At 37.6% G+C, this 223,667-nt stretch overlaps 14 protein-coding genes and 1 long non-coding RNA gene across 36 annotated transcripts; 6 read left to right on the top strand and 9 right to left on the bottom strand.

The window, feature by feature from the left end:
• Positions 1-16,075: 16,075 nt before the first annotated feature.
• Positions 16,076-25,571, top strand: pias2 (protein inhibitor of activated STAT, 2). Of its 4 annotated transcripts, none has more exons than XM_079871104.1 (15): positions 16,076-16,138; positions 17,140-17,224; positions 17,481-17,949; positions 18,719-18,806; positions 18,911-18,961; positions 19,652-19,742; positions 20,759-20,893; positions 20,986-21,091; positions 21,795-21,868; positions 22,011-22,171; positions 22,288-22,421; positions 22,540-22,732; positions 23,272-23,411; positions 23,517-23,554; positions 23,663-25,571. In XM_079871104.1, exons 3-15 carry the CDS (start codon positions 17,484-17,486, stop codon positions 23,849-23,851), a joined length of 1,866 nt encoding a protein of 621 aa, XP_079727230.1. In that variant the 5' UTR covers positions 16,076-16,138; positions 17,140-17,224; positions 17,481-17,483; the 3' UTR covers positions 23,852-25,571. The 4 variants fall into 4 exon arrangements, with proteins under 4 accessions (XP_079727230.1, XP_079727228.1, XP_079727229.1 ...); XM_079871102.1 differs by having other exon boundaries at positions 16,086-16,474; XM_079871103.1 differs by lacking the exon at positions 17,140-17,224 and having other exon boundaries at positions 16,086-16,474.
• eef2l2 (eukaryotic translation elongation factor 2, like 2) lies at positions 24,961-34,580 on the bottom strand. The gene is made up of 15 exons (XM_079871100.1): positions 34,244-34,580; positions 31,670-31,884; positions 30,824-31,005; positions 29,754-29,965; positions 28,256-28,443; positions 28,024-28,129; positions 27,823-27,936; positions 27,597-27,735; positions 27,312-27,507; positions 26,970-27,228; positions 26,774-26,881; positions 26,327-26,680; positions 26,053-26,235; positions 25,841-25,973; positions 24,961-25,623 (listed from the first exon to the last, which is right to left on the bottom strand). Exons 1-15 carry the CDS (start codon positions 34,244-34,246, stop codon positions 25,430-25,432), a joined length of 2,586 nt encoding a protein of 861 aa, XP_079727226.1. The 5' UTR covers positions 34,247-34,580; the 3' UTR covers positions 24,961-25,429.
• Positions 34,581-35,088: 508 nt separating this feature from the next.
• fancg (FA complementation group G) lies at positions 35,089-42,531 on the top strand. Of its 2 annotated transcripts, XM_079871106.1 has the most exons (15): positions 35,089-35,228; positions 37,804-37,850; positions 37,936-38,020; positions 38,105-38,230; positions 38,317-38,507; positions 38,698-38,839; positions 39,052-39,182; positions 39,379-39,525; positions 40,141-40,295; positions 40,426-40,492; positions 40,700-41,004; positions 41,092-41,132; positions 41,420-41,587; positions 41,685-41,799; positions 41,927-42,531. In XM_079871106.1, the coding sequence occupies exons 4-15, from the start codon at positions 38,140-38,142 to the stop codon at positions 42,033-42,035; spliced, it is 1,662 nt and encodes a 553-aa protein (XP_079727232.1). In that variant the 5' UTR covers positions 35,089-35,228; positions 37,804-37,850; positions 37,936-38,020; positions 38,105-38,139; the 3' UTR covers positions 42,036-42,531. The 2 variants fall into 2 exon arrangements, with proteins under 2 accessions (XP_079727232.1, XP_079727231.1); XM_079871105.1 differs by lacking the exon at positions 35,089-35,228 and having other exon boundaries at positions 37,643-37,850.
• A 3,996-nt stretch (positions 42,532-46,527) lies between these two features.
• Positions 46,528-60,762, top strand: vcp (valosin containing protein). Its single transcript, XM_079871986.1, has 17 exons — positions 46,528-46,719; positions 48,546-48,657; positions 48,736-48,908; positions 49,069-49,211; positions 51,937-52,067; positions 52,157-52,288; positions 52,378-52,480; positions 52,607-52,740; positions 56,587-56,722; positions 56,864-56,976; positions 58,017-58,181; positions 58,282-58,404; positions 58,504-58,716; positions 58,915-59,223; positions 59,298-59,453; positions 59,649-59,803; positions 60,164-60,762. Exons 1-17 carry the CDS (start codon positions 46,703-46,705, stop codon positions 60,267-60,269), a joined length of 2,421 nt encoding a protein of 806 aa, XP_079728112.1. The 5' UTR covers positions 46,528-46,702; the 3' UTR covers positions 60,270-60,762.
• Positions 60,763-60,884: 122 nt separating this feature from the next.
• On the bottom strand, positions 60,885-66,897 carry akr1a1a (aldo-keto reductase family 1, member A1a (aldehyde reductase)). The gene is made up of 9 exons (XM_079871987.1): positions 66,683-66,897; positions 66,290-66,392; positions 66,006-66,125; positions 65,746-65,897; positions 63,547-63,742; positions 63,095-63,294; positions 62,870-62,942; positions 61,185-61,271; positions 60,885-61,091 (listed from the first exon to the last, which is right to left on the bottom strand). Exons 2-9 carry the CDS (start codon positions 66,368-66,370, stop codon positions 61,026-61,028), a joined length of 975 nt encoding a protein of 324 aa, XP_079728113.1. The 5' UTR covers positions 66,371-66,392; positions 66,683-66,897; the 3' UTR covers positions 60,885-61,025.
• Positions 66,898-73,265: 6,368 nt separating this feature from the next.
• Positions 73,266-89,409, bottom strand: dnajb5 (DnaJ heat shock protein family (Hsp40) member B5). 2 transcript variants are annotated; one of them, XM_079870972.1, is made up of 4 exons: positions 89,349-89,409; positions 86,849-87,105; positions 82,734-83,371; positions 73,266-73,673 (listed from the first exon to the last, which is right to left on the bottom strand). In XM_079870972.1, the coding sequence occupies exons 2-4, from the start codon at positions 87,057-87,059 to the stop codon at positions 73,440-73,442; spliced, it is 1,083 nt and encodes a 360-aa protein (XP_079727098.1). In that variant the 5' UTR covers positions 87,060-87,105; positions 89,349-89,409; the 3' UTR covers positions 73,266-73,439. The 2 variants fall into 2 exon arrangements, with proteins under 2 accessions (XP_079727098.1, XP_079727099.1); XM_079870973.1 differs by lacking the exon at positions 89,349-89,409 and adding an exon at positions 88,629-88,710.
• Positions 89,410-96,604: 7,195 nt separating this feature from the next.
• epg5 (ectopic P-granules autophagy protein 5 homolog (C. elegans)) lies at positions 96,605-125,290 on the bottom strand. Of its 3 annotated transcripts, none has more exons than XM_079871483.1 (45): positions 125,154-125,290; positions 124,400-124,509; positions 123,426-124,295; positions 122,537-122,780; positions 122,013-122,143; positions 121,598-121,705; positions 121,386-121,459; positions 121,057-121,168; positions 120,596-120,710; positions 120,058-120,208; positions 118,986-119,147; positions 118,747-118,904; positions 118,406-118,560; positions 118,153-118,293; positions 117,736-117,897; positions 117,489-117,611; positions 116,908-117,173; positions 116,625-116,765; positions 116,341-116,482; positions 115,045-115,242; positions 114,832-114,942; positions 114,235-114,357; positions 112,351-112,517; positions 111,491-111,721; positions 111,167-111,290; positions 110,718-110,865; positions 110,228-110,399; positions 109,881-110,043; positions 108,647-108,789; positions 108,412-108,568; positions 107,738-107,932; positions 107,166-107,379; positions 106,367-106,488; positions 106,031-106,238; positions 105,357-105,432; positions 105,167-105,270; positions 104,840-105,015; positions 104,060-104,239; positions 103,772-103,981; positions 103,512-103,656; positions 102,052-102,294; positions 101,602-101,821; positions 99,867-100,082; positions 99,580-99,694; positions 96,605-99,206 (listed from the first exon to the last, which is right to left on the bottom strand). In XM_079871483.1, exons 2-45 carry the CDS (start codon positions 124,451-124,453, stop codon positions 99,024-99,026), a joined length of 7,653 nt encoding a protein of 2,550 aa, XP_079727609.1. In that variant the 5' UTR covers positions 124,454-124,509; positions 125,154-125,290; the 3' UTR covers positions 96,605-99,023. The 3 variants fall into 3 exon arrangements, with proteins under 3 accessions (XP_079727609.1, XP_079727607.1, XP_079727608.1); XM_079871481.1 differs by having other exon boundaries at positions 122,013-122,139; positions 122,533-122,780; positions 125,154-125,264; XM_079871482.1 differs by having other exon boundaries at positions 122,013-122,139; positions 122,533-122,780; positions 125,158-125,247.
• A 153-nt stretch (positions 125,291-125,443) lies between these two features.
• Positions 125,444-131,964, bottom strand: riok2 (RIO kinase 2 (yeast)). The gene is made up of 10 exons (XM_079871484.1): positions 131,781-131,964; positions 130,109-130,247; positions 129,736-129,852; positions 129,409-129,584; positions 128,683-128,771; positions 128,281-128,472; positions 128,108-128,200; positions 127,604-128,029; positions 126,898-126,988; positions 125,444-125,959 (listed from the first exon to the last, which is right to left on the bottom strand). The coding sequence occupies exons 1-10, from the start codon at positions 131,844-131,846 to the stop codon at positions 125,798-125,800; spliced, it is 1,551 nt and encodes a 516-aa protein (XP_079727610.1). The 5' UTR covers positions 131,847-131,964; the 3' UTR covers positions 125,444-125,797.
• Positions 131,965-132,630: 666 nt separating this feature from the next.
• Positions 132,631-164,991, bottom strand: atxn2 (ataxin 2). 10 transcript variants are annotated; one of them, XM_079872282.1, is made up of 25 exons: positions 164,478-164,991; positions 161,768-161,801; positions 161,481-161,540; positions 161,257-161,328; positions 160,973-161,123; positions 155,826-155,840; positions 150,057-150,181; positions 148,870-148,961; positions 148,575-148,763; positions 146,538-146,704; positions 145,503-145,718; positions 144,374-144,556; positions 143,101-143,280; positions 142,893-143,000; positions 141,543-141,613; positions 141,116-141,465; positions 140,815-140,881; positions 140,498-140,638; positions 139,685-139,702; positions 138,137-138,209; positions 137,651-137,844; positions 136,795-136,921; positions 135,120-135,490; positions 134,867-135,038; positions 132,631-132,902 (listed from the first exon to the last, which is right to left on the bottom strand). In XM_079872282.1, the coding sequence occupies exons 1-25, from the start codon at positions 164,594-164,596 to the stop codon at positions 132,874-132,876; spliced, it is 3,324 nt and encodes a 1,107-aa protein (XP_079728408.1). In that variant the 5' UTR covers positions 164,597-164,991; the 3' UTR covers positions 132,631-132,873. The 10 variants fall into 10 exon arrangements, with proteins under 10 accessions (XP_079728408.1, XP_079728414.1, XP_079728410.1 ...); XM_079872288.1 differs by having other exon boundaries at positions 136,819-136,921; XM_079872284.1 differs by having other exon boundaries at positions 138,143-138,209.
• Positions 164,992-167,223: 2,232 nt separating this feature from the next.
• On the top strand, positions 167,224-180,416 carry cfap251 (cilia and flagella associated protein 251). 2 transcript variants are annotated; one of them, XM_079872579.1, is made up of 20 exons: positions 167,224-167,758; positions 168,037-168,177; positions 168,282-168,391; positions 168,808-168,916; positions 169,188-169,268; positions 169,985-170,062; positions 170,137-170,181; positions 170,284-170,486; positions 170,928-171,116; positions 171,875-172,125; positions 172,370-172,521; positions 172,836-173,009; positions 173,102-173,286; positions 174,685-174,799; positions 174,992-175,155; positions 177,038-177,128; positions 177,656-177,799; positions 177,904-178,132; positions 179,587-179,667; positions 180,115-180,416. In XM_079872579.1, exons 1-20 carry the CDS (start codon positions 167,525-167,527, stop codon positions 180,231-180,233), a joined length of 2,895 nt encoding a protein of 964 aa, XP_079728705.1. In that variant the 5' UTR covers positions 167,224-167,524; the 3' UTR covers positions 180,234-180,416. The 2 variants fall into 2 exon arrangements, with proteins under 2 accessions (XP_079728705.1, XP_079728706.1); XM_079872580.1 differs by having other exon boundaries at positions 179,587-179,677; positions 180,115-180,160.
• A 206-nt stretch (positions 180,417-180,622) lies between these two features.
• On the top strand, positions 180,623-184,609 carry bcl7a (BAF chromatin remodeling complex subunit BCL7A). The gene is made up of 6 exons (XM_079872581.1): positions 180,623-180,798; positions 181,788-181,869; positions 182,243-182,339; positions 182,764-182,937; positions 183,030-183,127; positions 183,235-184,609. The coding sequence occupies exons 1-6, from the start codon at positions 180,707-180,709 to the stop codon at positions 183,298-183,300; spliced, it is 609 nt and encodes a 202-aa protein (XP_079728707.1). The 5' UTR covers positions 180,623-180,706; the 3' UTR covers positions 183,301-184,609.
• alkbh2 (alkB homolog 2, alpha-ketoglutarate dependent dioxygenase) lies at positions 183,976-213,863 on the bottom strand. The gene is made up of 4 exons (XM_079872583.1): positions 213,696-213,863; positions 213,124-213,356; positions 185,379-185,626; positions 183,976-185,271 (listed from the first exon to the last, which is right to left on the bottom strand). The coding sequence occupies exons 1-4, from the start codon at positions 213,730-213,732 to the stop codon at positions 184,944-184,946; spliced, it is 846 nt and encodes a 281-aa protein (XP_079728709.1). The 5' UTR covers positions 213,733-213,863; the 3' UTR covers positions 183,976-184,943.
• On the bottom strand, positions 189,033-196,185 carry LOC307159303 (uncharacterized protein). The gene is made up of 6 exons (XM_079872582.1): positions 195,747-196,185; positions 195,212-195,595; positions 194,934-194,984; positions 193,687-194,841; positions 193,469-193,492; positions 189,033-190,086 (listed from the first exon to the last, which is right to left on the bottom strand). Exons 1-4 carry the CDS (start codon positions 195,790-195,792, stop codon positions 194,753-194,755), a joined length of 570 nt encoding a protein of 189 aa, XP_079728708.1. The 5' UTR covers positions 195,793-196,185; the 3' UTR covers positions 189,033-190,086; positions 193,469-193,492; positions 193,687-194,752.
• LOC307159305 lies at positions 203,618-210,279 on the top strand. Of its 4 annotated transcripts, none has more exons than XR_013821355.1 (8): positions 203,618-203,806; positions 204,150-204,254; positions 204,482-204,533; positions 204,670-204,843; positions 205,833-205,859; positions 206,627-206,790; positions 209,049-209,369; positions 210,022-210,279. It is a non-coding gene; the product is annotated as an uncharacterized lncRNA (long non-coding RNA). The 4 variants fall into 4 exon arrangements; XR_013821356.1 differs by having other exon boundaries at positions 207,188-209,369; XR_013821358.1 differs by having other exon boundaries at positions 206,627-209,114; positions 209,275-209,369; positions 210,022-210,248.
• A 191-nt stretch (positions 213,864-214,054) lies between the features above and the next one.
• Positions 214,055-216,314, bottom strand: LOC307159300 (uncharacterized protein). Of its 2 annotated transcripts, XM_079872577.1 has the most exons (7): positions 216,191-216,314; positions 215,652-215,902; positions 215,278-215,416; positions 215,154-215,192; positions 214,924-214,956; positions 214,735-214,776; positions 214,055-214,652 (listed from the first exon to the last, which is right to left on the bottom strand). In XM_079872577.1, exons 2-7 carry the CDS (start codon positions 215,706-215,708, stop codon positions 214,528-214,530), a joined length of 435 nt encoding a protein of 144 aa, XP_079728703.1. In that variant the 5' UTR covers positions 215,709-215,902; positions 216,191-216,314; the 3' UTR covers positions 214,055-214,527. The 2 variants fall into 2 exon arrangements, with proteins under 2 accessions (XP_079728703.1, XP_079728704.1); XM_079872578.1 differs by lacking the exon at positions 216,191-216,314 and having other exon boundaries at positions 215,652-215,952.
• Between the last annotated feature and the right edge of the window lie 7,353 nt (positions 216,315-223,667).

The raw sequence follows: 223,667 nt of genomic DNA, 5'->3' as shown, positions 1-223,667 counted from the left end.
TCCTTGGGCTTCCAGCAGATGATGTCATAGAATGCATAATATAGAATAATTTAATAAACCGTTTACATGGATAGTTCTTGCCCAGCGTTCCACTTATACGGAACAGCAGTTCATCAAATAACTTTGCAGCTCCGATTGTGTATCATTTTTTTTGCCGCGTAACTTTTTTCAGAGACTGCATCTGAAATCAATGACTGTCTGAGTAGGTACCGTACAACATGTGAATTTGAACTTAGCAACTGTTTAAAAAAAAGTATGTTCTATATAGCATGAATATGGGTAGTATGCATGAATTTCGGACGTACTACTTCCGCCATGTTGTTACTGTCAAGTGACTTACCAGTATGGGAGGCTGGATGGGATGAAACACATTAAAACACTTGTGGTTTCACATTACACTTGTGCAGACATGTGAAACACGGACAAAACACATTGAAACACTTGCGAAACACATTGAAACACTTGCGTAACACATTGAAACACTGGCACGTTCACATTAGACTTGCACAGACATGTACCCTGGAAATCCAGACCCAAATCCGAAAGATTAAGGGTCTGGCATTGAGTAATGAAAATCGCCCAACTCGAGGGGCGGCAACAAGCATGCATTTGAAAATCTCACTGCACGCAATTGGATAATACTACGACCAATCGCTGTCGTCATCTGTTTAGCTCACCTCTGGCCCGCCTATATCAGATACACCGATGTGATTGGTGCAGCTCGGCTATAAGGGCATAGTTAATGAGCATCATCACTCAATGCCAGAGTGACTCACTGAGCAAATTCAAATTGTGCTCTCGTGAGAACTCTGGATTTCCAGGGTAACAGATGTGAAACACGGACGAAACACATTGAAACACTTGCGAAACACATTGAAACACTTGTGCGTACAAACATATATTTGCGCATATATATGAAACTACGGTGCTGCATTGCTACCACATACATATTATTTTTTTTACTCAATTATGTCGTAATAACGAGATGTTATGTCGTTTTAATGACATCTTTTCTCGTAATAACGAGATGTTATGTTAAAAGAATATATTTTCTAGGCCTAATAAGGACATGTGTAGTCATGTACAGAATATGCCTTTATCCACATAAAATGTATATAGCCTATCATGCCTTTATCATACTTCTACGTTCGAAAAGCTGAAAGCAATTAGTAGCAGGACATTCTAACGCTTAACGTGAAAAACGATTAACGTGGCTTAATGAGACAGTCAGATTAAAAGATCAAATTCTGTACACACCTTATTAATAAACCATACTATGTGCATAAAAGCAGATGAGCCCAGAATATGAACGCAACGCATGAATTACACGTTAAACATTTTCCTCATATCAAGCCCTTGATTCAGGGAACAGGGAAATATTTTACCACTCCAAACGCCATCTTCATTAAAAAAATATTTTGTTTATTAAATGCAAAGTTTTTCATTTCAAAAGCATTTCTAAATTCACTTCATATTTCCAACAAATGAAACTTTGGGGTGGGGTGGGGTGGGGGGCTACTATGACATTAGACTAAATAGCCTATAATAAAAGATAATGAATTTCAAACCTGAACCAAACACATTTTTATTCAAAGATCAACAGTCTGTCATTAGTCTTTAGTCTGCCACAAAAAAAACAACATTAAAATCATGAACTCAAATGTCATTGTGAAAAAAAAAAAAAAAATAGCCGCTTTCCGACCGGAGGAACCTTTTCACAGTTCCTAGAACTATTGGCTAAAGTACCCAGATGTCGGCGTGTTCGCACCGCAGGAACTAGGAACGATTTTAGTTCTAGGAACTCCATTTGGAGGAACTAATTTAGGTCCTACTTCAGAGTAGGGTCTAAACCAGCACTATTGAGCTGGTAAGTCCCGCCCATCCGGTAAAACCCCGCTGGACCTCTAGGTTGAAAAATCGTCAATGCAAGTGAATGGGAGAAAATAATTATTTTCTGATCCCGTTTGAATTGTGCCATGAATGTGAACATATGTTGTATGTGAATTTTTTATATAATGTTTCATGTTACGAGTTTGACAGTATATTGTATGATTCTTTGGCTAGCAGTTGTGGAAAAGACATAACGAGAAAGACTACATGTCGCCTAATGGACGTCACCCCATAACACATTTCCCTCCACTTGTCAAATCACGGTGCTAATGCTGCGATAATCTATGGAGACAGATCAAGATGTCTGTGTGTTTTGTACCCAAATGTCACCATTCAAACCAAATGGGCTGTTCTTTCTTCAGATTCACGTCGAAAGCAGCGAAGAGTTGTAGTCCACAAAGTGCTCTCACACAAAGTCTAACCGTATCAAACTTCTACCCGCTAAATTGTAGCATTCTTCACACGAAACATTATATTAAAAATTCACAGACAACATATGTTCACATTCATGGCAAAATTCAAACGGGACCAGAAAAGAATTATTTTCTCCCATTCACTTGCATTGACGATTTTTCAACCTAGAGGTCCAGTGGGGTTAGCGGAAGGGGCGGGACTTACCAGCACTATAGGAACTACCCGTGACGTTAGTGTACGCTGATTGACCGAACGCACGCGGAATACCAGCACCCGCCATTTTTAAAACAGCTATATGTAAACACACAGATTATAGCCTATATGTTTACTCCAGAAACTAGATACAAACATGGAAAACAGTGATAGATGGGCCTCTAAACCTTTATGCTGAAGAGAAAATCCAACGCAACTTTGAGGGGACCAAGCCAAACATGATTATGTTTATCTGCCCAGCTAGCAACACTGGACATCAACCACACGGCATAGGCTAATAACCTTTTTTCATATACTGTCTACTTTCTATAACAGTTCTATCTAATAATATATTAAACAGTACTGTTAGACAGATTGCTAACTAATAAACACAGAGAATGCGAGCATTGTTTGCTCTGGCGTTCTCATCACTGCCAAAATAAAGGTCCGTCGCGCCGTCAAAATAAAGGTCGCTGTGCTTGCGTCACTCCCTTACCCCTCCTACCAGTTCCTATGGCCACTTGGCCAGTGCGAACGCAAACAGCAAAACCGAGTTTGGGGGAGAGTAGTTCTTAGAACTGTTTAGAAGTGGACAGTTCCTAGAACTAAGTTCCTGTAACTACTTGGTCGAAAAGCGGCTTATGACTGTTGTAAGAGTGTGTACATCAGACCTTTCAGGCTATAGCCTAACGCTAATAAGCCTTATGCCAAAATTATTATTACAACTAAATTGTCGGTCATTAAATAAGAAAACTAAATAATTGTGTGATGATTTGCTTTGTGTAACCCATCATCAGACATTAGGCCAAAGTATTTTTTTTGCACACAGTGCCGCGACCAATCAATCACTCCTTTACGACTGGCTGCTGCACATTCACTGTAGCCTACTCGCGGCTGCGGCAACTTGCGCTCGATCAATGCATATAAATTCGCGCCTACGGTATCTTTGTAGAACTTAAAAAAAAGAAAAAAAGATGCTGCAGCCAATGAGCAGCCGGCGGGGGCTGGCTGCAGGACGACTCAACCTCCACGGACAGACAATAACTACTCAAGATTTTGCTTTAGTATAATTTTTGGGACAATTAGGGCTGGATTTAGGATTCGGGACAACAGCTTAGATTTCGGGACTGTCCCGAATTTTTCGGGATGTCTGGTCATAATGCCTTATACAGGCCAGACATAACACCCTTATAAGGGCTAGAAAGTATGTAGTTTAAGGACATATCTCTTTATTACGAGAAAAAATAGCCTAAGTCATTTTAACGACATAACATCTTTAACTGGTCGATAAGTGTCAATTAGCCTTTCGCCGAGCCCCGCCCCCCTTAGTTACTGTTGCTACGTCCGACAAACAAATGGTCAAACACGACCAGCGCGACAGATTGCCATGACGGGAAGAGGTATATCCGTGCGTGTCAGTGACCTTTTTTGGAGCAATAGCTCCGCGATATCCTCCAGATCGAGGCAAAAGGGGTTACAGAGTGCAGTGGAGGGATATATTCAAAATATAAAAATACGCAATGAAGGAGACACGACTACTATCTACGTCTCTATCGAGGCTAATGCTTACCGGTGTTCATACACATCATGTGTGATATGACAAAGAACAAGGAAACAAGTGTTTAAAAGCATTGAAAGACACTCACTGTTGTGTTTTTGTGTGAAAGAAAAAACTGTCTCTGAAAATAAAAGTGCTGTCAGCAATAATTTCTTATGTGTGTTTTTTCGCATAACACTATGACTAAAATTTCAAAACACATGCGAGTTAACGTTATATTCTCGATGCTGTAGTTTATTTTATCAGTCACAGTATATCATTAATCAAGCTTAATTTGACTTTTCAACTACAATTAGGCAGGGTGAACTGAAAGCTTTTACAATATTTTAGCTAACGTTATAACGTTATATCATTGACAAAATTATGTGGTGCATTTTCTTCCAAAAATTATTTTCTTTCTCAAATTCATGCTTCAAGTTGACAAAGCACAATAAACGAAATCACACAATAACTGTTTAACCAGACATAGCCTTAAATTGCATCTAAATAACTTTCATTGATTGTCTTTCATAATGCACTTATCATAATATTTACTAGGGGGGCAACGGATCACAAAAATCGCCGTTCAGACCATAATATTTATTAGTGGGGCAACGGATCATAAAACTCGCGGTTCAGACAATATTATGTTTTTTGAGTTACAGATAGGATAGTTTTTCAGATCAGAAAAACAAACAAAAAAACCTTTAAGTAGCCATCGATACCACAGCCAGCAGACGCATTTATGCTTCGTAATGTTCGACACATTTAACTGGGAGTGGGGCCGTCCACACTGTTTTATCCATTGTAGACACCGCTCACGTTGTGTTTTCGGCTTTGGGAATGGAAAGAACACAACTCCTCCAGACAATCTCTCAGGGTATCTAGTGTCCGATTTACAAACGCCGTGGGCGCACCGCTTCACCATCTTGCTTGGAGTCAATGTTTGTCTAGTCTCAGCCTCGGACGTAACGCCCACGGACCGTTGGCTGAACGTCTGATGCATATGGCACACTTTTCTGGAAACACTTCAGGAGTTTCAAAGTCGCGACCTGATTGGTTGAATTCTACAGGATGTCCGCGAGACGTGTGTGTCGCGTTCTTTAACGGTCCGTCTGGAAACAAATGCCGTGACGCCAAAACCCCTCGTGGAAGAAGAAAGCCGTTGTGTTTACAACTGAGACAAATGAGCGCTTACCAGGACCAACTAAACGCTGGATTTTCAAAAGTATGTGAAGTTTGCGGCTCCATTGTTGCAGTAAACTTGCACAACGTTCTTGAATGAATAATTTATTAGATGCACGCCGGTCTGTTATTGTAGGGACATCGACATTATATTGGCACGCCCCTAAACATGACGAACTGTGATTGGTTGCGTTATATGTCAGTCAAACGTCCTCTTGGCCAAGAAAAGCTGCGATAGAGTCCTGGGGCCTCATTTATAAACGTTGCGTACGCACAAAAGAAGGTGTACGCCGCTCTCTACGCAATAATTGGTATTTATAAAAAGCAAACTTGACGGGAAAATGTGCGGTCTTTCACGCACACTCTGACCCAGGCGTACGCACAAAAACGGGTGAAATGAGAAATGGCGACACCGTCGGCAGAATGAAGAAACACGTGAAAGTGTGTGAAACTGTAGACCGTTGTGTAAAATAAATGGCAATACTGCCTCTCATAAATAACATGAAGACTTCACAAAGCAAGTCTTACAATTAACAGCCTACACGAACACCCGTTTGATCAATCTGCAGTGTAAAACAAACAAAATCAAACGAAGATTAGAACAGAAATGCAAATTAACACATATTTGCTAAAAGAAAAGTGAAATATGTTCTGCAATAATATTTGCATGTTATGCAATTCATTCTCATAACACATCTGTAGCTTGTCAGATGCAATCAAATGGATGGTAATAAAATGCCATGATGCCATCACAATGCGTAATGACGTGAGTGAAGTTACGTTTCTTGGTTTTCCTCTCTGTGTTTGCCATGATTTCGCAATCGATGAATATTAATTCTGGGCGTTTCACGGACTATTTATGGGCAACTATGTGCGTGACATGAAGCCACAAAAGCTGCGCTCCATTTAGAATTGATTGTGATTTATTAAAGGAAAACTGCGTAGGACGTGCGTGCGCACGGTTTTATAAATCCGAATATTTCTGTGCGTACGCACGTCCTATGTTTCATCCGTACGCCACTTCTGACGCAAATCATACGCAAAGTTTTATAAATGAGGCCCCAGACCTTCTGCCGTCAGTCTGAAGGTCTGGCTACGCGAGACTAATGTTTGTCGGACCTGCTCACATAGTAATGGTTGCTATGATGTGTGATTAGACAATGGCCGTTTTGGGGGAGGGGCCGGCGATAGGTCAATTGACCTATGGCTAAGCCACGCCCCCTCCACTCACTCAGACAAACATTCAACATTCGGTAACAGGCGCTATGGCAGCTGTCACAGTGGGAGACATTTCACAGGAGGCATTTGATGATTTTTGCAGCATAATGAACAGGCTGCGATGTCAAGATTGCAATGCTGAAATTTGTGTGTGTGTGTGTCAGAGAGAGAGGCGCGGGCGCGATTGAACAGTGGAAACATAAAAACATACCCCATCGTATTGTTCAGCTAGAAGCTAGGCCTAGTTAGCCTAACGTTACGTTAAAGATACCGTTCAAATACGTTGTTGACTTACATTAGAACAGATAGACATCCTTGTTTAATTTATCCATGTTTAGTTGGTGTTGTGGTTACCGCATAACTTAATCCAGAGCAGACACTTATCTCGGTTGAGATGTGGCTTGGGAAAGGGTAAAAAATACACACCGTCGCCCAGCCTCTCAGAATACCTAGTGTTGGAGTTAAATGTACCCCATGCACACCGTTTGACCATTTTAAACTTAAAATGACAAGAAAAAACTTATAAAAACGAATGAAAACTGACTAACTGCAATGCATTTCAATGGACGTGGAAGGAGAGAATGTCCGAGTGTATTGGGTTAGCTATGCGCACTGTGACTGGCTCATCGCGTTTGGGGGGCGTGGCTTAGCCATAGGTCAATTGCGTCGTCGTTACACTGCCAGTTACAAATCCTCTCCCGTGGCCTCATGGAATAGTAAAGTGTGCATTGAATGCACGGTGAAAGTCGGTCATCCGTGTACTTGTTGCCTATTGCTTTTCGAATAGGCTACTATGAATTTTCAATTTTGACATAGTAATGTCTTTGATCTCTTTTGGCGTACTGTTTTTTGCATATAGTAGTAAAGTATTACGTTTCGTACACAGCGCAAATATTTTCTATCTAGCGCAATAGCATAAGTATCTGTCACGGATCTGCCAGGCTCTCACACCTGCCATACTTACCTGATCTCCAGCAATATTCTCCTTTGGTAATCTCCATTCATTCTCAATCATTCTCCAGCATCTTCCTCTCCCTCAAGTCTTCTGTGTACACCTGTAAGTAACCATACCAGCAAACTGACCCATCCAGTCGAAGTGTGTGTTCCATCAGCCACCAGTCTTCCCATCCACGATCTGCTGAACCTGTAAGACAAGAAATATTCACATTACCAAGTTATTTTCTGCTTCTAGTATCTCTGAACTGCCCACTTACCTGTTATCACCAATCTGCTCAGTTGCTGTCAATAAAGCTCTTCTTTGACTGTTTATATCTGTGACTGAATCTACTCCGTTTGTCACACTGTTTTTCAACTACTATATAGGGAAGTATACAACTTCAGATGCAGCCTTTGTTTTGGTTGTGCTTTTGGCTTTGCTCCTCTGGATGAATGTCTTTTAAAGGCACCAGTGTACACATGGATGAAGGACACCTTATCAAAGCAGATGAACAAATAAGTTTTTGTTTAACAGTCAGTGATTTGCCATAACTTTTTCTTGTTAGTTGTGACAAAATTTCAGCTTCAAGCTACCCACAGCAGGAGCTACATTTCTTTGTGTACGAAAATTATATGAAACAGGTGAGTCGTATTTATTGAATTTTCTGAAAAATCATTCCCGACAACTCTAAAATATAAATTATTTAGATTTATCAAAGTGGTTTATTTATTTTTAAAATACTGGTTTGGAAGATTTTTGTTGTTGTTGTTGTTGTTTTGCAGTCTCTCATTAATAACGTTTTGTTATTTCTCAAGTTATATATTTTTGCCCTAATGAATCATAACATTATGTTTTATTGAAAACATTGTCTTTAACATTTTAAACAACATTAATAAAGGCCCTGTGTCACGATCTGTGTTTTAGTGTTTTCATGGACTTTTTGTTTGCATTCATCAGTTAGTCTACATGTTTCACGTGTTTCCTTTGTTCCTATAGTTTCCCGCCAGTCATTAGTTGTCATGGTCACTCATCACGTATATCGATATGCATCGATGCCACACGTAAAATAGCGACATGAAGTACCTTATTTTGACACTCTCCATATCCTCACATAACGTCCGTCTATGCACTTCAAAGCGTGCATTTTCGTTTACTCACCATAATGCCTGCCGGTGTGTTTTTGTAACATTAATCTCCTCATTTGAAATAGACGCCTGACAAGATTGACTGAACCGTTTTTGTCACAAAAACCGGTATTGTCCACTATTTTACAGCAGAAATCGACAAGAACCCTTGTTTGTGAACACAACCCTATAAGTGCGTTTTAGCGAATCAACGCGCATTATTCAGGTCAGGTCACAAGGCTGCTAGTCACTTCGAAAAGCCGTGCTAGCTGAGAGGAGTTTCGTCAAAGCTGACAAGTGATCGAGGATGGCTCATTTAAACGAACTTGATGAACCTGAGGTATCTTTTTCGGGGTTATAACCTTGATAAAGCAGCATGTCACAGTGGTGAGGGAAAAGCTCCTTGTATTGCGTGTAATAATCACAACAATAGAGTTTGTCTGGCGTTTATGTCAGATGAGGAGATTAACGTTACAAAGATTAACCGAGTGTTTTATAGCCTATTATCATAGCAATTAGCCTACTTGGTTTTGTTTAACTCTGAAACACTAAATGTGGAGTTATTTGCTTTTGCCCAAAACCAACTGTTGGAGTTATCTGCTTTTGCTCTTAAACTTATATACAGTATTAAAAAAATACTTTCAATGATTTTTAGTTTTGTATGTTAGGCTACCTGTTTTTTTTTTTGTTTTTTTTTTGTTTTTTGTTATTAATCACACAAAAAACAGCTGCTGTTTGATATTAGCCTACTTGGAATGCACAATAAATAAAAACATGATTTATGAAAATTAACAAGAACAAATTATTTTTTCAAATGAACTCTTCTGTTCTAAATGTCCCAATTGGGAGAGGGTGTGCAATTTTCAAAGAGTTTAATTAAACATTCATGTTATATATTTTGGTTGCATTTGTGAGTAAAAATGTAACTGGTTGTGTAAACTTGGCACATAATATCTAAATATCGATAAATCAATAGATATAGCCCTGAATTGAATCATATCGCAGAATTTTCAGAGATATCTGCAAATGTCGTATATCGCTGGCTGAGAGAATCGATATTGTATCGTATTGTGATGAGCAGTCCGATTTATACCCCTATTTGTTATGTTGTCATTATCACTGTGTATTTAAGTTCCTCTTTGTGCTCCTTTCAGTTGTCCGGTAGTGTTCGTGTGTTGTGTGCTACACACTGCCTCATTGCTGTTTCAACCCATTGGATTCCCTGAGTTTACTTTATTTAAATAAAAGGACTTATATTTGATCTTCTCTTGCCTCTCCCTTTCATCATCAGACTTTCAATGTTAGAGAATTTCGGACCTTAAACGAAATGAAGATGGATCTTGCCTCCATTAATGTCACCCCAATGGGGAGCTCTAACAGATCGAATGGGGCCACGATTTTTATGTTTCAGGGAGGTTGAGACCTGGAAGAATATCTGGAGGAATTCATCAGCATCAGCCACCTCACCCATTGCAATGACATTGCACTTATGGAGGGGTTTTGGATCGGACTGAATGATGAGATCCGGCTGGTGTTGCCACGGGGAAACTCCTGCTGGACACTGGCCGAACACAAACTTTGCCCTCTGGGTCAACTAATCTTCTTTTACTGCGGGCGCGCTAGAAGAGGATCCTCCCGCCAGGGTCCAGCCCCATTCACCATCCGTCACCACCCCAGAGCCAGACCCAGCGACCACGCCCACCTCAGATAGGGAGCCAGAACCGTGAGACCAAGACATTACCCACAATGGACATCATGCCTGAGCCAAAGCCCACAATGAAGTCAGTGCCAGCTGCAAAGTCCATCAGGAAGAGAAGCCTGAGTACTTGTCTGATAAGTTGTGTGAGCTGGCAGTTACATCCATGCCTGTGGAAGTTTTAGTGGAGCTGGAAGAGGAAGAGTAGCTTATAGACTGCAATACAGGGGTAGTGTTTCCCACCCGCAAACCTTCTGTCACTGGTCCCCTCCTGCACTAATGTCTCATCAGTGCTGGACGTCCACCATCCCTGTCTATCACCAAGTCTGTCTCCGCACTCAACCTTCCTCTCCTGTTTGCTCCACCGAAGCCAGCCATTCCCTAGACCCTGCCTTCTCTGGATTCCTTCAGCCCTTTGGCGGAGCATGCAACCCAGCTCTGTCTTGGGGCTCTCAGTCACCAGCTTCGCCGTGGCATGGAGATTCCCTGGCTCCGCCTCGTCCCTTCGAGCCCTCAGCTCCACCTTGGGCCGTCAACCAGTCGGCTTCGCCCTGGCTCCTCACCCCCTCGGCTCCACTTGGGAATCATCGTCCCTTCAGCTCCCTCTTCCCACTGGCTTCGCCCCAGTCAATCATTGCTCCACCATTGTCACAGATTTCAGGGCTGTCGCCTGCACTCCACCCCTCTACCCCTATGGCTCTGTCAGGCTCCTCCATCCCTCAGGCTCCATGGGGGTCCTCACTCACACCGGCATCACCTCAGTCCTCCAGCCAACTGGCTCCACCTCGGCCGCTCTTTGCCGGCACTGTCGTTTTCATGGACTTTTAGTTTGCATTCATCAGTTCCTAGTTTCCTGCCAGTCATCAGTTATCATGGACACTCATTCTATCATCACACCTATTTATGTCATTATCACTGTGAATTTAAGTTCCACTTTGTGCTCCTTTCAGTTGTCAGGTATTGTTCTTGTGTTATGTGCTATACCAATATTTTGGTAGGATATAATCCTTTCAGTCTAAGATTTAGACCATGTTAGTTTTGATTAAAGTTTGTTTTGGTTTTGTTTAACCCTCTGGTTATCGTCGGGGTCTTTTTAACCCACAAATGACTTTTGCTCAGATTTAAAAAAAAATTCTCTTTGTCCAAATGGTATGAAACTTTCTATGGCTCTCAACACTTTCTAGATCTACAAAAAAAAAAAAAAAAAAATTGGAATGATATCTGTTATTATGTTAGCGTGAAAAAAATAGTGACATTAGTTGTCTTCGGGGTCCCTGGAGACCCCGCAATGTAAATATACAAAATTCATCATCAAAATCAGAAACAACGCAGAACACATAGACAGAAATAAAGTGGCACACTTCCAACAATGCAAAAAACATCCACAATGCAAAATGATCATGCTCATATGCACACACACACACAGTGGAATACATTTGTGAGACTATAAAAACTGCTCTCTAATAATTTGTCACATAAAATAGTCCAAAATGCGGAACCACCACAAAAATAAATTGTGACACTGACACATCGACAATGTGAACACACACACACATACACGGAGAGAGAGAGGGAGAGAGAAAGAGACAAAAGTTACTGCTTTATTTGTTAATTTGTTATGCTGTCAGTTCATTGCATTTTGATGTTCATGTCATGTATTTGTACTCAATATATAATATAACTGTACATATCTGTTCTGTTACAGTTAGTAACTGAAGTGTAGATCACATTTGTACAATTATATGAAAAAAAGATTGAAATAAATGATAAACTCTAAAAATTCAACTTTTATCTTTTTCAGGTTTGATTCTAATCATAATGTAACATTATTGAAAAAAAAAAATCCAGTACAAAAAAATGCTAAACTTTGACAAAAAAGTAATTTCTATTGTTAGAATTGTGATTTTATAATATTTAGATATGAATCCAACTGGAAAAAACTTGTGAAAAGATATCTTTCAGTTAGTCAAATAGCATATAATGGAGCTCTATAGCCATCTAAAGGCTAAAGTGATCATTTTTTACTTTTAAAACTACATTTTACAAAATATGGGCAAAAATTTTACACTAAACCATGTAAAATTATCCATGTTATCCCCATGAATGAAACTTAGAAATATGGGTCTTTTATAAAGTGAATTTTACATAAAATGCTGTTTTTTGTAAAAAGCCTATTTATTTATTTAAATAAATATTTATTTATAGAAATTTAAAATATATCATAAATCCTCCAAAAACTGCACAAATGTTGAGTAAAAATAATAAACAGTGTAAAATTACATTTGTAAAAAAAAACAAAAAAAACTATTATTCTGTTACAAAATTAAATGTTGTTGTCTGGGGTCCCTGGGGACCCCAAAGATAAGTAGTGTCAGCACAAATGAAGATAATCAGAGGGTTAAGCTTAACTGGGAGGATAAATGCATGCCTAATAGGTATAAAGAAAATCCTTAATGCATCTGTTGTTAAACATGTGACACTTATGCATCTTATTCGGGGGCATTAATTCCTAAAGCAAGATTACAAGCCACTCTGAATCTGTCTAAAATATGTCGTATCTTGCCATGATGTAGATATGCTCTTCCAAGAACAGACCCCATGTCTATTACTTCCCTGCCTACCTTTCTTCAAATGGTAATGAATGGTTTGTGCTTTTTATATTTGGAATGCATCAGATAAATGCATTATATTAGCTTTTAAGACGAGGTTTGGGATTAGTGATTACCAGATTTAAGAGCAAAGCTTAATATGTAGTAAGCCAGTCATTATCCTTTTTTTCAACTCATGTCAACAGACCGGTCAACTGATCTCTCTGTCTGATCAGTGTACAATTAGATCAACTTAAGTTTTTCTAATTAATTAACGTGATGATGCCACACTGTCAAAGAATACGAATGGGCAAACATACAAATGGTGTTGTGTCTGAACTTGAGTCTAAATTACAATTTACTGTTAACCATTGCCCACAGCATGGTGTGTACTTGCCAGAATGACCAGAGCAACATTGGGCTGTTCGATTTTCCGTTTGAATAACAATGCTCTGAGAGACAGGTATTTGAAACGGAGAGTCCCAATGGACGAGCACTAAGCGGACTAACAAGCCACTCCAGCGCTATAACCTCCACACGCTTCCACCGCAGCCCTAACGGTAGCAACTTTGATTTCAACAGTAATTGGGGTCTTGTCTCTGTCTAGTACTGCCAATAACACGAGCTAAGGTTAATAAAGGCTAAGGTGTTTGTGCGCCTCTGTGTGTGTTTTTTTCTATGGCAGGTATTTATGTGTCTGTATGTGTGAGTGTTTTCTTATGGCAGGTTGTTCAAGTGGGAAAGGCTGGGTAATTAGATGCCATGGGCGCTTTACCTAGGTCATGGACTTCAACACACTTCAACCTCTTCAATCACAAATATATAGGCTAACCTTGTATTGTGAAACAGCACAAAGCAGAGTCATACACACTTTTCATAAATCACAAGTTAGATATTAAAGATTTACTTCCAATTGTATTTATTCGAATTGCATTGCAGTGTCTCATAAAACAAAATATGTTATGTGAAGGATTTTTTTACTTCACAAACAGTTCACTGAGACTGACAGTTTCTTATTAAGCAATCATTGCCATCTGATAAAGTATTTATTCTTATATTTGTTCCATCGGCCAAATATTTATTTTTTGGTACTTGTGATATCAAGTTTTGTATAAATCCAAAATTGTGATTGAGCTGTTAGCTACTGATCAATTTAAAGTAAAGGGTAAACTGTGGTGCAAAACAGCCCCAATTGAAAGATATTCAAAAATATCATTTAATTTTAAAAACAACATGACAAATGTATGATTTTAGAAGGATTAATCGATAGTGTTTTGTTGTTGTTGTTGTTTTGTCTTTACTTCATGCACATACATGCACTTCTCTGGGAAACTGTCCAGATTTTCAATGATGTGGTAGTTGAATGAGTCATGTAAATGTGTAGCTTTAATCTCTTTAGCAGTGATACTGAGGTTAGCCCACTGGAACAGTTGAAAGTTAAAACTGTGAGGCCACCATATCTAAGCATTCTGAAAATGATTTGGAAATTGTTAAAGTCATTCCAAGTTAACAACCCATTTCAGTCATGCAGTTTTAGCTATATACTAATATCTCAGAAATACAAAGAGATTATTTTTGTCTTTCTGTCAGAAAATTGTCTCAGATTTTAGAGAAAGTACAGCAGGTATTCAAATGGGTTCTTATAAATCTAATCATATAAACAGAATATGGAACATGGATCAAAATAAATTTAGGTTACACTTAATTTTAAGGTGTCCTTGTTATAGTAATTATACAATTAAGTACTGAGTAATATTAATTAATATCATCTACTTACTACTAATATGTACTTAGGGTATGTTGCATGTAATTATGCATTAGTTATTACTACAATAAGTACATGTAATATGTGTAACAAGGACATTGTAAAATAAAGTGTTACCAAAATTGACAGTGGTTCAGACATAAACAAGTGGATTACAACAGTTCTGTTTTAAAAGTTTTAAAGGGCAACATACAAGTAAACTAATTCATCGCATAAATATCACCAGTATCATGTCATAAATTTCACAATTTACAACATTTCTCACTTTAAAGGCAAGCTTTCTGCACTACTCATCAGTTAATAGCTTACTCAAGGAATAAGGTACTTTCTTATGCTGGTCCAGGACCAGCTCTAACATAAGAATCCTAGTTTAAGCATTAGAAATAAAACTGATCCTCTGTGATAAACAGAACCTGGTTATGGTAGATTTGCTCTGAGCCCCACCTGCTGGACAACAGCCTGCAACTGTCATCCAGAAAATCAGTAGTTCAGTAACAAAGACAGATGCTTTGAAATTCAGATCCTTTAACATTCATTTCCTTTATAATGGTATATGGCATAACTGATGTGTTCTCACATTTCTGAACAAGATGGCTGAAAAAAACTTCACCAGCCAATTGTGAAATTGAAAATTGTATCAGAATCTTCAAATAATTGTGGTAAACATTTGCTTTCTTTTGTGTTTCATTGATCTTTAAGCCTAATCTTATATCCTATGTAAAAATGTCCAATGATGGAAAATTGTAACACTGACATCTACAAGATGAAATAAAACAAACTTTATGTTCAAGAAGGTTTGTGTTCCCTTTGTAATTAGGCCTACTATTCTTTGCGTCTTAAGATTTTGATGGAGAATATAGCAATGAAGCTTGTTAGAAAACACTTCTAATGTAGCCTGTGTACGACCTTTTTTTTTTTTTTTTTGTAAATGATAAAATACATAAATAGCATAACAGTCCACAACAATAATTGAAAGTCCCATCACTTTTCCCGTTGTTTGAGATTTAGTGAATTGGGCTTAAAGATTTAAAAAAATATTAAAATAAGATATACCTTGTATTGTTTTTGTTGTTTTTATTTTAATGCCTGCTTTGTCTTATTTAAAATCATTTTTAAGTCATCATGAGGCCCCCTTAGAAGTCTGCTGAGGCCCTAAGTGAGTTCATGGACCCCTGGTTGAGAACCACTGGCATAAACTGCAGCTTATGCGCAGCCTTTGCACTTCATTTTGTTTGCCTTGGTTTAAAAATGCTTCTTGGCAAGTAAACAGCACACCGAAATAACGAAATCAATGAAAGTCACATATGTATGAACTTCCTCCCAGGAGAACTTCTTAAAGACACAGCAGCCCAAATAAACGGCCAAAGAGAGCGTGGGAAATGGTCAAAACTAAAACTAAACATCGCTGTTTTGACGGAAAAAAAAAGTTAACATTATACCTAACATTATAAGTGGACATTATAATAACATTGTAAAAAAGAAAAAAAATATTATATGACCCCTTTAACCCAGACTGAGTCACGTGACCCGATATTCTCCGGACTGGCCAGGATGATCGAAGCCAGAAAATGGCGGATTTTGAGGAGTTACGGGTAGGCGAAAGTGCAATGATAGCTGGTTACTTCTTTGCGTTTTTCATATTCTGAATATATTTTGCAGTTACCGTTTTGATATGCTATTTAACCGGTCGGTTTGCTGCCCATGGGTTAGTTTATTTATAGTTAATAGAGAGACGTCACATCAGTCTGTTAGACGGATTGTGTTTAGCTTGTTAGCCACCAACCAGCTAACGTACTCTTTTAGCTCTCGAGCTGCTACACAAACATTGAAGAACAGCCTCAAAATGTCACTGCTTTCATTGCCATCTTTTACTGCATGAAAACGCTTTATTATAATGCCTAACTGAACTTGACGACTGTTCGCTGCAGGTAAAAAGTTTTTTACGTTACAATTTCTCGAATTGTTTTGGTTGGTCTTTTGTTAGCTAGCTTCCGAGCAATTGACAATGTCTACATGTACTCGCAGGTGTAGTTTGATGTATAACCTATATTTGCATGGGTAAATGATGTGTAGACCAGTGTGTCCTAATGTGTGTGTGTATAGATGTAAGCGGACGCACGTTTTACATTAAATTGCGAAGTAGGCTAAACATTTAAAGAGGGACATATTGACAATGTTTGTTTACAAGCCTGAAGAAAAACTTGATTTTTGTCACTGTGACCGTTTCATCACCACATTTTACTCAAGATAATTTGTTTTACTGGCGTTGTACATAAACCATCTTTCTAAAGTTGAATTTAATGCGTTGTACTTCAGCATGAGCACCAACACAATCCTGCAATAACAAATGTAGACCGTGTTGGATACAGGAAAGTTAGACACCTGCTTTTGTGTACTAATTATATTGCCATTATTTGACTGATTCATGTTGTTTTGTAAATTGCTCAGAAACATCCCACATAACTATAAACCCAGCTTTTTTTCAGCAATTCAGTTAATTTCTCTCTGGATCAAAGTGAACATCTGTGTTTTGTCCTTTGTTATGCTCTTGATGTTCATCTAATTGGTCTTGGAATTATTCTCAACATTTTAGATGCATTTCGGTCATTTGTTAAGGATTTTTAAAGAAAAAAGGATTAACACATAAGAACAATCAAGCATGGACCATGTAATGAAGGGTCAGTTGAGATTTTCTTATTTCTCTGGGGTTTCTGGAATGGGTGTATTTGGGTGGGTTGTCACCTCACTTCACACATAATTCTGAAATTAATTAATTAATCTGCTTTCAAAATACACCTTTTGGTTCTTATTAATATATTATTATTATAAATGCAAAACGTGCAAAACTTGTCAGCATGGCACAGATGGTGTTTTTTCTTACTAACCCGTATGCTTTTCCATGTTTGCTATCTCTTGTCTGGATTTGTTTTGCAGAATATGGTATCAAGTTTCCGTGTCTCAGAGCTCCAGGTACTGTTAGGTTTTGCTGGAAGGAATAAGAGCGGTCGCAAGCATGAACTATTGCTGAGGGCTTTGCATCTACTAAGGAGTGGTTGTGGTCCTGCCGTGCAGATCAAAATAAAGGAACTGTATTGTCGGAGATACCCAAGGACTTTTGATGGTCTTCAAGATTTGGCGGCTCTAAAGTCAAGCATTAAATCCTACTTTCACATAGACAGTGGTGCCACCGTTGTGAGCTCAGACCTTCCTCTGCAAACCGGCCATTCAGACCTCCTGCAGCAGCAGCAGGTGAGCTGCGATTCACCTGTTTTACATGAATTAAAGCCCATGATGAATATGCAGCAGCCCACGTCGCTTATGGCTCCCGTCCACCCGGACGTGCAGATGAAGGCCCTACCATTTTACGATGTGCTGGATGTCTTGATCAAACCATCAAGTTTAGGTAATTTTATTCAAAATGACTAGATTGTTCCATGCTTGGTGAAATTAAAAAATAAATGAATAAACTTTTGATTAGAGTGTGGAATACAGCTTTATAGAGATAAATGCACATATTTCATATATTTATAGCCTTAAACTTAAACGAAAAATAGTGTTAGAGTTTGTGTAACAGTGTGATTTAGGTACACTAACATTGAGAAGTTTGAGGTCAAAATGTTTTTTGTTTTTTTAAAGAAATTGTCTTATTCAGCAAGGATGCGTTCAATTGATAAACAATGACAGTAAAGACATTTATGCTGCTACAAAGAATTTCTTATTTTAAATAAAACTTTCTGTTCATCAAAGGATCCTGAAAAATGTATCATGTTTTCCATAGAAATATTAAGCAGCGCAACTGTTTTCAACATTGATAATATTAAGCAATGTGTCTTGGGCAGCAAATCATCATATTAGAATGATTTATGATGGATCATGTGACACTGAAGACTGGAGTAAAGATGCTGAAAATTCAACTTTGTCATCACAGGAATAAATTGCATTTTAAATATATTTAAAAATGTAGAATTTTTTTACAAAATTGCTATTTTACTGTATTTTTGATCAGCATAAAAGACCTCTTCAAAAAACATTGAATAATCTTACCGACCCCTACCTTTTGAACGGTAGTGTATGTGAACTAATTGCTATCGCATCAGCTGGGTTGTGCATGATTTCCTCATTGCCTGTGTCTTAGGTTTAAAACTATACACCGTATGACTTGTGTCTTAAAGGGACCCATGCCGTTCAGAGGTTTCATCATGAGAAGTACTTCATATTTGCATTGACTCCACAACAAGTGAGAGAAGTTTGCATTTCTCGGTAAGAACTAAATGACTTAAATGCGACTTAAATAATGTGACTTGTGTCTTTTACTCCTTTTCTGAAATTTATTGGCTCTTTGTTGTTCTTAACCTTTTGCATAGGGACTTTCTTCCAGGTGGAAGAAGGGACTACATGGTTCAAATTCAGCTGCGGTAAGAACCAACTCAATGTGCTTTTTCTATACTGTCATTTGTATATCAGATTCTGCAGCATATACAAAGATGTTTGTCACCATAATCTCAATTAGGGATGCACAATATTATCGTATGAAAAGTAGAATACTCAAATAACTTGAAGTTTTTTCTGTTAAATAAATAAATACTTCTGGATAAATAAAGCAGTAGGCCTAATTGATGTCATAAATCACAAGCATGAGACTTGTAAAATAAATAATTTTATACACAGTTTAATCTGTAATAAAATTTGATCAAATGGGTGGTGAAAATGACTTGAATCCAAAGAGCTCTAAAATAATTGTAGAATTTTTATTTGAAGCTGAAGAGAGCATTAGCTGAAGTCATGCCACCCGCACTCTAGATAATCTACAAATGTTAAATCTAAAAATGAAATATTTAGGTTACAAATGCGTCTGGGGTGGAAAAACGTAACAGACTTTATTATTGTTTTTTTCAGAGCTTTTAATGTACTCTTATTACAAAAATAACTTTCTCAACATTTATTTATCTTTAACAAGTAACCTTTTGGTAAGGAGCCCTCAGAACTCAAAAACCAGAATTAAAAAGGGAAAAATAATTGTATATCGTATCGGCTATTCACCAAAATCCAATATCGTGCATCCTTAATCTCAATTTTAAACTTTTGATGTTCTGTTTTGATTCTAGGTTTTGTCTAGCAGAGACCAGTTGTCCACAAGAGGACAATTATCCAAACAGCCTGTGCATCAAAGTCAATGGAAAGCTCTTTCCCCTCCCTGTATGTAGACCTGTTTAGTGTGTTTTCCAAAACTAGTTCTTATAATTGTATATAAATTATAGAGATCTTGAGGTATTTTACATGTTTAACTGTTTCTAACTTAGTTTCTAACACAACCATTCAATCAATTCACGATAGACAAAATCAAGTCCTGTCCTACATTTTTTCTTGTTCGAGGAGCTGTTCCACTTTGATATGCATCATATCAGGGAAGAAAAGACTCTCTGAACTTCCATTTCACTAAGAGATATTCAACAAATAAAATATTGAAGTCCACCACCAAAAACAAAAAAATAGAGATTAGCTGATTACTGATGAAATGCCTCATTTGTTATTTGAACAGGAACATTGCTCATAGAAAATTTAAAAGATGACCGTAATACTGTACATCTTATTCAAACAATGTTTTAACGGCTGTTTAAGTGACATGACGTGAAGGCCAAGCATGGTAACCCATACACGGAATTTGTCCTCTGCATATGACCCATCCAAGTTACCGCTCACATATTAGGAGCAGTGAGTAGTGAGCACGCAACACACACTGCAAACATTGAACAGACACACCCAGAGCAGCCATTTTGCTGCGGTGCCCGGGGAGCGATTGGGGAGCGATTGGAGATCAAACCCGCAACCTTCGGGTTACCCATTCGGCCACAACTGCCCCAAAGCAGAGAACATGCGTGCATGTTAAAAACCTCTGTGAAATGCATCTATCTAGATACACTTTAGCCTAATATGAGTTTGTGCTCAAGAAATAGTTATTGCTATCAATGGTGAAAACAGATACACTGCTTAATATTTTTTGAAAACCATGATTTTTTTTTTTTTTTTTCAGGATTCTTTGATTAATAGAAAGTTGTTGTTTTTTAGCATTTATTTGAAGTATAAATCTTTTGTAAGAATAATGTTTTTAGTCATCCTTGCTGAAGAAGTGTTTATTTCTTTTTAAAAAATCTTGCTGAACTCAAACTGTACATTTGTATAATTATATAATATCTGATGTTATCATCACATAGGGATATGCACCACCTCCTAAGAATGGTGTTGAGCAGAAAAGACCCGGCAGACCACTGAACATCACATCGCTGGTCAGGTTGTCATCTGCTGTACCCAATCAGATAGTAGTCACATGGGCACCTGAAATAGGGAAGGTATGTAAAGTGCCAGTACACGTTTCCACAGCACTGCTTCAGCCTATTCTTTATGCTAAGCATTGTATGTACTTCCATCTTGTTTTCTGCAGACATACTCCATGTCTGTTTATTTGGTGCGGCAGCTGACCTCCCCACTATTGCTACAGAGATTAAGAATGAAGGGGATCAGAAACCCTGACCACTCCAGAGCATTAAGTAAGGCAACATTTCCCTCTTTGCGAAAAAAGATACCCATGTAATCTTAATTATTAATAGGGGTGGGAATCTTTAGTCACCTCACGATCCGATCCGATTCTGGGAGTCACGATCCGATTCCAGAACGATTCTTTATCTACTTATTTTAAATATTTAAGTCCACTGCATTCCAAACCACATAAATGATGACTTCGTAGAGCATTTGTAAGGAAAATACCGACAGGGGAGACAGCACGCTTCAAGTGTAACGTAACATCAAATATAGCGCGCGTCTCTCACATCGCATCCTGTGCAATGATGAAGCCTGTGAATGTCCTTGTAATTCGCTTCAACCTTTCCGAACTTTATCAAAGATTATTTTACGGAAAGTTTGATTGGTGTATGTGTGTGAGGAATTGGAAGAAAGCAGATTACGGGTGTTTCTAAAGCAAACTCAGCGTCATCACATATCTGGTTAAAAACTAAGCTCAGAATCGATCCAGAAATTCTCAGAATCGATCCAGAATCGTTGGAGAGAGAATCTATTTTTTTCTCCCACCCCTAATTATTAATATAAATATGATTACACTTGACAAATTTGTGTTCATTGTCTTTCTTTGTCATGAATTCTGTAACAATTAGCTTCTTCATCCTTATATATAATTCATTGACTGAATTATTGAAATAATGTACTAAATCCACCCCTTCTTTACTCTTGTAACAGTTAAAGAAAAACTCACGGCAGACCCTGACAGTGAAATCGCCACAACTAGTTTACGAGTCTCACTCATGTGCCCAGTAAGTTACTGCATCTACAAGATCTTAACTGACTCATGTATGTCATTTTAAACAACAGGTTTAAGTTTTTGTTTGGTGGTCTGATATAGTATGGCAAAAAACAAGAATTTTGTGTGACCAAATAAGTCATCTTTTTATATAGCTTGGCAAGATGCGCCTTACGGTACCCTGTCGAGCTGTCACCTGTTCCCACCTGCAGTGCTTTGATGCTGCTCTATACCTGCAAATGAATGAGAAGAAGCCCACCTGGATCTGTCCCGTCTGTGACAAAAAAGCCACATATGAGAGTCTGATTATAGATGGGTGAGATTACTTTCACTGTAGCTGAGGTGCCATTTTAAACCACAATCCCTGAATATTTTTTGCCTTTATTGAGATAGTTAATATGCATGTAATAAACTGGGCACTCTACTTGTCAGGCTCTTCATGGAAATACTCAATGACTGCACAGATGTTGATGAAATCAAGTTTCAGGAGGATGGGACTTGGTGTCCAATGAGACCAAAGAAGGAGACGTTGAAAGTGTCATCTCCATGTATCCCAAAAATTGATTGTAAGGTTCATTACCGTTTATAAGTGTGTGAGCTTTATCTCTGTGTGCCAGGTTTTAATTGATTGTTAATAGGATTTCCATTTTTGATGCATTTTGAAAGCATTTCATGGCCCCTTAGGTGCTGTCACAGTGAGACAAAGTGCAGTGGTGCCACCTCCAGAAACCAGCAGTACAAAAAAGGCAGACGTAATTGACCTTACGCTAGAGAGCTCGTCTGATGATGATGATGATGATGATGATGAGGATAGCGATCCTCCTCTGAAAAAGCGATGTGTCTACATGTCAAAGGCTGAGGAGATGCACAGCAAAGGGTTTGTGTTCATTCATTTAATACAAATCAGACCAGGCATTTCTGTCTTCCTCTTTTATAAGCCTTGCCCTTTTGTGACCATATTTTGAATGAGCCCTGAACTGTACAAAAAACGCTGAATTGCCCATGGTGATGGTAATACCTAAAAATTAGGGAGTTTTAAAAATGTTGTTTTCTAGACCTGGGCATGTAATGTAAGTTGATAAAATGTGAAAAATGAATGGAATGGAAAGTTATTTTATTATTTATTTTGCACTCTAAAATGTTTATTAGCCAGAAATATTATTATGGTAACACTTTACAATAAGGTCTCATTTGTTAACATTAATGTGTTAACTATTATGAACTAACAATGAGCAATACATTTGTTACAGTATTTATTAATCTTTGTTAATGTTAGTTAATAGAAATCCAGCTGTTCATTGTTTTTTCATGTTAGTTCACAGTGCATTAACTAACATTAACAAATACTAATGTTTCTCTATGAAAATGTTGCTTTGTGTTTATTGGTTTTCATATGATCCTATTTTCATGTGTTAGAGTCTTGACTTATCAGCCTTCAACTGTGCGGGTGCCAAATGTCCAGGCGCTGGACACCTCATACCTGACCTCCTCAATAGCAGACTACTCGGTTCCATTCCACCATTCAACCTTATCCACTATTCCCACAGATATGCAAAGTATGCACTTATCCAGTCTGCCATTCAATCAAACAATTCAATTCATTTATGCTCAAGCTTTTACAGGAATACTAACATGTCATACTACACACATCTTTCCCAAAGGTCTTGATTTATTTTCTCTGATTCAAGGGGACCCCCAGGTATGAGTGAAACATTCTTACAATGAAATATTAAGATTGCATGCATGCATACATATTTATATAGTCTGCACTGCTGTTTACCTCTAGTTTCCTTTATTGTTCTTTCAGCAACATTACAGAGGCCCCATATTTTTAGACAATCTCTCCAGCAGCCTTCAGAGTGCCACCACCAGCGCCAGCCTGGTCTCCTCATCCTCACAGTACGAGACGGCAACCCATAGCAGCAGCTCGAGTCATGAGACGGGTGTGATCACGGGAGGATCTTCAGGCCTGTCAGACATTATCTCTCTAGACTGACTCCTGGTGCATCTTTATTGACCAGTCACCAAAACAACTACACTCAAGTCAGCTGAGTAAAAACAATTTTGACATTTGACTAAGGACCTCAAGAATCTTGTTTCGACAAGGACCCAGAAGGAAATATCTTGAGTGGTTCAGCAACAATACTGTTTTATAATGCAAACCTGAATTAAGCTGTTTTCCCTCGAATTGGGGAAACTATCGGTTGCACAATGACTCTTTCATTAGCTATTTCATTGGAGGAGCAGAGCAAAACAAACTGCATAAATGAGTGGAGTGGACTGGAAAGCTCAGACACTTCCAATAACTGCACTCGTCTCCATTGTGTGTTGCTTCAGCAGTTCTGCAGTTGAAACGAAAGCAGGTTTTCAGCGGCAGCTCACTTTATATGTCTCTACGATTTCAGCAGTACAATTATGTTTTGTCACAAAACTTCAGTTGCAGCAATAAAAACTGTTTGTTGTATATTTCAAAAACCTTTAGTGGTCTGATATCAAGGTAGAATGAGTCAACATCTTTTTTTTTTATTATTTTAATTTGTGGTTATTTGCTCAAGGGCCATCAGATTCCCTGTGGCTGATGCAGTAAACCTATTTTTGATCTGTCATTTTATATGGAAGTTGTTTTTGCTATCTTAACACATCTAACATATTCGCCTCAGAAACTATAACATGATTGTTGATAAAACTAAGGGAGTAATCTGTCTAATTGCATGGTTCTTGGTCATTATAAAACCAGCAACTGCATGAAATGAAAATGAGGCCATTCATTGTTCTTTTAAGATTATGGATACCCAAAGTTTTGATATAATAGGATAAGGATCATGAAATACAAAAATTGTCCTTTTAGAAATTGGTGTTTATTATTAATGGCTTACTTGATAGATACGCAGTTTGAAGTCATCTATATGGGCTGACTTATGATTATGAGCCATACAACAAGCATTCATTTTGACAAAGTCTGAAGGTGTGTGTTTTTTTGTTTTGTTTTTATTATTTTATTTTTATAGAAGTTCCTCCTTGTTACTTGTGTACTATTTTGATTCAAAGATGCCCATATATTTTGATGTAAAAAACAAAACAAAAAAAACAATGATGTGCTGTAAATGTTGATACAGTGCTTTTATTGTCCCTCTTGGTCAGGGCTGAGGTTTTTAATCAACATGGATCTCCATTGATGATGGCAAAGGTGTTGAGAATCTTGAATTCTTTGCACAAATGAGGGTACAGTTTAAGATGATACATGTACATCCTAAGACATGTAAATCAATACACAGTGATTAAAGCATTATTTCATGTTCATCTGGAAAAATATATTTTTCAAGTTTAAATATTATGTCCAGATTGCTGTTGTATTTGCTGTCCTTTATGTATGGACACATCCACACAAGTTTAACTTGCTCAGATTTTATTTTCTGCAAGATTGTGCAGCTTTGAATATTTAAATTAAGCGCTATTGATTTTATTTCAATTAAAGTCTATTTATTTGTGTAAACATTATGCCATACACTTCAGAGTCATTACGTTAACATGGTAAGGTTAATAGCTTCAATCACTATGTAGAATCCACAGATGTTTATAGTTTGTCCAGGAAGTTGTCCAGCGGTGGGATGCCCTCCTTCAGACCTTTGCGTTTACGGGTCTCAGCCACAACTTGGCAAGGTTTGCTGTTTACGTCATAGGGGTCACCTGGCAAAATCTGCCAGTGGTCAAACACACACTGAGGGAAGGCCTGTCCACCAGTGTTAGACCTCAGGTCTGCTGTAAAACCTGTTCAGAAAAAAATGCAAGCGAATTATAGGCACTAAGGTACTGAGGACTTGTTTTAATGTCCACAATGTCATAATTCAGAAATGTATAACATTTGGCACCATTCAAAAATGTTTAACTGCTATAACTAATGTATTTATTGTTGAATATAAAAATTACATCAATGTCCTATTGCTGTCATTTTGAACAAGCTGTCAAGTCTGAAGTGTTAACTCACCAAATGATTCATTTACAGGTAGGTATGCCTTCACCACAAATATAGGTGTCCCAGCCACTTGAGACTCCTCAAACACATGGCCTCTTTTTCTGTTCAGGACACCGTAGATGCCACCAACAACCTGCTCTGGGCACTGGAGGGGAAAAGAAAATACATTAACGGCATCAAGTTTGCACTCTCGTTTTTCTGTTCCAGGAATCCACCATGTATACCTGAATCTCGACCAGGTAAATGGGCTCCATGAGTCTTGGCTGTGCAGTGAGCACAGAGGCATACAGAACTCTTCGGGCTGTGGGAATGATCTGACCGCCACCTCTGTGGATGGCATCAGCGTGAAGAGTGACGTCATGAATGTCAAATCGGACTGCCCGCATGTTCTCTTCACAGAGTGCACCCTGGTAAGGTGACAAAATTGATTCTGTTGAAGTATCTCATTATTATAATGTAAACTGTATGAATGTCCAAGCATGAGTTAACGTGACTCACTTCTTTTGTTGCCCACTGGAAACCAGCCACTACACTGTCCTTTATCTCATTCAGATACTGAACTCCCTTTGTGACATCCACAAGGACGTTGGGCCCTGTGCCATCTGGTCCAAAGCACCAAATCTTACGGGCCTCGCCCACTTCCCACTCATATTTCTCAGCCAGGTAGCGAGCTCTCTGTTTGAGCTCCTGCCGAGAGGTCACGTCACCCTTATCGATGTCCTCGGCCAAGCCATCTGGGAAGGGCCTGGATTTCATGTACAGACGATTGTGCTTGTTGGGAGACTTGGACAAGCAAACTTGGTCTGATTCTTCACTGACTGTTTCACGATATGACACAACTGGGTCTGATTTCTGCAACAGAAAAAAATTGCCTTGAACTATTAGTGGAGAAGAATAGAATAAAACATATCTGTATACTCTTTAGTATTCTCATCCAAGCGCTACCTTCAGAGGGATGCCGGCATGATCTTCCTCAAGATCTTTTAGGCAAATCTCCAGATGAAGCTCTCCAGCACCTGCCACAATGTGCTCACCGGACTCTTCAATGATGCACTAGCAAAAGGTGGAAAACAACTTGTATTTATTATTAGAAAGATTGAATTCTGTTTATACCGTCTTACTACCCCAACAAGATATTCACCTGAACCATGGGATCAGACTTGGCGAGACGTTTGAGACCCTCCACCAACTTTGGCAGATCTGCTGGGTTCTTGGCCTCCACAGCAACTCTCACCACAGGACTAACGCTGAACTTCATAACACGCATGTTGTGAGCATGTTCAAAAGTGCTAATGGTGCCAGTTTTGACCAGGAACTGATCAACCCCAACCAAACCAGCAATGTTCCCGCATGGCACATCTTCAATGGGCTCTACATAGCGACCCATCATTAGGATAGTTCTGGGGAGACCATTGAGTAATGATCATCAAATCAAATCAAGTGAAGATGACTTATACTGTAAATGCAATTGACAGTAGCAAACCTTTGGATTGGCTTTATGTACAAGTCCTCCTTCTTTCCTGGTGTGAAGTTCGGGCCCATGATGCGCACCTTCTGTCCTGTAGAAACAACACCAGAGAAGACACGACCAAAGGCATAGAATCTACCCTTGTCAGTGGTAGGCACCATCTTGGAGATGTACATCATGAGAGGAGCTTTAGGATCGCAGTTCTTCACACCTTGAAAGTCAATGGAGGAATATGTAAAAGTTGTAGAAAAAAAGCACATCTCTCTGAAGTATAGAACACCTCGCAATGTAGTGACTCACCCATAGCTGCCTCGTCATCTCCAGGACCCTCGTAAAGCAGTTCACAGCGGTACTTTTGGGCAGTGACAGGAGAAGGAAGATGGATGGTAATCATCTGGAGCAAAGCATCACCTGCAGGCAACCAGCGGCGCATCACAGCCTGGAAGCATTCGAAAAAACACGCGTCAACAACAATACGAGTTTAATTAGGGTGCAGGTTATTAAAAGTCATTATTTTGAGTTGTACCTTAAGTAGAGGTTTCCCTTCTTTTTCTTTGTCATCTGCATCAAGCTTTACTTCAAGTTTCTCAATCAGTTTCTGGGTCTCTTCTTTGTTGAAATTCATAATGGCATCAAATACCTGTGGAAAGAGTTCAAATGAGAGAGTAATTGCAAATGAGTGGTAGAAGCAGGAGACGAGTGGCAAGAAGAACTGATTCAAACAAACCTTAAAGATGGGATCCAAGACAAGTTGGCAGAAAGTACGTGGAAGCTTCTTGCCATCTGCATTGGTTGATGATTTGCTAAATTTTCCACAAGCGGGATCAAAGTACCTGAAAAGGATGGCTTTGAATTAAAGAGATTTCATATATACACATAATTTACACTGGAAATTCCATGGGTAATTTGTACTTGTGTCCTTGTGATCAAATGTCTTCTTTATAACACAAGACACTTACTTATCTCCCCATAGCTTTTTCATCATCTCCTCCACTTTCTTAGCTCGTTCTGCTGGAGAGAGGTCTGTTTTTTTCTTATCTCCTTTGGCAGCAAACTTGGCCACGTACATTTCAGCAAACTGCTTCAGAGTAAAAGCCCAGCCATGGAGACCTGACCCAAATCCCACAGTCCCAACCACAGGATCCACCTAAGGTACCGCAGAAACCACGTCAAGTCACCTTCATTTATGTAGCACTTTTAGCAATATAGATTGTTTCAAAGCAGCTTTACAGTGATAATAGGAAATTAAAGTAGCAGAGATTGTTTTGGCTTTACAGCAGCTTTTGTTATTAAGTTATTGTCCAGCTAAAGTTAGTTTTGATTGATTCACTTCTGTTGCAAATATCATTAGTTATTAACTTAGGGGCCGCTAACACAACACCGCTAGAAAACCCTTAAAGGACAAGTTCGGTATTTTACACTTAAAGCCCTGTTTTCAGATCGTTTCTGATGAAATAGAATGGTTAAGATTGAAATTTGGACACATGCTGCTGTCCCGAGAATTTTAAGTTTCTTTCGCTTTCCCCCCCACCTACAGAATGGCTGCATAGGTGCACTGGAACAATATTTCTTAAAACGCATTAAATTTTCGTTTACAAAGACGTGAAACTCACCGAGTGGTCAGGGGTGTTCACTGATATGCTCACACAAAAATCGCTGCAAAAGATGCTTTCCAACAGGTTTTATCGTAGTTTTTGTCCAACTCCATTGGCTTGTATTGGATGTCCATTGACTTGTATTGGATGTGCTGTGAGGTACGGTATTAGTCCGCCACCAACTGGGCTGGAGTGTCTATTATTCAAGCTCTCAACGGAAGAATGTACGGGTGTGAGGCGTTTGGAAAAATAGGTCCACAGTTTTACAACGAATGGTAAAACACCTGTTGGAAAGCATCTTTTGCAGCGATTTTTGTGTGAGCATATCAGTGAACACCCCTGACCACTCGGTGAATTTCACGTCTTTGTAAAGGAAAGTTTCATGCGTTTTATGAAGGATTGTTCCAGTGCACCTATGCAGCCATTGTGGAGGTGGGGGGGGTGCTACCACAGAAACCGAAAATTCTCGGGCCAGCAGCATGTGTCCAAATTTCAATCTTAACCGTTCTATTTCATCAGAAACGATCTGAAAACAGGGCTTTAAGTGTAAAATACCGAACTTGTCCTTTAACGCGCTCCGGCCCGCTCACTGGCACAACAACAGTGCCAGGTGGCTCGAGAATGCAAACCTTGAAATAGGTTGCAAGGTGCAAGCCTTGAAAAAAATTTTGGGAAAAAAAGTTACCTCTGCGCAAACTTCAAAAAACGCGAACCTGTGAGAACTCTGACGGTGTGCACATGCGTATTACGTGTTTAGTCTATAGGTATACGCGTTTGAGTATACAGTATATGTGCACAGTAGGAAACACTAAATAAAAGCAAATATTCTCCTCAAAGTTGACTTTTCAGTCTAAACTGTTACCATAATGTTTCCCATTGGTCCACTCTCTCCTTCACCATAGGTTGAGATGATGACATTAACGTTCTCCACAATCCGCTGGAAGGTTAGGAAAAGATCATTGGGTTCCAGCTGCAACTCAAGGAGGGCACGGTCCATCTTGTTCATCATCAACACAGGCTTGATGCGCTCTGCTATGGCTTGTCTCAAGACCGTCTCAGTCTGCACACACACACCTGTGGAACAAGTCAGCTTTCACCTTTTTTTTAAATCACTTTCTGGTCCGGCACAGAAATCGTGTCCCTTAAGGTTTCATGATGAAACTATTTGTATGGTTTAACAAATATTGTTAAATGTTCTTGTTACATTAAAGGTGCTCTAAGCGATGTTGGGTGACGTCACTTCTTGTTGACAACAAAACAAATCAAAACGGAGGCTAGCTCAACCCTCCCTCCTCCTCATCCCGTCCCCTCCCCCTCCCTTCCGTGCTTTTCCAATGCAAATTCGGGACTTTGTACGTTCCTTCTCCTTTTCCCTCTTCTTTGCTATTTGTTCATCGGAAACGTCGTCTCATTGGTCGTGTGTCGGCCATATCAAAGTTCAATAGAATATAATTGTAATGTTAGTCGTTGTCTAGGACATCTCTCCTCTAGCTATCTTCCCTCTTCATGCTTCTCTCTCCTCCACTCCCAACACCCCCCTTCATGTGCATGCGCACTAACCCCCCAACCCCCACCCCCACCCCCACCCCCACCCCCAAATCATTCTTGTCGGTTATTGGCTGGAACACTGTTTGTTATGTTTCCTGGTCCAGGCTGGGCCAGTTTGTTTTTGTTGCCGTTTGTGGAGCCTGGGCTGTCTGCAGAGACCACGTTTTTTTACAGTGTGTTCAGGGGAAAGGCAGCTAGCGGATAGTGAGGAGATGTTTGCTGTATGTGACAAAAAATGTTTCAGCCTAAAAAACGTGTGACATCGCTTAGAGCACCTTTAAGGGAATTGCCTCTAAAATCACCTGATGCATGTCTGTGAAAGTATACTGCCTTAATTATAGAACAGAAGTGTGAATTTGATATCCTAGAATGATTTTGCCTTACCTGATACACAGTCTACCACTACAAGGGCACCATCTGTAACTCTGAGAGCTGCTGTCACCTCAGACGAAAAGTCAACATGTCCTGGTGAGTCTATCAGGTTGATGAGGAAGCCAGAACCATCCTTACACTGCTTGATGAAAGCTGAGTCATACTCGCTCAGCTCATAATACAGAGAGATAGCCCTGTAAACAGTGAAACATACATGTAAAGGGTTTCAGTGATTGTGAAAAGTCATTTTGGTGTTTCGTTTGACGATTTTGTTTGAATAGAATAAGAGACACAGCTTTATAAAGACTTTTACATTGTTACAAAAAACTTCCTATTCATCAAAAATCCTGAAAAAAAGGCTATATATCACTGTTTCCACAAAAAACTAAGCAGCACAACTGTTTTCAACACTGATAATAATACATGTCTTTTTAACAGCAAATCATCATATTAGAATGATTTCTAAAGGATCATGTGACACTGAAGACTGGAGTAATGATGCTGAAAATGCAGCTTTGCCATCACAGGAATACAATACATTTTAAAATATATTTAAATAGAAAACAGTTATTTTTAAGTGTAATAATATTTCATAATATTTTTGAACAAATAAATGCAGACCTGTTTTAAAACATTTAAAAATCGTACCAAGTCTAAATTTTGAATGGTGGTGCATTTTCAATAAAAGTACCTTTTTTACTGGTCGAAAATGGTGGGAAAGTTCAATAGATGGTGAAAAAAATCTCATCCATATAATATTCAAATTCATCCAACTGACAAATACTTTCTGTAGAATAGCTCTTGTGACATCAATATGATTAATAATAAAATAGTGACTTTTTAAATAGGAATACCTACGTTGACTTTATGGTGATACATCTCTCTTGTTCATCTTTTCTGGTGTCAGTAAATCTGGTCTCCCCTGCACGCGCATTAGCAATAATACCAGCTTTGCACACCAAGGAATCAGTGAGAGTAGATTTGCCATGGTCCACATGGGCGATCACAGACATGTTCCTGATGTTGGACTTTTTGTCCATAATCCCCCGAATCTGGTCTACTGTAAAGTTCACCTGAGGAACAGAGACAAGTTTGTCAAGTGTTGATTGTTGAGTAAATATAAGTGTTTGTGGGTGAGGGACAATATGTGATGTCAAAACAAATGAATGCCTCTGGCTCACTAGAGGATGAGAATCTACAAAAAGGAACTGTGACAGTGTAGCTCATGCATTTAATTTATCAATAAAGGCTAAATAAATGTTTGTTTGTTTAGATTAAATTTACAGTAAAAAAAAGTTCCAAAGTTGCATATTTGGAACTGCATATGCCATTGAATTATGGGTCAGTGACATGACATGCATATTTTTGTGTCTAAGTGCATTATTTCCTTTCAAAATAAGTTAGTAAATCCATGACATATACCACTTTATTGTATAAAACATATTTAGTTTGAATTCATTTGTAGTACATTTAAATAAGATATATTATTTTGTTTTATCTTTAACCCCCAAAAATGTCAGGTGGGGCAACCGTCCGAACAAATGAACAGACTACGAAAACTTTAAAATGATGTCTTAATAAGAAAAAAGAAAAATACTATGGCATCATTTTAGGTTTACCATTAGGTTTACCTTTCATATAAATATATTTTTTTAAATATCAGTAGTTTTAAAGCTGTTGAGATAAAGAGACTAACATTCATAACAATGCGATGTAAAATACAATGAATTAAAACAATATTACAATTAAACAAATTTCTAATGTGATGATGTGATATTTGATTTTGAGAATATCACTGTCGCCATAAATTGAGCCAATTCATACTTATAAAGCCTAAGCTAATATAGCCCGTTCTAATATAGACCTATTTTAAATGCCTATTTTTACCTGTATATGGTAAAGTGAATTGAAATGTCTAATATTTACTAGCTTTTACTATGTATCATGCTTTCAACCTTAATTAAGGCCTATAATAACAGTAATTATTGATTTCAATAACGCTTTTTAAATGTATCATAGTTCACAAGAGTGCAGTGAAGCACCGCATGCACCATGAGTGCGCAGTTTCTGGGTGTCCTCTGACTGTTGTGCTGCTGCTGTCTCCGAAGCACAAGAGCTGCCCAGCGATACACTCAGCCTATGTTTTCCAGCCAAAGTTGCGAATTTAACTTATGCGCAAAATTGAAATATCGTATACATATTTGCGAATACAGCACCGTTTCCAACCAGTGAGTCGAAGAGAACAAAATCGTCACTTCCTGATAAACTGTCTGGCTCTAAATACAAGTGGGAGAAGTTAGCCACTGTATAAGTTACTTGCGTCTCAGAGCGCGCAGACCAAAACCAATAAACGTGGTTCAATAAATCTTGCTTTCGGGGGTGGATGTTGCTGTTTGGGAACGCAGTCATGTAAGAGATTTCTTCTCGAAGGTAATTAGGCCTATACCGAACCATTTTAACGGCAGACAGACTTGCTCAGGCATTTCACAACAACCAAAACACCATTTCAGATGCTGAGCAAAAAGACCGTTCCGCTGGTTAGTCCAGTTATGTCGTAGCATCGCGCAAAGTCACATGTCTTTTCTGATGCGCATCGAGGAATTTATTCGGTAAATGTGTTTCCATTGTAGTTTATGCGCATGATTTCTTAACGGATAAAAAATGCATCCGACTCATGCGAGCGCATAAGTTTTTTTTATGCACATTTTAAGAATTTATGCGCATCTTGGCGTCTCCATTCAGCAGTTTTTGATGCTATAGGATATCCCAAAATGCTCATTAAAAATGGGTGGATGGAAACATAGCAAGCTGTTTAGCTTGATAAGAATGTTGGGTTGTTTCCCCCCTCAAAAACAACAACATAGCGACCTCGTCACTATAATAACACTATTTCCACCTAGCAGCCCTCCACAGGCACGGCTCGCTCGGTCTCTGCGCGTGAAACTTTAATACGCGCATTGAAAAGAACAGTGGGGGCGTGAACGCGCTATTTATATCACGGTAACGTTATTCCAGTGCGCGCGCGTGCACTGTGCTGGGCCATATCCCCAAAATACGAGGCTTACTTTTACTTAAAAACAAAGATCCGCATGCGGTTGTGCTTTACAATTATGCCTAGTATAACTGTTACATGACGAACTTTATGATCTCCCGTCGAATACAAAGATGTATATTTCAATGCGTCATTCTCTTCCCTGACTATTTTAAAATAAAGACAAATTAAATGTTGCGCGTGTAACTCATGGTCAAGGTTGCTATAAACGCGAGAATCTTCTTAGCAGGTTGTCATTACGTCATTGACATCAGAATTAAAAAAAACTGCATAGCCTAAATGACTGAATAAATGCGTCCTAAATGTACACAAATGTTTTAATATAGAGCTGTAGTCATATTTTATGATGCCCTGGTGAATGACGGGGTGAAATATCATACCATTTTTGCGAATGGCTCCCAAATCTAGGACGGCCTCTCGCTGCGATCGCTGCTCCTCTCCGCTTGACGACCTGGGGGAAAGAGAGCTGATGTGACGTAGAATCTCAGTTTATGCTGCGACACATAAGGTGTGCTCGACTTCGGCTGCGGAGGGATGTAACCGATCGGCGAGAGCTGCCGCTTGCAGTCGGACTCGGGGAGGAGCTGAAAACGGAGTGGGACACTTTTTGCTTCCCGTAGTGACGCTCGTGCGGTGTCAGCTGAATTAAATGCAACATTTGTCAAATACACAGACATTTCAGAGACGTTTTCGTCAAATACTTTATGTACTGCTTAATACAGCGTCTGTTTGTACAAGATTAAAGTTCAACATAAGCCTATATTATAGTATATGTTTTTTTTTTTTGATAAGCATGACACAATATAACATTGCGACTATATGAAAAGAGCATTAACTGTTATTAAAATACAGATTTGTGAGAATTAGTGTGGAACTGAAGGTGTCAGAATGAACACAAAACACACGTGATCGCTGTCATCGGTGAATCCGGCCAATCGTGGAACAGCTGTGTCGTCATCTCAGCTCGCTCAGCCGCTCTGGAGAAACTGCGACACATGTTATCCTCAACGTTCATCATCATATACAATACGAATGCTAACATTTTATTAATATTTTATGATGATATGTAATTCTTTAGAGCATTATATGTGAAATATTTGTATCTTTTGGAATGTTACATGTACATTTTTGGAAATAAACGTTAAAAAGAGGGGGAAAAGAAACTGCGCCACACCGGTGTTGTGAAATATTCGGGAGTCTGAGGGTGCGTCTCAATCAGCTCCCTAGTTCAGTAGTCAGTGCACTGATCAGGGAGCCGTTCGATGACTGAGCGGCGCTTACATGATATTCATGTCACGTTAAGTTTCCTGTATTGTGTTAAAGCGACTGAAAATAATTAACGTACGCTCCTCGCCTAACATAAAGGTAATTAGCCTATGTTTCAGCGTTAAACTAAGTTAAGCTTATATTCTTAACTGTTATTTATGCTCAATACTAGTCTATATTGTTTTTATGTCGCGTGTTAGAGGTTTGATATGATCACAGCCAATGATTTGTTACAGGTGTAGTTAGGATACGATAAACGAGCCAATAGCGTCTAAGTAACGTTAGCTTATTTGTGTTAGGCTATGTTTCTGTTTTACCTTGAGAGTCAGTAAAGCGTATCGTTTTAAAAGTTTGCCGAAATGTATGGTAGTATAATAATATTAATTATAAACTCCTGTGGTGAAGGAAGTAAACATTCCTGGTTTGTAGAAGCACTTCTATTCTGGGTAGACTTGAATTTCATGTGTTATATATATGTAAATGTTTCCAAAATTGCACACATGCATGAAAACATGTTAATGTATTTTAAATATATTTAAATTTTTATCTTAATAGGCCATGATGAATAATCCATGTAATAACTATGTAATGTCTACTAATAGCCTTTATTCTTTTCCAGAGATGACTTGTGCCAATACATATCCCTGTACACCAGACAAAGCAGACACTTTTATTTTATTATTTACTTTGATTTGACATGACAGTGTTTTTAGCATTTACCAAAATGAAATGTTAAAAGCTTTTCAAAATACTTTGGTATGCCCATTGGAATGAAAAAGGATTGCATTTAAAGAATTTTTATCATAAAATAATGTTTTATTTCTATCATACACTAAGCATTTGTCGTGTCCTTGAGGTACTTCACTGTATCACTTACTATATTTAACAAAATGTGCAGTGTCTATCATTTTTGGCAATATTGTTAGTGTTTATTTGTATTACTTTCTCAACGACAGTACCCCATCACAAAAAAATAAGATGGAAAATTATTATTTTTTATTTTTTTTATTTAATCAATTATTGTATACACACTAGTGTGCCGTGACAGGTTGTCAAGTGTGGCGTAGAAAATGATCGAATTCCAAACAATTAATGCTAATAAGAATAGCCTATCATCGCACTGTCGGACGAAATCTCTTTATTTGGTCATTTTTGTTTGATAAAATTAATGCTATTGGTCATCCTTTACGTCTGTATGTGGGTTTTACAAATATTTAACAAATAAAAAGCATTAAAAAGAGGTGATTAAACCTCATAAATCCATTGGCTCCTCGAACTGTCAGTCAAACCTCATAACTCCAACCCCCTCCATTTTGAATGTGCCGTGCCTGTAAATTTTTTATAGAATGTTAATATTATAATGACACGTGCAAGTGTCTGACCATATCTATAAAAATGCACAATACTAACTATGAAGACGGTGTTGTTTTATCACCAACAACATCAAATATGAAATAGCCTATAGGCCTATCACACGCAATGACCTTATTGTGTTCCTACCTGACCTATCTGCCAAATACTTTATATAAAGGGACTATGTTTAAACTCAAGTTTCAGATTTAATGTGAGTACTACTTTTAATAATATGCCATTTGAAGCAATGCTTGCTTAAACAATTTTGTTATAATGGCGTGTCATAAGATTTTTTACTTATCAAAAAATGTGCCGTGGCAAAGAAAAAAAAGTTGGGAAACACTGCTCTACAGTACATTTCAATGTACACGAACATACATATATAAACACTGTCAAATTCTTCCACTTTTAGGGTCAGTTTCTGAGAAGGTATTGGGTCTCAGTGCTTAATCTTGTTGGGGGATACTGTGCATACAGAACATTTCAGGCTTGAGGCTTGTCTTGAGGTTTTTTTTTAATGGGGGCAATAAATTATTATTCCCCTAAGTTTTGGGTTGATTATCTCTTGGGATGTGCCTATTCACAGATACAAGTCCACACAGAAAAAAATCACAGATGCAAAAATATTGAGTTTGTGATTCCGCTGATTGTAGTATAAAACTGGTTCTCAACCAGAGGGTTGGGGACTTCAGCCATTTAAAACACAGTCTATCCCTCACAGCCTCGCTTTCATACCTGTCTTGGTGCTGCTCAGAATAAGGTCTATACCACTGATATAGAGAACATTATATACATCCGTTCTATACCCGTTTGAAAACGCCCCAAAATTGGGAAATGCTCATTTGTTCCGCAGAGATTGTGTGGCATTACAGTGAAGGCATTAAGATTCAACACAATTTTCTTTACCTAATAAAATGCACTATATAATGATGACCCACACAGAGATGATATAGCCTGCTGATAAGCAACCAAGCATTTAAACAAACAATCTTATTTTAACAATAATACTTACATAATACTGACATTTGAAATGAACAGAAATTATCACTAGAACGTTCTTGACAGTGTGCGATTTCTTTAGATTTAAATTACATTAAGTTTTAGATTAGTGCATCCTAAACAGCAGGTGGCGCTGTATCACTAATCATTTGTTTAGACTTAGAGGAGGAGGGAATGTTCGAATCAGATGAGGAAGGCGACCGACTGATTCCGAATCCGAAATAAGCATGAGCTTGGATTTAATAAAGTACACATGAAATGTTAGGTATCTGTTGACTGCCTATATTTCGAGTCTTTGACATGTCTACTATTCCCTGTTTAGTTGATAGATGGAGTGAGGAGAATAACAACATAATATTGACTTGGAAGGTAACTTACTGTAGCAAAATATATTTTTTATCGTTTACAGTAAAATTATTTTACGCATAAATACACGTACCGTTTACCGTTTCAGCAAAACGGAGTAAACCTTGAGCCAAATCAAGATGTGCGGAAGCGATGCTGTTCAGAAAGCCTTAAACTGCTTCAGAAAATTCAAGGTACTGTCATCATGTGTTACTTTTGACGGTTTACACAGCATGGTTATATTGACAGAAGTTTATAATCATATTGTGTTTACACAGGAATACCAGCAGCTACTGAACGACTCAAACTTGAAATGACAGTTTCATATAATACGTTTTTATTCTCGTTGGGGGTCTCCAACCCCAGTGAGGTCGAGGAGAGTCTCATCCACACATTATTGAGAGGTAATTGAAGCACTGTTTTTTTTGTATTATAAATGATTTATATGCTGTATGTTTTATGTTCCCTCCATCTTTCTGTTTTGCTGTAGCTTTAGAGGCTGCAGGATCTCAGGTGTCCAGTTCTGATCCAGTGAAGTTGTGGGAGGCTGTTCTTCAGACTTTTGGCACCTCAGCCATTGTGCCGTATGTCTACAAGCTTCTGCTGAGTCAGTGGATGCTGTGGCTCATGCACTGTCAGTTAGAGAGAATTCTTACTCTTCTGACACAGACTAACCACAAGGTGTTGTTCTTATAATCTTTATAAATATAATGTTAAGACTCCCCTTGGAAGTTTGCTGAAGTGTCCGACCCTCTGGTTGAGAGTTTTGCAATACTAATACATAGAGATAATCTCTAAAAAAAAAAAAAAACATTTATTTTAAGAATGTATATTTGACTGCTATACTGCTGTCATCCTCATCTCCTCTCAGAGAGAGCATTCAGCACCTGTGAATCTACTGACAGAAACACGAAACCTTGCTTTGAGCATGGAAGAAGACTCCTCACTAATGGTTGCCATGGCAGCAAAGGACCTCAAGGATCTTTTGCACATCTGCACTGTGATATGTCAAGGTAAGAAACGTCTGAACTAACTTATTATTTATGCATTATGTAGGTCATTATATTAATGTCAGAAGAAATATACAGTACATGTAAGTGTTGTTTTATGATAAAAGATTGTATTTAGGTAAGACACAATATAGATGTAATTTAAAATTTCTTTGCATTTTAAAACAATAAATAGTAGAACTGCCATTAGTCCTAAAATGTGTTTCTTGGTTTAGGGGTGGAACAGATGAAGATGGAGAAATATTCCGAGGCCCTTGAGGCTTTTCAGGAGGCTAAAGGCCTCCCAAGTCCCAGAAGTCTCTTGGCACACATTCACACTCTTACAGGCCAGAGTTTTGCTAAGCTGGTAAGAAGCTCTGTTCTACAATCCTTTAGCCAGTGAACTCTGGCCTGAACTTAATAGACCTAAATAGACCAAATCTTGAACCAACAGTTCCTGAATCAGTTCCTGTTTATATTTGATTAATTGAGTTTGTTTAACTGATTCATGTGTGGTGGGTCATAATTAGTCTCTTGAAGCTCTTTTTCTTATGTCCGTGCAGGGTCAGCCCCATTGTGCTCTCCACTTTTATCAGAAGGCTGTGGAGCTGGATTGTGCATGCCATAGTGCACTTTATCAAAGTGCTCTGGTGTTCAGGCAGCTTGGCAATTCAAAGGCAGAAATTGAGGCCCTGCATCTTCTTTACTCAGTGAGTCATTCTGCACACAACTTTTTTGCTTCTTCTTCTTCTTAGTATTATTAACTATATTATTTACAATATGTTTTATTATTTCATGCAATGTACCTTGTGCTTTACGGCATGCATGAGAGGTGCATTTACACAAAATCATTAACAGCTTGAGATATCAGTGATAAATTATTAATTGCTGTCCTTACTTCACACTGACCATACAACAACTCATTACTAATGATATTACTATACTAATACTATATTAAAAACAATAAATGAACAAATAAGTACCAAAGGTCCATATCTCATGACTGTCTTCTAGCATCAACAAAGTAGACCTAAAACAAATACATTTAAAGGTGCTCTAAGCGGTGTCACATGTTTTTTTTAGGCCAAAACATTTTTTGTCACATACAGCAAACATCTCCTCACTATCCGACGTCACCCAACATCACTTAGAGCACCTTTAAGTAGCAACAAGTTTTCAGCTGACATTCGCTGCTTTCGCTTCAAACGGTAAAGGATGTTTCACATTCTTTCATAATCATCCAATGAATGTATTTCCTGCATGTTATGTAGTGTCATTTTAAAATGTGTTTGTTGAACAATACTTTTCTCTTGCTTTGTTTACAGGCAGTCCAGCTGCAGGCTGATAAAAGTTCATCTAGTGCTTCACTGGTCTCTCCAGCTACACTGCTTGGTGGTGAACAGATGACCTTCATTAGCAGAGTCCCTTCCTCCTCTCTGATTCTGCACACTTTGGCTCACACATGTGTGTTCAATGGCAGGCAAGTGATCCCTCAAAAAGGACTAGGCCTAATGCTTGACTAGATTATCAAATACCAATATTTCAATCAGATTTAGAAAAACTTTTACAGAATACTAAACCTCTAAATATATATAATTTTTGTCAATCAGTATTTCAGATGGTGTTGAGCACTATCTTGATCTGTTGGCGTCACTGCAGTCAGATGGCAAAGATCTTGTAAGGACTGCACTTTTTCATGCATCAGATTCAGAAATAATGCATACAAAGTGATGTGACTGATTCAAGTGAAGTCACCTTTATTTATATAGTGCTTTATGCAATACTTATTGTTTCAAAGCAACTCCACAGTAATGAAGAGGAAAATAACTTAATCAGTGACGCAAACCTCATCAAATATGAGACAACAACCTGTCTGTGTTTCAGGTATCCACAGGGGATGGCACTTATTTTCCCAGAATCCCAGTGGTCTACCTTGAAGCAGGATTTGCTTTGTTGAAAGCTCAAAGGTATAGTGATGCTCTTGTGGTCTGCGAGGAGGTCATCACTAGCACTTTAGACTTCATTCCCAAGAGGCTGCTACTTGATGCTGTTGAAAAACAAAAATCTGATTCCGATGTCACACTTGAAAATGTGGACTTTGTATTATGGGCTGGTGCGGCCCATCTCCTTCAAGCACAAGCCCACTGGAAACTGAAGGACACCAAAGAGGCTATTACAAACTTCACAAGGTACGATGTGATGAGAGTTTCATTCAGTACCTAGCTTTGTTGGCAAATCATGTTTTATGCAAATGCTCTCTTGTTCTTTCCTTTCAGAGCGATTAATCAGCTGGTGAAAGTGTTTATTAAACAGAAAGGTAAGTAATCTCTTTCTTTCTAGATTGTGGAATCATACTAAGCTTTGTGTGTCTTTGTTTGTGAAGTATCATCCAGGTTGAAAAATGCAGACTTAGAGATAAAATTAACCATACACAAATATTTTTATCCTAGGGTTCTCATCCAGTATCTATTTATAACAGATCTGCATTCAAGAGATGAAGCTGTTTTCCCATTTTTATCTTACTGAAGCCACATTTGATGTGGGAACTTGTTTTATTGTCTTTTTTCATGTATCATTACTTAAATGGTTTCATCAAACTTTTAGATTGGAAACAAAAACATCTTGGAAACACTGAAGCAATGGTTGAAAGAATGGTGACTTTGGAAGCAGCAAAAGGACAAGCACTAGCTGGTAGAGGGCGCTGCTTTTTGGAAAGGGGTCAATTGAAGGAGGCCCTGAGAGATCTTCATCTCAGTCTCCAGATGACACCAGGTTTTCAGCTGATATGCTGTTATTATAGTGAATTGTGCTTAGTCTGATACATTGCCCTGTCCTTCTCAAATTTACATGTGGAATTGAATTTCACTAGGTTGTAAGAATACTAAAATGTGGCTAACTGAGGTCTTGTGGAGGCTTGATCGTAGAGAGGAAGCATCAGCTAACTGGAGAGAAGCCCATAGTACTTCAGATACTCCTAAGTCAATGTAAGCTATTGGACAAGTTATATGTCAGACTATGACTTTTACACATTAAAGTCACACATCATTGCAATCTATAATTTCTGTAACTGGTGTAATGATTGTTCAGTCATTTTTTTGACTTGCGTTACAGAAACCTACCGCTGTATTTGCAGGCGTGGCCAGAGGACACCGATTTTGACTTCACTGACTTGAAGAAGAAAATGGGCGAATACATTCATGCCAAAAATTTAATGACATAAGACGAAGATGCTCTCTATTATAAATTGCACCATGTCATCTTTTTTGGTGCATAACTACATACAAAAAAGACTGTTTTAATTTCCTTTTCCTTTTGTCTAATTCTGTTGTCAGATGTAACCATGTAGCATAGTAATACCCCTACTACTGTAGCTGAAGTGTCATCCCTAAAACAAAATTAAAGAGCTGTGCTAATCAGAGGGCAGGATTTCATGCTACAATGTCTCTGTTGACATTTTGTTCAACCATTGCCAATAAGGTTGCATTCCACTTGTCAGAATGAAAAGAGAAAGCATCCAGCCTGGAATCAAATTATTTGTGTATTTTATACATGCTAAACAAAATAAGTCTAAAATAGTGGGGATTTTCCGAGTAGCATCTTGTTTTTGGAATGGAAATGAACCCCTTTTATCTATTATCTAGAAAACTAAATTTATAATGAAAAGGATTTGAAATGTATAAAAAATTATTTTATTAAAAAATATTTCATTTAATCTTTATTTCATGCTCCTTATTTCAACCCGCAAAGTCGCATGCAACTTACATGATGTAAGTATATTATAGGTGCATACATTTTTTTGAAAATCATGGTAAAGTGTATATTTAATTCAAATATTCTAGATTACACGTAAAGTGAAGTATTTCAAGCCTTGTATTAATTTCGATGAGTACGGCTTACAGCTCAAAATATTAAAAATTCAGTATCTCCAAATATTAGAATATTTCCAAAGATCAATCAAAAAAGGATTTACAATACAGAGATGTTCAAGTTCTGAAAAGCACAATGTTCATTTATGGACTCAATACTTGGTCAGGGCTCCTTTAGCACGAATTACTGCATCAATGCGGTGTGGCACGGAGGCGATCAGCTTGTGCCACTGCTGAGCCGTTATTGAAGCCAAGGATGCTTTGATAGCGGCCTTCTGCTCGTCTGTTTCTCATCTTTCTCTTGACAATACAGGTCAGGCGAGTTGGCACAGTAATATCATCGTCAGCAAACCGGTTGGTAATAGTTTTCGCACTATGGGCAGGTGTGACATCCTGCTGGAAAAGGAAATCAGCATCTCCAAAAAGCTTGTCAGCAGATGGAAGCATGAAGCTCTAAAATCTCCTGGTAGACAGCTGACTTTGGACTTGATAAAACACAGTGGACCACCACCAGTAGATGGACATGGCATCGCAAATCATCACCGGCTGGAAACTTTACACTGTTCTTCAAGTAACTTGGATTGTGTGCCTCTCCACTTTTCCTCCAAACTCTGGGACCAAATGGAATGAAAAAAATTACTTTAATCTGAAACGAGGACTTTGGACCACTGTGCATCAGTCCAGTTCTTTTTCTCCTTTGCCCAGGTAAGATGCTTCTGATGTTATCTCTGGCTCAGGAGTGGCTTGGTACTAGGAATGTGACAGTTGTAGCCCTTTTCTGAAGACATCTGTGCGTGGTGTCTCTGGTGCACTGACTCTCCCAAGTTCTTGAATGGGCTTTGCTTGACAATCTTCTCAAGGCTGCGGTTATTCCTGCCACACTTTTCCCTTCTAGTCAACTTCAATATGCTTCGATACAGCGCTCTGCGAACAGCTAGCCCTTTCAGCAATGATGTTGATGATCGTCTTCTGGACAACTGTCAAGTCAGCAGTCTTCCCCATGATTTGGTTGTGTGTATTGAACTAGACAGAGAGATATCTGGTATATTTATACTGTATGAGTGGTAATTTAATCAAACTCATAAAAAGTACAAAAGGGAAACCAACAGCACTCGTGGTAAGGGGAACTTTAATAGTTTCTAAAAAATACCAAAACGTTTCGGCTTAAGAGCCTTCCTCAGGCTATACAACAGACAATTTAATCAAACTAATTAGATATTCTAATATTTTGAGGGGTTTTTTTTAGCTATGGGCTATAATTATCTACATTAAAAAATGCTTGAAACATTTTAGTTTACTTGTTAAGAGTGTAGAATATATTAATATTGTCACTTGCTTAACTTGATGAAAAATATACTTTTCCACAATATTAGATTTTTTCAGACGCACCTATTTATTATGACAGTAATATTATACATTCACCACATTGCTCTGCATTCCAGCTCATTTAAACAATTATTATTTAAAAAAAAATTATATATATTATCTGAGACATAGTGTGTGTGTGTGTGTGTGTGTGTGTGTGTGTGTGTGTGTGTGTGTGTGTTTTCCTCTTTTCTGAACTGCTTGTTTCCTCTTTTGATTGGTTTGAAGTTTGAACTGAAAATTAATAATGCCAATGTGGGTCACATTGATTTGAACAGTAAATTAAGCCCATGTACCCATTAAGCCCACTTTCAACTTTGAAGTCAAATAAAAAAATAAAAAAAATAAAAAATTATATTTTATGCTGCTCATTATTTTAACCAATCCAGTGATTTGTTACTTCCCTGGCATTTTTTATTGCATGCAATCACTTTTGGCAATGTTGAGTTAGCCCCACCCATGTGCATGCGGTCTCAGGGGACCTCACACAAAGTCACCCCAAAACTTTGGTGTTTCGGGACCCTTCAGAAATCAACACATTTCTGCAATTTTCAGCCATTTCTTTGGTAACTATATTGATATTATGTAAAATAAGAGATACATGTATTGTTTTTGGTGTATGAACAAATTGTACTTTATCATTTTATATAATTTTCCTTTAAATGGAAAGATGAGTTTTATTAGCTTGCATTCAAAGCTAATCTCTAGGTCAGACCATTAGCCTTACAGAAAGATAGACTGCCAAAGAATTAAGCATGTGAACTGCAAACAATAAATGTTTTGTCATTTTACATTACTTTACAAATAAATACATCATAAATTGTTTTGTAGAGAAGATTATTTTCATAAATTAACTTTTTTTAAAGATGGGCTTAAATGGTACAGTGCCACAAAACGCATGCAGAGCCAACACAAGCTAACCTTGAATGAAAAAAACATTTCTCAATGTGGGCACAATGAAAATTACTATGATACTTAGTCCATAGTATATTTAAGCTCCATGCATGTATTTGTAAACATATCTTACATTTTTAAAGGAAAACATTGTCTTTTATCACCATTACTCACTGTGGAACCATTTAAGCCTACCTTATGTATTTCAATGAGGAATCCCTCTAATTGCAAACTTTGATACATTTTCTGAAAGTGTTTAATGATAACATTTCTTTGTGTGCTTTTACCTTACTAACCTTAACATACTTACTACCTTAATTTACAACTATATTTAGATAGGCCTACAAATTACACACATTCATTCAAATGAGATAGAGCCCGTTTTGTCCTAAAGTCCTTTATGTGTAACCGGGCATAATTCGGGAGCCAAGCTGAGTTAAGTCTTGAGCTTCCGGGCATGGAGAGGTCCCAGAGGGACCCTACATTCCCCACAGTCCTGAGCCCCTGGGACCGTCCGGCTCCGAGATACCGCCACTTCCTGTCCAGCTTTGACCGGGCAAAACTCAGGACCGAAGCCGAGTTGGGGCTCCGGACTTCGGGCATGGAGGGGTCACCCAGTGGGCCCCCTATGCCGGGAATAATGAGCCCTAACTCGGCTTTCTTCCAAAGATATGGTCACTTCCTGTGGAACTTTGATCGGGCATAACTCCAGAGTCAAGCCGACCTAAGGCTGCATACTACCGGTGTGGGGGGCCCACTAGGAGACCCCCCAAAACCCCAGAATCTGGAGCCCCAACTCGGCTTCCTTCCCAAGATACACCTGGTTAAACTTCCACCTATGACCAGGCATAACTCGGGAGCCAAGCTGACTTAAGGCTCCAGACTCCCGGTGTGGGGGACCCAACTTGGCTTGGCTCCCGAGATACACCCGGTCAAACTTCCAGCTTGACCCCAGCTACAATTCCAGTCAAGCCGCCTTAAGGCTCCAGACCACCGGCCACTAACACCTACCCATCCCACCCAGGGCTCTAATCAAACATTAGCAAAAGGATTTTTTTTAAACTTCCCTGTCACTGAATAAATATATTGATGTTTTACTTCTTTAAAATCAATTAATTTTTATATTTTGTGAATCAATAATGATGCAGGCTTATTTGGAACACATGCGGGCTTAAATGATGCCAAAGTACCAATTAAGCCCATGCTCAGACTCTGACTAATTAATACATTTTCAAATGAAAGATAAATCTTGCATTTTATGTCAATATCTATGAAAAAAACTTAGATTTTGGTGGGCTTAATAGGTACACTTACCCTATATTTGGCGTTTTGTGTCATTTTGAGATTACCTAACCTGTTGGGCAACATTGCCTATTTGGCAATAGAGTTGTTCTTGGCATTTTGACACTTCGGCTCAGCAGAGTAACCGCTTAATCAGACTCTCCCGAGCCAATCCAAAAGAGACAATTCACAACGCAGCAGAAAATAAACCAATCGCAATGAACCGTGAAAGATACCAATTATGTTTAAGTTCTTCCACAGTCGGTCCAAGATGGGCCAATCGGTCAACGCAAGAAATCGCGACGTGTTCTCTGATTGGCTCAACGGTCAAAATGGGCGAGGAAACTTTTTCTCCGCAGAGTTGATGTTAGCAGGCTAATCCAGTGCAGAGGTAAAAAGCTAGTGTGAAGGTTGGAATCGGTCATTTAAGAGAGCTACTCATTTCCATCAACTATTTGTATCTTTTTGCGGGAGAAGCAATATGGCTTCGGGTGGAGAGTAAGTACAATTTTATTGATGAGTTATTTAGTCTGTTGATAGTTGTTTTGTTTTCGTTTGAGTGCCAATTAGCCGTTAAGCTAAAAGACGAACGCATCATGAATGGTGATCAATGAAAAGAGCGAGTTTACACGCTACAGATTTCTCATCCGAGTTTACATGTTAATTGATATAATCTCTTTAATCCTTAGGTACTTACGTTCTCTTTACTCAATAAAACTTCAGCGGGAGTTTTAAGGAGACTATGATCAGCTGTGTTTAGCATGTAAGCTAACCGGACTGAGTCATCTCCCATGATCGAGGCTTTCGGCCCACCGGCATCACCGGCGACTGCTCGGAACAAAATCACGTACAACACCGTTAAACGACCCGCATATCGCTCCATAAAATAAAAAAATATTAATTCTGTTTAGCATTAAAACCGCGAATAAGCTTCAAAACGAGCTAACGTTAACCGTTTTTGTACATATAACGTTAGCAGCAGCAGGTGATGATGATGATGACAAATCCCGTGATCTAGATATTTCAGCCATCAAATCAAAAACCGCTGACAATATGTGTCATTTAAAACGTTAGATGATAAATGTATCAGACCCCAGAGCTTTTATAAGCACTTTAATACTACTGTTTCAGCGGTGTGGGCTTCACATGTCACACAGGAGCATTTGCTGTGTCATTGGCAGCTGGAGCTGGCTAACTGCTGCTAGCTCGCTCATCGTCATCACACACTCTGAGAGGAATACAAATCATACCTCCATCCGACATGAACATTATATGGCCAGGTTGTGTACACGACTAAAACTAACACTTGTGTGAGGAAGCTAATTGTATAGTTCAGTAGTATGTAAAGATATAACGTTTGCTGTCTGTTAGCTTCGAGTATGTACTTTGTTAGCTTATTTACACACGCGCTGTTGGCCTCTGCCTATTGATGTGTCTGATAACCGTTTTGGTTTATTTTATTTTCCTTAAAAAAAATAAAAAATTGTAAACCGTGTACAGCTTAAATTGTTGTGTTCTGCGGGATCAGCTACACTAAGGCCTTGCTTACGACCACATCCCGGCCTAAATCTAGCGGATCATTACGGCTTTCAGTCCAGTGGTTTGTGGAAAGCTCTAGAGTAACTTGAGCTTGACAAACGTACATGTGAGCAGACGTGCACTTGTCCATAGACTCAATCGTGTTATTCTCTCGGAACAGACAGTTTAATATGTCATATAAATTCTTTACTTGAATGGGCTATGAAATGTAATTATCTTTCACTTCCGCCTCAAGTGATACTGAAAGAAAGAAAATAGCAACTATCTGTCTCTGATAACCACCTGTGAAGTGCCAAGTATTGTTAAAGGGACAGCTCACCCGAAAATGAGTAGTCTTTACTCGCACCCATTTTGTTCCAAAAAGTTTTTGCTCAATAACAGCCTTGGTTACCATTATGGTTCAAGAAAAAATGAATGCAGTGAAAGCAAATTGTGAGAGAGGCTGTCAGGCTGCCACGGAAGAGCCTCAGAAAACCCAGGGTGCCACAGGATGAATTAAAACTATTTAATTTTATGTATAAAAAATTATCTTAATTGAAATGCTGAACATGTTTTCCCAATAGCAAGTTTTTCAATACTGTTTTAAGAACATGCATCATAATCCTGAATTGCAAATTTTATCATGCTAAATTTAATATCAACACTCAGAGTGTTTGAAAATGAGCACTATTGTCATAATTACAGCAATATGGGGGCCTTCGAATATTGTGTTGGAAAATGGGGGGCCTCTGAGGGGAAAAAAAGGGTTGAGAATCACTGCTTTAAAATGTTCCTCTTCCACACAGATCCAAAAATGATGATCTTTCCACTGCCATTCTGAAGCAGAAGAACAGGCCAAATAGGTTGATTGTTGATGAATCCATCAATGAAGACAACAGTGTTGTGTCTCTCTCTCAGGTAAAATCTTCAGTCAGATCATAAATGTATAAAAAATGTCCATTTGCATGTGCCTATCACATTTTCTCTGCTTTTCAGGCAAAGATGGATGAGCTCCAGCTCTTTAGGGGGGACACAGTGCTGTTGAAGGGCAAGAAACGGAGGGAGACTGTTTGCATCGTCCTGTCCGATGACACCTGCTCTGACGAAAAGGTTCGCATGAACAGGGTGGTCCGCAACAACCTCAGGGTGCGCCTTGGTGATGTTATCAGGTTGGACAGTTTTCTGTTTAAACTTTCTCTGCATATGCTAGCTGAATGATCAGTTTTAGGGTGTTATTCTGATTGACAGGACTCAAATACTAGTTATTCGAAAATGTTCCTATTAAATGCAGGATGGATCATTCATTTTTTTCCCCTTTCTGCTATTCAGTATTCAGCCATGTCCAGATGTGAAGTATGGAAAGCGCATTCACGTTCTGCCAATCGATGACACGGTAGAAGGCATCACAGGCAATCTGTTTGAGGTCTATCTCAAGCCTTACTTCCTGGAGGCTTATCGACCAATCCGTAAAGGTAACACTTTCGTCCAGTGTTCATAATAGTAATAAGATGATGTTGTTTTTTTGTTGTTTTTTTACTCTGTTCACTTTTGGATTATTGTGAGATGTAGATCTTTGTTAAATGTATGTTAGCTACCATCCAAAAGTTTGGGATCAGTAATTTTGATTTATTTAGAAAAATTAATAGGGATCAAAAGTGAAATTTACATTGTTACAAATTATTTGTATTTCAAATAAATCCTGTTCTTTTGAACTGCTCAATCATTAGAGAATAAAAAAAAAAGTAATTGTAATATTTCACAATGTTACCTTTAACTGTATTTTTGGTCAAACAAATTCAGCCATGGTGAGCATGAGTCTTCTTTCAAAAACATTTTTTTAAAAACGGAAACTTTATTTTAGTGTCATATATATTATCATATATACACGTTGTTACATATTACATGTGGTTACAATAGTGATTACTAGAGATTAGGGGCATTTGCACCGGAGGAATCTTTTCATAGTTCCTAGAACTACTGGCGGTAATGATGACGCTGAAGCCGGGATCGTTCGCCAGCTGTGAAACGGTACGAAATGGGCAAGTTTATGATCGAATCAGAGAAAAAAATGCACAAGCGTGGTTTCTCGAGAGAGAAATCACAGCTCATAAGCAAACTTAAGACGCTGCTGAGACATTAAAGTCACATCGATGTCACGTGTCTTTACGGGATTTTTACGGGTTGTGTGTGAACGCACTCTCTGATTCCGGAAAATCACTGGCAGTGTGAATTGGGGATGGGCGATAAAACGATAACGATAATTATCGCGATATAATTTTTCTCGATAAAACGATATCAAGAGGTCGATAAATGTTCGATAATGTTTATGCGCCAAAAGCGGAACGAAACTCATTTAAACCGCCGCACGCCACACGGACCATTTATCCGCACGGCTCAAAGTCCAAACGGCAGCGCGGCGCGAGCTCACTAGAGCCGATGCGTTTACGCTGATCGCTCTCGTCACGAGATCCAGTGAGAAGCGCTTGAATTCAGCGAAGAACACAATGTCTCCGTGATTTAAACCAGTTTAAAGGCAGATGCAACAGCGCTGACAAACAGGAGAAACGCTGCGCGCAACGATACAGTCAGAAGACTTTTCCGTCTACAAATTCCCATCATTTACCATGGTTTACTGTAACGTTAGCCTAGTAATATCAACTGCACCATGAAATCTGGGATATACATATTGAATTGTATTATAGTATTAATGTAGTAGACAATGTATTAAAGGACTAATGGAATATAATTACAGTATTTAATAATGTATTTAGGCTTCTGTTTTTCATACAAATACCATAGAAACCATAAAGTTACATTTTGCCATGATAGTGAGTTGCTACAGCCTCAGGGTATGCCTGGTTTCATCTGTGGTTATCATGATCTAAATGCATGATACTGGATGACCAATAGTTAAGTTTAATAAAACTCAAACAGTCAGAATATTACATTTTACCAACAAAAAAAAATTAGCACATGCAGAAACTAAGAAATTGTCCAATAAATATATTTATTTTGTTAAGGAAAAATGACAAATGTTTGAATGTTCAACCTCAGATTTGTGAAATGTTTACCTGTTTGGCAAGTGTTTGTCCTGATATGTTCTGACAATAAAGAGTCGTTAAAAACCACAGTTAACGCTCTGGTTTCTACAACTTTTACTTAGGAGCAAAAATATGCCTTTAAACTCGAAAGAAATAAAGATTAGACTTTTATCGTGATAATTATCGATAACGACTGATATAAAAAAAATTATCGTGATTTTTTTTTTTTTTTGGCCATATCGCCCAGCCCTAGTGTGAATGAACCAAAATCAAACGAACCCGGGTCAAATCCCGTGTCACTTTATCCGTGTGTTTTCCGGAATCTCTGTGTGAAAGGGGCTATAGAGGGGTTTATTTGAATGTATGTCTGAAAGGAACTGACTGTGTTCAGAAAGTTGATAACATTTTATTTTCCTCTATTCCTTTATTTTCCTCTTGCCTCCGTATAAAGTAGTATTTATAAGCGCAATTGAGTGGTTTAGTCCAAATGTTCTGAAGAGACTCGATCACTTTATGATTAACAGATTTAATTTAGGCTTTTATTAACATACAAACATTGATCAGTGCACATAAACAGAAGCTCAACCGAACCTGCTTGAAGCGCGAAACAAACATCACTGGTTCTTGCGGAAGCACAAACGTGCTGCGTAACACACTAGAATGAACCTCATTGGTTCTTGCATGTTCTTGAGCTTCCGTTTATCATAACTGATGTGTGCGTTGATAAATGTTCATGTGAATAAAATCTTAAATGAAATCTTTTCATCATAAAGCGATCGAGTCTGCAAAAAAAATTGGACTAAACCGCTCAATTCATGTGGATTAGTTTTACGATTTCTTTATGAACTTTTTGAAGCGTCAAAGTGGTAGTTGCGTAGCTGTCAATGGAGAGACTGAAATCTCTCAGATTTAATCAAAAAGATTATGTTCTTCATTTGTGTTCCGAAGTTGAACTAAAATCTTACAGGTTTGGAACAACATGAAGGCAATTAATGACAGAATTTTGGGTGAACTAACCCTTTAAGGACCTAGAAAGAGTTTGTGGTTTGTCTAAAGCAGCATGAAATTCAGTCACTAAAGGTTGTGTAATTGGTGTGTAAATCATCCTTTTTTTTCAGTGATTGATAATAACATTGGTTTGGCTTGATTTCCATAGGTGATATTTTTCTGGTCAGAGGAGGTATGCGTGCTGTGGAGTTCAAAGTGGTGGAGACTGACCCCAGCCCGTACTGTATTGTGGCCCCAGACACAGTGATCCACTGTGAGGGAGAACCTATCAAGAGAGAGGCGAGTAGATGTTTCAAGATTTGTCATGGTTTAAAATGGGTTTTGTGGAGGAACAGTGTGTATGAATGCGTCTGCACTCCTGTTTGCAGGATGAGGAAGAGTCTCTGAATGAGGTGGGTTACGATGACATTGGAGGGGTCAGGAAACAGCTCGCCCAAATCAAAGAAATGGTAGAGCTGCCTCTTAGACACCCAGCTCTCTTCAAGGCTATTGGAGTGAAGGTAATTGTCTGCACTGAGATTTAAACACATTAAAGTGTTGTGAGTTTGTAGTCCGAGGTACAAATCATCTTTTCTTTTTTTTTGTTCAGCCTCCCCGTGGCATTCTGCTCTATGGACCCCCTGGAACTGGAAAAACCCTCATAGCTCGTGCTGTGGCAAACGAAACTGGAGCATTCTTCTTCCTCATCAATGGTGGGGATGCAAGAACACCATTTAAATGAATTTTAAATGGCTTTTGATGTTTTGTTTTATGCTTGCATGTCGGTGCAAGTTTATGACCCTGAGGAAAATTGAAGTAAATTCTTTTAATTGTCCCAGGCCCTGAGATCATGAGTAAACTGGCTGGTGAATCTGAGAGCAATTTGCGCAAAGCTTTTGAGGAAGCAGAGAAGAATGCACCAGCCATCATCTTTATTGATGAACTTGATGCCATTGCTCCCAAAAGAGAGAAGGTAAGACTGAGCGTAATAATCTCCATTACAAAAGCAATCACATCAGTTGCTTTGCACAAATAATCATTACTTTGACTGATTGGGTTGTAAATTATTTTATCCATCAGTAAAATATTTTAAGGTGTAACACTTCTAAGCAAGAACTTCTAATAGCTTTCAGTCTAATCATGGATACAAATTCTTGGCTTTTTTATCTTTCTGCTCTTGCAATGTGAAAGACAAGACACTGCATCCTTGTTTTCGTTAATTAAAATAAAACGTAAATAAAAATGTTACTTTAAAAAATAAGAAAATATTACATTTAAATGTTGTCTTGGAAACATACTGGTTTAATGTATTTTGTATGAGTTATTCTACAGGACATTTCTCTCCCCAAATCCTGTCTTGCATTTCTGGATGCTTTATAGTCAAAATGGCTGAAACCCAGGGTTTTTCCTGCATAGAGAATTATGAGGCGGCCGTCTCTGTCAGATTTCGTGCCGCCTCCGGCTCTCGACACTCATACATAAATCAAACTCGGACAGACAGTCACATGGTCATATACACTTTTCCCACCGTGACGGTTCTGTTGCGGTTACCACTTGTGTCCATTCTCAAATCGTATAGTGCTGCGCAGATCGCGGATAATCCGCGGGTCGGGCGGGCCATGTAATACAAACATTCCATTCCAATTAATTGAGGGTGGATGACAGATTTAAATCATTATGATGTGTTGAGTTTAATAAAGACATGGAACTCTCATCACGGTAAAACGCAATTAACGTACGTGACTCTTTTACTTTCGTTTTCAACAACGTAATTATCTTCAGTGAAAACCCATCAAGGAAAACATATCAGGGCTTGAGTAACGCTTGTCCGGGACCATAGAACTGTGTCCGGGACATGAGTTGGTTTTTTTTAGTTTTTTTGAAGGGAAAAGTGAGAGAGAATTGTAGGCCTACTACTTGCTCAACCGGACAAATGCCCTGATTAAAAATAAAAAATAACTAGGGAATCACCGAAAACGTGAGGAGGATTCTGTTTGTTTTTTTTTGTTTTTTTTTGGATTTGTTTTCCTGAATGCCATCAAGATTGAAATCAAGACTGATTTCATAAGTTCAATAAACAAATAGTTAAAATGAAGTCACTTACATTTTAGACGCAATGACTGTTTTTGTTCTGTTTCAGCAGCGAAAATAGTTCCAAACGAAGATCACAGCAGAACCATCGCGCATTTCACAGCAACACTTGTTGCATTACTGAATGATTCAGCGTTTTGAACGAATCGGTTGAGTCAAAGATTCAATTACCCATTCATAAACTGCCTCGTTCTGAATAAATCAGCCGTTTGAACGAATCGTTTGAATGAATGACTCAATGACTCGCTTATTAAGACTGTCGCCTGCCGCCTCCTACTGGCGGTTTAGTTTCATAAAGTATCATTCTTTTCAACATTCCTTATTTGTATATTCAAAAATATTTAAAATCTCATTTAATTGAGTTATAATTTTTCAATGTAAATTATTTAATTTGATTGGTAACAGCCTAGTGTCTTATTATTTTAATTGAATATATTGATCAAATGTAAGAATTTGAAATGAAAGATGGAGCATACATTTAAATTAGGGGAAAAATGCCCTTTATAAAAGGTACAAAAAATTAGTGTTTTCAAACAGTGATGTAATGAAACATTGACAATTTAAGTTTGAAGGGAGTAAAGCCTCTGTTTAGGCTATTAAGGAAATGTAATTTTGCCAAAAGAACTACTTTTATTTTAAATAAATGTTCATTTTAAATCAGCCTACTTCAGTGTGATATGTTACCATATTATCATGCTTAAAGTCCAACTGAAATCAAAATTGACCCTGTTTACTTTGTAGTGCATATTACTAGTCTTGAGGTGAAAAATTAATCCGTGCAAGTTGATACACAGAAAAAAATTGTTTGCCGTCGTAATCTTTAATCAAAGTCTGAAAAGTTACTTCCGGTCTGGAATGGCGTTCCTTCTCTGATGATGTAGGTATGACGGCTTGGGTTGGGAAATGTTTAACCACTCCCCTCAAACCGTTAGTCTGATATGAGTGAGAGATGGAGAGGAGGAGCGCTAGAGTAAAACCCTGCCCTCTGTTCAATATTCCTTTTCACTGGGAATACGTCACAACACTGGAGAAAAGTCGTTTGCAACTTCCGGTTCACGTGGACTTTAACACTGAGAATTTGAATAGTTGTAATGTGATGATCAGATGCAGATATCTAAATCAAAGAATATGGGCGGTTTGCGGGTGGATTATTCAAGCTTTTGGCTTGTCTTCTGGAGGCCACAAGAGGGCACAATGAGCAAAATATTAATGCACCACATAGTGTCATGAACAGTGTCATGTTAAAAAGGTGTCCTTATTAATAATTTATAATAATAATTTGTTACATTTATATACCGCTTTTCTGGGTACTCAAAGCAATTTACGCTCATTAAAGGGGGGGAATCTCCTCAACAACCACTGATGTGCAGCATCCACGTGGATGATGCGACGGCAGCCATATTGCGCCAGAACGCCCAACACACACCAGCTTATTGGGGCTGATTAGGAGGCCATGATGGGCAAATTTGGCCATGATGCCAGGGTTACACCCCTACTCTTTTTCGAAAGACATTATTAGCACATATATTTCATTGGAAGAAGACGTGCACATACACGGTGCTGGTCCATGTTTATAGCACTAAACTAGAGTATATAAAATGTGTCCATAACTTGAAACTCGCTTGCTCCGGTCCGTATATGATCCGTGTTGCGAGCGTTGTTAAACTCATTGCAGCGTTCCGGGCAGAAACCACTCTAAATTTAATTGATCCCATGTGTAATGCAGCACAGTGATTGGGTTAAAAGTTCATTCTCATGAATAAATCCAGAGAAGCACTCAGAAACTACTGACCTTGAATTGTGATCTCCAGCCTCGGCAGCCAGTCACACACTCTGAAAGCACGCTTCTAACTCAGATTTCGTGACGTTGCTTCAACTTTGGTTATTTTTGCCCTTTTCTGAGCAATTTCGTTCTTCCAGGTTGAAAAGCAATTTCCACTTGTTGATAAAATTGAGTGCTTTTAGTGTTTTAAGTGATGTGCAGCCTTTACATGTTCTCATCTCAAAATTTGTTTTGTGGTTTCATGACCCTTTAAATAGTGTTGTTTTTTTGTTTTTTTTTAAGCAATGAAATGACTGTATGGGGAATAAAGTGCATAATGTTTATAAATCTTAAAGTGCATAAACTAACTTTTTTTTAAATCAAATATAATTTTGTAAAGTGCATAAACAATTATGAACAAAATGGCATGCAACTATGCATAGTTTAATGCTAAGAGCCAAAGAGCTAATCACACAGTACGTTTTTGCATTTAAAAACATGAGATGCAGTGGAATGGAAATTGTTTTTTAGAAGTTGAAATTCTATTAACTTTACACAGCTTTCTAAACATGCAGCTCTCTTGTGCAAGACATGAGTGCAATGGTCTAGTGCATGTTTTACATCGAAAACAATGGAAGAGCAGAAAATGCATTCTGTGAGAACTGCTTGGTTACGGTTGTGACGCAAACAAGATTTGAGAAACTTAACAAAAACATTAAAAGGCAACAACGACTCTTACATCATCCCATCTTGTGCGCAACTGATAAGGCTGCATGACGCACAACGAAAATTTGAATGCTCAATTTTTGCTTTCGAATGTGGATTTTTATTTTAAATTCGACAAATATTCAAATTTGAATTTGACAGCCGTAGTGCTGTAAAAGCTTTATTTCCTCTTGTTTTATTACTTATCCCTATTAGCATTTACTATAAATGTTTTTTCGTGTTACTATCGTGTTTTTCCAGACTCATGGTGAGGTGGAGAGGCGCATTGTGTCTCAGCTGCTCACTTTGATGGATGGACTGAAGCAAAGGGCTCATGTCATAGTCATGGCAGCCACTAACAGACCCAACAGCATTGACCCAGCTCTCAGGCGATTTGGTGAGATCACTTTGTAGATGTCTCTTTGCTCAAGTGTTGCTTTGTAAAGATGTTTCCAGTTGATATTCAGTCTCTTTTGGCTACATGCACTGCACCTTAGATAGGAACATCTTGTGCTGATGTCCTGACTCTTGATTTCAGGTCGCTTTGACAGAGAGGTGGACATCGGCATTCCAGACGCTACTGGAAGACTTGAGATACTTCAGATTCACACCAAGAACATGAAGCTTGCTGATGATGTTGATCTGGAGCAGGTGTGTTTCAGAGAATGTTAGAACATTCAGTGCTCAGTGATTCATTTGTTTAAACTGGGTCTCCTTAATCAGGCAATGGCATAAACATCATGCACATTAAGTCTGCCCCCTCAGGATTTTGAGCCAAGTGGATTTTAAATGCAACCCTCTCAAAAAGAAGGCATTTTCAGAATGTCTGTGTCTCTTTCATATCTCAGTTTTGTTGTTTTTCCTCCCCTTCGTCTGTGGAATAGAGACATTACTGATCAATACGGCTGGGACGATACACCCACGATACTTTGGTGCCTATATATATATATATATATATATATATATATATATATATATATATATATATATATATATATATATTTCAACTTTTCCTCATGGTCTAGAGCAGGGGTGCCCAACCCTGCTCCTGCCGATCTACTATCCTGCACAGTTCATCTCCAACCCTAATCAAACACACCTGAAGCAACCAATTAAGGTCTTTAGGATCACTTGAAAAGTAAAGGCAGGTGTGTTTGATTAGGGTTGGAGATGAACTGTGCAGGACAGTCGATTGGCAGGAGCAGGATTGGGAACCCCTGGTCTAGAGTAAAAAAAAAAAAAGCAAACAAATCGCAATACATAGCAATGTCGAATCATAATACTAGTAGATTTGCAATACTTATATATATATATAATATAATATAATATAATATAATATAATTCGATTTATTCACTCACTCTAGACCATGAGGAAAAGTTGAATTATACATTTATACATGATGGTGCAGGTCATATATCTGTAGATGTCTCTGTCCACCATTTTTTACTTTCTCGTGTCCACTCGTAAGAGATTTGATGTGTAATACTCACCGATTCAACACACATCGCTCTCTCAGGGATTTGAGTCCCATTGCACACTAAAAGAAAACTATGGCCTTTTTAATGTTTTGTTTTATTTAGGGCACAAAGTCATTGTGGCTAGTGCCCCTTTCAAATATGAGTGCATGGGTGCATTTTCACACTTATTTTTATTTTATTTATTTTTTTAACCATCCTCCATTTGTCTTCAGGTGGCGAATGAAACCCATGGCCATGTGGGAGCTGATCTGGCCGCCCTTTGTTCAGAGGCTGCTCTGCAAGCCATCCGTAAGAAAATGGACCTCATCGATCTGGAGGATGAGACCATTGACGCAGAGGTTATGAACTCCTTGGCTGTTACAATGGATGACTTCAGGGTAAGAATCTTTATCTAAGTAACTCTTACTACATTCGAACCAATTAAGTGTGAGAATTGCATTCAGAAACAAGACATAATTGCCTATTTTTACCTAACAGTGGGCTCTTAGCCAGAGCAACCCCTCTGCCCTGAGAGAGACTGTAGTGGAGGTGCCCAACATCACCTGGGAGGATATTGGTGGCCTTGATGATGTCAAGAGAGAGCTGCAGGAGCTGGTGCAGGTACTGAGCACAGTCTTATTCAGATTCTTTTTTTTAATTAATACAAAATGTTCACACGGCTGAATTTTAAATGCTTACTAATTTTTCTATCCTTTTTAGTACCCAGTGGAACATCCAGACAAATTCCTTAAGTTTGGCATGACCCCATCCAAGGGTGTGCTGTTTTATGGACCACCAGGTTGTGGTAAAACCCTACTGGCAAAGGCTATTGCCAATGAGTGCCAGGCCAACTTCATCTCAATCAAGGGCCCAGAACTGCTCACTATGTGGTTTGGAGAATCGGAGGCTAATGTCCGTGAAATCTTTGACAAGGTATGTGATCTTGTAATTTCGACTAAGCGGTTTCTAACTCAATCCTGTTTATTTGATTTTGAATGTTGAATGTAAAGAAAAATTATGCTTTTCAGTTCTTATGGGTCTATTGGTCTTTTTTTTTTTTTTTGCAGCAACTATGACATGTAAATTAAGGATGCATTTTAAAATGGTTTTGGGTCTCTCTTTGTCCTCAAGGCTCGTCAAGCTGCTCCTTGTGTGCTTTTCTTTGATGAATTGGACTCCATTGCTAAAGCTCGTGGTGGAAACGTTGGTGATGGTGGTGGAGCAGCTGACAGAGTCATTAACCAGATCCTCACAGAAATGGATGGTATGTCCAGCAAGAAGAACGTCTTCATCATTGGGGCCACCAACAGACCAGACATCATTGACCCTGCCATCCTCAGACCTGGCCGACTGGACCAACTTATCTACATCCCACTGCCTGATGAGAAGTCTCGCATTTCCATCCTCAAAGCGAATCTCAGGAAGTCTCCAATCTCAAAGGTGAGGTTGGATGGTTTATCTTTTCTTTGGGATTTTATTTTATTAATTGGTATTAAAATGTTTTCCTTCTTTAGGACGTGGACCTGGACTTCTTGGCCAAGATGACCAATGGCTTTTCAGGTGCTGATTTGACTGAGATCTGTCAGAGGGCCTGTAAACTGGCCATCCGTGAGTCCATTGAGAACGAGATCAGACGGGAACGCGAGAGGCAGACCAACCCTTCTGCAATGGTGAGATTTCAGTTCGTCTAATGTAGCGTTTCTCGAACCATTCAAGTACTACTTATTAAAAAAAAAACCATCCTAGTTGGCAAATTCAAATGGATGATGGCATTGTCGTGTTTTGATTTTAATGTTCCTGCATTTAAATTGGTATGGCCGTTTAGATTTTCTAACATGTTGGTTGGTTTGATCTTGTATATTCAGGAAGTGGAGGAGGATGACCCTGTGCCTGAGATTAGGAAGGACCATTTCGAGGAGGCCATGCGCTTTGCCCGCCGCTCCGTCAGTGATAACGACATCCGCAAATATGAGATGTTCGCACAGACCCTGCAGCAAAGCAGAGGCTTTGGCAGTTTCAGGTGGGTTCTTAAATCAGTGTTTAGTGGCAGCTTTTGTGATATTTAAGTGGTTGTTTGCCCAAAAATGAGAATTGTCATTTACTCACCCTCAAGTTGTTCCAAACTTGTAAGAATTTCATTTTTCTGCTCAACACAAAAGATATTTTGAAGAATATGGGTAATCAAACAGTTGATGGACCCCAATGACTTCCATAGTATTTATTCATTTTCTTTTTTTTCTTTTTTTTTTTCTTTTTTTTCTATGGAAGTCAGTGGGGTCCATCAACTGTTTAACATTGTCAGGATGCTGTCATTTGGTTTTCTTTCATTAAGATTTCAAATGTTTTTAATTTATCTTTTTTTTTTTTTTTTTTTTTTAAGATTCCCATCCAGTAACCAAGGAGGAAGTGGACCAAGTCAGGGCTCCTCTGGTGGTGGCGGAGGCACAGTCTTCAATGAGGACAACGATGATGATCTTTATGGATAAATGTGACCACGTGGCTGACCCTCACAGGCCACTCTTCGTACAGGCCTCCGTGTACAAAAGACGAAAAATAAAAATTCCAAGTTTTTAGGACTGTGCTTTTTGTTTCTTATTTTCCGCTTCTCCTTTCAAGTCCATTCCCCTTGTTTTTTATTCGCCTCGTTCCCCTTCTGTCCACCCCCCTCTGTTGATAGAGAAAAGCATGTAGCTGCTTGTGTTTTGCTCTGGTTTGTGAAAGGATGATTTCTGAGAACTTTGATCTTAACATTCTGTGGGTGGGGGTGAATTTCAGTAAAAACCATACACGATAGGGATTTCATTAACTTCACAAGCTATATGAACGGCTTTAGTGGTGGGGTTTAATGCTAGGCTGTTGGAAGGATGATAAAAAACAACAAAAAGAAAAAAATAATTGCTAATGACTTCATTTTTTTATGAATGTAGCATATAATGTATTACAAGTTTGAAAAATGTTAAATAAAATTCACGAAATGGACCTGATTTTGTGTTGTTTAATTTGAAGTTTGGGATCTGTGCACATGTACAGACAATGACCACTGTACTTGCAATGGTTGTATATGCTGAATACTTGTTTTTTACAATAAATACTTGGTCATATGTATTACACCTTGGGTGGGGTCTACATAAATTCAAAAGAAACAATGATTTAAAAGCAGATTTTTATTTCAATTAATTTTGATATTTAACATGTCACCTTTAGATCTTATAGGTTTACAAATGTATTTTTCCACTGTTTTATTAATATGGGTCACTGAAGGGAAAATGTGGGTGTCCTGCATCTCTCCAAACCTTTCGTCCATCTTTCTGTGGAGCAACAATCTTTTTTCAGCCACAACAGACATGTTAATGCAGTAATGATTTTTTGTTTTTGTTTTGCAATTAAGTATTCGTAGTTACCATTATAGTTGGAACAATAAGCCTCTCGTTCCTGTTGAAGGATTCGATGAGCCTCATGTCTTCATCTGATAATTTAAAATCAAACACCTGTGTGCAAAAGTGAACAATTTACATAATCTTCACTGCAGCTCTCAAATCTCATTCATTTAAACATATATTCATAAAATGTGCCACACCAGGTTTGATGTCTCTTAACAATCTCAATTGAGCGCACAATTTGAGAGAAACAGTGGACAGAAAGATATTCACTGAATATTGAGCTTAATTTCTTTGAAACAACGGCATTTCAGGGTGAACTCTTATCCCATTAACTCTCTCCTCGTTACAGCTCTTGTCCTCCAGGTGTCTCTGTATGCCCTCTCTTCTGTTGACATTCTGAACAAGAATGATGGTGACTGACCTATCTTAAACCCTCCAGGCATTATATTAGTAATTTGGTTAAGTGTGTAGACTCAGTCGTTAAATAACCTATGCATTGAAGTTGAGATGCGAGAGCTTAGGTGAATCTGCATGTGCTAAAACGTAGAGAGTGTCACGGAGGATGAATATTAACGTTTTAAAGCTGAAGTGTTGAATTTCTGTCACAATCCAAAAATAATAATTCTTTTCAAACAGGTTTCCTGAACACTCCCCCCATCATCCATTGGGTGGACAAAATCATAGCCCCGCCCCAAACTCCCGCCATTGGTTGAGTCAGTGTTGCTGTGATTGGTTGATGTGGATGCCCCAACAAAGAAAGCAATCCTTTTCATGGACTGTTAATATTTTCTTTTCTTTTTTTTATGATCATTTATAACACTATACTTAGTATAATATTACCTTTGCATCAAATTACAAAATACTTGTTAACGCTGCGGTGAGGGTGTTTCTAATAGTGTGGCTGTGGGAGTAACGGTTGAATTTACATCTTTCTCTCTTCTGACTGCCGTTATCAATATTTTTTCCCCTTTTTTTGAAAGTTGTGAAAACACTGTTGAGGAGTTTTTATTTTACTGTTTGAGCAAATTGAAAAAATATATATATATATATTTAATGTTTTTAATATAATATTTAAAGGAGCTGTATGTAAGAAATGTATTTCAATTAATCATAAAATGGCCCTGATATGTCACTAGACGTTAAGAAATCATGTTCATTTCAAATACTTATATCACTGACAACAGTAGTCCGGCCAGGATATTGTCATTTAAAAGTGAAGTTGCAGCCCTCAACTGATGTTGATGTTGTCATGTTGTGTTTTGGCCTGATGCCCCACCCTCCACCTATCTACCAATCACGAAGTCAGTTGTGTTTCGGCATCCGGGTTGCCAGCTCAGCTCTAGTTACCACAGCTGCAGCTATAAACGTTTGTGCTGGATCCTGCAGCCTATCTGGCAACCTCGAGTCAGGGGGGAAGGGGAGGGGATACACCGCTCTACAGTAATTTGAAAGTGATTGCAGTACCAGTTTTGGCCACAATCTTACATAGAGCTCCTTTAATATTCTCTCATTCACCACTACAGAAGTTTACCCAACTATGACGACTTCCGCTTCTGAGAAACCTGGAAATGTGAAAAGGGTCACAGCAAAGAGCCATAGCTTTTCAGGAAAATCTACCTCTTATTTTATCTGCATATTCAAATGGGGCAAGAAAAAGTATTTTAAAAAAAAAGTATTTTTAAAAAATGTAAGTCTTTTTAACCTACCTCAATGTTCTGTTTGATCCTGGATGGAGTGACACTTTTGGGGATGCAAATGACACCCCTCTGTATGTGCCATCTATGAGACAAAAACAAATTCAGAAGTGCATAATGGACATGTACCCAAAAAACAATAACACAATACTAATATAAAACTTGGTAAGAGTTCTGGAGGAATCCCTTCTCAGCAGTAAATGTGAACCTATTCTTGGATCTGTTTACCGTCCTCACCTGTTGATGACCTGAGCAGGGCTCTTGTTATAGTGCTTGGCCATACCGACCACTCTTGCATCATCCAGCAGACGGGCTTGTCCAGGTGTGACCCATGGACGATCAGGAGAACCCAGAGGACTGTAAGCTGTTACTGTCAGCCCTCGACTCCAACAGTGAGATACCAGCTTAGTCTGAACCAGGTATGGATGGCACTCCACCTGAAAATATTGTATAGAATACAGAAAAAAGCTATTCTATAACATTTGAAATGATAAATATTCAAAATATGTATTTATTATTTATAAATAAAAATAATAGAATAGTTATAATGGTTTTAGTTTACATGTCAAAGGATAAGTATTACCACATAGATAAAGATGTGTAATAATAAAGCCTTTCGAATGCCTATCAGTTGTCAATGGCAAATGAATGAAAAGACAATCCAGTCTTATGGTGTGCAGTTGTCATACCTGGTTGACCACTGGCTTGTGTTTGGCAACATTGAGAATGTCATCAATCTGTCTGGCATTGAAGTTTGACAAGCCAATGGCTTTTACCAGCCCTTGGTCCACCAGCTTCTCCATGGCTGCCCATGTGTCTCTGTAGTGAGTGTCGTCATACCGAATAGTGCCATCAGGATTCTTCGGCATCAGCTCATCTCCTCTCCTGGAAGTATTTAAAACACACTATCTATAATATTTTGTAGCATGCATGAAACCATATTGAAAACATGAAAAAAATACATGAAACTTGTAGCTAAAATGATTCCTTCTTTTGGTTGCACAAGAAGTTGTTGTACAGCCTTGTCTCATTGATTCTCTTGCACAGCTTTATCCCAACCTAAACTTACAACATTAACATTTATTTTTTATTTTTTTATTTTAGAAATTAATACTTTTATTCGCCAATACTTTTGTTAAATTGAGCAAAAATGACAAAAAAGGCATTTATAATTCAATATAATTCAATGGTTTGAAATTATATGTATTGTGAAAAGTGCTATACAAATAAATGTGAATTGAATTGAATTTACAATGATACAAAAGATTTCTATTTCAATAGAATCCTGAAAAAGTATCGCAGTTTCCACAAAAAATATTAAGCAGCACTGTTTTTAACAATGATAATAATAAGCACCAAATCAGCTTATAAGAATGATTTCTGAAGGATCAGGTGACACTGAAGACTGGAGTAATGATGCTGAAAATTCAGCTTTTCCATCACAGGAATACGTTACATTCTAAAATATAGCCTAATAAAATCAAATATAGTTATTTTTAATTGTAATAATATTTCAAAATATTACTGTTTTACTGTATTTTTGATCAAATAAAAGCATCATAAGTAGCCTAGAAATCTAGACGCACCCTAGCGGCAGCAAAATGTATTTTGCAGCCAGGGCAGTCTAGCAACTCTCCATTGACTTTCGAGCTGCAAAAACCTAAATTGGGTCAGGCCAATCACGTCGTGTATAGAGCTGGTAAGTCCCGCCCATCCGTAAAACCCCGCTGGACCTCTAGGTTGAAAAATCGTCAATGCAAGTGAATGGGAGAAAATAATTATTTTCTGGTCCTGTTTGAATTGTGCCATGAATGTGAACATATGTTGTATGTGAATTTTTTTATATAATTTTTCATGTTACGAGTTTGACAGTATATGGTATGATTCTTCGGCTAGCAGTTGTGGAAAAGACATAACGAGAAAGACTACATGTCGCCTATGTGACATCACCCCATAAAGTTGACTTACCCGTGGTTTTCGCCAACCTCAATGATTTTGTCCTCTCCCTGAAAGAAGGCGGTGAAGTGCACCAAAGACACAGCCATGTTTAGCGGGATCCGTGAGCTAGTGTCCGTGTGCGAGTGGTGGTGACGTTTCAAACGCGTCGAAAGCAGCGAAGAGTTGTAGTCCACAAAGTGCTCTCACACAAAGTCTAACCGTATCAAACTTCTACCCGCTAAATTGTAGCATTCTTTACACGAAAAATTATATTAAAAATTCACAGACAACATATGTTCACATTCATGGCACAATTCAAACGGGACCAGAAAATAATTATTTTCTCCCATTCACTTGCATTGACGATTTTTCAACCTAGAGGTCCACTTGGGGTTAGCGGAAGGGGCGGGACTTACCAGCTCTATAGAGTAGGCGGGGCGGGCTTAACATAATGACGACAGAGTTGCGACGGTTACCTGCCACTTGAAAACAAAGAATGGCGGCTGCTGCTGGAGAACAGTCTTTCGAATCGGCTTTGGCCGCGACTCTGAAGGACTTGGAGTTAAGTTTTCTTTGAGAAAAGAGCATAGAACGGCACTTAAGTCATTCTTAAAAAAAAGAAGACGTGTTCGTAGTTTTGCCGGCCAGATATGGCACAAGTTGAATCTATCAACTAGCTCCGCTGTTGGGAAAACGCTCTGGTTGGTTGAAGCGCTGTCCTATTGCGTGCAGAGGGAATTTGAAAGACAGCCGTTTATTCCGCCCCTCGGATTGAGCCGTGTCTATGGTGAGTTGCCAGACCCAACATCTTGATGTAGGTCTGGCTTGCCAGGCTACATCATAAGAGACCTATTTCAAAAACATTTGAATGGTAGTGTATGTTGGTGAAATTCAGAAAAATTGCTCTGCTATTCAAGAGCTAGGTATGGTATGGAAACACAATGACTTACTCAAAGGCCATTGGCCAGTGCATGAGATACAGATCCAGATAACAGAGCCTCAGATCTGACAAAGACCTTTTGCAGGCCTCCTCGACATCATCTGGATGGTGCTTGGTGTTCCACAACTTGGAGGTCACAAAAATGTCTTCTCGTCTCAGGGACTATGGTAGTCATAAATAGTACAATGTGTGGGACGTGATGGTGAGCTGTATTGATGATAGATTCATATCGACTTTAGCTATTATGTATATAGTTTTATCTGCAGGTACTTTTCCTGGTCCAAGTAGTTCAGTCAGGGCCTCTCCGACCTCTCGCTCATTGCCGTAAGCCGCTGCGCAGTCGATGTGCCTGTAGCCACAGTCTAACGCTGCTAGAACAGCCTGCTTCACCTACAGTACGGCACAATCCAATCCAGTTCTGACACAATCAATTCATAATAAAGAAGCTAACAAACATGGAGAAATAAGAAAATGCTACTATTACATACTGTACAGAAGTAAAATTTTGGGCTGGTTTGTCTGACACATGATGGGATGGGAAAGGGTTTACACACCTGTCCTGGGGCACTTTTCCATGTTCCTAGGCCCACTGATGGCATCTGCTGACCCGTGGAGAGAGTGATTGTTTCTGTCATGCTTTAATTAGAGCACGTTTTCCTAACAAAAAGGAGACATTTTCAGAGTAGCCAAACTAATTACACACCTGAATATCATTTTTGTGAATTATAAAACATAGTTATTCTGATAAATACATAGTATTAATGGTTGTATATTGTCATTTAATTTGTTAAGATAAGCAGTATCTGAACACAAAACTAACTGCACACAGTGCAACACAAATTAACTTTATACAATAAAAAAAAAAATGTTGGTAGTGTTTTCCTAGTTTGAACATTCAAAATGAAACATTTGACATAACAGAGTGAAAGATTTAGTTCATATCTTACCTTTCCAGTATGCAGACTTATACTGACCCAGTTACAGAGTTATATACCCTAAGGTCAAAGTCTTTGTTTACTCATTTCCTAAAAGGCTTGAACAATAACCGTAAGTCATGCACACGGCTACAGCTATCTGATGAACATTCAGACCTGCATTCATTCAGACAATCTTTGTTCATTTAATCTTGCTAAACAGCATTGATGTCATTGCTTGTCAGTGTGGCTTTGGGGGGAATGGAGAGTCAGGAAACGGCATATGTTTACATTCTGGATGTTTTCACAATGGAGCCGTATATCAAAACAGTTTAGAGTCAGTCACATTCTGGCATGCTCAGGTTTATCGCTCTCAGCTGTCATGGCCCTTCTGCTGGACAAATATAGAGCCAACGAATTATTACTGTCTGCCTCATGACTACTCCAAGTGTTATGACCTGGCAGCGCGCTCGACTCAAGGCCCACTCCACTTCCCTTATGTGGTCAGGCAGAAGAAATGTCTTAGTCACATTACAGAGAGGGAAAACCCTGCAAACCCCTGAAGAACATTCTTGATTGTGGACTCACTGCAGTCTTATAGCACCAATGGCTCATTTTAAAGTGAGGGTAGCCTACTCTCTGAACGGTTAATACATAAATGTGTGTAGTGTTTGTTGTTCCTCATTGGGTAGGCTATGTGACAATGGGAGGTGAATTTTAATTAGAGAGAAAAAATATATATTGTTAGGCTACTGATAAAATTATGATGTGAAAGCTTTGATAAAATGAAATTTTGATAAAACATTCTTAGGAGCCATTCACACAGAACATGTTTATCTTTTAACTCTTTTCCCGCCATTGACGGAATTTTCCGTCACTGTTATACGCTAGGGGGCGCTATTACCCATCTTCTGAAAGAGTACTGAAGCTCCTGATCAAAATACATGTGAAGAATATGCAGAAACAAGCGATATCTGTAAGTAGATGCATACATAACGCGATCATCAAAATTAAACAGCTTATAAATCAAAACTGTCTAATGTTGCTGAATGAAACATCGACCCAGGACGAGCTGTAGGATCATTCTGAATCCGATCCGGATGTAGTTTGAGAAAAACGCGATTTTCTCAGCTTTTTGCTCAAAATGTTGCTTACCATATTGTTGATAATAAAAGAAGGCATAAGCTAGATTTATTTTTTTATTTTTAGCAGAGGCTCTGTTCTTTCTTTTGATATCATGTTCGGTACTATGTTATCCGGACCACACGTGACCACACCCCTTTGTTTAAAAAAAATCAGAAATAGGTGTGGTTATAGGTGTGGTCCGGATAACCGATATTCATACAACAAAATATTCTGGGGGCCATGGAAACTTTGTGAAATTGGTCTAACGTTAAAATGCGGGTGGCTGGCAACTTTATTTTTAATGTTGGTGGAGAACGAGTTAAAAATGTGAGTCGGGGTGAAGGGGCATGACAAAAGCAAGGTATAGGGCCTCGTTTGTTTAATATTTCACAATATTACTGTTTTTACTCTATTTTTTTTACTTATTTTAACATGAGTTAAAGTGTTTTTAAATCAGTATGTCATGTGCAAGATGCTGAAAGAGACACAAGATGTGAGCACAACGGTCAAATATGTCCATCTAGCGCATGTTTCACATAGAAAAACAATGGAAAAGCATTGTGGGATGTGGGACTTTGCAATGCAAAATGGTGTCCTGTGTAAATGACCCCTTAATTGTTTTTTTTTTCTATTTAGTTGCTTTTGCCTCAGTGTTGTTCTGTAATGTTATGTGCTTCCCATGTATGAGATGCAAAGCTGCAGTAGTTTGGCAGAAATCAGAGCATTTTGTCCATGCCAATGTTATATTATACCCTTAGACGATTCAAACTTGAAACTGACTCTGCACCTAAGTGTTTAAAATATTTATAAGATGTGCTTTTGACCCACTGACAAAATACCACCAGAATGCCTCAGAATTTTGCTTGATTATTTTTTATGAATATGTATTATGGTATTAATCAGTGAGAGTCATAAATCTCCTGGGTGACATCAGGCCACAGTATTAGTGAGGGAACGTTTCTGGGAATGCAAACAATGAATTATTCAGTTAAGTTGAGGAAATGCCTCATGGGTGTTTCAAAAAGTTGAAAAGAAGACAAGAAAATAGATTCTTATGCACTTCAAGGGGCCTGATTTCTATTTCCAAATATTTGAGACTAATCTGAAAATTGGGGGCTATGTTTCCCCCTAACTGTCTATGGTGGTTACACACATGCTCTCCATCTCAACTCAGAAAACTCAGTAGTATTTTCAACACAAAGATAAAACTTTGTAACGATGAATAATCAAGGGAACTTCATATGTTCAGGTGCCAGTGGAAATCAAAATGCACCAGTGAGATCATACATGGTGATGCTGTTTCTCCTCTCAGTGACTAACAGATGGATGACTGAAACTTAAAGGAGAACAGCCGTTAGTACGTAACAGTACTCAAACATTTACAGTTTTTTTTTTTGTTTTGTTTTTTTGTCCTCTTGTATTTTTGATCAGAGATGTCTACAATGTCACAAAGTCTTGTGATGTCACTGGACTAGGAAATTTGAAGGAATAGAGTGTAACAGAAGTAAAAATCTAATTTTCTCCATACGGGAACACATTTTTTAATAATAAACTGTTGAAGACATACCTACTGTGAGCTAAGAGGTTGTTAATGATGACAAATGCTTTTGTTGAAGCCATCAGTGCACATTATTTCCACTTATTTTTTTTTAAATAATCATGCTTAATAGTGGAATTCCTGGTTGAAAAACTACATTACCCATGATTCAGCAAAAAAAAAAAAAAAACCCTCCACCAATCAATCAGAGAATCAGTCTAGTGTCTTTTTGACCAATGGGCCCTTTTCACAGACTGTGATGATGCGTTTTAATGGTCATCAGCATCGTAAATCCTGCTAAGTTTTATATATATATATATATATATATATATATATATATATATATATATATATATATATAATTTTTTAATTTAATTTTTTAATGTATGTACATTTATAACACTATACTTTTTTTTTCATTATATTACCTTTGCATCAAATTACAAAAAAAATAGTGACAATTAAGGTAACATCCGTTATTATCAATCTCTCCATTTTTTTTGGAAAGTTGTGAAAACACTATTACAGAGTTTTTCTTTTGCTATTTGAGCAAATGGGAACACAAAAAAATATATTCAGTGTCGTCTCTAATTGAAAAGGGTCCATTTTTAAATATTGTTCAAACAAAATACTGTTGCTTCAAATCAAATTTCATAATGCTGTGATTAGTAAAAACACATCAAGAGTCCGTACACTCTACCAAAGAAGAAGTCATCAAATGAAAAATGCAAATGCTGTGATTCATGTTTGGTTTGGTCATTTTTTTAACAAATACTTTTTTTTTAAATCCCCAAGGAAAACCAAATGAGAAAAAAGCCTAAAAGGAGCTCATGTCTGTGACACAGATAATCAGACCCATCGAGACATGCACCATCAAATGTGTAGTTATGCTTAATGATCACAGAGAGATTTTGTACTTTATCAGCAGTACACATCAACGGGACTTTGATTCATACTTCAACTTTATGAAGAAATAATTGAATTAACACCTTTAGTTAATTAACTTGTGAAATAATGCTTTTTGTGTGACAAAGGAAGTTGATTGAGTCCAATATTCTTGGTGACTGAGAATGGTCTGATTCACAGGGTAATTTCAGAGGGATGAGGATCATTCATTTCTGAGTCAAGCGATGTGGCATGAGACATTTTTTCAGACATATCTGCATAATGAAAGCATTCTATATTCATGTCACTTAGACTTTACATAATGTATTTAAAATAGATCAAAGCAAACGTTTTTCCCTAAATATGATACTTTTATAACATTTATTTTAAATGCAACAAGAAATTCAAAACTGTAGTCCAGCATTGATCTGTGGAGTTCCCTTGTGTGCTCAACGTCTTCATGTCACTTGGAAAGCTGTCAGTCTGTCTACAATTCATTCAGTCAGAAACGGTGATCATTATTATTTTCCTTTTCTGTCAGTATGTTTGGTTTATTACTTGTTCTTGTAAATCATTCATAAAGCACCAAAAATGTAAACCGCAGCTATTGAAAATAAAAGAGTTCAACATCAACAGCATGGCACGCACACACACACACACACACACACACACACCCTTGCAGGCCCGATTCTCTCTGAATCACAGGAAATCAACACATTGATTTATCCTCCCAATGGACACAGGGAGCAGGATTTATACATGAGGACAGAAGTCATAAACATGAGACATTTCAAATCTGACATTGACTCCTGTGAGTACATCATGAAACTATTTTCCATACTTTCAATGTATCACCAAATACAGTAATAACTGAATGACAGAGTAATGGCTGTATAAGAGATATCCTAGATGGATCCCTGGAAAAGTGAAAATTGTTGCTTATATCGAAAATACTGTTACTCAAATGCTGTTGTTACAGTAGAAAGATGGTACATCACAAATCCACTGAAAGGAGGCTCTGTGCTTTAAATCTAAACTAAAATACAGACAACTATTGCAGTTTATTTCACATTGCACACAATTAAAAGTGTAAAATACTGAAACCATTGTAGTAAAAAGCTGTTCGAAAACGAATCAATATAATTGATATTATAACTTCATTATCACCCTCATAACTTCATTAAAAAAGTTTGCAATAATTGTAGCTGTGGTTACTGAACAATGACGATCTGTATTTCAAAAAAGAAAAACTTTTGACATCACAGTTCTCAGTTTCACACAGACCAATCTTCAAACACTAATCAACATTAGGTAACAGTTTTTCATTCACTTCCATTTGCTCATAGGATGAAAAATGATATTTTCATCTTAATATACTGAGACTATCATGCTGCACTTTGGAGGATGCTTGTGTTTCTTCTAGTGTACGGGGTGGTGTGTATATTCAAATAAACAAATGAGCATTTTCCAATAGCTATTTGCTTCAATGAAATTTGCTTTAACAATTATCTTGCCCACACCATTTTTTATTCCATGGGACACAAAACGAGTTATATTGCAGAATGACCCGGTTGTTCTTTTCTATACAATGAAAGTGAATTTTGACAGAAAACATCCTGACATAAGGAACAGACCAGGAGTGGGTTTCCCGAAAGCATCGTTGGCCAACTATGGTCGCAAGTTCCGTCGTTACCAATAGAGTTCAATGGACATTGCGATGAACTTGCGACCATAGTTGGCCAACGATGCTTTCGGGAAACGCACCCCAGAATTGATGTTTTTCACTGAAACTTTCCTGCTCTCAGTTAATAAAACAATGAATTTTCTTTTTATAATAATAACAAATAAAATTGTCAGACCAAATTATATAATGTTAAGGACATCTAGGTCAAAGTTTTTTGTTTTGTGTGATATGTGTGATGTGCCAAATAATTGTATAATATAACTTGGATTGACGAATATGACTGAAACCTAAACACACATATGATATATAAGATATTGCCTATGATGAATATAGATTTTTGTTATTTTTTCTCTTTTGCACCTTTAAAAAAACAGAAAAAAAAACGTTCTCATCTCATTCCTATTCAATCTTTTACAAAAAAAGCGGTGTAATAGCGGCTTAAGTTTTGGTCTGTTTCAGTTATGACGCAAAGGTGTAAGAGACAGCCTGACAGACACAGTCACCATCATCTGGAAAAACAGCCTGGACATTCTGCTAGCTAACTCGTGTGTTCCACAGAAACAATGACACGTTATGAGCACCATGACAATGACTACATCACCGATTTATCCTTTGGCGTAAACTATCCCTTTAATCAGGGTTCACCAATCTCGGTCCTGGAGGGCCGCTGTCCTGCAGAGTTTAGCTCCAACCAGCTCCAACACACCTGTTTGAAAGTTTCTAGTATGCCTAGTGAGACCTTGATTAGCTGGTTCAGGTGTGTTTAATTGGGGTTGGAGCTAAACTCTGCAGGACATCGGCCTCCAGGACCGAGATTGGTGAACCCTGCCTTTAATGATGTTACTGCAATACATTATTTTTGGGTACTGAAATGACAAAATAATGTGATTACAGTATTTGTTTCAATAATACCCTCGCCTTGCGCCTATGCTAATGAAAATAAAACAGCTGGTTTGCCACGTTAAGGCACTCAAAATTTCTGTGACCTAAAAAATCCCTTGATCACATCACTAAATGTTTACCGGAAATGCCAGTACCTGGTACTTCAAAAACTATATATAACATATCAAATCGTTACCAAATGGCTCTGCTGGTGCTCAAAAATCCAGAAGTCTCCAACACTTAAGTTGTCTTACATAATCAACATTCAAAACAAGCTTATCGATTATTACAATGGAAAAGTTTCAATTCAACAAAATAACACAGGTTCAATTTCAGAACAGCCGGGTGTTTTTGGATTGTCCTCATCTCCATCAGTGCCCCAAAAAATATTAACCTTCCATCCAACAAATCAGTCATTTTGTTTTTCTTTATAACCGTTTGCCTTCAACATGTTGATAGAAAATAAAAACTGTTAAGGGGAAATAATAAAAGATTATTTAAAAAAAAAGTCCTGGGCGTTCCACATTTTATAATAAGTTAATTAAAACTGTAACAAAATATCAAATGAGCCTCTGGTCCTTGCGACATATTTGTCCCTCTTTGATTCAGTGTCTGTATTTCTAAGGAAAACGTGTGTTTGAAAAACGTAAGCATAAAGGGAATCCACTGAACTTCCTCTAGGACTGTGGTAGGTGCTGTTTGATGATCTCTCTGGACTGGGGTGGTATTCTGTCCGGGAAGCGCACCTGGAACTCCACTATCAAATCCCCGCGTTGGGATGGATTTTTTGGGAAAGGAAGGCCTTCTCCACGCAGTCTCTTCATTGTGCCTGGTTTGATGATATCGTTGCAGGGCAATGTGATGGCTCGGTTTTCAATGGTGGGAATGTTCACTGTGCAGCCACACAAAGCCTATCAAAAAGAAAAAAAGCAAAGTGAAGTCAGTGCGGACGAGAGACGCTGATGGTATTTCAACACTTAAGCACAAACTCTACATGGCGACATAGAGACCAGGTGTAAGATGCCTCTATGATGTTACAGGCACAGAGAGCACATGTAACGTATAGATATAGTTTATATACATGTAGTGTATATATAGCACTGTGAAAAAAAATCTGAAATTTACAGTAAAAACCAGCAGCTGTGGTTGCCAGAACTTTACCATAAAAAAATATGCACCCAATATTTTAAGTTTTACAAATTTAACTTATATTACTTATATTACTTATATTACTTTAACTTATATATATATAAAAAAAAATATTTATTTTGCAACATTATAAATGTATTTACTGTCACTATAAAAAAATGTTAATTAAAAAAATTAAAGAACAAATATTAGCATAATTTTCTGATTATTCAATTAGTTCAAATGAAAAGCAAATAAATTAGATAAAATGGTCATTGTTTTCATTTTTTTTTTTTCAAAATAAATTCATCAACAATTATCTACACAATAACTTCATTCACATTTGATTAAAACTGTGTGTGTGTGTGTGTGTGTGTGTGTGTGTGTGTGTGTGTGTGTGTGTGTGTTATGCTGCAGATGGAGTAGCTGAGTGCACAGAAAGCTAATTCTGGCCACTGCTCTCATTTCACACAGCTAATGAAGCAACTGAAAAATCAGCTGAGGACATGAAATTGTGATTCCCAAACATAGTTCCCAAATCAGAAGTTGCTATGGATAAAAAAGAGACTGAAGCAGGATTCCATAGGTCCAGAGGCACAGATGAAACACTTTCAAATTGTTAAAGAGGAAGAATTTTCAAAACAAAACTATATATGTTTTGAAAATCATATATATATAGCCCTAAAATCATATATATATTTTAGGGCTGTCAAACGATTAATCACGATTAATCGCATCCAAAATAAAAGTTTGTGTTTACATAATATATGTGTGTGTATGGAGTATAATTATTTTCTATATATAAATACACACACATGCATGTATATATTTAAGAAAAATGTGTTATTTATATGTAAAATATTTATATATAATATAAATTATATATAATATAAATATATATACACAGTATATACATGCAAATATTTCTTAAATATATACATGCATGTGTGTGTATTTATATATAGAAAATAATTATACACCATACACACACATATATTATGTAAAAACAAACTTTTATTTTGGATGCGATTAATTGCGATTAATCGTTTGACAGCCCTAATATATATATAAACGATAAGTAAAATTTACTTAATGAATGCAGATTTTTTTAATTAATTTCTCATTTAGAGTTGAGTAAAATCTACTTAACTAAGTTATGAAAAATTAACAAAGAGGATAAGTACATTTAACTGGGCCAGTTAAGAGTTAGTTGAGTAATTTCCACTTAATCATTTTAAGTTTATCGTAAGTACATTTTGTTCACTCTCTGTCTGTACATTTTACTCAAACAATATCATACTGAATTAAGCCATGATTTAAAATTGTACGATTTACTTAGAAACATGAAATTACTACGCAATATCTACACAATATAAATAATGTAGTTGTCACACACACTGGTTGGACTTAGTTTTCAGTTTGCACCTTTTCCCTGAGTTTGTTTGTTGTCATGGTTGTTGATTGGATTGTCATCAGTATTTAAGTTCATGTCTTTGACTCTTTAGTTTGTTGGGTATTGTCTATGTTACGTGTGTGTGTATAGCTCTCTCTGTTTTGGATATATGCCTTTGGATTAAATAAAGACGAACTTTTCTCTTCATCTTCGATTTGATCATCTACACAGCGCTGTGACAGTGGTGCCCACCCAAACCTCATTACTTGGTACACAATAATGGTAACATTTGAGTATGAATATCATTTTGAGTAGAAAATGAACTCCAGATGTCACAAAACAGCAAGTTACTAAACTTAACGATAAAACAGTGTAAATACAGCTGGAAAACAGCAAAAAAAGTTACATTATTAATTGTGCATGCCCCAGTGCATGATGGGAACACCAATATCATAAATTTGATTAGGTCTTACTTAATTTTATTACGTTGATATTTACGCTTTGATTTCTACAAACTCGAATTGAGTACTAATATAGAATTTACTTTGTTTCTTTAAATTCTTGCCTGAACTAACTTAATGTAGAAATTACATTTGTTTGTTTTTTGTAGCATTTACTTCACCACAGGATCATTTTTATCAGTGTACACACAAACCATACTATCACAATAATGTCCTCATTTGTACATTGCTTTGGAAAAAAGTGTCTGTTGAATGAATAAATAAAAATAAAAATAAAAAAAGGAAATCAAATGGAACCGGAATCAATCTTAGAATATTTTGTGACATGATTTATATGTTGAGAATATTTTTGTGTTGCTGGCATTTCATGGTACTTGAGTGCATTGCATTCATGATGTTAGTGAGATGCTAGTGGCATACTCTGAGCTCTTTCGGAAAGTTATTGCCTAAAATAATTAAAGAACTTATGACTTCACTGGTTCATATAATCCTGCAGTGTGAGAATGTAAACAGATTTGCCACGCTTTCCATTATGGATGGGCTGTAGCTTTAAGAACCCCACTGGACCATCGGATAAAAGCATAGATATACAGATTTTAGTAAAAATAATAATAATAAATATAGCTGCTAAGACAGTTTACAAATGTAATTGATAGGATTATATGAACAAGATCCTTCTGTATTTATATATTTATGTCAGATTTAGTTCATTTTCATCTTCCAACAGAGCTGAAGTTCCTAAATATCAGGATATTAAAAACGGATTGGATAAAGTCGAGACTTTAAAGATTAAAGCTTAAATGTATGCAGTGAAAAGCCTACGGTTATTGCATGTGAGTTTATGCTGGAAGAGCATTTCATGAACTTTCTGTGAATACCAAGCACAAACATTGCCAGACAGCTCTGCTTAGCAGCTGCCTCAAGGGATGAGAAAATGTGTTCGCAATGACATCAGCTCCTTCCTACAGACAGCAGTGGTGTGGGCTGGGGGGATGGGAGAAGGGGGATTCATGGAAAGAAGGGAGTAGCTGATACTCTCACAAAACAGTTGAACATGACAAGGTGCCATGCATCTCCTCGACTCTGGCTAATGATGATGTTTCCCAAAGATAGTCTTGTTAAAGGAGATTGAAAATGAAACATGTTCTTTTATGGTCTACAGCTAGGTGTGACAAAAAGGTTTGTCACTGATCTGGACATTTGGACCAGTACGAAGTTTGCAGAACATTACCACTAGTGACAAATATAGGCTACATCTATTAGCAAATCCACTAAGCAAGGAGATCATTCCATAAGTATGTCAACGATGACACAGGCAAAAAGTTAGTCAAATGCAACTATTCTCAAAATTCGATTTCAGGCCCCGACAATTTAGTTGGCACTCTCTTTTTAATACCCTAAATCACAGGTGTCAAACTCAGTTCCTGGAGGGCCACAGCCCTACAGAGTTTTGTTCCAACCCTGCTTCAACACACACACACCTGCAGTTTTCAAATAAGCCTGAAGGACTTGATTAGCTGATCAGGTGTGTTTAATTAGGGTTGAAGCTAATGCCGCGTTCCAGGCAACCTGTAACCCGTGTTTTTCAAACCTTATACCCGTGAAAGTGCACTGGAATGGCAGTAAAACCCGTAACTTCCCAAACGTGAACTCGTACTAGATCGATGTACTCCCAGTTACGAGTTGGAAAAACACGGGTTACAGGTTGCCTGGAACGCGGCATAAACTCTGCAGGGCTGTGGCCCTCCAGGAACTGAGTTTGACACCCCTGCCCTAAATGGTTTATTTATTTAGACCTTCAAATGACTGACAACTGTATTGTTCTACTGTGTAAACACAGACATGCAGGTTCAGCACGCTGTAAAGGTGCATTCAGTAGTTAGGGTTAGGTCAAAGTTTTACACATTAAGAAATAAATTGTGTTTTTGTGTCATCAATTCTGTAGACTGTACGCATTTAATTATGTATGGTGCATGTCACCCCCCTAAATGTATTTCGCTATGTTGAAATGACATGACCTGCGGTTTTACTAAACATCAGAGAATCCTCACGTTCATTGGCTTCCACATCTGTATGCTAGTAGCGTAGTGATGCTTGATGATGCGAAGAAAACCAATTAGACAATGTTCTATGTAGACACTTACTATCGAGCTTTATTATCAGCAGCGACAAGGAGAGAATCAGTTCATGTATGGCTGAAGAAGCAGAAAGCTCTGAAGCCAAAAGACAGACAAAGGCAAAAAACGAGCTTAAACATTAATATGGCATACACAAGGTGGAACGAGTTGACAACAGAGAAAATCCAAGTAGTGATGCCCAGATTGCTTCTATTTTTGTTGGACGGGTAAAAGGGAATTAATTATCGCATTGAACACTCTCTCACTAGTATCAGAGTAAAGAACTACTGAATGCACCTTTAAGACACAATGCTCACATTAACAAATTAACTTGATGCAAAATGACATTTAGAGCTGTCTTGAATAATCCAGCATCATCATACAGATATCATCACGTGGCCTTGCGTTTCCTCAGCATCAATTCGCTGCTAACAGGGCTCTTTAGTACTGCTGCTGAGGAGGCTAATTACTAGGTGAATTGGGTATGGAAATTACCAGCAGACAAGGACCTAGCTGTCTTGCTCTTGTACAAACCCATGGTCTTTACCAGCAGGCAATTAAAGAAGCTCAGAGCTCAAATTAAAGCAGTGCCTTGGGGTTCCACTAAGAGCATCTCTAAATGAACATTTTAAAAATGAAGACAATGTGCCTATGAGATCAGTCTCATGCGAGTTGCCATCAGTTTGCATGAGATGGTACCAGATGGCAAAACAGTTTGTGATGTTCACTGGCACTTATCAAGTTTCATTCTGGGCATCTAATGAGCAAGACCTTTAAAAGTAAATCAATGCCCTGAAAACATCTCAGAAAATAGTACTCATTTAAGACAGACATTGTAAATCTTTTCAGATATTCAAATCTGTGGTCGACATATTACAAAAGCCAAAATGCTGTTTTAGGCAAAGGAACCTACGCTGTAGAGCTGGAAATCTAACGGATACATTATTGTTTGAAACAGCTGACAGCTGACTGCCTTGGCTGAGCTGCCAATTAAGAAGTTGTCAAAAGTTAAGTTAACAGAAAAACAAGACAATATCTTTACCGTTAATGACAGTAGTGCTCTGAAACACTTCACGGTCACTCAAGACTGACATTAAGGCTATTTCTGCTGATGTCACTGTAAAGTATTAACTGACTGTGGTTTTCTAGGTCACTAGACTAATAAATATATGCAGTTACTGTGGTTATTATCCTCAGTGGTTCAGCCCATGAAAATCACATTACATCTAGGCAACATCAATAGAATATTTAAATTATTATTTTTTTTATTTAGAAAAGGTACAGTGTACATTAATCATCATTCGTGAATGTAAATGTACCCAAATTAGCCCGAAGGCTAGTTTTCATCGGTAGTCCCTTTGCCAGATGTTATTAGGCCTAAAACTAGAGAAAAGGGTAAAACATAACAACAATAATAGAACTAGAACTTGTAAACAACTATGTAAAATACAATTAAACATATTATACAAAAAGACGCTATATATATATATATATATATATATATATATACACACAATAAAAAAGAAAGATAAAAAATACATTGTTATGAGTTAAATATTACTAATTATAATGTAATTATTATTATTAATAATAGAGGAAGCAACATTAATGTTCACATTGTTGATTATGAAGAAGCCATTTCTTAAAATTGTTAAGAAACTGTTTAATATAAAATTGTTTAATTCTTAAAATCCTAAAAATCTGATTAAAAAAGCATCATGTTCCAGCATTTAATTACTTGAGGTTCTTATTGGATCCCCTCAGGCTAGCACTGCATCAGTGACTCTGTGAGCTGTCATAAACTACTGAACTTTTATGATGAAAATACTACAGTATGCCACGATACAACAGAAATACAAGTCACAAAAATCTAACTTTTCAATTCCAGTTATGATTGTTTTTTATCTGCTTGTTTATTGTGAACAAACTAGCCTATATTATCAGCAATACTTTTCTGGTTCCAGGCGTGAAAATTAAAAGTTCCATGTGCAACCCGAAAAACCATGCTTGGCTCAGTCACATGGCAATTTTATATGTGCGGTTCAACTCTTCAAGGCGAGTTCAACTCGCTTTTTCAAAGTAAGGACTCTGCTTTGGCGTATGACACTGCAACAAGACATTCCTGTGCTCTCACACTGAAGTGGGAGAGAGTAAATCAGCAATGCCTTTGAGCCATGGAGAGACTCTACAGTCACCAAGCATGATTTTGTTCTATTGAGTCCTATAGCTATGGTAGATCAACACTGGGCATGCTCAGGTACATTTACCCATATACACATTATAATGTTATACAATAATATTAATATGTTTCATAATGAAATGGAAGGTCACAGATATATGGTAGGCTATACTATATTGGGAAAAAACTGACATTGCGATATTTTGTTTTTCTGCTTTATATATTGCAATATGAAAACAATTTCACCAGATGATTTCAATAAATTGGGAAAGAATGGATACTTATAGAATGCAGGGCTGCCAACTCTCACGCATTCAGAGACTCACGCAACTGACACTAGCCGGTAGCCGCGTTCCAAAACTATTGTGAAATGGCGGTGTTTCCATTAACCGATGTTATGCGACTTAAACGCCATTCCAAAAATCATGGCGATGGATGTTGGTGGGTTTATGTATATCCCAGCCACCACACTAGCCACTGTTTTTAATGGAAGGAGACATAGGCATGTTATCCAAGCATTAATGGCAAGGAAAGACCCTTACACTTGAGAGCGGCAAATATGAGGTGTTTCTCCCTCTTCATCTGCTTCAAGGTCTAGATAAATTGTGACATTTCTTTGTTTAGAATCCAGTATTCCCGTAATACTTTTGTCTTTTATGAGTTTAATGAAGAACTCTGTTTAGTTTTCTGTCCAAACACACCGCGCCATCTACGTCAGGTGACCTGTAAATGCGAAAAAACTGTTTCCATTGCAGTTTTGCAAAAAAAAATTTTTTCGAATTGCCTGAAAAAATCACCTCATGCGAGCGTAAAAACTTTTTTGCGATATATGGGAGTTTTTGCGAAATTGACATGTTTCCATTGGACGTATTTTCAATTCGCAATTTCAATTTGCGCAATTTATCAAGACAATGAAGCAGATAGGAGGGAGAAATGCCGTCATTTCGCAATAGTTTGGAAAATATCGCAAAAGTTTTGCGCAAATCTGTAATGGAAACGCAGCTACTGACACTGACAGACATGACAGAGCAGATTACTTTAAAAACAAAGTCTCAGCTTTCAAATTCTGTCAATTTTATTATGAAATTTCATTACAAAAATGTGATGTGACAGATCGATTTATTATATTTTTAGTCATATCATTAAAAATATTATAACGTTATTATTATAAAAAACGCATTATATTAATTTGAGTTGTTAATTTGAACCTTTAATAATAATATCAGCAGACAGGGCTCCCTGTATGTTTACTGCTTTGAGATAGGCTATTTGAGAAATTAAAATGTAGCTACTGTACCAAATATTTATCCAAATTAATCGATATTGAATCAAGATTCCGATCAAATCACAAGCTTATGTGATATCTATCTATCTATCTATCTATCAAACTATCAGAGATGCACACATCGTGATGTTGATGCTGAAACAATATTGTGCAGCCCTAGTCACAGACATTGCAGGAAAATAAAACTACCAGTGGTTTGCGTTGGGAGAATAATGCAGCCAAATTTAGCAGCTGTGCAGGTTAACAAGGTCAGCACTTATTTTGGAGTGGGGTTTGATACCAAATGAAGCCCATTAATTTACCCTTTAAGTCCATGTTAATGAGGGCACAAAGGCCAAAGGGTGGTCCATTGTGGAGACTGTCGTAAACCTGTCTAATCTAAGTCTGGGTCTGTCTATTCTTGGGCTACAGAAGCCAACTGATAAAACAACCCAGTCTGCTTTGACGGCCAGTAAGGGAATGTCAAGGAATAGTGGGGAAAAGCCCACAGGTGCAAAAAACTGACTGTCAATTAGGGATGCACAATATTGAATTTCTGGCCAATAACCAAAATACCAGTAGCTTTCAATCCACCTATTTTATGCGTATTTTGGAATATCGCATAAAAAAACACTGGATGGAAATGCCAAGATGCACATAAGTTCTAAGAATGCACATAAAATACATGTGCACTCAATTGAGGCGGATAATTTTTTATCCAATGAGAAGACATGCTCGTAAACTACAGTGCAAACACATTACCGAATAAATCCCTCTATGCGCAACAAAAAAAGTCAACAGTTAATGTGTCTGGATAACTGGTCTAACCAGCAGACCAATTTCATTGTACAGCATCCCAAATATTGGTGTGGTCTAAAATGCCGGAGCCAAAGACTGTCACCAGAATGATTTGGTATAATGACCTCCCAGAAGTGTCTCTCATGTTTGCACTCTCAAACACCAGGTATCCAAATGCATGATGACATGACAGCATTTATTGTGTTTTGTCTGTGGCTCCGAGATAAAAGTCATTTATGATGTAGGAAAAAAGAGCCACAGTGGCTTCCCCGATAGTAGCAACTTCCATTTTTATTACAGATATTTTGCACCAATGATATTTTGTTAAGTTAAATTCATAACTTTGAAAGGAAACATAGCTAGTGTTTTCCAACCCTGCTCCTTGAGGCACACCAACACTAAACATTTTCGAACAATTCCTAATCAAACACACATGACAGCTCATTAGAAGAGACTCCAAGACCTGAAATGAATAGGTAAAATAAGGAAGACATCCAAAATGTGTACTGTTGGTTTTCCTCCAGTAACAGGGTTGGGAAACAATGCAATATATTGTGGGTAAAATTACATGGTGGAAACCAAATTGACTGAAAACTGATTGTCAAAAACGTGAAAATTTAAGACCACATACCTCCTTAAGACCAATCTTGGCAGTGTAAATGATATTGGAGCCATCCCTTTTGAAGAGTGGGTGCCCTTTGTCCTTGAGCACAAATGCAATATCAGCAGGAATGTTCTCAGGTGTCTCATCACCCTCTTTGGGGAAGGTGATCTTGGTCCCTTCCTTCCAGCCTCTCTTGATGACAATGTTAAGGATCTTGTCCTCTGTCCTCATTGTCCTTCCATCTGGGTTCAGTCGTCTGCGAGTAATTCGCATCCGCTTGGTACATCCGTGGAAGATCTCTTCTAGAGACACTTTAAGCTCATGTACTACCGGAGGGTCCTGAACTTTCCTCCGGCCGCCATGAAGGGGCTCATTACGATGTCTTCGACCTCCACCATGATGAAAACCGTTGATACCATTGAAGCCAAAGTGGCTGAAGGAACTGAAAGGATCATCATCTCCATCCATTTCAATGTCCTTGTCATGGTCACCATGGTCTGCAAAGCCATTAGTGGTTCCTCGCTGGCGTCCAGAGCCAAAGAATATATCGAAGGGGTTGGAGCCTCCAAAGAAAGAAGCAAAGGTGGCATGTGGATCACCATGGAAGGTGTAGTGATATGTAGTCCCTTGTCCACTAGATGAGCCTGTGCCACCTGTTTTCAAACCTGAATGGAAATACACAGGGGGGACAATGTATTAGGGTTTTCTGCATTGACTTCCAGTTATTTTAAGTTCTGCCCAATTCCACAGGTGAGCATCTTCTGTGACCGTTTCAAGAAACTCTCTAGCTTTCAGTGATGATTTTTAAATGCCTACTGCATACAATATTTAAAGAATTCAAGATTGTATAAATGCAGATTCCTCAATGTAAAGTGTCATTTTTCTCAAAAGAAGCAAGTACATTGACACACAGCCCAGAAGTGGACCTCTACCAATACCAATGTATGTCAATTTCAAAATGATTCTTTGACTCATTCCCTTGACATTACTAAGAGGACAGTCTATTTATTTGCATGACAATTATTTGAAATAGCCAAAAAGTGAAATAGCCACACACACACACACACACACACACACACACACACACACACAAACTCATATGAAATTTATATTTGTTTAATTAAAAAAAAAGGAAAATACTCAGTAGGCCACTTCTGAATTTCTGACAGCTCTACACAGACACACTATAATTGGAAACTGAGTTAATTGTATAGTCCTGCTGCATCAAGTACTAGCCTACTCCATGACGTAGCATGGAATAGAATTTGATTTAGTCTGCAACTGTTTACACATCACCATTTTGAGGTGTAAAGCTCAACAGAGGACCTTCCAAGTCTTTCTTTCTCTCTTTTCTCTCAGTTTGGTTACAAAAAGAACAGATTCAAATTGCTGGGCAAAGAACAGAAATGTTCTCTTAAACAAACAGTCTTCTACATTTCTAGCTGGCTTCACTTGGTGGCCTGGTTCTGAAAAATGGGCTGAAAAGAACAAGTAGCACAAATTCTGGGGAACTAATGATCCTGTATGAGTGGAAGGCCATAGCACGGTGAATATGTGTTATCTAAGCTCAGGTGTCTGAACTGTGTTATGAGTTTTACTGTAAAACAGTCCTCTGCACAAAAAAAGCAGGTCAATTACAATCAAACAATAATAAACTTTTTTGACTGTTTTTCAGTTCTGTTAAAAAAACATTAACATCCATTATGGTGGATGATTGATGGCTTGTAACAAATGCACTCCTTCTAACTACCAGGACACAAGCTGACTTATCTTGCAACTTCACATCTTCAACTCTATACTTAATGAGGACATCTTATAAAACATGTTTCCATGAACTCCTCAGGCCAAACAGCTAATGAGGGGATGGTTATTAAAGTGGGTCATTTGGGAATAACAGATTCATCTTAAAATACAGATTTAAAAACATAATTTTTCAATGTGTTTATAGAGCCAAATAAGCTCTCTGCTGCTGCCACAGCCTTTTGAGGGAACCCACTGGCTCTTTTTACAAGCAATATGGAACCACGCCATGGTGCACAGAAAAGAATTATGCAAAGACTCTAAAAACATAAAGGGAGTCCTTGCACAATTCAGGAGTAACTTCAGTGAAGGAGGAATTGGCAAAGGTGTACTACTCAGTGCAACGATGCTTAGTTTGGCATCTAGCCTGGAGTTGGCATAAGTGGGAACATTTGAAATCCTTCTTTGTTTCCACAGACATTTTTCTTATTTTGGAACAGTGCCATGTTTATAGTCCTTGCATTAGTCAGAGAACTTTTCTGCATCATCCTGCAGTGTGAAGGAGTTATTTTGATTGTTGGGAAAAAGCAGAGGTGGTAGAGTTGCACTGACAGTGTATAAAGAACAGTGGTCTATCCACGTGAGCCACGACAAGATCCTTTTAAGGGTTGTCCTATCTTGTATAAACACAGAACTGTGCCTGGGTCCATGAAGTCTTGTTGTAGCATCTGTAATGTTTTCTTAGAAAAGATATTTTGGAGTACAATGCACTATTTTAGACCAATGATTAGGAACTTTTCACACTGGTAATTAACACCGGGGAGGGGGAGCGCTGCTTTTCACTTTCGCGATCACACGTACTCTGTGTATAGGCCGATAATTTGCGGGCATCAGGTAGCCGCTATGAATATGCTGGGTAATGAAATCGCTTGAGATCAAATTCACAAACACGCGCACTCAATGTATAGGGAGTGGCGGTACTGACCGCACATTTTACAAGATAAGATATTTGTCAACTCTTTCCAACTGAACTAAATGTATTTAGTATAAAAAAGCATTTATTTCTATAAAAAAGCAAAACGACAGTGGAGGTGGTGCTGTGGTGGCCAAGTAACGTAATCAGTGTACAGCCGAACACCGCGTAATGCCATTAACACCGACTACCACAGCAAGCATAAAGGCCCTGATATACTTCAAGCAAAATCGAAGATCGGAACAAATCAGGTCGAAACTAAGTTTGTTTGGAGTTCCGTAGAGCTCGTGCAAACATAACCACGTTGCTATAATCAGATTCTTTTCAAATACTTTATTAAAATGCTTGCTGTTTTCTCAATTTTGTTGTTGTGTATTTTATTGAGAGGAAAGCGCACAACATATATTTACATATTCATCTAACCGTCGCTCTCAGCAATGTGGGCGGCATCAAATGTTTGATGAACCGCTTTGTTTTGATGTACCGCTGCTCACGTATTTCGAACTTCGTTTTACCCCTAAACGAATTTTAATTTGCACTTAATAATAATAATAATATGTTACATTTTTATGTAGTGCTTATATAGGGAGGGGGGAATCTACTTAATCACCACCGATGAGCATTATCCACGTGGATGATGCAACGGGAGCCATATTGCGCCAGAACGCCCAACACACACTAGCTTATTGGTGGAGAGGAGAGAATGATGAAGCCAATCAGTATATGGGGATGATTAGGAGGCCATGATGGACAGATGCCAATGGGCAAATTTGGCCAGGACGCCGGGGTTACACCCCTTCTATTTTTCGAAGGACATCCAGGGAAAATGTTTTTTTTTTTTTTTTTTTGACCACAGAGAGTCAGGACCTCGGTTTAACGTCTCATCTGAAGGACATTGCTTTTTGACAGTATAGTGTCCCCATCAGACCCCCTGCTGGCCTCACTAACACCTCTTAAATAATAATTAATAGGCCTTTTCACACTTGAAGTAGTTGGTCATTCTAAACCCTGCAAAAACTGAATCCTAAATTATCTTGTTTCACGATTCACACTAACCTGAGGTTAACAATAAATCCTATGTATTTATAATCCAACGTTTCACACTGTAAATTCCTAAACCCTGGGTTTAAGTTCTTATTTGCATATTTGCAGTGTCAGTGATTGTATGATGAACACAGCAAAAGTAGTTCTAATCATGCTACAAAGCAGGGTTTCATAACCTGGGGAAAAAGTGGTGCTAATACCACTTCTAAATTACAAGTGTGAAACTTTCAACTTAAAGCTGGCAATATAATGGTTATCAAATTGTAAAAAAGATAACAATTGTTTCCAGAAAACTGATAATGCTCCAATAATGAGTCATAGAATCTGATAAGGTACTGAGATGTTTGGCTGTAGTTCTTTTGTATATGGAACCAAACATACTCACCATCCTCGCCATACTGGTCATAGATCACTCTCTTCTTTGGGTCACTCAGAACTTCATAAGCCTCTGCTATCTCCTTAAACTTCTCTTCAGCATTAGGATCCTTGTTTTTGTCTGGATGAAACTTTAGGGCCATCCTCCTGTAGGCTTTTTTGATTTCATCCTCATTAGAGCCTGCAGGTATGCCAAGGATCTTATAGTAATCCTTCCCCATGGCTTTAATTTACAGATAGAGTCCTTCCAGAACCACCCCAAGCTCTCTACAAAACAAAGGAGAAAATAAACAAGGTAACCAATAAAGAAATAAAAATGCATTCAGGTTTGTTACTCTGAGAGATTGACCAATGCAGTGCGGTAAAATGCAACAGCCGCTGTTTTCAAACTTATTGGTTTGATTAATGTGTTGTGCCTATGCTGTAATTTTCTTTGCGCGTGAGAGTTGATTAGCATACAGTGACAGTGGCGGGTGCACAAAGTTCATTATTCCCTTCGTTTCATTTGAAATTTCCTCCTTCCACTTTTGAATCTGTTTTCCCCCTTTAAACTGCTTGGGTGCCATGGTCTATCCACATTTAACTCATTTTTATTGCTGAACTGTTACTGATGGCCCAACTCCAAACATGCATATCTAGATGCATTCTAAGGAAGTTTAATCTCTAAGAATTTGTGGGAAAACGTCAAACTACCGCTGTAAAAAAGCTTGGCTGATGCGATCTCTCTGTTTAATGTAATGTGATTGATCTGCAGCAGATATACCAGACTCTCCCTCTATCCGTGAAGTTAGTGGAGTGCGTGTGTCACAAAAATGTATGCAAACTCTGCATTTAGGCTACTTGTCGCACAGTTTTTTCTTTATTTTTGTTAATCTGTAGGCCTATTTAAGAGAGATTAGTATTTTAAGTGTGTGAATCCTCATGTTCTGTTGTTTATGCTGCTATTTGCATAAAACAGAACAAAAAAAATGTAGGTATTTTAATGGGTCACAGACACTTATCCATTCGAATAATTCTAGTTAAACATAATTTTATCAGTTAACGAGCATCGGTTGTATCAAATATTTTAAAACACAAATTGGCCAATTAACTATATATATATATATATATATATATATATATATATATATATATATATATATATATATATATATATATATAGTGGCCCTTCATTTTAAGATAATAATAAAATTTAAATGGGAAATGAATCAAACGCAAGTAATATCAAACGACAGTCTCTAGCTACGGCATTTCAGTCGTGCTGATATGAAGAACAGCAGCACTTCAGCTCGTCGGATATTAGCCTACTTATGCAGAGAGCTTTTGCTGCAATCAGTCAGTGTCCACGATATTCATAAAAACACAAGCAGTACACACAAATATCGTCCAGCAATATTCTACCATCATGTGTTTCATATAGAGGAGAATAGTGTTGCACAGCATAAAAGTACACAGACGTAGGCTATTTGAAAATAAACTGTATCGCGCTAAGAGAAGCCCTTGAACATTTGAGCGTATCGTTTCGTTTGGGCGGCACTGCAGAAAGAAACAGCTCGAGAAACACTAACAAAGACTTTATGTTCAGCATATTATACACAGCAGTTTAATTTACCCACATAAACACGCATGCGTTTAAAAAGTGTCAGGTTGCATTTAGGTTAACGTTATTTGCTTGTTTGGTCTATTTTCCGTTTAACAGAGAGAGAAAAAAAACGGTTCTTAAACACACACATCCCTATAAATATACCTATACCCTTCGACAGATCACGAACAATTTCATTAAAGCTCACCAGTTACAATATCTGCAGATTAATGATGCCGGTTTGCCGCATCCGACAGGAAATCCTCATCGCTAAATCAAAACCTCTGAGGTCTCCCGGTATTCCTCTCCGGTATTTAATGATGTCACGCTGACCACCAATGAAAAAATAACGGACGACTGGTGACTGAGTGATATCTCACTGACGTCATTTAGACAAGCCTGACCTCTTTATGTATTTTTCGCATAAAAATAGATGTTGGATTGTGTGCTCTGCAGAGTGTGTGCACACCAGGGAGCGATCAGACAACATCCTTAAATTAGACGCAAGCAAAGATGAAATCAATACTGGCTGTGTCTCAAATCCTTCTGAGCTTTCTAAGCAGCAGGCAGCGAGGTTTTGAAACACACGCACTTTCATAAAAGTAAAGACCATCCAAATTCAAAAGCCCGAAGCTGATAACAGTCCTTGAACTGTAATTATGACATATTGACAGTTATTGTATCAGTATTAATCATTACTATTAATTAGGAACCGAAATGGTATTTTAATTCTCGTTGGGCTAACGTTACTGAACTGAAGATGTCAAATTCTCTCCGGCAAGACTAAAGTTTTTTAAAACAGACTAACCTTCAAAACCTCACTGTGAAATCTTACAGCAAATGATAACTTATACTGTCAATCACATTCTTGCTATGTGTTTCACTTGTATTTGTGAAGAATGAAAACAGAAATGAAAACAGAGCTTACCGTGTGAAAATATCCTTTAGCTGTCTGCCGGTTAGAGCTGCATGACATTCTGCTCCATTCATCTGACCACGCCCACAACCTGCACAGGCCCCGCCCCGCACACGACCCCTGCTGAAATCACTTCAAGCAAGTCCATCTCCTCCAGAATCATCTTCCTCACTCAAGTGCATTGTTGTAGATATCTGAGAAAGTGTGCTCACAAATTAATGAAATTATTAAAACATATTTGACATAATTTTGTATGGACTAATAGTAGACACCCATACAGCTATTTTTCACCAAATAAATTTGTTTAAAATATTACCACAAATTTTCTAATGTTTATTCTAAATATTTGTTTTTCTTCTATTTGTATTTAAATGTACAGTAATATGTCTGGAGTGTGTACTTTTAACCTAGAGTAACATTGTGTATTTGACAAATGAGAATTTGATTTTGAGGAAGGAGAGAAAAAGAGCTATATCAAGTATATAGTGAGATGATGCAGTATCCAGTGTTTTCTACTGCTTTTATGTCCCTCTCCACCTCCAAGCATGCGCTCCTTACCGCCTTGCATAAACCGCCAAGACTGGTCTTACAAGTTAGTCATCAAATCGTTTTTTTTTCTTTCTTTTGACTGCTCATAACTTTTTTAAGTCAGTTACATAAAAACGTAGATTGGTCTAATTTAATACAGAAAATTAAGACTGACTGCCCCTTGACTAAATAGTAGGTCATAGATCTTAAGATGCAACTGGCCCCAGTCTTTATGAATAAGTGGCCCCATCAGATCAGGCTTTACATTAACACAGCAGGGGACGAGACTGATGTTTGGATTTGTACTCATAAGGTCACTCCACAGTCTAAGGTATTTCTACATTCGGCCTCCTTTGCATACAGGCTCTGTATTCAGGAAGGCTATTACATAAGTTAACATCCAAGGCACCCTTGGATTTTCCTCTGTACCTTTTGAACTGTTTAAATCTATTAGCTGCTTCTGAATATTTCTAAAACTATATTTACACTGAAGTCAATCCATGTTATGCAATGCTCTGAGAGTCGGGCATGGATTTGTGCTTTTTGAAGGCATGCAGACAGATATTGCTCATAAAGTGGTTAGAGAGTTTATGCAAACCAAAACAGTTTGGTTACCAGAAGAAAGTCATACAGTTATGTATATCTGAGGGGTATATATATATATATAATTATTGTAATTATTCTTATTTTTCCCTCAACAAGTAATTTTTTAGGAAAACCAAACTTGTTCTATTAGCATGCAGATGAGTCATATATTAAATGCTGCATCATGCTGTATTCCATTTATTAGATTATTTGAGTGAAATGTCATTACAGAATCCCCATGTCTTGATCATTTGTATAAAGGTAGCTGATATCTTTAAATAGACAGAGAGCGGCTGAAAGAGGTGGACTGCTGGGAATAAGTGCACCTGAATCATCATCAGAGTATTTGAGTGTGGAGGAGAAATGTAAATGATTGAGTGACTCAGAACCTCCCACAGGCGACAACTTAAGTGCAGTGACTCTGCTATATTACTGATAGTCATTTAACCCCTTACATGCGGTATAAGAAGAAGGCTCTGAGTTGAAGAATTGTTTTTTTTTTTATTCAATGTAAGTTGCAATGACAGATTTGGACATCACACAGGTGTTGGGAGAACAGTTAAATCCGAACTCTCAATATTCATCCGGGGGCAGTCTGATCGTCATAAGCAAGTTTTCTGTCCCAATCCGTCCAGGGTTCCCCTGAAGGCGCTACTCCATCCAGAAATACCCCCGACGGGCCGACCCACAGCTAGATAAGAGTCTCCATGGCAACCGGCTCTACAGACTGTACCTCCACTGTCCATCCACCTCTTCAGCTCTTCTCTACATGACTAAACGATTAAATGACTTAATAGACAAATAAATAAATAAAATCCCACTCACGTATCTAACTAACTGATTTCTTGCAGGGCAGGAGCGGCATATCTACAAGTGGAGGCTTTCTTTTCCAAAAAACTATTTATGTCTGGAACATCTGTATTACACAATGTAGGCTACGTCATTTAATGGTCATACAGAAGCAAGAACACTGTCTGTACAAATGGAGAGAACACACACAGAGAGAGAGAGAGAGAGAGAGAGAGAGAGAGAGAGAGAGAGTAACAGAGGTACCGGGTAACAGAACAAATTTCCCACACAAAATGTACCTTAGCATCAGACAGCATAATGGTAACCATGACAACTGGACCCGGAGCTAGACAGTCCATTTATATCTGAGTCTCTGTCACTGTCTTCTGATACCAATGACATCTGTCAATACAGAACAATACAAAACAGAGGTTTATATCATTAGGGAGATTAGAGAAGACAGTGAGGTGTAATTGATGATGTTCTCCGCTGTAGTTACTCTTAACTCTTAAAGGGACAGTCCACCCAAAAATGAAACATCTGTCAGCATTTTCTCATCCTCATATTGTCTCAAAGTGGCTTTGTTTCTATTGTGGAACACAAAAGGAGTTATCTAGCAGAATGTCCTATAGCTTCTCTTTTTATACAATAAAGATGAATGGTGTCCAACACATGCACACACACTCTCACACACGCGCACGCACACACACACACACACACACGCACACACACACACACACACACACACACACACACACACACACACACACACACACATACACACACCATGTCAGGTTCACTATGTTTGTGGGGACTCTCCATATTCGTAATGGTTTTTATACTGTACAAAATGTATATTCTACCCCCTTACACTAACCCTACCCCTAAACCCACCCATCACACAAAACTCTCTGCATTTTTACATTTTCAAAAACATGATTTAGTTAAAATATTGAAAAGATAAAATATTTGAATCAAGGTAAATTTTGTTCTAAAGGGTCATTTAACATTACGCAGATACATCACTGTTTCATTAAATGTTATCGGAGAAGGATTTGTTTGCAAAATTCAGAAGAGATTCCTGAAGTATGGCTCATCATCACTCAAAAAAGTCTGTGGGCTGCAGACCCAAAGGTTAGCATTACACCTCTTAGCATGATTCAGCTGGAAATGTGGCAGAGACTAAGAGATTCTTATCCCTGTCATTATCAAATCGATGAGAAATACACACAAATACAAAATCCTGCTTGGCTAATGTAGCCTAACTGAAATCTGTTTGCTTCGGAGCTTCAGAAACAAGTTGATGGCACAACTTCTATCTCTGCTACTGGTATTTTCCAGTTAAATATGTGTGCAGAGCAATATCTATTTCAAAACACATTTATAGAGGTACATTCTGTTTCTATGAGGTGAATGTCTGCTCATGTAACAGTTAGGGATTTTACGTGAAATCAAGACTCACAGCATGTATATGCTATTACCTTGTTAAAAAGTGTCACTTGTTCATGTCATTTCACTGACACTTTACAGTACAAAGTTACAGAGTAAGCACTTAGACAAGAAAGTTTTCTCTGATAATAATATGAGGCTAGTACAGTGGTAGAGTGGAAGTCCCATAAATGCAAGTGGAAATTCTGAGCCATGTTCTCGTTCTCACTGCTGGCGCTCGCTGTCCCTCTGCTAAAACAGCACGATGACTCAGACTCACTTTTTTGGGCGGGGGGTTGTTTAGTTGGTTAGCCTCGCAATATACAATTTTAAAAGAAGTCTCTTCTGCTCAAAGCTGCATTGATTTGATAAAAAAACTGTAACATTGTGAAATATTGTCACTGTTTTCTATGTGAATATATAGTATAATGTAATTTATTCCTGTGATCAAAGCTGAATTTTCAGCATCATTACTCCAGTCTTCAGTGTCACATGATCCTTCAGAAATCATTCTAATATGATGATTTGATGATCAATAATTTTACACAACTGTTTTCAACATTGATAATAATCATAAATGTTTGTTGAGCATCAAATCATCATATTAGAATGATTTCTGAAGGATCATGTGACACTGAAGACTGGAGTAATGATGCTGAAAATTCAGCTTTGATCACAGGAATAAATTACATTATACTATATATTCACATAGAAAACAGTGACAATATTTCACAATGTTACTGTTTTTTTTATCAAATCAATGCAGCTTTGAGCAGAAGAGACTTCTTTTAAAATTGTATATTGTGAGGCTAACCAACTAAACAACCCCCCGCCCAAAAAAGTGAGTCTGAGTCATCGTGCTGTTTTAGCAGAGGGACAGCGACAGTGATGATGCTGAAAATTCAGCTTTGATCACAGGAATAAATTATATTTTATTGTATTATTATTTAAAATTGTAATAATACTTCATATTATTACTGTTGTTGGACAGACAGAATCCAAGACTGACATCCAACAGAATTATTCGAGCTTTATTTACCAATGTAGTATTTACCCTAAAACAACTGTATGATTGATGTGACACTGTGATAATAATGTTTGTTCCAAAAGACTTGATTAAATGCATGAAACTAGTTGATTAAATATTAAACATATAAATTGTGACAAAACAGGCTGTGTGTTGGTGGTGATTTTTCAACGATTTCAGTACATACGATTTTTACATTGTTGCGTCCAGTAGGCGGCGGGCGGCAAAGCACTGTTATGAGTGAGCAAGTCAGTCAGCAGACTATTCAACCATTTCAGTGAAAAAGGCAGCTTTATTCAGGAACAAACAATGCTATGGCTATCGATGGCAATCATTGCCATTTCAAGAGTGAATCCCGCATAAATGGATATTAGACAGCATAGAAAGCGCACAACGAGCGCTCCCTTTATAATTACTAAAAAGCTGTTACTCGTCTTCATCGAGATCTCCAGCACTCCCACAGATCCAGGACTATTAATAATGAAAAATTAGTAACTTAATGTAAAACTTAAAATTAGCTTCGGGCGCCAATCAAGCAGTCCCGTCAACGATGTGATTGTCATGCGCACAGCGCTCTCTAGATGTGTGGCGGGAATTATTGTAAATAATTAATTCACGAAATTTACCGTATCCATTGCATGCATTTAATCAGATTTGTCATTATTATTTTTACTAAAATAAAAATATCTGCGGGACCCCCCTAAGTCTATTTTTTATTTCTTATGGGGGGTCCAGATCCCCCACCCCCCAATTTGAGCACTGGCTGCACTGCTTTTCCAGCACTGTAAAACTTTTGTTCAATATACACTTATAAGTCAATCCGTCAGAAACAAGTCTACAGAGGGTTGTGAACCCATAGAAGGAATTATTTTTCTTAATAAAGGCTTGTCAGACTTAATAATGGAAATGTGGCAACTAAAGTTGGCTGTTATATTAAAAGAGATCCATCACGAACAACTGGCAGTTAATCCTCATAAGTCATGTGTTTCATTAGTGCTGTATTGCAGATAGGATCTCCCGTGTAAGTGCAATGCAGTCCCAGTTTTCAGCGCAGGATTTATTGTTTCTATAATATAATATAATTTACCAGTCAAACAGCAATAATCTGAGGCTTGACTTTAACATATAGCCTACAGTCATGTGAAAAAGAAAGTACACCCTTTTGAATTGTATGTTTTTATGTAACAGGACATATTAAAAAATCGTCTGGTCTTTAGCAGGTCTTAAAATTAGGTAAATACAACCTCAGACGAACAACAACAAATGGCACATTACTGCACCATGTCATTATTCAGTTAACAAAAATAAAGCCAAAATGGAGATGCCATGACAAAGCTTTGGTCTCATCTGTCCAAAGGACATTGTTCCAGAAGTTTTCAGGTTTCTTCAGATGCAACCTTGCAAGCCTAAGCCGTGTTTCCATGTTCTTTTAAGAGAGTAGAAGCTTTCTCCTTGCGACCCTTCCAGACGTGCCATACTCGTCCCATCTTTTTCTAGTTAGACTGCCATGGCCGTTCAAATTTAACATGTTAACTGAGGCCTGTAGAGTCTGAGATTTAGCTTTTTCGTTTTTTTGCAGTTTCTCTGAGCTTTGCACGGTCTAACCTTGGGGTGAATTGCTAGGACGTCCACTCCTGGGAGGATTGGCAACTGTCTTGAATGTTTTCCACTTGTGAATAATCTTCCTCACTGTAGAATGATGGACTTCAAATTGTTTGGAAATGGCCTTGTAGATTGATGGCAGCAACAATTGCTTCTCTAAGATCATTGCTGATATATTTCCTCCTTGGTATTGTGTGAACAGTTTGCTCCACCAGCAAACTGCCAAAACTTCGGCTTTTATAGAGGTGATCACGCTTGCTAATGATCGATTAAATGAAAGGCATTTAATTAGCAGTGCCTGAGGTCTACTTACCCTCTTAATTCCTATGGAAGCAGATGTCACACATGGCATCTCCAGTTTGGCCTAGTTTTTGTTAAATAAACCATTATGGTGTAATATCATAATCATGTGTTGTTGTTCATCTTGTTATTATGAATTTTTATTATGTCCCTATAAAACTATATTCTATTCAAAAGGGTGAATTTTCTATTTCACATTACTTTAATTCTGCGCATTTGTCAGAAGAACCTCTATGGCTTTTACAAGTATACAAACATTTAACTCAAATGTCCATATCATGTATTTCATCCTAAGCCAAAAAGAGTGTCCATGTACTGTGCCAGAAATTTTTCAGTCACAGTCTTCATCTAGAATGTGATTGAAGGTTGAAATAAGGTGACTGTGATAGAGAGTGGATGTTGAAACTACAGCACAGAGTATGAGTATCTTAGGTTTCAGACGAGGTCAGCTTATTAAAGCCTCTCAGCCGCTTTTACCTCAGACAGCCGCACACACTCACAGGGCTTTAGCGCTGCTGCGGTTCCCTCCACACATTTACACTCTGGAGATGAGAAAACCACCACACTGTAAAAAATGATAAGTTGACAACTTAAAAAAAGTAAATAATCTTCACACGTATTTGAAAAAATTACGTTTTGTGAACTTGACAATTCCACATAACTTATTTTTTTCCAATTACGCATGAAGTTTGTGGTTCTGCCCTTACTAAACATAGAAAAAGTCTTAATTTACAAAGAGTGTTTTTGATATAAGGCTGCAGAGCACAGCTACAGGACTGGTAATAAATAAAGAAATAAATGAAGTGAGATATGTAATTAAATGTGGTAGACTGTAGGAGAAGTGTCAGAAGTCCAGCTGGCACCGCACTAGATACAAGCTTCACAAGTTGATGGCACACGGTCAGATCACCATAAGCTGCTATCCGTTTGTATCACGTTTTTGAGGACATAAACAACACTGTTCAGCAAAATTCAGATCTTAAATATTAACACTAGTGCCAAGCCATTTGGGAGTTGATGCAGAACTCACAGCATATGCATTTTTTATTCTCTTTTGTTTACTTTTATAATATGTACATACATGCTGCTGCACAGCTACTATTCACAGATGCTCCAGCGTGTCATTCTGGCTTAGATGTGAAAGAATGCATAAACAGCTAAACATAAGAAAAGACACTAGCATGCCACATCTCAGTCTCCCATCTGCTGTCTGGGTACCCTGATAACACTCCCTCTGTAGCATCTATTAAAGTGGACGAGATCGCCATGGTAACCGCCATATCCTGGGATGTGAGTTTTACACTTACACTGCCTCAAAAGGGTACAACTGACTGATACCATTTTGTCACATTAATATGGCTTTCTCTTACAGATGGACTTGTAGTTTTGAGGCAATGCATACTGTGCAGATAAATGATTTAGGTCAGTAAGGAAGGGAAGGAGATCATACATACAATTTTCCTTTGATTTTAGGTATTATTGACCTTGGTTATCATTTCCATTTCCATGTACATGACAAATTTGACAGTATTTTGTAAACGGATGACAATCATGGCACAAGAGGAACACAATCACATTGAAAACATTTTAAGGCAAGTCATGTTCTATGCAATTTTATATTTCTTTTCATTGTACATTTATACAAGTGTCCAGGTTATTTCAATAGTTGTTTTTTTAACATTATGTACGTCATGCTCAACAATGCATGACAATCTCAATGACAATACATAAATCATGTTAATTTTATTTTATAATTTGAGCATCGGTTTGTCTGGGGAGGATCTAAACATCTATAACTATGAACGTGTTTCTGCTGCAGTATTATGGAAACCAGTGAATTCTGTGGTATGAGAAAGTATAGAAAATGACCTCTGACTGTATAATAAAAGTATGCAGTGAATCCCCAGAAGTGCTGACCTAAAATCTTTAGTCAATAAAAACTGCAACCAAATATGGAAATACCAACATGCTGGCAATATAATCCAAGAAATAGATTTCAAATTAATATTAGTTCTAAATGTATTATTATACACCAGTAAGCACATTCATTCAATCTAATATGCCTATATGATCTAATAAAAGCGATTTTCTGTGGAGAAACAAAGCTTTTAAAAGGAGAAAGGAATGTTTGATGTCAAAATTGTGAATGTTCTTTAACGGAGCACTTCTGTATTTAAGAATTAAGTGCACTTATCAGGCAGATCACATGCTGGAGCAGTTCATCTGGTTTGGACATTGTTGGCCAGACCAAAAGTTTACACTCCATACAAATAAAAAGATAACAGTGAGAAAGATGAGCCTCTAAAACGTTCAATTCTTCACATCGAAATAAATGTAGATGACCAACCATTATTGATTTATTTGCATGATCTCATAAGGAATGTACTTTTTAGAAAGCACATTACAAAAACATAAATATATAAATAAAAGAAAAGAAACCAAAATACAATATAATATTTTGTAAAATCACCAGCATATTTGTTGTGCAAATCAAATGGGAGAAAAATGTGACTTTGATTCAGTTGATTATCATCAGATATCACCAAAACTCCTGCAGCATGGGAGGTCCAAAACATCCTCATACAGGCTTCATAAAACCCTCACCACTCCAAAATAAATTATATAAATGACTACAATATTATTATGAGACTATGAATAATATGCACGTTTGCTTGTGTGTTATTTCTGGTCTGAAAAGCTGAAACCTTGGATACTTTGAAGAAGTGTTTCTCAACTACAGTCCTCTAGATCCACCCTCCAGAATGTTTAAGATACTCTCTATTTAACTAATTAACAAGCTGATGGGTTAATATCTGTGTTTTAATTAGTGAGAGACATCTAAAACATTCTGATAGATGAGTCCCGAAGACTGGAGTTGAGAAACACTGCCTTAAAGGGATAGTTCACCCAAAAATGTAGTTCACCCGCATGTTGTTCCAAACCCATAAGACATTTGTATGTCTTCTGAAACAAATGAAGATCTTTTTGATGAAATCTGAGACCTCCATAGACAGCTACGCAATAACCACCTTGACGCTTCAAAAAGTGTCTTGCAGGTTTGGAATGACATGATGGTGAGTAATTAATGACAGAATTTTTCTTTTTGGGTGAACTAAACCTTTAAAGGAAAAAGGGGTATGATGATAATGTGAGGACGAAAGAAAATTAGTGTACTGTTTTTTATTTATAACATTAAGCACAGTTTAAAAAATGACCACTGTCTCAGTGTCTAAAATCACGATTTTAACGCATTCCTCGCTATTCTGTCCTTTTCCAGAAAACACCTAGAGGGTTTAATGCGAGAAGCTCATTGCATTGATTCACAACAAACAGCGCTCTATTGTCTCATCTGGAGTTGTTCTCCAGGACTTTTTGGAGGGTTTCACAGAGCTTGACAGCAGGCGTTGAATCTTGTTTTGAGGTTATATCTAACGGATGATGTCCAGGTAATGCAGGTCAGTGTAGAGCGCATTGACCAGCAGGGTCAAAAGGCTGTTGCTGTCACGCAGACAGTGATTTGGGTACTTGATGAACTGACAGGCCTGGTTCACAGACACATGCAGCTCTGAATACTGCTTATTACTCAGCATCGCCTCCAGTACAGATAAGGCCTGAAGACAGAGAGTAAACATTCAAGGTACAGAACAATACCATTTGCTTGTACTATAACAAATAATCATCAAATATCTAAAACATATCCCCTTCTAACCATCAGAAAGCCACACGACACTTGTTTAAACTTCCCGAAATCTTGAAAATTGGTCTTGGCGGAATAGATCTGTTATGCTGCTGCTGCTGAAGAGCAAGTACTGAGACTTGCTACTGCCAATACATTCACAGACATTGCTGTGAGCACATGCTGCTGCTGCACATGTAACATATACATGAATAACCCCCATAGCAGAAATCAACCTGATGCACTAATTTTTACGTCTTGTCTGTTGATGACATCACACTTTTATCCCAATCCCTGAAAACTCTTACCTGTTGGGCTTTAGCTGAGAGCTGCAGATCTGTGCCCTGATGAAGACGCAGCTGATTCTCTGAGGGCACCTGAACCAGGAGAAATGCTGACATGCTGCGCGCCACAACCCGAAACCTGAAATGCAGTAAGAAATGTAATTGTGAGGCATGCAAATTCACACAATTCCACTTTAATGGAGAGCAGTCGAAAGCTTTAATGGAGAGCAGTTACCTTTTACTTCCGATCTGGACGTCAAACAAAAATTCTACTTCTAGCAGTATTTCAACAACTCTAAAACTTCTCTCACCTGCTAGAAAGCGGCGATTTCCTCCCAAGGCCGATGGCTCCCAGAATACCTGAGTTCAGTCTTTCTTCACCAAGCTGGGCCAGACGGTTCTGGAACGCCATTAAGGTGAGAATCAGAGTGTCAAGTGTGCAGGTGTCTTCTTGGTCCACCTGGATCTGCAGAAGCTCCAAGAATTTATGCCACCATAAAAACAGCTTTGCCTCATCAGCTGGACCACTGCAGGAACAGACGACACACTCACTTAGGTCATGAATACAAGGCTATCTGTAGGGTTTTTAAAATATAATTTATATATACTGTATATATAATTAATATTATTGTATTATTAAAGGATTAGTTCACTTTTAAAAAAAATTTTGCTGATAATTTACTCACCCCCATGTCATCCAAGATGTCCATGTCTTTCTTTCTTCAGTCGAAAAGAAATTAAGGTTTTTGATGAAAACATTCCAGGATTTTTCCACATATAATGGACTTGAATGGGACCCAAACGGTTCAAGGTCCAAATGACAGTTTCAGTGCAGCTTCAAAGGGCTTTAAACGATACCAGACGATGAATAAGGGTCTTATCTAGCGAAACGATCGGTCATTTCAAAAATAAAAAAGTTTAAGTTTTATAAGCACAAATGCTCGCCTTGCTCTGTTCTGTGATGCGCGTTCGTGACGTCACGTAATACGCAATTACGTTCAAAAAGTCACGCTTGAAAAATTTCTGTCCTGAAGAAAATTTTCTTTTAGGCTTTTTAATATTAAAACACCCAGGATACGCACACGAAATGGGCATTTTAAATGATAAACTGACACAAATACATTTGAATATGTGTATATGATCCTCCTTCCGTACATTTGTAAACACGTCAAGCGTGACCTTTTCAACGTAATTGCGTATTACGTGACGTCACGAACGCGCATCACAGAACAGAGCAAGGCGAGCATTTGTGCTTATAAAACTTAAACTTTTTTATTTTTGAAATGACCGATCGTTTCGCTAGATAAGACCCTTATTCATCGTCTGGTATCGTTTAAAGCCCTTTGAAGCTGCACTGAAACTGTCATTTGGACCTTGAACCGTTTGGGTCCCATTCAAGTCCATTATATGTGGAAAAATCCTGGAATGTTTTCATCAAAAACCTTAATTTCTTTTCGACTGAAGAAAGAAAGACATGGACATCTTGGATGACATGGGGGTGAGTAAATTATCAGCAAAAGTTTTTTTTAAAAGTGAACTAATCCTTTAATATTATTGTGCAATTAATCGTATGGGGGGGGGGGGGGGTGTCCATGTTTATGGTAACATCTTAAACTATAAAATGACTGTAAAAAAATGATTTAAACTTTACTACAACTGTACAAAAACAAATTTTATAAAATTATAAACCTCACATTTCAGCCTTTAAACCATATTTTGTTTTATAGAAAAGGGATGTCAAAATGATGAATATAATGATTACATAAAATATAATTATTCTACCTTTTTTGAATGCAGATTAGCCTATTATCGATCCTTCGGTTAACATTTACAACACTGTGTGCTGACCTTAAATTTGACTAACTAATTAAGACTTTTTAAGTACATGAGGGGACCCTAAAATAGTCCCACAATAAGCACTAAAGGTAAAAGGGAAGTCATTTACTATCTCCGCAATCCTACACTGCTTCCAGTCAGGTTTTCTGCATGTGTCCTTCAAGATGTGAAAGAACACAATGCCACTATATGTGATAAAGTGCATGTTACCTAGGGAAGACCTGACTGATCCACGTGTTGAGCAGCACTAAGGTCTTCTTCTCATTCAGGAGGGTTTGCTCTAGGTTGAGCCTCTGGAGGATGTAGACGTACAGTGTGAGGTAACTGCCCAGGCTCAGGCTTTCCTGGATGAAGTCCTCAACAGTCAGCTCAGGAACCTGAAGAGAGACCAGGATGGGCCCCCAACCAGAGTACTGATCAGCACACCCACCTGAGAGAGACACACAAGATATTTTAGACAGTTTTATAAGAAACTAAAACTCACTGTACTCTTCAATGGTACTGTAATAGAAAACCATGCAAATGTTTTGATTCAGCCCAGAGGTTTGCTTTTATGGTCCTAACATTGTGATTAGGGAGAGGAATAATTCCTAAAGGCTTACGCAGACAGAACATTTAAAATCTGTGACTAAGCCCAGAACAAGTACGAGCTATTATTACCGTCAGTGAAGTAGGAGAGAATACAGGCCTCAGTGGTGCGTGTCATATGACGCACTGAGGCCAGGCATCTGCACGCAGCGGTTAGCAGAGGGAGAACCAAAGGACCCCGAGCTCGCTTTTCCACCCAGGAGTGGAGTTTAGTCCCGAGTCCCTCTGCTGTAGACATGCCAGCTTCATTCAGAAGAGTCAGCATCTCAGCAAACAGACTGCAGGTGGCCATGTGCCGCTGCTGGAGGTCTGTCTCTGAATGCGAGGATGAAACACATTAAGATCAGTTCAGCCTGTGTATGTGTTCCAGCTTTCTGCAAATATAAGCAGCTCAACTGTCTTCAACATGGGCAATAATAAGAAATGTTTCTTGCACAAAGTCAGCATATTAGAATGATTTTTGAAGGATCATGTGACACTCAAGACTGGAGTAATGCTGAAAATTCAGATCTGCCATCACAGAAATAAATTACATTTTAAAATATATAAAAATAGTAAAAAGTAATTTAAAACTGTAATGATGTTTCACAATACAACAGTTTTGTTTTTTTATCAAATAAATACTGCTTTGGTGAGACTCTTACCGACACCAAACTTCTTAACCGTTGTGTAGCTTGTTAAAAGTTCAAATCAGCCTTGGGATGTAAGATAATTGAATAAATGCTAGAAATCACAGAAACTGACACACTAGATTAATATAAATCTTTGTCAAATTTGAACAAGGATTCTCCATTATATACCCCCTATATTATTCAGACTTAAACTCTCAGGCTTCAGACAGGGAGTAAACTTTTTTTTTGAAGTGTGACTGAAACCCATTTGCTTTTTGTAGTCTAAACAGAATGTTTAACAAAAAAAACAATAAAATAAATAAATTACAAACTACAATCGAATTTCACGTTTAGCATGGAAAGGGAACAGACACTAGGGCTAATTCAGAGATTACTGCACAAATTCTATGTACATATATATATGCTAGAAATATAAATATATAGCATTCTCTAGCATGCCAAACAGAGGTCATTGGCGTACTCAAGCATACAAACCAGTAGATAATGTTTCAAAAGTATTTGGCAAGAGCTGCATTCATAATGCACAGTAGTGCCTATATCTGTCTGAATACACTCGTTTCTTACTTTTTTCCCCCCAATCTGGGGATTGTGCAAATGCCTATGTCATTTACTATGGCAACCGATGCACTGGGTAATGAATGAACAAACTGATCTGATTTTGTCATCTTCTAAATGGCAGTACAATAAATCAATCTAAAAGACTGGATCTGAAAAACAATCCAGAACTGTGTGCAGTGTGAACCCAGCCTAAGCACTTCTGAGGCAAACAACTGCTTTTATTCCTATACGACCCAGTGGTACAGAGAACTACAAATTATGCTTATGCAGTATTTATGAGTCACCTGCTGAGGGACGTAGCAAGAAAATGAATGTGAAATAGCAATGAAATTTTCTCCTCACCAGGAGGGTTGAAAATGACAATACACTCCAATAACTTCTCCATTTCTGTCTCCAGAGATGCAAGACTGACGTGCCCATTTTGATCCAGAGAGGTCAGGAACTGCACCATTAGATGAAGGAAGGCTTGGCACTTGAAAGTCATGTCCTAACAGACACAAAACACACAGCAGCAGCACATCATGATGCTGTTAAGATGTAGTTATACGTTTCACTAATGTATAGTGTGCAATCATGGATTTGACAATAACGCGTCATCTAACCTTATGATGCAACACTTGTGTGGTCGGCCCAAATCCAGCAGCCATTCTAAGCAATCTGATTACTTGTTGTGAAGAAGTGTCATTACTGAGAACAAGGGATGCTGGGTAATGTGTGCTAACATAGCGCATAACATTTTGATAAGAAGGAAAATCCACTAGGTGCCAAGGCAGAGAAACTGATTGGTCCAGTAGAGTGACGACAGAAGACTCCTGTAGAAGTAAACCACAATAGATTAACCACTAATAGGCACTGTTGAAGATGATTAGGGTAAACAGGTGACCACTCACAGGTTTGCTGAGATCCTCTTTGGCCAGAAACACCATCAGGTAGAGGACAGAGACCACCATCGTCTGAGCTGAGGGGTTCAGCTGGGGGCTGAGAGAGTCACTCAATACACTGACCCAGTTCACCTCACACAGCAGCTCTCCCATAAACAGGAAACAACTCTTTGGACTTCCCCGCTCCACCTGAACATCATCAAATTAAATTATTAACAATGATCTATTAAAGTATCTAGTTTGTATGAGTGAGCCTGTGTAAACCTTGGAAGGATTAAAACCCACCATCTTCACCAAATTATTTGTCAAACTACCTCAATTACCAAATGTATATAGACTACCGTTCAGAAGTTTGGGGTCAGTATGATTTTTTGTTTTTTTAAAGAAAGAAATGAATACTTTTCAGCAAAAATGCATTCAATTGATCAACAGGGACTGTAAATACTTTCATAATGTTATAAAAGATTCCCATTTCAAATAAATGCTGTTCTTTTGAACTTTCAGCAGCATAGCAATTTTTTAATAATGATAAATAAGAAATGTTTCTTGAGCAGCAAATCATCATATTAGAATGATTTCTGAAGGAAAATTCAGCTTTGTCATAACAAGAATAAGATATATATATATATTTTTTTTTTTTATCAAGTACATGTAACCTTGGTGAGCAAAAGAGACTGAATGGTAGTGTGTATAGGTCTAGATAGTTTTAAAACATCACACAACACTTCTCAAAATTCTAGAGACCCTCAACCAAGCTCAAGTAATACATGAGATTTTAAAGTCTCTCACATTGAAAAACTGGTTCATTAGCGTCTGATCTGGATGCAGGTCCTTCCATGGCAAACGGCTGTACTCAGTGTGGTAGGTGTACAGCAGGTACTCTGGCATCTTGGGAGATGTGCAGGTCTCACAGTAATGCATGAGATGAAGCCACAGAGCTCCTCTTTGTCCTGGCAACAAGCGATCTGTAACAAAAACATGGATTTAAAAATGAATACTGATCACGTGAAATTTCAACTGAACATGTATTTGAACAGTAAAAAATATATAACTGAGCAGAAAAACAGCTGAATGAATAATGACTTGTGTGTTTTTCTGTTCTCTGAGGATGTTTACCTTTGAATTTATCATGTAAAGTCTCCACCAAGCAGGCATATAAATTCACTAAGCTCGTTGCAGCTGCGGCATCAGATTCAAGCCATGGAGAACAGCGGGGATGACTGTGACATACACAAGAGAGTTGTTACTCATCACTTCTGTCATCAGTGTTATTATAACCAAACCACTGAGCCACATCAAAGCATACCTAGTGTTGTCAGTATCAAGGACCAGAATCCATGGTTTAAAGAGTTTGGCCATTTTTGCATGCAGGTTCTCAAAAGCTACATTAAGGAGAAAAGGATATAATATTAAAAAAATTGATTGTACAAATAGTTACCATGCATTTTATTAAAATGTTTATTTCTGCATTTATTTGATCAAAGTATCAGTAAAACAATAATATTGTGAAATATCATTACAATTTAAAAGAACGGTTTTCTATTTTAATATATTTTAAAAAATGTAATTTATTCCTGTCATGGAAAAGCTCAATTTTCAGCATCATTAACTTCAGTGTCACATGATCCTTCAGAAATCATTCTAATATAAAAACATTTCTTATTATTTTTAATCAATGTTGAAAACAGTTGTGCTGCATATTATTTTTGTGGAAACAAGTGATACTTTTCTTTTTAAAATTCTTTGATGAATAAAAAGTTCAAAAGAACTTCATTTATTTGAAATAGAAATCTTTTATTACATTATAAATGTATTTGCTGTTACTTTTGATCAATTTAATATGTCCTTGATGAATAAAAGTATTAATTAAATTTGTAAAAAAATATTAGAGCCCAAAATTTTGAACGAAAGTGTATTTCTATATCTATATAGTTGTAAATATATAGTTGCAAAGCATAACAAAGAAATAAAAATGTGTACCTTTGACCAGTCTTGGACTTCCTACTGGTTCTTTGCTGCAATTGTTTAATTCCAGATAAATTACGTAGGTAATCAGATCTTCACAAAACACCTTGACTTCCTCAATGTACGGCCCCCATTTTGAGAGAAGACCAAAGCTCCTGAAGTCTGCATTAGACAGACGGAGCTTCAGAAAGAACTTTGAGAGCCATTCGATTGTTTCATCAACCTAAAAAAACATTATATTATTGTAATGCTCTGCTTCAGTTTGAAGTATTTAACACAAATAGTGTTTCAGTTAAAATATGTTTTGTATATGCCAAAGAAATTATTTTAAATAAGAGTGTTTTGTGTTACCTGTTGAGGAGAAAGAAGGATGGAACGGGGTTTGTCTGTCTTCATCTTAGGATGAGGAGAACAGCCCAGCACTCTTAGTGACGTTCTCCAACAGTCTGGACTGAGAAGCTGCTCAGAAGAGCCTGCAGGAAAGTGAACCATGTCAATTTTTCCAATTTAAAGTACATTTTCAATTATAGCACACTCTTCATATGTAATCTTTGATTTTACATTGAATGTTTATGAATTATGAAAAGAAATATCATGGTAAACTACTAAAACAAGGTGAAAGTAGGACACTTAGTCACAAGAAAAACCACTATGACAGAAATCTATAGATAATCAAATCAAATCTGGACTGATACACAGGGCAACTTTTTGGGCAATGTTGCTGGGCAATGTTGCCATCAACGGGCAACCAGGTGAGACACAGGGCCCACAACCAATCTAAATTATCCAGATAGAAATATATTGCCCATTTTCAATGGGAAAGTGCCCAAGCAACAATCGCTCGGCAAGATTGCCCAGCAACATTGCTCAAAAAGTTGCCCTGTGTATCATCACCTTTAGTCTGCATACATATACATATGATTTAGCAAATAATAATATTTTGCAACAAAAATTTTATACTACGCAGCATAATGTCTAATGCAAATACAATCGCAAAAATGAATGATTGTGACCCGAAAATCTGAGGTTTGCAAGTATATTAAAATAAAATAAATGTTTGTCTGAAGTGATTAAATGAGAGAATACAGCATAGACCCCAACCAAATCCAAAAAACAAATTTGTCTAGGTCAAAGAAAAGGAAAGTCATACTCTGCATGAGCAGACGAAGAAAGTCACTGTAGTGGTCTGGAAACTGGTAAAGCAGCAGTTCAGTCCAGTGCTTGCAGAAGATGTTGAAGGGCATGAGGACTTCAGCCTCAGGTTCCAGCCCACAGGTGCACAGAGCCTGATGGATGATTGCCATCAGCCGGCTACGCTCAGAGAACAGAGGCTGCGTCGCTGACAGCCACTGAGTCAAGTCAAACTAGAAGCACAGAATAGATTATTATATGCAAACATGAGCTGCACATTCAAGAGCAAAAAGTAGAGCAATCGAAGTCTCAGAGGGCCACAGGAAGGATCCAGCATAAATCTGTTTTGATGCACCCGCTATCTCTGCACAAAAACGGGAATAGTTTGGGAATATGCTAACGAAATCCTGTTAAAGGATATGACAGCACTACAGCACTACACAACAAAACAGTGATTCCTCCAAATGGAGCGGGAAAAAAAAATCTTCTAAATTTTTTTTATTTTTTTACAAATTCTTTGTATCGCATAATAGTTTCAAATGCAACTTGTCTGACAAACACTGAAAGCATTATTCAATGAAGGCAAATTACTTTTGTGAGGAGCATGAATATGACATCACCGCTGTCTATGTGAAGGGTGTTGACCACTTCCTCGTACAGAGAGACCAGCTCTGCAGGGGAGGCGTTTGGGGTGAAGTACGGTGAGAGCAGGTTACATAGGTGTCTGTTGAGCAGGATGGTCTTCAGCATGTGTTTACATTCTGATCGGACGTCCCGGATGAAAACCTTTAGTCAAAGACACACATTATATAGTCTGTATTACATAAAATAGGTAAGACAGAGCTGTAAACTTTGAGAAACTTTGAGAAGTGATTCACGTGAGAAAAAACAAGTAATAAAAACTCAGTGAGTGTTTTAGCGCAATTTTCTGACGTCATGGGATCACAACACTAAGAGATAGTAAATCTTTTTATGTTTTTTTTTTTTTTTTTTTTTTTGCGTTCCCGAGATTAGACCTTCCTTAATATAATGGCGAAAACCCGAAGTCTCTAGGTGGTCTGGTTGAGGAGGAGATAGAAGTGCAAGATTGGTGCGCACAGACAGAACAGAAATCATGAGTTAACAATCGCAATTTTGTCCGTAGGAAAATTGCGCTAAAAAGAGAGAAAAAAAGTACATTCAAATGAAACATAATTTGAGAAAACATCCTCAAGTTTTGAAATTAAGGCTGAAATAATGTAACAAAGTTCTCCTGAAAACGATACCTGACCCAGGATCTCAATACAGGACGTGAAGAACTGGCGAGTGGGTGGATGTCTCTGTGTGTCCTCACAAACAAAGGACACTATCTGATAGAATGCAGCGATGCCCACTTTCAGTATGCCAGGGGATGTATTTAGTTTGTAAACATTAACCAAAGCCCTAAACAAGAAAACATGATGTTTACATTTAGTGACACAAATTTAGAAAGCGTAGAAAATGAGTTGAGTGGCTACTGACGTGATGAAGTTCTCTGTGTGCACGGCCGCCTCAGCCAGACTTTGAGGAGGAGCTTTGATTCCATCAGCCTGTAGCTGTTTAATATCACTCTTCAGGCACTGGATCTGATTCTGCACTGGATCCAGTTTGTGCATTGTTGAGTACTGCAACAAACAATGAAAGGGAGAGAAAGCTCATGAAAATGTAGGATTTTTGGGCAGTTGCCAAAATTGTTTTTAATATTAATACAGAGAGAAGACAAGATTATTTAGGGAGAGATAAGAGGAATGGATTTGGACACAGGCTGGATTTGAACATCCTAGTTTACAGTGGGTCTGGAACATGCTTGTGCAAACTGCAAGGCCATGGCTGCAACAGGTGGATATTAAATTTGTTTAGATATTTTGTCGATTTTAATACTTTTTGTTTTTTTAGATATATATTTTTTAAATTAAATAAATAAATAAAAAATTATATATATATATATATATATATATATATATATATATATATATATATATATATATATATATATAAAAGTCATCAAGGACTTATTGGACCCGCTCCATCCTATTGGCGTGGATGTATGCGGATGTGGTGTGGATTGGCGTGGCGTGGAGTTTTCAGTTACCATTGCCACTGTAGGAATATGCTAATTGCAGTCAGTCATGATTAATTAATTACACAATCAAAAGTGTCCAATAATATGGGGGTTACCACCATAAAATGTTCAGTGGGTCATGTGATTTCAACATGGCGCACAGTTGAGTGCGCGAGCCTTTCAAAGTATGCTCTTTTGGCCGTGAGCTAGTGGATTTTGTTTTTGAGCGCTCAAGTCACTCGCACATGCGCTGTTGTACGCGCACCGTCTGCGTGGTCACAAAAAATTATGTCATGCGAACGGTGCACGGACGTGGACAGCCGAAGTATACTATGGGCTTCAGTTGTGTTTTGTGTTGGAGCTGAACTCTGCATGAAGTTAGATCTCTAAGAACAGGATTAGGCACCCCTGCCTTAAAAAAACCCTTAAATTTGGCTCCTTAATATGACTACATTTTTCATCTCATGTGATTGTACATTATTTTAAATATAGTTTCAAATGTACTAATTTCTTTATATGTAAACTTTTAATGAGGTAAAAAAGTACACCTTACGAAGTACAACTCATTACATGAGAAATGAGAAATAAGAAGATATATGTGAGAAATAACAGATATATGAGAAAATATGAGAAATAACAGATATATGTGTTCACCTTAACAGTGACATGTGCGGGTCCCTGGCAGGGCTGTCCACCTTTGCCACGGCACTCTAACTGCATTGAGAGCTGGTCTTCTCGGTTTATGTAGAGCTGAGGCAACACCTCCAACAGTTCATTGTCTAGAGCGACCTGCTGCGTCTCTCGGACCGTTGCCAACCTGAGAAGAGGACACAGTCATGATTTACAACATAATTCAGCAATACAGCTTATCATTGAGTAATTTGAGCGGCTCCAGTTATTAATCACTGGAGACTTAATCTTTAATGTATCTTAAGTGAGTTTTGACATTATCAACCAATAAATCCTTCAAAACGACTAAGTGCTCATGTAATGAGTCTTACTTGGCTTGATGTTGGAGCTTAACAAGGTCTTCCTGAATTAAGGCAGTTGAAATTTTCTCATCAGACAGACTTTCAGTGGGAATGTCAGGCACTGGAGCTTTCATAGGGATGAGCAACAGCGCCCCCTGGGGGGCAACATGCTTTCTCAGGTGAGTGAGAATGCGTTCCCTTGCTGCAAAAGAATAGTTAAGGAATATATTATTTATTGAAAAAGGTACAAAATGCTGTTCAATTAATCAGCAAACTGTGACCTAAGCTCTACATATCCAACAGCAAAAAATACATGTTAACATCTTTTTATTATACAAAACTATAACTTGAATATGTTGAAAAAGGGCTTGTTGTGAGATAAATGCAGCCCCTGACTCTTGCTTTTTTTTATTTAAATATGCCTGATGCAAACATCTGTAGCATTCCCTCATATTTTGACTTATAAAGTAGAGAGTCCAGATATCAGAATATGGTTATTAGCGGAAAGTGGGCTCAGTACCAGCCAGAGGATTGATGAAGTCAATAAAGCTGGAGGAGTTGGTGTTCTGGGAAAGTACAGGTTCACTCTTGACTTTTGACCACAGACTGAGCACTTCCTGCAGCTCATGCTGGACTCGCTCAATGTCCACATGCTCCATCCACACCTCCTTAAAGATGAATTGACACAGACCTGGCTTCAATTTATTTTTCATAATGTTTTGTGTCAATTCAGTTTTTGCCGTATATTTGATCAAATAAATGCAGTTTTGCTGAGCATAAGAGACTTCTTTCAAAAACATTACAAAAATCTTATCAATGTAGATTTGTTAAATATACAGCTTGATATTTTATATTTAAATTGGAAGGGATTGTTTTAAATAACATTTTTATTCAAAATAATCTACTAAATCCGTTTGATGGTTCACAATCCTCTTAAAGACCAAAACATAGGTTTGAACAAATCCTCACCTGCTGGCGCTGCATGATTTTGGCTAGGCGATGGGTATCATACTGCTTTGGCAAAGAGGGCAAGAAAATTTCCTGCTTCTGAAGGTTTTCATCATCCAACCACAAAGCGAACACAGTGAAGAGCCTGAACAATAAGAGTTTGACATATATATATCTTTATATTGTAACTTGACATAAATGAAAAACATAGCAGGACTCACAGCTTGGAAACAATATCAAATTTCTTTTTGATGTCAGAATCACTCAATCACACACTCAATAGGACATTCAACTCAACAGTAAACAGAATAATAGATGTTGAGAGAATAAAACACTGGACATTACCGCACAAGCTCAGTGTGCAGCTCAGGAGAGGTCATGTACTGGGTGATGGGCGTCCCGGGGGTGAGCAAACCATCACTGGATTCACCTTTCAAAGAGGGAACTTTCAGAGCCTTGCTAGCAGCATGGTGGAAGTCAGACACCTCAACCAGTCGCTGTCTGAGGCTCTTCAGCAAGGAGAGATGGGCCGCACTATGGAAATAACGCCTCCCAATACAACCTTTCACCTCCAGCCTGATGGTGCCAAATAAAACAACAGAGACAAGGGTTCAGAAATACCCCAAATCATACAAACTGTACCACATATGCAGATCACAACTCACAAATATTACACATTACTTTAAGTAATGTAAAAAGTGTACAGTCATCTGGTCATTACTGCAAATTAAAACCCCAAGTGGGTCACAGTATTATAAAAATAATAAATGCATAAAATATCGATTTGAGCTGAAATGATTTCATTATGTTAAAGGAACAAGACCATGTAATAAAATGGATATTTTCCAGGTACAAAATAATCATATTGACAAACACAGGAAGTGAAATGCATCTGTGACATTGCACAAAACATAATAGACAAAAGAGAGTTATGTTAGTGAAAAAGCTTCATGAGAACATTAATCTCATGAGTCAGAAGGAAAGAGGAACAGTGTGAACAGTTTCAGTTGAATACAGCATGTACTTTGAATCCAACATGCATTATGTAACAACTAGACTTAAGTGAACTGAAATAGCACGTGGTGATATGTAAAGTTTGGAAGTCTTCACTTTAAGGAGCCAGATAATTTAAAACTTAGCAAAACAATAGGTACACTAAATAACAGTTATCTAAAAAGGATAGAAAGTCTCCATGTTTAACGTACCCAAACTCTGGTCCAGGTTGACGGAGGTAAAGTTGGAAGAATTTCTGCCACACTAAAGGCAGGAGTGGATGATCTGCAGGGGTAGCTAAAGCTTGTTGAGCCCAGCGATAGATCATCAACCTCTGCAGGGACGGGACGACCTGAAGCTTGAGGCGCACCTGGGCTTTCTGACAAAACGAAAACAAAAGAGCTAATAAAATGTATGTTTATTGGATTAATGTATAAAACCGTTTACAGGGATCTCAAACCAATTAACCGATGAATATCTATCATCTTTTCAGTCATTAATGATTAATGGATACTTTTTTTACTCTTTGAAATTACTTATTTAATAATGTCACCAATAAGATCCTCAATGTAATATCAATAAGTAGGAAAACAAGGGATATGAGTTTGGGGAGTTTCCTCACATCACATTTTTTCCATCACCATGTCCCCTTAGGGGCTTCGTAACAAAAGGAATGATGTTTCAAGTTGGCAAGTTTTACTCTAAAGACCACTTGCAAAGTGAAAAAATTATTTTAAAGGTGTCCTATTATGCCGTTTTATGAAGTCTTGATTTTGTTTTTGGGGTGTATTAAGAATAATAATAATAATAATAATAATATGTTTATTTTATATAGCGCCTTTCTGAGGACTCAAGGTCGCTTTACAATAAATACAAGTACACATAACATAGAAACATGACAGAGACGATACATAAACTGTGAAGGTTAACATAGTAGAGGTATAGTACATATAGAATCTGAACATTCAGGGGTCAGGGAAACAAGTGACAAAAAGATGTGTTTTAATGTGGGTTTTGAAGTCTTGTAGTGATGAGAGATTGCGGATTTGTTGTGGAATTGAATTCCAAAGAGTTGGGGCAGCGATGCAAAATGAGAATATGTTTTCATCCTTAATTGTTCAAAAAACGCATTATTTCTCATATATTTTACATTATTATAGCGCCTCTCCCCAATCTGGCTCAAACACGCCGATTTCGATGAAGCCCCTTCTTCCGAAATATGAAATGTGTTGTGATTGGCAGTGATTACAAAGAGAAAACAAATGGTTTTCATTATGTCTCACCCCTCCATAACTGCAAGCTCTACTCTAGTGTAAATACTGAGGATGGCGTCAATTTCAAACCACTTCGAGCATGATTCAGACCCTGACAATGTTAGAGAACAAGAGGACCACGCAGAACAGATTTCATGCACAGATTTCACAGGACGTTTCAGAGTGGTGTGTTTTTTGTAATTTTCTTATACATTATAGATACGATGTTATGCACCATTTAATCGTGATATTTGTTGGAAAACTAAGGTAATACAAACAGTAATTGATCACAAATCTATGGTTAATTTTCCTAAAGAGTGGTGAACCGTCTTACAAAAGTGAGAGCTTACAAAAGAAACAGAAACAGAAAGCTGTTCTCCATAAAATGTGCAGCGCACAGATAAACGTTGGGGTTATAATGTTCTGAAACAGTGTCACTCTTCATCTCTAGCGCAGAACAGCCAGGCCTCGTCCCCTTTTTTGCGTATTCCGTGGGCACAAGTTAACCAACAAGTAACATTGTGACTTCATAAAAAGATCTGGAAAAATCGTGTTGTAGTCCAAACGAGCCGTTCATTGTTAGTTCTTGAAAAGTGAATTGTGTTAAATATCTCCCTTTAGAGTGGACTTTGAGCTTTGTAACCTTGCAGATCTTTTTTTGTATGCTCAAACAGCAACATTACACACTAACTAAAATTAATATGTGGAAAAGCATAATAGGACCCCTTTAAACAATTTTCACATTCCCTGATCATTTCAGGTGTGCTCAAAAACACTCTTTGATGTGACTGCACATGTAAATTGTACTGAAGAGGAGAAGGTTGGAGCAGAACGAAAGTGTACCTTCAGAGCCTGATCTGGTGTGCAAGCAGAGTTTGAGAGGAGCTCATGCTCCACAAAACGTCGCAGCTGAGAATCTTCCTCGAACAATGTCTCCATGTTTAGCACCGACCAAGCAAACCACACCTTGAGACAAAATAAAAACACGGAGAGGGACATGATGACTAAGGGTGCTTTCACACTTGGTTCAATTTCCTGGTCCAAACCAGAGTTCGATTGCTCCCCCCCTCCCCTCGCCGGATTGTATTCACACTATATAATTTGGGTCTGAACCGAGGTGCGTTTGAGTCACCAAAGCAGCAGCTGTTCACACCTGTTGCTTACTAACGATAACGCAGAGAGTGGCAAAATGCATAGCGATTTAGATTCAGCGATTTAGTATGATTGCATTCATATCAGGAGCGAACAGTACCAGAGTTTACATGAACCGTACCCCAGACTTCCCTTTTTAAGCAGACTCAGGTATGGTTCGCAGGTGCGCACCAGAGTTCGGAAAATCGACGTCAATCGAACCCGGGCGCACACCAAAAGCGCTATTGTGAAAGCACCCTAAGAGTAATTAGATCAAGATGTGCCGTATAAGTAATAGCCTGCACATACCTCTCCTGTGAGAGAATTGCCCTCAATGAAGGATGGAGTAACATTTCCTGCCACTATCCAGCCCATTAGAGATGAGAGCAAACCTTTGTCTCCATGATAACCTAATGCACTCTAAAAGGGACATCCAAAAACAAAACCATTTGTCAATCATTTGCTTTAATTCACCCATTTGTTAGAAGAAGGCTGTTTAAACATCAGCCAAGAATGAAAAACCTTGTGTTGTTGGTAGAGAAGTTTCTGGAGACATTCCTCTTGTTGGTGAAGAAATGCAGCACGGCACAGGTGGTCCAGAAGGAAGAGAACAGCTCTGTCTCGATGCCAGAGGTTCTGTTCGGTCAAAACCTGAAGCCAGAACTCAAGAACAGCTACTGCACCAACACGCCCGGGCCTGGAGCTCTCCAGAATATGAGCCTGCAGGACAATAAGATCTTCTCATGATCCATAAAGATTTTTAAGGTTTTGTATTTAAAATGTTAATTATTTTTATGTATACACTACTGTTCTAAAGTTTGGTGTTGGTAAGATGTTTTTGAAAGAAATTAATATTTTTATTCAGCAAAGATGCATCAAATTGATCAAAAGTGACAGTAGAGGCATTTAATAAAGTTAAAAAAGATTTTTATTTAAAAAAAAATTCTTTTCAAATTTCTATTCATAAAAGAATCCTGAAAAAAAAAAAATCAGCATATTAGAATGATTTCTGAAGGATCATGTGACACTGAAAAAAATGCAGCTGCCATCACAGGAATAAATTACATTTTAAACTACATGAAAGGGGTCATCGTATGCAAAATTCACTTTTATATGGTGTTTGCACTAAATGTGTCTTTGCAGTGTGTGGACACAACCACCATACACGGAAAAAAATCCATTCACTCCTTTTTGTTTTTTTTTATCCTCAAAAAGCCTAAACACTCTCAATAATCAAGCATTTAGATTTTCTGAGCAATATGATGTCATATTGCTCATGCTCCGCCCACGACGGCTGATGGACTGTCCTGTATTAGCATATTTCCGCCCTTAGCCATTTGTATTCTGTCCATTAAGGCAGGTTGCCAAAGCAGCACTTTAATGCCTTGTGTCGACACGCCCCACGGAAGAGTGGGGTGGGGTGAGCAGTTGCTCATTATCATTTAGAGACATACACCGAAACAGGTCGCAGTGAACAGAGCTGTTTTTGAGGAGGTAAAAGGGTGTTGTTTTACACAACCACTGAGGAATTTTAACCAAAGTATGTTACAAACTTTACATGAAGACCCTTAAGAATCATACCAACTTGTGGAAAATGGGCATCCGATGACCCCTTTAAAATTGAAAACAGTTACTTTAAATTCTAATAATATTTCACAATATTTCTAAGCGACGACTTTCAAAAACATTAAAGAATCTTACCGACATCAAACATTTGAAGGGCACTGTATATTTTTCATTGGGGGAATTGGATTGGGTAATAAAGGAAAAAGAGCAAAAAGTGTCCAGTATACATGGACAATCAATACAAAATCCTACCTGGATCACACTGTTGAGGAGTTTTATGTTCTCACATGTAGAGGTGCCAATCAGATGCTGGGTCACCTTCTGTGTGACCTGCTGGGTCACACCCTGAGTCCCACTATCCAGCTGCAAGAAGAGCTGGATACAGCTCAGAAACCTGATCGATATTAGAAGGAAAGCATTGGTTTTCTTACATAACTACAGCATTATTAATTCATTATGCGGTCAAGTAAATAAACAGATTGCCAAGGCTGCAGTAAAGTCTGAAAAAAAAATATTTAAGCATAAATGTTCTTAACTGTTCATTCTTGAGCAGATAGAACTGGCAGTGGTAGACCAGAGGAAGGATGTTTTCCAGTATATGCACTACAGCTTTGAGATGACGGGACTGAACCAGAGTCTTCAGCAGAGATATTCCATCACTGCAAAGCTTCTCCAAACTGTCACGAAAAACATTTCAAATTAATTAATGTTACTAGACTTGGATTTTCATCCAGCCTGGAACGTTACTGATGATGAATCAGTCAGTCGATGGTCTCTACATTTCTGTTTGAAACAAGAGTTGTAATATTCCTTCCAAACCTGTGCCCAATGGTTGTCATGTCAATAGCCAGAAAACAGCCAATAGGGATGCCCGCTTTGACTGCCTTGAAAACAGGGTGCATGATGGGAGAGTCTGTGATCTCAGGCACACTGGGGGCGCTGGAAGAGGGAAGCGGACACCAGGCATCCTGAGGATTTCTTTCATTGGCATGGAGCTTTAGCCTCAGAACCAGGTCCCAGGCCCACTGGTTGAAGGAGGATTCTAGTGTCTGGCCAAGCCGCACCACGTTAGCCAGGTAAGACACCTGCAGAAAGTTATCACGCAGCAAATGTGAGCTGGCACTAGGAAGAAAATTATCATTCTTTGAGGGAAATTGTTAACTATCAACTATAAAGTGGCTGATTCAACCTTTGGCTATTATTTCTGCTGATGAATGGAGGTGAACCAGTGCAAACTAGATATTTTACATAGATTGATATAGTCTGCATTAGTCCCCAAAAACAAAGCCATAAAATGTACAACAAATTTCTTGTTGAGGAAGCTAATTAATCTGCAGTAGTCAATGAATGCCAATCAGTGTTGATTAATAGGCATGATATGTAGCCACCTTATATCATACCTGTTTGAAGCCTTCTGATAATATGCCACCATATGGCTTGTCTGTGAGATATTTTTGATATGCCTCAATCCCCAACAGGGCGACTTCACTGTGCAAAGACGCTGGTAAAATGAGGCAACCATTCTGTGGAGAAGACAGAAAGTTGTATTAACACTTTATAAAAAAAACACAAAATAGCATAGAAACTGGACACATTTTATGATGATAAATCAGCACTTATGTTTCAATAATCATAGCTGAGACTCACGGGCTGAAATCCCCAGTTGAGGCCCTCTAGTATGATGCAGGCTAATCTGTTCTCCACAGCAGAGAGACTGAAGTTCAACAGCCAATCTCGGATCAACCCCACCTCAGCTTGAGCTGGTATCCACAAGTGCAGGGGCAACTCCTTGAACAGGTAGAGTGACACCTGGACAGGTAATCATAATTATCAGTATTTGCTGATATAAAAGACATTTTTGTGGCAGATGAGTAAATCATTGAATAGACAATACAAAAATGTATCTTTAGATCCTGTATTTTGTTCTGTTATTTCTACAGTAGCTGTTCTGAATGCATATTTAGTAGCGTTACATGCTCAATTGTCAATCTTTATCAGTCTCTGATCATCCAGTTACTACAGAAATCAGAAATTAAGTTCTTGTATTTTTGAAGAATCACTCACCATGCCCACTTTCTCTATGGTCTCTCTCAGTCTCTCCAACAACACAGAGATTATGTGAGGGTGAGCAGTTGCTACAACCGCTAACAACTCCCGCCCAACTTTAGAGAAGATCTCACGGGTGGCGATACTAACATAGGACACCTCGAGCAAAGAGTAATCACACATTTATTGCATTTATAACACCCGGATGATGTCATGCTCAGATGTTGTTTTGTGGTTCTGTAAAATGTTGAGGGGGAAAAAGTCAAATCACCTCGTATATGTCTAGCACTATGTTCCTGACAAACTCAGGGTCTACGTCGGTGCGTCTGGGCTGGGCCATGTGTGCAAACGTTGTCAACAGGCAGATTCCATCCGAGCTGTTTATCTCTGACAGCCAGAGCTGAAACTTTTCCTGATGGCTTGGTTCTGGACATACATGAACACACATTAAGAGTTTTTGCACTAAACCAGTGGGGGGGACAAATGGCTTAAAATGATTTTAAATAAGACAAAAACAATCATTTTACTTAAATAAAGTGAGCTAAACTAGCAGCTAAACTAGTAAACTATTCTCTTGTGTTTTTCTAGCATCAGATGTGCTTGCCATCTCACCTCTGAGTCCCCGGATACAGTCCTCAGCACTCAGGCTACAGCTGAGCTTCTCCAGACCATCCATCTCTGCACACTGCATAATGTAGAAGATCTTCCACAGCATGCAGCTGGATAACGTGCCATATGGCATCTCAGACATGAACAGCCATATGCCCAGCCTGTAAACCAATAAAGAGTTAGTTAAATATACATTATTAGACATTAAATAGACTACATAGAATAATAGCATTATTCTATACCTCTTGGCCTTGAGCACATGAAGCACTGCTCTCAGGAAGAGATGGTCAAACTCCACCTGCAGCTTCTCCATTGAAAACGACTGTTCCTGCATTGTGGTTCTACTCACACCTGTCAGGCTGATGTACTGTGCCCAGTGGTCACTAACATAACAGAGTGTCATCCTAGAATGAGGAAATGAACATAGACATAAAGTCAGTACTTATTAAAAGACGGTATGTCATCTATATAAAAATGAAAAATACCTGAACATCTGACTGAAAACCTGCTAAATAATTTCTAATAACAATTATTAATTATAATAGTAATAAATATAGCTGCAAGCAGCAATTATTGGGGCCAAGCACAGAAAGAAACAATGAGACATGCAACCGTGGCTGGGAGCTTCAGAAAAACTGAAACAATAATTAAGATGTTTTTAGATTATTATAGTTAAAATGGCTGAAAAAAATAAAATAAAAATACAATCACATGTAATATGATTAAATTGCTTATCACTTTTGACCAAAAGGTGGTGCTGTTACCAAATTTATGTTGTGTGGTCAGTGTGAGCAGCCAATGACACATACAAAGTTTGGTGTCAATATGGCAAAGCGTTGCAGTGTTACAGCCTCAGAATTAGTTTGGTACCATGCCATGAAATTTGTTGATGTGTTATTCGAGAACAGTTTGGTCAATCAAAAAGCTTTAAATAACTAGGCCGGCATGGTCTGAAGATGATCAATTTAGGTGAAAATCGGACCGATTTTGGCAGACAACAAGTTTGACCAAATATGGCATAATTGGTATGTCTAATGTCTAATTTCTCAACTTTTTAACCATACACTTCCAGAGCAGAATAAGAATAAGAAGAAGAATAAGAAGAAGTAGACTAACGATTACAATAGGTGCCAATTGTACTGGTGCCATATTGTATTGCATTGGTTTGGTGCTTGGCCCCTAATAACACTATAAAATAATATGGAAAATATGGAATTGGAAAATATGGATTAAAATAGGATTACTAAAGTATGAAAGCATTACTGTATATAGTATGAAATGAAAAACTGAACTGAATTAATAAAGCTTACATACCGAATCATGTAACCAATCCTCTTCACAAATTGGCGATAACGTGCTCTGTTGTAGGTCTGCAAGCCAACAGCAAGCAGTTCGACCAGCGAAGAGGCAAATGCAAATATCTTCATCATCTTTTGACTGGTGGTGGCTTGAGGCTGATAGTCCTCTATTGGCAAGAGAGACATTTAGCAGTTCAACTTATTAAATCGGTATGGAAAATGTCAACTCTAAAATACAAATAACTGTCTAAAGATTTCTAAGTCTTAAGGGAAATACATGCCATAAGCTTTGTTTCCATTTCGTATCCCCATTCTCCCATCCTCTAAACAAAAATTGACATTTTTCCATTCTATGGAAAGTCATTCATGTTTGAAATCACATGAGGGTGAGAAAATGATGACAGAATTTGCATTTCTTTGTGAACTATCCTTTTCATAGCAAGTGAATACTATACAATCTCCTGACCAATTAATGAGGAGAAACAGACATACACTAAATATTGCATGGCTGTCTCAGCTCATTTATGAGACGATTTATATGACGAGAGTCTCACCTTTAGAGCAGATCCCCAGTAAGCGTTTGAAGAGCTCATCAAAGGGAAACTGAGAGAACAGCGAAACCAGATCATCCTCAGACAGCAGCATCCAGCTTGTTTCTGGGTCTTCATCCTGAGAGAGTTCACAAGAGTGTTACAGTAGTCACTGGTAGTAAGGTTTTGTTGGTACTTAGATAAGAGACACAAAATAATGGCACTTTCGGCCTGTGCTAACAGAAGTCAAAAATCTGATCAGAAGTTAATGCAATATAACATATAATTGATTCCGGATGTCAATATATGCAGTGAGGTCAAAAGGTCTGAAACCATTAGCAAAGAAATTGTTAAAAATTCTGTTAATCATTTTTAATAATTTAATAAAAATCAGCATAACAGTATGAGTTTAGACATTCTCTTATAAAGCACTGACAGGGCTGAGCAGAAATTTTCATTTTCGGTTTGATGATGGACCGCCTCACCTCCTCTCCACCCTCATCCACTAGAGTCCAGTTACCAGATGCGGGTCCTGTAATACTGTTGTTGCCCTTCACGTCACTGGGCTTCATGTGTCCGAGGAAGTCTGCACGGTGCCTGCAAGTCACACAAATCTCCATATTCAATAAAATGAATAATGCAAAGCCAAATTCTGTCTCAAGTTTGTGCTTTTAGTTGTAACAGTTTTAAACAAAAGAAGCAGCTTTTTGAGCTGTAACTGTAACAATGGCGATAATACAGACAATAATACAGATGATATGTAAAAAAGATTCAATGGATCATCAGCTCAATTTCCAGTAAAGCTAATCTTTACCTCGCTGGAGACATGAGGATAGCCAGAGCCTGCATGAAATGATACACTCCAGATGGGTTATCCAATACTTTGATCTATTGAAGGAAAGTGGATGCAATTACTATTATAAGGCAAGCAGATATTTGAGATTTTTTATATGTAAATTTTTAGATTTCCCTGTTAAGATTGTTTACAGCTGATCTGAGTCACACATCAAGACTCTGCTTCAGTACCTGTAGGAATGGCACAGCCCATTTTCCCACACCTGCCGGGCAGCAGAGCAGGTGGTTTAGGATGAAGAGATGATCTCCTCTTGAACCAACCTGATGCAGCACAGACACCTGGATGGAAAAAAAAGCTTTTATGTTTCATCACAGGCCATGAAAACCAGATCTTATAACCAAGATCCTTTTAACTCTGGAGTAACGTAAGAGTATAATCAGCTAAGCTTGAATTTAATAAATTAAAGGACATCAGAATAATTGGTATTTATAGATACCAATATTTTATATGAATGTAATATTACAAATAATTTGTAGCCGTTTTTTCAGAATGTTCCACATAAATATAGTAAGACTTCTTTATATTGTGATCTCATGTTGTCTTGACATTTTTTCAGTTCATTAGCTGGTGTTTGAGGGTCTTTACCAGCCTCTGAAGCCAGAGATGGATGTCAGCCTGAAACTGAGAATCATCTAGGACCCGTCGGGTGAAAATAAACAGCACACTGATGCTCTCCTTCAGCGATTGCAAAGAGGACGGCTGAGACTTTGGACTCACTAAGAAGTTCAATACATACAAATCAATAGATGGCATGGCATTCAAAATAACAGATATAACAACTTTCAGCTGTAATCCTATGCTTTTTCAATGCTCATTAGGACCAGACATAATAATACAGAAGTAAGACAGCTGTCAGTTCTGGTCATCCAATCTTTGGATAAAAGTGTCTGCTAAAATACACAAACAGTGAACAAGCAAAATCCAACAAGAATTGCATTAAATATGCCTCAATTATCAAAACATTTTTTTGCATTTGCCATATTGATGTTTTGTCAACACCAGTGTAACTGTGAACATATTTATGTTAGTCATGGTACTCCTTATCAAACAGTGTAAGTCAACCAATTATTTGTCTAATGTACAGTCTGGACTTATCAGTGTGAACTTGCCTGTGCTTGTATCTTGCACAGCCACACTTTTGGTGGTGGGGTTACTGCAGAGCAAGCGGTAGAGATAAGACTCCACTTGCAGACGGGACAGGATGGAGGTGTATGAGTGCAGGGCCACTGTCTGATGGAGTATTTCTGCTTTTGCAGAAAACAGATGCTTCAGCTCAGCTAATGCTGCCTCGTTCAGAGTCACCTGCTGGTAGCAGTGGTAGCCAAACACCTTGGTCTGGTCCGCACATACACCCTGTAAAGCAAACAGGTGTTTGTGATCAATAAAATAGACCTGTGACTGAAACAAACAGTTGGGTTTACAGTTTTGATAAGGACACACTATAAAACTTAATTAGACTGGAGATCATGCTACCAAGTCAGAAAACATTCAGCTGATCGGGGTTGTGCGCATTCAGAATTGCACTGAATCCATTCCTGAATTTTAAATAAAATAGAATTGAGGTAGAAAACATGATGCAGAAGCACAATTTTTAAAAAAATTATGTATTTTTTCTTTTGGTTTGTCTTGAAATTTGAAGGTTTATTGGCTTTAATATATGAAGAGTTCAGATGCAAAAGCCTCTAAGTGCCATCTGAAATTTTCTTCTAAAATTATAATTTTTATCAAGCTTGTATGTTTATGTTCAGTTATTTCACTTTAATGACATTGAAAATTACCTATTAATTGTCATTAAAGTGAAATTACTGAAACTAAATATACAAGCTTGATAAAAATGCTCATTTTAGAAGAAAATTTCAGATGGCACTTAGAGGCTTTTGCATCTGAATTCTTCATATATAACTATATAGGTAGGTAGGTAGGTAGGTAGGTAGGTAAGATAGATAGATAGATAGATAGATAGATAGATAGATAGATAGATAGATAGATATGACTCACCTGCAATGAAAGCCTTTCATCCTTGAAGCTCCACATGCGATTCTGCACATTTTTGCAGTCTGAGTTAGCAGCCTGCAGTTCAGTCTGGGCCTGCGTCAGCTGTTTACGGCACCTCCAGTAGCTCAGCAGCAGCTCGTACAGCTCATGTCCCTCTTGGTGGGCCAGACTCTGGAACTCGGCTTCATGCAGCTCCACGTTTTCCAGCCAGGAACCGGGTTCCCATGTCCGTAGCTGCTCGCTACTGAAGGGCTTAACAGACTGACAGGTCCTGGGAAGCTCTGGATAAAGCCTCTCCCTGGGCTTCTCCACGTCAGCGACCTGCACAGGCACCAAGCTGGGAGGGGAGGATTCCTGGTTAGCCAGAGGCAGAACAGCTGGAGCTACCAGTCCCTCAGAAGCCACTGGCATAAAGGAAGTATCTAACAGTCCATAGGCGATAGAGTATGAGTCGTCCGAGAGCTGAGGCTCAGAGCAGGAAGCTGGGATAGACGGATATATAGAAGGGACACTAAATGACTCAAGTTTAGCACTAAGAAGTTTGGGATCACTTTGGCTGTACTGAGTGGGTGCCAAAACTTGGTCCACCCAAGGTGCCGTGTCTTGTGATGGCGATTCATGCTCTTTGTCTTCATGGCAGGATGGTGTCTTCACTATTTCAGTCTTTTCAGACAAGAGAACTTGGTCCTTTTCAGCTTTGTCATTATGGTCTAGTGAGGTCTGTGTGGCGGGTGGGTTCAGATCAGAGGCAGGAGGCACATGAGAAAGGCTGAGAGGGACATCAGTGAATTCAGGAGCCGGCGCTGGCTCATTAAGTTCTCTAGAAGGTCCAGAGGACTGTCTAACACTCTCTAACTGTCTCTCCTTTTTGACCTGTTAATGAAGAATAACTAGGTTAAGGATTATGAGATAAACTTAAAAGATTTTAAGTGTCAACCTAAAGATCAGTAAGAGAAATATTATAGGTGGGTTTTCACCTGTGGCTTCCCACTGGATTTGGACTTTAATTTTTTGGGTCTTACAGCCTCCATCTCCACACCGGTCTCCACATGATCGTTATAAAATTACTCCATTCCTCTACAGGACCCTGCAGCACACAAGTCATTAAGCTTTAGAGAAGATACTGCGTTTAAAGGGACAATTCACACAAAAATTTAAACTTTACAACATTATCTCCTCACCCTCATGTCGTTACAAACCTGCATGAGTCTCTGCTACCTTTCACTTTTGTTGCATGAAGAGAAAATACAATGAAAGTGCAAGGTGACTGAGAGACTCTTTTCACTGAGAGATCTCTTGTTTCACTGAAGTCACATGGGTTAACAACATGAGGATAATCACAATTACATTTTGATGTAATTTTTGAACTACAGTACTACAATAGCCTACAATTAAAATAAAACAGAAAACGAAACCAAATATGTAAGAGCGGAAATTCTGCCGTTAAGAGTTCCCACCTTCCATATCAACATCTAAACCAACTGACAGCGACAGAACATTGATGAACCCGTGCAGCAGTTCACATTCAGCTGATTCAACGCTATTTCTATTCTTAGCAGTGAATAAATGAGTTGTTACTTCCACGAACGAGGCTACTATTTCTATTAAAAAATAAACATAGGATTGTAGAGAGGAGCGAATCAACCAACATAACCCCTGCTAAAATGGATGATTCGTTCTACAAAACACAACAACATAATTTCATGTGAAAGGAAGATTATTATAACTCACCTACGTGATATTAACTGTTACTCTTATAAACAGCAGCTGTCAGACAGTCATAAAGATTTAGCGGAGCTGTCAGTTCTTGGATTGTTTTGTTCCTGGACGCTCTCGCAATACGGGGGATCACGTGCCCCTCCACCCTCAAATGGTGTGCCGGAAGGGACAAAACGCGAAGAATTTATGAGCCACGGTACGAAAATGGATTAAAAACATATTTTTTTGAGTGCAGCTGTAGTTTTGCCGTTTCTACAGTTTTGTTGCAGTATCAGTAGTTGCTGCAAAACAAACACAATAAAAACGACAGATTCTGAAAGTTTATTGAACAGTTTGAAGGCGTTGACATTATTTTGTTTACAATACCATGCTATAGGTTTGCAAATGACAGGTTAAATGTATTAATATTTGATTTTATTAGTTGATAGTGCTTAATAAAGTTGAGTCATGTACATATTTTAAAAAATCCCTGAATACATGCAATACATGTAGTCCATTATTTGAAATAAAAGCAGGTCTAACCTTTATGTGGTATATTTCAAACATAAATAAGGCTAACCACAACTCAGCTTCTAGATGTAGATGTTTTATTAATTAATTTCATACACAAGTGACACTGAAAACTGTTAGACGTTCTGAGGTAATTTCTTCCATCCTCAGCCCCAGAATTGATCAGCATCCAAACTGCTCTTGATGTTGTTCTGATTCTCTCTCCTCTCCTTGGTCACCAGGTTGGCCTCCCCCTTATGCAGACGTCTTCTCTGAGCAGCCTTCTGCTGTTTGGTGAGCTGTCTCTTCACTTTCTGCCTGATGACATCCTGTATAGGGGCACATCCAGCTCATTACTTACAACAACATAAATCTAACTTGCATTATGAAAGCTAAGTTTAAAAAAAACTTTTTTACACCAAGTTCAAATAGCTCACCCTGTTGGCGGGGGCAATTTACACTAATTCTGTCTGGGACAAATTAATTCTGGGACAAAATTGTGTCTGGGACCCCTAATTCTGGGACAAAATGACAAGAGAAACCCATCTGAAACAGAAGCAGTGACGTGGAAAGTAAAGCTGGTTGCCGATAGCTTTTGACGCAACCAACCAGAGTTCGGATCCGCCTTTTTCCGAACTTATTCCTCTCCCTTTTCCTATTGCAAATCAGCTTGGAGAGGTGTTACTTTAAATAAAAATTAAGAAAATATTTTAAAGGTATTTAGGTATTTAATAGTGGGAATTAAGTGCTGAAACTGGTATTTCTAAATTAAATTGGATGTGGTGTCCTCACGATGGTCAGATGGTCTTGAACATTGACTGCGACACATGTAGCTCATGTTACCATGCTCAAAACAATGGCATCCCTTCCTGGACCTCTGAGGACAACTTTACTTATCAGCAGATTCAACATGGTTAGGGGTAAAATTAGGGAAGGGATTTAGGGATAGGAACAAGTAATGTCCCAAAACGGCAGCATTCATTTTAATAAATGCAAACACATACACTGAATTTCTTATTGCATACTGTTTTATAATAATACTTACTTACAATACAATAAAGTTACAAATAGTATCTGCCACTATTTGCACTAAGCATACATAGCATCCAAAAACTGTTGACATTTAGTGCAAATAGACTCTGGCTTCTTTCCCCAAGGAACTTTGCATTTATATATGCAAACCTAAAATGTTTTGACTGCATCTTGCTTTTGTGAATGAGGAAGCAAAATTTTAATCATAGAAAGAAATTCAAAGGGTTATACTCACTGGTGGAATTGTTGAACAGCTGCCAACACTTCCAGTGCTCATTTCACTGGTTGTTCTCGTCCTGCGCTCGTTCTCAAGGCTCAATTGGTCTCTGTGGGATCACATGCATCATTTCATTATACTTATCATATGTAATAGTAAGGGTTTTATATGAAGGAATACTTTAGTTCACACAAAAATTCTAAATCTTCAAGTTCACAGCAATCACAGGGTGTCAAGCATCAAAAAAGCACAAAAGTCATTTAAGGTCATAATTCACAGATAATCTTTGTTTCCACTGCAGCTCTCCCACCAAATATGTCACGTTGTAACCGGATGTGTCAGATTGAAGAATGCTTGCGTTAGGAAACCTACACTTTTCACAGGTAGCAGATATTTCAGTTGAAATTAAATTAAAAACAGATTTAATTTAGACTAAGTCACATTTAAACATTGATCAACGCACATCCATAGAGCACATCAAATATGGTAAACTGAAGCTCAACTGTACTTGTACTTGATCCAAGTAAATTACAGAATATTCAATTTTGGGTAAAATAACCCTTTTAAGATATAAGTCACAATATGAACAGTGGCTATATAGCAGTGTGAAAATGGTTGTGTGTGTGCAATCAAGTTGCAATATTAAAAATCATATCTTTAGATATAAAAAAAGTCACAATATATTTTATCATTTAAAATAAATGACTTATAAAGGTTTCCTTACCTGAAAGGCCTGAATTCTTTGTTGAATGCAGAAAGGTCAACCAAATCAGGACACTCATCTTCCACCTCATCCCTTCCCAAGTCTTTGGAAATGTCAGAAACCGTCTCTTTCTGAATGCCCTCTGCAGGGATCTCCTCTTGACATCGAGCTCCCTCGTGTTCCTCTGTGTCGTTCTCTTCTGATAGAGTATCCTTGCTGATTTTTAGTCCTTCCAGCTCAAGCATGGCATGTTTATACTCCTCCATGCTGATAACGTCCTCTGAGGCTGCCTGATGTGTGTCATCATCTGACTCTGAGATGTCATCGTCTTCATCTCCACTGAGTCCCTCACCCTCTGGACCTTCAGGGTGAAGCAAACTGTCATCCTGCTGCAGCTCCTTGGTGTAGCCGCTAGCTGAGATCTCCACATCGAGCGAACATGCTTTTCTGTGGAGAGAAATGCGTAACTTAGCTTGGTCTATAAAGTCTAGACTATGCAATAAAGCAAGCTATTAGAAAAATTACCTGATATCTTTGAATGTTGGATAGAGTTCACTTTCGTAGTTGAATCTCCTGAGGAAGAAATCTCGAACACATTTGACGTCTCGATCGAAGTACCTTTTGGAAAACAATTAAAAACTTAGTGCGAGTGCTTATTATTAAATAATTATCCGTTTGTTATCAGGTTAAATAGCCACCATTCAGCATTTGTATGTGAGGTGGAGACCATCTGAGGGAAGTCAATCATTGTGACGCGGTCGTTGTCATCGAGCATGAGATTAAATTCATTGAAGTCTCCGTGGATCAGGCCATGATTGGCAAGTTTGATTATTAGCTCCATGATTTCACTGTACAGTGTAGCAGAGTCTTGAATCTGTCGAATCTGACACCTGTGTAAATAATACAGCAACAGTCAACGCAAGTAAATAAATAAAAAAAAAATGGTTTTTCTATGTCCTTTCAAATAAAGTATGGTACAAGATAGATTAATACAGCACACCACTGCATAGTGACCATCACATACTAGTAAATATTTAATCTAAGAAAAAAGTAGTGTGTGAGGAGTGTGTTCATCTGAAGCAAAGTGCAGGTAAACTCACAGCGGGTAACCATTAATGAGCTCCATAACCACTGCATGTCTGTTGTAGTCAACCGGCTTTGGAACAGGAAACCCTCGGTCATATAATGCCTGTTGAAAAACAAGGAATCTTATAATAAAGCCAGACAAACATTAGCCCGAACAAGAACTAAGAGTTTTATTTGGTTAGATTTAGCTTTAATATATCATAAAGCAAGCAACAGCTGGTAGAAGCTCAAATACCAAATAAATGGACATAAAATATCGATTTACATTAAAATTAGTTCAGAAGAGAAGATTTGAATCTAGCACAATGTAGGAGACTGGTTGCAAGGGTCAACAGGCAAATACAGTTGGTTGGCACTGCACAAATATTAGACCTCAGAATGCTGTGATTGACCAATTAGAGTCAAGTATTGCAGAGAGTACACATACTCAACACAAAAGATATTGTAGGTTGAAAATGACAATGGCAAAAATATATATATCTTTTGGTTGTTAGTTATGGGACACTATGGGAAACTTTAGATAAAAGCATCTCCTATATCAGTGGTTCTTGACAAATTTGGTTAAATTATATTAATCTTAAATTGCTTATACACACACTAAAATAAAGATGTAGAGCATTGAACTGACGTCATATTTGTAATTTTATTGGTATCACAGCAGAAGCACCAGAGGTTCATATCAGCTTAGTTTGAGTGCCTTCGAGTACAGAAAATATCCTCTTGGAATATTTGGATATTACCTTCATGTACGCATACTCTTTCATGGCAGAGAGCCGGGACAGGTACAGCCATGACACATTGTGTCTGTGCTTGTGGTAATCTCTCTTATTCTTCAAGTTTCTGAAGGATGTCCTACCCAGTCTGTGAAGTTTCAAAGCAAACTGCTCCCCCTCCGCATTTGCAACAATGTAAATGTCTGAAATATAAAACAAGTACTATAAGTCTCCTTTATGATAAGTGAAACTATTCAAGGGTTGAGGAAGAATGGACAAAATAAATTTAATCATTAAAAATGTGTCAGACTTCTTAACGTCTAAAAATAAATTCTAATTAAAAATCATCCTGACCTGACTCTTTGCCAACTCCCATCTGGTTTCCAACAGACAGAATAACATCCCTGGATGAAAGTGTCTTCAATGCCAGGTAATCATAGCCGCCGTAATTCAGCCGATACCCCTGCACAGCTACAGTGAGGAGACACGGTCAAAGCTGCACTCATCCACAAAAACATTACTGAATGAAACTGAAGGATGATATCAAGCCTAACACATTTTTTTTCCAATATGTTTATTGTCCTTTTCTTGTTTTATAACCACAGAACAAGTACAGAAACATACACCCTTTCACATACACATTCATTTTTTTAAAAGAAGAAAGGCATTAAAAAAAGTAAATAAACAAATAATTGATTTGTTACAGTGTTAAGCCTAACACATTTACCTTTGCTGCGTTCATAGGCCAGCAGTTTGTGTTTCACCAGCTCCCGCAAAACCTTGTTGCATCCTCCATGTTTGAGACTGGCAATGGACGCAATCAGATTCACTGGGACGATTTCGTGATTCTTCATGCCCATTTCCACCTGTGCACCCCGAAGAAAAAAAAAAGGCGTAACGCAAAAAACTTGATCATTGAATCATAATCAGATCTTTTAGTTTGTACTTCCATCTGAGCAAACCCGTAATTAATCAAATATCTTTGCCACTAAGCAAACTGAAATGTGATAATTTTGTTCATAATTTGTATAATTACACTCTCTGAAACAGTTGACAACAGAAATTCAACAAGGTTCACTAATTTTCATAAACAGAATGAACTACAGGGGTTGGACAATGAAACACCTGGTTTTAGTCCACAATAATGTATTAGTATGGTGTAGGGCCTCCTTTTGCATCGAATGCAGCATCAGTTAATCTAGGAAATGACAGATATAAGTCCTTAACAGTGACTAAAAGGATTTTGAGCCATTCCTCTTACCGAACAGTGGACAGGTAAGGAAAATGTTTTCTGACCAAAATACCTCAAAATTGACAGTTTTGTTTGATGTTCAACTTTCCTTTCATGTTCAAACTATTCTGTCACAAGTTTTGCTGTGTGTATTGGTGTATTATCATGCTGATACACGGCACCTCATTCAGGGTACAATGTTTGAATCATTAGGTGCACATGGTCCTTCAGAATGGTTTGGTAGTCCTCGGCAGTGACACGCTCATCAAGCACAATAGGGAATGCCATGATATTGCAGCCCAAATCATCACTGACACTGATCCACACTGTGCTTCACTCTGGGCAGCAACAAACCCGGGTGTTAAGCCTCTTTGGGGTTCTCCACATCGTAACTCCCACAGATGTGGGAAAGACAGTGAAGGTAGACTCATCAGAGAACAATAGATGTTTCACACTGTCCACAGCCCAAAATTTGCACTGTTGGCACCAATGAAACTGACGTTTGGCATTGGCAGGAGTGACCAAAGGTTTGACAATAACAGCCCGATCATGAATATTGACTCTGTGAATCTCCAGACGAACTGTTTTGGTGGAAAGAGAGTCTTCTAATTCTGCAGTGAGTTTGGCAGCTGCTTTTATGGGTTTTGGATACAACCCGGGTTAGTGCCTGGACATCCCTTTCTCTTGCTTCGACAGTTACTCCTGTTGGATGTGGTTCGTCATACAGTATGTGGTGTATGCCGACATTATCCTGAATACCATAGCTCTCAATACACCACAAAGACTTGCAGTGCTGGTCACAGATGAGCCAGAGAGACGAGCAGCATCAATATGTCCTCTATTGAACTCTGGTATGTCTCCCAGTGTGTTGTGTGAATTGCAGTATTTTATTGCTCTGCCAAGTCAACCTTCACACTCTTACTGAATGTAAAATCAGTGAAGATTGGCCACCAGGCCACGCATTTATAGGCGTGAAACATCCAATACTATTGTGGTCAGTGTTTCAGTTTCATTGTCCAACCCTGTACATTATATGCCATGATAGAACTAATAGTATGCATTTAGCTAAAGGGAGAATCTTAATTTTGATTGACACAGACGTCTTTAGCTCAAATGGCTGTTAAAAAATACAGGATGACAAATTTATGTAAACAGACTGGATACATACCGCTGTGAGGACTCTAAAATCATCTCTGGACAGATACCTCAGGATAACGACGTTCAATTTGCCCATGACGGCAAACCCGTTTCCACCTAATTTTATAAAGGTTTCTATATCTTGCAATGCGTTTTTAGTTCAACCTCAACCAGCCATTCCACATGTTTAAACCGGAAGAGCACAGTATTGTGACGTGCCCATCCCTGAAGTTGACGGATTCAGTGTTTCTCCTGGCGGTGTGGAGTAGAACTGCATGTGCCGCTCTGCACCGCCGTCTGATGTCCTTGTGCCATATCCACAACCGAGCAAATCAACATTATTTAGAGCTCAAGCAGGATCTTGAATCTTGTCAAGTGGAAATAACAAATGACACAAAATAAAACAATCGAGACGTGTTGAAGTTTTTAAAACTTTTTTTAATGTTTTTATTTTTTTTTTAAATTCATTTATATTATCTACAAAGTAAAAGTTATTTTAACTTAACAGTTTTATAACGGTCAAGTCAAATGGGGTTTTGTCATCAGATTAAATTAATAAATAATTTATCTGCATTTCTTTCTTTTTTGCCGAACATCTTCATTAATGGAAGTTTCTTGTGTTTAGTTTGGTTACAACCATTCCGTTTTGTTGGTGTTGATTTACCCCAAGGTCTTGAGCACAGCTATAGCAGCAGCATTTAACAGTAATGTTAATACTGTCAATATACGGAAGAATTATCTTTAACTTAGAAGGTGCAGACGAAATGTTCCAGTTATTTATGCAGTTTTCTCATTCTTCTGGGCTTTTTTGCTATTGTTAGGACCCACTGCAAGAGTTCTAGTGTCACTGAAACGTGAAAAATGATTCCTCGTTAAAACTCTTGTATTTCTTTTCTTTAAAAAAAAAAAAAAAGCCACAGTTCACCACATCTTTGCTGTTAATGTTTCTTAATCACTGGTGGTGGGTAGCAGTAGTGCAGCATGATAGAGGTTCTCGTGGCCATTTAGGGGGATGTTTAGAGAAAGGTAAGGATTGGTTGGCCAGTATGTGGTGTGCGGGGCCAGATAGCTCTGCAAGGACCAGGAGCCACTCAACTCGACTGCTGTTCTCTGATCTTCATCCTCTACATCTGCTGCTGATGGTGAGCTTGCACTGAAACACACAATGATTTATTTTACACACTTGATAGCAAAATGAACAGAGAAACTTAAATACACATGTACAACAGTTAACATCACAAGTCAGACAGTATGTTACTAACATTACAGGCAAAACAGAAATTTCAGATCACTATATATTCAAATGCATACATTATAAAAGACAACAAAATGTTGGTTTGAAGATTATATGGAATGTAGAACGTTTTTTTTTTTTGTTTTTTTTTTGGGCCTACCTGAAAATACAAACTTATTGGCAAAAGGTGGTGGTTGAAATTGAAAAAATACTAGTAGAGTTTGACTATTCATTCATTACATTGCACCTCGGGAAAATACCAAAAAAATACTAGTATATTGGTAGCCAGTAGGAAAGCCATAATTAACTGAAATCACATTTAGTTAACTAAAAAAAATGTAGCAAGTATTGGGGAAAATGAATTATGTATATACATTTATAAGTGATATATTGTATATCAAGATGTATGTTGAAAACGTACTGTGACCTGACATTGTAACACCCATGATGAACCTTAGATCTTTGTTTTCAATAAAAAAAGGGGAAAAAAAAGTATTTTATTATTTTGTTAATTCAAAAAAATGTAATAATACTACTATTAATAATTAGATAAAACAAACATAGTTATGCAATATTTATTATTTTTAGATAAGACAAAATAATTATTCAAAATAATAATATTAATGTGATTATTATTATATCAACCCTCTACAATGCAAGTAAATCACTTGCATATGCAAATAAATCTTCACTCTGGGCGACTAAATGTCTATCATGAGCCATTGGCAAATAAATTCTTAAATTTTACTCACCAGTGTGTGTGTTAGAGGCTAAGTATAAGTTTAGCATAGATATATTTTCACTCACTGAACACTGACTTTGCGCTTGAGAGTTTCGCTCTCCGTCAGGGTACCTGTATTTGACGTACCGTAAACTCTAGTGTGTCGTCGCTTTGCTGAGAGTGCGGTGTTTCTCACACACGTGCAAAGAGAGAGTCTTGCATACCACGCAGAATCAAATCATTACATGTAAACGATATTCTCTGTTGTATTTTCCAGTCAAAACAACAGAGTTCATTTGGAATTATTCAGCTTTTAAGAACAAGCAGAAGATATGCCGGTTTCTCCGGTAGTGGGCAGAAGTAATGCGCAAACTGGCAATCTCATTAGCTGGCGCTCACCTATTACCGTCCCTGTTTTGATTTCAGCAAATCAGTTCGAACGAATGCTGATAACGTGATTAATATTCATGGACCCAGCAGCTCATCAATCCTTAGTGCATTGTACTGTGCATCCGGAAAGTATTACTTATGTACATGTGATTTTTGTGGTTTTTTATTTTTAATAAATTTGCAAAGATTTCAAACAAACTTTTCACGTTGTCATTATTGGGTATTGTTTGTAGAATTGAGGAAAATAAAGAATTTTATACATTTTGGAATAAGGTTGTAACATAACAAAATGTGGAAAAAGTTAAGCACTGTGACTACTTTCCAGATGCACTGTATATTGTTATTAGTATTATTATATTTTTAGAATAATTACTATTATCTATTACTATGATCTATTTTTTTCTGTTAAAATGACAACTATGCATTCATACATGGTTATCAAGTTTTAGTTCTAATCAAAGTTCTATCATTAAATAGTGCTTGATTATCATATCATCAAAATATAATGCCTGATTGACTGATGTTAAGAGTGTACGTTCAGATATTTAAAAAGCTGTGCTATTATATATATATATATATATATATATATATATATATATATATATATATATATATATATCTCAGTCTGGCGAGTAAACAAAAAAAAATGTACTAGCCAATGGCGATTCTATTGCCAAGGTGTGCGTAGAGGGTTGTATTTGTGTATATATATGTAATTATATTGTATTTATTTATTCTCTATGTGTTCAGTTGAGCTGAGAAAGGCTCTTACCAGGGGCAAGAGCGTAGGAGTAGTGTGTGGCTGATGACACAGGGATGGGGTTGAGAGTGCCCTGGGGCAGCGCAGGTTGGGGGCCAGTAGGAGCCTGTGTGGCCATCAACATCATAGTGGGGTGGGAAGGAGTGCCATGATGTTGAGGCACCATCCCTGACTGCATGTGTGCCTTTAGAGACATAGTGAATTAATATCCTCTGAGTATTTTTAGTATTTTTATAATTCTGGTGTCTGACTCATTAGCACTCACCTGCTGCACATGAGCCATATGGTTATGGTTGTACCCATGCTGCACCTGCTGGGGGTGGATGTAGACGGTCTGCTGAGCAGAGGGGAAGCTGGCTTGAGGGGACTGAGGGTTGGGGCCGGGGGTCATGGAGGGCGGGGTTGGAGCCAGGGCAGAGTACATCTGCTGCTGTGGTGGGTTGCCCAGGTGCATGGCCTGGGCTGCAGCCTGGTGCTGGGAATGCTGAACGGGGCTGGGGGCCGGATGGCTGCCTCCGTGCTGGTTACCCTGCTGCGGTTGTCCTGTCGGGGTGGCAGAGGGCTGAGGGTGCTGAGGATGAGGGTGCAGGGTGGAGCTTGGGTGGGGAAACTGCTGAGGAATGGGGGTAGGTGACACTGAAACAAAAAATTACAAGCAGTTATAATGTTTGATAGTCAAGTAAATCCAGTGACAAAAAGAAAGATATAATACATTAATTACAACAACAAACAACATGACAGGAGGAAGAGAAGTCTATCATTAAAACATATTTACATTAAGTAAAATAGCATCTAATTTTCCTTTATTCCTTGAAGGATTAGTTCTAAACCTGTAAGAATTTATTTCATCTTCTGAAAACAAATGAAGATCTCTCTGTTGCTCCATTGACAGCTACGCAACTACCACTTTGATGCTTCAAAAAAAGTTCATAAAGAGACTGTAAAACTAATCCATATGAATTGAGTGGTTTAGTCCAAATTTTCTGAAGAGACTTGATCACTTTATGTGACGAACAGATTTATGCTTTTATTTAATTTTAGGATTTAGGCTTTTATTCACATAAACATTCATCAACTCACACATCAGTTGTGGTAAACGGAAGCTCAGGCATGTTCACTTGAAGTGCAAGAACCAATGAGGTTCATTCTTGTGTGTTCGCAGCAACAAATGAGGTTTGTTTTCGTGCGTGAAGCAGGTTCGGTTAAGCTTTTGTTTGTGTTAGCTGATTAATGTTTAAATATGAATAAAAGCCTAAATTAAATCTGTTCATCATAAGGCCAATTCACACTGCACAGATAAATGCCAACAAACAAGTTGGCCGTTGGATTTAGAATTTTATGAAAAATAACTGTCATGTTTACATTGCCCCAACAGACAAATGCTGATTGAACATATTCAGTCAGGTGAAAACAAACTCCGACCAATGCCAACAGACGCCAACTGGGGTAACACACTGATCCGACAAAACCCAACAAACGTGTTTGTTAGCGTTTGTCTATGCGGTGTGAGGTTGCCTATAAAAAGCTATCAAGTCTCTTCAGATATTTTGGACTAAACCGCTCAATTCATATGGATTAGTTTTACAATCTCTTTATCAAATTTTTGAAGTGTCAAAGTGGTAGTTGCATAGCTGTCAATGGAGGGACAGAAATCTCTCAGATTTCATCCAAAAGATCTTCATTTGGGCTCTGAAAACGAATGAAAGTCTTATGGGTTTGGAACGACATGAGGGTGAGTAAATGATGACAGAATTTTCATCTTGGGGTGAACTAATCCTTCAAGTCATTAATGTGTGGCTCATTACAAAGACCAACATTGGTTTCTGTAGCTTCAAGCTATTCAGAGGCAACAAAAAGTGACTGTACATTTAGCACAGTATGACAGTAAAGGGGTAAAGTGGGCTGTCAAGGCTTAGTCTTTGTGCTGGGGGAGTTCTTACCATACATAGTATGCGTCTGCTCACCATACTGATTGGTGGAGGAAGAGACCAGGCTAGGCTGAGCGTGGCCAGGAGGGGTGATCATCCTCGCACTGCCCTGAATCATAGGACTGAACACATGCTGGGTCTGAAACACATGAACCCAGCATCATATTAATCACTTTCACTTTTCTTGTTTCAGACAAGAACAGTTGAACAGTAAATGGTCTGCAAGATAGTACCTTTAAGAATTTTCTTCAAGAAAAAAAAAAACCTTGTGTTTTTCTTGTATAATGGGGAAAAGAATCTGTCCAAATGTTATCCAGTCAATTCAATGACATCACTCAATCATAAAGCAGATTTTAAAGACCTTCAGAGTATCCAAACAAACCACAACAATGTTTTAAGCAAAAGAATCAAAGATTCCTACACTTCTCACCGTTGTTTGTTGGTATCTTTTCAGCAAACAGTAAAAAAGTAGTCTATATAGTATGAATGAAATCCGGCGTACTACATCCGTCATGTTGGCTTTGTCATGTGACCTAAAGCACCAGTTATATCACTGCCATTCACAACTCCTCTTACGTAGCCATATTGCATCGTAAAGTGTCCATTGGATGCAAACTTGAGAAACTCAATTCAGGAACATTCAGGAACTTTTCACTCACAGTTTTATAGTAGAAATTTGAACATACTAATTTCATGTACTGCCTACTATTAAAGAGGTTGGTAGGGAAGAAAGCATATTCAGACAAAGGGTTACTCTTTTCTTTTTTCTTCTTTTTTTTTAAAATAATCATTTATTGGCTGTGTTCATCTTTTACTACTCTGCTTTAGTCATTCCTCGTTAGAAATTAGATCTCTAAAGTCACTGTACCTGGGACTGGTAGTGGGGCATCTGTTGTACCAGAGGTTGACTAGCAAACTGCTGGGGGCTACAAGTGAAGTATTGGGTGGAGTAGGCTGGGTTCTGTGCCACGATGGGCGGCCCGGCAGCTGTAGCTGGATGCATCATTGTAGATGTGCCAGGTGGGTGATGCTGGTCTGGCCTTTGCTGTGGCATGTTCGGTACTACAAGCAGATACAGAAAAGAAGAGAGAATGATTAGGCAAAGGCAAAAAAAAAATGTTTTGCCTTAAATCATTAGAGATTGAGAGAACATCATGAAAAATAAACTATTTTACACAGATCGTATTTCCTAAACGCACAGACCGGCAAACAATCTACAAAATCAATACACAAGAATATATAGTGTGATTCCCTCACATTGAAAAAGCTCACGACTAGAGGATGCAAAACAGCCTTAACTAACATTTGAAAGCAGCTTTAAAAAGCATGCACACTGAGAGATAAGCATTCTCACCTTTACCTGGTCTGTAGGGCTTGTTCTGGTTCATGGCCATATGAGGAACCTGAACATGGTACATGGTTGGAGGCTAAAAGATGAGGAGCAGAACTTGAGATGCAGAATTACATACATGTTCTAAGTTTTTACTTAGTTCACAGTCTTGAAAAACACTTGCTTGATGCATCTTAATACTATCATGTATCATATTCTGTTGATCACTTCCGTAATTTACTTTTAGCACTTTCTCCTCTTGTCTCAAAGCGCTAACAGGAAAAAGCTATTTGTACACATTAGATCAATGTTGAACCCCTCATCCTCAATTTCTCTAAGACCCAGAAAATTGTTGTCCTCTACTGCTGATGGGTTGTTTAAAAACAATGAGATATCCACACATCAATGCATTTGAAAAAAGACTGACATAAATCCACACAACGTTCTGGCTTTTTCCTGTTCTGGTCAAGGGTTCATGCAAACAAAGCTTCAATGCTCTAACAGAACCAAAAAAATAAAAAAAAATAAGGAAAATGTAAACACAAAATTTGATTACAATTTTAAAGCAAAAAAGAACAAAAAAACTGCTCAGAGTACTGAAAAATCTTAGTTGATAAGGTAAGCTAAAAATGTAATGAGAGTTTAAAAAAAATTTGACAACAGTATGGAAATTTTAATAAGTAAGATAATCCACGGCTAGCTGTGCACTAAACAATTTTAATGCTTAACGTTGCGGCAAAGAACCACCCGACGCGAAGCCTCCGCGGAGCGCATTCAAATCGTTTAATGCACAGCTAGTCGTGGATTATCCCGCTTATACCATGGTCATTTGCCAGCATTGACAACTTAAAACTGTTATTGATGTTTGCAGTGCAATATTTGACCGGAAGGGTAAAAATTACGCTTATTTCCGTCAGTTACGACTCGTTAGATCTAGCATTCTGCCCGCTTTGAATCAGATACAGAGATAAAATAGTTTGTAAGATTAAATTTATTACAATAAATGAATAATAGGATTTATTTGAAATCATTATATAGCGCTCTCTCTCTCAGATGCGTGTGTGAATTACCTGTCTGCTCAGCGTCTCTCTCTATTAACAACGAAGCTGTGAGTTTAATTATTTCAAAACCAGCGATGTAACCCCCTCAGTGCTGAGAAATATAATGTAGCGATTCAGTAGCAAATCTATTTTATTAATGAAAGTCGCAGGGCAGTGTTGTCAAGTTTCTGTGCTCCTGAATCTTTCTGTGTGTGCAGCGCGATCTCCGAGTGACGTTTGCTTGTTTGGTTCAATGTAAACAATGTGAATGATGTATGCGTCTGTGTGCTTCAATGAAAAAAGCGCATTTATATAGAACGGTGATTCAACTGACTCGGAACTACCGGTGCATTAAACGGTTTTATTGCACACCTTCCAGCCAATGAGAATAGAGAATTCAGACAGACCATGGTATAATAATAATAACTGATCAGCAGTAAGAAACGAGCAAACCAACATCTGCTGGTCAGTTATGCAGGCAAAAATCTCATACACGTTTTCAGTAGAAAAAAAAGCTTAGAATTGCACAAACCTTCCAGATAATGCTTTTCTAATGGAGAGAGAAGAAAGAGGGAAAAGAAACAAAAAGAACCAGTCTTTAGTGTGATTATCACTTGCTTTTTTCAGTATAAGATTAGTTTTCTAGAACATGTAAGTAACTAAAGATGAATCAACGTATTTTTAAGAGAGGCTACAAAGGAAAATGAACGACTGAACCATTGCTTTTGGGTTTTCCACTCTACACCATAATATATTCAAAAAAGTAAAGCTTTTATTTTGGTCAGTAGAAAAAAATGTAAATTAGTAAATATATTATCATACATCAGTGTGGTGCAACTTTTTGGGCTGATGATGAACCATGAGCTCCTTCCAAAGGTTTACAGCATGCTACCAGTAAAACCATCTGTACTTTATCATGTTTGGATCTTAAGGTCCGTTCACACAATTTTGCACAATATTGTTAAATAAACCAGTGCACACCTATGAACCTATGAATTCTAAAACTTTCATACCATTCATTTAAACCAAACTTAGAATGAACATGCCATTACTGGCCCTTCTAACTGAATTAAATTAAAACTGCAATCATGTCATAATCATCAATTGAGCAATCATCTGATGGGTTATACATGCAGATACTTTGCAAATGCAACTGACAAATGAAAGTAAAGGAGGGATGGCTGAAGTATGAACACAATCAGGACATCAACGATCTTGGCACATGAATGAAAATAAATTTAAATAAAAACAAATGTCTTTTTGATGTTTTAGTACAAACGTAGGCTTCCATGCACAAAACGAATTAGATTAAACTGACAAGAGGGGTTCATATAACAGTGCTCACCTGAACGCCAGGGCTCACAGGGGTCAGAGGGTACATCTGGAACATGGTCTGGCCATAGACGGCAGGGGGCTGCTGTACTACGATGGAAGGGCTGGGCTGACCCTGAGGCCGGGTCAGAGTGGGGGTTGTTGCTGGTTTAGGCTGAGGAAACAGTTAAAAAGAAATGTATGAACATGTACATTTCTATCTTATATTAGTTTGTCAAAATGACCTGACTTTAAGGTACAATATATTTTGTCTCAGAAAAAAATATATATTTTTGGGAATATGTTGATTTCAGTTCATTTAATGACAAAACAAAGAACTGATTTACTTACAGGGGAGCAAAAAACCCTTGGATTGAACTCCTTGGCATTGGGATTGAGAGTAGATTTTCTAACACTCCTAAAAAGTGCATAAACAATAAGTCAACATGGTTTTATTTACTATACTACAAGAACATTTCACAGGGGAATGAGCAATACAATCTATTACTGGCATGCATCATGTTGCTGAGAAAGACTCTTTAAAGCCTCTTTATACTTTTGATAAAAAATTATTTATCATTTTGACAATGAATTCAGTCACTGATTCACATTGCCAATGCTACAGCCTTTTCATTTTCTTCTGCTGACTCACTCTGCTACAGGGTCATTCTTCTCCTCCTTCTCATCCTTATCTTTTGCAGCAGTGTTGGCCAGAGGCGAGGTGGTCTGGACGCCCTGAGATGTCACATCAGGCCCTCGTTTCTGCTCTGGTACAGCAGAGGAAGGAGAGAGTAAAGGGGTACCAGATTTACTTCCTGCTAGGGCGACGCTCACAGAAGTGGAGGTTTCGTCATTAACGCCGGACTCCATGGAGACTTTGGGTCCTGTTGAATCTACTGTGCTCTTCTCAGCTGCTTGATCATTTGGCTTTACTCCAAGGTCCCTTGAAGTCTTATTCACCGTGGGATCAAAAACTGCATCTGAATTTGAGCTAGGCTGCAACTATAAATGATGAAGTGATTCAATAAACTGAAGTACAGCTGCTGAAACACATATAATGGGAGAGAAATAAAACTTACCCTAAAATCTTCACTGAATTTTATTAAATTATCTATTTGTTTCCTGTGATCTGGAGCCATGCTGAGAGGCCCTAGGAAGATCAAAAAGTGAAAGAATCATTTTAGAAAGCACGCTTATTACAAATAATTCACAATTACATTAGATTTTTCACTAAGAAATGTTTGATGTAATGGTGTCGCGATATACTGGTACTAAAATGTCTGACTCTGAAATATTTTGAAAATGAATTGATATTGTATTAATACTACACATATAAAAAATAATCCAGTGGCAATAACTATTTGGCTGACGCGTAGATGGTGGTATTGCACCTTAAGGGGCCGTTCACATGTCGCGTCTGAAAACGCAGACTGCACCGCTTTCTCCTCTTTTCAAAAGCGCACTGCCATTGCTAAGCAATCATGTGCTGCGTTCTCCATGAAGATGAAGAAGTTGAGCGTCATGATTGCATCGCTCCCTATTTGAGCGCGCTTGTCGCACATCTACATTTAAAATAACAAACTTAAGTACACAAAAGACATGACATGTTAACTGCCCATAATGCTGGTAGACACCAGTCATAAGACAGAAAAAAAAAAGATAACAACGCAGCAAGTAGCTACAGTACTACAGCCGCACAAAATCACTAGACACCCACACCAAAAATACAGTTTTTTGGATTCTGTGGGCTTAGATTTAGCCAGGATTAGGCCTTAGTTCAATTAAGTAGCTTTTATAAATGTGCCTTAGAAAAAAACATTGTTGGTGTGCATCCTGAGACAAAACAAAGACACTGACATATTTTAAGATATCAGTGCAAATTGCTTTCAGTTCAAACAGCTCAAAACATGCAATTTAGTCTGGGACTAGGCTTAAGCCTTGTCTGTGAAACCAGGGGTAAGTGTTAGAGACCCCAGTCTGCAGGAGGTGCTCAACAGGACATTCTTTTTGTACAGTTAAAAGAGGAATGTGACTGATAACATTACTTATTTTTCATAATTTCTATAGATGTCGCAATAATGTCATTAGCGTGAATTTGTGTAGTGAAAATCTGATATTGTGACAGCTTTAATGCATATGCCGTGCCTATACTTGTATTGCAGTTTGTGTTTGATTTTAGTTTCAGTTTGATAAACTGAAAAAGTCATTTCTCACTTTATTTACAGTATCAGCAATTTTGAGAAAGAAAACTAATTCTTAGAAGCCAAATCCTTAATTCATACTGACAACTTGCAATTTCTGCTTTCTACATGCTTTATGTCAACACAGCAAAATTCACATGCAGAAAAAACAGATTTAGCAAAAGCTTCAAAATTCAGATCAAAAACAGCTGGCTGTAGATGATAAATGACATCTCCAAAGGTACACACCCTTGCCGATGGATCGAGTGATGCTTGCAGAAGCTTCAATAGGCTTCACATTCTCTTTGTTGGCATTAGGAGAATTTTGTCTTGCCTCTAGTACTCTTGATTCTTTGGCTATAGAAGAAAAAGAAATGGAAAAAAGGGCTGTTGTAAGATCTGGTACAGAGGAAATGAATAGCACAAATGCCCCATATTGTGTAAGGGACGTCCTAACCCTCTTCTATTGGAGATGCTTCCAGGTTGGTGGCCGGGTTAGCTGCTGTAGGGGAAGTCGCCGTTGTGGAAGCGGTCATAGAGTCTACTGGCACTGTACCAGCCTGTGGGGAAGACAAGCAGGAGGAGCTCGGAGCACCTCCGCCAATGCTATTCTGTCGAGGTGAACGAGGTCTGTGCGCTAAGAAAAGTGGGGAAAAAAATTAGTGTGCATTAAAGTGTTTTCGACTGAGACTGAAATCTGGGTACAGATTTAAAATCTAGGCTTACCACTAGAGACAGAACAGTTAGCGTTTTTGAAAAATAGCGGAACCGTGCAAAATTCCTAAGTTTCACCTCATGAATATTAAAATAGTAATGAATGCACTGAAAAGCCTTCTCGCTACTCATATACGTTTTGCGTCAGATATCAACGCAGAGAGAGAGAGAGTATAAAGACAGTAGAGCTGCACGATTAATCTTTAAAAGATCTCGATTCAAACACCCACGCAATCTTATTCCTAAATGACAAAAACTTCACACCGGAACATTCAAATCTGTTTGCGCTGTCGCTGACCCAGAGAGAGCAGTTGTCAATATATATGAAACAGCTTTACTTTCAGTCTTTTCAACCACACAGTATCGATATTTCTGTGTTACAAATATTCAAATGATCACAGAAGTACTGAGATAAAAGTTTATAGTTCGAGTATAAACACTGATGTCTATGGTAGCAACCAAAATAGAGTAAATCACCTTTTGAAAGTCGTTTCAAATAACGAGTGTATCGATTACATCTGATGCTTCAAAACATTCATAAAGACGACTGTTAAAGCTGCAGTCCGTAACTTTTTTGTGTTCAGAATTTACATAGAGTACATTGCAAATTTTTTCAAACCGTGTTTTTTGTCTTATCCTGAATAACAATGGTAAGCCTGTAATAAGCATTTATACTCTCACTACTTTACACTGGTCAGGTCAGCACCGCTGCTAAGAAGCCCAGTACCTGCGTGACTCGTCATATACATAAACAGAGAAGTAGCTCCGGCTACAATAGAAATGTTTATTTTCCTTCTGAAAAATAAATATTTTTTGCAAAAATTGCCAAATAATATGTTGAATTTGTTGACATTACCAACAAGTCTGTTAAACTCATTGGACAAGTATAAGAAACAAACACAAAAAGGATTGCGCATTTTTCCCTTACTACAATTTTTTATTAGTTGGTTTAATAATGTTTTTTTTAAATAGGAAACAGAAACTGAAAATTTCTTACGATTCCCAACCCTACTTACCACCACTGACAACAGATGACCAGGTTCCCCCAGAAGGGCTGTTGCGAGCAAGAGGGGGAGCAGAAACCTCCAACGGTCCACCTGGAGACATATAATCAGGCTGAGGAGGACCACCACTCCGACAAGGGGCCCCTCTATGAGGTCTCGGAGTTCGCTGTGACTTGGGAGACATTCTTGGAGGACCTGCATTCACAAACATAGAGATGAGTGAGTTCTGAAAGAAGAAACAAACACCCTTTAGTGCATCTCTTATCAGTGTGTAGTGTGTAGCTCTCTCCAAAAGCAGATGCTGTGAACTATGTGACATTCAAAGTATCAAATGTGAAGCAAACACTGAGGGGAAATAACTATGCCAATTATTTGTGATTTCAATATGTACTGGATACACTACAACACATGGTACCAGAAAATGTTGTAGTTTTACGCTTCAGTAGCTTTGTCATGTACAGAGCAGAATGACAAGCACATGACAAGCAGAAGACAAAAAAATACATACTGACCAAATATTAAGAATTCATTCCCACAACTGAACTAAAATGAAAGAAAGGATTAGAACAAAGTGGCCAAGAAAATGAGGGAACAAATTAGTAAAGCCACGATTGAACGATTGACACGTGGCCGCGATTGAAATTAAAATCAAATTAGTAAGTTGTGGGAATGAATTCTTAAATTGTGCCACAATATCTTTTTTCTTTTTCTGAATATCATGTGTAAGGCTCTGTCCTCATGAAAAGTTCATTCTACTCAATCTACCTGATATACATTTGAACTGAAGAGGCTGTGACAGTTTCTCATTTGATGTATGAGAATACAATGTCGAGCCAACGTCAGACATGGAAAGAAACACTTGGGCATTGTTAGTGGTGTCCCCATGGCCAAAATACAATGCCAATCCTTACACCGCAGAAAATGAGTGGGTGAAACATGTCCCAAATTCACTTCAATCATGCATAGAAAGAGGGATAGCAATAGAAAATGGAACAAGAGAAGAAGTGAGTCGTTTTATTAAACACCAGGAAAGTCCCACAGCTGTTAGTGACAGCCGTAATTCAGGCATTCTGATTGCAAAACGTGAACCTGAGCAGTGGTGCCACAACAAAATGGCTACTCAGTCTGGAATTTCTGGTACCTTCTGAGGACAGGCGTTTGGGCATGGTGGACAGGGGCCCTGAAGAGCCATGAGCAGAGGGGTGAGACAGGGGCCGAGAGGGCCTGGATGGGGGTCTGGAGGGAGGCCGGGTGGGCGTGGCCGCCCGGGGCGGGAGAGAGTTGGTGGGGCCTGACTGGTAACGGGATGGAGGGCGAGAGGAGGGAGATGGGCAGCGTGAGGGCCAAGGGTGTGCACCTGACAGAGATGAAATGAGCCGAAATGAGAGGAAAGAAAAACTACATTTGACTGAGAGAGAGGGGGAGGGAAAACAAATGACCATGTAAATTGAATAGGAAAATAGAAAAGTCTGAAGGCCTTATAGATTGAGAATTTTAGATATGATGACCGAAACTAGCCAGGAGGAAAGGTAGAGAGAGGAGATGGAAAAGTATTGAGCAAGAATGACAAGACACCAAAGAACAAGGACGAAATGTAACAAATCACATTTTGAGATATCTTTGGTTAATTCTGAGGCAGTGAAACCGAAAACAATAAGGCAACGGGACTTCAAAGAAAGAACATTGGAAAGATCAATCAGATTCTCTTGGAACAGCAGCAGTCTTGGCCTAAAGTACTCCCTTGCCCGAATCCTTTTATCATGAAAGGACTAAAAGCCAGAGAGATGATTTGAAAGATCGACTGTTAGTTGAGGAGAGAACAATGGATTAATAGATACCATTGAAAGCCAAGGGGATTTTTTTTTTTTGCTCATTATAATTTCTAATATTTTAAGTGGAAATTTTGAGTACTGTTTTAATGGACTAATAAGGAATGATCCCGTTGAAAGTGACACCAGGGGAAACTTTGAGACGTCTATCAAAGATCCAGCCAGAGAATATAAGCACAGTGCTTGCTGCGCTAGTAACTCCACTAATTATAATTTATGGATTCAAAGCTGCATAACCAATAAACATACATTACCAAATTTGATCATTTGAGGCATCATTACACTAGTTACTAGCTATTTTAGACAACATGGATACCCAACACAAATCATCACAAATCATCTTGTACCTCCATTGACCACACGCTGATCCATTGTGTTGTAGTCATGAGATCCAGATCTGGGTGTGGGTGGCCCAGGGCTACACTGAACCAGTCTGGGTGAATTTTGACGACCAGCTACCCATGACATCCCTGGTTCTCGGTTCCTCTGACCAGGGGGAATGTATTTGTTCTCTCTGTTTAAGTAAACAAAAAAAAAGAGGAAAACTCTGGATTTAAAAATAAAATAAAAAATGAGCAATACTTATCTAACTGAATTCAGTTCTGACCAAAAAAATGTAGTGCCAACTAATAACATTGTTGTAGTAGTTGTAATGGTGTGGTCACATTAGTGGAATTTCAGCATAATTTCGTAGGTAAAAAGATCCACTATCCATTCACTTAAAGGTACAATATGTAAGAATTTTTGCCACTAGAGGGCGCTACATTCCAAACAACAACAACGGCGTAGCTTGATGACGATGTGAAGGAGCGTGGAATGATGGGAACTGTCGTTTTAAATTCCACCGTGGATGTAAATCAGTCAGACGGGAATCGAAAAATCATGTTCATGGATGAGGCTAAGTTCTATTTTTATAAATGTTGTGTTTAATGACATGCTTTTTGTGGCGAGGGGGCGTGGTTCAGCGCGGTCTGTAACGGGAGAGAAGAGACGAGCGGGACGCAAGTAGGTCAAGTGCAAATGACGAACACCTGTGTCTTATTGCTGTGATCCGCGTGGAGAGACCGCTTATAAGCCGCGCGCTGGAACGAGAGAGAGACTGGAGAGAAAATTGGACGCAGAGAAAGAACACCGGTGGATCCGAGCTCTCATTTTTGAACTGTTTTGTGCCGTCGCGGTTGCCACGGTGAATGCGCGTTGTGCACGACTTTTGTTTGTTTTGTTTTATTTTAATAAAGTACGAGTCCCAGTCACGCCGACCCCTGTCTTCTTCCTTCCTGACTCTTGAACCTCATCACACTTTTATTTCATTAAAATGAATTAACCGCAAGAAAAATAAGGTTTAATACTACATTGGTTATCATAGATGTTACTGTATGTCGAATTCGTTGTTGTGATAACGCAGCGCAGTTTTACGTGTTCTAAACAATTGTTGTAAAAGTACATTCGAACATACCCACATCATTTGCCAAAATACTGATTAATCTTTATGTATAACACATGCTATATTTATTTACATGGCCATAAACACCAGATAAACAATGTCAATAAACTAACATTAAACACATCTAAAGCAATAATACTTTCCTTACATAAACATAACCGTAACCATACTACATGTGGAAAATATAAAATTAAGCATGCTTTGTCGACAGAACGAGCTGCAATCGGTAAAGAATAATTGTGTTTCATAACGACTGCAAGAAACAAGCTAACGTTTGTTGCTTGATAGACGCTACAACTACAACTTCCGCATTTGTCCAGGACTCCCATACAGGACTCCACGCAGTACGAGCGGAAACCGAGGGTAATGCGGATATGACGCAATTGACTGGCGACTCCCAGCTCCCCCCTGCTCTAACGCCCCGTTTCCTTGGTTAAAATCGCAATTTTCTCACGATTTAAAAATAGTTGGAAACATTTGGGATATTGCAAGTAATCAACTTAACAAAATATATAACATTGGCCTTGAGATTTTGGGATATTTTAATGCAAAATTCTTTCATAATTATTGTACCTTTAATGTGAAATTTGCGTGTTGGGAAATATTTTGTCCAAATGCAAAATTCCTGTTCGAGTGGACGATTGGTTCATTTAATTATAAGGTAGGACTTATTCTGCCATATTTTGCATTGCACTTTTTTTCATTCATAGTTATTCATAGTAATATGAGTGAACATAGTAATACGAGTAGAATAAAATATGCCTTTATACAAAAATTGCTTTTTCTTGCTTTTAGTATAATTTAGAGTAAGACAAGCATGAAAAAACCCTCCACTATTATGAATCTCCTTTTTATTTGTTCATCGAAAGAAATACACTGTAGCACAAACATCTCCTGATCTAAACATACATACAGCAGCAGTAACTAGTTCAAGCTTCACCTATTGAGGCTGTGAAGCTCCCTCTCTCCACGAACCACAGCAGTGTATTTCTCTTCCTCTGAGCGGTCGTCATTCTCCAAGGCCACCCGGGCCTTGTAGGTGGCACTGGCTTCGATCTCCTCCGCCAGCTGAGACGCACGAGCCTCGCGCTTGAGGAACTCCTCAGAGTTGTCTCGCTCCAAGGGAACCCTGGAAACAAAAGGAAAAAACAGACTGAGAGACAGCACATATCCAGTATTTAAACAAAACAAGATATCCATCAGAGGTAACTTAAAACACAGATGAGATGACTTACGTGTATGATGACAGGCTGCTGTCATAGGTGGACTTCACACCGTATGTCTCCTCATTGTATTTAAACATCTCATCAGGATCCCAACCATTTGACTGAGAGGGAGACAGTTTCAAAAATGTGATTACAGCTTCGCACCATACCTCTCGTAACCGCTGAAAAATCACAGTTAAAGGGATAGTTCACTTTGAAATTAAATTTTGGTATGTTTTAGCTTACCTGAAGGGCATCCAAGATGTAGGTGTCTTTTTTTCCGCAGTAGTTTCAATTTTGATATTTTTAGGTCAAACCGTTCTTGTCTGTTAGTCATTTCATGCAGGTATATGGATACTGACTCAAAGAGCTTGCACAAAGTCCAAAATAAAACAGTTCCCCATCGTCCAAATTAAACAATTCCCCATCGTAAGTACACATTGATGGCCTAAGACACGAAACGAGCGGTTTGTGTGAGAAAACGAACAGTATTTATATAGTTTTTAGCTCTTATAACACAGCCGCGTCCAAATGATCTGAGGGCTCGGCGGGTATAGATATATACACTAGATGTCGCCTTGGTTACTGCAGTTCATTGGAACGAAAGCGTAGCCAAGCGACATCTAGTGTATATATCTATACCCGCCCTTGGGCAGGTATAGATATATACACTAGATGTCGCCTTCGCTACTGCAGTTCATTGGAACGGAACCGTAGCCAAGGCGACATCTAGTATATCTATACCCGCCGAGCCCTCAGATCACTTGGATGTGGTTGTGTGCAAGAGGTAAAAACGATATAAATACTGTTCGTTTTCTCACACAAACCGCTCGTTTCGTGTCTTAGGCCATCAATGTGTACTTACGATGGGGAATTGTTTAATTTGGACGATGGGGAACTGTTTTATTTTGGACTTTGTGCAAGCTCTTTGAGTCAGTATCCATATACCTGCATGAAATGACTAACAGACAAGAACGGTTTGACCTAAAAATATCAAAATTGAAACTACTGCGGAAAAAAAGACACCTACATCTTGGATGCCCTTCAGGTAAGCTAAAACATACCAAAATTTAATTTCAAAGTGAACTATCCCTTTAAGTGTGACCTCAAGTGGCTTATTGTTTTAAACATCTAAACGTTACTGTTTATGATACTTCTACAATGATCCAACTGCAATTTATTACATTATGTCAAGCCTGATTTGTTTGACATCTCACCAGATCAGTGTCAAGAGATTCCATGCTGCCCGAGATGTGCTGCTCCCCTCCATCCCAGGGTTCCAGATCCTTCTCTTTGTGCTCTCCATTCAGACGGGCACTTACCGCACTGTCAGTGAAGTTATCTTCACCAACACACAAAATAAGCAACAGGATTCAAATAACATGCATCATGGTGATGCAAAAGCACACAAATGATTATGAAAGAGACATAAAATGTGAGATATGGGTGACAATGAAGTGGAAAACAAGTGATGATTTCAAATGCCAGGTTCAGACTACACGACATTAGCCAGATTTTGGCACAATCCATTTGACGTAGCGTGTTGTGGTGATTCGTAAACGACAATGGGTGTCGGGACAAAAGAATCAAACATTTTATACCGTATAGTGTAACACCGTGGACGACAACTGACGCTTCACAACGTCCCGACAGAAAGACTAGCATTTTTTTTTTTCGCGGCCCTCCACGACATGTTCCGTCACATCTGGGCTACTGACCAATAGGAGCACAAAGGCTCTTCCGAACACAGCTTTCAAACATGCCGAAACGAAGTTTGTGGAGCTGCGACAACAATACTCCTGCCTTTATGATGCCAGCACGACGCTTCAGTAGACACTTTGTTTACGCTCTTGTTTCCGGAAGTCAGTCGCTAGTTCCGCCTTCTTGATGACATCACACACATTTCTTGTACACAAGAATTTAAGAGTCAACATCACATAATCTGACACAGTGATTATCATAATAGACAATATTGTTTAGTTTGAACCCGGCATAGATGGACACAAATGGTGGTGCAAGGGCGAGGATCTCATATATAAAAATAATACACCTATATTGTATCTGAGCTCACCAAATTACAAAAACATTTTAAAGGCCATGTTATCAGAAAAAAGATGGAGCTGTATTTATTCTTCTGACATCATGTTCAGTTTATTAATGAAGAATTAAAATCTTGTACCAATAACCAAAGCAGACAGGAAACAAAGTTTCCTGTTTATATTTCCATCATTGCTAATAGTTTATTAAATCCTAACGCTTAAACTAAAGGTGCAGTCACATTTCCCGTCGTGTGCAGAGTTTCACAGTCAAAATACAGTCATTTCAAGGAATCCAAACAATAGGAAATTTTGCACGAGGGCGAAGAATTTTCATGTGGGTTCAAGTTGGTTTTACGCATTGACCAACAGTAAGCAAATGTGACCGCACCTTAAAACTATATAATAAACTTGATTAATTCAACAGGAACGCTAATTAGAAAGTGAGATGCCTGAGAACATGACCTTCACTTGAGTAAGTCAGAGGTTAAGGGTCACAGAGAACTCAAGAGGAAACACAGTAACACAAAAGAATTAGGAAAGAATCAACTGTGGCAGCACACCATGCATTTCGGTTTAGGTACATTTTTAGCATTTCATTTCCTATTTGGAATGGAATAACGAGAAATGAAAAGACGGCTCGTCTATATTTTTATTTAGTTTTTCTTGTTTAGTTTAAAAAATAGAAAAATAAGGTTTGGGCTCAATTTCTTCATAGGCATACATCTTTTTACAAATTTTCATTTAGATTTGTGTTTAGACTGTTATAAAATTAATATTATAGTAAAAATGACTCTTTGTCGAAGTTTAGCATTTTTTGTACTGAAGTATTTTTTTGCAATTATGTCAAAATATTAGTCAAACCTGAACATGGTGTTGAGTGTTATATGTACGTGTTTGTATTTGTTCTCCATTGTGGATGTGTTTTGGAGTTATAACATTATAGTTCTCAAATCAAGTTCAGTTTTGGTTGCATGCATTGTTGTAAAGATAGAATAAATAACGTTTTGAATATTACATTTTCTATTGTATTGACTGACCTACACATCTGCCTGCAGACATCAAGCTGTGCAGATTCATTTAGAGATTTAACAACATTAACATAAGCCAGAAGTGTCCAATCCTGCTTCTGGAGGGCCAATGTCCGGCAGTTCAGCTCCAGCCTATATTCCAACACAATGCATTCTCAGAAAAAAGGTACAAAAGCTGTCACTTGGGTGGTACTCTTTCAAAAGGTACACCTTTGTGCCTAAATAGTACCTTTAAGGTACATATTGGTAACAAAAGTGTACATATACTGTAAGTACCTAAATTATACATATTAGAACATTTTTAAAGGGTTGCATCCCAGTGACAGCTTTTGTACCATTTTCTTTTCATTTATTTTCTTTTGTACCACTGGATATTTCTAGTAATCCTGAAGACCTTGCTAAGCTGGTTCAGGTGTGTTTATAGGGTTGGAGCAAAACTTTGCAGGATATTATTGACCCTCCAGTGCTGCGTTCCAGTAGCCTGGGTTTCCCCATACTGCCTTGCTCGCAGCGCGATTTTATTCACGCTGCTAGGCAGTCTGGACACCATGGACCAAATTTTCCCCTGAAAAAGGGAACCAATCACAGAACGGGGAGGGAGCAGCAAGACGATGCCGACACCGAAGCAGTTTGTTTATATCTATGGATCCAACATGGCATCAGACTCGACGTTACCTTCTACCCTCATGTTTATCTTGCACAAACGGTAATATTCGCTAAACGCCATCGTGTACAAATAAATCTTTGACCCATCGTCTTTTTCCTCGTCGAATTTCTGTCACTCTACATACGTCATCTGGTATAATTGAAGCGATTGGCTATGAGCTTCATACAGGCGCATTTGATAGACATTCATAGCGCCCAATAAACGGCTCTGGGCATTCGTAAACCACGCCTCAAATACGAGAAAATGAACACGTGGTTCCCAGACCAAGTCTCAAATGAGACTTGGTCTGACGTTAGCCAGGCTAGCGTTCCAGTCCAAAATTGTCATGCCCTTCACTCGCTAACTTCCCTTCGTCTCGTTCACTCGGATGTACGTCATTGCGAGTGCCCACTACTGGCGGAAACTGCAATGGGCTGAACTGGAACGTCCTAAGCCCTTCATCACTTGGAATCAGCTGTGGAGTTGATTTATTATTTACATTTTTTTCCCTTTAAGAATTTGTTTAATGCAGCATCCAAATGTTTATAGGTGTGTTTGGGTTGTTTTAAATTAAAAAATATATAATTAATATATCATAGATTTGTCTGTGTGGTGGTGATTAGACGAGATATGCGGTGACGTCACAATCGTATTGCATTGTGGGACATATAGGTGCCTTAAGTGTACATTTGAAGCAGACTCGCTCCCTCGGTCAAAATCGAGGGAACGAGGGTCTGTCCATATAAACTTCCCTCGTCCACTTCACGAAGTGGAACGCACTTCAAAATGGCGGCAGGGATTCCCCCGAGGGGAAGTGCTTAGGGAAGTTCGCAAGTGCATGTCTAAAAGTGGACTGGAACGCAGCACAGGAGCAGGACACCCATGACATAGGCTCTTCACAATAATTTAATGTAATTTATCAATACCTAGTACATCTTTAAATATAGAGCTCATGACAAATAAAATAAAATAAAAAAGAGTAAGAAAGTATGGTCATACTTTAGTTTAGGGTCCAATTCTCACTATTAACTAACTATTAATTATGACTTTTGTCTCAAACTCCTAATTACTGCTTGTTAATAGTTTGTAAGGTAGTTGTTAAGTTTATTTATTGGGTAGGATTAAGGAATGTAGGATATAATCATACAGAATAAGGCATTCATTTCTGCTTTATAAGAACTCATAAAGTCAATATTCTAGTAATATGCAGGCTAATAAGCAACTAGTTAATAGTGAGAATTGGACCCTAAACTAAAGTGTTACCGAAAGTACTTTAGTAGTTAGAAAATACAAACCAGGGCTTTGCTGGACAAACATTAAATGCATAAAGCAGTGGGAATAAACAATACCTTGAAATAAATTAACAAGCCTCAGATGAACATCAACCAATTAAGCATGTAATAATAACTTTAAAAAGTGCTGTTTTCTTAATTTACAGTGTTAAGAGGGTTGGTTTTAAATTATATTCTACATATGATCGAATCTGTTCAATATAGTTTGTAGGTTACTGCATTTGGTTAAATGACACAAAGCAATATGATTGAATTAATTTTGGATTATTTGTTTTCACTGATTTTGATTTGAACCACTGCAGAAACACTCCTCAGACCACAATTCATATAATTGCTATTTTTATTGGATTGTATTTTTAATACAAAATCAATTAACAGGGTTTTTTTCTATAACCAACCATTTACAAGGTATTCTAGCCTTCTAGCCAAATGTATTCAACTTTAACTACAGTTCCTATTCATAATTCATATTTGTGTATCGATTTAAGCCCTATAATACAGTTACTCTCCAACCATGCTAATTTTGTCGTATATTAAGTGGCCTACATGTTCACAGATTCAATTATTTTTCAATTATCTCATTCTTTTCATGTAAACTGAGTACACAATGCTAAAAATCATACTTTTTTACTTTATTTCTATCTATTTTTCACAATTATTTATTCAGGTGTGTCACACACACACGTTTTATGGGGGTTTCCAAAGACTGATTTTTTACTGTACAAACTGTATATTCTATCCTTTACCCTACAACAACAACAGAAAACATCAGTTAGTATGATTTACAAGCTGTATGATTTATGTTGCTTTTAAATATAGAAATAAAAAATAATACACCAAACTCTGTGTCAGCATACTGTATTGCTTGTGACTATTCAAGTGTCCTAAATTAGAGGCAAAGCTGCCCTTTATTATATGCCGAGCAACTTATATCTGTTTCAAATGTCAACGAGTGGTGGTTCGTGTGGTGACAAATGCTTATTAAAATGGCATTTGGCAGTGAGACTTATTTCAAATGACAGAATTAAGGCCATACTGAAGACAACCCGGTTTGACCAATCAGATTTAAGGGGCTTTCAGCGCCACCCACATATGCAAATAAAATCTCAAAGCCAATTTGTAAACCAAAAGAAAAATGAGAAATTGAGTCTAAATCTAATTTTCCGTTTGTTAAAGTAAACAAAACAAAAACTAATAGACAAGCAGTCTTTTCATTTCTCACTATTCCATTCCAGAAAGGAAATAAAATGATTAAAACATACACAGACCCATTTCAATCTGTAGTTTCAAATAATTGATAAAGTAGTTTTCATGCCAGCATGATTTGCTTTTGCTTATAGCTGTTAAACTGGCCTTGCATTGAATTTAACTTTGTTAATGATCAAAACTAAATCACAACCTGAAGAATTATGATCTCACACCAAGATTTATTCAGATAAAGCAATACTGTGGTGCTCATGAAATGAAACAAGCCTCTAATATGACATCATCAGGTTCATGATGCAATGACAGTCAAAATGTTACAGTAGCTACTTGCAGCCAGCTTTGAGGGGGTTCAGCACTTGTCTGTTGCTTGTTTGGCTTTTTGGTATGGTGAATGATATTTTATCTTCACGCGATTCAAAATCGAAATCTAGTAGCTTATGTTATTATAACATTGCACAATTTTCCTAATGCTTACTGAGGTGAAGTATTGTAGAACACAAACCTTCTGTAAAAGCTACCTCTAATTGATCTGTTAAATGTGCCTTTTAGGTACTTAAAATAGGGGTGTTATTACTTAGTAAACTAATTTCTAGTTTGACCCAGCATGATCCCTGATCAAGCAAGATTATAACAACAAATAAAAGCATTTCGGTGTCAAAATGCCAGCAACTTTTGCACTATTCACCTACTCAAAGAATGCCACAAGCAACTAAAAAAAGCATACATTTTTTTGCATAAAAATACACTGGTAAAAGAAATGGATGAGTTGTATTACCTGCATCTGATGAGACTACGCCCATTTAAGAGAAAAAGACAGAATAAAGAAGGTGTCAGTTTGTGAAAGACATTGAATAGATTCAACTAATGCATTTCAGCAGCTACAGTGAAAGAGACAGGTTGAAAGGGATTGGATTGACTGAAAGGAGCAGTGGAGGCATTAAATATACACACTTCAATGCAAACTGCAAATGCTGGTGTCACCAAAAGGATAAAAACAATTGATTTCATGCCTTATGAGGTTGTTCTATATCCAATATGTCAAGTATGTCTGGAATGATAATTTCATAAGTGTGTTTTGTATTGCTGAAAGCAGTATGTAGCAGCAGCATTATACATATTTTATAACGAGTGGTTTGCTGTGTCTTTGATCCATCAAAATGTCATCCCATCTCATTACAACACATTTCGAACTCTGTAAACAAAACATAATGGCAGGTCTACTGCAGGCACGGTCCATTATGATGTTTCTGGTGGTCTGCATTTACACTGCAAGGCTCACAGATCTGATTGTGTAACACTGACCACATCACAGATTAAGTTGATTGTTCTGGTATATCCCTGTATATATGGTCATTATGAATAAGCTAAGATGATCTTATTCTTTCTGCACAGTCATTTCCTGAAATAATACTCATTCATGGTTTTTTTACATGATGTACAATTATGTACATTCAAAACCAGCTTAAAGTATATCACAAAACTTATATTAGTCAATGAGAGATTTATGGGGAATTCATTTATTTGTGTACTGATTTATGTTCATTTTCTAACGTTTAAATAAAAAAACTCCTCTGTAATAATGTGTCTGATGGCTAGACATCTTTTCACTGCAGAATTACTTTGTTTGGACATTTACAAATATAACAATATTCACTTACAGTGATTAATATCTACTGTAAGTGAATATAACAATATTCACTTACAGTAGATATTAATCACTTAAAATTGAGAAATAAGGGGAAATGGATATGATGACAAAATAATGAATATGTATCAGATTTAGAACCAAAAAAGTCCAATGCGAGTATCTAATATCTGATTCAATATGTTTGTTTACACATGTGTAACAAAATCAGATCTGGGGGAAAAAACTGAATTGCAAATACAGGCATAGGTAAACTAGGGGTGTAACAGTTCTTGGTGAAAAAAATCTAACCGTACCGTTCTCTACCCACAGTTCGGCACGCACTTGCACCGCGGTTCATCTTAAATCTGATGACGCATCTATAATATGGTTTATTGAAAATAACAACGTGTAAAACAGACAGAGAAAGTTCAGCTAATGCATGTTTCTGTCGATTGATACACATTCTGGGTTCCCAATAATACATTACAACAGCAATGATAAAAATAAAATAAAATAAAATACATGGACAAAACAGTCACTCTTTGTTCAATGCGAGTGCCGTATGCTCGAATATGACCAGTCATTTATGCCGTCATCACAGATAATGGCATATGCATCATTATCAGTGTGTACCGGATCCATTATATATTAAAGTGATACAGACGCAGATACAGAATATTCCTACTGTCTGTGTTTTTAATGTTAATCAAACAACAAAAGACAAGGAAATCACTCACTGCTCTTAACTCAATAGCTTTAGTAACTTTAATAAGGATTAATCTTTAATTTATACAGTCATATATACAATGTTATTTTACAATTTCTGTACATGAAAACTAATGTGAAAGCTACATGAGAAACCTGAAAAGCACTGTTTATTTTATTTGTATCTTTGCTGTATTGCATTTATTTGTGATGTTGCTTGTAGTTAGATTATTTGTTCTTATTTTCTTTATTGTTATTTGGCAGTAGTCCTTTTTACCCCGAACATAGCACATACAGAAAGGTACCGAAACCGTGACCCTAAAACCGTGATACAACCCGAACTGTGAGTAATTTGAACCGTTGCACCCCTATAAACCGTTTCATTGGATATTAGACTGAATTGGCTCATGCTTTAAAACACACAAATAGCAACACTACACCCTCTCATCAGTGACAGTCTGTAACTCAATTTTAACAACTAACCTAACCTGAAGTGTCTAAAAATAAAATTAAAAATACAAGCAGCCAATCATGAGACAATCTGTCTGAATATTCATAATGCTCATGATAGATTATGTTTAACTAAATAAATATGTAAAACTGAACGATGCCACTGAACTAGAACTGAACTGAATTTTGTCAACCATGAGAACTTGGCTAATAAAATTCATGGTGCACAAATATACAGAGTTTCCCGCTGTTCGCGCATAACTATTCTCCTCTATTGGTTCTTTACTTGTCTTAAACAGCAGATGTAAAATTAATCCGTCTCTGGTCATGATTTGGAGACAATGAGCATTATTAACCGTTTTGCCGTGCTGCTTATATTTATCACGCAGTAAAAATGTCCCTCCCCGCGGCCAAAACCTCGTCTGTGGACGAGAATCCAAATCAAGGACTGGTGGGACGTTGTCCTGCTTCACTTCACAGACGCTGAGTGAAATGAGAACTTTAGAATGACAGGGCACTTCTTTATATGACACTTTATTCAACAGGAACAGAACAGCTCGTTCCGCGCGTCATACGTCGTTACGCTATTTAACGTCATTGCACATGCGCAGTCCTTTCAGTTTCGGTTTTCAATCCGATCAAGTGTTTACATGTTCTCTTGATCGGATTAGAAAAGGAATAAACCACCCCTTTCAATCTGATCGAAATTTCATTCGAGCTCAATCCGATCGATTAAGGTGTTTACATGAAGGTTTTTTAGTCCGAATGAGCCGTCAATCCGATTAACGTTATAAGTGTCCATGTAAACGCAGCTACTGGCTACGTTTACATGCAACCAAATAATCCGTTAGTTATCGGATTGACAGCTCAATCGGACTGGAAAGCCTTTATGTGAACACCTTAATCGATCGGATTGAGCTCGATCCGAATGAAATTTCGATCGGATTGAAAGTGGTGGTTTATTCCTTTTCTAATCCGATCAAGAGAACATGTAAACACTTGATCGGATTGAAAACTGAAACTGAAAGGACTGCGCATGTATGAGTGTGCGATATCGCAACGATTTTTGATCGTGGACGATTAAAATGTCTCCACGATCTGCTTTTGAAGAAATATCGTAGTATCGTGCATTCAATCAGTTGCAGTTCTGGCGCCTTCGTCTCAACATACTGAACAACGCGACGTATATTCACATCAAATGTTAACGCAGAGGAACGGGACACTGCAGTTCACAAAAGTTCATTATTTGCATGTGCTTTGAAGCCTTGCTGGTTAAACATTTCATTCGCATGCTGATTAGCTGTTCTAACATGCGCTTTTCTGAGTGAGTACGCGTAGCACACGCACTAAAAGCCTGGCTAACAGTGCCTGGTTACTGGACTAAGTTATCTTTCGAGTCTTATTGCGCTAATACTGTCAAACGACAAAGTTCTGTCAGGTCTGCTTTTTAAACCGTTCTGAGGGCCTGTGAATCGACGTTATGGGAATGGGAATACTGTCCCCATTGACTTCCATAGTAGGAAAGAAAAATACTATGGAAGTAACTGGGGTACATCAACTGTTTGGTTACCCACATTCTTCCAAATAACTTTTATTTTCAACAGAAGAAAGAAACTTATACGGGTTTAAAACAACTTGAGAGAGTAAATGATGACAATTTAAATTTTTGGGAGAACTATCCCTTTAATGTTAAAGGTACACTGTGTAGGAATCTAGCGGTACCCATCTAGCGGTGAAATTGTATTTTGCATTCAAACGAATAGTGCTCTCTAGCGCCTCGCTTTTTCAAATGCGTGTTGCAACTACGGTAGCCATTATGTACCAAGAAGCTATGACAACATGTCTTCCAATAGCACTTCATCGAGTTTTCTTTCAGGTGATGAGGTTTGTTATTTCGCTTTTTTGGCGACGAGGATTCCTTCTCCGGTGGCTCGGCATAAGTATGATCCTGCATTATGAAGTACCATGCAGTGCAGCATTTCAAATTTGCCGGGGCAGTGACAAGCGCCTCTCACTGATCTCCTTGTCCGTTCAGCTGGTTTCAGTCACGTGGTTTCTGGCACTGAACGAAAACGAGTTGAGGTAGGCTAGTGCTTTTTGTCCCTCTCTGCTATTATAGTTTTTCAAAATGGCGGAACGACATGGAAGCCTCCTTGGACTTACCAGTCCAATGTAAATAAAGATAAGAAATTCTTCGCTTGCGAGGATAAGTCAGATAATTGTACACCAATGAGGACATATTTATGAATAAAGACATTGATTTTACCTAATAAAATACTTTAAAAAACTACACAGTGTACCTTTAATAAAACAACAAAACACAAAGAAGAAATCACTCACTGCTCTTGAATGAGAACTTTAATAGTAGCTTTAATAAGAATCAATGTATAATTTATACAGTGAAGTCTATGTTGTGTTTTATTTAATTACTTTCTTCAATGCTAAATACAGAAAAAAAATAAAGCACTGTTTATTTCATTTGTATATTAAGTTGTGTATATGTAATGTGTATCTTTGTTCTTAATTCTTAATAACAAAGAAAATAATGACAAAGATTTTTATCTTCGCCACTTTGGCCTAAATGTCTGCCATACTTTTTTATTTTACCTAAGGCTCTGTTTGTAAAATAGGGACATTAATTTGAATTTGCAAAATAGTAAAACCAACATGAAAAACATAGTTTCATTTTTAAATCGTTATAAATATAAGCAGCACGGAACAACGGTTCATATGCTCATTGTATCCAATTATGACCAGAAATGGATAAATATTAAGTCTGCAGTTTAAAACAAATAAAGAACCAATGTAGGAGAATGGTTATTATGCGCAAACAGCAGAAAACTCTGTATATTCGTGCAGTGTGCGCATGTAAAAAAATATACATATAAGCGTGCACATCAACCCGATCACGTTTAGCGTTCATGAAAACACTACGTTTGGATTTATCAATCAGAATGAATTCAGGCCGATTGAAACAAAAGTTGTGCATGTAACCGTAGCCACGCACTCCTTCTGCAGAAAACACAATGGATGGCTCTAGTTTTAGTAGTAAATAACATCTTGAGTCTTGACTTGAACTTTTACCTGTAAAGTAACCACTAAAGAAGCAGGGACAAGCATTAATTTGACACAGTTCTCACCTTTCTTGGCATAGTTGAGGTCCACATCTTTGAAATGAACTACCACTACATCTGAGGATTTGAAGATGATACTCTCCACAATATCCTCACGGCGAGGGCCCACATTAGGTTCAACACTCTTCCTGTGTGCAGCATCCAGGACAATATCACACTATAGATGAAGAGACCAACACAATTTAAAAAGAGAGACAAATACCAAATGTGCATAAAAGTACAGTAAAAAAAATTGCTACACAAGTGATTTAAAGACTTGAGTTTAGAGCCATAGAAAGTCTCCTCCTCACCTCTGGGCCGTAGGTTTTAAAAACTCCTTCGTAGATCAGGCCATTTTTAACCTTAAGTTCACATTTGTTTCCCTGTTGAGTGGTGAAGCACAAAACAAATTTCAGTATGAATGAATTGGTTTAATTTTGGTAAAGAGGCTGATAAAATAAAAAACAGAATAAATTATAACAGCTGCACAAACAAGCATTTTTATAACTTTACAAATAACTGCATTTGAACTCACCACAACTGAGGTCAAAACATGAACCATCCTCATGTTTGCATAAACTCCACTGAATGCCACCTTAAAGAGGTAAGGAGACATAGACAATACTTATATTTAAATTGTATTACAGTTCTGGTCCTCTAACATAATTGTCTGAGCAGTATTCAATGTTCTGATATTGAGTTCAACTGAGGACTTTTCAATGCTTGCGGAGCAAATTTTAGCTCGATTTAGACATTTTTGTCGATTTAGAAAATCAATGCTATGAATAAGTGAAAGAAACTGAAAGAAAAGTTACAACTCACTGCAGTGGAAGGTCCTTTGGCATTGTTGCGTCCTCTGTAGGGAAGAAAGAAAACAACATAACTGATAAGCTTGATAGATAGATAACAACTATAATCAAATGGAAACAAGGAAATGTTTGACATGCTGTATACAGTTTTCAGAGCCAAAAAAAAAAAAAAAAGTTAAGTTACACACTCCTAGGAACAAGAATTCATGTAATACCGGAGGTGCTATCGATTGCACATGTACTGGTATACATTCAGAGCTACAATGACAAGGGAGCAAAGGCATCATTTGCGAGTTTCCCCACCACTTTTTGCTGCACTCCTTTTTTGAAACATCTGCACGGATATACCTAATGCAAATTAAACATATCCAGTGGCGATCTGGCGCTGGAATGTGTTATTTTTGAAATCATACGGAGTGTTCGTTGCCAACCAGTGGCGGAACTTTCTCTTTTGTCTAATTTTTTGCACTTTTGCACTTTATTTGTGGCTTCAGGACAACAAAATCCTGTGAGCTTTTCGGCCAATTTTCGTGTGCAGATCTTTTTTCTGATTATTGACGTTTTATTATACAACATAAAATAGATCAGTATTACCCCACTCGTGATTTTTTTAAGCTGTTACATGCCTTTAAAAAGGCGGTTGCTAACAAGTAGCTAAATGAGGCTGTCAAGGACATTAAGCATCATCATGCTTAACAGGTAAACTCAGTTCACTTACAGCCTCGTTATGCTTACAATTGTGCTCTTATAAACTATTCTAACTCAAACTTTGAGGGAAAATGTTTTTTAGATAAAAACTGAAAGAGTAGTCTGAAGCTTAGTGATGGTGACGTTGAAGTCGTGGGACCGTGGTGTAGTTCGTTTATAGCCTACCTTTAGCTTTTTACTTCTGGGGACTACATTTATGCTTCAAAATTAATTAAAACTAACAACATCTTGTATTATAGATATAGTAGATGTAAGAATGAAACTTTCACATTAAACATGAACTACTGAAATTGATTTCAATAGTTCATATTTAGTTCAAGTCAAAAAAGTGCTTGTGAAGTTCCCAAACAGGCTTAGGGAAAAATCAGCATTTCACAGAGAGGGCGTGATTCGTATCCACTGACGGCATCATACCACAAACGTGCAAGTATGAGAGGTCCTAAATTATAAAGTGTTCATCTACACATTTAGGATGAAATACCAATGAGGTCTCTAATATGCAGCAGGAATGAGTTCAGGGAGCATGATCTGAATACAAACTATCAAGTGCTTCCAGTCCATTAAAATAAATTTGAGAATAAAGGCTGTGAATGACAGTCCTCCTTTTTCAGCAGCCAGACTACAAATCAAATGCTGCATTACAGGCGGTGTAGGCTTCACTGCACCACTCACGATTCCCACAATTTCTACAAGTCATAATGCTCTGTTGTTCCGTGTAAACAAGAATGACATTTTTCACTATGCACCAGCGCGACTTTGTGATGCCAATAAAGGCCTCTGTGCCTCTTAGCTGTAGGAATACACGTTTCCAAATACATTTACAGCCAAATAAAAACCGTAACAATATGTTTCGTGTAACACAGCACGCTCTAAGTAACATACTTACAAAGATGTCATCTAGCAAGGACGGACTTATACATGCAACCTCTTGGAAACGTCAAGGTTGAGATCTGACTTTCCCCTCTAGTGCCGCCACTCATCGGAAATACACCCGTCTGACAAATAGTCCCAAAACGTTCGTTTCCCAAATCATTAGTAACAGGAAAGACGCAATTCTGCCCTGGTGTTCTCAAGTAAACCAAATGCAAGAAAACTAGAACGGAAACTGGGTTAATGTCATTCTCAATAGTGACACAGAGAGCTAACATGTGACTTCTCATATGGGAGGATGAATTCCCATAACGTCGATTCACAGGCCCTCAGAACGGTTTAAAAAGCAGACCTGACAGAACTTTGTCGTTAGACAGATAAGATGAATAATACAAGTAAAAAGATAAGGTATCCGTAGCCACCAATTTTATTGGGATTGGCACAAATTAAAGGGGAAATGATAAAACGGTGTAGAAATAATGTAATTGCAGGCTGTTAAGGACCTCTTGATTTTATGTTGAGCAATTTCTAAAAAAATATATATATATATCAAAAAACTTGACTGTCATGCGGATAAAAGCAATAGATTACAAACAGTATAACCAAATAAATGTTGGCTAGTTAGCTGGCGAACAACACTACGTTACGTTACTTTGAATTGTATCGCTGCTGCTGCTGCTATTTTAATTTTAGGACTCTTAAAGCATTTCTTTGAACGTTATTCAAATGTCAAAATCGATAAATCACATTAGAATAACGTTACATTCCAAAACTATATAATTGCATCTGTCTTGTGGGCAAAAGCTGGCACAGCCATTTTTCCCCGGCAAAAAGGCAATTCATCCTGAACCTATTCATTACCACAGCAGACAACACGCCCCTCTCAAATATTCACGAACGTATTGTCCGCTATCAGCAGATATTTTATAACCGCGATGGGTTTGTGACCATTAACGTGTGAACGAATCCCTGTCCTGAGAACTTGGCCTATATCGGCCTACTTGCGCTCAATCCAGACCACTGCAAATTCACAACCTGCGTTTTTAAACTACGACACAAGTGCGGGCATGCCGCATCCCCCAGTAGGTTCGCGCTCATCCGTCCTCCAGATTAAACCCCCGTTATGTTGCAGATTCGGAACCCACCTGCCTATGTTCTGGCGTCCGACGCCTCCTCCTGCTCCCCCGGTCCCGGAGGCCGCAGCGGCTCCGCTGTTGCTTCCGCCGGGTTTGCGATTACCACCGGCCTGCGGCTTCATGGACATGGTGATCCCATAAACGACAGCTTGAGCAGAGTTTTCTGACTGTTTGAAAAAAAAAACGTTTACACCGCGCACGAGTGCGGAATATGCTATTTGACGTGTTAGCTGACAGTTGATCTAGTGACAGCCAACGTGTAAAGCTACTCCTCCAGTTATTCAAGTATCCACTAATGCTGCCTGCTACTTCAGCTAGCTCTGCTGATTTTTTCCCCTCCTAAACAGAGACGATTTAGTCCGTTTTAAAACCAAAGCGAGGTCGATCCATATGTTTTAGATGTCAACAAAAATACCAAGCCAGTAATTTCGCTTTTTTTGTTTGTTATTTTAAGTGCGATATTCTCTGTGATATACACAGTTCACGCGGGGCTTCAGTACTGACCGATAGACCTAAACAGTCTGAAAAACCACAAAAAGTGGCGGAAGGATATATATGTATATACAAATTCCAGGAATGTGTGTACTCCTTTTGTCGGTTTTGTTTGTTCTGACGAGAAATGATCCCCAGTAATTACTGTAAATATGCTTGGAACATGATGCGTTATTTAGTTAGTATTGGACATGAATGAATGTTCGTTTTGAGGAACACTTCTCTTCTGTAGAGCGCACTACTTTCAGCAAATGCACCGATCACTTTGAGCGTTTGCGCTTTGACACCATAGGCCAGGTGACTGATGTAATATATAGCCTAAGCCTACTACTGTTAAATTCCTTAAGCACTATGCAGTTATTCTTATCATTTTATTCGTTTGAGTATTTGTTTTAATCTATATTTTAAATGTCTTTTAATCCATAATCAGACAGTTAGTAAAACAATTTTGTTTTATTATTATTATCCTCATTTAACCCAATTGAGGCCTATCCGAATAAAAAATTGGTCCATTTTCATGTTGGCCTACTGGTTTGAAAATTTATTTTAAAAGATATTTATTCACTCATATGTTGCAAGCTGGTTATATTCCTCCTTGGTTGGCAGCATCTGGGTAAATTCACTTCACTTTTCAACATTTTGTGAAAAACCAGATCCATAGAAAAATCTAATAATTTTGATTAATGATATTTGATTGGCAAGAAGCACACTCATAATAAACATGACATTTCAAGAAATATGGGAAACCAGAGTTGATTAACTATTTAAAGATTACATGTGATCCAAATTATTATGCAAGTGAAATATCAGTAAGATTTCAGCACAATAAACATTCAGATTTTAGTTTTTTAAAGAATTTTTTTTTTCCCCCCATTTTAGTCTCAGACAGGTTCATTAAATAGTTTGCCAGGTCTTCTTAAGTAATTGGAAAACCTAATTAAAGAGGTTGTTCCACAACATTAAGCAAGTCACAGTTCTCATGGGGAGGAAGAAAGATCTCTCTAAAGATGAAAAGCATGAAATGGTGCAGTAGTGTCTTACAAAAGGCATGAAATAAACTAATATTTTGCGCAAACTGAATAAAGATTATCAAACTATCAAAAGCTTTGTAATTTAGAGCACAGAAGAACTCGGTAAGATAAAGGCTTGTTAAGGATCTTCAACCCTACTCATGGAGACCCATTGTCCTGCAAAGTTTATTTCTAACCTACTTCAGCACACCTGCCCGTGTGTTTTCAAGATCCTGAAGAACTTCAGGTGTGTTTGATTAGGGTTGGAACTAAACTCTGCAGGGCAGTGGGTCACCAGGAGCAGGGTTGAAGACCTCTGGTCTAGATAGATAGATTTCTGGATGGTTGGTGAATGGCCACCCCATTCTAACAAGACTGCGACGTCAGTGAAGAGCTAGCGGGTGATGATTTGGGCTGGAATATTGGGAAGTGAGATGGAAGGCCCCTTTAGGGTTCCCGATCCCGAGGATGTCAAAATGACTTCTGCAAGATATGTCTATTACATTTTCTCTATGGTATAAAAAGAAGGAGAGTGCCTTCTGAAATAAAAGGATTTTCATGCAGGACAACGCACTATCCCATGCTGCAAAAACACCACTACAATAAAAATGTTTGAAAATGTATTTCTAAACCCAATGTAAATGTTTCTCTCTGTGAGCTTTGGTTAGGGGTGGCTGAAATGCAACTTTATGCAAAACTGCCAGCCAGCATGAGTTTTTTTGGGACTGCAGAGACTTTTTTGCTTCAAATACCTATTATTTTTTTGTCAAATTATAGTTGTTTTCATGCCTTTTGCAAAACATTGCACTATTTCATGCTTTTCATCTTTAGAAAGATCTTTCTTCCTCACCATATTGCATGAGAACTATGACTTGCAAGTAGTCCTTTTTCACATTTCCGTGTTTCTCAGAAGTGGAAGTCGTCATATTTAATTAAACCTCTGTGAATGAGAGACGACATTAAATATATATTTTTGTGTTCCCATTTGCTCAAATATCAATAGAAAAACTCCACAGAAGTGTTTTCACAACTTTCAAAAACAGGAAAAAAAAATAGAGAGAGATTAATAACGGCAGTCAGAAGAGAGAAAGATGCCAATACAGTCACTCCTGCTGCTGTATTTGAAGCAGCTTCACAGCAGCGTTTTTGTGTAATTTGATGCAAAGATCATATATTATAATCTAGATTTTCCTCTAAATCAGCAAAGCTGTCATTGTTGTCCTCCCACGTGACCGACCGTATCGTAGCAACGTGATGTGCGTGGGGAATGGCTAGGTAACTTAAAGAACAACTTTATCGTATGTGCTAGTGCGAGACATTCGTATTTGCAAGATTACGAGCATTTTTGCACATGTGTTCGCGTGTTACTCAATTCAAACTTTTTTGTAAACAAACCTTTAACAGAGGTAACTGATTTCTACGGCACTTGAAAGACTAAATTAGCCTGGCTAACCTACGCGCAGAGATTCTAACGTTAGCGGTTTCATCTGGTAACATCGTGATTCTGATTGAGATCAAATTCTCCAGCTTTCCTTCTACAAGGCACAACGAGCAATGTCAACGGCAGATAAGACAGATGCAGAAACAGAAGGCTCGAGGGAGCAAAAAAGCACAGCAGATAATCATATGAAGAAAGCATTACATGATGACGATGAAGGAGGACAAGAAGTTGGAGAAGGAAGAAATGAACTATCCAGTCTTGGAGAGAATGTTGCGGATTCACAAGTTTACACAACCACATCATTGTCTGTCATTCCCAAGGAGAACAGAAAGAAAACTCACCCACTGGTAAGTTAATGGTTTGATAAAATTACCCTTTTATTTACTTTAATTAGTCCAGTACCAATTAGTATCAGTATCTTCTAAAACTAAAAAGATTTTATGTTTCACAATGAAAAGCAGTCATATAACGTTACTGTATTATACAATAAGTTTATTTAGGAGCTAACAATACTGATCTTGTTAAGTAAAATCATATTATTGTTAAAGTCTTAACATTATACCCACTATGCCTTAGTTTCTTTATTTCACATCTTTATGTAAAACTTTGATCTTTGCAATTGCAGGTCCTTGACTGGGCTTATGGGATCAACCAAACACTACCTGTTATCAGCCTGCAGGATGAAGATAGGCTTGTCATCTTGTATATTTGTGCTCATGTTGCTGTCATGTATGATCACACTTCTAATGCTCAGCATCTGTTACAAGTAGGAGGCTCATTTGGCTACAAACTAAGAAAGTAAATCAAGTTAATCTAAAGCCTCAATTTTTATTGTAAACATGTTCCTTTTGTGCTGTTTGGTGTCTACAGGGCCACTGCAGTCCAATCACCTGTTTGTGTGCCAGTGAAGACAGGCGTTGGCTTGTGACAGCGGACATGGGCCGAGAGAGTCTTGTTATTATATGGGATACTTATACAGGGTAACTCTGACCCAAATATTAATATATGTATATGAATATATGTGTGTTTGATTATACAATCTATTTACTGTATATTGTTTTTGTAAATCTGCCCTTACAACTGACTGTAAGGACTTGATGGTATTGAATATGATTTTCAAAATACCTGTTGAAGTCGTGACGAAACTAAAGTTTCTTCTGTACTTTTCTTCCGTATTGTGATGTACATCGAAGTGAAACGGATTATTGAAAAAGAATAATTGGTTGTTCTATCCATCCTATCCATTGGTTGTTGATCGTGTTATGACATTTTGATTAGGAATTACAAGATGGACAATAAAGAAACCTATACATGGATGAATCAATCACAATAAGATCTATAACATGCATTTACAAAATAATTTTCATTTCATATCGATCCATAACATATGTTGTAGGATTCCTGTGCGGACATTGTTTGACTGTCATCCAGAGGGTGGAGTTTCTGCCTTGGCACTATCAAAGGATTCAAAATATCTGGCGACTGTTGGAGCTGGAGCAGTACAGGTTTAAAACATAATGTTTTATATTATCTATCATATTTTTACATAACCTCACACACTGTAGACATCTTACGTAATCTTAGATGCACCCTCCAGGAGCCGTGTATTTCCAGCATCTATCATAACTTGCCAAAAGAGACGTTGATCCCAGGGAGAGATGAAAATGAAAACTTTATTAACTGAAATGATGATGAACATATAAAGGTCAAATGAAATCACATAATATTTTCACTGGTTACAAATACACTGATATGTACTTTTTCTCTATGCATCAGCGAGTGTGTATTTGGGACTGGACAGATGAAAGCGACAGCCCACAATGTCAAGTTGACCTCAGCCCAAAATATGGTTGCCAGGTATGTTGCAAAATTGTGCTTCGATGAGGTTATTATGCTGACCTTACTGAAAAAAAGTATACCAAAATGTATTTAAAATACGTTTAATTCATACTAAGTATACTACAAAACCATTAACATATTTACTGATGTATCGCTTGAGACTTACTGATATAAATATTATGATTACATGTTCTTTTTATTATAAAATACTTCTTTATTGCACAATGCGCATTTCTTAATATTAAGCCTAATGTGTTTTAATATCACTATTAGTAAAGATAGTATGATCTCTGTATAACATTATTCTTTAAATGCAAGATATTTAAAGTGTACCTAAAGTATATTTGCAATAGTTCCACTTTAGCGTAATCAATTATACTGAAGTATATCTTCACTACAGCACTATTTCTATATAACTAAAGTGCATTTAGTAATTTTTTTTTTTCCAATTTAGCAGACTTTAAGTATATCAATTTAGTACACCAACAATACATTTGCAGGGTATTTATATTAATTACATTAATATGTAAATGTAAATATACTTAGAATAAAATAAATGTATTTCAAATACATTTTGGTATATTTATTTTTCACTAGGGGAACACATACACAAAAGCTGAAAAGCAGCAATGTCTTAATTCAATGTCTAAAACTTTATGAAAAACTTTATGAATACTGGTTATCAGTCAGCTGTAAATGCGTCTAACATATAAACATTCTCCATGTCTTCCCAGAATCAAATACTTTTCAATCCCACTGACAGCACACAGTTGGTTAGCAACAGCAGCACTCAGGTTCTCTTCTACAACTGGGTAGGAATGATTTATTTGTGTTACTGATTTACTATTTTAGTTGTCTGTAAATAACATTGAATTCTGTTGTTTAGGAAAGGGGACATCTGGATTACTCTGCTCCTGAAATTACTGACAAGGTTGGCAGAAGAACCTTTCATCAGGTTACATTTCTGTGTGCTGTTGTGATGTATTCTGCTCTGCTTTTGGCATTGACCTTTTGCAAATATGTCCCCATTCAGACCTTCAATATGGTGCTAGGTTCCCTGAGCCAGTCCATCTTCCACTACGACAGTGTGCAGGCTCTTACTGCCACCTCAGCTGGGAATATAGTTCTCTGGGACAAGCAGACTGAGTCTGTCTCTTCTCAGACCATAGTGAGGAAAGCCATGAAAATTGTGCCTCTCCAGAAGGAAGCGATCACTGTATTGACTCTGACTGACAGGTATATATGACATGCGGCCCCTAATTTAATAACAAATGATCGTTGCGACGGAAGCGAATCAATCAAAACTAACTTTAGCTGTAAAATAACTTTATTAAAGAACCGCTATAAAGCCAAAACATTCTCTGTTACCTTAAATTATACGTTTATCTCTGTAAAGCTGCTTTGAAACAATCTACATTGTTAAAAGCGGTATATAAATGAAGATGACTTGACTTGACTTGACTTGACTTGACACAGATACAGTTTATGGCAAATTTGTGCATTAAGATTTTTCCAATAAATCCTAATAAGCTAACTGTGCTGCCACTGCAAGGTTGTGCCTATCACATTTACACTTGTTGTATGTTATACTTTGCTATGCATTTGTTGTTTTTCTGTTTGACATTATTTAATGCATTACAAAATCTGTATACATGTCTTCATTTGTTCTCTGAAAAGTTTCATAGTAACAGGCGACGTGAATGGCCAAATCAAATTCTATGATGGAAATCTCAAGATCATCAACTTTTACAATGAGTTTAGCATGGACCCCATCAGATCCATCTCCTTTTCCAAAGAAAAGCCTTCCACTAGCAGCCTGGGATATCCAAAAGACTGCACACTGGATGCCAAATCATTTGTCATAAGGTGAGAAATTCAGAAAGATCAAACATTTATTATGATAAATGTGCCATAACCAATTATTTAATAAAAAAAATGATGAGCAAGTCAGGATTATATATGAATTATTGTTTAAAAAATTTTTAGAGAGAAACTTTAGCATTTATTTTATTAAAAGATGTTTTGAAAAAAGTTCCAATAATACATTTTTTGTCACACGTACCTCAGCAATAAGTGTGAGATACACAAGTCATCAGTTACAAGCCTAAACTGCTAACAAGAGTGCAGTGTGTAGATTGGATACACCATCTGTATAACAGAGTACATATAGACAGTAAATTGATAGTTGACCCAAAAATGAAAATTCTATCATCATTTACTCTCTCGCATGTCATTCTAAACATGTATGACTTTATTTCTTCTCCTGAACATAAAAGAAGATATTTTGAAAAATCCTGGTGACCAAACAGTTTTGGCGACGGTTGACTTCCATTTGTATGGACAAAAAATACTGAGACATTTTTCAAAATATCTTCTTTTGCGTTCCACATAAGAAAGAAGTACAGTATTACTGGTTTGGAACAAAATGAGGGTGAGTAAATGATGACAGGATTTTAATTTTAGGGTCAACTATCCCTTTAAATTATGGTACTAACTATCTCTGCTTCTGCTATTCCTTTGCATCTGTTTATACCACCACTGGAGGCTGAAATATAGAGGCAACATTATTAAATTCTTACTCCGTGGTGCAATAAATATGTTTCTCTCCTTCCTTCCAATTACAGAAATGTTGTTCTCTCTACTACTTGTGCAACTGTAGTACATGTAAATGCACAGAGACATGTTCCACAGACCCTTCTGAAGGAACATCCAGAACCTCTGGAAGCAGTTGCCTGCCACCCCAAACAACCGCTAGTAGCTATGGGCAGCCACAGTGGCACAATCAAGGTTTGGGACTATGAGCGTAAAGAGGTGGTCTGCAGCAGGGTCTTCCAGCCCCACAAACAGATCCAGTGTATTACCTACGATCCACAAGGTGAACTACAAAACAAGATCTCACTCATGTTATTATAATATAGTTAACGTATAATATATGTTTTAGCTCAGCTATATAGGTACATTGTCTGATTCAAGAGTTTAGGACTGTCCAGACTGGAAGCGACTAAAATTGCATTCATACCACCTATTAAATGTTTTTATTTTTTTTTAAATAGGATTATGAAGGATGCCACAAATTGCAATTATACATATACGATCTGTGTGAATTTGCCCTGTTCTAGGTTTTTACCTGGCAGTGGGCTTTGCCAGTGGGGCTTTGCAGATTGTTGATTCCTGTACACTTCAAAGTGATGGTAAAGAGTGTTTGCAGTACAGTCAGGACAGCATTACCCATCTCACCTTCTCTCAGGACTCGTGCTACCTGGCTGCTGCGGTTAGAAGGAGTTGCATTTTTGTTTTAGTTTATTTTGTACAATACATTTTAGCATAGATTGTTTTGTGAACCTGTCACATTGTGAAATAATGTGAAATGAAAGATTTAAACATTACTGTTTCTGGCACAAAAATGTTACTAAGTGGACCTTAGGGGAAAAATAAATATATAAAAAAAATAGCTGACAAAAAATTTCTTTCAATTGTTTTATTTTTACTATAATTTCTTTTTACTGTAACAGTAATGTTCTTGATTTTATGAGGGCGCTTTTTTTTTAAATCCTCTGTTTCGCATTTGTATTTCCCTTCTGCCAGGACACTGGAAAAAGTGTGACATTGCTCCTTCGGTGTACATCGGGGACCCAAGAGATTTGGAAGTACCAGGGCAGGCACCACTCGCATTATAAACCCATTCAGGATCTGCTGTTTGGAGTGGATTTAGACAGCAATCAGCCTCGCCTGCTCTCTCTTGGCATGGATCGCAGGCTGGTGCGTCCCTGTTTTCTAATATGATCTTGCTCTCTATGTGTTTAACTTGTTGAACTGTGTGAAACGTATCACATCTTCCTGTCTGTATACAGGTGGAGTATGATCTGCAGAACAGCGTTGAAAATGAGTTGTTGATTTTGAGTTCTGATCGGATCGAACAGAGTGCTGTGCCCACCTGCATGGTGTGGTATCCTCCTCTGACGCCCGAAAACTTCCTACTTACCGCTTCCAACCTGTATAAGATGAAGCTCTTCAATGCTACCTCCAAAATGTGCAGGTTTGCAGTTTTCCTATTGGCAGAACAAATAGAAATGTCACTGAAATAAACAGCAATCTCGACTGCGTTTACCAAAAGCAGCGTGACAAGTTGATCGGAGAGACCACTGCCACCAGTGTTCTCTACGATCAAATTAGCTTATGATGCTTTTGGGAAACGCAGCCTGGTTGATTCGTTTATTGCAGAATTTCAAATGAAGCAAAAGCCAAACCATTCTGTCTAAATGTGATTTGTAGAGAAACTTAAATGGAAACGATGATTACATAAACCTAAATTTGGATAATAGAATGGGATTTCAAGGATATTTTAGTAATATGGCCTTCTTATGATCCAAAGGGGAAATAAGTTAATAATTGTGTAAAGATAAACATCTGTGTTATGACTATGGACAAAGAAACAGAAGATTCATCTGTCATCATCCATAAGTGACGGGAAAGGACTTAGTGATGACTTCATGTTAAGTGTGGTAATACAAATAAAGGTCAATGGATTTACAGGTCTCCTGAATTCCAAATAATTAAATAGGCTGTCAACCAAATATACCAAAAAGGGAGAAATATAATCTGGTTTTATTGCTTTAATACACCCTACAGTAACACAAATAATATATTAACATGTTATGCATAGCTAGTGTAAACATAATATAAACAGGTAATAAAAACTAAAATGGTCCTCTTCAATATTCTAACTCAACTATTAGATATTATTACTATTTATTGGATTGTTTGTGTCAGGATAATAGATCTGTAAAGCAGTTTATGCTCTCTGTGAGATAAAAATAAACATTTTACCATTAGTGCTGTACTTCTGAATATACCAGCACAGCACTAAAAGCAGCATGATTATTGCTTTTATACATAAATTCAATAAATAGTTAATGTTGAGTAACTTGTTAACACAGTGCTTGCTAATTTGACTGTTTTTGCTTTGCCTATGCTAATATTTCCAAACTAAGCCACAGCAATTGTTCATTCCTAAATTAATCTGCGTTTTGAATGAATTGGTTGTGTGAAAAAATCCTTTTGTGTGTGTGTGTGTAAATGAATCACTTAGAGTGAATGATTCAATGACTCACTCTTTAGCAACTCGTGTTTGCCAAAGGTAAACACCCTCAGTGCTGTAGTGAGCTGAACTGTTGCAGAGCTCTTGTAACGCTGCTCGACCAATCATATTCGAGGACTGGAACTAACTGTTGCACTGTACAATAGTAGACTATTTTTTTATGCTGAAATGAACTGCTTTTTTTCACTCTACTATATTAAGCAGTTTTCTAAGGAGCTAAGGAGTTCCTTTTTCTAATCTTTGTGGAATAAAAATGATCTGATCCAAAATAAAACAAGATAAACTCATTTTTATTTTGTATGTCTGTTGGTGATGGTTGATGCTTTGTCTAAACAGAAAAACAGTCTTTGGGCCCTCATATGGTTCTCCAGTGAAAAAGATGGCCATCTTACCTGCATCTAATGATGGTGACCCTAATTCTCGTTACATGGCATATATAACACAAGATGAGGTAAAAAAGTGTTTCAGGCCTCATAAACAAACCACACATTTGATAATAACTACTACTATTACACACATATAAACTGATCTCTTTAATGTCTTACTAAGATCCTTTGGTATCAGCATGAGCCATTATGCCAATTTTATTTCCTTTACTATGATTTAAGTCTCATTTCATTCCTGTTTTTTCTCCTTGATGTAGGTTGGCATTCAGATTTTGCCTGTGGATGGAAACCCTCATAAGTCCTTTGCAGTGATCTGTCACTCAACAGGCGTCTCAACTCTAGCTGTCTCATACGATGGTAGAAATGTTTTCACTGCTGGAGGACAAGACTGCACTGTCTTGTCATGGGAGCTCAATTTGTCGTAAGTTTGAAGTACATGTGTAAAAGTCAACAGTTTTTTGCAGTTGACTCATCAACTAGGTCATAATATATCATGTAGTTGCTCAATTAAAGGAATATTTCACCAAAAACATGATCCCATAATTTACTCACCCTTAAGGCTGATTTATACTTCTGCATCGGACCCTAGCCGGAGCCTCTACGCTGTAGGCTACGCGTTGGTTTTCATTTATACTTCTGTGTCGTTGTCCATGTTGACGCGCAATTACACATGTAGAGGGAGCATGTGAAACCCGAGGGAGGGGTTCAAGCAGACCAATCATAATGCTTGCGTCCGCGTAGAATTTACGCGTTGTTACATTTTTGGAGAGGTGCACGTCAGGGTACGCCGAAGGATATGCGCGCTACACACAGCCTACGACGTAGCTACGGCGTGAGTTCGATGCAGAAGTATAAATTGGGCTTTGAGCCATCCTAGCTGTATATGACTTTCTTTCAGTCGAACACATTCAGAGTTATATTAAAGGGGGGGTGAAATGCTATTTCATGCATACTGAGTTTTTTACACTGTTAAAGAGTTGGATTCCCATGCTAAACATGGACAAAGTTTCAAAAATTAAATTGTACGTTTGAAGGAGTATTTCTGTGCCAAAAATTGTCCTTCCGGTTTGTCACAAGTTTCGGAAAGTTTTTTTCGAGTATGGGCATTTGTGACGTCAGATGTAACGGAATTTCCTTATATGGGCGCGCGGGCACTCGTAGACCAGAGAGAGAGAGCGAAAGCAGTTCGCCATCAAAGCGCCCTGCCCGGCTTTTGGGAAGCCAATGTCACCAAAGAAGTGTGTTTTTGGTTGCCAGGGCAAGACAACCCTGCACAGATTCCCAAAGAACCCAGCGTTAAGGCACCAGTGGATGGAGTTTGTTTTTCCTGAGCATAAACGGAGTTGTGTAAAGACTGTTGTTCCCTGCATTTCGACGATGCTTGTTTTATAAACAAAGCCCAGATCGACGGATTTGCAGATCGTCTAATGCTTAAGGATCGAGCAGTCACAATGATAAAGGTTCGGTGAGTAAAACTGCTTCTATTGTCTCTGTGTGTTACTAGCTCGGCGCGTTAGCACAGCTAAGATGAATGTTTTATAAACAAAGCCCAGATCGACGGATTCTCTCTATGGCTCTGGCTTCGCCCACACGGCCCGCCTCCAGCCGCTCGTTTTTTTCTGGAAAGACTCGGTACAGCCTATCTTTCTTTTATAAATATAATAAAACTAAAGACTTTTTCGAGATATGAAGGATGCAATACTACTCTATAGGTACTCAAGATTAACAGGAGATTGAGTGAAAATGAGCATTTCACCCCCCCTTTAAATAATATCCTTGCTCTTCCCAGCTTTGTAATGGCATTGAATAGTGCCTGGGTTTTTGAAGCTCCAAAAAGTGTATCCATCCATAAAAGTAATCACTACGACTCCAGTGGGTTAATAAATGCCTTCTGAAGCAAAGCGAAGGGATATAAACTATAATCACTGGCTTCCGGTAACGGCTGTACTCGCGTTCACGAGAGAGAGTCAAGTTTGGGTGGAAGGGTGACCTATGACCCAACTCATGACATATGACATAAGTGTAGCGTAAGCTTAGATGCCTCGTGAAAACCACGTAACTCTCTCGTGAACGCGCGCACAGCAATTTCCTGAAGCCAGTGATTATAGTTTATAAAGTTTTAAACATGGACATTTTTCTTTGGGTGAACTATTCCTTTAATATGAGGTCATAAAATATATGTGTATAATAATAATTGTACATGAATTTAAAAAGCTGTTTAGGATTGAAATTCAAATCAACTGTATATTTGACTGTGTCTGTCACAAAATGTGGTCACATAATTAGCTTTTGCAAACATGCAGATCATTGGAGGCATCAGCTGCACTTGGAGGGAAAGACATGTTGCCCTTCTACAATCTTCTGGAGGGAGGGAGAGATGGACAACTCTTCAGGGTTTGAGATCTCTATTTTAATGCTTTCTTTTTTCTCATTGTCCTGTATGTAGGTCAAAAATTACTTTAGCAGTGTCTTTTACATCCGTTCATCCTAAAACAAATTACAGAAAAAAAAAAAACAATAGAATGTAAACATTTACAGAACAACCTGTAAAACCCTAATATACATAACTGATAACAAAGATTAAGAAATACAGTTATTTAAACAAAATGCCATCAAATGTGAAGTGTCATACAGGGAATTCTTGGAATGTCATCTTTGAATGTCTTTGAATTCTTGGAATGTCATAATTGTTCTTTTTAACTTCCAAAAACTGTACATTTAACAGTATTTTACTTTAAAATTACATGAAATGTAAGGTTAAATATATTGTTTCCCCCCTGCATTTAGTAAGTGAAATTACCGTTAACCAATTAGGTTTTTACTGTAGCATTTTTACAGTTCAAATCACAACTTAATAAAAATAATAACATGCTTGCTTAACATGTGACCAGGCCAGACCATATTATGATTTTTTCCTTTAGGAAATGGAGGAATATTTTTACTATTGCCAGCTACAGAATCAGGACCTCAACACCATGGAAACACGGCTTGTGTCCACGCGCATCCCTCTAGCAGATGTGCCCTTCTTAATGAGAGCGCTTGGCTTCTATCCAACTGAGCAAGAGGTACAAGCTTTTGCAATCATCAATTCATTGTACCATTCAAAACTGTCATCGTTTGGTGGACTAGCACTCAATCCTTGTCAACACATGGTTGTGTTTTGTTGAAGCTGGAAGACATGCAAAATGAGGTGAAGTTCAGCCGCTATGCTGAGACCAGAAATTATGTGACGGACATCGATTTGGAGGAGTTCATTAAGCTGTATATCAACCACAGACCTGCCTCTGGCATTTCCAGAGAGGAGCTTTTCAATGCCTTTCAGGTGCTTGGAAGGGCAGACGAGGAGGGCGCATATACTATTGACAGAGACGAACTACTGGAGTTACTGCAGGCTAGAGGTAAATATGTTTTTATGAGTTTTACCAATACTTTTGGTAACTTGATGAGATACCAGAGAAAGAATTATTATAATTAACAGAGAAAGGTTTTGACTTGCACATTCAAGAAAATATGCACAAGGAGTCTGACAACAGCCGGCGTGCTCCACACGTAGATATGATCTCATCATCATCAAGTCTGTCTGTGATTACATGAAGAAACAGAAAGAACTAAAACAGACTAAATCCAGAAGAACTGTGGCAAATCTCCAAGATGCTTAAAGAAACCTACCTGAAAAAGTGTACCTAGGACAAAAGATGTTTTAAACGCAAATGGTGGTCACACCAAATATTGATTTGATTTAGTTAATAGAAGTTAATTGATAAATAAATACATTTATGACATTATTTTTGAAAGCATCCTTACTTTACAGCATTAAGTGCCTAATACTTTCACAGTACTGCAGCTTTGCAGGTAGGTATCTTCAAGCGTGTTGGAGACTTTGACGCATTTAGCCTGTCTCAGTTTTTTCTGTTTCTTCATGTAATCACAGACGGACTCGATGATGGTGAGATCAGATCTCCGTGTGGAGCATACCAGCTGTGTCAAAATCTCACTTGTTTGTAGGTCTACTGTATGTTGTATCATTTATCATTGTAGCCCATTTATTTGATTTATTATTTATGTTGATTCTCTGTATACTGTATACTTATTTTTGGACTGATAGTGGTTAATAAAATCAAATAATGGTATGCGAAAGAGTCAGTGGAAATATCAGTGTGTTCCTGTCGGCCAGTGCTAGAGGAACTGTGCAACAATTTAGACATTTAGCCTGCCCTGGACCAGGTTAAGCCCAAACATAAGTTGCTAGATTGACTGAGCTTGAGCTATGGAAGTAAAATAATGGCAAATGTTTTTGAAACAAAAAAGCTTGTTTAATTGCACTAATTGAACAAAATATACATTGCATTAACCGTGCTTGCATTTTAATGGTTTGTATTTTTAGGACTTGCATTTTTATGGGCTGAAATTCAACATGGTTGTTTATATAAGCTGTGAATATTTCAATTCAAAACATTTCACAAGCATTTTCATTATTAAAATTTCAGTAATCCATATTCACCTTTCAGATTTCACTTCCAAAAATAAATGGACCGAAAATTGCCTGTCGAATATTATAGGTTGTATTTTTGAAACAGAATGAATACTTTGGAAGTGAAATCTGAATAGTGAATATGGATTATTGAATTTTTAATAATGAAAATGTGTGTGAAATGTTTTTAATTGAATCTGTACTTAATCTGTGTTTCAGAAAGCCATTTTTTAAACCACGATTAACTCTTCTAGATTAAGGCCTACTCCAGGCTTTATTTAAACCCTGTCCGGGAAACCGCTCTATTGACAGTTTTTTTGTACACTGCATAATTTTGAACAAGTGATTAATAATTAGTAATTACTTATATGTTCATTTCAGGTGAACATATGACAGAGGACGACTTGGCTGAATGCTTTACAACTCTTTTAGGCATTAGTGCAGAGAGAGGCAGTTGCACAGGTATGTAAAAGTCCTGTGAATTGCCATACTGATGGCTGAATTTGGATGACATGTTTTCAGGTCCAAAAGCAAACAACACACAGAGCTAGTATAGGCTACACTCAAGGTGTGCTGTAATACTACTGAAAAATCATGATCCTAACCTTTATCTCTGTGCTCATCAGTTTACCGCCAGATAGAAATGTATCTTTTCTGAATTGTTAAAATATCTGTGTCCATGAGACAGGAAGCCCAGAGTACATCTTGACTTTTTAAACTCTTAATTTAAGGGTGTTGTAAATGAATAGTGCTCATAAACAGCTGTTGAGATAGTATTCTCACTTAAAACGGAGTAGAGGCTTGGACCCAGAAACAGAATTCGATAACTTCTTAAGGTGAACTGGTGAAGGACTATTTGACTAAAAAAGTGCCCATGTTTTAATCTCAACAACTGTGTCTGTCTTTCAGAGACTCTGTTGGAGAGCTTGCTACCCACTAAAATCACCATGAGGACATTTTCCACAGATATCTTGGGGTTTTCTTCAGCCACCCAGGAACTTCATCAAGAACACGCACACGATCTATAATATCTGAAGTGTCCAGAACCATTCCGAAACTTATAATCTATCTAATTAAAGAAATGTATGATTTGTAGTCTGTATAACGGAACAGTCATTTTGTGATTACCACTGAGCTGTTGTTTAATACTTTTCTGAAACGCCGAGAGAGATAAAATCATACGGATATAAACGTTGTTTGACAATACACTATCGATCCAGTCTCCATTTTTTCTTCAGATACATGTGTAAAACGTGTGTGGATGTCTTAGCCATCGTTTCGATTTGATCAAAGTATTAAGCAATCTGTTGAAATGTCGCTTTCTTTTCTCTGTTCGCTAACAAAGGAGCAAAACGCATACCCGCATTGACCGTGTCTCTCATGCTTCGAGGGCATTTGGCTTCAGCGCAGGCGCACAAACCCCGCCTCTCTCCTGTGCTGTGTGCATTCGCATTGTGTCTAAACAGGCAGCGAGCAAAAAGATATTTTACCAACAGCAGTAATGTCGGGCAGGTCGGTTCGAGCGGAGACGCGGAGCAGGGCGAAAGATGACATCAAGCGGGTTATGGCTGCAATTGAAAAAGTGCGGAAATGGTAAGAGAGCGTCTACCCGTTAACGAACAGTACAGACAGCCTGTGGGGGAGGAGAGACAACGAGAAACAATGAAATGAAAGGAAAGAGAGCGTTTATTCCACTCCAATTTCAGTCAGATGTGCTGTTTCTTCGCGCGGCTGGGGTTTTTGTCGGCTTTTGAAAAATTAGTTAGGGAAAATGTTCATCGCATTTTTCTTCCATTAAATGTTTATGTGGGTTGAACCTAGAAGCCATTTCGTTGCAGTCACATGAAGGCTTTGCTGTTTGAGCCTGTAATGCCGGCTGAATAGTAACTGAACGGGCTGACATGAACTGCCGGAGTCAAACGTCCGTACCAAACAAAAAGTGCCGCTGAATGGGCATTTGACTCTAGTTCATCTCACCTGAGAGCGAGAGACTCGCGCTTCTGAGAGACGGAGCGTGAGAAGAGTTTTATCCGCGCGCGGGGGTTTAAACTCAGCGCGGAGCTTTACACTTACCAAAAACTTCTGAAGGTTGTGCTTAAACTTCAGTTCAACTTCAAATAATTTCCCCGGCAAAATGGTTATGAGATTAACAATACAACAACAGTATATTTCTAAACTTTATTTAGAAATATAATTATTATAAAATTAAATAAGGAAATCGCAGTTTTGTAATGACATTAGTGTGATTGAAATGATCCTAATCTGTGAGCTAGTAAAAAGTGATTTTTAAAGCAAATAATATCAATTAAGTTTAATTAGTGTTGTTCTACCCTGTCCACCACGTACACTATTGAGGAGAGAGTTAACCTCGTGTATATTTACAGTAAAAATAGTTTATTAGATGCATTGATAATATGTTATCAGTTGCATTGCATATTCTGGAAATACTTTTTTAAACAAACAAACCTCTGCAGAGATGTCTTATATACCTATGTAAATGATTAGAGAGTTCATCCTCTGTTAAACTCATTTGCTTGCGGTCTCATTTGTCTTTGATATCTAACAAAAACATGCATCTCCAGGGAGAAGAAATGGGTGACTGTTGGGGACACGTCACTACGAATCTACAAGTGGGTGCCAGTGACAGAGCCCAAGTCAGATGATGTAAGTGACATTAATCACCATAATGCTCTGCCATTGCAATTCTAGTAAATAAACCCAATTATTGTCATTTTTTGCCGATTTAACTGATAAATCTTTTTCAATCTGTTTTTCATATGAATCATTTATTTATTTTTAAATTGGAAAAGGTAAATTCATAGTGGGATTGAGGTTACTAGTGCCAAAAATGTGTTTTTGTTGCTGGTGGCCCAGATCATTACACGTTTTAGATGTAGCATCACACACAAAGCCAACATTAATTTTGCAATTTAATGTTCAATTTCAATATTCTTTACATGGCTTAATTGCATATGTATGTGTGTGTATAATATATATATATATATAATATAAATAAATGTATATATTTATGTCACAGAAAAACAAAAACAAGAAGAAAGGCAAAGATGACAAGTATGGCTCTGAGGTCACGACCCCTGAGAACAGCTCCTCTCCTGGCATGATGGATATGCATGGTAAAGCTGCAGACATGACAGTTATCAGACTCTAATCGCATCTCAAAATAATGCTCATACAGCCTTTTCAGGCTCTGTTACTTGGCAATTGTTATACATTTTATTGTTTTTTTGTTGTTTTTTTACACCAAATTGAGATTATATATGAACAGTTGGTCTTCTAAGAATGTATTAAGTACTTAAGTATGCCAGAAATTACCTGTAATTTCACTCCAATTATCCAAAAAAAAAAAAAAACTATTAATGGGTTTGAATGGTCTGTTTTCCTTCTTAACCAATAGTTGATGAAACACTCCAATTGAATTGATGTAATTTGCTATTCTTTAACCACCCATTAACACATGTCATATACTGTTTGAAAGCTGTTCGTTCCCAAAATCCTTTGTCCCACCTTTTTAATTGTGTTTCTGTTTTTCACCTACAGATGATAACAGTAACCAGAGCTCCATTGCAGACTCCTCCCCATTGAAGCAGGAGAACAGCAACAACACTAGTCCGGCACCAGAACCCATGGCAGCTTCTCAGAGTGACAGCAATGACTTGAAAAGTGACCAATATCCTTCCAAACAGCCTTCTTCTGGTCAGGATCATAAGAGTGGTTAGTCACTGCAATGGATCCTCTACAAGCTCACTATCATCTCTTGTCTATCCTTCGATGTTTATTTTAATTTCACTAAATTTTATTTTCAGAACAAAACCACTGCTCATCAGAGTCTAGGACAGCCAAAAGGGACAGCAAGTCACAAGGAGATTCGGAGCACTTTTTAGACTCTTCCAAATCGGCCCAGGTACATGCTAACCGTGTCACTTGCATGAAGGTTAAAATAATTTAAGTAGATATAGCAACAGTTTTCAGTCAGAGATCAATCAACTGATTCAGTGGTTTCTTTTGAAGGAATTGGAAGATGGTGCTCCCTCAAGCAAAAAAGGGAAAATCGATTCTTCCTCTGAAGAAAGTTAACTATCTTCTACCAGCTGTTATGCATTTGCGATCCCAGTCTCTTATCCTGAAACACATCACAACATAAAGGAGGTTTTTCTTCAGTTCTACACTTATCCCTACTGCCATCTATTCACTTTAAGCCAGAACCCTGTCTTTTGCGGTCAGTTTTAGTGTAAAGGGCATGTCTGGATCATCTTTGTATGAGTTAAGGCAATGAATCAAGCTGTGAGACAGTGTACTGATCCTAAAACAGTTCATGCTGCCCTACAATCACTACGTGCTGTTTCTTTTGCCAAGATCAGTATTGTCAAATGACATGGCACTGGAACTGCCATAGTTTTTCTAAATTGGCATTGATATCAACTGCCATTTGTGATTTTTAAAAAATTTGTATCATCACCTTTTCTTGTTCACTCAGGAAGGTCAACACACTGTTTTTTTTTAATCACGGTGAAAGTAAATGATTTCTGCTGCTGTAGTTTAGAGAGATTTCACCATAAGTAGCTAAATATAAAAAAATACTGCAAATGGTACTAGTCACAAGTTATTCAAGTTCTCCTGTGAAGACCATAGCTTGTAGCATAGGCCCTGCTTGGCTGAGTGCATTTATATCACTGAGAAGAGGATTTATTTTTTTCGCGTCTTGTTTTTGACTGTACACACCTCTCCAAAAGTGCCCACATTTTGGTTCTCATTTGTTTTTCAAATATCTACAGTAGGTAAGCCGAAAATGTTCATTTTCACTAATGCTCAAGTCAAACCAAGCTTTGAAATGCTGGTTGCCATTTCAACAGCACTACAACCTTCCAACGTACATAAGAGATACAATAATTGCATCATTTTGATACATCAAATTCACAAATGACTGATTCTTTTAGCAGCAACTGTACTGACTGCATGTGTCGTCGTCCAAGGAAAAAGGTGACATTGATTAGATAGTACCACAGGCAGGTTATGGGTAGACAGCTGTGCGAATACCTCATACTCAGTCCAGCAGTGCTGGAATGTAAACACTAAGTATGACTTTCTCAAACTTACTCTGTTACGTATGCTTGAAAAATAAAATGTATATATTTATACGATTACGTTTTTGCTACCCTTATGTTTTTGCCACAGTATTTCGCCAAACTATTGCCTTCTGTAGTTCAATCTTTGAAACTTTTAGCAAAATGTATTCATTGGGACCATATTGTTTGTTTGTTTTTCTTTCCCAGTCTATAATAGAAATGTCTTGTACAGAAGTATGGTTGTGTCTATCCTATTTATTCCACATGTAGTTTATTGGTTTTCTAAAAAACAAAAAAACAAAAACAAATAAAAGAAAATATTTCCTTTGAATGCTCATTCATTTTGTTGCCAAATATCAAGCCAGAATATGCTCTGAATAAGTAAAGATGTGCTTGAAGCTTGATTTCCTTAGATACATTTTTACTGCACATGATCTGGTGTAAAGACTAATCATAACGTGACGACTAACAGAGAGTGATACTTAAGTAAAATAAACTGATAACAATGAATGTAAAAAACAACAAAGATTTACTGCACATTTGATTAGCCGAACCCTGTGATAATGTGAAAAGTGCTCACTAGCTTTCCGACATGTTGTGGTAGAACAACTAACATGGCCCACAGCAATACCTGGTAAGATGCTAAGAGAACAATCACTCCATTTTAATGCTAGTTTTCTGTCTGTTTTTCACTATGCGTCTGAAAGTGAGGTTGATGCGTGGCGTTTTGACCTTTTTTCTGACTGGAAGACTGTGATACCAGTATGTGTTTGTGGGATAGTTCATGAGCAGAAGACTCCCGTGAGCCAGCTCCAGCTTCACAGGCTCAATCTGACGTTTGCTAGAACCACTTCGTGCATCCTTATGTCGGAAAATGAAGTCTCGGACAGCCCCTAGCGATACAGAGGCGATAGGACAGGCAGGATCGAGTTCCCGTTCATCATCCCGATGCTCTCCCATGTGATCGTGACCATCTTTATACCTGATGTAAACCATAAACATACTTTCCTCATTTTCAAAGAACATGACTTCTATGTGAAGCAATGCACCACTTCAGGCTCATAGGTAGGACAGACAGAGTTAAATTACCTGTTTATCAAAACAAAGTTGAATGTATGGCCTGTTGCCTTGGCAACAGCATCTCGAATGTGTTCCAAAGTGGGAGTCCACGGTTTAGCCAGGAGATGGACTCCAGAGAAAGAGTACATCAGTCCCTCGTCCCCGTATGTTGCTTGCTTCCTTGGAACATTGTATGACTTTCCATACACTTGTACTTTAGCTTTGTCACCTTTGTCACATGAGAAAATGGAAACGCAAAACATTTCAAACACTGGACACTAACACAATCAGCATCCAAATAACAACAGGATGGAGTACTATATAATCGTAATATGGCACACGGCATTTGGTACAAATATAATAATGAAGTTACATTGTTTATCTAGATAACACATCCTGTGTGATTCTTGTATCTGTAACGCCAATATAAACTGTTCTAAAGTTTGAGGTCAGCAAGATCTTTTTCAAACAAATACTTTAATTCAGGATAAGATTAAGGATGCATTAAAGTGATTACATTGTTACAGGTAAAATATGTTCTTTTAAACTTTCTATTAATCAAAGAATCTTGAAAAACACCACAAGCAACACTGTTTTTAACATTGATAATAATAATAAGAAATATTTCTTGGGCATCAAATCATCATATTAGAATGATTTCTGAAAAATCCTATGACTGGTGACTGGAGTAATGATGATGAAAATTCAGCTTTGCCATCACAGCAAATTACATTTTAAAATATATTAAAATAGAAAAAGAAAATAGTTATTTTAAATGATAATTTTTTTTATCAAATAAATGCAGTCTTGGTAAGCATAAGAGACTTTCTATGAAAACACTTTCAATGAAGCCTATAATGAATTATAGCATAAGTATTACTATTCTATAAATATATTTATAAAGACTCATTAAGACACTGCATTATAAGAACAGTTACATTTATATTATTTTTATAAGTATATGTCATGCATTTGCTTTTTCAATGTGCATGCTCATAATCTATTATACACTGATTTATAAGTATTAATTAGTCAGTCATATGATTCCATGCATGTATTTATAAAGACGCAGCCTGCATGGCTATAAAGTTATTATATTATAGTTTAAAAAAAAATTGGTAATTCAGATTTATTTCTGTCAATTAAGTGAATATATTGTAATTAATAGCCATGATGTGTTCTTAAATACTTATTGTGAGTGATAATACAGTTACTAAGCTTTATAAATGCATCATTGATGGCTTTAAGTAAAGTGAAAACATAGGATGCAAACATGGATCTTTTTTTTAATCTTACATACTAGCAAAACACTGCAACAATATTTTTTTAAGTAGGCCTATAATTTCAAACTGCTATAAGCAATACCATGCATACGGCTGAGGAGAATTTAACAAATCAAAATAACATTCATTACCATACATGAGTTTTTATAAATATATAGAATAGTAATACTTATATTTATAAATGGGGATATAATTCATAATAAGCATGGGCTTCATAGAAAATGTTTTTTTTTTTTTTTTTTTACTTAAAGCTGCAGTCTGTAGTTTTTCCTCTTTGTCGCCATCTCTGTTCAAAATCTGCAATCGCAGTTAATCGCGGAATTATCAACTTTATGTGGGTTGTGCCTCGACACGGCACAGCGTGGATGAATCCAATGTTTTGAGGAGAATGTGCGGCTGTCAGTCACCGCGCCGGTGTGGATACTGTCATTCGGAATCACAGAATCTACTTTTTGAAAGTATGACCAACATAAGAATTTTCACCGGAAAATTTCATCTGAACAAGTAAGTAACATACATTTTTGTTCTGACCAACTAAGGGAAAAATGCATTGCAGTAAATCGCGCTGATTAAATTGAACTTATCATAATCGCATCAAATTGTGGAAATTATACTTTGTTCTCAAATTGTTCATGTTAACAACAACATCAGCATTGCGTGACTACATTTAACGCCCTTCCGATATTTATCCTTGTTTTCGCACGGCCCCGTTTGCAGTCTCTTTTTTTTATGTAGCCACTCCGAAGTCTTTTGCATTTTATAACGGGTGAATCTCCTGTTGTCACTGGTGATTGCCGTTTGAACCTTTCTGGATCTGCCATCAAACTGATAAGTTTAATTATATCAAGTGCTGTGAGAAAAGGCTATAAATCTCCACCTCCAACATCCTCACACCTACAACATAGCCGAGACACCTTCTTTATGTGTACAGATGTGATGTAATGACGCAAAGACAAGCTCGAATTTCCTGTGGAAATCCACCAATACCACTGGAATTAAAAACATTATTACAAGCTTACCAGTTTGAATCGAGCTAAGGCAAGCAGATAGTTTTGAACACTGGCTGGTTATGTACTTGCTCAAAAATTTATTTTGGATAATTTTGAACCCAAAAAAATTACGGACTGCAGCTTTAACTTTTGAACGGTATGTTAGTGTACATGATACAAAAGCACATTCAATACCTGTGAAATACACTCCCAGATAGCAAACTGACATTGAATCAACGTGGAAACGACGTTTCTCGTGACATCGAAACAACGTTGATCTCCGACGTTGATCCGGCATCACTTTGCTCATCGAATTAACGTTGAATCAACGTCAGACACGCCATTCAAAACTAACGGAAAATCAACGCAATTGGTTTGCTTTCCTAACGTTGAAACGATGTTGATTTCAAGTTGTTGAAATTACGTTATAGAATCAACATAAAATCGATCTAATTGGTTTGCTTACCTAACGTTAAAAGGATGTTGATTTCAATTGTGTAAATTGCGTTATTATAAACACATTTTCTACTTGTTTTAAAAATCTATCACTTATTTGATAAATTAGTCTGTATAGGTAATCATTTATTAAACACACGTCACATTCAGTTAACATTGCTTTATTATTTATACAAAATATACATTTACAAATACATTTTTAAATCTTCTGTATACAAACCCTAAGAGTAATATAGAAAAAAGCATTTACACTCAAAATACACAGACATTCCACATTCAGGCATTCTTTCTAAGCCTCAACCAAATGCAATTCAATGTACAAAATGTCCTTGACATTTATAATTACATACAGTATTATAGCCTATGATGTATTATTATAGCAAAACCGTTGACAGTGGAGTTTGTAGATATATGTGTTAAATAACAAATAATAATTAAATACCGTGTACAGCAATCGATTAGTACATTGGGTTTAATTTGTCGTTTAATGATCTCATATGTGTTGTTAGTACCGAGAAATTTCACGTGAATAAATACTTAGTACGTGGGTGGCGTACTTCAATGTCCAGTACGTGGTATAACATTTGCTCCATTATATGGTGAGAAATCCTGTAATGTTTTCCTCAAAAACCTTGAAAGAAAGACATGGACATCTTGGATGACATGGGGGTGAGTAAATTGTCAGGAATTTTTTATTTGAAACTGAACTAATCCTTTAATATATTACTAATATGTCTGTTTCGCAAAATCATCGTAAATCATCGTAGATCTACGAGTGCTCTGGAGTAATAGTAAATCATGTAGTGCTTTATATACACTTGTCTTGATTGCTAATACACATCTGATGACGATTATTAGGTTAAACGTTCACGGATACGATTATATCATTTTAAGGACTTCGCAAATGGACAGCGACTCTTAAGTAGCACGTAGTGTTCTCGCGCGTTAATGTTAAGTGCATTTTTGGGATTTCCGTAATCTTGCACGTAGAGAGCTAAGGCCAGAGCAGTCAGACTCAGAAGATTTTGAGAAATGCGATTCGAGTAGGAACCACAAACGGATTTGTAAAATTCGTATTTAATGTATTTTTGTTTTTGTTTTTTTTGCAGTTCACACTTGCTAAATCTTTTCGCATTTCAATCGGACATGCAATATTGTTTGTATTCCAAGCAATCTATATATGCAAAATTTGTCCAAAAAGGTGTAACTTGTGTTGTTGGAGACAAAAAGAGAAAAAAGTTTGCAATTCCAAAAAAAAAAAAAAAAAAAAAACTGTCACAGGTGCTCAGTTTTGCTATTATAATACCTTAACATGATAGTAATAAGCCATCTGCAAAAGCAGAGAGGTTGGTGTGGTGTACAGTAGTAGGCTACATCTGTAGTTCCAGGTCAGCATCTGGAGATCTGCATTCAGCTGGAGAATATCAAATAAAATAAAAATAGATAAGCGTCATTGGTTCATTCAGCCCGCGCTCATTTAAGAACGACCAATCAGCGTGTATGTTTTGTCTAGAATAGCCTACCTCAAGTTCGAGTTCCTATGCTTCCTATGACGCTTCCTACGAACTCTCAGTTGTCTTCCACCATCTCGTCTATTCCTACGACCTGCACGGCTGAAATCCAAATCCACTGGTCAAGTGAGTGATGAGCTTTCGAGATATAATCAACCTATAAATCCTGCAAAGTACAAAGACACAGTTTTTCCTCACAAAGAAAAAACGGTCAGGTAAACCACAATGGTTGAAAAGTTGTTGTTTTTTCACACAAAGTAGGCTATTGCTTTTGTCGTTATTTATATTTGCTGCTATGCATGTATAATAGGTAGTGGGTTAAAATGAGATTTTTGTTTAAAAAAAACTTGCATGCCTAAAGTTGTTGAGCCCCTGAACCATTTAGCATTAATAAGTAAACAAGTATAGATATACATGCATGCATAAATACCTTTAAGTGGAACGAATAACTCTGCTGTATGGTGTCAGTCTCATTGCTGGCAAATACCTAAAAATAGACCTAGAGAAATAAAATGAATAAATAAAATATATTGTTGACCACAATATCTGTTAGCATAATAGTTCAAACAATTATAACTACAAGCAATGTAACATTATATTTGTAGCCTACCTCATTTAGTTGATTATTTACCCTATAGAACTTTTCTCACTGAAACAGCCTGGGGTAATTTAAAAATGTTTAAACCTTAAATATTTCAGTAAAAAGCCAAGAGTGTTATACTGTAATATTACATATAATATTTTTAATATAATTTCAATAAACATATAATATACTTATAATTAATTTAACAACTCAAAGTATACACAATTTATCAGTATTTTAACAATTGAGAAACATGTTGGCCTATACAGATTAGTTATTACATACGGTGACGCATTGCTGCCACATACATATTATTTTTTTCCCCCAATTATGTCGTAATAACGAGATCTTATGTCGTTAAAACGACATCTTTTTCTCGTAATAACGAGATCTTATGTCGTTAAAACGACATCTTTTCTCGTAATAACGAGATCTTATGTCGTTAAAACGACATCTTTTTCTCGTAATAACGAGATCTTATGTCGTTAAAACGACATATTTTTCTCGTAATAACGAGATGTTATGTCGTTAAAACGACATCTTTTTTGCCCTTATAAGGACATGTGTAGTCATGTACAAAATATGCCTTTATCCACATAAAATTGACAGCCTATCGCGCCTTTATCACACGTTCAAAAAGCTTAAGCAAATAGTAGCAGCCCCCAATCATGAAATTAATCAATGAGGCCCTTTTTTGAAAATATATTTTATATAGGCTTTTTTATATTTTATATGTTTTTTTTAATATGATATATTATATAGGCCTAATAAGATTTATTTTTGTTAATAGGCTATATCTTCATCTTCATTACATAGAGATATAATTAAACAAAAAGTAGTCAAAACACATCTAACAGAACATAGCCTAAGTTGTTTATTTTTTACAACATTGTGTTCTTATTTTGTTTAATTAACGAAATGTCAATCTTCGTCTTTATAACAGAAGATAGCCTACAATACAATACAAAAATCTTCAAGATGTATAACGGATTGTCACCTTATAAACAGTACTTTTTTAATGGAATAATACACCCTTATAATAAAGAAAAAGCTTCAGTAATAAAGAATATGTTGTCCTTCCACAGAAACCCTTTATTATAAAGAAAATAGGTGGCTCTTAACGTGTCTTTCTATGGGAGGATGGCATTGCGGTGCACAGCAAATATTCAATGCATTCAATGCAAATATTCAATGGTATTCAATGCAAAACAAAAATGAAAAATACAAGTAGCCAATAAAATAAACAAATTATTGTGGCATTAATTAGCCCATAAACAATATTTATTTTAAAGCCTAAACGAATTTGTTTAAAGAAAAACACCAGCGTTGGGCATTTATCTGTATAGGCTAAGTGTTTCAGCCGCCCTTTTCAAACTGGCGCAATAAAATGCAACAGAATTTGATTAGTTAAACATGAAGAGGATTATCCGTCTGGCATGGCCGCTCGCTCTAACGTTAACCTAGATAAATGTTTGCTGTTATGAAGCGCATATCCAAGTGTTTGTGCGGAGTGTGGAGCGCGCAATATGACATGGATGGAGGCGCCGGTGGCATCACTCGCATTTTCCCATCAACAGTGGAAACAACTTAAAATACTCCATTTCTGGTCATACAGAAAATAATAATACATAAGTCGCAACTACTTTTATTTGGGTAAACTCACAACAACAAGAAAACGGTGTGCTTTTGTAAAATAAAATAAAACGAACAGGGCACGCTTTCATGATCTCTGTGAATTGGAGCGCGCCTCAAAAATGAACTGGAAAACAGTGTATAGACAAGCCTCACAGTCACAAACATGAGAAATATAACTATAAAGTTTATACAAAAAAATGTCCACCAACGAAAAAAAATCCAATCGAAAGCATATACGGTAGGCTATAGACTACCATCTGATTATGTAATCCTGTCCGTATGAAAGGCTCATACATTACAGCGGAGATGTATGGAGATACGTATGCAGGCAGCCTACACTGATTTAGAAAATAATAGTTCATTAATAAACAATTAAAATGCTTCGTTATTTTTTTTTCAGATACATTTATCATATCATTAGCATACTTTTGCCGGCGCTTTGCGGCAAGTTTTATGCATGCGCTTGAGCGCGGAATATAGGCTATAGCGTACATGCACCCAGCATTGAATATAAACGTGCGATTAGTTCTAATTGCTTAAATGAATGACTACTAGTCTAGAAAAATCCTTTAGTCTATGGCAACTCTAATCAATAGCCTACATTTAATATCTGACATTATTTCATTAGTAACTAGTATCCAGCTCTTCACATTTAATTAGTTGAGTTAGCATAATTAATAAACTAATAAAATAATAAAGTAAAATTTAAATTTAAATTAAAATACTAACCATATATTTATATATATCATTGCTTATTCCACCACACAAAGGACTGTTTAAGGTGACAATCCGTTATACATGTGAAGATTGTAGGCTGTATCTAGAAGATTTTTGTATTGTATTGTATCTTCTGTTATAAAGACGAAGATTGACATTTCGTTAATTAAACAAAATAAGAACACAATGTTGTAAAATTTTCTGTTAGATGTGTTTTGACTACTTTTTGGTTAATTATATCTCTAGGTAATGAATGAAGATATAGCCTATTAACAAAAATAAATCTTATATAATATATATATAAAAAAACTTATAGGCCTATTTAAAATATATTTTCAAAAAAGGGCCTTATTGATTAATTTTGCATGATTGGGGGCTGCTACTATTTGCTTAAGCTTTTTGAACGTGTGATCAATTTTATGTGGATAAATGCATATTTTGTACATGACACATGTCCTTATAAGGGCAAAAAAAGATGTCGTTTTAACGACATAACATCTCGTTATTACGAGAAAAAGATGTCGTTTTAACGACATAACATCTCGTTATTACGAGAAAAAGATGTCGTTTTAATGACATAACATCTCGTTATTACGAGAAAAAGATGTCGTTTTAACGACATAAGATCTCGTTATTACGAGAAAAGATGTCGTTAAAACGACATAAGATCTCGTTATTACGACATAATTGAGGGGAAAAAATAATATTATGTAAGTGGCAGCAATGCGTCACCGTAATTACAGATATTAGATACACAAATTATTACCTAAACTATATAACAATACTATATACTATATAATAATAACTGTAATTAATTTAGATTGACACAAAAAAATTAACAATTAAATAACAGATGATCTTCTGCCACTGCCACCATCTCTGTCTGGAGCGTAACGCAACCATTTTTTGACTGCCTCAGAAAAGTCTGCCTTGGAAGCCTCTTTACCTTGTGCTGTACTTCTCAATGCACCTGAAACATTATGGAACAAAATTAAACTCGCATTGCAGCATAGGGCTTTGACTTTTGCCTTTTCTTTTTGGTGATCAAAGATGAGTTTTAAGAGATACAATTATTGACTGCAGGGGAGTTTCCTAAATGATTTGGCAAAACTGTTAAACAAAGATAGTGTGAAAAGCTCTTTTAGTAGTTAGTCTATTACTTACGGAACATTATCTTCGAGAGATTTGAGGTCTCGAAGCTCCTCTTTTGTCCACGTCCTGCCCAGTTAAATGATGAAGCCAGATTGTTTGTCAAAATGTGGCTCAACATTTTCCTTACTGTGTCTTCCAGTTTATGACCACCCAGAAGTGACAGCTGGAAAAACTAATAAAAAAGAGATCAGTGTTCACATTAATTCCCATTTCCCAATTTTTTTTGCCATTCTCTGTGAATCTCTCATCAAAGTATTTCCATCCACAGACTCTAGACTGTGTTTGTGTGTGTGTGTGTGTGCGTGTGTGCGTGCGTGCGTGTGTGTGTTTGTGTGTGTGTGTTTTGTTTTTTTGCAAACATAAATGATTGCTTCCGGTGTCAAATGCTAGTTTGAGTATTTCTATTTCTGTGGATTTCCTGGGATTTTTACAGACAAGTGTCTCTAGCATTTACTCAGATTGGTGCCAAAAAATTAAAACATCCAGTGAAGTTCTATAGGTGAGAGATCAACAGAGAATGGCCTGACTCGTTCAAACTGACAAAGTCTACAGTAACCATATCAGTGTAAATGTTTCTACAGCATTATTTTCAGCATTATGTTTGGTATAGTACAGTCATCTCTAATGGTTTCTGTTTTAATGAAAACTGAATATGGGCAATCGTCTGGAAACAATAATCTTTGTTTTCTTTTTTCCATACTTATCAAGACCTGGATATTAAATCAAATTCCATATTTCCCAAACAGCGTAGGTTAAGTGTAATTGCATTACAAGATTTACCAATCTGTTTTTTTCTGTCTCGTCCAACCTCTCCAAAGCATCAAAATCTTCTAGAGACTGTAAAGGTAAACCTAAGCTGCATCCTATTTCTGGTTGAGGTAGAGGGACTCCCTGTAATTTTTGGATCATTGCCCTCTGCTCTTTCAGCTCTGCCTTAATTTCCAGGAGAGCTTTTAACACATTCCTCTTGAAAGGAGACAACTCTACAAATAAAGTAAATAAATATATTAATACTTTATTTGTATTAAGAGAGAGAAACTCTACTAGTTCATTAATAATCACCATCAGCAGAACAGGTTTACTGTTTAAATTGGAATGGAATTTTTGTTTTTGATTTATTACCGTTGGTATGTTCATTCTGTGTTTGTTGTGCTCTACTTGGATTTTCTGAAGAAAACAACACAACAGTTTTTTTCATACACTTAAAACTCACCTGTAAAACAATTAGTCTTAAAGAGGTTAGCAGTTTGAAGAATCACCTGAAAAGATGTCTGAGACAGTCGGACTGGAGTTGTGGTTCATGTATCTCTCTTTAAAAAAAAAGTGACATTGCAGGAAAAGTTAGGATGGATGTCAACATTTATAGTGAATAAGTAGCCTACATTTAGCCTGTAAGTCCCACCTAAAAGAATAATGTCTTCCAAAATTAAGAAAGAACATAAAATCAACATAAATCTCCCCCCTAGGAAACTTAATGGTCTAATAAAAAGTTTCAAATAACTGTTTTCAAAATAGAAAAAATAGCTTTGATCATTACCATTGACCAGTTCAGTCAGTGTGCCCCGGTGTGCTCCGTGGTTTGCGTCTTGGTGTCCGCCGTAGTGTGTGCCCAGGTGTCCTCCGTTGTTCGTGTTTTGGTGTGATCCCTGGTGTCCGTCGTAGTGTGTGCCCAGGTGTCCTCCGTTGTTCGTGTTTTGGTGTGATCCCTGGTGTCTGTCGTAGTGTGTCCCCAGGAGTCCTACGTTGTTCGTGTTTTGGTGTGATCCCTGGTGTCTGTCGTAGTGTGTCCCCAGGAGTCCTACGTTGTGTGTGTTTTGGTGTGATCCCTGGTGTCCGCCGTAGTGTGTGTCCAGGTGTGCTTCGGTGTTCGTGTTTTGGTGTGATCCCTGGTGTCCGCCCTGGTGTACCCTGTGTGGATTTTCTGAGAAAAATGTGCAGTTTATTTATAGACTAAATAAATTTCTAAAAGGATATTACAGGATTTGTGGATCTGGAAGTGCAATTATAACAGCTGTGATACAATGTAAAAGAGGCAAAACATTTTTTTTAAAGAATAACATTGCAACACATACCTAGTGAATAGAGGCTTGAGACAGCTGGACTGGTCTCAAAGATCATGTGACTTTCTGAAATAATTATGATCAAGTTAAATTAACAGCAGGGTTTTGCGTAATACAATTGTGTGCTTTGAATTCATTCAGTCATGTTTGATAATCAATAAAGGCGGACTTTTGTGAACTTTCTCAATTAGTGGATTTCAATGATGTTGCTGTTAAGGACACTTCGAAACGGGTTAAATTAACCGTTCGTTCAAGGATGCCTGAGAAAAGAATACAGTTTTCTCTGGCCCAATATATAGACTATGCTGAGCTGCTCATCATTTACTGTGAGTTTTTTACAGGGGCTCCAGCCCCTGACCAGCATCCAGTGTCGGCTACAGCCCCTGACCAGCATCCAGTGACCGCTACAGCCCCTGACCAGCATCCAGTGTCGGCTACAGCCCCTGACCAGCATCCAGTGTCGGCTACAGCCCCTGACCAGCATCCAGTGTCGGCTACAGCCCCTGACCAGCATCCAGTGTCGGCTACAGCCCCTGACCAGCATCCAGTGTCGGCTACAGCCCCTGACCAGCATCCAGTGTCGGCTACAGCCCCTGACCAGCATCCAGTGTCGGCTACAGCCCCTGACCAGCATCCAGTGTCGGCTACAGCCCCTGACCAGCATCCAGTGACCGCTACAGCCCCTGACCAGCATCCAGTGTCGGCTACAGCCCCTGACCAGCATCCAGTGTCGGCTACAGCCCCTGACCAGCATCCAGTGTCGGCTACAGCCCCTGACCAGCATCCAGTGTCGGCTACAGCCCCTGACCAGCATCCAGTGTCGGCTACAGCCCCTGACCAGCATCCAGTGTCGGCTACAGCCCCTGACCAGCATCCAGTGTCGGCTACAGCCCCTGACCAGCATCCCGTAAGGCCGCTCCATTTCACAAACCCATATATACTGTATATGTCCATCCAATTTTATGACAGGTTCAGTGCATTTCAAATTAAATTCAATGGGAATTTACTTTTAAAGTTTTTTTTTTTTTTTTTTTAAAGATTTGAATCGCCTTGAAATTCAGGGACATATGATCATGAAGAGTTTTTTCTTAAAATTAACTACAAAAACAGTTTAATTAGACTTCCATAATACCTGGAATGTCAATTACGGGGGCAGCTGGGAGCCGTGATTTTTTTGGTGCATTATCATCCTGGTCAGAATCATTCTCTGTGAAGTTTAGGAAGCGTGGATTAGGCCTGTAAAGGGAAACAGTAAAATTATTTCTCAATAAGACAACACGGTAACGCTTTAGATTACAGCCCGGAAAGTACTGCGTAATTAAAGCGATTTTACAATGTAACTTTCGGTAATTATAGTGGACCTATAAAGTAAGTATATACGCTGTAAATTTGTCTTAATTCCGCAGTACTTTCCGGGCTGTAATCTAAAGCGTTACCGACAACACCTATAAAAGTCTTTGATATTTATTATCATTAAACCTTAAATTACCTTTTCTTTCTTTTTATTCTTTCATTATGGCCCTCTTCGTCAGAAGTTATTTCCGACGTGTGGATATCACAGTCCACATACTTTTTAAGCATCTTCTGTGCTTTTTCTAGTGTTTCTAGTAATATAGATATAAATAATATATACGATTGAGCAAAGCATGTATAGTTATCAGTGCATTGAGATAATAAAATAAATAATATAAAAAAAAAAGAAAAACATTCTTACCACACTTTTTAAGCAATCGCACAGGCTCAAATAGTTTCCATCCAGCTTGTACAGGCTCTTGTCTCTTTACTGCCACCTTTAATTTTTCTTGAGTGTATTTTGGCCAGTAGCACTTTTGTCCAAAAAGCCAATTGTCTGGGACAACATCTGTGCTTTTGTCAGGAAATTCTATTAATGTATACTGATTCACTTTATCCATTATTGTCTGGGAAAGATAAGAAATTTGAGAAATGTTGACCCCAGCTGTGATTAGTTCTGGGTTGCTGCGTGTTCAGCTCCCTTACCCATACCAATCACAGTGGAGTAAGTCAGGCATGAATTAATTTATTTGTATGTAATGCAATGTACTTATTTGTATGCAGTGAAAATAACAGAAAGAGTGGGTGTGTTAAATTAAAGTATCTTTTTATTTTAATGAGCAGGAAGAAAATGAGTGATATTCCCTTCTCTCACAATGTCACCTCACCTCAACAAACTTTCAAAGGGTTTACCCGAAAATCTTGTCATGATTTACTCACTTTCATCTTAGAAACACATATTTAGATATTTTTTAATGAAATTTGAGAGATTTTGGTCACTCCAATGACAGTACAGATAACCAAAACTTTCTAGATCAAAAAATGTCATCGTACTATTAAAAACGAATCAGTATGAATCAAGAGGTTTAATCTAAGTCTTCTGAAAAGACTTAAATGCTATATATGATGGACAGATTTAATTTAGCCATAATAGACATTGATTAAAACAGATGTACAGTGCATTGCATACACCCAAGTGCTTGTATTTGTGCGTAACCCACCAATGAGGATTGTTCCAGTGTGTTTGAAGTTACTTTTACAAACACAAATTGAATTGAGAGGTGTAATCTATGTTATGACATTTTTGGATCTAGAAAGATTTGGTTATCTGGACTGTCAATGGAGTGACCCAAATCTCTCAGATTTCGTTAAAAAAATATCTTAATATGTGTTATGAAGATGAACAAAAGTCGTATGGGTTTGGAGCATGAGAGTGAGTAAATGATGATAGAATCCTATAACCCTATAGGATTTATTTCAACTTTTTCAATATTTTATGTTTATTTAAATTTAAAATAATTTCCAAAAGCCTGACACTACATCTGTGCTCACTCTGCTGAACAAACACTATCTGCAATGGAGAAGGGGTATTGCAAAAAACCCATTATCATTTTCAGGAAGAAGTACGTACTTGTGTTTTACACTGGACAAAGGTACTATTTCAGTCTTTTCTTGCAAGACAGAGACTCTATAACATCCAAGTGCAGAGGAGTCGCATGGATAAGTGTAAAATGATTCTGTTTTTTGGAACCTCTGACACACTATATGAACGCTTTCATTCTGTTTGATTATATCCTTAATTATGGCTATGTCTGTGTCGATTTTGATACAGTTGTCTCCTTGTTTGGGTGACAAAACAAAATCTGAGAAATGCACCTTTTTTAGCTCTTTTGAACTTGATGACAGATTAGATTGATGAGATTCTTTTGGAAGCATTTCTGAAAGTCTTTTGACAACCTGCTGTAAAGGACAATCTGGTTTTCTAACCAATCGTTTCAGTTCACCCAGGTAATTTTCATATGGAAATGCCGCTATATTATCAAGAGGGCCGAATGCTTTATACTCGTCTGCAAGATGGATAACCTGGTGGACATTGAAAACTACTTCGTCTGTGCCATACAATCTGATGTAATGTGTTACAAATGACAACAGAGCCTTTTTAGCAAATTCAATCATTGAATCAGAGAGGCCGGGACTAAGCAGCAGAAACATGCCAATAGAAAAGAGAAGAAAGTTGTCATAAATTGCGGATTCAACACATCCTTTTAACACAACGGGACCAGTGTATATCATGAACTGGCGGAACTCTGTGGCCTTCCATCTATCCACATCTGTCAAAGAACGAGGTTTCCTGGCAAACTCTTGAGGCATAAAAGAACGGAGAGCAACAAGTCTGTCAGAAATCTCTGCTATACGCTGTGATGACAACCTTGTTCTAAGCTTTTTCCCTTTCATCCACATTTGAATTAACCTCCTCATTACTCCAAGACAGCAGGTGTGCATGTAGTCTAACGGGAATTGGGTTACCATTTTTACTAGTTCGTGTAAAGGGCTTAAACTACTGTTCAAATGGTGTTCTTCATTTGTCATCATTTCATAATCCATGTCAGTACGCAGTGGAGCATCTGTTTCAGGATATGTCATTTTATTACACCATACTCCAGTCTGGGAACATTTGTCACAACCAAAATAGCCATTGTGAGACTTGACATTTTTGATGAATGCTCGTGCAGGGGCATCGCAAATAAAGGAGGAGACAACAACTTTAAAATGAGTACCATTCTTTACAATGCCTTCTTGCAAAACAAATTTTAATTCGGCAATAAAATCTTTCAAATACTCCCTGAGTGAGCTCGGTTTACTACTGCCACAGAACAAACCAACTACAAATGGAGATCGTGTTTCATCACAGTCAACTGTTGCAAGAATTGGCCAAAATTGTGTTCTGGAGCTTTTAAACAGGGGGATGCCATCAATGTTAAACTGCAAAGCAAGAGTTTTTAAATTTTCAGCAATATTGGAGATCCTACCTAATATGTTTTGCAAGCCATTTACCAGTCCAAAATGGTAATATTCACCATTGCAAATCTTTACTACGGGTACCTTTGTCTGTGTACCAAGAAGAGTCCTTGCATCCTTGGGCAAATCAGGAAATTCTGATCTTAGGATTGCCAATAGTGCTGTTAGAGCTACTAGAGGGATGAAAAAAGATGCTGCCCATGTTTGCAGTTTAGTTTGCAACTGATTAAGTGAATTGTTGCTACTGCTATCAGATTCATTTGATTGGATACTACCAGGATCAGAGAGATTGTCAGAATCACAGAAGAAATCAGCATCTGTGTTTTTTTCCAGATCACATGAGTTCTCATGTGGGGACAAAAGAGAGGAAACTATATTACAAGAAGATGTGAGATCTATACTTTCAGAGTCTTGACATTTGTGACCATGAACAGATTCCTCAGTGTTTTCAGTTTGTGTTTTGTATTCATCTAAAATATCTCTTTCTATCTCTTGTACACTGGCCATAGTCTTTCTCCTTTTAGTCCAGTAAGACATTGTGGTATGTGTGTGTTATTGTCAGTATTATATATTATGTATTTGGTTATATAAAGATTTATATGTACAGGTATATTGTTATTGTTTGATAAAAATGATGATTTTGGAAAATGCTCCTGAAAAACAAAAATAAGAGATAGATAAAAATAATTGTTAATATTGTGTAGTTCAGTGCAATTAATGTCAAACCTTTTTCCTTTGTTTGTCTTTTTTTTAGAGAAAAAACACGCATGTACTGTACCTGATATATATCCAAAAGATTAGATTAAAAATGCTGCCAATCATTTTTTATTAAATTTTTATATTTAATATCTTTATTTATCTCAACTTGTTTTGTTCTGTTTGGGCTAACAGCAATATTATAATAATTATAATTACAAACTATTAGCCGTATTAAGTCTATAGTACTCATTTTGTCCATTAGATGGAGCAAAAGTATAAGAAATCACTTGTAAAACTTTTTTTTAATCGGTCTCCATTATTTTTAATGACAAACAAAAGCCTGAATTAATTTTTAATGTAGGGTACTGACAATACAGTTTAATAAAACATGTTTACGGATAAAGTTGTGTGACGATTATAATTAAATATGTAACTTTTTTATATCCCAATATTGAAGACATAGGTCAAGTTTCCAGACGTTTAGACATAAAATGAAGGGACAAGTGTATTTCCCACAATATACATTATTTTAATTGTATAAAGACACTTATTTAGTGCTGTATGAAGAATACAACAAACCTTTCATTTGCAAAATTGCAAGCAAAATAAGCACATTAAATAATATAAACAAACATAAGCTCGGAAGTGCCCGCAAACTTATTGGTACTGTGACTTGACTTGATCCTTAGCAGGAACTGCATTTTTTGTACACTGGGACTTGAGACTTGATAGTAAGGACTTTTGTTTTGACTTTAACATGCGTTACTTGCTCCCATCTCTGTCGATTTTGTTCCTCATAACCGGTATTATATCGTGGCAAGCCTATTGCAAATATTTGTTTAAAAATCAGTAAATAAAATCAAATAAACATCAATATGATTTATTGCTAATTAATTAAATTAATTAATTTTTGAATAAAAAAAATGAATATGTATATAAAATTGTATAATATAATAATATACTATAATTATAAAAAACAAGTTATTTAAATCCTTAAGACAAATTATTATTGCTGCATGATGTATCTGTTTGAACTAAATACAAATACTAAAAGTATCTGATACTCAGTCAAAAAATATACTCACAAGAAAAAAAGCCAAAGATGCCAAAAGAGTCGTTGGGTTGACAGTCGTTGAGAGTTGGGGTGCTGCTGATGACACATAAACAAAGTTTAAAAAAACAAAAACATTAGTAGTCAGACACTGCATACTGTATGAATTGACATGGATTGTTTATTCATTAATGATCATTGTGAACATTTTAAATCGGAAATAATGCTACAGTAGATTGTTTTCTAAGATATCCGTTTAATTTGTAAAGGCATTACTGGTGACTCTGATGTATGATAATGGAGGAGGGCAGGAGGAACGATGTAAAATCTAATAAATAAAAAAAGATAATCATTGGGTTGGTTTAGGTAGGTGAATGCATTTGTATCATGAATCGAAAAAGAGATCAGAAACTGCATGAGCTTGTGAATCAAATTGAATCATGAAATCTATATGAGTCAGGCCAGTATCTGACTTATAACTTAAATATCTGGTAGGCATTCAAAACATACTTACAAAATACAAAGTCGCTGTGTGCTAGGGCTCTTAAAAGAGCCTTTGGGGGTGTTGTAGCTGCTGTTGACACAAGGAAAGGGAAGAGAAAGAAGAAACATGTCTGAATATGAGAGAGAGATATCTGTACGAATTAATGCAATGATTTTTGACTAATCTGGATGACTGCTAGATTTATCACTTACAATAATCAGACTGCAATATATACTGAAAAAAAGAAAATAATAATATTATTAACACGGTGACAATAATAATTTAAATAAAATATTATTATTAATGTATTATTAATAAAATACAATAATAATTATTGTTATTAATAAAACAATATTTATTTAACAATGTTTATATTTATAAATATTATTAGATGTAGTGGTATTAATAATATGACAGACAGACGGATGGCAAATCTGACCTCATCTTTATAAGCCATGCACGTCTCTCGCTCTCATAGGCTTGGCTGCAAGCGCGTGAGCGCTGCGCGTACACCACCAGCGCTCGCAGCCAAGCCACAATAACGCGCTTTCCATACAACGTAAAGATAGTATTATTAATAATTGTATAATTGATTTATTTTACAGTAACGATAACATCACAGACAAAAAAAAAAAAAAACTCAAAAAAGTAAATTTCAATATGAGCGGATTTTCTCTATCCCAAATGACGTCACAGACGTAACGGCATTTATAGCGGACGGGAAAACAACCGGAAAACCATTGTTTATGTGAAAAGTAGTGGTACATTTACTGGAAAACACAGTTAATACATTTTGTGACAATTAAAAATGTTTATTAGGTGAAAGCGGCCGTTATTTATCTTACTTACTTATCTGTATACCCTGAGTAGGGGCCTACAGTAGCCTATGTGCTATAATTAGATTTTATTATTTACTTTCTTCAAAGTTTTAAGTGTCATTTACCTTTGTATGGGGTTTGTATGTTTTAAAAGTAATTTACCTACATCGGTTAAGTAAAAAGTACTTTACCTCAGAAATGTAGTTGAATATGGATGTCCACTTGGAATGAAAACCGGGTTCTGCGCGCGGTGGTCACAACCCCTTCTTATATATGCCCGCTGCCAGGTTTCGCGGGCTTGGCACGCTCACAAATGTATATTATTTTTTTAATTTTTTTTTTTAATGTACATTTTTATAATGATACCTTGCGTTACCTTGTCAAGAAAGTGATATACCACAATAATTTAATAAATATAATTATATATAAACTTTAGAATATAAATATGTTAACTAAGCTAGATTTACAAAATTAATTAACAATTAAAATGAATCGGTTGTGCAGTCAGTGTTGGGTTACCTGGAAGGGAAACATACATAACATAATACATATTCAACAACCCATAGGTGGCGATCATATGCGAGTTACCAATAAGCATGCATACAAGCGAAGAACCATGCGAGTCACAGACACGAGTTTACTATCAACGCGTGGCATCCTTTATGGTGGCTGGCAGCATTCTGTTTTGATGTACAAATGGTTGAGAGAGGTAAGTAGTATATGGAATAATATGTGGAAATGTATGCTTTTATCATAGTATGATAATTTGTGGGATTGTGAGCGTTTTCCCCAGAGCTGACTAACGCGTTTGCACATTTGTTTTGTTAAAGGAGCTTTATAATTTTGAAAATGCAGTTTTGAAATCTATCTTAAGAATTGAAAGTAAATCAAACATGTAAGAGAAGTACAAGATGCATCCATATATGTTAATTAGGTGTGAATTAAACTGTTTTCCTTAGAAAAATAACCTACAGGAATCCTGCATTTTTTTTTTTTTTAAGGATACTTTTATTTATTTATACATTAACAATATGTGCGGGAAATTTCTACAGGTTTTAGAATGAACAGAAACATGCAAGGACATCAAGCACACTTGTGCACACCTCCATTTTCCCTCATATCAGCATCACCAGAGACAGTGCTAGAAAGGTGTCAAGGTCTGTATGTTTTTTGTTGTTGTTGTTGTTGTTATTATTTTACCATTACCATTATTTTTTACCATAAATATTTTGACCTCATTTGTTTGACAGTTTTTTTTTTTTTCTGCCAGTTTCTGTGTCCTGCCTGTATATGTTGTTTTCTCTCGAAAGCAGCCTAGATTGTTTATGCTTCTAGTTTGCTGATATTTTAATGTTGATATGCCTTCCTCTGCTGTTTGTTGTAGGTAGCTCCCGATGAGAGACCTAGTGTCATGCCTGATCTGGAATCAGCTGCAGGTTTGCCAAACTCCTAATTTTGATGAATTCATAAACTGACACTGTTAGTTTGTTACACAATGTGTTTGCCTTTCCTTAGTAAAGTGTGCGTGTGTGTGTGTGTGTCTGTCTCTCTCTCTCTCTCTCTCTCCTTTAGATGAGCTTTCCCCTGACTCGAAAGACAATATAGAGAGCTGAGTGAGAACTACTTCTCCCTGAAAAGAGAGCGGGACCATCATTACATCGACAAGAAGAGTCTCCATTACGCTATATATTCAAAAAAGTCCCTTTGTCTTCCACGGAAAGTAAACTTATGGATTTGCACATGAAGGTGAGTAAATGACGGCAGAATTATCATTTTTGGAAGAACTAGTCCTTTAATATGCATTTCAAGGCTGAGATTATGTGTCTGCAGAGCTAACGTTACTCACACAAAATAACATCTAAAGTGCATGTGACGAAGACAATATCTTTATGAACTTCAGAAAAATATTTATTAGATTTAGGTAAGTATTAACTAACAGACAGACAGACAGTTATATTCAAAACAACTCCAAATCTTACTAACTTTCCATGATAAAGTGCTTTACCATTTAAACAGATCCAACAAATAAAATGAAGAAAAAACATTATCTGTCGAAATCTGTCTGTATAATGTTGGGCACTGAGAGTATAATGGAAATATAATTAACCACAAACCAACATGAGACTTCAAGTCTTTTAAATAAATGATTCTCTCTTCTATCCTTTTCTTTTGGTATAGAATAAAATACCAGTTCAGGGTTCCTCTTTCAGCTGTTGTTGCAGCCAACTGCACAACATATTGCAGGCATTACTGAGACCGTGATGGCGGCGCAAAGCTACAGTGACGTGATGTGAACCGAATGAATAATCAGCACAGTTGGAGGTAGCCTACTAAGGCTTCCCACATAATCCATGATCAAATCTTTGATTTACAGTACAGTATTAATTCACACATCACAGTAACACTGCAAAATTAAAGACAGACAATGAGATCCGACTAAAATCACGTTTTATTGAGTCAGCAGTTATATACAAACAATAAGGAAAGCTTCAATACTTAAGTTTGTTGCAGTAGCTCACCAATCTGGCTTTCTGCCTCTGGTATGCGCGCACACCCTGTAATGTTTGAAAACAGGAAACCCATGTTTCAACAACTACGGATGGGCCCTGGCTATTAATTCGGGTTACAAGTCTGACTCTCTAACCATTAGGCCATGGTGGTACATTGACACACTTTCCATCCACAAACTTTAAAAATAAGGTTGAGATTTCATTCTTCTTCCTTCTCTTTTCCAGAGATTTGGAAGAACACGTCCTTCAACGGTGAGTTGTCCCCATACCTAACCCAACCATCTATTTGAATCGGAAAGTAACTGTTACCCTTAAAACTAAAATCATTTACATTTTTGTAAAATGTAAATACAGGTTGATGTGGAAGATAATATTTAAAAAAAATGAGCACAGCCTACCTCATTTGATTGAATGTTTATGACTTATTTTCAATTTTTAATGATTTTATTTATAAAACATTTAGGCTTAAAAATATTTAGTTTTTATATGTTCAGACAGTGATGGTGAAAGTGATTCAGAAATTGGAACTTTGTCCGAGGAGGAATCAAGTGATCTAAGAAGTGATATGGCAAAATGGGCTGTAAAAAATAAGGCAACACGCACATTGGTTGATGAGCTGCTCTTGGTGTTACATAACAGGGTTGTATTCAACTACCAGTCACAGGAGAAGATTGATGCAAGAACAGAAGATGACTGGTTGTTCACCCTTGATCGCTGCAGGCTTGCAGTGCATACAAACGTTTGTGCTGGACAATATGCATGTTGTCTGCCCTAGGGGTTGTCAGACGATTGCTGAACTTTCTAAAACAGGGACCGAGAGGGTGTAGGCTGTCCTCAAGGCAAATTGAAGAAATATCAGCAAAACTCTTGATCATTCCCACTACTTAGAATTATACTTCATTTGTAATACCTGCTGTAGCAATTTCCCTTCTTTATTTTATTTTTAAACCAGATCATTCAGCCCTGGCCAAGAGTGTCTGTCCATAAAAATAATAATTGGTCGCTTCTTTTTTGGCTAGAATTCCAGAAGAGAGTTCTTCAGCTCCTTGTCAAAATCAAGGATACAATTCACGTTGCCACCTCATCTGCTGGAACAAGTTATGAAGTGAAGCCGGCAAACACTGAAGAAGAGCTCGAAGCTTTAGAGAATCACCTGGAGGACAAGAATGAGGGAGCAGAACTGGTAAGTTTTCTTTATTTTCGCTCATGATCTGCGCTGTGTATGAACACTTATCCACTTTTTCATGAGAAATATTGCCCTATCGTTTTTTCCAAAAATGTTAGAAACTATTTTTGTTTATGCGTGCCTCTCTGAGATCTTTTTTTGGATTAAAAATCGTTTGTTATTTTGTTAGTTTATATAAACCTTAATATTATTTTCTTTGTGATTAAGATTATTATGCCTGATCATTGTGCCCCAAAATAAACTTTAAAGGTTATCTTGCACTGTATTATGTTTGATTGTATGTTTGCATACCATTTGCTAATTCGCCAGAAAAAAAAACGCGCTTTTACCATCTCAGAAGCACTAACATTAGCTATGGCCGTATCATTTTCCAATCTTATGTCCTTTTTCTTAGACGCTAGAAAAACCATAGATCGAGGAGAGAACCACTATAAATCTGGACATGTAGAACAGTGCAGCTTAGATGCTGGTTTACTTGCCGGTATTGTACGGGCCAGCATGAGGGACAAGGTTTATCGAGTCTCGGTAAGTAAAACTAGGGAGAGATAGAGGAGTTATAAATGTTCTATGTATTTAAGATAACTATACAAATAATCTCTGAACAAGCATAACACAGTTAAATTCCAAACATTTAATATAATAGGCATAATATAATTTAATATAATAGTTGTATTATAATAAATATAATATAACATAATATAATATAACATAATATAATTTAATATAATAGTTGTATTATATATGTTGACATTAAAGAGAATTGTCCAATAGCATCAACAAATGCTTATTATAATATATTAGAATTAAACCATATATGTTCCCTAAATAAACCATATATACTCATTTTGTTAACATTTTCTTTACCAAATGCCAAGCAGGTTATAACTGGTGTGTTTTATGTCATAGATCAAAACGTGAAAATATTAAGAGGCTTTAACCACAGACCTTATTTCAGGCGATTTAGCAAAAACCCATTCAAAAAACCCATAGACTTTTAGGGCGAGGGAACCGGAAGTGCTAAAATGCTAACTCACTTCCGCGTTTTGGCCTACAAAAGTGACGTCATAACTTCGGAACTCTATTGGGGTCTGCGTATCAGGCTAGTGACACATGGTTTCACAACTCTAATGTGCATGGGGCGAATGTACAGGGCTTAAAGTTCTCAGGCACCATTCCTGATTTCAGGCAAAGAGCACTTTTAAATTAATTCAATACATTGTGCACATTTCCTCCCGGACAACTTTTCAGACCTCAAATCTTTTCTTGCTTTAAGCCCTGAATTTCAATGCTAAAGATTTGTAGAGATATTCTTATGCCTCTCGCTGATTGGGTACAAGACAAACACTCAAACTGATCTAATAAGTACAGCTTCACCTTTTGATCAGAGACAACAACAGAGACAGACAAGACGAAGAGGTGTGCACGTCTTATAGGAGCATGGGGCCTATAGAGCGTGCACAGTATGTTTTCATCCGGGTCTTTACAGCAGGAAGTGCCTTTTCCGGCTTCATTCACTTCTGAGGTGTGTGTTATGCTAGTTGTAGCTAATGTACCCTGGAGGACAAGTGCTCTAATGGGCCTTTCACACAGGACGCGGTATGCGCGGGGCTTGCCGCTGGGTTCAGCGTTGCCCTTCAGATACAACGCGATTTGCGCTGCGCTATGACGTAGGCGGAGTTTTAAAAACCTATATGGGGACACATATTAAAAACCTGTTTACACACATTGCCTACCTACAAGTTGCCTGACTGTTAAAACACAACTATTTTTAATGTAAATCTGTCTGTCTATGAGACGATCATCCATTTTGATTTCCGTGCTTGTTTGGATCCCCTGTTTCTATTGGCCGCGCTGGTAATCGTCACAGAGCGCAGCGGCAAAAGTTGAACTATTTTGAACTTTGACCGCGGCGTGCGCGTGAGCACGCCAATGATGCGCACCGCTGCGCTTGCGCTTTGATCGACGCAGCAACAAAACATCCTTGCGCGGCGCAAGCCATTGATATGAATGGGTTTTATAGCGCAGTGCCGCGCATACCGCGTCCTGTGTGAAAGGCCCATAAAAAAACGAAGACAACAAAAGGGTTAAATAATTAATCTTGTAAAGTGCTGGCAAAGTTTCATTAACAATTGGCTTGTTCACCTTGGTGACCACTACAAACTCCTCGTCCTCATCATGTGCCTGCTTTGTGGAGGTCTGGACTCTACTGACCACTTTTCTGGTTATATTTTTAATTTCTTGTTGCTCCTTTTCAGAGTAAACATCTGAAGAGGTTTGGAGGCGTTGATGCTGCAGACCATGTGAAGTCAATGGCTGCGCAAGTAACATTGTTCCTTTTTTGCATTAGTTTACAGTGATGTTCCCTGGCATATACTGTCATGCACTCCCCCCACACACCCACTTACTCGCTCTCTGCTACATTTTCATAATGAACTCGATTGCAATATAATATTCTAATATAAATCTGTTTTACCATGGCAGAACTATGACAAATAAAATGATGACCATAATGAGCCTCAGAGGAAAAAGTGGGAAGGTTGCCTTCATGAAGACCCGTCTCTACAAGATAATCTGTGGTGAGTTTGCTTTAACCTAGTAGTTTTGTAACAATGTTTTAAAAAATTGAATATAGTAAGCAGAATAATAATCATTTTAGTTGGAGGACTCTACAGAGCATGCTCTAATATATAATACTCCATTCTGGGCTCTAGACTAACCGGCAGCACTGGTTACTACCAACTGCCTTTTGTTGCTCGCCCAAGCACATGAATATCAATGACCTTGCACATTGATAAATACTAATTTATATACTTGAAACATTGGCAAAGCCACAGAAGTTGATATTTGAAAAATATTTTAATTTAAAGGGGTGGTTCAGAATTTTGGACATCGGACCTCATTTACAAATTAGCCTGTGTGTTATTTATCAACGGTTATTATTTATTCTCTCAACAGACATTTACATCGATAGTCTGGCGTTATAATTTATTTTATTTTGGTGTACTGTGGAGTGGGTAAAACTGTTTTTAATGGCAGGCTAGAGGATACTGTTGACCACCAGCGAACTATGCAACTGGAAGGACTGGGTGAAATTTTTTGAAAACTGTCTCCACTGATAAATAACACCCAGGCTAACGTGTGAATGAGGACCGATGTCAAAAATCCTGAACCACCCCTTTAAGAGGTTAACGTTTGCTAATACTGATCTGTTTTTTTCCCCCTCATCAGACACTGTCTTGAGCTCATTTGATACAACTACAACAAAAGTAAACGAATACATGGCCAAATTCTTGAAATATGCACCAGAGGAGTATAGGAGAGGTGGTAGAAAGAAGTAACTAGAAGAGAAGATTTTAACCAGCCGTGTTCAATGTTGCCCAATGGTTGGGCCGTTTTTCTAAAGGTTAAAGTTCGACACGTAAAATTGTTGTGTGAAATGTTGGCACACTTGCAGCCGTGTAATAAAGAATGTTTCTTACGTCAGTGAAATGTCTTTATTGATCTTCTTTATTGATCTTTATTGGGCCGGTTGCATAAAGCTCTAAGACAGTCTTACAACTTAGACATCTATTTATTTTCTTTAAGACTGTTCATATCTTTTTTAAATCATTTACATAAAAATGTAGATTAGCCTAATTTGATAGCAAAAACTAAGACTGACTGCCCTTGATTAACTGCTATTGGGTCATATTTGAACTTAAGACACTGTCTTAACATAATGGCTTTGTTTATGCAACCGGCTCCTGGTCTTGCTTTGACCAATTGGCTTCTTCCTAGCTGACTCTGTGTCCGCAAACTTAGTGTTTATGTATCCATTTTAAGGTGTTTGCTGTTACTGTTGAACACATCAATACTTTAGTGAAAACAGTTTAACAAAATAAACTGTTGAAAAGCAAGACTTTATAGTGATGTTGAAATTTCAACGTTGATTGGATTTGCAAAATCTAAACTAAAATCTATTGATTCAATGTTGACGAATTCACTTATGTTGAGAAACGTGACGTTGGAAAGACGTTGCTATTTCAACGTTGATTAGATTTGCAAAATCTAAACAAAATTCAATGGTTATCCAACACTGGCACCTGACGTTGATTCAACAGTGACTCGACGTTAAAATGTCAGCTGGGATATGTCTCGTCTTTTGCTTTTGAGAGACCTTTCAAAGAGATTGCCTTTCAGACACCGTGTGTGGTACTACAATCTTGCAACCAATTCCACTCATTTTACAATTATTAGATGATGGGGGGGAAAAGTGAATTGTAAAGTATCAGTGGTTAAATACTGACTAATCACAACATGATTCTGCACATGTGGATAGTAAATCATCGTCAGGTGGTATTGATAATGTGCTTGTAAGTGTTTCCAACGCTATTGCCTAATCTAACTGGATTCAATTTGTCAGTTGTCTAGTAATTTGCTTCAAGAATCAAGACCTGAATGCAGTTTTTGGGGCCTTCCCGGAAAATTCTTACAACTAAACACTAACAACATTGTGCCCTCTGCTGCCTGATAATGCTGGCGTAATTTTTTCTCTGGCTTGTGAAACTAACTGATCAGTTTGGGTAAATATTTTTAACACAATTTAAATCTTTAAATTGTGCAAACACTTGATTTCTCTGGAGGCCTGTAGAAAGTTTGTGCACCTCAAATTTGGCTTGTTTTCGGCTGCTGTGACGAACGGTTTGCGTGCTTTATCAATTTATTAATCTCAACTCGTTTACATATCCCTTATGCTGAATTCCTGCAACTCAGTTAATCAAAAATAACCAGTTCTGGGAACGTTGCTGACATGTTTAGAAAAAAGGTGCTATGTTTTAGCAAACAAGACAGTGATTCAGGTAAGATAAAGTTAGATTTGGTGATGTAGGCCTAAACAACCAACTCAGAAACCCAAAAAAAAAAATGAAAGCTGTCACTTGAGATTCCTTGCCTACTGCTCTCAGAAATCGCAGAATTTAAAGTTATAGTAGGCTACTGTGCACACACAGAGACACAAAAGAAATAAATTTCATAACAGAAAATTGTTTTCCTGTTTGATCATTCTGCATACAGCAGACTTAAACCTTGACAACAGATCACATTTATTTCATAAGATGAATTACTGAGATGAGGTAAAAAAAAACAAAAAACACTGGGGGTCCATGTTTCTGGGTTCCGGAAGGGTCTAATGGATTGTCAACCTTAAAATCAGTCCTGTTTGTGTGGTGGAACAAGCAATGGTATATAGAACTATGTTTAACATCTTAATTTCATTAACTAATTATGTTAACTCAGCTAATTTAATGTAGAAGAGATGGACACTATGTAAACTAAGTAGGCCTAAATGTATTGTTTAGAGTTTCCTCTGACTAAAGATTTTCCACTGTTGATATGGAATATGCAAGTGTCAGAAAAAAGAAAAGCTTTACTGCTACAATGGGGTTTAATAGATGCTATATCAGGGTTCACCAATCTCGGTCCTGGAGGGCCGCTGTCCTGCAGAGTTTAGCTCCAGCCAGCTCCAACACACCTGTTTGAAAGTTTCTATGCCTAGTGAGACCTTGATTAGCTGGTTCAGGTGTGTTTAATTGGGGTTGGAGCTAAACTCTGCAGGACAGCGGCCCTCCAGGACCGAGATTGGTGAACCCTGTGCTATATGCTGAGGGAGAAACTGCAAATTTAACATTTTTCTCTTTTCTGACTTTTCTTTTCTAAGGCTATATCCTAGAAAAATCCTGGAAACTCAAAATTAACTCAATAGCATAATATTCTCATTTCAAAATAAATTTAATTTCTCCTACATTTCTTCTTCTCCTTTAATGAAGAAGACGTTGTAGGCTACCCTTTTTGCATTTGCGCCACAGTAAAGTGACATATTACTGATTGACTTTAAAAGATCCTGGATATCATTCATATTGCCAGCATATTGCAGATGTGACTCACACAAACACGAATATCAGCGAGAGCAGTATGTTTACATAATTACAGGTTATTTATTTTTTTATTATTCGTTTTGGTATAGCCTACATTAAATCTCTTAGTACACAAACTAAAATGATCACACTGGTAACACGGTTACATTCTTTCAAAACATGATCTCTTTATTCAGTTGATCGATAACTCACCAAGTACGTTATGATTTCGACCAAATGCGTCGGGGCAGTATATGTTGACGAATCAACCGCATTTCAACGTTGAATCGATGTTTTATTTTCAACGTAATAACGTTCTGATATACCGACCAAATAGTGAACGTTGATTCAACGTTGAAATTTGATCGACGACTGATACTAACCTTTACAACTAAAAATCAACGTTGAATCGACATCGGTCTGCTATCTGGGCAGCTACCTCCTCTTCTAGCTGGTTTAAAAGGTGATCAGCCTCCTCTTTGTCAAATAGAAAACTGTAATCACAGTCCAATCCCTCTGCCTCAAACTTCTGCCAGGGAATTGGCTGAGAAAACTCCTCTTCCACCTCACACTCATCTTTGCATTTTTTGATCGGTTCCTCTGATTTCGATTCATCTGCCTCAACAACTGATCTTTTTCTGTGCCGAGTTACAAACTTATCCATTCGAACACCTGGAGAACAAAATATTTAGAAAATACTTTTCAGACTTTCTGGTTTTGTTTTCTAAGTCACTTTTAATTGACAACAATTAATATTAATTAGTTATTTTGATATAGGTACGGTGTCCACATCAAGGAAAACTTCTATCTATTCTATATGTCATGCACATTTTGACAGGAAAATGTGGTTGACACTGTAAAGCATGAAGAGAGCTCTCTGGTTTGTCATCAATGTTTTGGTGGTTATCAACACGTGAGAATACGTTGCAACACAGTCCGTGTCTTTCGTTATGCACTTGCATAATAATATCTAACTGTGACTTTGGGTAAGGATTCAGTCGGGTGTCTTACCTGGATTGCGTTTATTTTTTAACCATCCACATTGCATAGCTTAATGCTCAAATTATGTCCCAAATTTCGTTTTAACTTCCAGCAATCGCGGGCTGCACACCTCCGGAAGTGTACGTCTACGTCACTACCGATAACACGTCATATACAGTGCTTTTCTATTCCAATGGTTACAGTGTACAAACCTTTTAAAAAAATACTTTAAAAGTATTTTTTTACAGTCTATGGCACAAACGCATCTGGTCTAGCCAAGACCTGAATACAGTCACTAGGAAAACCATGAAAAGAAACGTGTTTAAACAAGGAAACATTTACAGGAACCTCAAAGGCTATTACTCGAAAAAATAATAATACATAGAATTAGGCCAAAACGTGTGTTTATTAAATAAGACACAATTTCCATTCATTGACAGACTTGTGATGTAGCTATGACCTGCATCTAGTAACACAGGAATTATTAGTTAGTTAAACGTAAAACATTCAGTTAACAAATTATCATGACTATTCAGCACTGTGGACAAGGTTTGCAAAGAGGTCAATTTCAAAAGTGCAATATTTTATTGACTGTTTTGAAGAAGACGCTGCCATTTTTGACAAATACAAGATTTGGTCAAATATACTGGAGTAGCCTATACAATTGACTTTGTCCCACAATGGTTTAGTCACCCAAATGGTAACAGATTGCATTATTATTTTCCATTATTAGTTGTCTTACCCAAATAAGCCTGAAATGTTGAATTGTCTTTATTTATATCATTAATCCACTTAAGTTGGTAGTGTGCACAGCACAAAATAAAACACAGAATGAAGAGCACCGCAGTCATGTCCCCTCAGACTACTCCACATTTTCATAATCATTGTCAGTGCAGTTTGCATATGTCTCCTCTGCTTCTGCTGCACTGTTCACATAAATTGCAACCTTATTTTCAGGCCTGTTGATATAAGCTGATGAAAACCTTCCTGCAAAGTGGAAAAAAACTGTGTAATCTATTGCGTGTATTTCCATAATAAAAGTAATTTCGTTTATTTATTTATTACTCACTTTTCCCTTTGGAGGTATTTTTTCTGAACTCTTGATCATTCTCTGCGGCAGAATTATAATATAATATTTATATATTGATAAATATATAAATATAATGTCTCTGATAAAAAAAAATCTAGTCATGCCTTTACTAACAGTATTATTATATACGAGAATTTGTGGAAAACAAGAAATACTCATCAAACTCACCATAGATGATTTGATCTTTGCTGGCATCTCGAACTAGCATCACAATGAGAGAAAGACAATGTTTGGAACAGGATGTCACCATCTTTTAAAACTTGAAACTTAATTTGATTCATGAGACCATGTGTTACTGAAAATGGTCCCATATAGCATATGTGCGTGGAATACTACTGTATATAATAACAATACTGTAATAGTAAGTGTAACAAATACTGTAAAAACAAGTTGCTTACCCTGCTGGCGGTTTGCATAATATGGTTGATCTGATGTTTCTGAAAGAAAGAGATTATGTTACATTACTGAGCATGCAAACATTTTATATTTAACATTTATTCAGAATTGATGTGATATACTTACTATTTTGTTTATGCACGATGCAACACACTGTGACCACAAGAAGAAAAATAATTATTATTGCTCCTCCTGCAATGAATGGCCAAAAGAACATCACTGTGTCCTTTGAGATTTCTGATTCACCTTGTTCAAATTCTTCTGCCTTTCAGACAGAACATTTGTAACATGTAAAACAAAAAACAGACAATATGTCACTATATAGTATTTAAAAAGTATGATTTTAAGAATTAGTGTCAGGACACAATCAAATATACTCATACACAATATGGTATGTTTTTGACTGCATTATTTTAGTGAATTGATCATACTTGTAAAACCGTCAGAGGCCTTCTTGGATGCAAAGTTGTGATAAGGTATCCAGTAAATTTTTTACTCACATGTGTGAATTCCAGCGTCCTCATGATGATTATTAATGCTATAGTTATAGAACACATTATAGAAGAGGATGGAGTACTTTCCAGTTTCGTAAAATTTGGAAGTCTTCTTCTATTGTCCTAACCCTTTACTTCACCTTTCAGAATGTTTTCTAAAATTAGATACTGTTGCATCGGTGCAACATCTCTGCCGCCGTGCAGCCTGGCCTGGAGATGGCTGTTTCAAAGAAACGAGAGAGCATCTCTGCTCAAACCTGAGAAACCACAGCAACAAACACATGAATCTATTCACCAGTTTCCGTCTGCACATCACAGGTGGTCTTTGCACAGTGATGATGTTTGCTGAGCTTTCATGTTTTACAATGTTCGCAAACTTTAAATACTTATATGCTGCTGAGAATATAATGTCTTTGTATAATTATTATGTTTATATTAATGACTGTTAATGGATCACTCTTATATTCTTGCTTGAATGATTCTACAATAACATCTCCTGAAAGGACTGATTAAAAACCATAAACATAGCCAAAAATAAACCTTACCATTTAGAGGTGAAAAACGCAGAGTAAAAAGCCCTAAAGTCCAACACAGAAAGAAAGGATGTTTTTTTCTCTCAGATAAACATCAGGAGCGTGTGCTGCAAACCTTGAAACACTGCACTCTGATGTTTGCTTCGAAGAGGTGACGGGGCTTTCGGACAAGTGTCTTACGTAATTTCCTGATCGCTCTACCTACTCCGCCACTGGCCTCAAGACAATATGCTCATGGTGTGTGCATGCATGTAGCCTACTTAATCTTCACTATTGCACAAAACCACTTGATTTGTATTAAGATGGATATTTGAATTTGAACTCAAGCTTTTAAAAAGACGCACAAGTATAGCTATGCTTTTTACATGGCTGAAAATGTTTATTATTATAATTCACATTACTTTATACTCAGGCATTTTGCTTCAAGTATTCATTTTATTCAGGAGTAAATACTTTTAAATGAGAAAAAAATACTGAGAGAATCTACTCAGAATCTATTATTCTTCACGTATATATTTAGATTTTTAATATAATTAAGTATATTAATAACAGTGTTAAATTATATCCAATATAAGTTAAAAGCACTGATGGTGATGAGGGCAACTTGGCTGTGGAGGTACATAAGAATCATAATTTGTGTCTGTCAGCTGTGATTGGTGGAATATTAAGAATGGCATTAGCCTACTGACCTCGAGTGGCCTCGCAGATGAAGATATTAAAGGGGTGGTATAATGCCCTTTTCACAAGATGTAAAATAAGTCTTTGATGTCCCCAGAGTGTGTATGTGAAGTTTTAGCTCAAAATACCCCACAGATATTTGTATATAACATGTTAAAATTGTTACTTTTTGAGGGTGAGCAAAAACGCACCGTTTTTGTGTGTGTCTCTGCTCCCGGCACAGAGGGCGGAGCTTCAAGAGCTCTTGTGTGTTTGCAGCTTCAATTACTTCACACAGACACAAACTGAACATTTAAAAAACGTTTATGTTCAAACCGGAGTTAGACAGTGATGGAGAGCCTCAAGAAGAAGTGACAACATGTAGACAACATTTCTGAATAGTTAGTTGATGAATTTATGTAGCTTATGTGTAGTTATCTTCTAGTTATTGATTAGCATATTCTCTTAGCATAGGGTTAGTGTCAGTGATGTCACTAACCCGGGAGGAATGTCCTATAGTCCCTACCAGCCGTTTATTGTAGTCCTTAAAAAACAATTTCTTTAAAAGAAAATATCTCCCTTTGCTTTGAACTTCGAGCTTCTTAACTTTGCAGATGTTGTTGGGTGACAACATCCGGGTGGCGAGGAACTGAAGCGGAGCGGGTGATAGGCCGCTGTGCTGAGACAGGGGACTGACACCCGTAGTGTTGGAAAGAGGAAAAGTGCTCTTTTTTGAATGTGTTTGTCTTTTATTTTGTTCGCTATATCAGCGTCCGTTGCATGAACATTCAAATGTACGGGCCCAGTGCTTGCAACAAACACATCGCCTCCAACACCTGGAACTGAACAGGGGGTTGGGAGGCAGACTTGAGACTTTGTAGAGGGTGGTCCGGTCGCAGCAAGACTTAGCCCTCTCCTCTTTCTTCCTGATAGATCAGGGCGCCTTCTGTGGCTCAGAGGCCGAAGTTATCTTAATGTGGGGACCAAAGGCACCGGCTTTGCGGGCTCCTGAGTCGCCACGCTTCTTTGGCGATTTGAAGCAGCTGCAGAGCTGGAGTGCTTGGGCAGGAGTGGCGCATTGCCTTCAACAACTTCTGTGCTGTGGTGAAGCGCTCCGTGATTCCATCCACCGCGGGGCAGAAGAGACTTGTGGGGGAGACTGGGGAGTTGAGGAAGGCAGCTTTGTCTGTGTCCTTAATCTCTGTTAAATTCAGCCACAAGGCCCTGCTGATCACCTGGGCGGTTGTCTTTGTAGCACACAGTTCCAAATTCGTTGCTCTGCACAGCTTTCTAAAAGCAGCAGGGTCTGGGCCAGACTTGTCCATGGAGCGGAGGAGTTTGGCCTGGAAAACCTATAGGACCGCCATGGTGTGGAGGGCAGAGCCTGCTTGGCCAGCCGATGTGTAGGCACGCCCTGCGAGGGCTGAAGTTGTCCTGCAGGGTTTGGAGGGGCGGGCGGAAGTGCGCGACCACGTTTTCCTCAAGAGGAGGTAGCTTTTCATACCCTTTTTCTCCGGCAGCGTCAATTAGCAGTGAGAGCGTGTAGCATGTGGGCTCCTCTGGGGCAGACCACTCTAATCCAAGCTCCTCGACGGCCTTTGAGAGGATGTGGATGAGCTCGACATCCAGCCCAGTTCTGGCATCGCTCAGATCTTTAGACGGCAGGGAGGCAGAATTGTCCACTTTTGGTTGGTAGCGATTTGCACGAAAATTGAACCAGATCATCTTCAGGCAGTGGCGACAAAAAGTTATGAAATTCAAATTGATTCGTCAAACCGTTTTCGATAAACGCACAAACAAATTTTACGTAGAGCTTGCGAAAACAGACGCTTTATCGCATTCAGACCAAACTTGGTACGTCATCACAAGCATGACCCGAGAATACATGCTGCGTTTCGGCGCAGCGCCACCTACTGGTCCGGAGATACAAAAAATGGCTATTTTTACCTATAACTTCTGAACGGTTTGTCCAAAAATCATAAAAGTGGTCTCGTTAGATTCAGGGCACGTGATGTCCAGTTTGTCCATACTGACAATTTTAGGCGTCGCCATTTTGAATTTTGTGCTAAAATGCTGTATTTTAAGAACGCATTAACGGATTGTTACGAAACTTGGTATGGGTCATCAGCACGATGCCCTGAAGGAGCCTGAGAAGTTTCGAAACCAGCGCCACCTAGTGGTAAAATAACATTTCCAAATGCTTATAACTCTGGCTGTGGTTGACTAATTTTCACGGGAGTCAAGTTTCCTTGCCGAGTCCAACGATACCAAACATGCTAGGTTTTGCCTTACAGTTTGTGTAGCGTTGTGATTTAGCGCTTAAAAAACATTTGCCAATATCTTCAAAACCGTTAGACCAATCGAGACGAAACCACCATCAGAAGTTTGAAAACATAGGTCGTTGGCTATACGCTAATGCCCAAATGAGAAAATATTGATGGTAAGGGGTAGTAAAATCCAATCAAAGTCAGGTGTCAGTCATTTTTTACGTGTTTTTTCATATAAATGTCTATAACTCCGAAGCGAATTGAGATATTTTCACCAAAATTGACACACAGATGTATAGGCTCACTCTGAGGACACATAAAAAAAATGGTGGGATTGAGCCTCTTGGTGGCGCTATAATAGAACAAACCATGAAATTCCCATTGACTACAGTACTGTGATATAAAATCCTATACTTTATGAACGCATTAGCGTATTGTTACGAAACTCAGTATGAGTCATCGGCACCATGCCTTGAAGGTACTCAAAAAGTTTTAGGGTAGCGCCACCATGTGGTAAAAAAGTTATAACAAAATTTCCAAAAATGCTTATAACTTTTGAATAAACCTGCCTATTGTAATGCCACTGGTCTTAAGGTTTGTCATTGTCACCTCATTCTGACCACATCACATCAATTTTGTAACTACGCCACCTATTGGTCGAAAGTGATAATCCATTAAATCATATTTTTTGTCAATATGATTTTTCTGCCATTTTGCCTGAATTCATATTTAAATGTCTTTAATTGCTCTTTGCTGCAGTTGGTCTGACAATCCCAGGCATGTTGGCATGTCTTGTCGTCTTCTTGTGCTTGGCACTGATAATTGCTGCTTGCAGCTATATTTATTATTATTATTATTCCGCTCTGTAAGTCTATGCCAGCCCATAGATCCGCTTGTGGGAAAGTTATGAAAAAACTACTTTTTTGAACTAGATTGAAAGAAAATAATGTTTAGTAATCGGCCTGTTATTTTTAAAATTGGAGAAACAACTGCCTATTACAAATTCATAAAATGCAGTTTGATTTTTTCATCTTAAGAACAAAATTAAGATAACTATTTTAACTAAACTAAATAAAAGCAACATCAAATTTTACGTGCAATAATTAATAATATTAAAATAAATTGATTTAACGCACTTTTAGTACTGTCCCTAATCCAGAATACAAGTCCTGTATTGGTTTTGTCTTCCACATGTTCTGTAGTGACAAATTCATTTAAAAGATCCCTTCTGGACACTGCAAGGCTAAACAGCACCTTATCTCTGTGATTGGAAACGCATTTTGTGAATAAGAGGTTGTTCTAGTCCTTTAAATGTTGGTGCTGTCAGTACAGTCATACACTTGAAGAATCCAAATTTCCCTTTCCATCTGTGGCCATCATGGTTCCAGATGCAATTGGATCATCCCAGGGTCCAAAGATATTCACATAAGACAGTCATTTTGGTTTGACATTTATAAGTTTGGAAATCTAACATGGATGATACTGTACCACAATCAATAGGCCTATAAAGAGATGTGAAAAAAAGAGAAAAAGAAATCAAACATGCAATACATTTTGCTTACTGCCCCTCTTTATCAACAGTAGTAACTTGGCAAACTTAAATCCATCCACCTATTGATGTGTTCATAGGTGTTGTGACATCCACAAAAATGAATTAAAGGTCACATTGATATTTTCATGGAAACCACCACCAGAGGTCATAATCGCCACAATTTTGAGCAACCAAATCTGGTCTAGAGCGCACAGTGAACATAAATGCTGCGATGAAAGATGTCTAGTCAAATTTGCAATTTTTTTAGCACAAATTTGATATATTACATATTTTAAATATAATATGAATTTAGTTAATAAAAAATTGGGAAGAATTGTATAACCTCAAATCTGACAAAACAAGATTTATGCAGACAATCAAGATACCTTTTAAATATTAATAAAAAATGTAAAAACTTTAAAAATGAAATTTACACAAAAAATGTAAATATTAAATCTTCAAAGGTCATCTCTTTAAATGTGATAATGCACTAGTTTCACATTGCTAATATGTTCTACAGTCAGCCAAACATTTTAATAGATATATAAGGAAATATGCTGTAATTAATGAGGTTAGAGCTAGGATACAAATGCGGATTATTTTTCAGGACTGGCTTGATTTCAAGAGGTCTGATTCAAAGGAACAGGGAAGCAGGACTTCAGATTAAAGCTCAGTGGATAAACTGACATTGGTTAATAGATCTCCCTGACAAACCTGTGAAAACCACATCAATTTATAGCATCAGTATTGAAAAATAAAGTTAATATTTTTGAAATATCAGTAAGTTACATTGCAGTGCTCAAAATGCACATTTAATTATTTTATTGTCGTTTGGATCATTATTAAGGAATTATTCAAATGTATTGAGAAATCCAATGATATACATATATAAATCGTTCATCTTACCATATCTATGTAACATCAAGAATAAGCAACCTTAATATCCAGAACATAAGGTCACTTTTTATGCATGCCATTTTTCAGAAGTGCAGCAGCAGTGTGTGAGCTGTTGTCTTTGCAAAAACCACTCTAAGAAATGAATATTTTTGAGAGGTACATTTTACTTCCGTGTAAGCTCAGACTGTAATTGCTGAAGCTTACAGGGTGTGAAATCTATACAAATAATTTTTTTATTCACTCATGATCTGATAGATCATGATTCTTATAATTTAACACTAGTACTGTAGGTGAGGTATATGTTTTAGGAATTTCAGAAACAGACTTATTGAAAAGGGCAGTTTTACACTGACAGCCAGGGACGTGCACAGACATTTTGAGGGGCAGGGGCTCAAGTGAAATAAAGGGCACTTCTCATAATTCCGTTTTTTTTTTCTTTTTTTTAAACAAAAAAGTATATATATTAACGCAACTCTGACTTCCTTTTTAAAAAATTAATTAAAAAAGTTAATTAATTTTATCTTCCTCAAACTCATGCAATTGTTTCATTTTCAAAAGATGTCTACAAAATAATCAGTTCACACAGAAACCATGGTCTCCTTAGTATTCACTAGGTTTATAGAGCAGCAACGGAAACCATTCCACAATGTGCATGCTTTGAAAACATTTTCAATGCTACTAGTTAGTATACTGTATATTTATTAATTGTTTAAATACTTTTTGTTTCACAAGCAAAATAACTTTTTAGCTTCACACAACCAAGCATCAGAATACTGAATTGTCTTAATGTTTTAATCAAATACATTAATATTATTATTGCTATGCATGTACACACACAGACACATACACAATAACTGATGGTGACTGACATGGACTTAGTTTCACATTTGAGGAGCAGGGAGGACTATCATCAAATAAAACCTTCAAAATCCACATTTAGATGGAGTTTGTTTTAAACCTACTACACTCTTAAAAATATTCTGTGGCTTAGTAAATATTACAGAAATATTTAACTTTATTAACTTAATAAAATCTCTGAAAATCTTAATTGATTGTTTGAATTAAACTTACCAAAATAATTGAGTAAAAATTCAATAAAAGCCAATGTCAGACATGTATTTGTGGTTGTATGGAATACTATTTTATAAAGGTTTAGAGGAAATAAAAAAAAGTTAAATTACTCATAAATAAAAAGTTAATTTATAAATATTGTTATTTTTAATGTTTAATGTTAACTTATTTCTACTCAGTTTTATTGATTAATGTACCAGATGCAGTTACTCAGATTTACTACATTTTTTAGATTGTATCCTCCATCTGTTTGCATCTGTAGATTTCTTCTAAATTCACCAATTTAGATTTCTAAATTTCAGGGGGAAAGACTCTTGATGTAAGTCATTAACTGGGGACGTTCTGTATGCAAATTAGGCGTCAACTAGTTAAAATGCGCACATTTGACAATTGACAATTGACAGGGCAATGCAGGTAAATAGGATAAACAAAATAACTAAAGCATATCACCTGGTGGTGATGTATGCTTATTTTATTACTAACATACTGTATTTCATTACATGGCTTGGTTGAATTCCAATGTAGAATGCGGTGTGTTATTTCTTGATATCAGACCGCTGTGCGGAGTATAACAGACCGTTGCCATGAAAAACAGAGCGTTGCTATGGACTCTAACCGTAGAGACGGAGCGTACTATTTTCTTTAGCGGAAGCAATACAATCGGGTTTTAATCGGGAGAGAGGGAGCGCTTCAGAACTCCTGACCTGATATTTAGATATACTATTCTTCAATAAATATATTTGTTTGACAGGGAAGCTGTACGCAAACAGGAATATATATTATTTTTCAACAAAAAAAAAAAAAAAAAAACACCCCAGAAAAAAGGGCACTTTCTCTCCAGGAATAAAAAGGGCAGGTGCTCAAGCCCCCTTTGATGTCTATGTGTGCACGTGCCTGCTGACAGCGGAATTTATAGTTAAGGTTAAGCCATGTGTTTGAAAGTGCTAGACCTTTGTTACACACAATTATTTACAAGCAGAATAATGTAAAAATCAAAAGAAAGTATTATAAATTAGAAAGAGGCCAAGCCAATATGCCATTTTTCTTTTTAGTTCTTTCAAATTAT

Source organism: Squalius cephalus (assembly GCF_949319135.1).
Source record: "Squalius cephalus genome assembly, chromosome: 5".
Lineage (NCBI taxonomy): Eukaryota > Metazoa > Chordata > Actinopteri > Cypriniformes > Leuciscidae > Squalius > Squalius cephalus.
Note: the sequence above shows the minus strand (reverse complement) of the source record. Positions and strands in the feature narration are given on the sequence as shown.

Coding starts and splice junctions, on each gene's coding strand:
- pias2 (XM_079871101.1), top strand. CDS start 16,115: ATGGCGGATTTTGAGGAGTTACGG. Junction 17,950..18,718: donor GATCAAACCATCAAGTTTAG/GTAATTTTATTC, acceptor TGTGTCTTAAAG/GGACCCATGCCGTTCAGAGG. Junction 19,743..20,758: donor GAAAGCTCTTTCCCCTCCCT/GTATGTAGACCT, acceptor ATCATCACATAG/GGATATGCACCACCTCCTAA.
- eef2l2 (XM_079871100.1), bottom strand. Junction 27,937..28,023: donor TCTTGGATCCCATCTTTAAG/GTTTGTTTGAAT, acceptor CTCTTTCCACAG/GTATTTGATGCCATTATGAA. Junction 27,508..27,596: donor AGATGACGAGGCAGCTATGG/GTGAGTCACTAC, acceptor TTGACTTTCAAG/GTGTGAAGAACTGCGATCCT.
- fancg (XM_079871105.1), top strand. CDS start 37,782: ATGTCTACTATTCCCTGTTTAGTTGATAGATGGAGTGAGGAGAATAAC. Junction 39,183..39,378: donor GCCAGAGTTTTGCTAAGCTG/GTAAGAAGCTCT, acceptor ATGTCCGTGCAG/GGTCAGCCCCATTGTGCTCT. Junction 39,526..40,140: donor CCCTGCATCTTCTTTACTCA/GTGAGTCATTCT, acceptor CTTTGTTTACAG/GCAGTCCAGCTGCAGGCTGA.
- vcp (XM_079871986.1), top strand. Junction 52,068..52,156: donor GAGAACCTATCAAGAGAGAG/GCGAGTAGATGT, acceptor TCCTGTTTGCAG/GATGAGGAAGAGTCTCTGAA. Junction 58,405..58,503: donor AGCTGCAGGAGCTGGTGCAG/GTACTGAGCACA, acceptor TATCCTTTTTAG/TACCCAGTGGAACATCCAGA.
- akr1a1a (XM_079871987.1), bottom strand. CDS start 66,370: ATGACAGAAACAATCACTCTCTCCACGGGTCAGCAGATGCCATCAGTG. Junction 63,295..63,546: donor ACAAGCCAGTGGTCAACCAG/GTATGACAACTG, acceptor CAATATTTTCAG/GTGGAGTGCCATCCATACCT. Junction 61,092..61,184: donor TTATTGTTCCAACTATAATG/GTAACTACGAAT, acceptor GTTGCTCCACAG/AAAGATGGACGAAAGGTTTG.
- dnajb5 (XM_079870972.1), bottom strand. CDS start 87,059: ATGGGGAAGGATTACTATAAGATCCTTGGCATACCTGCAGGCTCTAAT. Junction 83,372..86,848: donor TGACCAGTATGGCGAGGATG/GTGAGTATGTTT, acceptor ATTTCCATTCAG/GTTTGAAAACAGGTGGCACA. Junction 73,674..82,733: donor CCAAGATTGGTCTTAAGGAG/GTATGTGGTCTT, acceptor TCTTTTTGATAG/GCTTTGTGTGGCTGCACAGT.
- epg5 (XM_079871483.1), bottom strand. CDS start 124,453: ATGGAGGCTGTAAGACCCAAAAAATTAAAGTCCAAATCCAGTGGGAAG. Junction 121,460..121,597: donor GGGCTGTGCCATTCCTACAG/GTACTGAAGCAG, acceptor TTCCTTCAATAG/ATCAAAGTATTGGATAACCC. Junction 102,295..103,511: donor TGTCATTTTCAACCCTCCTG/GTGAGGAGAAAA, acceptor CCTCGCATTCAG/AGACAGACCTCCAGCAGCGG.
- riok2 (XM_079871484.1), bottom strand. CDS start 131,846: ATGGGCAAATTGAACGTCGTTATCCTGAGGTATCTGTCCAGAGATGAT. Junction 130,248..131,780: donor ATTTTAGAGTCCTCACAGCG/GTATGTATCCAG, acceptor CGGGGTGCACAG/GTGGAAATGGGCATGAAGAA. Junction 129,585..129,735: donor GGGAGTTGGCAAAGAGTCAG/GTCAGGATGATT, acceptor TTTATATTTCAG/ACATTTACATTGTTGCAAAT.
- atxn2 (XM_079872282.1), bottom strand. CDS start 164,596: ATGTCCATGAAGCCGCAGGCCGGTGGTAATCGCAAACCCGGCGGAAGC. Junction 161,329..161,480: donor ATGTTTTGACCTCAGTTGTG/GTGAGTTCAAAT, acceptor ACCACTCAACAG/GGAAACAAATGTGAACTTAA. Junction 143,001..143,100: donor AGCATCTCCAATAGAAGAGG/GTTAGGACGTCC, acceptor TTTCTTCTATAG/CCAAAGAATCAAGAGTACTA.
- cfap251 (XM_079872579.1), top strand. CDS start 167,525: ATGTCAACGGCAGATAAGACAGATGCAGAAACAGAAGGCTCGAGGGAG. Junction 171,117..171,874: donor GCCAAATCATTTGTCATAAG/GTGAGAAATTCA, acceptor TTCCAATTACAG/AAATGTTGTTCTCTCTACTA. Junction 179,668..180,114: donor AGAGAGAGGCAGTTGCACAG/GTATGTAAAAGT, acceptor TCTGTCTTTCAG/AGACTCTGTTGGAGAGCTTG.
- bcl7a (XM_079872581.1), top strand. CDS start 180,707: ATGTCGGGCAGGTCGGTTCGAGCGGAGACGCGGAGCAGGGCGAAAGAT. Junction 180,799..181,787: donor ATTGAAAAAGTGCGGAAATG/GTAAGAGAGCGT, acceptor ATGCATCTCCAG/GGAGAAGAAATGGGTGACTG. Junction 182,340..182,763: donor TGGCATGATGGATATGCATG/GTAAAGCTGCAG, acceptor TTTCACCTACAG/ATGATAACAGTAACCAGAGC.
- LOC307159303 (XM_079872582.1), bottom strand. CDS start 195,792: ATGATCTTTGAGACCAGTCCAGCTGTCTCAAGCCTCTATTCACTAG. Junction 195,596..195,746: donor CTCAAGCCTCTATTCACTAG/GTATGTGTTGCA, acceptor CATTTTTCTCAG/AAAATCCACACAGGGTACAC. Junction 194,842..194,933: donor TGTCTCAGACATCTTTTCAG/GTGATTCTTCAA, acceptor TGTTTTCTTCAG/AAAATCCAAGTAGAGCACAA.
- alkbh2 (XM_079872583.1), bottom strand. CDS start 213,732: ATGCAATGTGGATGGTTAAAAAATAAACGCAATCCAG. Junction 213,357..213,695: donor AAAAAATAAACGCAATCCAG/GTAAGACACCCG, acceptor TTTGTTCTCCAG/GTGTTCGAATGGATAAGTTT. Junction 185,272..185,378: donor AACTTTGTTTTGATAAACAG/GTAATTTAACTC, acceptor GGTTTACATCAG/GTATAAAGATGGTCACGATC.
- LOC307159300 (XM_079872577.1), bottom strand. CDS start 215,708: ATGTGTTCTATAACTATAGCATTAATAATCATCATGAGGACGCTGGAA. Junction 214,957..215,153: donor TTATGCAAACCGCCAGCAGG/GTAAGCAACTTG, acceptor TTGTGATGCTAG/TTCGAGATGCCAGCAAAGAT. Junction 214,777..214,923: donor CAAAGATCAAATCATCTATG/GTGAGTTTGATG, acceptor ATTCTGCCGCAG/AGAATGATCAAGAGTTCAGA.